Raw genomic sequence first — 283312 nt, forward strand, 5'->3', positions numbered from 1 at the left:
TGGTGTCAAATGCCACCCATGTAATAATTTAAATGTATCTTCTCATATCAGAGTTTAGATACTGATTTTAGTGGTTTTTTTAGTCCACAAATTATTCCACTCTACCTCTGCAATCTCATTCCCACCGATGTTTCAAGGAGTTACAACCTCCAATTGTTAACTCATTATTTGATAAGAGAGTAAAGATTTTTTTGGTATATTCATCTATATGTAAAATCAAATTTTCCAATAGAGTAAAAGGTCTTGTGGCACTTTGCAGTTTAACTTCAGGGTGTGATGTAAGAGACACTCCAGGTGACCCCCCCCCACTTATGCGTGATCGATGTGTGCATGACCATGTATATGTGCAGTGCCAGGAAATAAATAGATTCCGACCTGGAAATGGAGGGAGAGCACTGGCGTGTCCTTGTGGCTTGTGAGAAGGCCCTCCCCAGAGCCCCAAGACGACTTCAGTGGGGCTGGAGGAAACCCCAGAGAGACCTGAGGGGCAGCAGGGCTTTCGTGAGGCTGCTCAGCTTCCCTGCCCAGCAGCTGATGGGGGGCATAGCACAGAGACAGCGGCGGCAGCACAGCTATCCTTCACCTTCTCCAGGCGGCCCCAGAGCTTCAATTCTAGTTGAGGTGGGGGTTTTTTGGACACATTATTTTTGGTCTTGATTCAAGAAAGCGGCAGAGAGGGCACTTGGAGGCGTTTTAGTGTGTGTTGCCTGGAATGTAACCCCTGTGAAAGTGGAGAGTCGCCTGTATTTGTTGACTGTAAGGCCAGTTTACACCCTGCATTCCAATTTTTCTCATTTGTTCTCTCACTTTCTGAACTTCTCTTCCTGTCATCTAAGAAAGGTGGATGCAGTACAAAAAGCATCCCTGGTGAGATTGAAGGAGCTAATTTAGGAGCCCACATATTCTCTACCTTCAGATCTGCCTTTGCAAATGGATTTGTTATAGAATTAAAAATATTTTTCTTTTATATTAAAAATGGTAGATTTAGTACTCTATATATTTCTACCAGACTCCATTTGCTACCCTTTTATCATTTGCATTATGTATTCCAGCTGAACTGTTTAAAATTTTAAAAGATGATGCTGTTAAGGTGCTACACTCAATATGCCAGCAAGTTTGGAAAACTCAGCAGTGGCCAGAGGATTGGAGAAGATCAGTCTACATTCCAATCCCAAAGAAAGGCAGTGCCAAAGAATGCTCCAACTACCGCACAATTTCACTCATTTCACATGCTAGCAAGGTTATGCTTAAAATTCTACAAGGGAGGCTCAAGGAGTATGTGGACCGAGAACTCCCAGAAGTGCAAGCTGGATTTAGAAGAGGCAGAGGAACCAGAGACCAAATTGCAAACATGCGCTGGATTATGGAGAAAGCCAGAGAGTTCCAGAAAGACATCTACTTCTGCTTCATTGACTATGCAAAAGCCTTTGACTGTGTTGACCACAGCAAACTATGGCAAGTTCTTAAAGAAATGGGAGTGCCTGATCACCTCATCTGTCTCCTGCGAAATCTCTATGTGGGACAAGAAGCTACAGTTAGAACTGGATATGGAACAACTGATTGGTTCCAAATTGGGAAAGGAGTACGGCAAGGCTGTATATTGTCTCCCTGCTTATTTAACTTATATGCAGAATTCATCATGCGAAAGGCTGGGCTGGATGAATCCCAAGCCGGAATTAAGATTGCCGGAAGAAATATCAACAACCTCAGATATGCAGATGACACAACCTTGATGGCAGAAAGTGAAGAGGAATTAAAGAACCTTTTAATGAGGGTGAAAGAGGAGAGCGCAAAATATGGTCTGAAGCTCAACATCAAAAAAACGAAGATCATGGCCACTGGGCCCATCACCTCCTGGCAAATAGATGGGGAAGAAATGGAGGCAGTGAGAGATTTTACTTCTTGGGCTCCATGATCACTGCAGATGGTGACAGCAGTTACGAAATTAAAAGACGCCTGCTCCTTGGGAGAAAGGCGATGGCAAACCTAGACAACATCTTAAAAAGCAGAGACATCACCTTGCCAACAAAGGTCCGTATAGTAAAAGCCATGGTTTTCCCAGTAGTGATGTATGGAAGTGAGAGCTGGACCATAAAGAAGGCTGATCGCCGAAGAATTGATGCTTTTGAATTATGGTGCTGGAGGAGACTCTTGAGAGTCCCATGGACTGCAAGAAGATCAAACCTCTCCATTCTGAAGGAAATCAGCCCTGAGTGCTCACTGGAAGGACAGATCGTGAAGCTGAGGCTCCAATACTTTGGCCACCTCATGAGAAGAGAGGACTCCCTGGAAAAGACCCTGATGTTGGGAAAGATGGAGGGCACAAGGAGAAGGGGACGACAGAGAATGAGATGGTTGGATGGTGTTCTTGAAGCTACTAGCATGAGTTTGATCAAACTGCGGGAGGCAGTGGAGGACAGAAGTGCCTGGCGTGCTCTGGTCCATGGGGTCACGAAGAGTCGGACACGACTAAACGACTAAACAACAACAACAACAAAATTGCTCCAATTATATTCTGAATATGGCTAGGTAATAGCCATATGAGGTCAAGCAAGACTCCCGAGAATGCTGATAGATCACAGCAAATTGTAATCTGGGTCTTTTACCCTGGTGTACAAAGTTTACTATCATATTTTCCCCTTTTTTGAAAGATCCCAGTTGAAATACTAGTGAACACATTTTCTTGTCGTACTCAATACATCTGGACTACTGCAAAGAGATTCTCCCTTCAGGAATGGAGGCCTAATTTGAGCCTTGACTCTCCTATCATGAACGTGTTGTACATCTATAAAGCTAGCGTTTTCCTGAAAGGACAATAATAATAATAATAATAATTTATTATTTGTACCCCGCCCATCTGGCTGGGTTTCCCCAGCCACTCTGGGCGGCTTCCATAGAACCAAAAAAACCACTAAAATATCATACATTAAAAACTTCCCTAAACAGCCTTAAGACAAGGCTGTAGCCTCTGATGTAAAGTCATTTCCTCCCTCATTAAACTTTTCCAGAGGAAGGTTCTGATGTTTTGTTGACGATGACCTACCACGGAGAGCAGCATTGGGCCACACATGCTATAATGGCCTTTTTATAGAAGGCACTCTCTCTGGTGGTGTAGATGTAGGATTTGGGGTGGCCCAAGCTTATTGTGATATGGAAAAGAGAGTCATGGGGAGGCATTGACTAAAACTTATTCATGTAGCATTGGTTCTGGCCAACCTAAATCTTAAGATCCTCACCTTTTTTTAAAAGTAGAGAAAGAGTGGAATGGAAATTCAAAACAGGACTATATCTTATTCAGTGTTCCATTCTTTTCCTTGTCACCACCCCACTGCCTCAGTTACTACTAGGTTGGGGCTTTTTGGCACTAACCGCAAACAGATTTATACCACTCACAGATGTGCTGGGAACAGAACTGAGTAACAAACCAATAAAATTTCAAGTAATTTTATTAAAATCAAAAACCAAGTACCGTCTTTTTTATGCATCCTATCAGGGTTCTGCACTGAAGCTAAGTTGCTGAGCACCTTTGGACAAGAAGTTTCATGTCAAAAGTCTTCTGCTCTGCTAATTAATAGGAAACTATTTTTCATGTATAATTATGTGTATCAATCAAAGGCACGTAATAATATTGCTCAGCTAAAATACTAAAGGGAAGAAACCTTTTGCCATCCAACACCGCTTATTAATTTTCAGCAGCATATGCTAGGCCAATGAAATAAAGAGTATCGCAACCAGCCAAGTCTTGCGCTTGACAGGAGGTTGCACTGTGCCGTAGTGCACAGGAATATCTTTTGATACAACCATTCGGAATATATCCCTGGTACAACGCAGATTAATATCAATCTAGTAGGACAGAAAATAATGTATCAGTGTGTCCTACCACATTTGACATATGAAACCTTATCCATAAAAGATCGTAAGACATTGAAATCTAAGCATTCCAATGGCTTTAAACTTATTTTTATTTAACATATGAAACCAGTAAGATACATTAAAAATGCTGCAATTTTACAGCTTCGTCTATAATGGACTATTCAGTTATCCATTTTTCTCCATGCAGTGTCCTTTAGCACTGCCAACTGATAAAAACTGAATATTCAATTCCTATCTTCCACAAGAGCCATGATTCAGCATTTCTTATCTGAAGAGATCTGTTGCTTCCCGTAAAACCTTCATGCAGTGTATTTTAACACTGCTACTTGATACAAACTGAGTATCTGATTCTGTCTTCCTACAGCAATGATTCAACATTTCTTACTTATCCGAAGAGACCTATCGCTTCCCCAAAATCTGATTCATTACAAAACAAGACTTCAGAACGTACATTATACATAACAGCAATGAAAATGCCATCTATGATATAACACATTTCTTTTCTTCTTCTTTGTTGTTGTTGTTGGCAGCCATCTGTCTCGGGAGGTAGGTGGGAGTGAAAGTGGACGTTGCAGCGCGTGCTGTGGCTGTGGCTGTGGAAACCGATACAGGAGGGACATAATTTGTTGCAGCTGGCAGAGATGAAGGCACCCACTGGTGTTGCTGCTGCAGATGCGCCCGGGTGGTGCTCCTCCCGGAGGTCGTTGCTCTTGCTATGGTTACATAGCCTGACGGTCTGTCTTCACGATAACAGATCAGATATGCAGGATAAATCTGAGGCTTCTCAAATATGACAAAAATTGATGGGTCTGCCACATCATTCACGCAGCTGTCATAACAGTTGATCATGCCACTGGATTTTTCTGGTGGACGAGTATACGCTGCATTCCCCACAACAAAATCACCAACCAGAACCTGAGCCACAAACATTGCCTTCACCGTTGTATCACGTGGACAGTAGTGGTGGGAATAGGAGGCATCTCTGGCAAAGTAGCTTCCTAGGAAGAAGCAAGGGGCAGGGGTTCAAAACGTTAAGTCCATACACATACAGTTGAGTGCTGTGAACAGAGCTGACACAGGTTTGGACAACTGACACTTTATGCAGCTGAAGACATTTCAAACCACAAGCGTTTTTGCTAAGTCTTTGGGAAAAAGTTAAAACCAAAAGGAAATTATAGATGAAAGCTTTCCTTGTATGGAGGAATTAAAAACAAAGACAACTAGAAGTACTTGGTACCAGTGGCGTAGCGTGGGGGTGCCGGCCGCACCGGGCGCAACATCTGGGGGGGGGCGCGCTCGCTGCCTCCGGAGTCACCGAAGAGCCTCGGGCGCAGGCTGTAGCGGAGCCGCATGTCTCGCGGAACCGACGAGCTGTGCGCGCGTCCGGGCTGAAGGCGCCCGGCAGGCAGCGGCTCTCAGCGCTCGCCGTGGAGGACGCGCCAGGCAGCCCCTCCTCACAGCCCCGCCTCCACCGGTGCTGCTGCAGCTGCTGGGCCGTTGCATTTTCCTCGCCTCTCTGCCCCCCTCCTCCTCCGGGCAAGCGCCGTCGTTTGGGCGGCAGCGCCAGCGGCAACTCGCAGGTTAGGGGTTAGGGGGGGCGCAAATTACTTGCGTTGCCCCGGGTGCTGACAACTCACGCTACGCCGCTGCTTGGTACTCCATGCAGTAATAGTCCCCAGATTTTAATGAATATTTTAACATTGAATTAATAGATTTGTAAGCTGCCTTGATATGGTATATAAAATAAGGTGATATCTAAACAAGCCATACTCAGAGTAGATCCATTCCCAGTCAGGGCCATAGCTAGGGTGTGTGAGGTGGGTTGCCGCTAGGGACGGAGGTGCAAAATCTGCCAAAAATATGTCCATAAATAAAAATATTTATTATTGCCTGATTGGAAAAGGTTTTATATAGAGGATGAATTGAATGGGGGGGATGGAGGAGAGGCAGAAAGAAGAGCTAATTTGTCCCTGGCTGGGGGCGCAATCTGGATGGTTCTGCCAGGGGCGCAAGTTCACCTAGCTATGGCTCTGTCTCAAAGAATGAAAACAATGAAGTTATTTGATTCCTTTTTGGTTTCCATGGGTCTATTCCAAGTACAACTAATGTTAGATTATCACCCATTTTAAATAAAGTGAATAAAAATACGAGTTGAAATTAGTCAGCTGGGCCAGTCCATGGTCAATGGCAACTGTATAGTAAAATATCTGAGAGCATTATGTGCTATATTTTAATATGAGGGAAATCATTGCATGAAGTGCTGAGTGAGTCCCTTCCATAACTCAATATACTGACAGATCCAACTCAGTCCTGCGGCTGAATGAGCAGATTTTGTGCTGGCCTAGGTTGAAATTCTCACTCATCCAGGAAGCTCACTCAAGGACCAGGGGTCGGCCAGTCACACTTACTCCATGGTTGTAGCGAGGATCCAAATGGTTAACAGCCATGTACCTGCCACAGTAGCTCACTGGTTACTTCAAGACTAGATGGCTGAAATGCCCTGGACGTGATGCAGAAGCAGCAGCACAACTGCTGATAGGAGGAGACCTTGTCAGCATCTAAGCCCTGTGCTCAGAGGTCTGTGCTGCTGGCCACTTTGCTACTGGGCCAAGTTCAAGGTGTTGCTCTTAGTATACAAAGCCCTTAACAACTTAGGGGGCCACCAGGTGGCGCGTTGGAAGATGGCTGACAATAACATCTCTCTGACCCATACGAGGTACTAAGGGGCTGCTATGGGAAGCATGCAGCCTTCCTAAACCCCCCCCCCTGGATATGGGGGGGCACTGTCCTGCCAGCGGTGTTCACAATGCACCCCCTGATCCGAGAGATGGGGGTGCCGAACACTTGGCACAGGCCCTCGGTGAAGTCAGATCTTCCTGACGCCGATTCCAATCAGCGCGTGCTGGTTGCTTCAGCTCGGAATTATAATTGGAAATATATGATTGGAAATGAAGCTGAAAGCACATACATCAAGTAAAGCTCGACAGATAAGACTGCTGATTAATGGATCTCTGCGACCAGGAGTGACGGGTGGATAAGTAAATCTTTTGATGAATCACTACACTGTATGTTTGGAACGAAGGGGGGGTGGAGGAAAAAACTCTTTTTTTCTTTGCACAATGTGATATTAATAACCCTTCACCCCAGATAGAAACAAGATCGTCGCGTTTTCATGAATCATAGGCAGGATTTTAAGAACTATGTGGGATGGATACAACAGGAGAGAAGACTGGTGAACGGTGAGAAAAGAGGAAAATTTTTATGGCGCAGTTAAAAAATGGCATCTCGCCAAGACAGGCTTGCCGGAGAAAGAAGGACTGGGGGAGGAGAATCCGGATTGTTCGAATGAGAAGGAATGTTGGAATGCAAGTTTGACCTGACAGAGCCCCCAGACTCATTTGATTTATTTGGTAAGCCTGAGAAAAATAAAGGACAGACCGGAGATTAATTTTGTTTATGGAAGTGTTGTACAGAGGCTGTCCCTGACCGATATGATTTTTGGAAGAGTACAAAACCTACATAGAATGCCAGCTTTCAACCTGCTTGTGAAACTCATCAGAGATCGCAAAGAAAGGGATTTACAATAACAACAAGAAGAGAAAGGAAGTAATAAAGGACTATCCGGATCAAACTGGACAGAACTGTCTAATTAATGCAGTAAGAAAAGTGATGCTGTTTTGGACTCGAGCCGAGCTTGATGTATAGGCACCCCCAACAAAATTTAAAATTTGGCTGTATAATTTGGAACTAATGTGATATGGATAACGTGATGTGATTGGCCTGTTAATAAAAATTATTTAAAAAAAAAAGCCCTTAACAACTTGGGACTAGACTACCTATGAGCTTGCCTCACCCCATACCTGCCCACTCAATGGCTTCTAGAGGTGAAACTGGCATTACTGCGGGTGCCACATAGTGGTCATTCTGCACTGATAAGAGCATGGTTGCCTATTGGGCACTTTTTTCAGGGCCTGCTAAAAAGCTTTCTTGTTTAGACAAACCTACCCAAATGCTTAGAAAGTTCAGGTAATTTAAATCTGTTCTAGTATTTTAACTTTTGCATATTTTATAGTATGGTTGTGATTTTTTCTTGATTTTACAGTTTTATTTTTAGTAAAACATTTTCAGGCTTTTTACAATCAAGCGGTATATAAATTTTATTTTTTTAAAAATGTACAACCACCTGGCTTCTTGGAAGGAGGATAGGATACTAAAAAAGTATTTTTGAAAGGCATTGTGAAGTGCAACGATGAGCTTGTTAAAGAAATCCTGGAATCTTCCTTTACACCACTGTTGGGGACTGTGATTACCAATCAACTCACTAGGGGACATTTAAGTAGAATCCCTTCTTTACCATAAGACGGAGCATGAGGTGGTAGAACAAGTCGGTGTCAGTCAGAGCCTTGAACAGACTATGGTTTTTTTTCAAATAAAAGCTATGAAATCCACGTCTGATTGATAGGCGGCACTTTCCAACATACAGTTCCCGGAAGTATCCATTGGAATACTAAGTGCGAACGGTCCATTAACTGATTTGCCTCACGTGCAGCCCACTATTCTAGTTCTGCATCTGACTGATTTTATTTTATAGAGGATGAGATCAAACTATGAAAAATAGTAAAATCAAACTATATAAAAATGAGGTGACTCTCTTGTTTAAATCCTGCATTTGTTTCAAGGCACCTCACACCACCAGCCAGGAGACTAAACAATGGCTGTCCCAAGGGCCGCTCATCAGTCTCATGGCTGAACAGAGATAAGAACCAATCGTCTCTCCACCACAATGGCAGCTTATCACAAAGTGTGACTTATCACATCAGTATGTTGTCCTTTCCACAAGGAATTGAGTGTGCCAAAACAGGACGCTCTCCCTCAAGGAGGTGAGGCAGACAAACAATGACTGGGCCAAGGCTGAAACATGCATGCTGGATGGAAAGAAGATGAACAGTACAACCCTCAACGTGTCGCTTGTTGCATTTTAGAGTGTAAACGTCTCTGGGCAGGGACCTGTCTTGTGCACCTCTACACGTCTTCTCAGAGCAACTTACTCCTATGTAAGCGCTTACAGGATTTGAATCTTCTTCTAGGAAGGGCTGGTGCTATGCTGTTTTTATAGTAATTACTTGTATAGTTTTAATAGATGGGGGGGGGGAGAGAACTCTTTCAGTGCTTAATTGTTTCCCTCCCTAGGCTTTTAGCTGTTCTTATTTTTATCTGTAAGCCACTAAGAATCCCTGTCAGGGGAAAAGGTGGGGTATAAATTATAATGTAATGTAGTGTAATGTAATAATATATCCTATCATATCATATTTTAAAACCAACAATAGGGCACATTGAACTCATAATTTAAGCACTTTTAAAACCCACTTGTTTCAGTGAGAAAGACTGGTGTGTGCTAGGTGCCCCTGAAACCAATGGGACTTCACACCAGGTGGCGCCAGATGTTGCTCAGCTACAAGTCCTAACATTCCTGATCATTGCCCAGGGCTCAGGAGAGGGATGGCTCAGCCACCTGCTTTGCCATGCCACCTGAACAGGTCACAGGGCTCCCAGCCACCACTGATGAAAGGGAGTTAAATTGGAAGAGAGGTGAAGTCAGCACTCACATCACTCTCCTCTTTGTTTTTGGGGTGGTGGGTGAACTGTACGTTGACAGGTTTTTAATCATACATGGCCATCACAACTCAAAATCTGCTCTTTTAGATTTTAATTTCCTCAACTTTCACATCACAGACAGGAACAGATTCCTAAGGGAAATCATCATTGATCTAAAAAACATCCTTTCAAATGGGAAATACCCTTGTTTATCTCTCTCTTCCCTGGAAACTCCTGAAGCTTTTTAATTTCAGTTTTTAGCAGGGGCGATGGCTTCTACAGTGAGCTTGCTGGTATCTTATTTAACACTCTACATACCTTTTCCATAGGCTGTTCCATTGGTTCCACAGATTCTCCAATCAAAGTTGTCACTGCAGATGGCCTCCAAGCTAGAAGGATTAGTCCCATGGAACAGAAGTCTCTCATCCACTGTCTTTCCCCCATTTTTCTTCTTCATCTGTTCTTTTTGCCTAGAATGAAACAAACGTTTCTCACTTCCTGTTGAAGCTTAGGCAGGCAGCAACCATTGCCCTCTGCTGGAGTGATGGGCCAAATCTGCCCCATGAATTTGGATCAAATGAGATTTGAAGGATTCCTAAACACTCTGGGAGTTTCCAGCTGGCACAGCTGGCCAGTTTCTATCAATGCCCTGGTCTCTCTGTGAAAGGTAGATGAGTCAAGCAGTAATCACTCCTCAGGGCCATCTTCACCACTTTAGTAGGGGAGATAACCAGAACAAATGGAAAGTGCCAAGGAAGTCCAGCTGAACAAAGATAAGAGCTCAGTACTGAGCTATCACAATGAGAGTAGACAGTACTTTGTTCATTTATTTTTTACACAACAAATGTCTCCCCCATAAATTCTTGACTGTAATACAATGACACTTTCACATATGTGTTTTATTCTGCCAGCAATATGAAAAGATTAGCATTTATGGTACAGTTTACAACCCCTCACCCTGCGCTGTTATTATCATCTGCATTATTATCCCCATCATGACTTAGGAAAGTGTCAGCCCAGAGACGTCCTTGATAGGCATTGTGTTAATAACCTCACATGACGGATGCACTGATGTCAGACTGCGTAAAATGAAATGGCAAATGTTTGTGGAAACAGATTCTGAATTCTATGCCATATTCTGTGCTTTTCTTGTTTCTAGGGAATCACAGCACTGGAACTACATTTACTCAAAAGCAAGGGACTTACGTTTTGTTGTTGTGTGCCCATGTCTAAAACCAGGATTAGTGAGTTATCCAGTTTTGTCCTCAAAGCTTTTTTTTTTAACCCAAGAAGCTGAAGGTGCTAAGATTTAAGAGTCCATGCCAAACTTCATATGATGCAGGCAAAGTTATCAGCACCAACGAGGTTGTACACATGAGGTGCATGAACAACCTGAGTATAGTTGGACTGTTGTAGTTAAAAAGAACAGAAGCAGTTAAAGTTTTAATCTTCGCCCCTCTGCTGTTTGCCATTCAAAATTTAATTTCCCAAGTTGAGAAGTTGAGAGACGAAGATTTTGAAAGAGCAACGCGGGAGAGAAATTGTTGAATACTTTAAAACTCCTGATCATATGCTGCTTTTCAGTAAATAATCAAACATCTGGTTTGCACTGTTGACTAGGATAATGTGATAAAATGGAAACAAACCATTGGAAGATTTGCCAAAGGGACGGATTCTGAATTCTTTTTAGTTTATCGATGGAATAATTGCTCATTGTCTTTTGAAAAAGAGTCTCAATCTTAGTATATTCAGGAGTCGTCTTGATGACTTCAACAGCCTAAAATAAAAGGTATCACAATGTGTTGAATGTATTCCCATGGCCCCAGAGAAAACTGACTGCCTTCAATTTTTAAAAATTGTTATATTATTAAACAGTTATATAATATACAAAATCCTAATGTGATACACAATATCATTTAATATATCAGTGGTTCCCAGTCTCCCACCCACCGATCAGCTGACAAGTGCTGAATATCTTGGCAAACCACAGAAATCTTCACTAAGAAATCCTCTACACCCTGAAGGTCTTGCTCCTTGTCAGCCACTGTTAGTTCAGATCCCGCAAGTCTGTATGTTTGCATTTGTCATTTTACTAAAGAAAAATGTAACTATCTTCTTTCTAGACATAGACGGCATTAATGACATGTACAAGTGTCAGCCTAGAAAAATTATATCCTTTCCTGCAGTAAATCAGTTACCTTGTACCCAATTGCAGGTAGTGCTGATTTATCCCAGGTGTTTGGATAGTCTGTGAATGGAGTGGATGCTGGAGCCTGATTTGTGTGGCTGGAGGGAAGAGAGAGAACATATTTCACTGCAGCTTCTTTTTCTCTAAATGCAGCAGCTCCTCATGGCTGCTGCCGCCTGCAATAAGAAACTGGTTTACCTGTAAACATGACAGCTGCCGTTATGTTTGATTTGCATATTGCTCTTTTTCACAATACAGTGGTACCTCCGGTTTCGCACGTGATCCATTCCGGAGCTCCGGTCGGATCCCGAGGAATTCGCAACCCGAGGTACCTGTTCTGTGCAAGCGTGTGGAGCGGTAGAGCACTTCTGCCATGCGTGCGGGGTGAGACCGGAAAAATACTTCCAGGTTTGCCGCATTCACATCCTGAAGGATACGCAACCAGAGGTGTGCGTATCCAGAGGTACCACTGTACTCACTTATCACAAGTAATACATTTTGTCTTTAGCTGCAGGTGATTCCCCTGCTCATCAATACATGTACAGTCATACCTCAGGTTGAAGTAGCTTCAGGTTGAGTGTTTCAAGTTACGCTCCGCAGTGACCCGGAAGTAACGGAACACTTACTTCTGGGTTTTGCCGCTCACGCACGCGCAGACACTCAAAATGTCACGCGCATGCGTGGAAGCGCCAAATCACGCACGTGCAGACGCGGGGTGCGTTTGCTTCAGAATGCGAACGGGGCTCCAGAACGGATCCCATTCGCATCCAGAGGTACCACTGTATATAGGAAATTTCCTATACTGAATGTTGTGTTGTATGTCAAGCAGTTGAGGGAGGGAGGGAGGGAGGAAGAAATAAAAGCGAGAGAAAGAGAGAGACACGAGAAAGAGATAGAGAGAGAAAGGTGCAATGCTAACACACAAGGATTTGTGATCGTGTGGGGACAGCCTGTCTCATCCAGGGTTCTTTATTTACCTCACTGGAACTATGTATCCACCATTCTCACATGTCTCATTCCAGGGACATCTTACCAAATCCTAGTTTGAGAAACTAGGCTCTAATCATCGTCTGGCAGCACATAAGCCAAACACTCTATGGTAGCATAAGGGGACTAAAACAAGACAGCACATTTTCCCAGTGTGTAATGAAATTATTCATTCTCTTTGGGGTATAAGCATGGATAGATATAATTTCATACGCTGGATAGTCTGCTTTTTAAAGCAAAAGATGATAAAAATGTTGACTTTATACCCCTTCTTTGTCTTTACATCTTCAGAGGAAACAAACTTGGGGCGTCTCCGAACCTCTCTCTGGGTTTGATACTGCAGGTTTCTCTGTTTCATATCTTGAAAAAGAGGACACATGTTTTAATTCAGCAAGTCAGAGAACACAAGCAAACTTTCTGTTTTTCTAACAGGAAAGGGTGAAGCAGAGCAGCTCTTCTTTGGCCACCAAAAGCCAACTAAAAAGTCTTACACCTCCAAGGGAATTTGAGAGCAGAATGGCAGATTCTCTATGCACCCTTGCAATTTGTCCTTTGTGTATCATTTTTAAGCTTTAAGTGGGTATTTTCATAGTCAGCATTAAATGTTACGATGGAATACAAAGGTGGATTTAGTCTCTTAGATGCTATGGAATTCTGGGAAACTTTGACTATACTGCAGGCCATTGTAGTTACAGTACCTTTAAAGCTGATCTCGTATTGCTGGGAGCCAGCTTTGAACTGGACACTGCCCTCTGGAACTGCTAGAAATAAATTCTCCAGGTCATCAGAACCTAGACTGGATTCCTGCAGTTGTCCACCCTGTAAAAGAAAAATGTGAAATGTGACAAGCAAAGCCACAGGAAAGTCATTAGGATCAGCACAGCCAAGTGGTTTCCCAATTTAAAATGAAATGCTTATGTAATACCACTGGCATGCAAATACAAACATTGCTAAAACAGCTTACTGGATGCACATTAGTGCAAATGAAAATTAATCAAAGTCCTGAAACTGACTTTAGAACTTGGAAACCAAGCCTTATGAGGAATGACTGAGGGAGTTGGGTATGTTTAGCCTGGAAAAGAGGAGACTGGGAGGAGATATGGTAGTCATCTTCAAATATCTAAAGGGCTGTCGCATGGAGGAAGGAGCATGCTTGTTTTCACCTGCTCTGCAGAGTAGGACTCAAACCAATGCATTCAAATTACAAAAAAGGAGATACTGACTCAACATCAGGAAGAACCTTCTGATAGTAAGAGCTGTTCAGCAGTGGAACAGACTCCCAGGAGAGATGGTGGACTCTCCTTCCTTGGAGGTTTTTAAGCAGAGGTTGGGTGGCCATCTGCCATGGATGCTTCAGCAGAGATTCCTGCATTGCTGGGGGTTGGACAAGATGACTCTCAGCATCCCTTTCCAACTTTGCAATTCTATGATTTCTATAATACATCAGGAGTAGAGAACCTGTTTCAGCCAGAGAACTGCATTTCTTTCTGGGGATTATATGCCACTTGTGGATGAGAGTCAGAGGCAAGAGTGAGCAAACAGGAGGATTCAATTTTACCTTTGTACAGTAGAATAGTTTCTACACGTACCCCACCCCTCCACCCTCCATCAAGGAATGCAAGAAAGATTATCAGAATTCAAAGACACTCAAGGAATGTGCAAAGCAAGACCAGTGAGGCCTGGGCAGAGTCCCAAGAAGAAAAGGCCAGGAGGAGCACATTCAGCCCTCAGGCCTCTGCCGCCCATCCATTAACACAGATGCACCTGGATAGCAGGCAAAAGACGATTTACACCACAAGAGCTTTGCTTTTTCCAGCCACCCATAAAAAGTATATTTTCCAAAAAACCCTTATGTTCTTAAGCGACACAATTTTGGCAGATCAGGAAATGGGAAACAGCAATAATCGGAGAAAGGGGTTTGGGCTCAGGAGTGTCAAATGTTGGCAATTCTTACCATGGTCTAAGTGCAAGAATGTCAAAATTCCCTCATTTCCAGAACAGCTCGTAAGTGGTATGGGTTTTCCATAAACCTCATACCTTACTCCTTTGATTATGAAGCCTCCCAGAGAGAGGGGTGTGTGTGTGTGTGTGTAAAATAAATTTATAAATTGAACCTTATCTTCAATGAAAAGAATCTACTGTGTTGTTAAAATGAAAGTAGGGATCATTTAAATACAACTGCCCTAGATGCACACAGGGCTTTTTATAGTGAAATCCTCAAATAAAAGATATCTTGCAACAACAAATGGAATATACTGACAGCCCAGCTGTATAATTCTAAACATTATTGTTGGGAAGAAAACCGTTAAGCACAGTGGGACATAGGATTATAGTGCAAAGGAGCATTTTTGCATAAGTTGTTGGGGGGGGGGTCACTTGCGATACCAAACAAATAGGAGCCTGGATCAAATGTTACTTTGTCCTCATTGTTTGCAAAAACTGGAGACTCTTAATGGGCTTGAGATTTCTCTCCAAGAAGTAATGTCTGAAGAAGTCCAGAGACCCTGGCAGCAGGCATTCTGCACAATACCAGAGACAAACAGAATTCATACTGACCTGTCCCCCATATTCCGTCCACTGGCCCAGGTCATTCTTCCAGTACCAAAGCCACTTTGTTGTCATTACAAACTTAGGAGGTTTGGTGACAGATGATGGGGTGGACAGACGTCGAACACGGGACATAGAAGTGGTCATGGTGCTGAAATCGATGTATTCTGGATCTGAAATACTATGCAAATGTGAAAGAGGGAACATGTCTAATTGTAAATGGGTACCAACTTTACAAGATACAATACTGCACATTCTAATTAGACAATTAATGATCTTCCAATATATATTATCATCATACCTTCTAACACCCAAGTTTTCTGCCATGATGGAACTGGCATGGAGAAGACGAAGGTAAGCCCATGGGGATATGCTCTTTATTTCCTGATCATTAGGACTGGGAATGTTCTGAATAAGTTATTTTGTGAACAAGAAGGTGTGAATCTGAACTTATTTCTGTGGTTTATTAGGCCATGGCAAAACGAGACGGTTGACATTAATTCTAAGACAGGAGACCCTCCACGTTGAACCATTTTTGAACCCTGGTACCAGCCTGTTCTCAAAACTATCCTAAAGGCATTATATTATTTATTAAGCTTGTGTACCGCCCTATACTCATAGATCTCAGGACAGTTCACAGCACTCAGGAAATGCCTCATGCCATACAAATTAAGTTCCCAAGTACAACCTCCCACTTGAATAGGAGGCTATCAAGACAAAGGCAAGGAACAGACAAAAAGATGACAAGGCTCAGTTAATCATTTACTGAGATCACAGTTTTTCACCGTTAAAGCAAAACACCAGAGTGGGAAGCAAACAAGATGGCCAGTTTTAGTCATTTTCTCCTTAAGAAATTAAGAGTTCTTCCAAACTCTTAATTTGCAAGATGGAGATGGACAAGGTGAAAAATGAGCAGAATTTACTCATGTGAAAGCCCCTCCCTTCACTATTAAAAGGCATTAGCTAAAAATATTACTAAAACTTTCCTGTAGCCAGTAGCTATTTTAGCTCCTATTCCAGCTCCAAAGAAAGGAACTCTCTTCTTCTCAGTACTCTCAAGAACAGCACACACCCACTCTGCCTTAAGGATAGGTATATTCTTCCCTTTCCATTTCTTGCTCTTAGTATGGGTCCTGCTAGCAAAACCGTCACACCTACGTTTCTGTAGGCTTTTAAAAATAATCTTTCACTTTTCATAACAAGGGGTGGGCGGGCGTGTATTGTAGGAGTTGCTGCCTGCTTAAATTGTAATTTTTCGGTCTTTAGCAGCATTTATATATTCTGTCACTGCTATTTCATATAATAAATCAAGCTTTCTTTATTCCTTTGGTGTGAGATGTTCTTGTGGGCATTAAGGTTATGGGTTAACACATATTCATAACAAACACGTCGTAATTCCAGCAAAAGTTCCTAAACTTCTTTGTAGTACCGTATTTTTTGCTCTATAAGACTCACTTTTTCCCTCCTGAAAAGTAAGGGGAAATGTGTGTGTGCATCTTATGGAGCGAATGCAGGCTGCGCAGCTATCCCAGAAGCCAAAACAGCAAGAGGGATTGTTGCTTTCGCTGCGCAGTGATCCCTCTTGCTGTTCTGGCTTCTGAGATCCAGAATATTTTTTTTCTTGTTTTCCTCCTCCAAAAACTAGGTGCGTCTTGTGGTCTGGTGCGTCTTATAGAGCGAAAAAATATGGTATGTGGTTTCTTTAAGCAAACCCTGTGGTTTCTTTAAGCAAAAAGTGCCTTTTCTCAAAATAACCAGATTCTCTCCTACAAGCTCTGCAGCCTCATGCAGTGACACTACAGAGGATGCTTCCTCTTATTCTCCTACACCAGGATTCTTAACGGGGACTCAACCTGTACATAGTAGTCAGCGCTCACATTTCCCACTCTTGGTCACACCCTCCCAACATGTTTTATCAAGCAAGAAATGACGAACATTTCCCCAAGGCTTCATTCCATCTGTTCATGAACTGGGGAGGGGAAAGAGTCCATAATTTTAATGGTAGGTTTATTGTAGCTGAGAGACAGAATAATAACAGGAAAAACCCCAGAAACCCAGAAGACAAAAGTCAGAGATTGATGTGCATTATAGTGAGTGAAATAAGTATTTGAACCCCTATCAACCAGCCAGATGTCAGGCTACCTGGTATCTTCACTGTATGTAAGGAGCTGAGATTAGAAGCACCTGCTGTAAGGGAAAGGTCTTAGCTGTAATCCCAGCTCGTTATAGTACCTGTACAAAACACACCTGTCGACAGAAGCAATCAATCCAGCAGATTCCAAAGTAGCCATCATGACCAAGACCAAAGAGCTGTCCAAGGATGTCAGAGACAAGACTGTAGAACTGCACAAGGCTGGACTGGGCTACAAGACTATTGCCAAGCAGCTTGGTGAGAATGTGGTGCAATAATTCGCAAATGGAAGAAACACAAAATAACTGTCAACCTCCCTTGGTCTGGGGCTCCATGCAAGATCTCATCTCGTGGAGTTGCAATGATCAAGAGAAAGGTGATGAAGCAGCCCAGAACTACACGGGGGGAACTTGTCAATGATCTCAGGGCAGCTGGGACCATATTCACCATGAAAACAGATGGTAACACACTATGCCACGAAGGACTGCGATCTTGCAGAGCCCGCAAGGTCCCCTTGCTCAAGACAGCACATGTACAGGCCTGTCTGCAGTTTGCCAATGCACATCTGAACGACCCAGAGGAGAACTGGGTGAAAGTGTTGCGGTCAGATGAGACCAAAATCGAGCTCTTTGTCATCAACTCAACTCTCCGTGTTTGGAGGAGGAGGAATGCTGCCCCGACCCCAAGAACACCATCATCAAACATGGAGAGAACTCCATCAAACATGGAAGGGGACATATTACGCTTTGGGGTGTTTTTCTGCTAAGGGGACAGGGCACCTCCACCGCATCAAAGGGACGATGGACAGGGCCATGTATCATCAAATCTTGGGTGAGCACCTCCTTCCCTCAGCCAGGGCATTGAAAATGGGTCAAGGACTTGCTGTTGAAATGGAATACACAAGACGAAACAGTTAAATCAGTTATGATTAAGTGGGCACAGGATATTGGTCATAATATTATGTCTGCTGACTGGGAAAGGTTGTGGAACACTGGTATTAAATTTACGGCATGTAGTGCTTTAAAGGAAAATGTTATGAAAATGGTCTATAGGTGGTACATGACCCCAGTTAAGCTAGCAAGAATTTACCATTTGCCTGATAACAAATGTTGGAAATGTAAGGAAACTGAAGGTACTTTTTATCATCTTTGGTGGACATGCCCGAAGATTAAGGCCTTCTGGGAGATGATATACAATGAAATGAAAAAGGTATTTAAATATACCTTCCTTAAGAAACCAGAGGCCTTTCTCTTGGGCATTGTCGGCCAATTGGTGCCAAAAAAGGATAGAACTTTTTTCATGTATGCAACAACAGCAGCAAGAATACTGATCGCAAAGTATTGGAAGACACAAGATTTACCCACCTTGGAAGAATGGCAGATGAAAGTGATTGACTATATGACATTGGCGGAAATGACGAGCAGAATTCGTGACCAGGGAAAGGAGACTGCGGAAGAAGACTGGAAGAAATTTAAGATTTATCTTAAGAACTATTATAAACTTGATGAAGCTTAGAATGTCGAGATTTTACAGAGAGAAAGGGTTGCAGTAATATAAGATCAGATTAAGAAAGGACTTTGATGAATTAGGATGGGAAAGAACATTTATAAGTTGCTATAAAATTTGGACATGAGGATGCAGAAAGGGGAGGTATGGGGAAGTCCGAGGAAAGAAGTCTATGAAAGGACATTTTGAAATTATATTTGTTTGTTTGTCTGTTTTTCTTTTATGTTTGTTTGTTATAAAAACTTTTGTAAAACTAATAAAAATTTTATAAAAAAAAAAAAATGAAAATGGGTCAAGGATGGGTATTCCAGCATGACAGTGACCCAAAACACACGGCCAAGGCACCCTTAAAGGAGTGGCTCAAGAAGAAGCACATTAAGGTCCTGGAGTGGCCTAGCCAGTCTCCAGACTTTAATCCCATCAAAAATTTATGGAGGGAGCTGAAGGTTTGAGTAGCTCAGCCTCAAAATCAGCCTCAAAATCTTACTGACTTGGAGAGGATCTGCAAAGAGGAGTGGGACAAAATACCTCCTGAGATGTGTGAAAAGCTGGTGGCCACCTACAAGAAACGTCTGACCTCGGGGGCCGCTAGGGGCGCCTTGGAAGATGGCGGATAATAACATCTATCCAGCTCGCACGAGGTAATTAGAGACTGATTATGGGGAGCAAATCAGTCTCCCTCATCTTTCCAGGGAAGGGAAAGATGCAGTTTTCACCCGCGGTTGCCATAAATCACCCCCGAGTTCGGAAGAAGGAGGGGGTGAGAGGCACTGGGTGCATAACCCTCGGCGGGTCTCGGAACTCCTCTGAAGCTGCTTCCAGGAGCAAAACTAGTTGCTTTCCTTAAAAGGAAAAAATTTGGAGAAAGTTAACACACATGCTTCGAGAGAGGCAGGAGATTTTTATCTGCTAATAATTTTACCACCGAGATGAAGAAGATTGAGGCGGAAGATTACATCAAAGTACTACAGACATGCTGGTATGTGGAATGTAACGGAACGGAAAGGGGGGGGAAATGACTTTTTATTTTTTGTTTCATGTGATTACCTAACAACCCTCCCCCTCAGAAGATCTGTCACAACAACTAATTGGCAAATGGGATTAAAAATGAACTGTGTGGGAATAATATGAATTTAAAGGTTTTACTCTGTCAAGGATTTGGAAAGAAGAAAGGCTCTCTTTGTGATGCAGCAAGAATTGAGATATGATATGGAAGAACAGCGTGAAACGGGTCCTTTCCACTACGGCGAAGCGGGGACTCTTTTAAAAATCACAGGCGGATGAAGCCTGTGACCATGGGACTCGGCGGGCACCCTTAGCACCCCCCCAACCCGCAAAGGAACCCACTAACGGGCTCCGAAGTGAAGAGGGGGAAGTGGTGCGGTGCTGTGAGTCAACTGCTATTTCCGCGGAGCGGAGCCGCATAGCTGTTGCCGGAGAACGCTGCCTTTTTCCTGGGACAATTTAGCTTCTAAAATAAGCACCCGTGAGTACTTAAACTTTGAACAATTGGGCTTTAAATAAGGACTGGCGAGCAGAAAGGAATTGGACTTAAAAATTTTATTTAAATTTGGTACTGAAACGGGAAGGTCTAAACAGGAAGTCAGCCTTCCGTTTCTTTGTAAACAGAATAAAGCAAAGACAACGTAAACTAGAGCTCAGAAAATCGCTTCTAAAGGATTGGCTTTCATCATTTCAAATTGTTGAACCCCCCTTCGGCAGCAGGAGAAGAAGGGGGATCTTTTCTGGACTGTTTAAACCTGCAGAAGTGAGTTTAAAGTAAAGTAACTTTCCACCGTCCTGATCCTGGAGCGGGGTTTCAGAATTGACGTTTGAAGCTCATTGACCAGAGACAAACGCTTTTGACAGATAGCGAAAAGAAGAGAAACATAGTGATTCCATTGTTTCCTTTCGCACCTTAAAGGAACAAATATTGACAAAATATCTGAAAAAAGGAAACTCTGTTGCTAGACTTGTCTTTAAAATAAAGATTAAATAGAAGTTTCCCCCCTAGAGGGAGACTGTGAAACTGTAACCAACTCCTGGGAGCTGGCAGCTGTCACAGATTACAATCATGGGAATAGACATCTGACCTTCAGGACAATGTACTCAGAAGCTCTGTTGTGTGCTTTCTATAAAACAAATGCCCTACTGGAACAGCTACATGAGAAGACGAATTTGATGGCTGATTCGATTAGAAATTTTGAACAGGCAGTGGGAAATTTTGAACAGGCAGTGGGAAAATATGTGGAGCCCACCCAGGAATTAAATCAGGAGTGTGCCCTGACAGAACAGGCCCAACAGGAATATGAACTTTTGGATTTGACAAATGAACTTGGAAAAAGCCAGATTTGGAAAGAAAAAGTTTGGTTTGGTCTGGAAATGGGGGGTTGGATAGACCCTCCTATGCAGGGATGTTTGGACTTTTCAAGTCTGGCAATGGGCCGTGAGAGATGTTTGGGATTGTGGGGGCTCTCAATTTTGGAGGGATTTTGAAACATGTCTTTAAATACCACATGGAATTTAGTGTCGATTATGGAAAAGGGTCTGATTCGTCGAGAAGGGTCAAAAATATTGCTAAGCTGGAGTTCCCACGAGTGAAACGAGCAGGAGACAAGGGAAATTACAGTTACAAATATGAAGAAGAGCTGCGGAAGGGACATGGAAGAGACTTAAGGGCCTTGGATATTAGGATACCAGGTTAATGCGCTAGATTGATGGGATAATGAGGACTGACAAAACCCGGGACCAGGAGGAAGAGACGCTGGATGAAGATTGGATTTGTTTTTATCTCCTTTTTTCACTACTAGGACTGTTTTACAAAATTGATGAATGTTAGTAAAATGTTGGAATGAAATTACTTGGCTTTAGCAAAAATGTTTAAAGAATTATGCAAGAATATTATGGTTATGAGAAATTGGTAAAAATAAGATTTAAGTTTTAAGTTTCAAGGTTTTTTATAGTAAGATAAGATTAAAATAGTTTAAGGTAATGTAATGACAGAATATTATGAAATATGGAAAGGAGTTGCTGTGACAATTAACAACTAGGATACAAGGAAGGGGAGGAGGAGGAGGTAAAGGAAAGAGGGTAATGATAGTTGAGGAGTTGAGAATAACGGATTTGTTTTTAAATGTTTGTGGTGTATTTTTTTTTTCTTTTTTCCCCTTTTTCTCTTATTTTGAATTTGTATATGTATGGTTGAAAGTGGCTTGTTTTTTTCTTTTTCTACTTTGTTTTTCTTTTGTAACTTTAAATTTTTTTTCAATAAATATCATTTTTTTAAAAAAGAGATATGATATGGAAGAACAGACCTTTGTTGCAGGGGGTTTGGTCTTGGGGAGGACGAGCCAAAGATTTGTTATCTGGATGGGATTGTGAACTGGAAGGGGCAGCCCTCCTGGAAAAGACTAATTTACGATGCAACAGGTCGGGAAAGTTAACAAGCGGGCTTTTAGACTGTATTTCATCGGAATGGCAAGATGGCGATTGCTTGCTCAAGTGGAAATGCCTGGATTATTGGATGAGAGTGATTTACGAGAGAGCAGTACAAAGCCCACACAGTAACACAAATAAAACTGTTTTTTTCAACCCAGTTGCGGAGTAATTCGGAGGTGAATGAAAAGGAAAATGAGTAACGACAAGGACTGAGAAGAGGGGACTGAAAATATCATTGTAAATATGAAAGCAGCAAAAATATTGGAGGATCGGACTCCTGCCGATCAATAAGCATGGGTACATCCCACAAAAATTTATAATTTGGAAAACAATTGGATTATATGATGTGTATTGTTATAATTTGGATTAATTGGTTTGATGTGTTTAATTTGGTAATATGGAAACTTAATAAAAATTATTTTAAAAAAAGAAAAGAAACGTCTGACCTCTGTAATTGCCAACCAGGGTTTTGCCATCAAGTGCTAAGTCATCTTTTGCAAAGGGATCAAATACTTATTTCACTCATTATAATGCACATCAATCTCTGACTTTTGCCTTCTGGGTTTCTGGGGGTATTCCTGTTGTTATTCTGTCTCTCACAGCTACAGTAAACCTACCATTAAAATTATGGACTGGTCATTTCTTCGTCAGAGGGCAAACGGGCAAATTTAGCAGGGGATCAAATACTTCCCCCCTCTCACTGTAGATAGCTTCCTTCCAAGCCACTCACCCTCAGCGAGAGACTCTTTTCCCCTTCATCCCACCCCCCCCTTTTGGGGGTGGGCAGGGAGTGTTTCCAGGCAAGCCCTCCCACCACTCCTCCTCCATTGTAGCAACTGCCCACTCAGCTTAAGCATGTCTGTGGGACCAGCTGACTGGCAGAGGTCTGCACATATCTGTGGAATACCAAGACCAGCTTTATACCTGGTAATACTTGGGTCAGAATAAGCTTTTTCTATTTCCTCTCTTCGGGGCAAATCCTTCCAACCATTTGCAGTCTGTACCTGCCATCGATAAGGCATATCGTAATGAATCATGTTACAGTTAGCTGCAAAGAGAACAAGCAAAAGTGAGTCACAGGTTGCTTCAACTGATATGCAAGGTGATAAAACAAAACTAATCAGAGCCCAACTTCTGCATGTCTGTAAAACATTGTATGTTTTAAATCTTCCTTAACAAAATGCTGAAAGTGGCTAACACAGCTGCTATTAAAAGCCATAAAAAGCCAAATTATGCTAAAAAGAGAAAACGCAAACATATGCGCAAACAAGCAGAATCAGCAAATGGATACCCAAGAGCACGGGTGACAAATTGAATAAAATACTGGGTGTTTTATCCAAGTACGCCCCACCCCACATAATCGATCACAAGACGCTGTGGCCGAAGCAGAGAAGAGAAGCTCTCCCTGGGAGGGAGGATGGGAGAAGCAAGGGAAGTTCCCAGGAGAGAGCTGGGAGGGTTCACCTTTCTCTGTGGGGGACAAGTTAAGATTTATCTGCAAAAGAGGACATTGTATTCTCACTTTCTTTTTAATGCTTTTGTTTAGCATAAACAAACAAACCATTTTTGATTGTAATGTATTATGAAAAAGTATCAAAATGTGTATTATAGGTTAAGATGCATATACATTTATTTTTTAGTAAATGTATACAAAATATATTTTGTAAAAAAAGTGAATTTATATGTCTTCTTATTTTTGACATTGATGTGGAAACAGGACAGCAGACTTACAAATGAGCACGTGAACGGATGCAGAGCCGAAGGTCTGGACACAGATCCAACCCTTGTTTATTTTTGTAGGAAATGCCACAGTGTGGATGCTACTATATAGAAACTTGTACCGTTTTATTTGAGGAAATAACAGAACATCAAGCAGAGCCTCTCCCCCCCTTTCTCAGGGAACAGGGCAGAGTATCAGAGCAGAGTCAAAGAACATTCATGGTCTGAATGACAAGGTACCACTGTCCTGAACTGGAAGCAAGACTTGAGTCAAGACTCAGAAGCAAACAAGTGACTTAAACCTAGGGCTATACGTTCCTTCCATCTCACACTGATCACAGTAATCTAGCTGGAGGATTCCAAGGATGGTAGTTAGACAGATTCTTATCTGAGAAGATGCACTACAACCAGAGCTGGTAAAGAGGTGCTCCTAGTCCCCGCTGCCAGTGAAGATCAGGCAGCAAGACAGGGCCAGGAAGCAGCTGCTTCAGGAGGCTGATGTCATCCATGACAAGTAAAAACACGGACTCCTCATTCCTACGGCAGCCTGCCATCAGCAGTTAGGTCTTGCTCAGGTTAAGCTTCCACTGAATAGCCCGTAACAGTACCCGGTCACTCCTTCAATGGCAGCATCACTACTCAATTAAGATAAAAATTAAAAATAGGGTGGGCAGCCCAGGCTTACACCCCAGGAGTGTAACACAGCGATGTTACACTTAACCACACCCCCCCGGCACACACTCCATTGAGCCTTGAGGCAGACAGATGCCAACAACATCTACAAATCAATACCTGGCATATCCTTTCATCAGACAAATAATATGACTTTCAAATGTGATGGTTGGGGGAGCAGAGAGCTCCAGCCCCCCGCTCCGTCCCAGCATTCCAGTTTCTTTGACACCTTCACCCCTTGTTCTGATACACTGGATCCTGTTGCTGCACCCAAGGCCATTTCTTGAGTGGGCAAATGGGGCAGGTGGAAGGAATGTAAGCAAAGTTGGCAAAGCAAATTAAAGCATTATTACTCCTGGGGAAGGCCTAAATGGAAACCTGGCCTTGGACTTGTCTGTTGGGACTTACTTTTATTTTTGCAGAACCGCCAGACATAGAAAAGACATATCTCATCACTTTTCTCCTTCTCTGCGTTCTGAGGTGGTTTAGTACAAGGAGTGGCTTTGACACCTGTAAAAGATGGACGGGGGGAGAAATAAAGGAACATAATCTTTAGTAAACCTTGCTTAAGAAGAATCACATGATAAAACATGCAAAGAGGTATCAAATATGTGCCTTGCTTGGAAGGCAACTATGCTCACCACTATACCTTGTTTGGATTTCTTAGTTTACTGTTATATGTATTTTATAAAAATTCTGAATAAAAAAATTCATTTTTTGAAAAAGCCACGCACTTCTCTGAAGTCTCTCAGCCCCACTCACCTCACAGAGTGTTTGTTGTGGGGGAGGAAGGGAAAGGAGAATGTGAGCCGCTTTGAGACTCCTTCGGGTAGTGATAAAGCGGGATATCAAATCCAAATCCAAACACCGACAAAGAGCAGCCAGCAACACTGTCAGTTCAGAGAAGAAGAAGAGTTTGGATTTGATATCCCGCCTTTCACTCCCCTTCAGGAGTCTCAAAGCGGCTAACATTCTCCTTTCCCTTCCTCCCCCACAACAAACACTCTGTGAGGTGAGTGGGGCTGAGAGACTTCAGAGAAGTGTGACTGGCCCAAGGTCACCCAGCAGCTGCATGTGGAGGAGCGGAGACGCGAACCCGGTTTCCCAGATTACATGACTACCGCTCTTAACCACTACACCAAACTGGCTAATGCAAATTAGGAGTACAGGGAATCAACCCTAAATTATGCTACAAGGCACAATGCATGGTTCCTAATTTTAAGACTGACAGAGTGTGATCCACCACAATCTTACCTGAAGTGGGCATGGCACCAGGGGCACCTTTCTCTCCCCCCCCCCCGGGAACTGTGTTGGGGTTGGGTGAGTGAGGGATGCCAAATAGAATTAAATCAGCATCAATCTAGTTTAAATAATTCTTTGAGAGGCAACAACAGCTACATTGTTATAAAACTGATATAAGTTGGTATTATTAATACATTTTAAAATTCTATACTGCCCTTCACCTGAAGATCACAGAGCAGTTTACAAAAACACAAAAATACAAAGCATAATAGCAAACAAAAACAATACCCACCCCTCGCCACACACAGAGTTTAAAAGCCATAGCTTGTTTAATTAGCCAAAGGTCAGGAGAAGAGGAGTGTTTTTGCCTGGCGCCTAAAGATATGCAACAAGGGGCCAGGCAGGCATTCCACAAGGAGGCCCGTCTCATATTGCTGCCCTCCAGATCTCTCGCCAAGGAGGGTTGCAGGGTCTGGGTCAGTTCACATGCAACAGAAGTTGTTCATTGTGTGTGAGAGAAAGATATATACCAAATATGTGGTGGCAGCAGTAGTCATATGAACTGCTTACCAGTCCAGAATAGTACCATCCACATGTAACAGGGACACATCGGCAGGCTTTGAGAACCCACCACTACCACCATTATGCGGGGGAGAACTGAGGACTCATAGAATGCTGGATGGGGTTGGTGGAAAAGATTAAAGTAGAGCTCAGAGGTGGATTTGCCCTGCCAGACCTTAAACTCTATTATGAATCAGCGGCATTTTGCTGGCTGAAAGAATGGCTGCTTCTTGAGAACACAGACATTTTGGATTTAGAAGGTTTTAATAACGTTTTTGGGTGGCATGCATATTTGTGGTATGACAAGGTTAAAGCACATAAAGCATTTAAAAACCATATTGCCAGAAGAGCATTGTTTAATGTTTGGACAAGATATAAAGACTTACTTGAAAATAAAACCCCAAGGTGGTTGTTACCGATGGAAGCAAAGGCTCAGAAAAAGCTCAGTATGGAGGCCAAATGGCCGAAATATTGGGAAATTTTGGAACAAGAAGGAGACAAATTGAAACTGTAGCGTTTTGAGAAATTAAAAGATAAAGTGAGAGATTGGCTCCATTATTATCAGATAATGGAGGCATACAATTTGGATAAGAAAGTTGGCTTCCAGGTGGAAAAAACTAAATTGGAAACAGAACTGTTAGAACCCAAAACCAAGATTTTGTCAAAAATGTGTAACTTGCTGTTGAAATGGAACACTCAGGATGAGACGGTTAAATCTGTCATGATTAAATGGGCACAAGATGTTGGACATAATATTATGTTTGCTGACTGGGAACAGTTGTAGACCACCGGGATGAAATTTACGGCATACAATGCCTTAAGAGAAAATATTATGAAAATGATATATAGGTGGTACATGACCCCAGTCAAGCTTGCAAAAATTTACCATTTGCCTGATAACAAATGTTGGAAATGTAAAGAAAATGAAGGTACATTTTTTCACCTTTGGTGGACGTGCCCTAAGATTAAGGCTTTCTGGGAAATGATTTATAATGAATTGAAAAAGGTATTTAAATATACCTTCTCGAAGAAACCAGAGGCTTTTCTCTTGGGCATGGTTGACCAGTTGGTGTTAAAAAAGGATAGAACTTTTTCTATGTATGCAACAACAGCAGCAAGAATACTTATTGCAAAGTATTGGAAGATGCAAGAATTGCCCACTTTGGAAGAATGGCAGATGAAGCTGATTGACTGTATGGGACTAGCAGAAATGACTGGCAGAATCCGTGACCAGGGAGAAGAGTCGGGAGAAGAAGATTGGAAAAAAATTAAGGACTATTTACAAAAATACTGTAAAATTAAGGAATGTTGAATGATGTTGGATTGAAATTAAGTGGTTTCTAGCTGTAATGGTACAAAGAAATATGATAAAATGGTTTTCTTTTTATAAGTAAGAATTTAAGTTTATAATGGCCTAAGATGTTGGAGAGAAAATAAGGTGTGTTTTTTTGTTTTAAAGCTGTAATGCTTTGAGATATGGATTTGCTGCACAAATAATTTGAACTGGATATACAAGGAGAGGGAGGTATGAGGAGGTCAGGGAAATATGTTATGAGAAAATAAGTTGTGAAATTTATGTGTTTTTTATGTCTGTTTTTTTTCTTTTTGTAAAAAATTGGAAAACTTAATAAATATCTTTATATATATAAAAAAAGATTATTTGTGCAGCCAAACCCATTACAATGGCTGTGACAAAATGACAAAATTGGAGCAGTAGCACTCAGCACTGTAACATACTGTGGCAGTTTGTGTATGCAATCTACGCTGTTTGTGGGATATATTACAGTGGTACAGTGGTACCTCGGGTTACATATGCTTCAGGTTACAGACTCTGCTAACACAGAAATATTACCTCGGATTAAGAACTTTGCTTCAGGATGAGAACAGAAATCGTGTGGCGGCAGCGGGAGGCACCATTAGCTAAAGTGGTGCTTCAGGTTAAAAACAGTTTCAGGTTAAGAACAGACCTCCAGAATGAATTAAGTTCTTAACCCGAGGTACCACTGTACCTCGGTTCTCGAATGTAATCTGTTCTGGAAGACCATTTGACTTCCGAGGTGTGTTCGAAAATGGAAGCCATTATAGTCATACCTTGGATCTCGAACGTTTTGGCTCCTGAATGCCACAAACCCAGAAGTGAGTGTTCCAGTTTGCAAACATTCTTTGGAACCCGAATGTCTAATGCCGCTTCCGTAGATTCCGACTGACTGCAGGAGCTTCCTGCAGCCAATCAGAAGCCGAACCTTGGTTCCCAAACATTTTGGAAGTCGAACAGACTCCCGGAATGAATTCTGTTCGACTTCCGAGGTACGGCTGTACTTCTGGGTTTTTGGCATTCAAAAACTGAAACGTTTGGCTTCCGAGACACTCAAAAATTGAGGTACCACTGTATATTCTGCCATTCCCCAAATTTATCTGAGTTTATTGGCACATACCTATGAAAACATCAGCGTTACCCAAATTTCTGGCAACTGCTGAAAAATGTAGTTGGTAAATGATCAATGTAAGTTTAAAAGGGGACTCATACTGCATATTGGGGCTAAAGCTCATCCCTGTATCTTGCCATGAGAATGCAGATATTCTATCATAGGCCTAATCCAATCAACTTGGATCCTTTGCTAAGAAAGTAAATTGGTTCACCTTGCTCAGGGCCGAGGTTGAGGTCCATGAGATTAGGTATACTAGATGTTTGCTCAAGTCTGGCTTCTCTCGGATTTCCTGCACTTGATTTTTCTCCACTTGATGCAGGTCTTGCAAAATTACCTGAAAGAATGGGAAAGGGCTTCAAATGATGATGAGAAATGAGGTCCTTTCACACGCCAGAGTGATGCAAGTAGTACATGATGCCCACAAGCCCCTTCCTATAAATCACTCACCCTTGCGAGGACCCAGTTCTCTGGACAGTACAGCAGTTTTGTGTTCGCAGATTGTCTGGATGTTCCAGGCCACTTGATCATCCACTCCTCCTTCGAGCAACAGCTTCAGAGCATTTGGTTGCAAAAGGTTGTGAGACCTCTTGCACTTAGGAAACCTACATTCCCCTCTCAGGAAATACCGGCAAATGTGAAGCTTTGTGCAATTATCTTGCTGGGCACAATTCCCATCCCCTTTATTGTAGAAATTGCATACCTGGAAACAGGAAGTGAAAGTAAGAAACACACAAGAATTTCAATTAATACTGCACCGGTCTGAATTGCATGTAATGTGGACAAATACACTGGTTTTGGTAATATCCTTAGCAGCTGTATCACATACAGAAGCTGAAGACTTCCTACTTATGTTGCAAAGATATATTTTAAAAATGTGTAGGCAGTAGGGCCGGGAGATATCTGGTTGTCAGCATCACAGTATTAGGGCTGGGCGATTTCAGCTTTTCAACGCCAGCCAAACATTGTGGTCTGACGATATGCCGCAATGTTGAAAAAACAAGCTGCCTTGGCCTCAGCCTGCAAGGCGCTGGGTGAAATTGCCACAGCCCTCACCGCAGGAGCTGAGGCTGTTTCACCTCAGTGCCTAGTGGGCTGTGGGGCAACACAGCTTGTTTGTACGGCATGGGAGGGCTCCTGATCCCCAGCCGAGTCATCCCCTGTGCTCCCCCTCCTTGTGGGGAGAGCAACGGGGCTCCTTTTTGCGGCTCTGCCAGGGACAGGGAGGGCTCTGTATCCCCAGCAGAGCCATCCCCGCTGCTCCCCCCACTTGTGCGGGAGGCAGTGCTGGGCTCGGTGAGCCTTTAATTGTTCAGCTGAGGGAAGCAGCAACCACACTCTCCTCAGCCGAGCAGATTAAAGATGCAGAGGGAGGAACAAGCTGTATTGGCGCCTCACCGGTGCACTTTTTTCTCCCTCTGCATGGTATGAGGGCAGAGTGGGATGGCAGTTTCACTCAGCGATATATTGCTTGTAAAACCGCCACCTCTCGAGTCCCTCTGCTAGCAACACTCGCTGGAGCAAGTCGCTAGCAAAGGGACTCAGGAGCAGTGGTGGTTTCACCAGCGATATACCGCTGAGTGAAGCTGACACTGTGGTCTGCTCCTGGGCGATATACCCAGACATACATGATATATCACTAGGTAACATTGTGCTATACTGATATATCACGATGTCTGAAGTATGGATGGAGTTATGTAGAGGCACTGGCTGGCTTCAGTTTTTCCCGCGACATGGTTTTTGCATAGCACACCTACACAGCATGATTTGCGATGAACTGTCAGGTCGAAAATTCTGAAACCAGTATGGTGATATGAACTTCAAACTGGTTTGGGGCGATATATTGATATATCACCCAGCCCTAGTAGGTAGCATCCAGTGATATTATAGAATATATAGCAGGGAGAGCACAGGGTGATATTTGAAAAACACAGCAAGCATAATTGCAGATCAGCTGAACTCTTCTCTTCAACATGCCAATTTTGCATTTGGAGTTCCCTTCTTCCTATGGAAAAAGTGTTCAAGCAATTAATCAGGCAACAGAAACTCCACATAAGGAAGAAGGCATGTGGCAGGCGTTATACTGACAGATTAGTCTGCAATTTGATTACAAACGCAAACTGTAGTAGCAGCAAGAGGAGGCCTCTTCAAAATTCCGGAGGGAGGGAATACACCTTCCCCTCTCCTGTGTGCGCATACATGCGCCTACAGAGAGCACCCTCTTCAAGGGGCACTGAAGACAGTGGAGATTTTTACTGTTTGCTGTGAACATGCTGTTAGTTAGTTATTTCCACAAATTATGGCAAAATATTCTATGTTTGGATATTTGGGCCATCTGATTTTTTCCCTGAAAGAAATGTTATGATCTTGCTGAGTCACAAAAAATAAACCAGGCAAAGTTTCAGAAAAGGACAATTAAAATGATCAACAAGATGGAGAGACTCCACTTGGGCCTTTTCAGTGTAAAGGAGAGTAAAGAGGAGACACAAGAGAGGTGCATAAAACGTTGCCTGGTATGGACAGAGGACAGAGAGGCTTTTCTCCTTCTCTCATAACACTAAAACTCATGAACGCCCCAAAACTCTGAGTGTTCGAAGATTTTGGACAAACAAAAGATAGTGGAGGATATAGTTAACAGGGGAATTTGGTCCTACAAGAAGCAGTGAGGCCAGCAACTTGGAAGGCTTTTACTTACTTTTAAATTTAAATTTCTACACTGTCCTTCTGAGGATCGCACAGTGGTTTTCAATATAGAATCATAGAGTCATAGAGTTGGAATAGACCACAAGGGCCATCGAGTCCAACCCCCTGCCAAGCAGGAAACACCATCAGAGCACTCCTGACATATGGTTGTCAAGCCTCTGCTTAAAGACCTCCAAAGTAGGAGACTCCACTGTCGAACAGCTCTTACTGTCAGGAAGTTCTTCCTAATGTTTAGGTGGAATCTTCTTTCTTGTAGTTTGGATCCATTGCTCCGTGTCCACTTCTCTGGAGCAACAGAAAACAACCTTTCTCCCTCCTCTATATGACATTCTTTTATATATTTGAACATGGCTATCATATCACCCCTTAACCTCCTCTTCTCCAGGCTAAACATGCCCAGCTCCCTTAGCCGTTCCTCATAAGGCATCGTTTCCAGGCCTTTGACCATTTTGGTTGCCCTCCTCTGGACACGTTCCAGTTTGTCAGTGTCCTTCTTGAACTGTGGTGCCCAGAACTGGACACAGTACTCCAGGTGTGGTCTGACCAGAGCAGAATACAGTGGCACTATTACTTCCCTTGATCTAGATGCTATACTCCTATTGATGCAGCCCAGAATTGCATTGGCTTTTTTAGCTGCCGCGTCACACTGTTGGCTCATGTCAAGTTTGTGGTCAACCAAGACTCCTATAAATGTGTTATGTGGCTATAAATGTGGCTATAATACAATAATACACACCATGGTAACAAACAAAAACAAGCCTGGGAGTGGCATAGCTTTAAGAGAGGATTAGACAGATTCACGGAGGATGAGGCGAGCAAGAGTCACGAGCCACAATGGCTCTGCTCTGCCTCTCCTGTCAGGGGCAGCATTCCTCCAGATGCTGAGAATCGCAAGTGAGGAGAAAGCTGTTTGGCTGAAGTCCTTCTTCCGGGTTTCCCATAAGCATCTGCTTGGCCGCTGTGAAAACAGGATGGTGGACTAGATGGCCTGGTCTAGAAGGCCGTTCTCATGCTTGAAATAAGTAATGTGTCATCTGCGTCAATGAATTTTGACCATGTTGCACATGCACATATTTTGTAGTGAAGGTTCTTGACACATGAGTAGGACAGAAACGCGATTAAACAAATGTGGCTAACCCTGTCTCATCTAACTTCATAATGCAGAAACTCTACTACAATTTTCTTGTCATCATCCATTCTGTTTCCTCACCTTAACCAGTTAAAAAGGCAACCTATAGAAGAGGGCAAACAAACATCTCGGTGATGCTACAGTATTTTCATAACTTACATCAGGCCAGAGAAAATGATCATTTTGGAGGAGGAGAACACGCAGTTCATTCTCATTGAGCCCAGAAAGTTCATGAGCCTTCAGGACTTTTCGGTTAGCCTCTGAAAAAACTTCATGAGAATACTTGCATGCCCTGGGATAAAAGTAAAAGGAGAAAAAACATAATCAAGGTATCAGAAATACCTGGGAATACACAAGTGGAGTGAGAGCCTACATATTCCAAGGACCCTTCACTTTTTTGTAGGCTACAAATCCTGAATTTGTACAATAACCTGAGTTCCTTGAAATAATGTACTATTTTAAAAAATTGTATTATCTATTCTGTTCTATTGAACACATTTTCCAAATTCTTGCATAGTCTACACCAAGGATGGGAAAATTTTGGCCTATAGATATTTTTGGACTCCCAACAGCCCCAGGAAGCCGTCAGGAACGATGGGAGTTGTGGAAAAAGGCATCTTAAAGGCCATAGATTCCCTACTTTTAAGTGACCAAGAAACAAAATACCAAGGTGAGGTAAAACATTTGAAGATCCTCAGCATGGCAAACATCAATAATGGCAGAGAGAATGCTTAGCTTGTGCCACAACCGTGTCCTTGAGTGCCTCATTTACGTGAATAGTTACCACTCACTCTTGCAGCTGAAGCCAAAGCACTGCCTGGGGGTCTATTGCTGTGGGGAGGGAAGAGCCTGCTCTCCACCACTGTGTGGTCAGCACTGCACAGCACTGCACAAGGTTGCTCCAAAATGCAAATCCTCCTCCTAGATACACACATCAGTCGCCACACCGATAAGGCTGGTAAATTAGTAATTGCACTGAATACCTTCCACCCAATTCTCATGCTGTGAGATTTCAGCTTAAGGTACCATTTCAGTGTCTGCACCTAGTGCATTATTTCTGGCAGATTCCAATCCATTGAGTCTACTCTTGGTTCTCCTTTTGGAATCCGATTCAAGGCCCAAATAATCCAGGAGCTGAATTTTTGCCCCTAGAAACAAATTCTGCTCAGTGTTTATTCTGAGGAACCGAGGTCAAAGTCTGACTGACAGGATACTTTACAAGAACAACCCAAGAGATTAGCGACGATGGCATTTAAAAGCACAAGCAAACAGCTCAGACTTTAAAAAACCGCCTTCTTCATTCTGTATCAAGGGACGACTTGTTTTAGAATTGCTACAACCCGACTGTTTAGATCAGGTATGGGAAGCCTGTGCTTTTACAGAATGTTGCTAAGACTCCAGTTCCTACCACCCCTGACTATTGACCAAGCTTGCTGGGGCTGATGGGACTTGGAGTCCAACAACATCTGGGTCACAGACAGGTTCACCAGCCATGGGTTAACTGCATGATCTCTCTGCTTTGTCTTTCAACCCCTCAGGCTATGTTGTGTTTTTCTTATTCTAGTCTTAAATTAAGGAAGTGGGGAGGATTTCAGGGTGCTTCTTTAGGACAGCAGAATGTATAACATTGCTTGGATGGATCAGCAAAGGGAGACTCATGAAATAAATCTTCCTTGCAGGACTGGTTATATAGGTAAAAAGAAAAAAGAAAAGGCTTTTGTACAAAGCAAATCAACCCTGGATCAACAATATTATGAGTCACACAAAATCTCCACCTCAGAAAAAACGAGGAAAAATTCATTAACACTGACTACAAGGGCTTGTGTAGTTTGTGCCTTTGAGTTGCACTCATGAAAAAATACAAGTGGGGGGAAAAGCAGTTGTTACCTAGTAGTCACCCAGACAGCTAAACATCTGTTGCTGGAAGCACAGAGGATTTTGAAACTGTATTTGGAATCCCATGCAATGCTGACACTAGAAAATCTGACACTGTTTTCAGTAGTACCAAATTCTTCAAATAATCCTTTGTTTTGCTCTTCATTAATATTATTCTCCTTCTTTAGACTCCATCATTTTAACCTCTTAAGTCACATATACATCCTTAACAGTTTTCCAGATGCACCCCAATTCCTCCCTCCCCCCATACCCATTACTTACTGAAAACATATGAGATATGCTCTTGACTGTATTTCGGTTATTATCACTGTAAAACCTTCTGATGCTAAGACTGTATAAAATTAATTGTTTTCAAATAAAAAGAAAGAAAAAGGGGGGGAAATCTGACACTGGTGCCAAAGGACTGGACATTCCTTTCTGCTTCAGGGCAAAATTATCTAAATACAATTCATATAGAATTTACTAGTAGTACTTCTATTGTGGCATATCCAGGGTTCTTATATGTTGCAATTCTGCAGCTGTACATAAAAGTATACAATGTGGTAGTGGGCAAAGAATTCAGTTCTCTAAGAACTTCACTTTTCATTTCTTCTCTCAAAACCCTCACAAAACTCAGGTGTTCAGCACTTTAGAGTCGTTTAGATACTCTTGAAGGAAGCGTGTAAGCCAGTGTTTCTCAAAATTGGGTCGCCAGCTGTACACCCATTATCCCTGATCACGGGTCCTGCTAGCTAGGGATGATGGGAGTTGTAGTCAAACAACAGCTGGAGACTCAAGCTTGATAAACACTGGTGGGCACAATGTCTGCTGAAATCTGAGAAGCCAGAGTTCCCTCAGTAAAAAAAGTCAGCAATTTGGTGTATGCTCAAAGTTGGAGGATTCCTTGTCACAAATCAGTTTGCCTAGGCACATTTGTGTTTGCGGTGAGCCAGGAGAAGGAGGGGGCCTGACAGACCAAGCCACAAGCTTCCCCTTTGTAAGACGCTGATCTCCCTGCTATTCAGTTGATCATTGTGCCATAACAACAGATTCTCTCATTCCTTCGCACTCACCATCTGCCAGAAGCCGGCCTGAAGCACCGGCCCTTGATGTAGTTCTTGCAGATATGGAGGTTTTCGCACCCCCCACAGCTGTTTCTCAGGCAGAGCCGCACTGGGGACACCGCCAGCACCTGGCGCAAGGAGTCCCGGGGGACAGCCAGAAACTTTTCCTTCCCTGCCTCCTGCAGGATCTCCTCCAGCTGGCGCTCAGGCAGCCCCGAGAGCGAGGGGAGCTCACTGAAGCCCAAGCCCCCTCCTTTAGAGCAAAGGATCTTCGTGATGAAACTGCACACAACGGCGTCAGACATGTTCCTTCTCTGATCTGCCTTCCTTTGTACTTAAAAGGCTTGTTGAGTTTCCAGCACAGATTAGGCTCCACCTTTCCCAGCCCAGCTCACATGAGAATCGAAACTTAAGCCAAACGCAGCAGCTCCCTAGCAACTCAACACCTGTAGACTCTGCCCTTCGGTTCCTTCCTGCTAGTTCTGCTTGCCTTCAGTTTCGCTTCTCATGTGACTTGGGGGCTGCAGGATTCACAAATGATGAATCATCAGACCCTCACAGAAGCTACATGGGTGGTTCCTCACCAAGTTTCCATTCAGATGAAGGTAGCCATTTTATAAACATAATTTTGAATATTAAATGAAGGATCGAGTATTATATGCAGGAGTGCCAAAGCAGAGTACAGTGGAACCTCAGGTTAAGTACTTAATTCGTTCCAGAGGTCCGTTCTTAACCTGAAACTGTTCTTAACCTGAAGCACCACTTTAGATAATGGGGCCTCCTGCTGCCGCCATACAATTTCTGTTCTCATCCTGAAGCAAAGTTCTTAACCCGAGGTACTATTTCTGGGTTAGCGGAGTCTGTAACCTGAAGCATCTGTAACCCGAGGTACCACTGTACATGTCCAGCCACAAACTCTGTTTGAAAACAGGCTTGATTTTACAATTTAAGACATATTTCCATCCACACTAGACATTAAAAGCACCTGCCTCCCACACAAAGAATCCTGGGAATTATGGTTGTTATGGGTGTTGGGAATTGTAGCTCTGTGAGTTCCCTGGATACCATATTTACTTGAATTTAATGCGCACCGTTTTTGGCCAAATTATGTCATGAAAATTAGGGTGCACTTTAGATTTGATGGCGCCAGCAAATACTTTTTTGGTTTTAAGGTTTTGAAATTTGAGGTGTGCATTAGATTCAGTGGCCCATTAGCTTCACATAAACACAGTACTTTAAATGTAATGTGTGCATGCAATCTTATTTTGCCTAGTCGGCATCTTCCACCCTCAGGGCTAAACTAAATAGCCCAAACACTTTGATTTATAAAGCGCCTTATACTGTACCGCACAACTGATTAGTGACCACGGCATGGCATTATTTTTCAGGATAGAGGATTGTTTCTGAGTGGGCATGGATAAACATTACAAGTTGCAACTCTCAACTATTGTCAAGAGCATTTGACCCCCATTTTAATCTAGTTCCAGAAAGGCATTTACTGGAAGCACTTCCAAATCCCTTGGATTTCAGTAAGATGCTAAAATCCCTTAACTTGTGGGTGGCTTGATCTCATCATTATAGCACTGTTGGCTCTCATTATCTACAGAAGATATTTAATATTTTAAAGAAACATAAATGGCTAGAAAGGAGAACACCGGGGGGGGGGGAGTTAAGCACTTTTAACTTTCTGAGATTTAAGTACAGGATTAACTCTTAGTAACAGTGGAATCCAAAGCACTTGGATTTAATCATTTATTGCATTTACATCCCACCAGGGGCATAGCCAGGATTTTTGTGGGGGGGGAGGCTTTTGTTAGGCAGGCGGAACCTCAGATTTGATTCTGTCCCCCTGCGCCCCCCCCCGCTATGCCCATACACCCCACCTTTTCCTCCAAGGAGTTTCAGATGATGCGCTTGGTCCTTTGCCTCCTCGCAACCACCCTGTGATCGTTGGGCATATAAATTTTAACAATACCATCAGATGAGGCTGAGCCGCACAGCTGGGTGGGGATCTGGCCTCCCAAGTCCTACCCCAAACCACCTTTACTTATTGTTAAGACAATAAGCGTTTTAAATAAAGCAAGAGACCCATCAGGCACCTGGTATGGCCAGGGCCGGATTTATGCATATGCTAAACAAGCTATAGCTTAGGGTTCCACTCTCTTGGGGGCCCCAAAGAACTTATGGGGGGCCTGGATGTGCATTTCCAAAATATAAGATAAAAAACAAAAGAAAACCTCCACCCAGCAAGAGCGTTTTGTGTTGTGCGGGCTCCTCCGCCTGCCAGGCTGCTCCCTCCCACCTCCCACCTCAGGGCCCCCTTCCCTTCCCCGGGTCTGGCGCAGGGCCGTGCCAGCCCCGCCCCAAGCGCCCCCCGCCCCCCCCCGGAGCCCCCTCACCTGGCTCGGCAGCGGCCCTTGAGGTTGAGCTTGCAGAGGTGGAGCTGCGGGCAGCCGGGACACTCCTTGCGCACGCAGAGGCGCAGCGGGGAGACGGCCAGCACCCAAGTGGCGGGTCCTTCGGCGCGCACCAGGAACCTCTCCGGGCCGGCCGCCTCCAGGATCTGGCGCAGCTGCTCCTCGAGGAGCTCCAGCTCCTGCCCCAGCGCGCCTCGCTCCAGGCGGCCCCCGTGCGCGCACAGCAGCTTGGCCAGGAAGCCGGACACGGCCGGGTCCGACATGCTCGCCCGCGCAGACGCCGCCGCCGCCGCGCTCCGCGAGGAAACGAAAGCGAAGGCAGCTGCCGGGCGGGGAGGCGGAGACCCGCGGGAAGGCGGGCCGGGGCGGGTCCTCCAGCTGCTCCCAGAAGGCCAACGGGCCAGCGCGGCAGTTCTCAAACTTTTCCCTCGGGGCCACAGTCTCGCCATCCCCGCTTGCCTTCTTCACTGAGAAGAAAGACATTGGGAAGCAAAGGAAGCAAGGGCTCGCCGTGGCGCCGCCGGTCTTGGCTGGACGCCGCTCTCCGGGGCTGCTCCGAGGCATTGAAGATTTTGCATTGGTGGGAGAGGCGAAGGAGAAGATCTTTCCCGTTACAGACTCAGTTGCAGGCTCTGTCAAAACCCCAGAAAGAGATTTTTGGAACAGATGTTGGCACCGCTACAAAAACACAACCCTGAAGTGAAAATAGGTTGGCTGTTAACTGACCGCGACCTGCTGGTCACATATAAAACAGCCTTATTTGCAAAAAAAAAACCCGCTAAAAGTATTTGTGTTAGCTACATAAAAGACAATGCTGTAGATTGTGCAGGGGATTCATTAATTTGATTTTCTTGTAAATAGAGGTATATTTCTGGATTTATTTTAATAGCTTTTATTCGACTTGCAGTACCTGTAACTGGATTTGTAATGGCTTTTAGTCAAATACAATAAATAAATGATTGATGATACTTGATTTATAACATAGAACCAAACTACTTTAAAATATTCTTACCGATGGGGGTGGGTCTAAACCCTAGAAATAAATGGTAGCAGGGAGAAGAGAAGCTGGGCTTGCCTCTGCCAAAGACCAGGTCAAGCCAGGGTCATGAAGCAACAAGACAGGGCCATTGAGAGTCATTGGCAATGCAAGAGGAATGTCCTTCCCCCCTGGCCTGGAGGTTTGAACAGAGACAGGGCATTTTGTGGGTTTTTTTGGTTTTTAAAAAAATGATTTTTATTGAATTTTAATTCTTTTATTATTATCACAATTACATCATACCAAACAGTAACAACTTGAGTTCCCCACTCCCCCCATGACTTCCCTCAACTTCCCCGTCTGGTTTTTTACATAAGAACTTGTCCTGCTTGCAATACTATACTTCAGTATTACATCCTTAAATTGCCGTAAATGTTGTTATATGCTTATCATTTTAACCTCATCTTTATAGCTTCTATGTTTGTATTGTTAATTGTAAGTGTTTACTCAAGCCCTGCTAGTGAGTCCATTTCTTTACATTGATTCTGTACGGAATCCCAATCTTCTCTGAAATCTGTTGTCTTTGTCTCAAAGTCTTTCAGTTAACTTCGCCATTTCAGCATATTCCATCAGTTTTTCTTGCCATTGTTCTTTAGTTGGTATTTCATAATTTTCCCATCTTTGGGCTAGTAAAATCCAAGCCACTGTTGTAGCATACATAAACAGTTTTTTTCTTCTCTTTTGGCAGATCTTGACCTGAAATGCCTAATAAAAAAGCTTCTGTTCTTTTAACAAAAGTTATCTTAAACATTCATTTCATTTCATTATAAATCATTTCCCAATACTTTTTAATTATTTTACAATTCCACCACATATGGAAGAACATGCCTTCTTTTTCTTTACACTTCCAACACTTATTGGAGCCTGTTCTATACACTTTTGCAATTTTAGCAGGTGTAACATACCATCGATACATCATCTTCATGTAATTCTCTCTTAACAATATACAATCAGTAAATTTAAATTTACTTTCCATACTTTTTTCCTGTCTTCCATTAAATATTATGTCCCAAATCTTGTGCCCACGCGATCATTACCCTTTGACCTCTTCAACTTTAGTTTCCCGTTCTAATAATATATTAAACACTTTCTTCAGAAGTTTAGTGTTATCATCTATTATTTCTCTTTGGAATCTAGATATGGTATAGCTAAATCCTTTCTTATTATCTTCTTTAAAAACCTCATTTAATTGACAATGTTGTAGCCAGTCATAAACATATTCTCTTATCTCATCCAAATCCTTAAGCTTTAGCTTTTCTTCTCTCTATCAACAGCTCTCTATATGTAGGCCATCTTCCTTCCATATTTATTCCTTTAAACTGAAATTGCTTCTGCTGGGGATATCCACCATGGCGTTTTTTGTTCTAATAAATCTTTATATTTTCCCCATACTTTTACCAATGATTTCCTAATTATATGATTATTGAATCCTTTATGTACCTTCCCTTTATTACAGGCATAGGCAAACTTGGTCCTCCAGATGTTTTGGGACTACAACTCCCATCATCCCTGACCACTGGTCCTGTTAGCTAGGGATGATGGGAGTTGTAGTCCCAAAAACATCTGGAGGGCCAAGTTTGCCTATGCCTGACTTTATTATACCATAAATACGCATGCTATCCAAATCTGTTGCCATGGCCTTCCAGATCTAACAAATATATGTTTTCTAGTTTGATCCAATTCCGGATCCAAGTAACACGAGCTGCTTTATAGTAAAGTTTGAAATCTGGCAGGGAGAATCCTCTCTTTTTATTATCTGTAAGTATTTTGTATTTTATCCTTAGTTTCTTCCCTTTCCAGATAAATTTAGAAATATATTTTTGCCATTTCTTGAAGCATACCATGTTACTTATTACCGGTATTGTGTGGAATAAAAATAATTTTTTTGGCAATGTGTTCATTTTAATTGCTGCAATTCTTTCTAATAGAGATAAATTCATTCTTCCCCATATTTCTAATTCCTTTTAACATCATTCCAACATTTTTCATGCTTATCTTTATAAATATTGATATTTCTAGTTGTGAGCCATATTTCTAAATATTTCACTTTTTTATGAATCTCTATTCCTGTAGCATGAGATAATTCCTTTTTATCTACTGCTGTTAGGTTTTTTACTAATAACTTTGTCTTATTTTTATTTAATTTAAAACCTGCAACTTGCCCAAACTCCTGCATTTTTTCTAACACTATCGGAAGAGAAATTTTTGGATCTTCAACTGTAATTACCAGATTGTTGGCATATGCTTTCAATTTATATGACTTTTCCCCTACTTTGATTCCTCTAATCCTTTCATCTGCCCTTATATTTCTTGTCAGGACTTCTAGAACCAAAATAAATAATAAAGGTGATAACTGACATCCTTGCCTTGTTCCTTTCAGTATTTTAAGTTCAACTGTTACCACCTGATTAACAATTAATTTTGCTTTTTGATCAGAATAAATAGCTTGAATTCCTTTTCTAAAATTATCTCCAAAATTCATTTCTTCAAATACGTTTTTCATAAATTCCCAAGAGACATTATCAAAGGATTTCTCCGCATCTATAAACATCAATGCTGCTTGCTTTTTCACTTCGAGGTATTCTAGAACATCTATAATATTTCTTATGTTATCCTTCATTTGTCTCCCTGGAAGAAATCCTGCCTGGGCATTTTGAAGGTTGCCATTGTAACTGGGTGTGAGGTGACAGGAAAAAAGAGGCTTGAGCAAGGGTTACTGGGAAGAAGGAAGGAAGACTGGGATCCATCTTGGGCAGGCCGGCTGAAGGCCATTGGGTCACTTCCAACTCTTAAGATTCTATGATGTGTCTCAATTCTCCAAAGGAACACAGAACCAAGCTATCTGTGACACGACTGGTCAGTTCGCAGAAGCCACGCCTATCACTCTGTCGGGTTTCTAGTTGCCTTGCTAGAATGCACCACAACATAGAATCATTCAATCTTAAGAGTCAGAAGGGACCCAAGGGTCATCTGGTCCAACCCTCTGCATCCATGACAGTTGGCCATCCAGCCTCTGCTTGGCTCGAGTCCTACCCTTCAGAGCAGGAAAAAACAAGCACGCTTCTTCTTCCATGGGACAGCCCTTAAGCTGTTTGAAGATGGCTAATCTCAGTCTCCTCTTTTTCCATCATCCAAGTGACCTCAGCAAGCATTTCAATTTCAGTTATTCTGATTATTTCTACATTTAGTTAAGTATTTTTACTTATTTACTTGATATGGTGGGGCAGCTACGCCCATGTGGGGTGATGCTCTAGCAGAAAGAGTTGTGAACAATTAACCATTATAACAAGCTGTGTAATTTCTTAACAAAATGTCTTGACAGCATGTCTAGACAAAAGAGCTGCATGAGTAACCTGCAGAGGGAAAACTCAGTTTACATACCTCACATTAACACTGAGTAATCGTACATGTCACCATCACCTAGGGGATATCCACTTGTACAGCAAGCTTTGTTGTTGTTGTTGTTGGTCGTTTAGTCGTGTCCGACTCTTCGTGACCCCATGGACCAGAGCACGCCAGGCACTTCTGTCCTCCACTGCCTCCCGCAGTTTGATCAAACTCATGCTGGTAGCTTCAAGAACACCATCCAACCATCTCATTCTCTGTCGTCCCCTTCTCAGGGTCTTTTCCAGGGAGTCTTCTCTTCTCATGAGGTGGCCAAAGTATTGGAGCCTCAGCTTCACGATCTGTCCCTCCAGTGAGCGCTCAGGGCTGATTTCCTTCAGAATGGAGAGGTTTGATCTTCTTGCAGTCCATGGGACTCTCAAGAGTCTCCTCCAGCACCATAATTCAAAAGCATCAATTCTTCGGCGATCAGCCTTCTTTATGGTCCAGCTCTCACTTCCATACATCACTACTGGGAAAACCATGGCTTTTACTATACGGACCTTTGTTGGCAAGGTGATGTCTCTGCTTTTTAAGATGTTGTCTAGGTTTGCCATCGCCTTTCTCCCAAGGAGCAGGCGTCTTTTAATTTCGTGGCTGCTGTCACCATCTGCACTGATCATGGAGCCCAAGAAAGTAAAATCTCTCACTGCCTCCATTTCTTCCCCTTCTATTTGCCAGGAGGTGATGGGCCCAGTGGCCATGATCTTCGTTTTTTTGATGTTGAGCTTCAGACCATATTTTGCGCTCTCCTCTTTCACCCTCATTAAAAGGTTCTTTAATTCCTCCTCACTTTCTGCCATCAAGGTTGTGTCATCTGCATATCTGAGGTTGTTGATATTTCTTCCAGCGATCTTAATTCCGGCTTGGGATTCATCCAGCCCAGCCTTTCGCATGATGAATTCTGCATATAAGTTAAATAAGCAGGGAGACAATATACAGCCTTGCCGTACTCCTTTCCCAATTTGGAACCAATCAGTTGTTCCATATCCAGTTCTAACTGTAGCTTCTTGTCCCACATAGAGATTTCTCAGGAGACAGATGAGGTGATCAGGCACTCCCATTTCTTTAAGAACTTGCCATAGTTTGCTGTGGTCAACACAGTCAAAGGCTTTTGCATAGTCAATGAAGCAGAAGTAGATGTCTTTTTGGAACTCTCTAGCTTTCTCCATAATCCAGCGCATGTTTGCAATTTGGTTTCTGGTTCCTCTGCCTCTTCTAAATCCAGCTTGCACTTCTGGGAGTTCTCGGTCCACATACTGCTTGAGCCTTCCTTGTAGAATTTTAAGCATAACCTTGCTAGCATGTGAAATGAGTGCAATTGTGCGGTAGTTGGAGCATTCTTTGGCACTGCCTTTCTTTGGGATTGGGATGTAGACTGATCTTCTCCAATCCTCTGGCCACTGCTGAGTTTTCCAAACTTGCTGGCATATTGAGTGTAGCACCTTAACAGCATCATCTTTCAAAATTTTAAACAGTTCAGCTGGAATACCATCACTTCCACTGGCCTTGTTATTTGCAGTGCTTTCTAAGGCCCATTTGACTTCACTCTCCAGGATGTCTGGCTCAAGGTCAGCAACCACACTACCTGGGGTATATGAGACATCCATATCTTTCTGGTATAATTCCTCTGTGTATTCTTGCCACCTCTTCTTGATGTCTTCTGCTTCAGTTAGGTCTTTACCACTTTTGTCCTTTATTATGGTAATCTTTGTACGAAATGTTCCTTTCATATTTCCAATTTTCTTGAACAGATCTCTGGTTCTTCCCATTCTGTTGCTTTCCTCTATTTCTTTGCATTGCTCGTTTAAGAAGGCCTTCTTGTCTCTCCTTGCTATTCTTTGGAAATCTGCATTCAATTTCTTGTATCTTTCATTATCTCCCTCGCATTTTGCTTGCCTTCTCTCCTCCGCTATTTGTAAGGCCTCGTTGGACAGCCACTTTGCTTTCTTGCATTTCTTTTTCATTGGGATGGTTTTAGTTGCTGCCTCCTGTATAATGTTGCGAGCCTCCACCCATAGTTCTTCAGGCACTCTGTCCAGCAAATCTAAATCCTTAAACCTGTTCCTCACTTCCACTGTGTATTCATAAGGGATTTGGTTTAGATTGTATCTTACCTGTCCAGTGGTTTTTCCTACTTTCTTCAGTTTAAGCTTGAATTTTGCTATAAGAAGCTGATGATCTGAGCCACAGTCAGCTCCAGGTCTTGTTTTTGCTGACTGTATAGAGCTTCTCCATCTTTGGCTGCAGAGAATATAATCAATCTGATTTCGATGTTGCCCATCTGGCGATGTCCATGTGTAGAGTCGTCTCTTGTGTTGTTGGAAAAGCGTGTTTGTGATGACCAGCTTGTTCTCTTGGCAGAACTCTATTAGCCTTTGCCCTGCTTCGTTTTGATCTCCAAGGCCAAACTTGCCAGTTGTTCCTTTTATCTCTTGATTCCCTAGGAAGGGAAGATAGTAGTAATGGGGGACTTCAATTACCCGGATATTTGTTGGACGTCAAACTCAGCCAAGAGCATAAGGTCAAACAGATTCCTCACTGGCCTTGCAGACAACTTCATTGTCCAGAAAGTGGGAGAAGCAACAAGAGGAACAGCCATTTTAGACCTGGTCCTAACCAATGTTGATGACCTGGTTAGTGGGGTAGATGTGGAAGGATCATTAGGCGCGAGTGATCATGCTCTTCTGAAGTTTACTATACAGCGGAAAGTAGCAGCCAAGCATACTAGGACTCAATTTCTTGACTTTAGACTTCCGGGTTGGCGCGATCTGGAAATGGCGGATTCCCTCCGAGCTCCGGAGGGAATCGGCTCAGCGGTGGATGGGTCTTTGCCGTGCCGGCGACACGGGGACCCTTAAAAACCGCAGGCGCGGAAGCCTGCGGACTGAAGACTCGGCGGGTGCCTTAAGCGCCCCCCCTGATTCGCGAAGAGCCTTTTTAAAGGCTATGGAGGGGATACGGGGGACGGCGCGGCACTGAGAGTCGATCGCTACCGCCGCTGAGCGAAGCCGCGAGCCATAACTGGAGAGCGCTGACTTCCTTCCTTGAAATTTGGACTGAAAAAAAAAAGAACCCGTGAGTAATTTGGAACTGAACTTTAAAAAATTTTACCTTCTGAATTTGAGACGACCGGGGGGTGTGCTAAAAGGAAGTCCCCACCCCCTCCCTTGCAGACGATCCAGAGCAACGATATAAGAGCTAAGCTGGAGTGCCTACCCTGTAAAGGGTGAGTTTCAAAAAGATAGTAACTTCCAAGATTTGGAAAGGCAAATTTGAGCAGGAGAGTGGAGTGTTGGAAGAGACTTTGTTTGTTGTAAACAACCCTCCCTCCCGGGCCCGGGAGCGACCTGCTTTGGAGCCTGTATAGAGGAGCAGAATTTGACAGCTGTCAAAGCTGTCAAATGGACTGTTAACAGTGGAAAATTTGCTATTTAAGATCTCTCCGGATTAAAAGGAGTTACAATTGAATCAAAATTGTTGGAAACAAAGAAACAATAACAGGACAGAGGACTGTTGGAGAAAAGAATATTAAGTAACCAGATTCCCTCTAGGGGGAATTCTGTGGAATTACAATGGCTGTGGGTGGAAAGATACTGAGAGAAATCGAAAGGATGTTTTCACTGGTGGGAACCTTACAGGAGCAGACTACAGCTATAAGTAAACAACTGATGACCTTGAATTCTGAAACAAGTAGTCCTGCTGAATGTAATGAGGACTTGAGTGAGAAAGAACCCACAGCTGAATTCGAAATAATAAACAAAGAAGAGGAGAAGACAAAACAAGAAAGAGAACAAGTTAAGTGGGAAAATACTAACCAGAAGCCGACATTTGGAGAACACAAGCAAGGAGACTATTGGATTAAATCCATTTTAAGCCTACGAAAGATACAGAAGACGAAAGTGGAGGCCCCGGGAGTTTATGGAATTCAGGAATTTGAAATAAAGAAGTACAATTGGGGCCTCCACATAGACTTTGATTTTGATTATCATCAAGACTCAGGCCTTGTGGAAATTTTTCAACAGTTGTTTCTAAATATGGGAAGAGACTATGGACTGATTGGATTGATTGTGAAGGAACTCTTTCGAGACTCGATGACCGACAAAAAAGACTACCAACAAAACCGGCGGAGAGGGACTGAAAGAGATTTGAGAGCCTCGGACGTGCGGAACCCAGGCTAAAAACTGTTATTTTGGACATATCTTGGGAAAGGACGCAAACCGGGGATGGGAGGGAGGGAAGCATTTAAATTCAAACAACACTCAAGACCAGGGGATTTAGTTAATAAGAAAATTATTCAAGAAAAAATGAGAAATCGAAGGAAGAGAATTGGGGTCCAACTTAGGGAAAATTGATTTTTGCTTTTCTTTATAAAAGGATTAATATTAAGATGGAAAAGGAAATACCAATTTGCTGACATAAATTTGGGAATAGGGATGCAAGGGAGGGGGTGGGGGGAAGTCAAGGACTAGGGTTAGAAAATAAGATTTTCGGAAATTATATATGTTTGTTGTCTTTTATGTTTGTTTTGGTGTTCTGAGTTTTGTTTTTGTCTATATAAAATGTGAAAACCCAATAAAAATATTTAAAAAAAAAACAATTTCTTGACTTTAAGAAAGCCGACTTCATAAAACTTAGGGAAGTGCTGGGTGAGATCCCATGGACAGCAATACTAAAAGGAAAGGGAGTTCATGATGGCTGGGAGTTTGTTAAGACGGAGATAGTAAAAGCACAACGTCAGGCAATACCAATGAGACGAAAACATGGAAGGTGCCTAAAGAAACCAGGGTGGCTATCTAAAGAACTTTTAACTGAATTAAGATTAAAAAAGGATGTGTACAAAAAATGGAAAAGGGGGGAAACCACCAAAGAGGAATTCAAACAAATAGCCAGCACGTGTAGACACAAAGTCAGAAAAGCTAAAGCACAGAATGAACTCAGGCTTGCTAGAGAGGTTAAAAGCAACAAAAAAGGCTTTTATGGGTATGTTCGTAGCAAAAGGAAGAACAAAGAAACAGTGGGGTCACTCAGAGGAGAAGATGGTGAAATGCAAACAGGGGACACAGAAAGGGCTGAACTCCTCAATGCCTTCTTTGCCTCAGTCTTCTCCGATAAAGAAGACAATGCCCGACCTGAAGAATTTGAAGCAAATGATTCAGCAAAGGAAACACAGCCCAGAATAACTAAGGAGATAGTACAAGAATATTTGGCTAGATTAGATGTATTCAAGTCTCCAGGGCCAGATGAACTGCATCCAAGAGTATTAAAAGAACTGGCAGATGTGATCTCAGAACCACTGGCAGTCATCTTTGAGAATTCCTGGAGAACAGGCGAAGTCCCGGCAGACTGGAGGAGGGCAAATGTTGTCCCTATTTTCAAAAAGGGGAAAAGAGAGGACCCAAATAATTACCGCCCAGTCAGTCTGACATCAATAGCAGGGAAGATTCTGGAGCAGATCATTAAGCAAACAGTCTGTGAGCACCTAGAAAGGAATGCTGTGATCACCAATAGTCAGCATGGATTTCTGAAAAATAAGTCATGTCAGACTAACCTGATCTCGTTTTTTGACAGAATTACAAGCCTGGTAGATGAAGGGAACGCAGTGGATGTAGCCTACCTTGATTTCAGGAAAGCATTTGACAAGGTGCCCCATGATATTCTTGTAAAGAAGCTGGTAAAATGCGGTCTTGACTATGCTACCACTCAGTGGATTTGTAACTGGCTGACTGACCGAACCCAAAGGGTGCTCATCAATGGTTCCTCTTCATCCTGGAGAAGAGTGACTAGTGGGGTGCCACAGGGTTCTGTCTTGGGCCCGGTCTTATTCAACATCTTTATCAACGACTTGGATGATGGACTCAAGGGCATCCTGATCAAATTTGCAGATGACACCAAACTGGGAGGGGTGGCTAACACCCCAGAGGACAGGATCACACTTCAAAACGACCTTGACAGATTAGAGAACTGGGCAAAAATAAACAAGATGAATTTTAACAGGGAGAAATGTAAAGTATTGCACTTGGGCAAAAAAAATGAGAGGCACAAATACAAGATGGGTGACACCTGGCTTGAGAGCAGTACATGTGAAAAGGATCTAGGAGTCTTGGTTGACCACAAACTTGACATGAGCCAACAGTGTGACGCGGCAGCTAAAAAAGCCAATGCAATTCTGGGCTGCATCAATAGGAGTATAGCATCTAGATCAAGGGAAGTAATAGTGCCACTGTATTCTGCTCTGGTCAGACCACACCTGGAGTACTGTGTCCAGTTCTGGGCACCACAATTCAAGAAGGACACTGACAAACTGGAACGTGTCCAGAAGAGGGCAACCAAAATGGTCAAAGGCCTGGAAACGATGCCTTATGAGGAACGGCTAAGGGAGCTGGGCATGTTTAGCCTGGAGAAGAGGAGGTTAAGGGGTGATATGATAGCCATGTTCAAATATATAAAAGGATGTCACATAGAGGAGGGAGAAAGGTTGTTTTCTACTGCTCCAGAGAAGCGGACACGGAGCAATGGATCCAAACTACAAGAAAGAAGATTCCACCTAAACATTAGGAAGAACTTCCTGACAGTAAGAGCTGTTCGACAGTGGAATTTGCTGCCAAGGAGTGTGGTGGAGTCTCCTACTTTGGAGGTCTTTAAGCAGAGGCTTGACAACCATATGTCAGGAGTGCTCTGATGGTGTTTCCTGCTTGGCAGGGGGTTGGACTCGATGGCCCTTGTGGTCTCTTCCAACTCTATGATTCTATGATTCTATGATTCTATGATTCTACTTTAGCATTCCAATCCCCTATAATGAGCAGAACATCCTTCTTTGGTGTCACTTCTATAAGGTCTTGTAAGTCTTCATAGAACTGGTCAATTTCAGTTTCTTCAGCACCAGTAGTTGGTGCATAAACTTGGATTACTGTGATGTTAAAAGGTCTGCCTTGGATTCGTATCGAGATCATTCTATCATTTTTGAGACTGCATCCCAGTACAGCTTTCACCACTCTTTTGTTGACTATGAGGGCCACTCCATTTCTTTTACGAGTTTCTTGCCCACAGTAGTAGATATGATAGTCATCCGAACTGAATTCGCCCATTCCCGTCCATTTTAGCTCACTGATGCCCAGGATGTCAATATTTATTCTCGCCATCTCATTTTTGACCACATCCAACTTACGCAGGTTCATGGTTCTTACATTCCAGGTTCCTATGCAATATTTTTCTTTACAGCATTGGACTTTCCTTTCGCTTCCAGGCATATCCGCAACTGAGCGTCCTTTCGGCTTTGGCCCAGCCGCTTCATCAGCTCTGGATCTACTTGTACTTGTCCTCTGCTCTTCCCCAGTAGCATGTTGGACACCTTCCGACCTGAGGGGCTCATCTTCCAGCGTCATAACTTTTATATGCCTGTTGTCTTTGTCCATGGAGTTTTCTTGGCAGGGATACTGGAGTGGCTTGCCGGTTCCTACTCCAGGTGGATCACGTTTGGTCAAAACTCTCCACTATGACCTGTTCATCTTGGGTGCCCTGCTCGGCATAGTTCATAGCTTCTCTGAGTTCTTCAAGCCCCTTCGCCACGGCAAGGCAGTGATCCATGAAGGGGACAGCAAGCTTACCATGCTTATAAACAAGGAACCATGGATTTGACACCACCCAAAAAATAAGTTTTGGGTCACCCCAAATTACACAGTTGCACCACCTAGAAGCTGTGCCCTGTCTCAGTGCTGCCCGCATGCCAAGGTAAATGCACGGAAAGCAAACTTTGGGCAAAATACAGCCCTGATGCATCTTGTAATGATTAGTCCTCCAGTAGCAGCTGGGAACCCCAGAGCTTAGTTTGTGCCTAGGCCCATCTCCTACTTCCTTATTCCTAAGTATTCACTTGGGGGGATTACATACTAGGGTTGCCATATTTCAAGTGGTAAAAATCTGGACACAAAAAGTTGTGTACTGTTTTTTTTTAGGGAAATTGCCTGATAGCCCCTCCATCGCCACTGAGCCCGAGCTGCCCACGCCAGAGCCAGAGGCCCAGGTCACCTGCGCCAGAGCCTGAACCAGAGTCACCGCACATTTAAAAAAAACAAAAAACAAAAACCCAAATCCAGAATATTTGCTTACAAATGTAAAATTCCCCCCAGATGGGGATGGAGGACCCCAAAAGCGGACATGTCCAGGAATTCCCAGACATATGGCAACCCTATCACATAGTAATGTGTGTTGCACAAAAATGGAACTTTAGGCCAGTTATAACGCTAGTGCATCAAAGGCATACTCCTTTCTTTAAGGGGGGAGTGTATCTGGTGTGGTCCAAAGCACACAGCACTTTCAGATTCTTTTCCCTTTAGCCCACCATCCAGTTTCCAAAAGTGACAAAAGTGATACTCCAGGAAGCCTGGAAGAAGGCCACAAGGGTAATCACCATCTCCCATAATGCCTTCGACGTAACTAACCCACACAACTGACTATTACATTTTGTATAGGGTGACTGATGGAGCTTCTGGTAGCTTTAATATTTGTGTAGAAGAAAGGGTTTTGGCTGGTGCCCCTGCAGGTCTCTGCCCTGACCAGAAGGACCTGCCAAAATCCCACCCAACTTTTATGCAAAACCATGGCTGCTCAAAGGCATCTATGTTTATGAAAGGATTTTAGATCCCAGAGCTGGGAAGAAGCTTTCCAACAGCACAGCACAAAAAGTCAATGAACAATATTGGAACCCGAAGCCTTCACAACAAATTGAGCTGACTCAAAGCCATATTGTCATGACAACCATGTAAACACACATAGCACTGAAATCCAGAGTGCCAACTCATTTTGAATCAAATCAAGTATGGCAGTTCTTTTTTTAAAATAATATTTATTGAAACACAAAAAAATTAAAATTACACAGAAAAAAGACAACATTACAAAAAAAGAGAAAAAAGACAGAAACAAAAAGAAAAAGAGAAAATAAAACCATCACTTTCAAATTCTCCAATTTCCGTTACCTTCTTTCCATGACCTCCTCCTCCTCCCATCTCTTGTATCTTAATTAATAATTGTCACAGCAAATCCTTTCCATAATTCATAATATTTTATCATTACGTTACCTTACTCTATTATCATCTTGTCTTATAAAAACGACCTTAGAGCTTAAAACTTAAATCTTTTTTGCCAACTTCTCATAACCATTACCTTTTTGCCAGATTCTTTAGACATTTTTACAAGAGCCAAGTAATTTCATCTCAACATTTCCCCAAAATTCATAAAACATTTCTAGTAGTAATAATATAAAAAGATACAATAAAATAAAAGCAATCCAATCTTCTTCCAACGTCCCCTCCCCCCGGTCCCGGGATTGTCAGTTTTTTTTTTTTTTTTTTTTGTCCCATTGGTCTGGCACATTAACCTGGTGCTCTTATATCCGAGGCCTTTAAATCTTTTCCATGTCCCTTTCGCAGCTCTTCTTCATATTTTCCTTTCACTCGCGGGAACTCCAGCTTAATAGTGTTTTTGACCCTTTTCAGCAAATCAGCCCTTTTCTCACAGTCCAGACTAAGCTCCATGTGATGTTTAAAAACATATTTCAAATTCCCTCCAAAATTAAAAGTCCCAACAACTCCAAACCTCTGATGGCCCATTACCAGACTCGGAAAGTCCAACCATCCCTGCAAAGGGGGGTCAGTCCAACCCCCCATATAAAGTTCAATCCAAACTTTTTCTTTCCAAATCTGGTTTTTTCCAAGTTCATTTATAAGATCCAAAGGCACATTTTCCTGCTGGGCCAAAAGTCCCTCCATCCCTGGCGTCCCAGATTCAGCAAGGTCCTCTTCTTTCAGTTGTTCTGTCATGGCACGCTCCTGTTTTGGTTCCTCGGTGGGCTCCATATGATTTCCCACTACCTGTTCAAAGGTTCTGGCTGCATTAGTCATAAAGTCCATCTTCTGACTTAACTGATCCAATAGGGCACTTATTTTACAGAAAGCACCCAACAGTGCTTCTGAAGGCATTGTCCTGCAAGGTCACAGAATTCTTTCCCACAGTTGTAATCAGTATCAGCCACAAGTTCCCAGGATTTAGTTACAATTTCATAGTTCCCCTCTAGGGGGAAAAACTTCAGATTGTCCTTTTCCTTAGAAACAATAGCAACAGAGTTTCTTCTTTAAGATATTTTGTCCATATTTGTTCTTTTGAAAGACGAAAGGAAACAATGGAATCACAATATTTCCCTCCTTTTGACTATCTGTCAAAGCATTTGTTTCTGGTCAATGAGCTTCATACGCCAAATCTGACACCCCGCTCCAGGGTCAGGACAGTGGAAAATTACTTTACTTTAACTTTATTTCCGCAGGTTTAAACAACTTGGTAAACGTCCCCCTTCTTCTCCTGCTTCCGAAGGGGGGTTCCACAATTTTGAATGATGAGAGACGATCCTTTAAAAGTAATTTTTAAGGCTCTAGTTTACGTTGTCTTTCCTTTGTTATAACTACAAGAGAATGGAAGGGTGACTTCCTGTTTAGCCCTTTCCGTTTCAGTACCAAATTAGAGTAAATTTTAGAGTCCAAGTTCCTTTTATTTCACCAATTCTTGTTTGAAATCCAGGTATTTAGCGTTCCAGTACTCATGGTTAGTTATTTTCGATGCCAAATTGTCCCAGGAAAAAGGCAGTGCTCTCCGGCAACAGCTGTGCGGCTTCGCTCCGCAGAAAAAGCAATCGACTCACAGCACCGCGCCACTTCCCCCTCTTCACTTTGGAGCCCGTTTCTGGGCTAAAGGTGCCCGCCGAGTCCCACGGTCACAGGCTTCATCCGCCTGTGATTTTCAGAAGGGTCCCCGCTACACCGCAGCGGAAAAGACCCGTTTCGTGTGGAGCTTGTCCCTCCAGTTCAGAGGGAGTCCGCCATCACCGGAGGCACCACCCCGGAAGTCCTCCAAGTATGGCAGTTCTCTTGGGACCCACTGGTGATCAAGCAGGCAGGGTTGCCAGATATTTTAGGGCCCTACTCCTATGCTAAAGGCCGATCACCCAGAAATTATGCTTTTCGAGCCAGATAACAAGCTGCTATGAATTATCACATGCACCAAACCTCTTGCCAATTTTTATTTCACAAAGAGCAAACTTTGGACCTGCCTTCAGCTGCTACCTAGGGGAATCTCCATCTCCCCCCACCTGCTGAACCTGTGGCTTCTTGAGGGACTTCCAGGACCTGCCTTCAGGGACCAGGACCTGCCTTCAGCTGTGCAAGTACTGCAGGGAGCAGGACCCTGGGCAGGCAGGCAGCATGGGAAACACCTGCTGCCCCCGCTAGGTGTGCACCAGTTGCTATAAAGCCTGCCTACCTGAGGGGCGGGGCTGCCCCAAAAGCGGATGACACCAAAGGAAGTTGTCTTTTTGGGCTTGGCACGTCAGGGTTTTAACAGAGGATGGAGTTTTAACTTGGGTGGAGTTGTTTTAAATTGTTATACAGTGGTACCTCAGGTTAAGTACTTAATTCGTTCCGGAGGTCCGTACTTAACCTGAAACTGTTCTTAACCTGAAGCACCACTTTAGCTAATGGCGCCTTCCACTGCCGCTCCGCCGCAGGAGCATGATTTCTGTTCTCATCCTGAAGCAAAGTTCTTAACCCAAGGTAATATTTCTGGGTTAGCGGAGTCTGTAACCTGAAGCGTCTGTAACCTGAAGTGTATGTAACCCGAGGTACCACTGTATGTTAATTTGGATTTTTGGATTTGTTATACGTTAATTTGGATTTTTTGTCTTTATATTTATTTTTGTTTGCATATTTATTTATTTATAGTTTGTGGGCTGGGGGGTTGTTTAGGGACTTTTGTTGGGGAGTGTATTTTGTATTAGTTGGTATACGTTAGTATTGTTAATAGTATATATGCTACCGAAGCGAGCACTAGTATTGTTACTTCCTGGTTTGCTGCTCACGCGTGCGCAGAAGTGCAATCCGCTCCGCGAGTGTGCGCAGACGTGGCTCTTTGCCCTGCGTCCTTTTCAGCTAGTGACCAGGGCTCCAGAATGGATCCCGGTTGCAAAACAAGGTGCTACTATATAGCAAATCATTTTGGCTTCCACTTTTCCAGCTGCAATGAATTGAATCAAAGGGTGCTATGATGTCCAACATGTCAGTAACTATGGAAATAAACTTTGTTCTGCTAAAATGATGCATGTAATATCATTGGAAGATCATTCACGGAGTATGTGAGTGACTTTACAAATATCAGTTTGTATAATAGTATTGTCTTCTTGAGAAGCTGTTCAAACTCAGAGAAGAAGATGGTGAAATGCAAACAGGGGACACAGAAAGGGCTGAACTCCTCAATGCCTTCTTTGCCTCAGTCTTCTCCGATAAAGAAAACAGTGCCCGACCTGAAGAATTTGGAGCAAATGATTCAGCAGAGGAAACACAGCCCAGAATAACTAAGGAGATAGTACAAGAATACTTGGCTAGTTTAGAACTGCATCCAAGAGTATTAAAAGAACTGGCAGATGTGATCTCAGAACCACTGGCAGTCATCTTTGAGAATTCCTGGAGAACAGGCAAAGTCCCGGCAGACTGGAGGAGGGCAAATGTTGTCCCTATTTTCAAAAAGGGGAAAAGAGAGGACCCAAATAATTACCGCCCAGTCAGTCTGACTTCAATACCAGGGAAGATTCTGGAGCAGATCATTAAGCAAACAGTCTGTGAGCACCTAGAAAGGAATGCTGTGATCACCAATAGTCAGCATGGATTTCTGAAAAATAAGTCATGTCAGACTAACCTGATCTCGTTTTTTGACAGAATTACAAGCCTGGTAGATGAAGGGAACGCAGTGGATGTAGCCTACCTTGATTTCAGCAAGGCATTCGACAAGGTGCCCCATGACATTCTTGTAAAGAAGCTGGTAAAATGCGGTCTTGACTATGCTACCACTCAGTGGATTTGTAACTGGCTGACTGACCGAACCCAAAGGGTGCTCATCAATGGTTCCTTTTCATCCTGGAGAAGAGTGACTAGTGGGGTGCCACAGGGTTCTGTCTTGGGCCCGGTCTTATTCAACATCTTTATCAACGACTTGGATGATGGTCTCAAGGGCATCCTGATCAAATTTGCAGATGACACCAAACTGGGAGGGGTGGCTAACACCCCAGAGGACAGGATCACACTTCAAAACGACCTTGACAGATTAGAGAACTAGGCCAAAACAAACAAGATGAATTTTAACAGGGAGAAATGTAAAGTATTGCACTTGGGCCAAAAAAATGAGAGGCACAAATACAAGATGGGTGACACCTGGCTTGAGAGCAGTACATGTGAAAAGGATCTAGGAGTCTTGGTTGACCACAAACTTGACATGAGCCAACAGTGTGACGCGGCAGGTAAAAAAGCCAATGCAATTCTGGGCTGCATCAATAGGAGTATAGCATCTAGATCAAGGGAAGTAATAGTGCCACTGTATTCTGCTCTGGTCAGACCACACCTGGAGTACTGTGTCCAGTTCTGGGCACCACAATTCAAGAAGGACACTGACAAACTGGAACGTGTCCAGAGGAGGGCAACCAAAATGGTCAAAGGCCTGGAAACGATGCCTTATGAGGAACGGCTAAGGGAGCTGGGCATGTTTAGCCTGGAGAAGAGGAGGTTAAGGGGTGATATGATAGCCATGTTCAAATATATAAAAGGATGTCACATAGAGGAGGGAGAAAGGTTGTTTTCTGCTGCTCCAGAGAAGCGGACACGGAGCAATGGATCCAAACTACTAGAAAGAAGATTCCACCTAAACATTAGGAAGAACTTCCTGACAGTAAGAGCTGTTTGACAGTGGAATTTGCTGCCAAGGAGTGTGGTGGAGTCTCCTACTTTGGAGGTCTTTAAGCAGAGGCTTGACAACCATATGTCAGGAGTGCTCTGATGATGTTTCCTGCTTGGCAGGGGGTTGGACTCGATGGCCCTTGTGGTCTCTTCCAACTCCATGATTCTATGATTCTATGAAATACCTAAATGAGCATGGCAAAATACTGTACAGTCAGAATTAAACACATTTAAATTCTATTGATTTCTCATATGAGATGTGTTTAACTCCTCTATTGAAATAGATGGAGCTTAATTTGGCTTTTCTTTAGGTGACTTGTACTCTTTATTTTCCTTCTCTTGTATTTAATCCTGTCTTGAGCCCAACCCAAAGAACCATAATTATTCAAATTGACAAACAGCACCATCAACAACAGATTATATAGACAAAACCACAAAGATATCATCAAGTTCAAGAACACTCTCCCCCTTCTCCCAAGGCCTAGATGTGCTAACAAAATTCTATGTTCTTTGCCCTTACTCATACAGTAAGTAGTTCAAGGATTCAATAAGTGAATTAGGGTCTTGATGGAACAACTGTTCCAGCAGGTGGCAGCAGCAGACTGGAGGCACTGCAGTACTGAAGCTAGTAGCGAATGGTAGCAAATTTCTACTCCAGGCACCAGCAAAAGGTTCCTATAGGATCTCTGCAGCTTCAGCCAATAGGATCCAAGTTGCTAGTGTGGTTCACAATTCTCCCGATTGATGTTTGTTCCTATTCAACGGTAAGCAGTGAGTTTTCCTGGAGGAAAGCGGCAGGACAAGTGGAAGAAACATGGGACAAGACAGAGTATGGACGAGCCCTGAGCTGCTACTTGGTGACTTCAGCTAATAGGAATTATGGCACAAGATCTCTGCTGCAATGCTTAGCACATCCTGAGTTTCAGGCATTTGATTGATTGAGTTTATATACCACCCTATACCTGGAAGTCTCTGGGCGGTTCACAGAACAAAATCAAAATATAAAATCACAAAATACATAATCAATTTAAAAACAACAACCCAATAACCCCCCCAAACCCCACATTTTAAAAGGGCACAGGATGTCAATCAAATCAACCAAAGGCCTGCTTTAAAAGGAACATTTTCGCCTGGCACCTAAAGATGTATAATGAAGGTGTCAGATGAACTTCCCTGGGGAGAGCATTCCACAGGCGGGGAGCCACTGCAGAGAAGGCCCCGTTCTCATGCTGCCACCCTCTGGACCTCTCAAGGAGGGGGCACACGAAGGAGGGCCTCCAAAGATGATCTCAGGGTCTGGATAGGTTCATATGGAAAGAGGCGGTCCTTGAGGTATTGCGGTCCTGAGCCGTTTAGGGCTTTATAGGTCAAGACCAGCATTTTGAATTGGGCCTGGAAACTAATTGGTAGCCAGTGCAGTTGGCCAGGGTCGGTGTAATATGCTCAAACCGTCTTGCTCCGGTGAGCAACCTGGCCACTGAATTCTGCACTAGCTGAAGTTTTCGAACCGTCTTCAGAGGCAGCCCTATGTATAATGTGTTGCAGTATTCTGTCTGGTTGGATATAACTAGTTATAATTCTAAAATCTGTCTTGTTGGATATAACTACTGGTAGTTATAATTCTATCTAGTGTTCATGTATATATTATGGCAATAATTCTATAAACTTGATTTAGCAAGAATACTGGTCTGTAAGTCGCAGGTAATGTTTAGTTTTTTCCTTTCGTATAAATTAGTGTTTGTTTCCCAAGACTCTGGTATGGCTTTAGTTGTTCTACATTCTCTAAATAAGTTTTTTATTGCTCCTATCTGAGAAAGTTTTATAAAATTCTGCAGGTAATATATCCAGATCAGGCATTTTAGTATTTTTAAGGGATCATATAATGTCATATATTTCTTGGGTGCATTCAAAATCTATCTCTCCTCCAGTATATACTGGAAGTGAAATTTTATCCAGACAAAGTTTTTTATATATATTCTGCATTTGTATTAATTGGTATGGTTTAATAAAAACATTGCAAATTTATTAATTTTCTCTTCATTATTTTCGGTTATTCTATTCTGTTCTTTCAAAAATACATGTGGGCTTTTTCACATTCTCTTGTTAGTTTCCATGCTAATACCGTATCAGCTATATTCCCTTTCTCAAAATATTTTTTTGAGTAAAATTCAAGATGTTTTCTGCCTCATGAACATTTTGCGGATCTAATGTATTTCTATAGTCCTCAATAAATTCTCTCATAAATTTATATTATTCCATATCCATGCATCAATCAGATATAAAATTTGGTTCCCTTAAAGTAGCTCTGAGGTAGAATATTATTGGTATTTCTGGTCTCATGTTCAACATTGGGTTTATAATCCTATTAAAGTCCCCTCCATATATCACAAATACATAAAATGTTAGGTATCACTCGTCACGAAACAGGAAAAGGGTGCAGATAACTTTAAGGACGTTTTCTGTGAGTTCTGGGTGTGGTTTTCCCGGCTAATTAGGCATAGCTGGTGATGTGTATAAAGAGAGAAGTTGCAGTTTGCAACTGCCTGCAGAAAGAGAACGCCCACATGCTTTGTGTTTCTTGATTGTATAGTCGTAATAAAACTCTTGTTTGAATCTTTTACATCAGTCTCGTGGTTCTGTCGTCTGCCGCCAGGGAAAATTCACCTCCAATATAAAAGGCCTTTATCTCATCCAAAAATTTCTTATAGAGCAACCTGTGTTTCTGGGCATGCACATTAACCAAAGTTACTTTTTTTAATCAAACATATTCCTTTTAACATAATATACCCTCCTGTATTTTTCTCTTTACATTTAATAATGTGAACAATGGTTGGTTTAATGTATATAGCTATCCTTTTTGTGTTGATGTGGGTTTTTAAACTCCTAAGGTATAACTCCTTTTGAGACTTAATATGGGTCTCTTGTAAAAAATAGTTGTCTTCTTCTTCTTTGACATATCTGGCTATATTGTTTATTTGAACCACCGTTAAGCTCATATATATATGAACGAACCCATTCAGTAATCCATTGTTACATCCATCAAAACTTATTTACACTGTTGAATTTATCTTAATGCTACCATTGTTTTTAAATGAACACAATTTTCACCCATATATTCAGTAAACATTTTCCAGTCTTCTTTGGATGTACATCCTTCTTGTTCTCTCATTCTATATGTTAAATCTTTCATTTTTCCTTATTCAAATTACTCAATAAAGTAAAAAGAAAAGACTTCAGTAATAAACTTCAAGGAATGCAGAAGATGAACAATAACCAATTTTATTTTTTAAAGTATTTTTTAAAATCAGGACTATAAATCCTAAGAACAATAATAACTTATTCCACTCAGTTATTGAATTATTTTCAATTTCAGAATCAATGGATAACATGTTCTTGATAGCGATCTCATCTCTTTAATTTTCTTAACTAGCACAGGAGAAGCAAAAGTCAATACTCTGACATAAGCTACTGCTCTTCACTTTAGCTTCTGCAGGAGGGTCCACCCCCCCCACACACCTTTCTTCCCTGGCAACATTTTCTGAATCTACATTGTACTCCCTCAGTCCTATCCTGAAAACATCTGCTTAACTCTCTTACAGAAATGAACAGAACTTTAAAGTCCTTTGCTGTGCCTGAACAATAGCGCGTGTGTCTTTAATGGAACAGCTTCATTTCTCACTATGGGAGGAAATGGTTTGATTGCACACATAAGATAATTAGGAAGTAGATCCTACCTTTGCAGGTGCAGTATTACAACAGAGCATGGAATCAATAATTAGTCCTTAAGAGAAGTAAATAGCATGCTTAATTAAGTCCTAGACCCATACGTGGGAGGGGAGCCCTTGCTGGATGACAGTATATGAAAAATACGAACAGCTGCCCTAGGGTGAAATGGAGCTGCTAGGATTCCATCAAAATGCCCTGAGAAAGAGGTTTTGATGAAAAAGAATCAAAATTTCAAAAGGAAATAATAAATAATGAGTACAAAATTGTATCTAAAATGTATAAAATGTTGCTGGAATGGTACACAAAAGATGAGGACGTTAAATCGGTTATGATACACTGGGCCAGAGATTTGGGTCATAATATACAGTTCAATGACTGGATAAAATTATGGAATGAAAATATAAAATTTACGGCATGCACTGCGTTAAAGGAAAATGTTATGAAAATGGTTTATAGATTGTATATTACACCCGTAAAATTGGCAAAAATGTATAAAACATGTAATAAGTGTTGGAAATGCAAATAAAAAGAGGGAACATTTTACCATATGTGGTGGGATTGTAAAAAGGTGAAGGGTTTCTGGGAATTGATATATAATGAGTTGAAAAAGTTGTTGAAATATACATTTGTTAAGAAACCAGAGGCCTTTCTTTTAGGAATAGTAGGAAATGAGATAAATAGAAAGGACTGTAAACTTTTCCAATATGCAGTAACTGCAGCGAGAATACTACTGGCCCAAAAATGGAAACAGGAACAACTACTGACGTTAGAAGAATGGAGAATGAAACTGATGGACTATGCAGAATTAGATAAACTAATGGGGAAGATCAGATATCTACGTGACCAAAAGTTCATCGAAGATTGGGGAAAATTTTCAGATTATTTGAAATGTATATGTGATTAGCAAACAACACTAGTGGGATTTCAAGAAGCTCTGTGAATGTTTGAGGAATATTGTTTTGAAGAAAAATAAGAAGGTGAAGGTATATAAAATGCAATATAAAAATTAGGAAATGTGTAATTAAAAAATTGAATAATGGATGATTATTAGAGAGGCTGAAGGAAGTCCAAAAGAGAAAATATGTGATAAATTTAGATTGGATATTATAAATGTATGTTGGAAAATTAATAAAAATTATTTATTAAAAAAAAGAAAAATACTACAGCTCAGCTCAGTGCCATGGCAGGTCAAGATGTTTTGATATGTGGCTCCTCCGGAGAAAACATCATAAGATCTTAATCAGAAACTAGTTTTGGCTCAGCAATGCACAAGCCTCATCCCACAAAACCTCTTCTAGTGCTTTGTTTTATAACAGGTGCAACTTCTTCCTAATCCCTCTATCAGCCTGGAAACTAGAAGGCTGTGCTCAATGGGACTAGGTTTGGACCAGGGTTCACAGCTGCCAATCCCTCCTATAAGACAAAACGTAGTACAGTGGTACCTCGGGTTACATACACTTCAGGTTACAAACTCCGCTAACCCAGAAATAGTATCTCAGGTTTAGAACTTTGCTTCAGGATGAGAACAGAAATCGCACAGCAGCGGCACGGCAGCAGCAGGAGGCCCCATTGGCTAAAGTGGTGCTTCAGGTTAAGAACAGATTCAGGTTAAGAACGGACCTCTGGAACGAATTAAGTACTTAACCCGAGGTACCACTGTATAAATGTGCAATGGGAAAACTGCTCCCCAGTCATCTCAGGACAACTGGTGCCAAAAACAAAAAATGGGGGATATAGCTATCTGAAAATTCCTGACCAAAATTTTACATATTTCCAGTCTGACAAAAGCTCTAGTTATGTGGTCAAGCATGAAGGCTTGAAGTGGAGAGGTCAAGGTGGACAGGCCTGCTCCAGCCACAACATCTCCACATTAAGCAGGAAAGTCTAAGGGGGCTTATAGGTGCGGAAAAGTCTGAGTCAAACCTAGCAATGCATCTCTATTTGTGAAGGAAGGGTTAAAGACCACAGAGCTACAGATTTCAGGCAATTGGTCGGGGGTTTTTGTAATTTCCCACACATGTGGGACTTCAGGATTAATTGTTATTCCCCAGTTATTTTCCAACAATATGCAGATTCAGCAGCAGGGTTCGCGCAAGACATTCTGTGTCCCCTGAAGAAGAGATACTGCTGCTGCCCCTCCCCCCTCACATGCCTGACATTAGCCTCCCTCCTCATCCTTTTGTGTGTCCTTCTGTATCAGCAAGGGTAGTTTGTGTGTGAAAAGGCTTTCCAGAAACTCCCACCTGGCGTAAAACCCAGAGAGGTGAGCCATTGTGGATGAGGTGACCTCAGAGAACACCTGCATTGCTTTGCTGCTGCCAGGACAATTGTTATTTAAAGCTTAAGAGCAGCAAACTGGTAGACTTTAAGAGTAGTAAGATGTTAAACTTGTAAATTTTAAACAGCATTTGATACACCAAAGCATAGCGGTGCAGTGCAGGCGTTATCCAAGGCCAAGTTGCCCACAATCCCTTGCTCTGAGGACGTACAGCAGCAAATTTGGGGCTGCACCCCAGAGTCCTGCATGCTGGCAGTGGGTGGGCGGGTGGAAAGGGTTCTCAAATCCAGCGCTGTTCCTGTTGTGCCCCCTGAGCAAATGCCTCAGTGCAGCTTGACCCGGTTTGAATAGATCCCCTTACAAGCCTTCTCATGATTGGGAGCAGGGGCCCCAATCACAGGGAGGCTTGTAAAGCTCAGCTGTCATGGACATGCTACTGACTCCTCCTCAGTTTGAGGCCGCAGTCCTATTGCCACATACCTGGGAGTTAACTTTGGAGTAGATGCACATAGGATGGAACTGAAAGCCCCCACAAAGTATTCTGAATGTGTGAATACAGCTGAACTTTCAAAGCAATTGTGAGTCCTACTGAATTCAATGGGGCTTGCTTCCAGGTAAGTGGGAACAGGATTGTAGCCTTAAACCATACAGGAGTAAAGCTGGAAAAGGTGCTGGTTTTTACTAGGTAGCAAATTAAAACTGTTAGCTAATCATCACATTCTGTTCACTGCTATAAAGCATGTAGATGGAAAATACTGCCACTGTTAGATATGCATAGACAGATAACTGCAAAAAATGGCTAAGTATAGTTCTTTTTCTAAATAAACTGACCTCTTAAAAAGAATCATATTGCAGTACAAGTTATATTCTGAGAATACTTACTGATCATAAAGTTACCACTGGATTTGTAGCAGCTTTTGTAATTTTCCTCTCTCCTTCTACTACCAGAGTGACCTGTGTGTACAAAAGCAATTGGTGAGGGGGCAGGAGCTTTATCTATAGATATAATGATAGGGAAGGAATGAAACCTCCCTATTTAAAGGCAGCATACTCCCAGCGGCCAGGTAGTGGGAACTGGGAACAGGACTTCCCTTCCTATTGCTTTATCTTAATCACTGGAAAAAATCTTGCGCCACCTGTTGTAGCCACAATCTTTGGGACTTTTGGAGTCAAGGCTAATCTAGAACTTATTATCATTGATACTCCATGTGACCTCAGTCAGGAGGAGGAGGAGGAGGAGGAGGAGGAGAAGAAGAAGAAGAAGAAGAAGAAGAAGAAGAAGAAGAAGAGGAGGAGGAGGAGGAGGAGGAGGAGGAGTTTGGATTTGATATCCCGCTTTATCACTACCCGAAGGAGTCTCAAAGCGGCTAACATTCTCCTTTCCCTTCCTCCCCCCAAACAAACACTCTGTGGGGTGAGTGGGGCTGAGAGACTTCAAAGAAGTGTGACTGGCCCAAGGTCACCCAGCAGCTTCAGGTGGAGGAGCGGGGACGCGAACCTGGTTCCCCAGATTACGAGACTACCGCTCTTAACCACTACATCACACTGGCTCAGAAACAATTGAAACATCACTGGAGACTCATAACTGGTGCCCAAGCTTTGCTGATGCTATCATGGGCTTCTGTGTGAGGGCATCAATTATATCAGGAGTGCCATCAAAGAATATATAAATATACAATGTGTGGAAAGTGTTGACATCACAACTCTCATTGCACTTCCCCTCCTTTTCCCCAGGGAGGAAACCACTGAAGGTTCCAGTTGAACTAGGATAATCAGATTTAGTCAATGGCGAGAACAAAATCCTTACGGTGACCAGATGCAAAACAGGACAGGGGGCTTGCCTGTGTAGAAGAGGGAACTATAGCATGTGCACCTACACCTGCAGAAATTCCCTCTTCTGTCTAGTAAGGTGGAACACTCAGGAAGCCTCATCCCCTTTTGCATGTGGTTACTCTAGAAATCCCATGGGTAGCCAGATTTACTGAAGCAAATCCCAGTTTTCCAATTTCTTTGGAATGAATTACTCTTCTACCAGAGAATAGCCAAAAGGAAGACATGCAGAAGGATAGCATTTATGAACATATCTGTGCTACAAACTTGTATAAGTTGGTGTGTGTTTTATATTCTGTCAGGCAGGCTGGCACCCCCTTCCTCCTCTCCCACACATTTTGAATTGTAGTTTGACAAGGTTACTGTGAATTCTCTTCTAGAGACTTCCTAGCCCCCTCCCAGAACTATAGTTCCAAGAGTTTTCTGATGAAGGAAAATGGCTATTAATCAAACAATTATATTATACACACACATATACACGCAAACACACGCATTCTCAGAGTCTAGCAAACTTAGCTATTTCACATACCCCCACAGGAGTAGAGCAGTCACCATTTGCTACCCCAGAATAATCCTGTGGGAGGTTGGATTGCAGGAAAGCAGGCCCCACCTCAAGCTGTGAGAGAGACAAGAGCCAACAAGCTCACAGGAGGCTGAGCTCTATGTCACTGACAGTCAGAAGCACAATGTTCTGATTGCCTGGATGCTTGCATAAGAAGCCCTTGAGATTCCAGGGCAAATCACCTCCAAGTCTCCTTACCCCTCAGATGCTTCCTGGACCACTGGCTGCCACCACTCTTCCTCATCCAGCCAGTCCCTGACACTAGCCTTCAAGAACACAGGTACCTGAAAGGCACATTGACCTGGGCCATAGGTCAATAATGAAGTGTTTGCCTGAATGCTCAAGGTCACCCAGGTCACAAGACATACTGTGTCCAGCACAGCTACAGCTAACGAGGCCTGCCATGGCAGCCACTGACTTTCAACAACAGACACCAGCAGGTGCCTTTACCAGAGACAAGCTGGCAGCACTATGGGAGGGAAGCCGCAAGGCGGAGGCATCTCTGAGAAAGATAGCCTGCAGCACCAAGGAGAGGCGCTCCATGTGCCCGCTGGGGGGTTTCGTGTCAAGAGCCATGACAGCTTCAGTGCCATGACACCTTGGCCGCTGGCCACTTCGCACAAGACCCTGTACCACTTGTTGCGACAAGTTCTGGTGGCCGTGGGTGTGCAAGGATATCAAGGAGCACCTTCTCACATGTGAGACCTGCCAGCACACCAAGCGGCCACGAGGAGCACCAGCTAGATTGCTACAACCACTTCCCACATCTCAAGAATCCTGGGAGACCATAGCCATGGACTTCATCACTGAGTTACCAAACTTGCCATGATCTGGATGGTAGTTCACCAAGATGGTGCACTTTGTGCCATGTAAGGAACTTCCAAGAGCCCAAGAGAAAGTCCCGCTCTTTGTAGAACATGTATTCTGTAAAAAGGTCATACAACTTCTGGGAAGGGAACTCCTCAGCTAGTCATCTGGAGAGAAAAGGAGAGGTGAAGAGAAGCAATGCAACAATGCAGCAGTACCTGCGCTACTATGTCAATTATCAACAAGATGACTGGGTGGTTTTGCTCCCTTTGACCGAGTTTGCTTGCAACAACGCACTGCATGCTTCCTTGCAGCAGACCCTTTTCTTTGCCAGTTGTGGATTCCACCCATGAACCTCCTCACCTCAGCTGCCATGCTTTCAGTGCCAATAGCTGAGGATTTGACAGCCGTGCAACTCTTGCTGCAGGAGCAGCTCAAACATGCCAAAGAAGCCTACAAAGCAGACGGAGGACACGCACCGAAAAACTGGAGCAGAAATCAAGATCAAGTATGGCTCTCCACTTGGGACCAGCTGCGGAAAGGGAGATGCAGAAAGTTGGATCCTCAGCATGTCAGTCTTTTCGAGGTGGTAGAACAGATCAATCCATTAACATTCTGCCTCCACCTGCCTCCTTCCATGAAGATTCACCTGGTGTTCCATAGATCCCTGTTATCCTTGCCAGCACAGCCCTATCAACCCGAGAGGCACCACCTGCCAGTGGCGTAGCGTGGGTTGTCAGCACCCGGGGCAAGGCAAGTAATTTGCGCCCCCTAACCCGTGGATTTGCACCCCCTAACCCGTGGATTTGCGCCCCCTAACCCTAACCCCCAGATGTTGCGCCCAGTGCGGCCGGCCCCCCCTGCACCCCCCATGCTACGCCACTGCCACCTGCCACCCATCATTGTGGATGGAGAGCAGGAGTATGAAGTGGAGCAAATCCTGGACACCTAGCAAAGGAGGGGAAGGCTGCAATATCTTGTTGCCTGGAAAAGCTATGCACTGGACAAGAGATCCTGGAAGCGTGTGGAAGACATCCATGCTCCACTGCTTCAGAAGGAATTCATGCACACTACCTGAACAAGCCACAATCACTGGTGGGAGGGAGGAGGTGGACCCTGGAGGGGGGTGATGTCAGGGACTGGCTAGAAAAGGAGGAATGGTGGGAGGCTACAGCCAGGGAACCCCCCAGGGAAGCATCAGAGTGGAAAGGCTGTGAGCCAGGAGAATGGTGATGGGATGCAGGAGACAGGTAAGAGGGAGTGCAGACGGGTTGGAGGCTGAGCAAGCAACAGGTGTAAGTGAGACTTGAGGCAACTGAGGAGGAAGAGAAGGTTGAGGCTGTGACAGATCTCCAGCCCCTGCCAGTTCCACTGTTTCCTTCTCCCTTCTCTGTCCTCAAGAATTGGGGGTGAGGGTGTTACATGTAGCAGAACAAAAGGTACAGAGAGCCCCTCCTCAAAGGAGTTTGCAACGGTTGGGCATGCAGGAAGTGAGAGACTCAGATCCTCGGTTCTGGCCGCTGCTTCATCAGGCTAGTCCTGCCCGTGGAGGTCTCTGTTGGGTTCCGTCTGTCTGAGTAAAGATTCAAGCTTACTGCTCATCTGAGTTTCTGTGCTGAACTGCAGCTGAACCAACCCTGGCAGAAAATATCTCCCAGGTGCCTCTATTTGATATTTTATCATTTTTGAGAAAATATTAGATATTTGATGATAGTATGAAATTGCTTTCATATAACCTTTCATATAGCACTAGATAGTTTGAGGTTCTGTATTTGATGTCTCGGGACGCGGGTGGCGCTGTGGGCTAAAGCCTCAGCGCCTAGGGCTTGCCGATCGAAAGGTCGGCGGTTCGAATCCCCGCGGCGGGGTGCGCTCCCGCTGCTCGGTCCCAGCGCCTGCCAACCTAGCAGTTCGAAAGCACCCCCGGGGGCAAGTAGATAAATAGGTACCGCTTACCAGCGGGAAGGTAAACGGCGTTCCGTGCGCGGCTCTGGCTCGCCAGAGCAGCGTTGTCACGCTGGCCACGTGACCCGGAAGTGTCTCCGGACAGCGCTGGCCCCCGGCCTATAGATGTGAGATGGGCGCACAAACCCCACAGTCTGTCAAGACTGGCCCGTACGGGCAGGGGTACCTTTACCTTTACCTATTTGATGTCTATCCCACAGAATACAATGGAAAAGCACCTGTAACTAGGTGTGTGTGTGTTGTTGGGGGAGAGGGAGAGTGTTGTTTGTGGGATTCATGTGTCTACAAAATTCATTTTCTACATAACATTGCTATGTTTCTAACATGCTGTTTCTAGGTACCTGAATGTGTGGTGATAATCTAGCTCTGAGCTCTGCTGGATGATTCTAGCAATGAATCTGCTTTGTGGCCTGGTTTTTCGTTGAAGGCTGCTTTCACAATTTTTGTGGAGTGCGGTTTTTCTGGACCTCTCAGCATTTGATACCAGCAACTATGCTAGCGTTCTTGAGTGCCTTGCTGACCTCAGTAAAGGAGCTACTGTTTTGCAGTGGTTCTAGTCCTTGCTAGAGTATAGCTATCAGAAGTTGGTAACTATTCAATTGTCAGCAAGATTCCATCCTGTAACCCATGCTATTTAACATCTACACAAAGCACTTGGCTAGAGGCTTGCAAGGGTTTGGGGTACAGTGTCTCTGATATGTGTATGGCACCCAGCTCTGCTTCTCCTATTCATGTAGATGATGGGTCACTAAATGTTTGGGGCATTTGGAATTTTGAGATAATCTTATGAGGTATAGCCGTAGCACATAATGGCTGCCACATCTAAGAGCATGATGTGGACATTCTCCACATCAGTGGGAAAACATCCACCATCACTATGCTTGCTCACAGAGAGAAACATTTTTGCACTTATCCTCTGTTCAGAATAGGAGTGTGTTCAATCCTGGCATCCAATAAAATGTAAGAATGTTCCATGTAGGGACTGAAGAAGAGGAACTAATACTTTCTCACACATTGTGGGTTTTTGTTGCCACCATAGGAGTTACTGGCAGGCTTATTGGCACCCACTTTGACAAACCCTAGACTTCAGGTGACAAGTGTGCTCCTTAACTGATGTCTTGGATCAGTTATGGGATAAATGAGGAAAAATAAACTGAAAATTAATTTGGACCAAATGGAGTTGTTGATGGTTTGAAGTTCAGAGTCACATTCTCAAGTTCACTCCTCATTTATTAAGGAACAATGTGCATCTGACAATAGGCACAGTGCTTTTTACCAGCCAGTAAGTAACTTAAGCTGCACTCCAATACCTGGGAGTAAACCCTTTTGAACTTGATGGGATATCCCTTTGAGTAGACATGTAGATAATACCACTACAAATGCCTTACCTTCAAACACACCTCAAATTAAGAAGCAGGACATACAGAGTGAAAGCAACTATCCCATACAGACTGAAGTTCCTCTCACTGTTGCAATCATCAGGGCTTCAGCCTGTGCGGAGGGAATCATCCAAGTGCCACAGGCAGTAGAGAACAGAAGAATCCTGGAAGAAAAAGAACCTCCCCAGAGCTTCTGATGCAAAAGACAAGAGAACCACTGGCCCTCTCTGCCTCAGTCCTGTGAACAAAAAGCTACCGGATGTTATCCAGTTCTGAAGATTTCTCTGCCTGCCATATCCAGTTACTATGGACTCATCTGATGAAGAAGTGTTCCTTGAGGTTGATGACATTACCGTCTCCCCTAGACCTTTTCTTACTCCAGGTTTCTAAAGTTTTGCACAGTTCCTCCCTTCCTCACAGTGCTAAATCTCAGGGTTTACCAAACATCTGTAGCAGATTAGGGGTAGCTCAGTTGGTAGAGCATGAGAGTCTTAACTCAGGGTCGTGGGTGTGAGAACCCACCTTGGGCAAAATATTCCTGCATCACAGGGAGTTGGACTAGATGACCCTTGTGGTCCCTTCCAACTCTACAATTATGTGATTCTATAATTCTATGTATAGTAAAATCACTTGGCAGAATGATATAGACCACCAACATAGACATCCTGGGCAGGTGTAGTGCAGATGATCTGTAAGGGCTCCTTCTCCAGCAGGTTCCAGTCCTTGGGAAGAGGTTTAGTAAAGAAGCTGTAGGGATGAAGGAATGTTGAAAGGTCTGGATCTGTCATCTAGGCTTGTTTAGCTAAGGCAAGAGACAGGTGAAGTAATAATAGCAATAGTAATAGACAGTAATTTTATTATTTGTATGCTGCCCATCTGACTGGGTTGCCCCTGCGACTCTGGGCAGCACCCAACAGGATATTAAAAACACAATAAAACATCTCACAAACTTCTACAGAAAGAGACTTGTGGGATCTGAAAGATTAACAAATTTTATGGCATTAGCTTTTGTGCATCTGATGAAGTGGGCTGTAGTCCACAAAATCTTATGTCATAATAAAGGTGACATGAGCATGTTGTTTTGCTGCAATGGACTAGCACAGCTACTACCCATCTGGAAATTGTTACAATAAAGAGCATCATAATTACTGCTCTATATTGTCTCTTGGGTGACTAATGCCTGGCTTTTGCAAGGATTTCCTGTGCTTTGTAGAGCTGCACATTCTGCAGAGCTTTTGTGTACGTCATTGTTTGCCAAGAAGTAAAACAATTTATTCCACCAAAATTAACATTGAATATCAATTGGGTGTTTTTAGGGCACAGAACATTTGATAATGTTATGAGTTTTGCAGGGAGTAGGCTGTATGCTAGGGCCCCTTCTAATTCCTGGATACAGCATGGATTCAATTCCTGGAACAACCAGGCTAGCTTCCTTGTGAGGTAAGTATGGGCCATTAAGGTAACAAAGGATGTGGCTCTGTGCCAGATTACAAATGCCTCCCCCCTCAACTCGCTGGCAGTTAGAAAGACAAAGGCCAGAGTTGGGAGTTGGGTGGTTGCAAATTAGAACATACCCTCCAACATTGCTCCTATGGAAATAGGCACAAATCAGAAACCGGGACGGGAAAGGGATTGGTGGGGGAGGACAAGCAAAACAAGCAGGGCTATCAGCCTCTAGTATTCATAAAAAATTATACTACTAACATTAAACCTTGTTGAACTAAATAGGGCTTAGGAGACCTATATGTGCAACTACTGCAGCCCAAATTCTATCTGCTCACAAATGGTGGGAGGGGGGAGCTGAGACTGATGGAGTATGCAGAATTAGCAAGTCTAACCAGTAGAATTAGAGGCCAAGACAAAACAGCTTTTACGGAGGATTGGAAAATGTTTGTAGACTGTATGAAGAAGTATTGTAAACAGGTTAGATTGTTAGTAGATTTAGAGTAAATTCAGCAGTAAAAGGGATTTTGAGAATAAAAGGAGAAAAATAAGGTATGGATTGATTATAAAATGCAGCAGCAATTGGTATTTAGAAGAAACCATGGAAGGGTGGAAGGGAAGTCAATGGTTAACGTGATGTTTATTATTAACGTGTGAATTACTGTATTGTTGGAAAATTATAAAATATTCAAAAAGGACTTAGTAGACATCACTGTACATCACTGTACTGTTGATTATTATTATTATTTCAAATTAAAGGCTGTCAATCTTTACCCACTATTCAGTATTCCATTTGGAATTTGGAATTTTTGTAAAGTGTGAAATGTCCAATGATATCATCACCAAACACATTCTTGATAAAATAAATCTATTATTTAGTATGATATATTTGGTGGTGTAGATTTCCAAAGTTTCCCAACTATTTGGAAAATGCAATTGTACTCTAGGAAGACATTAAGTAGCTGTCCTAAGTACTGTAGCTTTCAAAATTCTCCAATTCACATTGAAACTAATGTGAATTTTCTCCCTCCATGCAAATGGCAGGTATCTATGATGCAATTTGGACTGCAACAGGGGACAAAGGGTTAAGGTCCCTTTGCCTCACACACAGAGATCAAGGCCGCAGTCTGGATTATTTGTGAAAGCAAAATCCTGCACTGGAGAACAGGCAGTGGGATGAACATCACGTGTAGCTTCGCCATCTCCACCTTTCTCTCGTGGAGTTCAAAGCTGCTGCAAAACCCAAGGGCAGTTCTGTCCCCCATTGCTTTAAAGGTAAAGGTAAAGGTACCCCTGCCCGAGCGGGCCAGTCTTGACAGACTCTGGGGTTGTGTGCCCATCTCACTCTAGAGGCCGGGGGCCAGCGCTGTCCGAAGACACTTCCGGGTCACGTGGCCAGCGTGACGAAGCTGCTCTGGCGAGCCAGCACCAGCGCAGCACACGAAAATGCCGTTTACCTTCCCACCAGTAAGCAGTCCCTATTTATCTACTTGCACCCGGGGGTGCTTTCGAACTGCTAGGTGGGCAGGCGCTGGGACCGAGCGACGGGAGCGCACCCCGCCGCGGGGATTCGAACCGCTGACCTTTCGATCGGCAAGTCCTAGGCGCTGAGGCTTTTACCCACAGCGCCACCCGCATCCCCCTATCGCTTTAGGCAACACTAATGGGACCAAACATATTGGCCATACCAAGCAGCGCACGTTTACCTGCATATTTTCAAACGTTATATATGCCAACATTTGCGATCAATGCCCTTCTCTTGTTGTGCGGGTCAAAACAGGTCAGCCTCTATCTGAGAGAATAAATGGACACAACACAGACATTAAAAGAGGGTGACAGTAAGAAAGCAGTGTTTCCCCAGGGACTTCTAGAGCAAGCCTTCAAGTGCCACACTTGGAAAATTAGAATTTCGCAAAGAGACTGCAACATGCAAGCTGCTGAATTGGAATTATTTGACACTCTGGAGATTGGTCTCAACACATTCTGGGAGCGGCCAGCTCATTAACGTAAGTAATTGTCTCTCTTGAGGTGTGTTTTTATGCTATTGATCTTGCTGTGCCTATTCATCACCAGCGGCTGCTTGTGGGGAGTGGATCACTCCCACACTGCTCTAGATGTAGAGTGACACACCTGCTGTTGTCTTTTGCGGTGCTTGACCTCTTGACCTTACTTTATGCAAAAAACCCCAGTGATTTTATTTGATTTTTTCCTTTCTGCTTGGAATATTGTTCTGTACAGTGTACACTGTACACTGTACACTGTTCTGTTTTCTGGGTGCAAGCCTCAGCAGAAGACAAGGCCAGATTACCTTGCACAGCTTTGTGCAGGACGACATGAGAGCAGAACTCAGGTGTTGCTTCAGCAGTGGCCGCCCTCAGACTGTGCTTGAAAGAGGAGCTGCAGCCACACCCCACCCCTACCCCCCCCCCCCGTAGCGAGCGCTACCTTCAATAAGAGTTGGTTATTCCCTTGCTTAAGCAGCCAGCAGGGGAGAGAGCAGTTGCTGGCACCATGAGTTCTTCTTGCACAATCATTTATGAGGCTGGACCCATGGGCACGTCCCTCTCCCACTCCAAATCCATGCCCCCATTCCCTGAAAAGGGGTGTCTGGGCCAAGCTCATTTCGCATGTGTGTGCACCCATACACGGGTAGCTACTTGATGGATCTGAAAGCAGGCTCTTGCAACTAGGCTAACTGCAGTTAGATTCATTAAATAGGCTAGTTAAGATTTAACTCTGGTTAAGGTTGTTCCTGTCTGTACAGCTCTTGGGGCTCTCCTCGCAGGGACCTGCTCTGCCCATTCACTGAGTGCTTCTACAAGGCCAGCATGGATCCTGGGTTGTGACAAGGCCTCTTGCATGGATGGATGGAGAAGCTGCATGGATGGGGGCAGCAATGGTGGGGAGGGCAAGACAAAGTCTTAGGAGGAAAGGTTGAAGGAGTTAGATACATTTCTGTCTTGAGAAGGGATTCTTAAGAGACAACGGCAGTATATGAAGGTTTATAGTATAGATGATGAAGCAAATGGGGTTTTTTTTGGGGATAAGCAGCCACATGTAACCAACATGTTTAAGTCTAATTAATGCATGAAGGGGATAATGCCGTAGAGTAAACTGTCCTGTGAGGCTTATCTAGGTCACTCCCTCTCACCTTGGGTATTCAAGCCTCTTACTCCAGTCTACCAGAGAAGCTCAGTGTCTGAGGAGATCTGAGCTGGTTGCTCCAAGCTCAGATCACATGACTCTAACAAGCTATTCTTGAGTTCCTGTACCAATAATTTGGAACTTTCACCACTTTGTGACTAAACTAAATACCACTTTATTGCCTGTGCAACTTTTTCTGAATGCTGTATGGAAAAGCACATGAACCTGACCTTTGGAAAGTTTGTAGGTAAGCCATTTTTAACTTGCCAAAGGTGGTTTTTTGTATGCTGGGGAAGAGGGATACTTTAAAATATGCCATTCTAAGTTCCTTCCAAAGTTCTAACAGCTTATATTTCCACTCTTTACTTAGCTGCATATATTGTTGTTTTATATCTCTGTTGGGGTTCTCTACTTGCCCCAAACCTTGTTCTTGGTATCCAGGGAATTCTCTTTGAAATTTTTGCTCTGAAGGCAAAACAGGCCACTTTTTTTAGAATAAAGGGGGACCTGTCCCTTAATAAAAACTTAATCAATACCCAGACAATCTCTCCAATGGACCCTGAGATCATCTCCTGAGGCTCTTCTTCATGTACCCCCTCCACAAAGAGGTCCAGAGGGTGGCAACATGAGAACGGGCCATTTCTGCAGTGACTCCCTGTTTGTGGGATGCTCTCCCCAGGGAGGTCCGCCTGCCACCTCCATTGTACACATTTAGGCGCCAGGTGAAATCATTTCTCTTTAATTAGGTATTTGGCTGATTGACATCTGACACCCTTTCAAGATGTGTTGTGGAAGAGGGGATTTTTGGGTTGTCTTTGTGTTTTCATTATGTATTTTGTGTTTTTTATATTGTAATTTTGTGTTCTGAGATCTACGTATACAAATTTAATAAATAATAATAAGTCTTTGAACAAGACTGGTCTTAAGTCCTTGCAGTTTGGGCAGACTAGTAAGTAGTGGGTAAATAAATCTTCAGGCACATCATCACCATATGGGCAAACTCTCTTTTCTTCAGGGATCTGACGAAGGCACCCTTCAACTACGGCCGAGTGCAGAGGCTGTAAAGCCTTGTCTTCATTTGATATTTGCGAGGAGTCTGAATGGGGAGTTTGCCATAGCAAGACAGGCAGGCAGGTAGAAATGCAATCTTTTCATGCAGCGAGATGCCATCTCAAAGTCTAATGAACTCGGAGTGTCCGAAGAAAGGCCAGACTTATCAATAACTTGTGGCATTTCCTCATTCCTGATTATATGCTTGTAGAGCAGATAAGACACTTCACTTTTTAAAGAAAGATATATATATAGCTTATCCCAGCCAAACCAGTCCCATTTTGTTAACTGATCTGTTTTGCTGAGTTGGTGTTCCTCTGCGTCTTCTGCTCAAATTGCCCCAGGAGCAATTCAGTCTTTTTCATAATTGGCAGTGCTGGAAAGTGGGACAGCTGATAAGATCTCTTTTTCTGGCCTTATCCAAGATTAATCGCAATCAAGACTTCCCTCCCATTTTTCTCACTGGCATATTTGCCTGAGATAATGAGGCATCATGAACTCTATTTTGAGGTCATGAGAGTGAAGAACAATATTCAATGAAATTTGAATTGAACAGTAGTTAAAGAATATTAGGTGAGATTAATCAAGAGTTGCGAGCTACTGCTTGTTTTCAAGACCTGCCATGAAACAGGATGATCTGACATCACAAGGGAGAAAGGTGTGTAAAATTATGAATGGTGTGGAAGGTATGAGGGGTGGGAATTTGTTCTCTCTCTGATAAAACTGGAGCTTGCTGGGATTGGTGAGCAGGTGTTATCCAACAAAACCAGATGGAAGTAGGTTCAGCACAGATAAAGGAAAAAAATTCTCTCGCACAAGGCATAATGCCCCTATGGAATTTATTGTCAAACTATATGGTGGTCACTAGCTTGCATTGCTTTTTAATTAATTTTTTATTTATATTTTTCAAGTTTATACATTAAACTATTTTTACAAACATTTTAACATGTCAAAACTTGACTTCCTTCCCCCTCTTTCTGTGGTTCCTTAAATTTATTTTTAATATCTTCTGCATATCTCACGCAAATTAACTTAATTTACTCAATTATTCATCTTCTTTAAATATATACTCTTATGAAACAGCAGGTTATTACAATAATCCTGCCAATGTTTTTATCTGTTTACAATTTATCTGTAAATATTCAGTAAACCACTTCCATTCTTTTATAAAAGAATGCTTTATTGATTTCTTATTCTTCTGGTAAGTTTCGCCATTTCTGCATTTTCCATAAGGTTTGTATCCATTCTTCCTTTGCTGGGACTTCTGTAACATTCTTTGCAACATTCTTGCTGCTGTAGTGGCATACATGAATCAATTTCTATACAGTTTAGGTAGTTCTGCCCCTATAATTCCCAAAAAGAAAATATTTTGGTATTGGGAAGACCCAGTTTTCTGAGTGCATGTTCTGGAAGTTGGGCAATAGGGGCAGTACAGGATTCCTTTTGGTGTACCGACCTCCCCGCTGCACCAAGGATTCCCTGCCCGAACTGCTTCAGGTCGTGGGGGATGTTCTCCTGGAGACACCTAGTTTGGTTGTCCTAGGGGATTTTAACATCCATGCCGACATGACCTTACAAGGGGCCGCTTGGGACTTCGTGGAAAGCATGGCCTTCATGGGGCTGTCCCTGAATAAGTCTGGCCCAACCCATAGCCGCGGACATGCCTTGGACCTGGTGTTTACCTCTATGAATGTTGGTGATCTGACACTAAGTAAAAGCGAAACGAAAGAAGTGCCATGGTCAGATCACTTCCTGGTGCAACTGGACTTCTCTGCGACCCATCCCCTCTACAGGGAGGTGGGACCGATTCAGATGGTCCGCCCCCGCCACTTAATGGATCCAGATGGTTTCCAGAGAGTGGTAGGGGATGTTTTATCCCATGTTGATGGCCTTTCAGCTGATTCCCTGGTGGCCCGCTGGGATGCAGAGTTAACCAGGGCTATTGACTGTTTGGCTCCGAAGCGCCCTCTCCGATTGCATGGAGCCCGGACAGCCCCATGGTTTTCCACGGAGCTGAGGGCGATGAAACAATCGTTGAGACGGCTAGAGTGCCGGTGGCGGATAACTCATTCTGAATCTGACCAGACATGGGTTAGAGCTCAATGTCGAGCCTACCAAGTGGCGATAGCGACGGCGAAGAAGACTTTCTTCACCGCCTCTATTGCATCTGCGGAAAACAGCAGCAGGAGACTCTTTCAGGTGGTTCGCAATTTAGCGGAACCACCTGCTACATCAGGGCCCAGTATGGGCCACATGATCTCCTGCAATGATTCTGCAGGTATTGACTGTCTGGCTCTGAAGCACCATCTCCGGATGCATGGAGCCCAGACAGCCCCATGGTTTTCCCCAGAGCTGAGGGCAATGAAACAATTGCTTAGATGGCTAGAGCGCTGGTGGTGGAAAACTCACTCTGAATCTGACTGGACACAGGTTAGAGCTGCTATTTTCTGCAGATGCCATAGAGGCAGTGAATAAAGTCCTCTTCACCATCGCTATCACCACTTGATAGATTCAACATTGTGCACTGTGGTCTAAACCACTGAACCTCTTGCGCTTGCTGACTGGAAGCTAAACAGCATTGCTGTGCACTATGGTTTACATCATGGTGTCCCGTTGCACCAGAAGCAGTTTAGTCATGCTGCCCACTTGACTTGGAAAGTTGTCTGCAGACAAACACTGGTTCCCTCAGCCTGAAGTGATATGAGCACTGCAACCCCATAGTCACCTTTGACTGAACTTAACCGTCCAGGGGTCTTTTGCCTTTACCCCTGCCCAATGCTTTGGTCCTGATGAAAACTATGACCAAAAATAAGGGGAAAACAGAGTTTATTATGTACGACATTTATATCTCACCTTTCGTCCAAGAAGCTCCAACATGGTTTGCCTTCTGCTCCATTTTTATCTTCTCCCAAACCCTGCAAGGTATTTCAAAATTCTCCAATTCACCTTGAAACTAATGTAGGGCTAAGTAGTTCTCCATTTAAAGATTATAAGTCCCAAACTTATCTTGGCACTTATGTGCCCAAGGGGGGTGGGGCGTGGAGGGGTGGGGCGTACAACAGTTCAGGGTAGGAGAGGGGCAGGGAAGCTGCTCTCTGCTGCCACCGGGTGTGGGATGTGCCATGGCTGAGGATGGGCAGCGGCAATGCTGCCACCCACTTGCTTGCTCTCCTTCAGGCCTGACCCGGGGTGGGGGTGGGGTGGGCAGAGCTGCACCAGGCACAAGCGCCGAGCGAAGGAGCAGCTCCTCCTGGCACGGAGCTGTACATTATCAGCTTTTTAGCTGCATTTTGTGTTCAAGTGCACACTTAAAGGAAAAAAATCACTGGTCAGAAATTGGCTACCACAAAATGTGGTGTTGAATGTTATTTTAAATGAAATTCAGGGTGGAATGAATCCTTCCCTAATAGCGAGAGCTTTCAAGGCAGTCATAGCAAGTTTTCTTGTCAGGTGTTTGATTCTGTTCCTGTAGTATCTGCTTCTGGAGAATTGCACTAGTCCATAATGTCAGCCCTTAACAACTCGGGTCCAGTTGATCTTCAAGACTGCCTTACCCAATATGCACCTATTCAACGGCTTTGATTGATGGAACTGGAACTTTTTCAGGTGCCGCATCATACCTGCACTGCATTTGTAAGAACTCAGTCGATTAGTGTGGCGGCACGAGTACTCTGGAACTCCCTGCCTATTGAGATCAGGCAGGGGTCTTCACTGTATTCTTTCTGGTGCCTGCGAAAAACATTCTTATTTAAACAAGTCTACTCAGATGTTTAGAAAGTTTGTATGAGTTTTAATTTGTTTTAGTCTATTCTATTGTGGTTTTAACCTTTTGTATGTTTTAAATTATGGTTGTAAGTTTTTTAGTGATGATTTTATTGTTTTATTTTTTTGTAAACTGCTTTGAGGTTTTTCTGCAATCAAGTGGTGTATAAATTTTGTGAAACAAACAACAAATAATACTAGTTGTGCATGAGAGACAGCAGGTAGGCAACCAATGTCAGGAGCTGCTGGGGTTAGAACCAGGAACCCTAATCTTTGTGCACAGCTGCCCCATGTGGTGAACCACCAGAACTGCAAGTGGAAGCATCTTCGGCAGGGGAAGGGTGTGCGAAATTTTCTCAGGCTTTGGGTTGGCCATTGAGCCCTCCTGGATAGAAAAGGATATAAAGGGCTTCCTGTGTGAGCTGGCACTTGGCCTGAGCAACTCCAGTTTTCCTTGCTCTCATGTTTCAGTGTGTTCTTCAGCTCTGACTCCTGGCTTGGTCCCTCGCCTCAAATTCCCTGGCATAACTTGTGGCATCCCTCTCTGTCCAGCCCTTGTCTTCAAAGCAGCATCAGTTTCCTCAAAATAGCACACTGATATTGCCTGATGGTTGGGAATGGAATGTACAAGGAGGACCACTGTCAAGTAGGTACTGCTGGCCATGCTGTTGGCAAGTGGCTGTTGGGCCATTGGCCAGCAGGGGCCTCAGACACAGCAGGGGCCTCTTCATTTTTTTTAAGGCAAGTGTCTAGCCCTCCTAGAAAGGAAGCCATGAAGCAAAATGTGCATGTACCCTTCTAGGATTTCAGTGAGATGAGCCAGCCCTTCAGTCCTTTTTTCCAATGTGTAAAGTCAGAGATGTGATTGATGAGTTGAGTTGTCTGGACACTAGGTGACAGGAATTTCTGGGGTCCCAAAGAGCTAATGTTCACCCCCCCTCCTTTAGCGCACTTCTGCTCATTTTCTAGTCCTTTTAATTTCTGTATTTGTCCTTCCTTTTTTTCCTAACAACCAGGATGCATATTTTCTGTGTGGGTTCGTCTGAGATCTGGTACTCCCTATAAGTTATTATCTGCAAATACCAATAATATAATATAAGTTATTATCTGCAAATATAATATATATATCTGCAAATACCAATAAGTGTGAGTGGATGTTAAAGAAAACTGAGAACTTTGCAGAGAGGCTTAGCGTGTCTTCAGCTGTGCAGGAACTGAAGACTCATTAAGAATCCACTGTACAACCAACTTCCAGTGCAATGGTGTGCATGTTTATCTGTCTCTAATGGGGGCACTCCCAGGAAGCTGGGCACTGGATTATAGACTAGACTTTGGCTTAAGACTGGCATTGGGGGAAGGTAGGGATCAGCTATGTGGCATGCAGAAATTAAGCTATTTCTAGTATGGAAATGCAATTATTAGGAAAGCTTCACTTGTTCACATTTTTTATGTGTGTAGCTAATGATTTATTTTTGGGACCTCCACTCCACCTGCAAAGAGGGCATAAATTTGCACATGCAAATTTTATGTAAATGTGTATCCTCTTCTGTGAGTGGGTCAGAGAACCCCATCCCCATACAAAGTACTGGACCAGAAAATCCTTTCCTCTCCACCCCCATACACAGGACCAAATGTACACCAGCCATCAAAGCCTGTATAGTTGGTAAGAACTTTTAGCTAGCATATTATTAGAAAACATATTAGCTAATTGAGGATAAGTATATCAACAACCATAGTAATGCTCATGAAAGTTAGATTGCCAGCAGCTAAAAATGATTATAGTGCAGCCACAAATGCTTGTGGAAGTTCAGTTTCCAGACCAAGCCTCTTATTTCCAGGCGATGCACACAGCAGTTGCGAAAGGGTGCTGTGCAAGAGTACAGAACGAAGGAAGGCTGTACTTGTAGAAACAGAGTTGTAGCGCATCCAATTCTCTAACTGCAGGTTCGCTTGTAACAGAGAACATATTGTTTATCTCCTTTACTGGTCAGACAATCTAGCAGTAGCTGGAGAAATTCTGCCCGCTTTTGCATTTTAAATTAGCAAACATTTTCTTAGTAAACTTGCACAACAGATTGGTAAAACAGTCTTTCTGTTGTGCCTATAGTTTAATATTCATTCCTATAAAAGTTGAAGAGTTTCACAAAATTTCTTTATTTTGCTGTTTGTTTTACCCATTTATAAGTATATAATTCCAATATCTGTTTGCGTATGCATATCTATTTTCTATCTGAATTGCATTATAATATTCCCTTTATTATTTATTTTATTGTTCACTCTTCTAAAATATCTCCCAAGTAAAGGGAGTTCACTATTTAAGCATCATTGCTTTCAGTGAGTAAGTTAAGCACATCTCTCTCTCCTATTTTAGTAAGTGGAACTTAAAAGTGCTCAAATTTGGCTGGGTCATCACTGGTAAATACTGGATTTTGAAATAAGCTAAGTTTCTATTATGTGATAGAAACTTCTCCCTGCACAAATTGCTACTAGGTTGACAGACAGAGAGTGATTCTTTTGGTGGATTTCACTGTCCTTGACCATGGCATCCTCCTGGACCTGGATCACCTTGCAGGGCAGTGGGTAGGCCACTCTACTTACCTGGCTCCTTATTCCTCGAAAGCAGGCCCCACACAGACCAGACCACCAGAGATCCATCTCATTAAACACCCTCTTCTCCCAGTGGCCAACCAGATGCCTATGGGAAGCAGGACAAGAGCAAAATAGCACTCTCCCAACTTGCGTTTTCCAGCAACTGGTATTCAGAGACACCCTGTCTCCAGCACTGGAGATAGTACACCATCATCATGGCTAGTTGCTGTCAGAGGCGGAGCAAGGTGGGTGCAGTGGGTGCGGCCGGCCCCAGGTGACATCCCTGGGGGGGGTGACATCGCCGTGCCGCCCCCCGGGACAGTGCTTGGTGCAGGCAGCACCCCCCCCCTGGAACACCCTCCCCCACCAGAACACTCGGTGCAGGCTGCGCACCCCCCCACACCTCTGATGTTTAGTCAGAATATCATTTCTTGTAACCTGAATTCACTGTTTCAGGCCCTGTTCTTCAGAGCTTCCTCCATCCTCCTTGTAACAGACCTTTAGATATTTGTGGATGGCTGTCATATCTCCTCTCAGTCTCCTCTTTTCCAGGCTAAACATACCCAGCTCCCTCAACCGTTCCTCCTAGCACTTGGTTTCCAGACCCTGTCTCATGCTGGTCATGCTCCTCTGCACATGTTCCAGTTTGTCAACATCCTTCTTAAATTGTGATGCCCAGAATTGGACACAGTACTCCAGATGTAGTCTGACCAAGGCAAAATAGAGTGGGACTATTACTTCCCTTGATCTGAACACTATACTCCTGTTGATGCAGCCTAGAATAGTGTTAGCATTTTTTGCTGCTGCATCACACTGCTGACTCATGTTAAGCATATGGCCTACTAAGACCCCTAGATCCTTTTCAAACATACAAGTAGTAAGCTAGGTGTCCTTCATCTTATCTTTGTGAATTTAGTCCTTCTTGCCTAACTGTGGAACCTTTCATTTGTCCCTACTGAAATTCATTCTGTTTGTTTGGGCCCAGTTCTCCAATCTGTTAAATATTGAAATTATGCCAATAAAGGTTGAATGAATGAGTAATCTTAAATCTCGATTCTGTCTCCTGCGGAACTGGCTACACCTCCCAGTTTGGTGTCATCTGCAAATTGGATGAGCATCCCCTCAACACCTTTATCCAAGTCATTTAGAATGACATTGGACAACAAGGGGCGCAGGACAGATCCCTGCAGCACCCCACTTGTCAAACAGCAACAAATCCACCTAACAGTCATCTAATTCAGCCTACATTTTACCCGATTCTCCACAAGAGTATCATGGGGAGCCTCATTTCTGTTTCTTTTTTTTTGATGGAGTAACAAGCTGGGTGGATCAGGAGAATGTTGTGGACATAGTGTATCTTGATTTCAGTAAGGCTTTTGACAAAGTCCCCCATGATACTGTTGCGAGGAAGCTGGTAAAATGTGGACTGAACATGGGAACCGTTGGGTGGATTTGTTGCTGGTTGGCAGGTCCAGTGGCGTAGAGTGGGACGGGATAGAGGGGGCCGTTGTCCTGGGCACGTTTTTTGGAGGGGGTCTTAGTAGTCATAGCATACTTTTTCAAAGTGCTCACAGACCGACTGTCAAATTCTAGGACCTTTCCTGGTGTTGATCTCAAGCTCACAGATATTTTCTTGGGTCTTCTTTCCCTCCACATGCGCCCGACTTCTAGACAGAATAATATTTTCCTGCATTTATTTAGGACTAGCTTAAGATTGCCAGAAGAAGTATCAGCAACTTCAGATATGCAGAAGACACAACCTTGATGGCAGAAAGTGAGGAGCAATTAAAGAACCTTTTAATGAGGGTGGAAGAGGAGAGCACAAAATATGGTCTGAAGCTCAACATCAAAAAAATGAAGATCATGGCCACTGGTCCCCTCACCTCCTGGCAAATAGAAGGGGATGAAATGGAGGCAGTGAGAGATTTTACTTTCTTGGGCTCCATGATCACTGCAGATGGTGACAGAAGTTATGAAATTAAAAGACGCCTGCTTTGTGGGATAAAAGTAATGACAAACCTAGACAGCATCTTAAAAAGCAGAGACATCACCTTGCCAACAAAGATAGTTAAAGCTATGGTTTTCCCAGTAGTGATGTATGGAAGTGAGAGCTGGACCATAAAGAAGGCTGATTGCCGAAGAATTGATGCTTTTGAATTATGGTGCTGGAGGAGACTCTTGAGAGTCCCATGGACTGCAAGAAGATCAAACCTCTCCATTCTGAAGGAAATCAGCCCTGAGTGCTCACTGGAAGGACAGATCCTGAAGCTGAGGCTCCAGTACTTTGGCCACCTCATGAGAAGAGAAGACTCCCTGGAAAAGACTCTGATGTTGGGAAAGATGGAGGGCACAAGGAGAAGGGGACGACAGAGGATGAGATGGTTGGATGGTGTTCTTGAAGCTACGAACATGAATTTGTCCCAACTGCGGGAGGCAGTGGAAGACAGGAGTGCCTGGCCTTCTCTGGTCCAGGGGGTCACAAAGGGAATCAAACGACTTAACAACAACAAGCAGCTTTCAAACAGCAGCCAACAAGTTAGATACAGTAACTTGTTTTCTCAGTCTGTGAATTCTTTCCCTCCATGTATAAAGATAGTAGTAAGCTATGTCCAAAAAGGCAATGGAATGCTGCATGTAAAAGTTTTACTACCTTGTGTCAAATTTAAATCCTTGTTTGCACTTTCTGAGCCGTTGAACAAAGCAAGGAAAGGGGATCGGGGGAGCCCTGGCCGCCGCGCAAGAGAGTAAGTCCACGGAACTGAATGGGACTCCAAGACATAGTATTGGTCATAACTTCCCTTTCCCTTTCTTCTTTAAATTGAAGAAGATGGAAAAACACACATTCTAAGAAAACACCGTTTCACAACTGTCAGGAGCCTCAAGCAGCCATAAAGATCCTCGAGATCCCTCGCCAGGACTCCTTCCCTCCTCCCTCGGCTCCTCTGACCCCCTTCTTGCCTTTGTCTCCCGGGCGGGGGAAGGCAGCTCCCCCCCCCCGCTCCGTTTGTGCAACCAAAGCGCTCATTTCCTGGTCGGATCCTCTTAAAGAGGCAGCGCAGCGCAAAGCCCAGACAAAAGGCCCGGCTGCCGCTGCCCTCACCTTCCCGCAGCTCGGCGAGTTTTGAGCCAACCACGTGGGGCTGCTGCTCCGCGACTCCTTCCTTGGAAAGGAAACGCGGATTGTGCGAAGCCCCCCCCCCCCCGCCGCCAGGCTGAGCCCGGGCGCATTTTACTCGGCAGGGATTTCTGCTTGCCCCCTTCCCGCCCCGCCCCCCGGTAGCCCAGAGGCTCCGCCGAACTCAGCGGGGCTTACTCCCAAGTAGGAGCTCTGTCTCCAAGTCGGGCAGCTAGGATCGCGCCCTCAGCCTGCCGCGAGGCAGCCCCCCCTTGCAGTGTCTGCGCAATCCTGCGCGCCTGTCTCCGAAGGCAGTCTCCCGGAGTTCCGCAGGCTTGCTCCGTGTTCAGTGCGCAGGAGGACGGCGGCGGCGGCAGCACCCAGTAACCTGCTATCCTAGCTTCGCAGCCGCAAACTGACCAGACCAAGCCCCGCGCATCTCCTTGCGCTCTTTTCTCGTTTCCTCGCCTTCTTGTCATTTTGCTCCCATTTCCATGCCAGTCTGGAAATGTAAGCTTGCCGTTCCCTCCGCGTGTTTTTGTGCCTGCCCATCCTCCTCCTCCTGCTCCGCTCTCACAAGATCCCTTTTATTTATTTCCCTGTAACCCGAGCCAGCCCCCCCCCCCGCTCTCTCCGTTTCCTGGTGGATCCGGCTCCTTTAAGAGGCCGAGCTCAGTGCTGGGAACTCGCGTCACTTTGCAACCCAGAAACTCTCCAGATCAATGAGCGAAGAAGAGCCGCTTTTCGCAGTTCTGCCTTTCAGTTTCTCTCTTCCAGGAAAGGGAGAATTCCCACATTCCGGGGCAGAGAGAGCGGGAGGGGGACGGGGCGGACTGCAGCTCTGCGGGAGCACAAAACACGTCTTCTTTTTTAAAGAATCAGAAAAATCCAATTCCCGTCCTCTTCTTTTTGTGTCTGCTGAGAACCCCGAATGCCCAAGTGAGCCATGCAGGGCGCATCTCCGCGGGCCGATCGGCTGCAGCCCTTGTGGATTTGTCTTTCTGGAAAGATGATCGGAGGAACTTCTTAAAACGCCTGCGGTTGGCTGGGAAAGGATTTCTGCGGGGGTTGGAGGAAGAGGAAAGGAAAGAGGAAAGGGGAGAAAAAAAAGAAAGACGAGAACTTCCTGGTCTCTTTATTTCCTCCTCTTCTGAGACATGTCTGAGGGTCCTGGCCAGTGTTGTATCAAGGTAAAAGCTCGCTTTAAAAACCCTGTTTTAAAACCTACTTGGAGCTGATAATGTATGTTCCAACCCCCGAAACTAAAGATGCAATTGTGTATTTAATCCTTGGTCGCTTTAAGGAGTCGCCTAGAGCGGAAATAAGCGCCCGGGTCTCTGAATTTTCTTCCTCCTCTGCCTTTGGCGAGACTCCCTTCCCTGTAACCTTGGGTTTCTTCGTCTAAAAAGGAGGTCGACCCTGATCCGTCGGGAGAAACGGAGGAAGAAATCAAGCTTGTTTTCTGTTTATTTGCAGGGGAGTTCTGGCTGTAAACCCGGAGTGGGGTTGACTCTTGTTACACAGCTGGTATGTTGCTTTGCACAGGGATCTCTGAAGTCAGCCTGAACTTTCTGTAGTATTCAGAGGAGTAGTTCCTCCACACTTTCAACTGGAATTCTTCACTAAAGCTGCTGCTGTTACAAAGAGATGCCGCTCTCCACCCTTTCAAAGTATAAAGCCGTTTATGGCAGGTTCCAATCCTGAGCATGTTTACTTGATAGTAAGTCCCACTTACTCCCAAGTACATAGAGTTAATTGTAACCTTACTTCTGAGTGGCTGTGCAATGTGATCCTTTTCCTATTTACTCAGAAGTAAGCCCCATTCAACTCAGTGAGGCTTGCATCAGAGTAGATGTGCAGAGCATATGTGCAGCCCATAAGGAAGGGGAGCTCTGTGTTTTATAAATATTGAGCTTCACATGTTTTATAGGCTGCCTTACTAACGTCCAGCATCAGGTGATTAAGTCTGAGTGACATTCTGACAGCTAAAAGGCTAATGTCAAAATTATTTTGAGATCACTATACAAAGGAGGGAAGGGAGAGGAGAGGGTGGGCATGTGAAACAACCTTTGTCAGCAGCTTATTTTTAAAATGTCAATTGAGCACTGTGGTGCTATTACTACATACATTTGCTACTTGATTAATTTCCTTATTGGTTGCCTAGAATGGATAGAATTGGCACTGCTGCACATTTGTAAGAATACAATGGTTTAGTATGGCAGCGCCTGCACTTTGGGACAGGCTGCCTCGTGAGATCAAGCAGGCACCTTCACTGGACTCTCTTCAGCACCTGCTAAAAGGCTTTCTTGTGTAGGCAAGCCTGCCCAGAAGCTTAGAAAGTTCAGGTAATTTAAATTTGTTTTAGTATTTTAACTTTTTAATGTTTTGAAATAGGGCTGTGAACTTTTCTCAGTTTTATTTTTTTATCTTTTTGGCTTTTAGGCTTTTTAAAATCAAACAGTGTGTAGATAGGAAATAAAATAAATAAATAGAGGGGGCTGTTTTGTTGTTTGATATTTCTGCTGCAAAGTTGCATTTCTTTCTAACAAACTTCAAACTTCCTTCAAAGTTCTCTGGAACATTTGATAGAATTAAATAGGTTGCTCTGTGTCTAGTGGCCAAGGGATTCATTCAGATTATGAAAAAGGAAGCATGGTTTCAGTGAGCTAATTCCAAAACTTGCTTTTGAAAATTTTTGAATATGCATTTCCATTTAGCCAGAAAAGGTATTGTCACATCTCAAAAACTTTTAACTCTCTGTACTTTTTTTTTTTTAATCCAGCAATGTATTTCTCTCAAAATTACTGATGCTGTGATCCAATGAACTCTTTAGCCCAGTGAGACTTACTTCTAAGTGAGCATATAAGTTGCTAGGCTGATTAGGGAATAGGTTCCATATAACTTGGATGGTTTCCCTCTGAGGAAATATGCTTCAAATTGCAAAGCAGCAATTTCAACATACAGTAGTCCTTCCTCTGTTGTGAGATGCATTTCCCAGGGGACATTGATAGGGTTGCACCAAGGTCATGAATACAGATTGAATATGGACCACAAGTTTGTACACAGTTTTATTTCAGGAATGGCACAATTTCTCTCTCTTGAGAGCTGTTTTTCTGCAGTGGCCAATTCAAACCTTCCCCAGATGGCCTTAGACAAGCCATAGTTTTCAGCCTCCATTGTCTCATCTGTAATATTGGGCTACATCTACTTTCCTACTTTTTAGAGGGGTGACTTTAAAAGATTACTGAAATAATGGAATGTAAAGCACTGAATATTCTAAATGCTCCATAAAAATGCTTAGTATTACTGTTTATCTCTGAACATGTGTAGTAGCATTATGTGGGGAATTTAATTGTGTAGCCTGATCCTATCTACATTTATTGAAAAGCAAGTCTTACTGATTTCAGTAGGACTTACTCCTAGCAGGTATGTATAGGATTGCATCCCAGTGAGCGCTCTGACGATGGTTATTTCTTGAACAAGCGTCTGGTGAAATGTCTCACTTTAAGTAGCTCCTACAGGCCCGTGAGAATCCTCCACCTCCCCCCCAACCCCACCCTGCTTGCTTCACCCTGCAGTTATGCCTAATAATTGCAAGGGTCCATATACGGGCAGCAAAGTTCCTTTTTTATTTCCCTGATTTATATTTTTATTCAGGACAAGTTGTGTTGCTTCACACCCAGTATTTCCATTTCAACATGTTCACTCAAATAAACTTAAGGTTCTATGCAATGTGGCATTTTAGGGATGGGGGGTCAGCACCAATCAAGCTTTAAAGCAAGGCTCCTCAGTGCGCGAGGCACACATTGCTTAGGGTGGCTGCTGACTCTTTACAGTATTCCATAGCAGCTGAAAGCTTCACTTTCAAACTGTTTTATGTTCTCCAACTGTATTAAGTACATATTTCCCCTTATCTTTCCTTTACCATTCTGGGGCACACAGTACATAGTTTGTTTACAGTAGGTTTGTGGTAAACTAAGATCTACTCACCTGTGAGTGCCTCTGACCTCAGTTGGACTTAGTTCTGAGTAGGCATGTGTAGGATTGCTCTTTGAGTAATGTGTTCTTTTGTACAACTGTAACTAAGCATTTTGGCAGGGTTATAGATCTGACTGGGACGCGGGTGGCGCTGTGGGTTAAACCAGAGAGCCTAGGGCTTGCCGATCAGAAGGTTGGTGGTTCGAATCCCCGCGACAGGATGAGCTCCCGTTTCTCGGTCCCTGCTCCTGCCAACCTAGCAGTTTGAAAGCACGTCAGAGTGCAAGTAGATAAATAGGTACCGCTCCAGTGGGAAGGTAAACGGTGTTTCCGTGCGCTGCTCTAGTTTTGCAAGGAGCGGCAAATGCTTCTGCTGGCCACATCACCCGAAAAACTTTCTGTGGACAGACTCTGGCTCCCTCGGCCAATAAAGCGATATGAGCGCCGCAACCCCAGAGTTGTTTGCGACTAGACCTAACGGTCAGGGGTCCCTTTACCTTTTTATGGATCTGACTGTTTAAAACAGGATTTTCTTCTTGTTTGCTGGTCATTGGCTTTCCAAGTTTCCATTCCAGAAAGGAAGTATAGGCAACTCCCCATTTACATGGGGGTTATGTTCTGAGCACCACACACATCAGTGAAATTGCGTGTATTTGAAGCACCATTGGAAAAACCATTAGAGGGGGAAACACCCTCTAAACCCATTGGGAAACCCATGGAAACCCCTTGAAAAACCAGCAGCACTTACCAGATGCCAAACTCTGCCAAAGCACAGCACAGTCGCTCCCTCCAAACCTCCTTGCTCAAACGCCAACTCCCCACAAGCCTCACCAGTCAGTGCAAAGGCTTGTGGGAATGCTAGGCGCTGTTTTTATGCCTTTTTGCCCTTTCTGGGCTCTTCTATTTCTTTTTTGAAATATATTTTTATTGTGTTATACAAAACAAATTTAAGTTCAAACATTAGATATCAACATAATCATTTAGCATTCCCCTCCGCCCTTCCATGGTTACCATTATCAATCTTTTTCTTTCCAACTGTTTCCCTTATTTTCTCTATTTTTTTTTTTAATCATCCATTTATACTATAGTTTTTTTGTACATTACAAGCATTATTCAAATCCTGCCAAAGTTTTTTGTTGTTTACAGTGTTCTCTTAGGTACATTGTAGTTTTTTCCTATTCCTTCTTAAAGTTCTTCCTGGTTTCTGATTTTCTCAGTCAATTTTGCCATTTTGGCCTAGTCCATCATTTTCATCAGCCATTCGTCTCTGGTCGGGACTTTTATCTTCCTTCCAACTCTGGGCCAGTAGTATCTGCGCTGCTGTCGTCACGTATGTAAATAGTCATTTCTGCTGCTTCAGAATCTGTGCACCTAAAATACCAAGTAAAAAAGCCTCTGGTTTTTCCACAAACATTATTTTAAACATTTTTTTCAACTCATTGCAGATCATTTCCCACAATGCTGTTGTTATCTTGCACGTCCACCGCATGTGGTAGAATGTGCTTTCTTTCTCCTTGCATTTCCAACAGACATTTGAATCAGTTCTGTACATCTTTGCTAATTTTACAGGTGTTAAGTACCACAACACATCATTTTCATATAATTCTCCTTCAACGCACAGCACGCTGTAAATTTTAAATGCTCCCTCCATAACTTTTCCCAAGATGAAAATTGGATATTGTACCAAATATCTTGTGCCCATTGTATCATTACTGATTTAACTTCTTCGTCTTTGGTATGCCATCCTAGCAGCAGTTTATACATTTTAGAAAGTAACTTCACATTGTTTTTCACAAATCTTTTTCAAACCTTGAAAATTCTTTACTAAATCCATTTTTGAAATCTATTTTAAACACTTCATTTAATGGATGGTATTGCAGCCAGTCTGTTACTGTCTTATGTACTCAAAACTTTTCATTTTCAATTGTTGTTCTACTTCCATGAGCAACTCTTTATAGGTTGCCCATTCACTTTTTGCATTAGTCTTTTTCAAGGATATCACTTCCATTTTTTTAAAAAAGATATTTATTAGGAGTTTGCAAATTACAGAAAGAGAAAAAGAACAATAGAAAATTAAACAAAACAAAACAATACCTTACAATACATCAAAAAAAAAGAAAAGGAAAAAACAGAAAAAACAATACAATAAAACAACAACAAAAACAGAACAAAAACATTTAAAAACACATCCAGCCTTTCCATGTCTTTACCTTTCATATACTTGTTTCATCAACCTCCTCACAACTCCCTTTTTTGTATTCTAGTTCAAATAGCTATTTCAGCAAGTCCTTTCCATCTTTCTCAATTTTCGTTCTGAAATTTAACTTAAAACACCCTAACCTTAAATTTTCCACTTTGGTCCATTAACAATCTATTTTTACTTAATTCTTTATAACATTTCTGCTAAAACCATATAACTTCGTTCCAGCATCCTTCTAACATTCATTAATTTTACAATATTTCTGTAAATATACTTTAAATTTTTTCCAATCTTCTTCCACCGACTCTTCTCCCTGGTCTCGGATTCTGCCAGTCATTTCCGCCAGTTCCATGTAGTCCATCAGCTTCATCTGCCATTCTTCCCTGGTGGGTAAATCTTGTGTCTTCCAATACTTTGCGATAAGTATTATTGCTGCTGTTGTAGCATACATGAAACAAGTTCTATCCTTCTTTGGCACCAATTGGCCGATCATGCCCAGGAGAAAGGCCTCTGGTTTCTTCAGGAAGGTATATTTAAATACCTTTTTCATTTCATTATAGATCATCTCCCAGAATGCCTTAATCTTTGGGCATGTCCACCAAAGATGATAAAAAGTACCTTCAGTTTCATTACATTTCCAACATTTATTATCGGGCAAATGGTAAATTTTTGCAAGCTTGACTGGTGTTATGTACCACCTGTAAATCATTTTCATTGAATTCTCTTTTAAGGCATTACATGCCGTAAACTTCATACCAGTGGTCCATAACTGTTCCCAGTCAGCCATCATAATATTATGTCCAACATCTTGTGCCCATTTAATCATAGCAGATTTCACCGTTTCATCTTGAGTATTCCATTTCAACAGCAAGTTATACATTCTTGACAAATTCTTAACTTTAAGGTCTAACAATTCTGTTTCCAATTTTGATTTTTCCACCTGGAAGCCTAATTTTCTGTCCAAATTATATGCCTCCATTATTTGATAATAATGGAGCCAATCTCATACTCTGTTTTTTAATTTTTCAAAGCTCTGCAATTTTAGTCTGTCTCCCTCTTGTTCCAAGATTTCCCAATACTTCGGCAATTTGGCCTCCATATTGAGTTTTTTCTGAGCCTTTGCTTCCATTGGTGACAACCATCTTGGGGTTTTATTTTCTAACAAGTCCTTATATCTTATCTGTAATGAGTATGGGGTTGCTCGTGCGTAAGTTGCCACCACTCCTGGCTATGTTGCCTTGTTAAACTTTTCTGTCTGGACAGCCCTTCACTTCGTGGCTGCCTCAGTCGCTAGCAGAATCCGTCAGTGGGCGTTTCTTAAACCTTTTCCAGCATAAAAGCTGTTTGACGCCAAGTCTCCTCCTACTCTTCCTGCGCGGAAGTCTTCTGCGCAGGGAGGGTGTGGGTAGCGGAGGACCCGTGCTCTCCCCGCTGGTGTCAGGCGAAGAGTCCTGGAGCCCTCTCGCCGATTCCCCCATCTGTCCCCCTTTATCCCTGGTGTTGCGCTGATTTCCTTCCCCAGCTGACGGGCTGCCTCTCTCCCTGCTGGGTCCTTCTCCAGCATCATTTGGGAGCCTTCCCTCCACCTCTAGCTCCGATGTCAGTTCCCTGACATTATCCAAACATTATACAGTGCTTTTCTGACAATATGGTTTTTAAACGCTTTGTGTGCTTTAACCTTATCATACCACAGGTATGCATGCCAACCAAATACGTTATTGAAACCTTCCAAATCCAACACATCTGTGTTTTCAAGAAGCATCCATTCTCTCAGCCAACAAAACGCGGCTGATTCATAATAAAGAAGATTCCACCTAAACATTAGGAAGAACTTCCTGACAGTAAGAGCTGTTCGACAGTGGAATTTGCTGCCAAGGAGTGTGGTGGAGTCTCCTACTTTGGAGGTCTTTAAGCAGAGGCTTGACAACCATATGTCAGGAGTGCTCTGATGGTGTTTCCTGCTTGGCAGGGGGTTGGACTCGATAGCCCTTGTGTCCTCTTCCAACTCTATGATTCTGTGATTCTATGATTTTTTGAATGATGGACTGACTGTAATTGATTCTCAGTTAAACATCTGGGTAGTTCAGATGACAACCTTGAGCCAGGTTAAGAGCTTGAAGAAGAAAAGTCACTGTATCCAGGAACAGTCCACATATCAGCTTTCAAAATTTGCCAGGTGACAGGCACATTTTGCACCTGGCTATTTGCCACTTGCGACCAAGCAGAGATGCCCAGGCACCAGGCACCACTGCTTTCACACACTAGCAACACACCCTATAGAATTCTATCTGTTATATTTTATCTGCACAATCAGAATGAATTTCTGAGTGGAACCAAAAGCTTGTATTGAAAAATATGACTTTCGAGCTGTCTGGCCCCAAAATGACAACTAGGCATTCCATTTTGGCGACTGTAACCTTGGTTTAAGGAGTCATTTGGTGCCTAGCTGATATATCTGAGTTTCTAACACTGCCACATATATTCCAACCACCTCTTTTTTGGAGATTGCTCCTGCTTAGGCTGCACAGAAAGCAGTTTGCTTCCAGAAATTCATTCCAGTTGTGCAGATAACATACAACTGAGAGAATTCTACAGGCTGGGATATTAGTGTGTGAAAACCGTCCAGATCCAGGGATCCCCAGGCATGCCTCTCCAGATGGTAGAGATTTCAGGTCCCATCCTGGCACCGTCATCTTCACTTGGTCGCAAGTGGTCAAAAACTAGGTGCCAAATGCGCCTGGTGCCTGGCTAATTTCAAAAACTGCTGTCATACAGGGCAGTTTCAAAGTTGTAATTAGCCCCCTCTCCCCCCACCTCAGATGACTGTATCTAGTAAATACCTAGTGCATAGTATTTTGGTTATACTAAAATTAATATGTTAAATGGTTTTTAATGACTCCATATTTCACCTGCTTTAAATCTAAATAATATAAGGGAAGTCCATGCTGTTGAATTATCTTAAAATATTTACAAGTGTTGTAAATTTCTGAACCAAAACATTTGATCGGGAAAATAAGCAATAAAGCACCCTTAGTATGGCTTAAATGCTATTTACTGGAAGTTTTCCAATAAATATAATTTTCAAGTATATAATTTTTAAAGCATGCTAAGGGTGCTTTATAGCCTGTTTTTCCTAATGAAATTGTTTGGCTCAGACAAACATGAAAAATTAACGTGCCACACTTACCGTTTACTAAATTAAAAGTTATATATGATCAATATGATCTCAATCTGTTTAGGGGATTCTTTCAAGTTTTTCCAGAAAACCACATCATTGTCTGGAAGTGACACTGGCATAGTTCTGTGGGTGATCACTGCTTCATATTCCTAAGCTATTACAGTAGGAGCAGGATATGACCAGGGCAAATTCGAAACTGTTTGCCTGCAGGGCATCTATTTCAGTTGCTATTGAATGTTTAACTCAGGGTATGTAAATCCTGCTGCTCTTGTGTGGAAGCCAACACCCCACTTGGTCTGATGTTTGGACTCACATGTGTGAATCTTGCAGAACTCAGCATCCCCTTGCCACCACCAGCCTCAAAATTGGCAGTGCACGTGGTAAGGGATTGTCAAACATTACTATCCTTTGTGTGTTTTGCTACTTGCTCTTAGGAACCATATATTTGTTGATAAAATTTGTATACTGTCTTTCATCTGAAGATTTAAGGTCAGTTCATTATGCTGCAGGTTCATCTCTCCCTGCTGTTCGTGTGTGTGTGTGTGTGTGTGTGCAGTAATATGTAAATTATCCCTAAGATTGCAGCTGTAGATAGTATAGCAGGCCTCCATAAGGTCCTCTTGTAAGTCTGGTGTGCTGTTACTGCAGCAAGCGGTAGCTTCACATCTGTGGAATGGCCTCCCCATTGAAGTGAGTCTCACCCCAACTTTATATTATTTTAGAAACCGGGTAAAAGCTCACCTTTTTGTCAGGCTTATGGAGGCTGATGAGTTAAACCAGTTTAAAGATGCTTATGAAAACATTTTGTTTTGCTGAAAGTCTGCATAGAAATCTCTTAATTAATAAATAAATTGGTATGAATTTATTGAATGGCTCTTTTTTGTCTCCATTTTCAAAGTGGAGATAAATGATAATGGCTTGCCATTCAGGGTTGTTGTAAGAATTATTAATTATGATGTTTGTGAAGATCTTCCACCACTTAAAATACTAATGTCTAATTGATGTGTTGTGTGATGTTTGACATGTGTAGTATATAAACGATAAAGTGTATTTCTTGGATGAAGTTGATTTAAGAAACCAAATCAACAGGTTCCACTTGAGAGCTTTCTGGGAGGCAACTTAATAAAAAAAATTCTGATCTGGGATATCCCAATTAAATGGAAACCTTCAGTTCTTTATAGAACTCTTTTTCTTTTTATCTCAGAGCAATTTTACAAATTATAAGTGGTACACTCCCATGTCCCAAACACTGTTTATCTATGTGCCTATGTTCTCTGAATGGTATGTGGAATATACTGTTGAAATTAAGATTCCTCGGGGCTTTGTATTCCCAGCATATGAGCAGCTTTTTCTAAACCTTCCTCCCATCCTTAAGGAATAGTGGAGGTGTCTTGGATAGCAGCTGTCTTCAGTTAGGGCACCTGAGATTTCTGAATACTGTTAACTCTGGCTACACATAGTTTCCCTAAACTGGGGACACCCAACTTTTGCACCCTTGGGGTTCAGCTCTGCTTTCCAGTAAGCAAAGTTTGAAAGTAGACAACACCAGCACCACATAGATAAGTCACTGGGTTTCTGTCCTGACATTTTAGGAATTTAGCTGCCTTCTCAGGTCTCCAGAGGAAGGAGTTAAATCTTGGGGCAAGGAGTCTGGATCAAGTAGCAAAGCCATTTTCTACTTGGATTTAAAGTCCCTTCCCCACCCAGATGTCCATCTGCACCCTTTGTGTCCGAGGATCTAAGCTTCAGGACACTTAGCAGTATGAAAAAAATAGCATCATGTCTGACCAAAGAACTACCGTACCGGTAGATCAGCACACGTCCCTGCTTTGCGGTACTGAAAACTCTTAGTTCTTTTTTCGTCCTTGGAGATGTCTTCTGAAGAATATGTGAACATGATTGCCTTTGTTAAGGTTACAGCTTCCTCCCTTGGTCTCTAAAAGTTAGATGTCTGCAGGTGGGGTGATGAACCTGCATGTAAATGCTTGCCTATTGACATCCTTCTCCTTGTTTCTGTTTTGTGGGCTTTCCATGGGCATCTCATAGGTCATGGCGAGAAAAGGGCGCTGGACCAGATGAGTCTAGGTGCAAAGTGTCTCCATCTTCATATGGGAAGGGCAGGTGTTGTCCCCTGTGCCTTTTCTGCAACCTAGGACAAGATGGAGAGCACTAGCTCCCTTCCGGTTTATGACAGCTTTTTCTTTTTTTTGCCTGGAGGAGATTCTTACTTGCCACAGGCAATTGTAGCTATTTACAAGTCTTCAGGAAGAGCTCTGTGGCTACTGGGCACCTGTTATCTGGTGTGCCTGGGGCATTTTGAACATGAAACCCCCAAAGAGCTGTGACGTTAAGTATAGTATATTTCTTGCTCCATTGCGTGGTTTTAGAGAACCATTTTGTTTTTCCTTTCCAGTAAAAATGTTAGTAAGGTTTTTACCACACATTGATTACAATTGTGTAGAATTGTTAGCTAGCGGAACAGACTTCTTCCTGCTCTAGACTATTGGAATAGGAATGTGTTGTGTATACAGCACCTGCCTGTGGGAGCATAGCATTGGTGTTTCCCTGTTAGTAAAACCAGGGTCAAATACTGAAAGCATTACTTCGTCAGAACAGTAATGATGAACACAGAAAGTTACACTAGTTAGGAAAACTGTCTTCTAGAGGACTCCAGAGCCTCCCAGGCCATTGTACCAAATCACCAAAGACCTTTTCATGATGTGTTTTGAATATCCATAGAGTATTCTTTGTGATTAGAAATTACTTCACATCTGCTTGGAAATAGAGCTGTTGAAATAAAAATGCTCTGCTTTAATGCAGTCTCTAGCTACTGCCAGGGCTTCTGAGTTTGATCTGAAGTTGCAGGCTTTTAGTCTCCTTCTCAGGAGTAGGGTTCAAACAACACCTGCCCTATGCATTCAAGGAATGGTGGGGGCTGGGCTGCTGCCTAGACTCGCACTGCCCTGCTGCTGTCGTGTCTCGTGACCAGACTCCCTGTTCTCTATGTGTTCAGCAGGAATTTTGTGTCCCTCTGCTTCCTATGTGCAGAAAGGAGCTTTGTACTTTGGCATGTACAAAATACGCAGGCCTAGAGCCCTTCTCACGTATAGAACCTTATGCATGTATATTGATGTATATGAGAACCTAGAAAACATGGTCACTGGTGTATTCACATTGTAGGGTGCGGCTAATCTGTGTAACCTCAGACACCCCTTGCATGTTTCACTGATGCATAGGGAGGTCATCTGACACATGTTCCACCCAAGGTATCCAGTGGCAGGAGCAAAATTGTAGGGTGAGGGGTCAGGAGCAAAGGTATAGGCTTCTTTTGGCTTGAGAGCTTTGTTATTAGCTCTACCTCTCCCCATGCCTATTGTGGCAGAACCAGGCATAGTCAGTTTGTGGCAACCATAGAACAACTGCACCAGGCAGAGTGGTCATTCCTTTGCCTAAAACAGGATTTCCTGGTTATCTTTGTTTTTATTTTCATGTCTTTGCCAAGGTGACAGACACTCATAAGAAACAGTGGGGAAATTAAGTTTTTAGCATATTTATGTGATTGGGCATCACTGTGTCTTCTTCTAACAAGCAATAGAAGCAAGGACAGGAATTCATACTCTTTCCTCCTTTGGGCTGATTCTGGATGAAAAATGACATTTATTTCGAATCATAGAATGTAGAGTTAGAAGGGACCCCAAGGATCATCAAATTCAGTGGTTCACAATTAGCAAATCACCGAGGACCCCCTATTTTCAAAAGCCAAGCCATAGACCCCTTTCTTTTGAAAATTTTGATCGCTCTATGGTAGTTACCTGTGCAAAGCAATTTTTTGAAGAAAATGTGGGGTAGCCCTTAATAAGCAAAGGATTTTAGATATACTAAAAACAGACCATAAAAATTGTGATATTACCACACATTGCCTGTCCCCAGACTTCTCTCCATTGCTCCACTACAACTGAATATTAAAAAAGCAATTGTGTCCCTAACTTGCAGGCATTCTATATGCAGAAGGCTTTTTATATGAGAGAGTATTCCTTACTCGTAACCTGATATGGTACATTTTAGCAAAACTTTGCAGCATATAGTTCTTCTAACTGAGGGATCTTGCACCTTTAAGACATAGGTGATGACTTGGTCACAGCTTGATAAAGTACTGGTGAAGACTGAGTAGAAAACAGCTGTAATTTTGTAATGTTGGTTTTATTTATTTATTTAGTTAGTTAGTTAGTTAGTTAGTTAGTTAGTTTAGTTAGTTAGTCCTCCTGTGCCCAAGGTTCATCCCTGGCTTAAAGAGATTACAGTGGTATCTCAGGTTAAGAACTTAATTTGTTCCGGAGGTCCGTTCTTAACCTGAAACTGTTCTTAACCTGAAGCACCACTTTAGCTAATGGGGCCTCCTGCTGCCGCCGCACCATTGCTGCGCAATTTCTGTTCTCATCCTGAAGCAAAGTTCTTAACCTGAGGTACTATTTCTGGGTTAGCAGAGTCTGTAACCTGAAGCGTGTGTAATCTGAAGCGTCTGTAACCCGAGGTACCACTGTAATTAGTTAAATACAGTACTTATTTGGAGTGAGGTTTTTATTCTTGTTGATTACCCAATAGGAACAATGAACTTTTTACCTTATTAGGATTCTGCTGGACATCGGTTTCCTTCCACCCCCAAATGTAGCCACAGAACTTCCCGCAGAAAACAAGAAAACAGCATCCACGCAGGCTGCCTTTTGCACTAAATCGGCCTGGGTAATGTATTGAGACATCGCCCAGGACTGGTATGAGGGGCAGACTGCGATGGCAGCTTCACTCGGCAGAATGTTGCTCTTGGCTCCTTCCAGCTGGCGCTGGTAGCAGCGGGACTCAGGAGCTGCAGTGGTTGATATACCGCTGAGTGAAGCCACCATCCCGCTCTGCCCTCATGCTGGCAGAGGGAGAAACAATCAGGATTGGCGAGGCGCTTGGCTGAGGAGCATGGGACTGCCCTTGCCCCAGCCAAGCAGTTTTAGGAGCCCCTGACCTGCCACCTTCTCATACAAGCGAGGGGGGGGAAACCTCAGTTGCCGCTTCCCTCAGCCAAGCAGTTAACGGAGCCCCTAGCCCTGCTGGCTCGTTGAGCTGGGGGCCAGGAAGCCTCCCCCCCCCCCAGTTGAAGAGTTCACCAAAGGCCCGATGCTCCTTGGCTCAAAGGTGAGCCTGAGAGGCATTGGGACTCGCTCCCTGGGTAGAGCTGGTCCATTATCTTAGCTGCTGCTTCCTCCCAAAGGCAGGAAGAAGCAGCTGAGATAAATTCCACTCATTGTGATATACCAGGATTTAGCTGCTGATATTTCATGATGTTGAAAAGAAAGTATCGCCCAGTCCAAGCACTAAACTAAATCATCAGAGGTTGAGCTGTTGTGCCAATCATAGTGGAAATTTGCTTAGCTATTTCCCCTGTTGGGCTTCCAAGAAGGGACATGGATCCCAAACACATAAGGCAAGATTCACTGAAAACCCTCCCTGCAAGCAGTGGGCGAGTTCTCTAAAGCTGAAAGTAGTTAGAAGTTATTTTCAGTTAAAAAGTAGAGAGTAAGGGGCAGGAATCCCTTACGTTTTTTTAATGATAAGCAGGTGAGCTGTTTGTACACCCCCCTCCCCTCCAATCACATGAACCCTAAGAAACTGTGTCAGAGGTTTGTACCCAATCCCAGCTCACTTGCCATCCAGCAACATTCTCACAAGGCATTCACTGGGCAATTAACAAGCTAAGTGAGTCCCTGGCAGGGGATGGTGCTGTGGACCCCCTGGGTATGTTCGGCAGACCCCCAGGAGTCCCCAGACCCCTAATTGGGGACCACTGGTCTTGTCCAACTAAAGCAGGTATGTCCAAAGTCCATCCTGGGGGCCTAATCTGGCTCGTCGGTCAATTTAATCCTGCCCCTGTGGCAGTTTATTTCCTGGGCTAAAATCCTAAAAAAAAAACCTCAACAACTTTCGTCAGCCCTCAGGCATGTCAACTCCATCTGGCCCTCTTTGAAAAAAGTTTGGACACCCCTGAACTAAAGCATCCATGACAGACGGCCACCCAACCTTTGCTTAGAAACCTCCAAGGGAGGAGAGGCCACCACCTCTCGTGGGACACTCTTTCACTGTCAAATTCTTTCTGATGTTTAGTTGGAATTAGGAGGTGACTCAGGTATACAGCCAGTCCCCCACAACTCATCAAAACATGGCCTGCAAATGCAAACCATTCTTTTAGTCTTCATATTGCAGGGCAGGTTTAGGTGATTATGTGCTGTGGCTGAGAGGAAAACTGGAATGTAGTCTGGTATTTATGGAATAGAATTCTACAGGATTTGTTGCTGGTGTGAAAATAGTCTAGATCCAAGGATCCCCAGGGCTGCACCTCCAGATGGTGGAGACGTCACAAGTGGCCGATAGCCAGGTGCAAAATGCTACGGGCACCTGGCAAATTTCAAATACTGCTGAGATGGGGAGTGCTGGGAACAACACAAGCTGTAGTTCCTTAAAAAACAAATATCTCCTTGCCTTGCCCTCCCAGCCCCTCCTTTCCCTTAGCTGTACATGTCAAGCACAAATCAGCAGGACCTCTGCTTGGGATCTTTGCTAGATTATTTGGGGTAGGTGGGGGGCGGGGAGAGCTATAGCCCTGAGGAAGTTTTCATCAGTCAGTGACTTTTCTGCTTGCCTTGTCCCACCCTCCAGCCCTGGAAGCCCTCGTAAGACAGCTGCTCCAGAGGAAGAACTGTGAGGGGAGAGAGACTTTCTGTCCATCAGGCAATGGCTTTTCCACATGCCTTATCCCACCCTCCAGACTTGGGAGCCTTTCCCAGACCATGAGCAGCAGAAGCAACTGGAAAGAGAGGAGTTCAGGGAAATAACCAGAGCATGTACCACTCTGGGGAGACTGTGCGTGGGCATGCCAAATGGAGCTACTGGCTTAGCTATCCCAGGTTTGTTGATAGGGTTATTAAATTGATTCTATATTTAAAAATGGTACACCTTTGATTATCATAACACATTGATATATAACAGGGAAGGACATTGCTGGCTGTCGTTGACAACAGAATACTGCCTTGAAGGCCCAATTATTTTATTTTATTTTATATATTCTTATCTTATCTTATCTTATCATCTTATCTTATCATCTTATCTTATCTTATCTTATCTTATTGGTTGAGTTTATATACCGCCCTATACCCGGAGGTCTCAGGGTGGTTCACAGAAAAGATCACAATGTATATAATCAGAATATAGGGGATGGAAAGAACAGTAAAATCAGTTCAGCAAACTCAACCCCCACCCAAAACCCCATCCATACAAAATCCCTAATAACAATAAAATCATTTCATCAGTTATAAAATTGATCTTCCCCAAATGACAACAAGACACAATCAGATAAAGGCATGATATGAAGTTTGACTCCATAAGTACAGGGGTGGGGTTTTTTAGTTCGGTGTGTTTTTTTGTGTGTGTGTTTTTTTTAGGTGTGATAATTTCTTCCTGCAGCCAATTGGAAGCTGTGCTTTGGAAGTCGAACAGACTTCTGGAACAGATTCTGTTCGACTTCCGAGGAACGACTGTACTGGGAACATAGTGTAAAGCATGTAAATGCCATTTGTCTTGTGTGGGAAGCTTCTAGAAGCCACAGGTGAGAGCCGAGTGCAGGGTGGGGACCAAAGGTGGACAAATTAGCCCGGAATGAGCATGACATGCCCCCCCCCCAGGTACTGCCCCTCCCCTAACACCACCCCGGGAAATGGCTTCAAGTGGCTGACTAAACCAGGTGAGGGAAGCTGATGGGTCTCAGACCCTCAGGGAGTGACAGAGCTCCCCTGCATGCAAAGACAGGCTCCACGGCTGGAGTGGAAGAGATCAGTAGGGGCTCCAACAGTCAAGAAGGTGGTTTCTACATGTGCTGTATAGGGACGTGAGGGGCTGGTGGGGATGGCCCACCTGGGAGGCTAGCCCATCCTAGGAGAAGAAAAACTCTCATCCTGTGCCTCTGCTGCCTTGCGGGATATCTTCAGGAGCAAACCCTACACCAATCCGGAGTGGAGTCCCTAAGGTGGTGAGATGGTGCCTTGTATGCTGCCTCCTGGTAACTGCTACAGGCAAGCTAGTGCCAAACGTCTTGCTCTGCTTTCCTTTGAACCACATCGGCAAGGCTGGGGGGGGGGGCGGTCCTTGTTGTCTGGGAAGCCCAGGACCTCCAGACACATTGCCCAAGCTTGTGTCCCAGGGAGGTCATGTTAAGTGCTGCTAATGCAGTGCTTTGACTTCACCCGTAGAGGTGCACTCCATTGTCTCTTGGGACAGACTTAAGCCAACAACAATGTGTGGGAAACTTTGTATTGGGAGGGGGGCATGAGTAGTACCTGAAGCAGAAGGTTTCCTATATTATTTTTTCTTTCTCTGATTGTATTCTTCCTGCCCTTGTGAGTGCAGATGGTAGGCTATTGAAGCAAAAGGTGAACTGCCAGCTGGGAAACATAAAACCATAAATATCTGCACATAGCCTTTGCCAAACATCCAGTGTTTAAATTAATTTAATGTGGCAACATAGCAATTTAAATCAACTGGAAACTCAAGACTTATCATGGCAGCTATTACCGGCTTCCATTAATGGAGCAAAACAGAGATGGCATATAACTACTATTTATTAAGAGGCCTAGAGAGAGGCCAACATATCGCATCAGTGATGCAAACATTGGAGTCTGCCAAGTAAAGTACCGGAAAGATCCTTTGAAGCAGAATCACGTGATTTAATGCTGTGCTGTAAATAGGCAGTTTCCAGGTTTGTTTGGTTCTATGCACTGGGATTGCTTAACGGTACAGAATCTGAAACCCTTGACCTGAAAATTAGTTGGCAGCACATCTTGGGACTGGTTCCATAACTTGCAAAATGGGGCTTCAAGAGCCAGAGAGAGAGAGTGGTGCTACTTGTGAAATGAGAGTGCTCTTTGCTGTGCTTCTTTCTGTTCAAAATTTATTTCATGGCAGTGGTGTGGGTTGTGCAATACATAATATTTCTCTACTTTGATATGGCTTTTACTGAGCACTTTGGGTGAAATACAAATCCCAAATAATAGCACGACTGACAAATGTCTGAATGACATGTGCACACCCAGCTTTTTCTTTTATTTAAATCATTTGCACCCAATCTCTCCTCAATAGAGGCAAAGGTGACTAAAGGCAATGAAGCTGAAAACAACCGTCATAAGAAATAAAAACAATGGCACATAATGCACAGCAGAACAATAAAAAATGAAATAAAATTGCTATTAAAAACCAATGGCATCAATGCAGCTTCTAGCAAATTAAAACAATTTAGCTAGCAGGACTTTAAAAATTATGGCCCAAAGGTTTCATAAAAATGACAGGCTTTCATGGCATGCCCAAAACCTGTTGGTCATGGGGAAGGATGAGCCATCCTTTTGGAGTCCCATAGCTGAGAATTCCCATCTCGGATCCCAACTAGATAAACCTCTGGGGATGCTTCATTGGAAGATTTTGGGAGAAGGATGTCCTTCAGATATCTTGAGCTCACTCTGAGTTGGGTCCGGACACTTACAAAAAAGAAAAGAGAAGCCAGCGTAGTTGTTTTATGAGGCCTCCTGATTCCCAGGACGTGGCTCCATTCACAGCCAATTGTAACTTTCAGATACTTTTTGAAAGGAGCATCACATGGAGCAAAAAGCTTTTTTGTTACTCTGTGGACTCACAAAACTTCCTCAGAGTGTAGACAGAGTGTTAAGCATTTGAAGTGGATTTGCAAATGGTAATCGTAATGCAGGAGGTCTACAGAAAATGAGCTAACTTATTAGTGGCCAGAATAGTGGTCCACAAGACACAAGTTTAAGAATTCTGCCTTGAGGCTTTTTGTGTTTAGAAGAAAGGTCTGTGTGTTTACTATTGGAAAGCTTTCTTTCATACTTCCTGCTGTAATAACAGGAGAGTAATAATGTCCAAAGTAAATATTTGACTGTGGATCTATTCCCATGTTCATCAGTGTGATTTTTATTGCTTCTGTTTATAGCTTCTCTTCACTTTCTTCCCTTTTTTTTGTTCAGTATTTTCATCAAATGTCCCTCAAATGCTGCTGTTTGCCTGTGTGTTCATTAATTCTTGTCATGCCACCCCTAAAATATACCATAAAAAGGGAAGCTGTGATGGACCTTACAGCTGCCTTCTATCTTAAGGTTACCAGATTTTTTTCAATGAATCCAGGGACACTATAAATAAATAAATAAATACTACACGTTCGGGACGGTGATGCTGCAGTGGTGGCGGTGGCAGAGGGGCGGCCTCCGCCTTGACCCCAACCGCCATGTTTCCCCTTCCTCCGAGGCTTCTATCTCCTTTCTCCCTGAGCCTGGGCTGCCCCTGAGTTGTTGGTTCTTCAGTGGTGGTGGTGGGGAAACGGTGCCCGGTGGGTCAGGCATGGAAGGAGGAGGGCCGAGAGCGGTGGTGGCAAGGCGATGCCTCCCTTCCCACTGGAGCAGCCCCAATCCCATTCCTATCTGTGTGCAAGCAGGAGGGGGCCGGGATCCCTCAGCTGGGAAGGGAGGCTTCCCATTGCCTGAGAGATCCCTGCCCCCCCCCCGCTTGCACGCAAGCTCGGATAGGCAGCGTGAAGCCTCCCTTCACAGCTGAGAGATCCCCACCCCACTCCTGCTTGCACGAAAGTAGGAGTTGGGATCGGGACTGTCCGATAGGCAGCATGAAGCCTCCCTTCACAGCTGAGTTGCTGGGGTCAGGGAAGGTGGAGGCAGCCCGGAAGCTGCGTCTTGGAGCCCCTGCACCACCATCATATGGGGACTTCCAAGCAGCTCCTGAAGCCAGCCAGAGCCAACTGCTCCGGGATGCTGAGGCTGCCGCTGCTGCATTTCCCGGGGACATTAGTTGAAATCCAGGGACATTCCAGGGATGGAATTTGTCCAGGACTTATTTGCAAATCTGGGGACTGTCCCCAGGAAACAGGGACGTCTGGTAACCCTATTCTATCTCCCTACTACATGTCTTTCTCTCTCCACTTAGCCCACCATAGACATGGCTGGTTTAATCTTAGGCGTTTTCTGTTATCATTCTTTTATAAGTCAACAGAATAGTTGTAAGTGATCCCCTGAAGAAGAGTGACACTTGCAAAACTTTGGTATTATTTTTTTAGATATCTGGTTCTATCCTATTTATTTATTTATTTATTTAATAATATATACCCTGTCTATCTGGCTGGGTTTCCCCAGCCACTCTGGGTGGCTTGCAGCATATATAAAACATAGTAAAAAATCAAGCATTAAAAGCTTCCTGATACAGGGCTGCCTTCAGAGGTCTTCTAAAAGTCAGATAGTTGTTTATTTCCTTGACATCTGATGGGAGGGCATTCCTCAGGGTGGGCACCACTACCAAGAAGGCCCTCTGCCTGGTTCCCTGTGACCTCACTTCTCGCAGGGAGGGAACCGCCAGAAGGACGTTGGAGCTGGATCTCAATGTCTGGGCTGAACAATGGGGGTGGAGACGCTCCTTCAGGTATACTGGGCCGAGATGGTTTAGGGTCAGAACCAACACATTGAATTGTGCTCAGAAATGTACTGGAAGCCAGTGAAGATCCTTTATGACCAGTGTTATGTGGTCTTGGCGGCCGCTCCTAGTCACCAGTCTAGCTGCCACATTCTGAATTAGTTGTAGTTTCCAGGTCACCTTCAAAGGTAGCCCCACGTGGAGTGCATTGCAGTAGTCCATGCAGGAGATAACCAGAGCATGTACCACTTTGGTGAGATAGTCTGCAGGCAGGTTGGGTCTTAGCCGGCGTACCAGATGGAGCTGGTAGACAGCTGCCCTGGACACAGAATTGAATTAAGTCACACTTGAAGTATAGAATCAGAATTGTAGAGTTGGGACCACGAGGGTCATCTAGTGCAACCCCTTGCAATGCAGGAATCTCGTTCTCTACCAACTGAGCCATTTAGCTAGCTATCACTAGACCCAGTGAAATCCATCCATTCCATTGCTTTCAGTAGGTCTGCTCTGATTATATCTTAGTTGGCTACAACCCATTGATTTTAGCTTTACGTTATTAAAATACATATTCAAATGTGTTTTGTTTCTGTGTGGTTTTTCACATACACCCCTATTTTACAATTGGCATTATAGCCTTCCTCTTTACCTTCCCCTCTTTTGTGGTTACTGGCTATTAGGCCTCACTGCTTTGTTGTATAAACTTAGGCTCATTGTGGACTTTATGGCCATACTGGTTTTAAATGAGCTTAACTATGGTTTGGTGTGATGTCTGAATTGATAAATCATAGTTACGACCATGGCTGCACCTCCAGAGACTGCTGCATCATGAAAATAAAAGTGATGGATGTGGGAAACTGAGAGAAGAGAAAAGAGAAGCAAAACATCAACTCTGAACCATGGCTTTTGTGTTTTGTTTTTGAAAGCTCAAATCATGGGTTGTGTTCTAAACCATTATTACTGCAAACCATGGTTAAACATGATGTCTCAGTTGAGCCCTCCTTTCTCCTCCCCAGAAAGAAATCATACTTCTTTATGACCAACAAGCTCTTTTTCACAGAGGAGGACTGTTTGTGTACTATTACTTTTTAGTCTTTTGGTTAAGTTGTTGTTGTTTAGTCGTTTAGTCGTGTCCGACTCTTCGTGACCCCATGGACCAGAGCACGCCAGGCACTTCTGTCCTCCACTGCCTCCCGCAGTTTGATCAAACTCATGCTAGTAGCTTCAAGAACACCATCCAACCATCTCATTCTCTGTCGTCCCCTTCTCCTTGTGCCCTCCATCTTTCCCAACATCAGGGTCTTTTCCAGGGAGTCCTCTCTTCTCATGAGGTGGCCAAAGTATTGGAGCCTCAGCTTCACGATCTGTCCTTCCAGTGAGCACTCAGGGCTGATTTCCTTCAGAATGGAGAGGTTTGATCTTCTTGCAGTCCATGGGACTCTCAAGAGTCTCCTCCAGCACCATAATTCAAAAGCATCAATTCTTCGGCGATCAGCCTTCTTTATGGTCCAGCTCTCACTTCCATACATCACTACTGGGAAAACCATGGCTTTTACTATACGGACCTTTGTTGGCAAGGTGATGTCTCTGCTTTTTAAGATGTTGTCTAGGTTTGCCATCGCCTTTCTCCCAAGGAGCAGGCGTCTTTTAATTTCGTGACTGCTGTCACCATCTGCACTGATCATGGAGCCCAAGAAAGTAAAATCTCTCACTGCCTCCATTTCTTCCCCATCTATTTGCCAGGAGTTGATGGGCCCAGTGGCCATGATCTTCGTTTTTTTGATGTTGAGCTTCAGACCATATTTTGCGCTCTCCTCTTTCACCCTCATTAAAAGGTTAAGTTAAGTTACCAAAACGTAAAATCACATCCTTGGAAAAACATTGTAGGTGGGCCTTGACATGTTGATAGCAGCTGTTGTGCACACCTCTAGGCAGAGGTGTCTGTCCCTGACAGTTGTCTTATGCAAGCTTTTTGGCTTGAAATTTTGAGGGTGGGTGGGTGTTGGCTTCCTTTGTGTGTGTTTTGAGAAATATCATTCGGATCAGTAGGGAAACACGGGCTGCAAGATTCTCTTCTAGTTGGAGTTCCTGTGCTTTTTAAGAATGTGTGAGAAGGTTTGGCTGAAGCTTTGTGATGGAGAGGAAAGTCTACCTTTCTGAGCATAGATATGGACCATCAGACCTAGGGGTATCTCCCACAAGTCCATCTGGCCCTTGCAAATCTCTCCAGGCTTCAACCCTTATTATCCTTGCAAAAAAGCTAAGTAAAAAACCCTCCTCTCCTATAAGCAACTTTAATCTGTCTTTTGGAAAGGGGATTGCCATGATCCTTGACACTGGAAGTATTATAATGCTGCACACAACCCCAATCTCATAGTGGTGCAAGATTCCAGGGCTTTCAGGCGCTTACCCTGAACACAGTGTGGTGTTCCAGTTTCCTTGGAATGAGGAGCATTAAAGACTGTGATGTCTTCCTGATATATGGCTTATTTACACATATTTACAACCTGGTGGGGTTCACAGCATTAACACCCCAAGAAGGTCTTGCTTCTCCCAAAGGGACAGCTTTGAATTCCAGCAGAAACCAAGCATGGCCCTGTCTCCCAGCTGCCCAGCCTGCAGCCTTGCTTCCAGCTTCTAGTTCACACCAATCTCCACTTCCAACTCTGGTCCTTGTCTTTCTAATGACCAGGGAGCTGAGGGAGGAGAGTCCTCACTTGCTGTCTGGCACAGAGTCACTTCCTTCTGACCTTAATTGCCCATACTTGGAGGGTCATTCCCAAGACACTGGTCTGGCTATTTCAACAATTTGAATCCTTGCTTAAATTTTAACCCTTTCTGGATCCAGGATTTAGAAGGGGGCTCAGGTATACTCCTCACAACAATAACAATGGTGAACTTTTTCCTTCTTCTGCAGTTTTGTCAGTTGTAATTTGCCATGGCAAGAGATTACGTGAATGTTTTTTAATTAGAGTGTGGGTGGCAGATGAAATTTGAAATCTCAGTCCTCAGGTTTTTATGGCAACCACCCCAGGGAGAAAAAAGCAATTTGTAGAAACCAGGGCACTGTGAGGACGTGGCGGTTCTTGTGGCCAAACTCTTCACTTCCTCTCTTCTTGTTGAAACTGAATTGTGTGGTGGCCTATTGTTTTAATTGCACAAACTCTGGGATAATTCGCTATATTTACTAGGCTGAAGTTCTTTTGTTGTTTGTCAGGTGGAGAAAAATTATATATGCAGGTTTTGGTGTCTTCGGGTGTCTTCCCGTGTAAGAGTCGGGGTGTCTGGGCGACGTTTCAACGAGGTCTCACTCGTCATCTTCAGGCTGGTGCTTTCGGCTTCTTGTTACTGGAACAGAGCAGAATCTGGTGTTTGAGTTCCTATAAATACTGTTGAGGGGTGTGGTGTATAGCCTCCAACGTTCTGGGCAGAGAGGAAGTTCCTAGATTAGTGTGCCTTTTCTTCTTTTGTTCCTTAATTACTTGAGGGATATCTTGAGTGATTTCATGAGTGATATTCTGAATACCACTGGGTGGGTCATTAAGTGTAGATTAGTTGCTAAAGCTTTCGTGTCTTGACCTCTTGAGCTTGTGAAGAGTTTTTCTGAGAAGATGGCTGTGCTGCATTTAGTTGTGCTCTGGATACTCAAGATATCCCTCAAGTAATTAAGGAACAAAAGAAGAAAAGGCACACTAATCTAGGAACTTCCTCTCTGCCCAGAACGTTGGAGGCTATACACCACACCCCTCAACAGTATTTATAGGAACTCAAACACCAGATTCTGCTCTGTTCCAGTAACAAGAAGCCGAAAGCACCAGCCTGAAGATGACGAGTGAGACCTCGTCGAAACGTCGCCCAGACACCCCGACTCTTACACGGGAAGACACCCGAAGACACCAAAACCTGCATTCCTGTACCCGTGAAAATCTACGAAAGCAAATATATATATATATATATATATATATATATGACTATTGAAACTTTTTTCAGTTCAATTTAATAGTCTCTCTTGAAAAAGAATTCTGGATTAAAATGGAATATGAGTAACCCAAACATGTTAAAGCATACACTGGTAATCTCTTATAACAAGCCCATCTGTTTAATTAAAGACTGTTTTTCTATCTGAGAAAGAAGCGTGGTGGGAAGAGGGGTCTCTGGACTCTGAGATTTAGCATTCTTCTCAAGTAATGTGCTGTATCCTCATTTATAGCTGTGGTCTCCCTATTGGACTGAGGGGTTACCAAGTCATCTCACTATATTAAATTCAAATTTGTTTTCAAACCATTTTACTTTTAAGAAACGTGATAGTTACTATAACTATCTATTATTCACAATAGGTATTGATTGAAACAGAAACATTGTTCTAGGCAAAACATTCATTTTTATCACTGAAATTCTACCAAGCAGTGACAATTTTAGCTTCTCCCATCTTGACACATCTTGTTTAACTTCAGCCTGTGTTTTGACATCATTATTTTGAAACAATGTACAGTTCATATTTGTCCTGGTTATACCCAAGTACTTATTATTTTCAGTTTGAAACTATTTTCTCCATCCAAATATTCTGGTCTTCTGTTGTCATATTCTTTGTTAACATTTTCATTTTCTGATGGTTAATCTTAAAACCTGCTAATAAACCAAACTCTCTTAGTTTATCCATAAGAACTACTCCTACAGGTCCACAGTTTTTGAGCAGCCTTAGTAATCATCCAAAATGTGTGCTCACCACATTGAATTTGCCCACCCCACTGTCTTGGCCCCACAGGGAGAGGGATACTTGCCAATGGAGAATTAATCTCTGGATCCATGCCTGCCACACAGTCTGGTGTTCCAGTGTTAGAAACTCAGATATATAAGCTAGGAGCCAAATGGCTTTTTAAACCAAGGATACAGTTGCCAAAACGGAATGTTTAGTTGCCATTTATGGGCAAGACGGCTCAAAAGTCTTATTTTTCCAATGATGGGCTAATTGTGATTAAACATCTGGCACCTGGATTAAGACTGTGCTTGCAATACAGAACAAATACAACACTGCAACCTTACATGTTTTTCAAATACTTCCAACCTGTGTTCTGCATTTCTCTGTTGTTTTCCAAGTTGAGATTTTGATACAGATGCATTTGCTTTGAATATAATTAAAGGGTAACTGCATATTCTGAACCTTCTGTTAATGTCTAAGAACTCTACATAGCCATCTCCACCTTTTTTATGGCTGCAAATTATGCAGTTCTGGACCGCTTTGCTGACAGACAGTCCAAGCCTCTTTAGCCATGCATTCAGCCTCTCTAGGTCAAGGGAGAAGTCTTGCCTCATTTGCCTAGATGTGATTCCGGAGTTTCAGTTATTCATTGGAGTCACTGAAAACATGTTTGGGAATTGTACATTTGATCTGTTTCATTCAGTGTTTCTAAATTTCAGAAAACTAAAGCGTTTTTCACCCCTGAATTAAAATTGGTCACAGTTCATTTTTACACCTGAAAAGCTTTACTTTTACAGCATGGGAGGATTATGCATAGTTGAAGCAGCCTGCGCTTTGTGTCTCTGTGAAGGGCCACTGATCTGGGTGCGCTCCCTGGCTGGAACACAGAACAGCGATTAATGGAGTGGTGCAGCAGCCCCTTTTCTGAGGGCAGATAATCCTGCTGCTTCTCTGCATCAAGGACACCCTGAACACTTTAATGGCACTTGATGCAGAAAGGAAGCAGAACTGCCCTCCCTCAGTGGAGACTGCTTGGGAAGAGGCAAAGCCATTGAGAGCTGCAGTGGGCAGCCTACTCTAAAGTGAGCAGGGATGTAAGATAGAAAGTTTACAGTAAATTTTCTGCAGAAAAAAATCATTTCTAAAAAGGCATTATTGTATAAAATTAATTAGCAACTTGAGGAACTGATACATTTCCAGTCAACTTGGGCAGTTTCAAAGTTGTACTCCCCACCCCCATCCCCGGTGTGTATCCCTAGGAGACATATAGAGTGCTTGTATAAATAAATAATCAAACAAACACGCATGCATAGTATCAAGCACAATTATTTGGACAAGTTATCATTAGTATTTTAACAGTTTTCAGTGGTCATTTCCCCCTCCCTGAAAATGACAGCCTAAGGAAATTGTATGCTGTTGCAGTCATGTCTTAAAATATTCACCAATACTCTAACGAAAACAATTTTCAAACAAAGTTTTGTATTTGTTGAAGCATAACATTTAAAGCCACATTAACAGCACACTCCTAGGCATGTCTACTCTGAAGCATGTCCCACCAGTGATGGCTAGTGAACATTGAGACTGGTAGAGCAGAAAACAGCAAGGCCGACAATGGATGGAGCCGGAGCCAAGAGCAGGTGAAAGCAACCAGTTCTGCCACGGGCCCCATCCGCCTCCCTGGGCCTGTCCACACTGCCACTCACCCCAAGCCTGGAAAGAAGGGTCGGAGGGGTTTTCTGTTTGCCCTGCCACTTTCCCTGGGAAAACCCATTCTTTGGCAACAAATCAGAGCAAATGTCAGTCTGCAGAAAACCTGATTGACATGTACTCTGATTCAGTGATAAAGATCAGGTTTTCTCAGGGAAAGCAGCGAGACAAGTGGAAGTCTGTATGAGCCCCCTGTTGAGTTCTTCAGAGACGAGGAAGGAAGCTGACATCCAGGGCTACCCTCTGGACCGGTTTTAAGTAAGAAGACAAGCAGGAGGAGACTGTTTCAAGGCAGGCTGAGGTTGGTCAGACAGTGGTCTATTTGCCCCTGTGAACTAGGCTCTGCTGCGTTTATGTCCCTACTGGAAGCAATAGGAGTGCACCTATTATCATCATCATCATCATCATCATCATCATCATCACCACCATTATTTTTTCATTATATATTAATTGATACCCTGTCTTTTTCCCTGACGGGACTCAAGACGGCTTATAGAATAGAATCATAGAATCATAGAGTTGGAAGACACCACAAGGGCCATCGAGTCCAACCCCCTGCCAAGCAGGAAACACCATCAGAGCACTCCTGGCATATGGTTGTCAAGCCTCTGCTTAAAGACCTCCAAAGTAGGAGACTCCACCACACTCCTTGGCAGCAAATTCCACTGTCGAACAACTCTTACTGTCAGGAAGTTCTTCCTAATGTTTAGGTGGAATCTTCTTTCTTGTAGTTTGGATCCATTGCTCCGTGTCCGCTTCTCTGGAGCAGCAGAAAACAACCTTTCTCCCTCCTCCATGTGACATCCTTTTATATATTTGAACATGGCTATCATATCACCCCTTAACCTCCTCTTCTCCAGGCTAAACATGCCCAGCTCCCTTAGCCATTCCTCATAAGGCATCGTTTCCAGGCCTTTGACCATTTTGGTTGCCCTCCTCTGGACACGTTCCAGTTTGTCAGTGTCCTTCTTGAACTGTGGTGCCCAGAACTGGACACAGTACTCCAGGTGAGGTCTGACCAGAGCAGAATACAGTGGCACTATTACTTCCCTTGATCTAGATGCTATACTCCTATTGATGCAGCCCAGAATTGCATTGGCTTTTTTAGCTGCCGCGTCACACTGTTGGCTCATGTCAAGTTTGTGGTCAACCAAGACTCCTAGATCCTTTTCACATGTACTGCTCTCAAGCCAGGTGTCACCCATCTTGTATTTGTGCCTCTCATTTTTTTTGCCCAAGTGCAATACTTTGCATTTCTCCCTGTTAAAGTTCATCTTGTTTGTTTTGGCCCAGTTCTCTAATCTGTCAAGGTCGTTTTGAAGTGTGCTCCTGTCCTCTGGGGTGTTAGCCACCCCTCCCAGTTTGGTGTCATCTGCAAATTTGATCAGGATGCCCTTGAGTCCATCATCCAAGTCGTTGATAAAGATGTTGAATAAGACCGGGCCCAAGACAGAACCCTGTGGCACCCCACTAGTCACTCTTCTTCATTGTTTTTTTGTGCACTACAAATACAATATGTGCAGTGTGCATAGGAATTCATTCATATTTTTTTTCCAAAATATAGTCTGGCCCCCCACAAGTTCTGAGGGACAGTGAACTGGCCCCCTGCTGAAAAAGTTTGAAGTCCCCTGCCTTAGATTATATCAGACTCAACATAATCTTTCAGTAATATATCATTCTCTGGTGTGCTCTCAGCAGCAAATATACTTGGAACAAAAGAGTACTTAACCTGAACAAAATCTGAATACAGTGGTGCCCCGCAAGACAAATGCCTCGCAAGACTGAAAACTCGCTAGACGAAAGAGTTTTCCGTTTTGGAGGTGCTTCGCAAAACGAATTTCCTATGGGCTTGCTTCGCAAGACGACAATGTCTTGCAAGTTCCTGCTGGTTTTTTTCCCTCCCCCCTTTTTCTAAGCCGCTAAGCCGCTTATCAGCTGATCCAATCAGCAGATAAGCCGCTAAAAGCCGCTAATAGCGCTAATCCGCTAATCCGTCAATGGGCTTGCTTCGCAAGATGAAAAAACCGCTAGACGAAGAGAATCACAGAACGGATTCTTTTCGTCTTGCGAGGCACCACTGTACAGGACACATAGCAATTTAGTTTCTAGCAGTGTGCTTTAAAACCCTTATCTATGCCAACATTGTGAATAGTTTTTCTAGAATAAATACTGGGATGTCTGGCTTCTGTGTTCTCTGTGGGAGCTGGTCCAACCCTTATCTGTGACCCAGAACTGTAGACCTCACACCTTCCCTGTTTTAGCTGGCATCGTTTATCAGTGAGGGCTGCATAGGCTATGAGGGAAGAAACTTCTTCCTGGCATGGAGCTGTTGAAGACACAAAAAGTGTCCCTTCAGTCAGGAGGTGGGGAACCTAATTATTAGTAGGTCTTTGCATTGTCTGACTGAACATAATATGTTTTTTTGTTTCTTGTGACCCAGAACGTTCTGGAGCTGGCAACACCCAGTTATGCATGGAGAGAATTTGATGAGTTTTCTTTTTTACAAATGTCAGTGAGTCCAGGTAACAGGAAGGTAAACAAGGTCAGATGTTGACCCACAAAGCTGGCATTGCTGTTGGCAATGTGTATGACAACTGCCAGACATCAGGACAGGTGGTTTACTTCCAGTGTATCTGTTTGTGTGTGTTATAGATTTGGCCAATGATTATTTGTCTCAGTTATTTGTATTTTACCTGTCTGCCTCAAAGAGGCCTCCAGGACTGTAAATAAAGCTAAAACACAGTAAAATATGTAGTTGCCATTTAAATCAAGAACTTAAACTTGTAAAATTATAAAATGCTGTTCAACAATAAAATGCTAATGGCTGTATCAGCTTTGTAAATAGACTCTTGCTTAGTTGCTTCTGTCAGATGATGGGTGAACAGGCTTTACAAAAAGTGTCTCTTAGGGCCACACGTTACTAACACATCTTAGTGTGGGCAGGGGGGGGGGGCTGGTAAATCCGTAGGTCCATGCATGATCACACTGTTTTAAAGCAAATATGTGGGTAAATTCTGATTATCATAGGCCTGAATTGATTTCCAGGAACCAACCATGATATTAGGACCTTCGTATGTGGGATTTTTAAATGTACGTACGCTAGGGGTGGGCGCCCCCAATTCACTTCATTCAAGCTGAATGCACTGAGTACTGTACTGTACTATAATGTGAACTAAATATAATATATTTAGTATCTGGTATTTGGAACAAGTGGCTTTGATTCAAAAACCAGATGCTGAAATACCCAGAGTCGAATTACCCATTCTTGCATTTTACTGGCAGCTTTAGCGAAGCAGTTAAAGGATCAAAGAAAAGAAATGGTGGACACACCCTTAATTAACTGGCAGGATATTAGTAGCAATACTTATTGAAGGAGTATGGGAAGTCTACTTTAGAAGCAGTGCTGCGTCCTTATCTTACCCCAGGGATGCAACAGTTGTTAGTGTATCATTTGATCTGGTTTTAATTTCTATATTGCAATCTTGCATTGTTGTTACCGTTTCCATAAGTCTAGCTAGATTCCACCCCACCCTTCCTCAACTAGTGTTTCCCAATAATTACAATCAATGCGAGGGGGACGGGGACCAATCAGTTCTTGGAGATAAAACCCTCCCTGCCTGTTGTGTTACGGTGACCTCTTTATTTACTATTGTCAACTCTTGTCATCACCAGGAAAGATCACATGACTGCTCTTGGTCTGTCAGCCCTAGGGATTGAGGAGCAGAACTGCTAATGTTTCTGGCCTATGGGCATAGCCAAGGGGGGGGGGCAGCTACTCTCCTAAATCAGTAAAAATCAATACAAAGCTGAGGTTCTGCCCCCCATAACAAAGTCCTGGTCTCTACAGTTTTGTCCTTTAACGTTAACTTTATCTGTACAAATAAGCAAACGATGATGCTCATCTCCATGCTATGAAGTTTCACCTGCTGACTTTTACAGATCAACCTTCTGGTCAAAGGCAAAGTAGCAAACAGCCCATATTTTTTCTGGTTAGTTGACATCCCTACTGTCGAGTACTATGGATAAGTGATTAGATACCACGTATGTCTTCTTCTTCTTCTTCTTCTTCTTCTTCTTCTTCTTCTTCTTCTTCTTCTTACCAACCACCTTTTCTCCTGAAGGAACTCAAGCGCATCTAACTATAAACAGAAATGCTAGTGTGTTGGATTTGGACTTGGGAGACCTCAAAATCCCGGTGAGCTGCAATGATGCTCTTGGGCCACTCACACACCCTCTTTGTATAAGCTACACCAGAGTTGTTATGAAGCTGAAAGATGATGACTGCTTTTCCGGTGCTGCTACTTCCTCACTCACTCTGTAAGCTAGGTCAGACCCTGTGATGTCCTAAGCCTTCACCCTAGTGCTCCGTAAGCAGTAATTTACTTATTGTTTTCAGGTTACATTGGAATCTTGTTCAGAACATTAAGCTAGTATACAGAGAGCAACAGAGAACCTGGCAGCTTTCTTTATCCCATCTCACATTATTCCTGTGCATACTTCACTTGGTGTGCAGCGTAGGAATGGGGAACCTGTGGCCCTCAAGTTGTTGTTTGGACTACAGTTCCCATCCTTGATGGCCACTGACCATGCTGGGAGATAGGAGTCCAACAAGAGTGAGAGTAAATGAGAGAAAGGGATTATTTTTAGGTTCTCACCCACCCATTGTATACCACATTTTAAAATGTTCAGTTATCAGCTGATACCTGTTGTCCCCCCCCCAATCAAGGTAACTAATCTGGCATACGGGACGTGGGTGGCGCTGTGGGTTAAACCACAGAGCCTAGGACTTGCCGATCAGAAGGTCGGCGGTTTGAATCCCCGCCATGGGGTTAGCTCCCGTTGCTTGGTCCCAGCCCCTGCCAACCTAGCAATTTGAAAGCACATCAAAGTTCAAGTAGATGAATAGGTACCGCTCCGGCGGGAAGGTAAACGGCGTTTCCGTGCGCTGCTCTGGTTTGCCAGAAGCAGCTTAGTCATGCTGGCCACATGACCCAGAAGCTGTGTGCGGACAAACACCGGCTCCTTGGCCTATAGAGCGAGATGAGCGCCGCAACCCCAGAGTCGTCTGCAAATGGACCTAATGGTCAGGGCTACCTAAACCTTTAACTAATCTGGAAGACAAACAATATCAAAATTAAAATAAAATACTGCTATCAACAAAAGAATTAAGTAATGAGTTCAAAAAGTTCTTGACTAAAAAAGGGAGTGAGAAGTGGAGAAAGTAATTCTTGATTTGGTAGCAGAAGGGAAACTTGCAAAGTGGTCACAAAATTGTTAGGGGCACAAAATTTCAACATCCGGTGCTGCCTCAATACAGCTGTGTTCTTCTGTCACTGGACTCCATTGAAAACAGCTTCTTCTTGTGAACAAGGAAGTGACCTCTCCAGACAACAGAATGGCTCTTCTTTTCTTATCTCTGTGGCTGTGATCTCCTGGGTGACTCGGATGTCATTAGGCAGTTGAATGCGCAGGCGTATTCCGTCCGTTTTTCTGCCTCCCTCCCACCCACCCTCCACACGGCCCTGTGCGCTAGCAACCCACACTACGCCACTGAGAAAATGTACATCCCATTCTTTCACTGTATTGACTGGGCTTCTAGTTTTGTGGCAAAGGACATTCCAACCTGTTTGATCCCCGTTGTCTGAGTCTGAAGAAAGAAACATTAAAATCTGAGGCCTTTGCACTGTGGAGAAACTGCATATATAGCAGTAGTAAAGTGTGAACACTCAGAATGAACACTGTGCATTCTAAAGCGTATGACATTTGAGTCCAGTTTTGACCTGCTTTGCAAGGCCTTTAATTTCCAGGATTGTCAGGTGTAATTATGGAGAACTATTGGGGCAGAACCCTCCCTTTGTTGTTGCTTTTTGCAGACGTGCATGTGCAAACGAACAGCTTGAGGGCATATTGGAGAATGGGCTTCTGTAGACCAAGCCGCTGGTTAAAAGGACAGGAGCAGGTTGTGGCATGTTTTTCCTGATTGGTTGGCAACCTTTGGGGAAGAACAATAAGGAAGTAAAGACTGCATGATATGCAACATATACTGTATTTTTCGCCCTATAGGACGCACTTTTTCCCCTCCAAAAATGAAGGGGAAATGTGTGTGCGTCCTATGGGGTGAATGCAGGCTTCAGGAAGCTATCCCCCCAGTCGCGCAAGCTCCCAGAGTGATGCCAAAGCTGCGCGCACCTTCGCCATCGCTCTCCGACCCATTCGGGGGGCTTGGGTCGGGGGAAGCTCCGGCTTCCCCCACCCCCAGTCCCGCAAGCTCTGGGAGTGATGGCGAAGGTGCGCTCACCTTCGCCAGCGCTCTCTGACCCGCTCTGGTGGCTGGGGGCGGGGGAAGCTCAGGCTTCCACCACCCCCAGCCCCTGCAAGCTCCGGGAGCAATGGCAAAGGTGCGCTCACCTTTCTGGGGGCTGGGGTCGGGGGAAGCTCGGGCTTCCCCCGCCCCAGCCCCGCGCCTGGGGGGAATAAATTTTCCCCCTTTATTCCCCCCCCCCAATCTAGGTGTGTCCTATGGGCTGGTGCGTCCTATAGGGCGAAAAATACGGTATAACCTTGACCTGAAATGCAAGTCCAGATTGCCCCTTCCCTTTCTCCTCTTAGCTCTACTTGAAAAGATAGTTGTGAAGATGAAATGTGATCTGCCACAGGTGCTACTGGGACATCCTTGGGGAAAGTGAATCCCAATCCTGTTAACACATCTGTGAAGCTTTACATGCTTTCTAATAGACAATATGTTTTAAATTTAAATTCTAGAATGAAAGTTGCATGTCTGGTGCCTTAATTTTTTCCCTTGTAACAAGCATAGAATCATAGAATCATAGAATCATAGAGTTGGAAGAGACCACAAGGGCCATCGAGTCCAACCCCCTGCCAAGCAGGAAACACCATCAGAGCACTCCTGACATATGGTTGTCAAGCCTCTGCTTAAAGACCTCCAAAGTAGGAGACTCCACCACACTCCTTGGCAGCAAATTCCACTGTCGAACAACTCTTACTGTCAGGAAGTTCTTCCTAATGTTTAGGTGGAATCTTCTTTCTTGTAGTTTGGATCCATTGCTCCGTGTCCGCTTCTCTGGAGCAGTAGAAAACAACCTTTCTCCCTCCTCTATGTGACATCCTTTTATATATTTGAACATGGCTATCATATCACCCCTTAACCTCCTCTTCTCCAGGCTAAACATGCCCAGCTCCCTTAGCCGTTCCTCATAAGGCATCGTTTCCAGGCCTTTGACCATTTTGGTTGCCCTCTTCTGGACACGTTCCAGTTTGTCAGTGTCCTTCTTGAATTGTGGTGCCCAGAACTGGACACAGTACTCCAGGTGTGGTCTGACCAGAGCAGAATACAGTGGCACTATTACTTCCCTTGATCTAGATGCTATACTCCTATTGATGCAGCCCAGAATTGCATTGGCTTTTTTAGCTGCCGCGTCACACTGTTGGCTCATGTCAAGTTTGTGGTCAACCAAGACTCCTAGATCCTTTTCACATGTACTGCTCTCAAGCCAGGTGTCACCCATCTTGTATTTGTGCCTCTCATTTTTTTTGCCCAAGTGCAATACTTTACATTTCTCCCTGTTAAAATTCATCTTGTTTGTTTTTGCCCAGTTCTCTAATCTGTCAAGGTCGTTTTGAAGTGTGATCCTGTCCTCTGGGGTGTTAGCCACCCCTCCCAGTTTGGTGTCATCTGCAAATTTGATCAGGATGCCCTTGAGTCCATCATCCAAGTCGTTGATAAAGATGTTGAATAAGACCGGGCCCAAGACAGAACCCTGTGGCACCCCACTAGTCACTCTTCTCCAGGATGAAGAGGAACCATTGATGAGCACCCTTTGGGTTCGGTCAGTCAGCCAGTTACAAATCCACTGAGTGGTAGCATAGTCAAGACCGCATTTTACCAGCTTCTTTACAAGAATATCATGGGGCACCTTGTCAAATGCTTTGCTGAAATCAAGGTAGGCTACATCCACTGCGTTCCCTTCATCTACCAGGCTTGTAATTCTGTCAAAAAACGAGATCAGGTTAGTCTGACATGACTTATTTTTCAGAAATCCATGCTGACTATTGGTGATCACAGCATTCCTTTCTAGGTGCTCACAGACTGTTTGCTTAATGATCTGCTCCAGAATCTTCCCTGCTATTGATGTCAGACTGACTGGGCGGTAATTATTTGGGTCCTCTCTTTTACCCTTTTTGAAAATAGGAACAACATTTGCCCTCCTCCAGTCTGCCGGGACTTCGCCTGTTCTCCAGGAATTCTCAAAGATGACTGCCAGTGGTTCTGAGATCACATCTGCCAGTTCTTTTAATACTCTTGGATGCAGTTCATCTGGCCCTGGAGACTTGAATACATCTAATCTAGCCAAATATTCTTGTACTATCTCCTTAGTTATTCTGGGCTGTGTTTCCTTTGCTGAATCATTTGCTTCAAATTCTTCAGGTCGGGCATTGTCTTCTTTATCGGAGAAGACTGAGGCAAAGAAGGCATTGAGGAGTTCAGCCCTTTCTGTGTCCCCTGTTTGCATTTCACCATCTTCTCCTCTGAGTGACCCCACTGTTTCTTTGTTCTTCCTTTTGCTACGAACATACCCATAAAAGCCTTTTTTGTTGCTTTTAACCTCTCTAGCAAGCCTGAGTTCATTCTGTGCTTTAGCTTTTCTGACTTTGTGTCTACACGTGCTGGCTATTTGTTTGAATTCCTCTTTGGTGGTTTCCCCCCTTTTCCATTTTTTGTACACATCCTTTTTTAATCTTAATTCAGTTAAAAGTTCTTTAGATAGCCACCCTGGTTTCTTTAGGCACCTTCCATGTTTTCGTCTCATTGGTATTGCCTGACGTTGTGCTTTTACTATCTCCGTCTTAACAAACTCCCAGCCATCATGAACTCCCTTTCCTTTTAGTATTGCTGTCCATGGGATCTCACCCAGCACTTCCCTAAGTTTTATGAAGTCGGCTTTCTTAAAGTCAAGAAATTGAGTCCTAGTATGCTTGGCTGCTACTGTCCGCTGTATAGTAAACTTCAGAAGAGCATGATCACTCGCGCCTAATGATCCTTCCACATCTACCCCACTAACCAGGTCATCAACATTGGTTAGGACCAGGTCTAAAATGGCTGTTCCTCTTGTTGCTTCTCCCACTTTCTGGACAATGAAGTTGTCTGCAAGGCCAGTGAGGAATCTGTTTGACCTTATGCTCTTGGCTGAGTTTGACGTCCAACAAATATCCGGGTAATTGAAGTCCCCCATTACTACTATCTCCCTTCCTTTTGCATGCTTGGCCATCTGTTCCAGGAAGGCATCATCTATGTCCTCCGTTTGGCTTGGGGATCTATAGTAAACTCCCACAATGAGGTCTCTGTTATTCTTCTCTCCCTTAATTTTGACCCAAATGCTCTCACTTTGGCTTTGAGGTTCTAAATCTTGGATCTCTTCACAGGTATACACACCCCTGACATATAACGCCACTCCTCCTCCTTTCTTGTCTGGTCTGTTTCTCTGAAATAGATTGTATCCCTCCATTATTACATTCCAATCGTGGGACTTATCCCACCAGGTTTCAGTGATGCCTATTATGTCATATTTAGTTTGCTGTACCAAGAGCTCAAGCTCATCTTGTTTATTTCCCATGCTTTGCGCATTAGTGTACAGACATTGAAGTCCATTAATCATTCCCCCGTGTCTCTTATTTAAGGATTTTTTCCTCCCTCCACTAGGTCCGCGTGCTGTTTGCTCCATTTGGTCTATGACATTTGGATGATCATCTTCATTAATTGATAGACTCCTACCTTCAGGAGCACTGTCTCCCTCCCCCACATTAGTCAGTTTAAAGCCCTCCTGATGAGGTTTCTGAGATTTTTGGCAAAAACATTTCTCCCAACCGTTGTGAGGTGCAGCCCATCACTTGCCAGAAGTCCATCTTCAAGAAACTGCAGTCCGTGATCTAAGAATCCAAACCGTTCCTGTTTACACCATTTGCGAAGCCAGCTGTTCACTTCCACTATTTTCCCCTCTCTCCCTGGGCCACGTCGTTCAACTGGGAGGACAGACGAGATGACAATTTGTGCATTTAGTTGCTTCAATTTCCTGCCGAGAGCCTCGTAGTCTCTTTTGATCTTCTGGAGGCTATTGCTTGCAGTGTCATTGGTTCCCACATGAACCAAGAGGAAGGGGTATTCGTCAGTGGGTTTTATGATTCCTTGCAGTCGTTCAGTTACATCTTGGATCTTAGCCCCGGGGAGACAGCACACTTCCCGAGACATCTTGTCAGGCCCACAGATCACTGCTTCTGTTCCCCTCAGTAGGGAATCCCCTATCACCACTACACGCCTCCTCTTGGGTTTGGTCGGGGTTCTTCCGTGAGCTGTCCGTTCCAAGGTCGCCTGCACATTCCCTGAGGACTGACTTTGCTGCTCGTCTTCATATACCTGATCGACTGTAATGACGGAGAGATCCTCAAATGGAGTCTGCTCTTCGTCTTCCATGCTAGGGGAGAGGACCTCAAAGCGATTGTGTATTTCTAAACAATCAGAGTGAACCCTGGGCCTCCTACTTCTTTGAGTCACGTTTCTCCATATATCTGGCTCCTGTGTTGGTGAACTAGCCTCCTTCTCAGGGGAGTCCCCTGTCTCCCCCCTGGTGGAGACGGTGTGCTCTGTTGCTTCCAAGAAGAGCTCCAGCTCTCTAATTCTTTGGAGCGTAGCTACACGTTCCTCCAGTTGCTGGACTTTGTCTTTTAAAAGGGCAATCAACATGCAATTGCTGCAGGTAAAGCTGCCTGCAACCTTTGGCAAGATGGCAAACATTGTGCAGGAATCACAGGCGACTGCAGCTGTTCCCTCCCCTTCCATCTTGAGATCGTGTCGTTGGGGGTGGCTACAGAGGTCCTCCATCATAAAAAGCTTGAGGACAGGACAAATAACTTCCCCCCCACACACAAAAAAACCTAGGTCTCCCCCAACAAACGTTTGAGACTAGCTCCCCTAAATCTAAAAGATGGGTATAACTGATGCCCTGCAAACTCTGAACAATACTAGAAAAACCTTCCTAAACTCAGGGCTTAGTGGGACATTTTAAGTCTTTTTTTTCTCTGATAGGAAAGTCCAAATCATTCTGGAGGAAAACTCTGTCCAGAGAAGTAGGTGTGTCAGTTCAGAGTGACCTCTTGAGAAACAGCTCAGGCCTAAAACTTTGGCCCGTGATTTTATCTGACCTTTTTGTAACAATACCTTGATGTAAAGAGTCTTTACTGTTTCAGTCCTGGCATGGCTTGATAAATGCAGTTTACTTGTTGAAAAGGATATTCCTTTATGAGAATATTTATGCCCTTATCAACAACCAATTTTTAACAAGCACCATGTGCAGCTAGGGCGACACAGCATTGACTGCTGACAAGAGCAGAGGCCAAAGAGCTGTGAACCTCGTTCATCCAGTTGTGGACAGGAAGAGGGGCTCTGTCCTCTGCTCAGTAAGGGGAGGATAGTCCTCCCTCTTCCTCCTTTCCAGTGCGAACAGGAACTTAGAGAGTCATTTGTCTCAATGTGTGCTTGTGCGGGAGAGAGTGGCTGAGGATTAGAATAAGGCAGGGGCAGGTGGAATGGAGGACTATATTGTGAAGACAAAATAGGAAACGGATACGGGGCTAGACTGAGGGCTAACTATGTTAAACTAGCGTGGGGGTCCCTTTGCGCTCCTGGTCTGATCACAATTCAGATCTGACGCCCCCCACTAGCAATTTACATGGGGGGGGGTCTCCATTCACTTTAGTGGGAACTCCCCCCCCCCCCACATTTCAATTCCTGGGGTGGGGACTACTACTAGTACTATTATTGTTGTTAAGAATTTATTACCTGCTGGTCACCCTAAATTCCCTGGGTGGGTTACAACATTGAAACACAATATCGAAGGTTCACAGTTGGGTCCTAATCCACAATCTTCCACAGTTGGGCTCCAGAGTAGATTGGGGGGGCCCATGTTTTGGCAATTTGTGCTTGGTGGGGGATCCCTGCAGAGCTAAGTGGTTGCATGTACAGTGGTACCTCAGGTTACAAACGCTTTGGGTTACAAAAGCTTCAAGTTACAGACTCCGCTAACCCAGAAATAGTACCTCGGGTTAAGAACTTTGCTTCAGGATGAGAACAGAAATCCCATGGCGGCAGTGGGAGGCCCCATTAGCTAAAGTGGTACCTCAGGTTGTTCGTTAGTGGAAAATATCAGGATTAGACCAGATAATAGTGGGAATAATAATAATTTATTGATTATTTCTACCCCGCCCATCTGGCTGGGCTTCCCCAGCCACTCTGGGCAGCTTCCTCCTGTTGTTTTCTGGGACTGTTTCATTGGGCTCCTTTCTGGAGCAGTGTGGCCCCGTGTGCTGAGACACACTCTCAGTTTTGCCCACTTCTTACTTAACTGGTCAGGGGAAACAAACCACAGAGCGCCTCCTTAGCATCACCTATGAAGTGGTGCTTGTGGATTCTTTTTCTCATAAACAAGCCACAAGTGGTAAGCCAAAGTTTGGTTACTGCCCTCTAATTAAGAAATTCCTTCAATGTTATAGGTTTGCCTAAATGTGGACCAAAACATCTGGAAGATTTGTTGTTGCTTACTGCTTTTGATGACTGTGGTGGAGCTGGAGGATTTTTTTCTAAGAACTGAATTTCGTGACTATTCAGTGGCTCCCCTTTTTTACTTTAACATGCCATGGAGGGCTAGCTCAGTGATAGAACAGGGGTCCCTTTACCTTTACACTACATCAGTAGCTTCTGGCTATAAATTTATAAAATAAATATGTGTGTCTCAAGAAAACTGTTCATACATTTGATGTAGGATGTTCATGAAAACTTCTGCCATAATAAATTTGTTAGCCTTTAATTTATCTACCAAACTTTCTCCTTTACCCACTCACAAGGGAAGAGTTGTGTGCCTCTTTACCCCTTCTCTGTTCTTAGGTTGCATACTATAATAACCTCTGGGCAACTTTATGGGGGCCACAGAACAGTTGCGGCAAAAGTGGGCCGAGCAACTAATGTAAATCTTATAACAACAATTAAACCTGGATTCTTATACCAACTTATGGATTATACTGAGTGGTGTATCTTCTGAGTCATATTTGAGCTGAAGTTTATGATTGGCATTTTGTTGCAGACAATAACCTTGCTTTGCTTTTTTCAACTAGTATTAAGAAATTCTAATGCTTGTTTGCTTTCTGTTGTCCTGGTTCTTGACAAGAGTCTGAGAGCTGAGAGAGAGAACTGCCAAAAATAAATGAAACTGGTTCCACAACTATTGCTCAAACAAAATGAATGCCATGAGCATTCACAGAACTTTGCCAGTTTGCAACCAACATTAAAGTGTGTGTGTGTGTGTGTTTTAAATGAATCCTCCAGCCACAGTCTGTGAACATAAAGGTACAGGTGCCACTACAAGTCTCACTATATGTCAACTCCACTGTGTCATACTGCAGTTTTATCTCTCTTGGGCAGAGGAGTGAATAGCAATATAGCACAGGAATAATGGCCCATAGTGTATGCATGATTTGTCTTATCCATCATAAGCAGAAGTTGGATGGCCATCTTGAATGAATACTTTAGTTGAGATTCCTGCACTGCAGGGGTTGGACTAGAGGACCCTTGGGGGTCTCTTCCAACTCTATGATTCTATGATGAACATGGTCAGTGCAAGCAGATTCACTTGCATGCCGGCCTATGAAGTGAGAAGTCCAACTGGGAAAGGAGCAGGGCTGAAACATGGATGCTCATGGGCAAAGCAATCTCTTGAACTTGGGCTGAACCTTCAGAGTTCTGGACATCTTGTTTTCAGGAGAAAGGAGTAAAACCTTTAGAGTGAGAGGGATACAATTGAGGGGCCAGGGCATTTTGTTTCCCTGTGAGCTTCTGCTGTTGACTGTGCCCCAGTGTCCATCAGGCTCTCCCTTGACCTGTGTTGCCCTGCTCTTTGACCCACCAGGTGCCGCCCTCTGCCTCTTCCAGGCTATACCTTTACACAGCAGACTCCATCTCCTGGCTGCCCTTTAGCCCCCAGGCTCTATCCCTGAGCCTCAGAAATCTGGCAGATTGGAAGATTAATTGGTAGGGGTGAAAAGAAGCCAGAACTTGCAGGAGCAAACTAGAGAATCACCCAAAGCTTCAACAAAGTGGAAGTGGATTTCCTTGGAATTTTGGCATCTCAGGTGATTTACCTGGTTGGGCTGGACTTGGAGAAACCTTTCTGTCTTCCCTTGCCTCTTCCACAAGAATCTGGCCCAGAGACTCCATTCATGTTCCATGTTGGTCATGACATTTGGACCACACTGTTTCCTGACATGAGCTGAGATTGTTTCTGTCATCACTGAACTTTTTATACACAAAGCCTTAAGCATGCAAAAAAATCTCCAGGATTCCCAGAAACACAGTCTGAAAACCACTGCCTTAGAGGAACAGTTGTGTGACTAAGAAGTTTGTTCCAATTAGTTCTTTCTTTTAAGCGGGGGGGGGGGGGGAGCGTTCAACATCTGTTGAAGCCAGGAAAGTTCAACTTAAACCTAAATATCCTTCATCATTCACAATGGTTCGAGGGGTGTGGGTGGGTGTATTTTAAGGAGTTATTTTTATGTCATACCAGAGTTACAGCTCTTTGATTAAAAATCCACTTATTATGGTGAAAAGGTGATTTATCTGTCTTTTGAAAGCTTTTCAGCATGAGATAATCAAGGAGATCAATTTCCAAACTGGGCAGACAACTCTTAAACCCAAACCTAATGCTACTTTCACTGCTTGACTTACAGTGAGGGATTGTAGGAGTCGTATTTAAGGACATTAACAGATTCATTAGCCCCAGTCAGATTTATGATAACACAACTGCAGAAGAGCAATGGAAACCTGGTTGGGGGGCTGCCATTGTGGGGAAGCTTGCACATCAAATTTACACTATCCAGTGATAAATAAAACAGGGCACCTTTATGCAGAATTTAGAAGTTTTATTTTTCATTCTAAAAAGATTGATAGTTTTTTTAAAAAATGTTCCAGCCCAATATGCCACAATTTGGGGGGAAATAATAATTACTGATTCAAGTGCCTGGACAATAATCACCAGCTGATAATTATGATGCAATAAAAACCTCTGATAAATATGATAAAGGTGAGTGTTGTCTTCCATAATAGGAAATAATGTTATGGGTCATGCCGCTGCTGTTGTTGGGCCTTTTATTTTGTGTCTGGTGTTTCTGTGTAATTTAACTACAATCCTATTTTTTGATAGGGTTTTTTTCAAGGACCCTAAAATATACTGTTCACTGCTTTCATGTTGTACGTTATCTCTGATTCCAAGACCTAAGAGAGAGCAAAAGTCATGCGCACAACACAGGCTGCTTACCAGCTGCTTGGGGTTCCCCCTTAGTCCTGTGACTTCTCTTCTTCATAGAACCATAGAATTGTACAGTTGGAAGGGACCACAAGGATCGTCTAGTCCTACCCCTTGCAATGCTCGAACCCACATCCCTGAGATTAAGAGTCTCAGGCTCTACCAACTGAGATATCCCGGGAGCTCCCAGAGCTAGGAAGAGGGCAAATGGGCTGGTGCAGCAGGACGGGTTGCAGTTGTGTGCCTCTGGACTAGTTCTCATGGAGCTGGTAAACTTGTCTCCTCTCACATGCCAGAACAGCTCTTCTCGCCCACCCCACCCCAGGCGTGTTGTCATCCAAGTCTTTTCTCCTAATCAGTCAGTTCCACACCCTTGCCCCTTAGCTGCAAATATGGGCACATGACAAACACCACGCTCCATTCTCTGTGCACTGCATGGTGGAAATGGTGGGAGTGGCCGATACTGAGTCAATAAGCCTGGTTTGTTTACTACACCATTTCAGGCTGCCGGTGGGAGCTCACATGACTGGATGCTCATGTGTGTAGAAATTAGCATGCCAGGGAGAAAAGTAGGCTAGAACCTGACCTACTAATTCTCTCTGTACAGGAATTTTATTGTATTTGCATACATCTGCAGCCAGGACTGTGTAACTGGGTGATGGTGGCCTATGGAGGAAAAGCTTGGGCTGGTAGAATAGGGTGAGGTAGAAGATAGCCGTGATAGTTGTATTCTCCCTCTGCTGTCAGAGGCTGCTTGCTTCAGAATAGCAGCTGCTGAGCGTTGCGCTTGGGCCCTGCTTGCATCCCAATGGCCATTTCACTGGCCACTGTAAGACTGGACTGGATCAGTGTTTTCCAACTGGGGCCGTATGCCCCCCCCCCCGATATTCCAAGAGGGCCACAGGTGAAAATCACGTGAAGGGGGGGGGCACAGCACAAGGCTTGAGGGCTACAAAGGAGAAGTGAAGAATTTTTTAAGAAGCTGGTAAAATGTGGTCTTGACTCTGCTACCACTCAGTGGATTTGTAACTGGCTGACTGACCGAACCCAAAGGGTGCTCATCAATGGTTCCTCTTCATCCTGGAGAAGAGTGACTAGTGGGGTGCCACAGGGTTCTGTCTTGAGCCCGGTCTTATTCAACATCTTTATCAACGACTTGGATGATGGACTCAAGGGCATCCTGATCAAATTTGCAGATGACACCAAACTGGGAGGGGTGGCTAACACCCCAGAGGACAGGAGCACACTTCAAAACGACCTTGACAGATTAGAGAACTGGGCCAAAACAAACAAGATGAACTTTAACAGGGAGAAATGCAAAGTATTGCACTTGGGCAAAAAAAATGAGAGGCACAAATACAAGATGGGTGACACCTGGCTTGAGAGCAGTACATGTGAAAAGGATCTAGGAGTCTTGGTTGACCACAAACTTGACATGAGCCAACAGTGTGACGCGGCAGCTAAAAAAGCCAATGCAATTCTGGGCTGCATCAATAGGAGTATAGCATCTAGATCAAGGGAAGTAATAGTGCCACTGTATTCTGCTCTGGTCAGACCTCACCTGGAGTACTGTGTCCAGTTCTGGGCACCACAGTACAAGAAGGACACTGACAAACTGGAACGTGTCCAGAGGAGGGCAACCAAAATGGTCAAAGGCCTGGAAACGATGCCTTATGAGGAACGGCTAAGGGAGCTGGGCATGTTTAGCCTGGAGAAGAGGAGGTTAAGGGGTGATATGATAGCCATGTTCAAATATATAAAAGGATGTCACATAGAGGAGGGAGAAAGGTTGTTTTCTGCTGCTCCAGAGAAGCGGACACGGAGCAATGGATCCAAACTACAAGAAAGAAGATTCCACCTAAACATTAGGAAGAACTTCCTGACAGTAAGAGCTGTTTGACAGTGGAATTTGCTGCCAAGGAGTGTGGTGGAGTCTCCTCCTTTGGAGGTCTTTAAGCAGAGGCTTGACAACCATATGTCAGGAGTGCTCTGATGGTGTTTCCTGCTTGGCAGGGGGTTGGACTCGATGGCCCTTGTGGTCTCTTCCAACTCTATGGTTCTATGATTCTATGATTCTATCTGATTGACTGGTTATCTGCTTGGCCAATCAAAAGTGGGTAAGGGGGTGACCCACAAGGGCCTAATGCTCCTTTTTGTCACTTGTGTTGTCTTGGAGCAGTCCTGGTTTGTTTCTGGAGGGAGAGGGTGATTGCTGGGCCTCCCATGTTGACCAGTAGGGCCTGCGATCCAGAACCCCCAGGTCAGGTAAGTGTGGTGGTGGTGGGGGGGTGGCAATGGGTAGGGCTGGGAGAGCTGCTTGTTGCTGCCGCCAATGCTTGGTCCGGTGGCAGCGTGGGTCTGACTCTGCAAGGTGCAGGGTGCAATCTACCCCAGCACCTAGCCAAGCGGGGGTCGTCTGGTGTTGCTGACTTGCATCTAGTAAATAACCAAGTGTCTACTCAGAAGAAAACTTCACTGAGTTCAGTGGGCCTTGCTCAGGGCCATCTCTAGCATATGTGCTGCCGGGGTGCAAAAATCTGCCCTGCGCCCCCAAATTTACTTTAGTCACCCCCAAATGAACTTTTATTAAGCTTTTTTTCGGAGGGGGGGAGCCAAAGTTGGGAAGGGAAATCACTCACCCATAACAATGACGCAGTGGGGGGAAACTGCTTTTGTTCCCTGACTCTTTGGGAATATTTAACACTACGGAGTAACAGAGCGACGGAGGAGGGGGTGGGGACTTTTGCTCCATTGCTTTTCACTGCCGCCGATCGAGAGGGACCGGCATATAGCAGTAGGTATACATTTCATGCCCTCCAGAATTTGGTGCCCAGGTGTCCTGCAACCATTGCACCCCCAGGTAAAGACGGCCCTGGCCTTGCTCCCAGGTGGGCCTTTGTGTTTTATCTAGGCAGCCAGGGCTCCTTTGGATGACCAGATTTTGTCGCACCAGGTCAGTGAGGAACACTTGCTTTTAAAAATTCACACACACACACACACACACACACACACACACACACCTCCTTGTGCACCTTTTGGACTACCATATTTTTCGCTCCATAAGACGCACTGTTCCCCTCCTAAAAAGTAAGGGGAAATGTGTGTGCGTCTTATGGAGTAAATGCAGGCGGGAGGCTCTGCTCAGTGCTCCCTTTAAAGAGCCGCGTGGAGCGTGTGTGCGGCTCTTTGAGGCTTTTCCCCGAGGATGGAGAAGGGCTGCCCTTTAAAAGCTCTTTAAAGGGAGCGCGGCTCTTGGGGGAGCCTTCATCCCGCTGCCCGGAAGAGGCTTCGCCTGGGTATCCCAGAAGCCAGAACAGCAAGAGGCTATCCCAGAAGCCAGATCCCTCTTGCTGTTCTGGCTTCTAGAATTCAGGATATTCTTTTCTTGTTTTCCTCTTCCAAAAACTAGGTGCGTCTTATGGTCTGGTACGTCTTATAGAGTGAAAAATACAGTCTATCTGTAGGTTTCCCCCTCTATGTCAAATAACTGGAGTCAAATAAGTGTTGTTTGCTCTTTATAATACATGGAAGATGGATCTCCCTTGGGAGTTTCTGGACTCTCCTTCCTTGGAGGTTTCTAAGCAGAGGTTGGGTGGCCATCTGTCATGGATGCTTTAGCTGAGTTTCCTACCTCGGAGGGGGCTGCACTAGAAAGATGACCCTTGGGGCCCCTCCCAGCTCCATGATTCTATGTTTTTCTGCTTCAACAATATTTCATTGTGTTCCTATAATTTTAAGTAATGGAATTTTGTATAAATTATAAAAAATATAAACATAATATGTTCTATTTACAAACAAAACATTTAAATAGCTACCTTTCTACTGGTAGGAGGGGGCATGGGTTTTTCCTTAAAAATTGGCTTTGTGGAAAAAAACTGAAAAAAGTGTTCCCTCTCCCCAATTTTCCCATCCCTCCCCCCCAGCCTCCCAGCACCCCCCCTTGGAGCTCCCTGCCAACGGACACCAGGCAGGGGTTCTCACTGTACTCTTTCCGGCAACTGCTCAAAACATTTTCGTTAGGGCAGCCCATCTGAAGACGTGGAAGCTGCATGTGATTTACTTCCTTTTAACCAGTGGTGTAGCGTGGGGGGTGCAGGAGGGGCCGGCTGCACCGGGCGCAACATCTGGGGGTTAGGGTTAGGGGGCGCAAATCCACGGGTTAGGGGGTGCAAATTACTTGCCTTGCCCCGGGTGCTGACAACCCACGCTACGCCACTGCTTTTAACCACTGCTGATTTTAATCATCTTTTGAATACTCTTAAATACCTGCTTTTAACTGTGTTTTATCAATCATTTTCATATTCTGTTGTATATTTTTATAAACTATTTAGAAGCTCTTTTACCATCATGCGGTTTATAATATATAATAACAAATTCAATTAAAAAACACACACTCATTTTCCTTTCAAACAGAGTTTGAGCCTTAGTGCAACACACTATTCAGTAACTGGATGTTGGTTACTTCTGGGCCTGGCATGCAAAAAAATTGCCTTATTCTTTGCACTGGCTGTCTTCAAGTAGAGATGGAAAGGCCTGGGGAAAAACCAGAAAAATTGGGGAGGGGGGACCAGGTGTCTGTGCGTTCCCCTCCCCCCGTTTTTCCCCAAAGCCGTTTTTTAGAAGTCCATGAGAAAAATGGCGAAGAGGAAGAAGAAATGGAAAATGATAGCAGTAGTTCAGAAAATGAGATAGAAAAAACTGCATGCATATGTTGTGTCTTATTTTTTTAAAAAAGAGTAGACCTTCTATGGAGCTTAAATATTGAGGTGGACCTTAACTTTTTTTGCTGTTGGTGCTAAGGAGCAAATCTGATTACAGTATTTTTTATGTTGATGGTTTCTTGCTTTTTTGTTGCTTTTGAGGGAAAGGGGGTGGTTACCTGTTTTATTGCAAGCATAATACTTTTTATCTACACTGTGTTTCGTGCAATTTGTAAAACTACTCCACACTGAACTTTTTTTCAATTTTTCCAAAATTTCCATTTTTCCTGGGGGGGGGATGGGGGGACGTTTTTTCCTTGTGGCTTCATAATTTCTGGAAATTGTACATCACTAGACTCAAGTATATTTGCTTGATAATTCTCATAACTCCTTCCCTATGTCCATTGCCACTGAGATGGGAATTATTTTCCACTTCCACTTCCCAAAGAACGGTCAGCTTACACTCTGCAGTGTAGTTGTGTTTGCCATTTTACACTTGTGACTTGCTCCATTCATTAAACTGAAAACCATTTATTTTTGTCACCAAACACTCTGGCCCAGTTCTCACCAAGTTGGTAAACCTCTGTCCAGGCTGTGTCATGTCAGACTGCGGGTGGCTGCTCACATGACTGAAAGCTCCTCACCAGAAGTGAAACAAATTTTTCCTACACATCATAGAATGTCAGGGTGAACCACTGTCACTGACCTGTCATCTAAATTTGTAGAAAGCAAGGCGGTGGTTGTTTTTGTTTTGTATGGAGGGGCATGCTGTCATGTAAGCGTTCATATGCAGCTTATGTATCTAAAGTGAGAACTTTATGCAGTGAGAACTTGGACTCATTTATTTATTAAATTCATAAAATTTCATAAAATGTGTGTGCGCGCACACACACACACACACACACACAACACATACACAATTCAACTGCCAAGTAACCTGTGAATGGTCCCTAAGGAAGATCTAATCAGTGATGGCTTCAGGTTCTCCAACTGTATGCTTGTGAGCATGCCTGAAGGAAAAGGAAAAAGTTTTTGCTGCCCCAAAATGAATTGGGACACATTTTATGCTAGGTAAAAAGTAAAGGACCCCTGGACAGTTAAGTCCAGTCAAAGGCGACTGTGGGGTGCGGCACTCATCTCATTTCAGGCCGAGGGAGACAGTGTTTGTCCACAGACAGGTTCACGGGTCATGTGGCCAGCATGACTAAACCACTTCTGCCGCAACAAAACACCGTGACGGTAGCCAGAGCACACGGACACAAGTGGCGCTGTGGTCTAAACCACTGAGCCTCTTGGGCTTGCTGATTGGAAGGTCGGCCATTTGAATCTGCACAATGGTTGCTCAGTCCCTGCTCCTGCCAACCTAGCAGTTCGAAAGCATGCCAGTGCAAGTAGATAAATAGGTATCACTGCAGCGGGAACATAAACTGCATTTCCATGGACTCTGGCTTCTGTCATGGTGTCCCGTTGCGCCAGAAGTGGTTTAGGCCTGCTGGCCACACGACCTGGAAAGCTGTCTGTGGACAAACACTGGCTCCCTTGGCCTGAAGCGAGATGAGTGCCACACCCCATAGTCACCTTTGACTGGACTTAACCATCCAGGGGTCATTTACCTTTATTTTATGCTAAGTCTGGATCCAGGCATAGTGAGTTGGAATGTTTGTGGTGAGAAGCTATAAAGAACTTTGATAAAGCTTTGAAAACTAATAAGCAGGAATAGTGGTAGTGATGTTGGAGCTCATGGAATTGTAGTTCAAAAGAGCTGGTGATTACTAGGTTGGCAAAGGCTGCTGTAAAACATGTACTTCCCCACTGTGCTGTCTCTGTAGGAGACAAGTTGCACTAAAAAAACCCACTGGAGTAAAAATTCCACATTGCTGCCCAGTGAAACTACTGTGTGCTGCATTCTCATCATGGCACATGCAGAAATACTTACGGGAGGTGGCTGTCATCATTCTAGCATGTGACATGGGCAACTCGCCATAGATCATGTTGTAAATTTCCCCCCATGTCACTAAACCCCAGTTTCACAGCCTCCAGGACTTTTTCCATGAATAAACATTATGACTTCTGCTGATTAAAAATGAGGTGTTGTTTTATTTAATACTGAAGAAAAATGGAGCCAGCATCTCATTTGTTTCTTTAGTTTGTTTATATTTATACTAGTGAATTGCCCACCAAATTGTGGGGAAGCATCCAGAAGCACGACCATTAAGATGGGCCATAGCTGAGTAGGTGCTTTCTTGTTGTTCATCTATGTATGGCCACACTTACTTTTTAGCCTTTCTTTCCTGGTCTTCTAAGCATGGTAGCCTTTTCACCGTTCCTTAATATGTGTTGATAGCCAAGTATACAAATAGTTTCAAGATGAGGGTTGAGACTGATGTCCCGAAAGGAGCAGGAAAACAGTGGCACAAGCCTTATAGTTCCCATGGGAAACGGGTGTATGGGAGGCTGTCTCTCCCAGGAGAACAATTCTAAGTTCCTGAAATGCAGCCCATTCCTGTCTCCTCTATTTCAGCTGACCAGCAGTATTTCATCTCTGCATGCAAAACCTTTCAGAAGGTGAATACCAAAAGGCATTTCTGGAACATCACTCTAGAACAGCGCTCTTCAACCTTTGGTCCCATAGGTTGTTGGATTGAACTGTCATCTCCAGCCGCAATGAAGGGAGGTTTAGCCCTGCAACATATCAGGACCAAAGGTTGCACAGCATTGTTCTAGAAGAATCTATGCTGCCCCTAAGGCTTGAGGTGGTAGTAGGTCACAGTGCTATTTAAAAAATAAAATATAAATGGAGGAAAAGAATTGAGAAATTGAGTTTTTCCCAATAATTAGATAAACAGTGCAAAAATGACCAGAATATTTGGAGTAAGTTGTGATAGTTTATTTGCACTAAAAAGTTGCAGACTTCTGGGTAATGGATGGGGTCGTGCTATCTTGCACTCACCTTGTAGATTATCAATCTTGTTTCCTTGCGCCTCAACTCCCTGAAGGGTAAGAGTTTCTGGTGGGAAATTAGCTATAGGATTAGGAGGGAGAACACTGGAGGAAACACTGTGCAGGCTTTGCTGGAGGTGCAGAAGCAAGAGCTCAGCTGACATTGTTCATCCCAAAGCTAAACTGGTTGCTTGAAATCTCTTAGAGCTGCTTTTGTTCTGAACACACCAACTATGCAGCCAAAATACGGCAGCCTTCAGCTTTCCCCCTTGCCTATTCACTCTGCCGGACAAATTCTTCATTCCCAGCTGCATTTTAAGTGGCTCTTTAGCATCTTCATATCAAAGATAAGGGGAGAGCTGCTTTTGTGTTGTCCCTGGAGTCAACGGAATTTGTTCTTTCCCTTTGTTCGGATCATGTAACCAGTGTGCTAATTGGGCTTCTAACTGGAGAAATGTTAGGAGCATAGGAAGCTGCTTTGTACCAAATCAGGCCCTGGCTGGTCTGTCTAAGTTGGTATGCTCTGCTATGTCGACTCAAGACATTTTGATAGTCAAATAGTAAGATGGCACCTCTTCCCATGCCATGTACCAGAAGCCGAGCAGCCTTGCAGTTGAATCTTCCTTCAACACTGGAAATGGGATAGTGCCCTCCAGTGCACCTGAGGGGAGCAGGCTAATTTGGGGGCTTTATGGCAAGCCATGGAAGGAAATGACCAGGAGGTATCTCCTCCAGTATCTTGTGCCTGAGGTGGTCTGGCAGTAGCGCCCCAAGGTTTCATAAGAGAGAGATTTCCAGCCCTACCTTGAGGTGCCAGGGGTTGAATCATTGCCCTTCTGCATGCAAAGCACGTCCTCTACCACCGCCAGCCTGTCCCTAAGTTTGTGGTGCAGCATTTTCATCGGGACAGCAGAGTTCTGCTGCTAGAGATTTTTGTAACTCCCTATTGCAGTGTGAACTCAGCTGAGTTCATAGAATCATGGAGTGGTAGAATTGAAAGGGACATTGAGGGTCATCTTCCCAATGCCTTGCAATGGAGAGTCCACAACCTCCCGGGGGAGACCATTCCACTGGCAAACAGCTCTGACTGTCAGAAGAGTGACTAGTGGGGTGCCACAGGGTTCTGTCTTGGGCCCAGTCTTATTCAACATCTTTATCAACGACTTGGATGATGGACTCAAGGGCATCCTGATCAAATTTGCAGATGACACCAAACTGGGAGGGGTGGCTAACACCCCAGAGGACAGGATCACACTTCAAAATGACCTTGACAGATTAGAGAACTGGGCAAAAATAAACAAGATGAATTTTAACAGGGAGAAATGTAAAGTATTGCACTTGGGCAAAAAAAATGAGAGGCACAAATACAAGATGGGTGACACCTGGCTTGAGAGCAGTACATGTGAAAAGGATCTAGGAGTCTTGGTTGACCACAAACTTGACATGAGCCAACAGTGTGACGCGGCAGCTAAAAAAGCCAATGCAATTCTGGGCTGCATCAATAGGAGTATAGCATCTAGATCAAGGGAAGTAATAGTGCCACTGTATTCTGCTCTGGTCAGACAACACCTGGAGTACTGTGTCCAGTTCTGGGCACCACAATTCAAGAAGGACACTGACAAACTGGAACGTGTCCAGAGGAGGGCAACCAAAATGGTCAAAGGCCTGGAAACGATGCCTTATGAGGAACGGCTAAGGGAGCTGGGCATGTTTAGCCTGGAGAAGAGGAGGTTAAGGGGTGATATGATAGCCATGTTCAAATATATAAAAGGATGTCACATAGAGGAGGGAGAAAGGTTGTTTTCTGCTGCTCCGGAGAAGCGGACACGGAGCAATGGATCCAAACTACAAGAAAGAAGATTCCACCTAAACATTAGGAAGAACTTCCTGACAGTAAGAGCTGTTCGACAGTGGAATTTGCTGCCAAGGAGTGTGGTGGAGTCTCCTACTTTGGAGGTCTTTAAGCAGAGGCTTGACAACCATATGTCAGGAGTGCTCTGATGGTGTTTCCTGCTTGGCAGGGGGTTGGACTCGATGGCCCTTGTGGTCTCTTCCAACTCTATGATTCTATGATTCTATGATTCTATGAGTTCTTTCTGATGTTGAGTCAGAATCTCTTTTCTTGCAACTTGAAGCCATTGGTTCAAATCCTACCCTAGAGAGCAGGAGAAAACAAGCATGCTCCCTCTTCCATGTGACAGCCTTTAAGATATTTGAAGATGGCTATCCTATCTCCTCTCAGTCTCCTCTTTTCCAGGCTATACATACCCAGCTCCTTCAAGACCTCCTCATAAGGCTTGGTTTCCAGACCCTTGATCATCTTGGTTGCCCTCCAGTTTGTCAACAGCCTTCTTAAATTGTGGTGCCCAGAACTGGACACAGTATTCCATGTGTGGTCTCACCAAGGCAGAATAGAGCGGTACTGTTACTTCCCTTAATCTGAAGGGCTCTCACATGGAAGAGCGAACAAGCTTGTTTTCTCCTGCTCTGGAGGGTAGGACTTGAACCAATGGCTTCAAGTTACAATAAAGGAGATTCCAACTAAACATACGGAAAAACTTTCTGGCAGTAACAACTGTTTGACAGTGGAACGGTCTCCCTCGGGAGGTTGTGGACTCTCCTTCCTTGGAGGTTTTGAAGCAGAGGTTGGATGGCCGTCTGTCCTAGATGCTGTAGCTGAGATTCCTTCATTGCAGGGGGTTGGACTAGATGGCCCTTGGGTCCCTTCCAGCTCTATGATTCTGTGAAATAAGTTTGCTGTAAGATTAATCTTGGGCACTTTTTAATTCAACCAAAGTATTCTTAGTCAGCTAAACATTTGCAACACTAATATAGCTATTGGTAACATTTTAATTTAACTGAAATAAGAGAGCTGAGGTGTCATATTCTTTCCTTTCCTTGTGATCAACTGCAGCACCTCCCTAGTTTAAGATTGTTTGAGTAAATTTGGTCAAGTAGGGAATGAAATATGAGAGTCTCTCTCCTGTCCTGGTGTTTGCAGATTCAAATTCTGTTCAAAGGGAGATTGCAGAGGAAATGAACTCCATGGAATCACTCTGGTCAATAAAACAATCTTGGCTCCCTGTGTTCAGGAAATGAGATGTTAATCTTTTTCCAAATACTGCTTTGCATATGGGTCCTTTCCAAAATTCTGCATTCTTTGCTGTTGTTTTTAATTTTCGTTATTTGCTAAAAGTATTTTAATTGGATCTGCTATACATCCTGAAGTGAATTGCTATAGAAACAGTATCCAGAATGACCAAAGGTTGGACTCGATGGCCCTTGTGGTCTCTTCCAACTCTATGATTCTATGATTCTATGATTCTATTAAAGAAAACAGCAAGGGGATAGAAGACCAAACACAAGTATTTCTGCACTTTCTCCTTCTAGAGAGATTTGCTTGCACAATCCACAAGGGTTCAATCTGGAATCTTACTCCACCCCCCAGAATGTTCCTTCTGCAATGTATTTTTCACTGTCCTAAACCAGTTACAGGATCATGTATTGCAAATGTTACTAGATTTTGGCTACTTTGCCCAGGAGTAGATGGGCATTCATTCATTCATTCATTCATTGATACTGCATTTATAGCTGATGTTTTCCTCCAGAGAGCTCAAGGTATTGTGTATGTTTCTGCTCTTCATCCTTTTCCTTTGCTGCAGTACAAAGGAAAAATTGTTCATCTGACATCATAGTGAGGGCCGGTGACTGACTGGCAGGTGGGCAGAGCCCTACCTACAGAGGGTGGGAGAACACAGGATCTGACCCACCAGCTGCATCCAGTTCCCCACTCCTGGTATAGAGCAACTCACAGAATGAGGGAAATGATCAAGGAGAGGCTGGCTACGTCTTTCCTTTGATACGTTCTCTAATTTGTGCTAGTAGTTTAAATGGTAATATGTTGTTCCTGCATAACATTTTAGCCTTCAAAAGGGTGTGTGTGTGGAACCAGCAATGGGCTTAGTCTGCGCAAGTGAAGCTGGGCTCCCAGGAGAAATGGCAGCTTGATGCTGGAGGTGTTTGGATGTCTGGGGCTTCAAGGCCCACAGCGGCTGAATTTTGTTTTCCTTGTTCATACTTCTAACTTTCAAGATAAAAACAAACAAACAATACCTAGCACATCTGTGATAGACTTTACTTATTTAACTGACCACTGCATCTCATGGACTTGGGAGTGGCATAATAGTGTGCTGATCTTCCTAGCATATTTGTCTCTTGTCTCTATTCACCAAGATCCAATTTGGAAAAAAAATGTGTCCCATCACTTCTGGAAGATGCATAGGCACAGATTTTAGACTGTTTCATATTTACATTTCCCATAGGATACAAGAAATAAATAATGTCAGAAATTAAACTACCTTGTATTTCCTTTCTGGCAGCATCAATTAAAGTTTTTGATTTTTTTTTAAAAAAGATTTTTTATTAGGAGTTTCAACATAACAATTTATCATCCTCATTCCCTCCTCCCCCAAAAGCAAAGAACCCACCCACCCACCCCCAGACTTCCCTCAGCTCCTCTCTCTGGTTTTTCAACACATGTTATTCCCTGCATGTTATAAAATTGTAAATATCCTTAATTTTTCTATCTGTATATTTTCAATACAAGATTTGTGAATGTTTATTCAAAGCCTGCCAAGGAGTCCAGTCCAGTTCGTTGTTTCTTTAAGTACTTTGTAAAGGGTTCCCATTCTTCTTTAAAGTCACAGTTGTCCTTATCTCTTAATTTGTGTGTCAATTTTGCCAGTTCCACGTAGTCCATCAATTTCTCTTGCCAGAGTTCTTTAGTCGGGGTTTCTTCATTCTTCCATCCTTGTGCTCTTAAGACTCTTGCTGCTGTTGTCGCATACAGGAAAATATTTTTCAATTTCCTTGGCAGGTCTTTTCCTACAATCCCTAACAAAAATGCATCAGGTTTTTTCCCCCAAATGTTAAATGGAACATTTTCTTCAACTCGTTATATATCATTTCCCTTTTAAATTTTTTTTTTTTTTGCTACAATCCCACCACATATGATAAAAGGTCCCTTCTTTTTCCTTACATTTCCAACACATATTTGAACTGGTTTTATACATTCTTCCTATCTGCACTGGTGTTATATACCATCTGTACATCATTCTCATATAATTTTCTTTCAGCAGAGAGCAATCTGTAAATTTTAAATCAATTTTCCACAATCTTTCCCAGTCTTCAAACATTATGTGATGGGCTATATCTTGTGCCCAATCATAACTGATTTTACCTCTTCGTCTTTTGTTTCCCATTCTAGCAGAATATTATATGCACCTTTCAGCAGCTTCACCTTCCCTTCTATGGCTTCTTTTTGGAATCTAGACGTTGTGTAACTAAACCCTTTCTTCTTATCGTCTTTGTATATTTCATGTATATAAGAAAGAGTGTAACCAACTCTGAAAATGGTCTTTTATTTCCTCATAATCTCTTCATTTCCATTTTCCTTCTTGATCTTTTAACAAATCAGTATATGTAAGCCACTTTCCTTTCTTTCCGAGTGGTTTGAGCAGTAAAGCTTCATGTGGTGAGAGCCACCAAGGAGTCTTCTGTTCTAACAGATCTTTATATCTTTCCCATACTTTCATTAATGACTTCCTAATTATGCGATTATAGATTATAGAAACTTTTATGTACCTTCCCTTTCCCATACCAAAAATATGCGTGCCAGCCAAATCTGTTGTCCTTCCAGTTCCAATGCTTCCTTTTCCAACTTCATCCAGTTCCTAACCCATGCCAGGCATGCAGCTTCATAATATAATTTAAGGTCTGGGAGGGCAAAACCGCCTCTATCTTTTATGTCTGTAAGTATCTTATGTTTTATCCTTGGCCTTTTGCCCCCTGCCCCCCAGATAAACTTGGATATTTCTCTCTGCCATTTTTTAAAAGATTCATCTTCCACAATTACTGGGACTGATTGAAAAAGGAATAGTATTTTTGCATATTCATTTTAACCGCTGCTATTTTTCCTAACAGTGAGAGATTCATTCTGCTCCATATTTCTAACTTTCTTTTTATCTCGAGCCAATTTTTTTTCATAATTGTCTTTATATAAATTTATATTTCTTAATGTTAGCTATATCCCTAAATATTTAACCTTTTGGTGGACTTTTATCTCAGTGTTTTGCTTCAATTCCTTTTTTCCCCTTCCTTCAAATTTTTAACTAGTAATTTTGCTTTATTCCTATTTAACTTAAATCCTGCCACTTCCCCAAATTTCTAAATCTTTTCTATAACTTTAGGGTGTGAAGTTTTTGGATCTTCCACAGTTATCACTAAGTCATCAGCATATGCTTTTAATTTAAACTCACTTTTCCCAGTTTTTATGCCTGTAATCTCTTTATCTGCTCTTATGTTTCTGGCAAGTACTTCCAGTACCAGGATGAACAGCAGTGGTGATAATGGACATCCTTGTCTAGTTCCTTTTTGTATCTTACATTCGTCTGTTATCACCTGATTTATGATTAGTTTTGCTTTTTGCTCTGAGTAAATTGCTAATATTCCTTTTTAAAAATTAGGACCACATTTAATTTCTTCAAGTAGCTTTGTCATTAATTTCCAAGAGACATTGTCAAAAGCTTTTTCAGCATCAATAAACATCATTTCTGCTTTCTTTTCATTTTTAACCTCCAGGTATTCTGTTATATTCAGAATATTCCTTATATTTTCTTTCATTTGTCTACCTGGAAGAAATCCTGCCTGATCTTGATGTATATATTCATTTAATATTTTTTTCAGTCTGTTAGCTAATATGTTTGCAAACAGTTTATAATCATTATTTAATAAAGAGATAGGCCTGTAGTTTTTAATTTGCGGCAAGTCTGCATCTTGTTTTGGAATTACTGTAATATAGGCTTCTTTGCATGTTTCTGGAATTTCACCTGAGTCAATATCTCATTCATGACATCATTCCCGGGGTTCACTAACTGCTCACTTAATTTTTTATAATATTTTGCCGTAAGTCCATCTGGGCCCAGTGACTTGCCATTTTTTTACCCTTTTATTGCCTCTAACAGTTATTGCACTGTTATTTGAGTATTTAAAAGCTTCATTTGTTCTTCTTTTATATGTGGCATATTACTACTTCTAATATACTCTTCTATCCTGAAGATTTTTTCCTACCCTTGCCTATACAAATCTGAAAAATATTTTACAAATCCTATTCTTATTTCTTTCAACTTATTTGTGATCTTTCAATTTAAATTGATTTTATTTATGGAGTTCCTCTGTTCACTCTTTTTTTTAACTGCCAAGCTAACAGTTTTCCTGGTTTGTTTGCATGCTCAAAGTATTTTTGTTTCACTCTTTTTTCCCCCAGCTAATTTTCTCGTTGACTATCATTGAATATTGAGTTTTAATTGCCTGTTTCACTGCCACTTTGTTTGCTTTGTTTGACAGTTGTTTCTCCTTTTCTGTTATCTATGATCTCCTTTTCCTTTTTCTCTTTCAATTTCCTTTTATATGAATTTTGTTGTATAAATCCCAGATCATCTGTAATTTTGTTTGTCCTTGGCTGTTTATTTCAAAATAATCTGTCAAAACCTTTTTTGGTTTTTCCATAAACTTTTGGTCATCTAATAATTAATCATTTAATCTCCATATAAATGAAATTTGGCTTTCTTTTTGTAATTCTATTATCAAGGAATTATGATCTGAAAAGGTTCTGGGATTAATTTCAAATTTTTTTACTCTTATTTCCAATTCTTTAGAGATCCACAAAGAGTCTGTTCTTGAGCTGCTGTCATGTAAGGTAAAGGTAAAGGTACCCCTGCCCGAACGGGCCAGTCTTGACAGACTCTAGGGTTGTGCGCCCATCTCACTCAAGAGGCCGGGGGCCAGCGCTGTCCGGAGACACTTCCGGGTCACGTGGCCAGCGTGACATCGCTGCTCTGGCGAGCCAGAGCCGCACACGGAAACGCCGTTTACCTTCCCGCTAGTAAGCGGTACCTATTTATCTACTTGCACCCGGGGGTGCTTTCGAACTGCTAGGTTGGCAGGCGCTGGGACCGAGCAGCGGGAGCGCACCCCGCCGTGGGGATTTGAACCGCCGGCCATGCGATCGGCAAGTCCTAGGCGCTGAGGTTTTACCCACAGCGCCACCCGCGTCCCGCTGTCATGTACATGGCTATAATAAGTGAACTCTTTATTAAACATATGTCTTATTCTCCATATATCTATCAGATTTAAATTTTGAGCCATATCAAAAAAGGTCTTTGGTGGTTTACCTTCTTTTGTCTCTTTTTTCCTGGCTGATCTGTCTTTATCTAAAGATGGAACTCCATTTAAATCTCCCATTAAGATCATATTTTGATCTGCAAATTCAAGTAGTTCTGTTTCTAACTTTTTAAAGAAGATTGCCTTTTTGTCATTAGGTGCTTAAATACCAACCAATATGACTCTCTCTCCCTGAATTTTAACTTGTATTATTAACAGTCTGCCTTAGCATCAATTAAAGTTGATCCCCACCAATTAATCACTTAAAATGCAATCCTATGCATGTCTGCTCAAGTGACTGTCTATAATATTTGTGGCCTTAGCCAATTAGATGAATTTATAACTTTCAGTGCTATTGATTTTTGCTTTGCTTAAAACTGTGGAGGCACATTGTAATAATTTTTATTCTATTCTGAGGTGGCCTTGGTTTCCGTCAACTTCAGCTGGTGGCCCATCTGCCCGAGGATAGCATAATCGGTCATCTATGGTTCTGTAACCTCTAGGTTGGATTACTGCAACACATTATATGTGGGACTGCCTCTGAAGACGGTACAACCACCTTGCTCACCAGGGCAAGATGGTTTGAGCATATAGCACTAATCCAGATCCAACTGCACTGGCTGCCAATGAGTAGGGCAGTATCACAATATATCACCAGCTAAACATCACTGTATCTCAGTATATCATGATACATATCCGTGGTGGCCATGGGCTTCACTGGGAATCCCCGCGGCCGAGGACTGCCCTGCTGCACCTCCCCGCAGCACCAGAGGACTTCGCGGGCATCCCTGTGGCGGAGGAGGGCCTCATTGCACCTATCTGCAGTGGTAGAGGGCCTCACCGGGCACCCCTGCGATGGAGGAGGGCCCCACCACACCTATCCCCAGCAGCGGAGGGCCCTGTCGCGCCTTTCCACGGTGGGGGAGGGTGCGCTGCGCTTTCCTGGGGTGGCGGAGAGCTTTGCCGCACCTCCCTGCGGTGGTGGAGGGCCTTGGTGCGCCTCCCCATGGCGGTTGAGGACTTTAAAATGTAAGGAAGTCGTAGATTTAATAAAAAGATTAAATAAACTTCCATACAATATATTTAATATATTTTCAACTTATTAATTTTTTAAAAATATTTTTTTATTATTTTCTTCCTTAAACAATATCTTCAGTAGGTTTTCCGCTTTCACATCCTGTCTTGCATTTTAGTTCTTTCATCTATTGTCTACATTGTAGGATTTATTTCAGTCCTGTTAGTGTCTTCAGATTTTTGCAATTATGATTCAAATATACAATAAATTTACTCCAGTCCCTTTGAAATTTTTTATTGTCCTGGTCTCGAATCCTGCAGGTCAGTCCTGCCTGTTCTGCAAAGTCCATCATCTTTGCCTACCACTCGCCAGACTGCCCAAATAATGCTATCAGTTATCATTCTCAGGTAACTTGCCAGAAATGTTTTCTGCTGTAGACCACCTCTTCTGTGATGTAGGTATGATGTATCTGAGGGGTGGCCTTGAGCTACAGGGGGGGGGAAAGGGGGGCAATATTTGCTAAAAAAAGTAAAATCTCTCACTGCCTCCATTTTTTCCCCTTCTATTTGCCAGGAGGTGATGGGACCAGTGGCCATGATCTTCGTTTTTTTGATGTTGAGCTTCAGATCATATTTTGCGCTCTCCTCTTTCACCCTTGTTAAATGGTATAATAGATTTGCTGAATCATTACCTCTGTACATGTACAGAGGCTATGTCAGCTTTAGAGAGAGAGAGAGAGAAGAAAAAAGAGGTTTAAACCAAGAGGTGACAAAGCTATGCTCTGCACATGAAACTTTATTCAAATTTCTTAATGTAAAACTTGGAACCATTGAGGGCACTGCAGTGAGAAGTACCCCTTTGTGTGTGCCTTGCGTAAAAAAATATTTGGAAAGGTGATAATAATATTCAAACGGATAAAAATGCTTAACTCTAAGATTTTCTTATTGTTTACAGCTTCCCTTATGATATTCTCTACCCTTTTGGGGTTTTTACCCCTTACCTTTCTAAATATGTTTGTAAGTCCCAAAAACCCTGCCTCCTTACAGGATAACCCTTCTACAGATGTGTTACTGCAGACCCAATGAAGGAAAAAAACCCAGCCCAATTCCTTGCGACCACAAGACTACTTATTACCTGCAACAACAACAAAAGGGTGGACACAGCAATTTCTTTCCAAAGGATATAGACTGATGGGGGGGGGGCTGACAAAAGGGGCAGGTTGAATTGTAAATACATTTTCTCTCTTTTTGACCTCAAGACTTTGTGCCCTGGGATTGAAGAGTTAAGTAAAAGCAGCAAGAATTGTCTCAAAATCACATGATTGCCTCAAGATATCCAACTGGTGTGGAATTATTTGTATAATAATAATAATAATAATAATAATAATAATAATAATAATAATTTATATCCCGCCCTCCCCAGCCGAAGCCGGGCTCAGGGCGGCTAACAACAATAAAACAGTACAAAAGTACAGCATAAACAGCACTCTAAAATCATTCATTATAAAATTAATTCAAATCAAGCCACTGGCAACCATTGGGCCAGAGCTCCGCGAAGATTGCCGAGGGAGGGAGTCAGGCTGTGCCCTGGCCAAAGGCCTGGTGGAACAACTCTGTCTTGCAGGCCCTGCGGAAAGATGTCAAGTCCCGCAGGGCCCTGGTCTCTTGTGACAGAGCGTTCCACCAGATCGGAGCCACAGCCAAAAAAGCCCTGGCTCTAGTTGAGGCCAGCCTAACCTCTCTGAGGCCTGGGACCTTGAGGATGTTATTATTTGCAGACCGTAGGTTTCTCTGTGGGACATACCAGGAGAGGCGGTCCCGTAGGTACGAGGGTCCTAGGCCGTATAGGGCTTTAAAGGTTAAAACCAGCACCTTAAACCTGATCCTGTACTCCACCGGGAGCCAGTGCAGCTGGTATAGCACCGGGTGAATGTGATCTCGCAGCGAAGACCCCGTAAGGAGTCTTGCCGCGGCATTCTGCACCCGCTGGAGTTTCTGGGTCAGTCTCAAGGGCAGCCCCACGTAGAGCGAGTTACAATAATCCAGTCTGGAGGTGACCGTCGCATGGATCACAGTGGCTAGGTCAGGGCGAGAGAGGTAAGGAGCCAACTGCTTAGCTTGGCGGAGATGAAAAAATGCCGCCTTTGTTATAGCTGCAATCTGCGCCTCCATGGAGAGGGGGGTATCGAAGATTACACCCAAACTCTTCACGGACAGTGCTGGCACTAATTGCGCCCCCGCAAGAGATGGGAGTTGCCCCCTCGATCCCATATCGCTCCGTCCCAGCCAGAGGACCTCTGTCTTCGAAGGATTTAACTTCAACCGGCTCCCACGTAACCATCCAGCCACAGCTTCCAAGCATCTGGTCAGTGTATCTGGGGCCGAGTCAGGATGGCCATCCATCAACAGATAGAGTTGGGTGTCATCAGCATACTGATGGCAGCCCAGCCCAAAACTCCGGACAAGCTGGGCGAGGGGGTGTATTTTGTGTGTATTATGCGTTATTATGTAGGAATGCTGAAATGTGTCTGATAGTGTGTTATTTTCACCAAGGGGGGGATTTTTGTGTGTAATTGTTTTTATGTTTAATGTATAATGTCTTAATGTATAGTGTCTTACTGCTTACAGCCTAACGGAGGATTCTCATGCACTACATGCCTTCTAATAGATCAGGCTATGGCCTAGTCCAATATTTAGATTAGATCAATTTACGACCACATTTCTTTGTTCCACATGGCACTCTGCCGACTTTCCCTAACTCATTTTACCAAGAAGATGATTCAGGATCCATGAAACAGCAGTTACATGAAGGTGTATATACTTTGATTTAGCAGGAATGATCCCTTATAGAGTTAAATTGACTAATTTGGACAAATAGCCTTAAGAGGCCTGAGATGCAAGTCTCTTCAGATTTACACGAAGGCATCCATTTACAACATTACCAGGTTATTATTTTGTGGGGCAACAATTATTTAGAAAACGTCTGCGGCAAACCCGGAACTACCAGAACAGGTTACTTCTGGGTTCGCGGCTCACGCATGCGCAGAAGCGCTAAATCATGCCGTGCGTGCGCAGACACACGCTTCAACGTGTGTCATTTTTGGGTTGCGGTGGGGCCTCTGGAACGAATCCCCACTGTACCCCAAGATTCCACTGTATATCTTTAGATGCCAGGCAGAAACATCCCTCTGCTCTGAGGCCTTTGGCTAAATAAATGACCTGTGGCCTTTTAAACTGTGCATGTGTGGAGAGGGGGGTTATTATTGTTTGTTACTATGTTATGTTTTTATATTGTAAACTGCTCTGTGATCCTTGGAGGAAGGATGGCATAGAAATAATAAATAAATAAATAAAATACATACATACATACATACAAAATATATAAAAGGATGTCACATAGAGGAGGGAGAAAGGTTGTTTTCTGCTGCTCCAGAGAAGCGGACACGGAGCAATGGATCCAAACTACAAGAAAGAAGATTCCACCTAAACATTAGGAAGAACTTCCTGACAGTAAGAGCTGTTTGACAGTGGAATTTGCTGCCAAGGAGTGTGGTGGAGTCTCCTACTTTGGAGGTCTTTAAGCAGAGGCTTGACAACCATGTGTCAGGAGTGCTCTGATGGTGTTTCCTGCTTGGCAGGGGGTTGGACTCGATGGCCCTTGTGGTCTCTTCCAACTCTAGGATTCTATGATTCTATGATTCAAACAACAATATTCGTAGACTTAAAATTTTATTATCTGACTGCAGTTCTCTGCCATAGAGTTCCTTTCTTCAAAGATGTCTTATTTTAATTCATCATCTTTTGCCCCCAATTTCATATTATTCTATTTGTTCTTTCCTATCCATCACAGCAGGAAAGGATTTCATACACCCCTCCAGTGAGTCCTGTACCAACTTATACTTCCTCGTCATCACCATTACATGTCCCAGTGCCTCGAGCGATCAGGATGGAGGAAGATGCCATCAGGCTCCCGGCCCACCTGCGTGAGTGTTCCTCCAATACTGGTATCACTGGGGTGGGAGGCGCCTTTCTTTTGTTGTTGTTGTATTTGTAGCTTTTATTTAGAACAATGGACTTTCCTCACAAATGCCATGGACACTTGTTCTTCCTTCCTCCTTTCACGGATTGGTTCTTTGACTGTCATGTGATACATATTTCACCATCGACAGAAAGGTGCATGTTGGGCTTTGTGTTTCCCAAATACTTTACTGGCAGGACACAGGGTGCTCCGAACTGGTCGCATGGTGTTTTCAGGTGCATTTGCTAGCAATGAGCTCTGGAGGTTAATCTGCATAGGCAGAGCACACCTGTGGGGTGCCTCAGGGTTCAGTCCTCTCCCCCATGCTTTTCAACATTTACATGCAGCCGCTGGGAGAGATCATCAGGGGGTTTGGGCTGGGTGTTCATCAGTATGCGGATGATACCCAGCTCTACCTCTCTTTTAAATCAGAACCAGTGAAGGCGGTGAAGGTCCTGTGTGAGTGTCTGGAGGCGGTTGGAGGATGGATGGCAGCTAACAGATTGAGGTTGAATCCTGACAAGACAGAAGTACTGTTTTTGGGGGACAGGAGGCGGGCAGGTGTGGAGGATTCCCTGGTCCTGAATGGGGTAACTGTGCCCCTGAAGGACCAGGTGCGCAGCCTGGGAGTCATTTTGGACTCACAGCTGTCCATGGAGGCACAGGTTAAATCCGTGTCCAGGGCAGCTGTTTACCAGCTCCATCTGGTACGTAGGCTGAGACCCTATCTGCCCGCGGACTGCCTCGCCAGAGTGGTGCATGCTCTGGTTATCTCCCGCTTGGACTACTGCAATGCGCTCTACGTGGGGCTACCTTTGATGGTGACCTGGAAACTACAACTAATCCAGAATGCGGCAGCTAGACTGGTGACTGGGAGCGGCCGCCAAGACCATATAACACCGGTCTTGAAAGACCTACATTGGCTCCCAGTACGTTTCCGAGCACAATTCAAAGTGTTGGTGCTGACCTTTAAAGCCCTAAACGGCCTCGGTCCAGTATATCTGAAGGAGCGTCTCCACCCCCATCGTTCTGCCCGGACACTGAGGTCCAGCTCCGAGGGCCTTCTGGCGGTTCCCTCACTGCGAGAGGCCAAGTTGCTCTGTGGAACGCCCTCCCATCAGATGTCAAAGCGATAAACAACTACCTGACATTCAGAAGACATCTGAAGGCAGCCCTGTTCAGGGAAGTTTTTAATATGTGACATTTTAGTGTATTTTTCATCTTTGTTGGAAGCCGCCCAGATGGGTGGGGTACAAATAATAAATTATTATTATTATTACTAATATGAACAACCTCAACTTTTCCAGCACTTGGTAAATCAGTGTCCAATGTTTACTCTATTTTGCTTTTTAGGAGATCACTTTAAAATGATTAGTGTGAGTTCCTACCATTGTGTGCATGTCTGGCACTTGACTCAAGTGCACATGCATTTAAATGATGTGTGTGGAGACTAAAGCACCATGTAGTATACTGCTTTGCTCATGCTACAACCAGTAAGGTCTGTGTTTAACTGCTTGGTAGTATTTCAGATTATTTTATTTAACTATTTTATAGGCTTTTAGACCTCTTTTTAGGCAAAATTGCCTACCAAAGCTGTTTACAGTAATATACAAATACATATGCTTAAAATCCAACAATAAAACCATTCAAAACACTTAAAATACCCAGTTTTATCCAAAAGAAGTATATAGGCATCATTCCAGATAAAGAAGTAATTCACCTAAAGTCATCCAGTATTCTAGAGTAGTATCCGAAGGCCATAATGATAAAACCTGTAAGGCCCATTTAACATTAACAAGGGATGGGGCTTGCCTGATCCCATTCGGAAACGAGTTCCATAATTGAGCAGACACTTCCTGGAAAGGCCGCGTTCCATGTGTTCACCAAACTCATTGGTGCTACATCTGGCATTTCCACAGGTTCCCCCAGAACGGATCTTAAAGTATGGGATGGCAGGTTGATACAGGTGCATGTGACCCTTAAGGTAAACTCATCCCAAACAATTTAGAGCTTTAAAAGTCAGTCCCAACACTTTGAATTGGGCCCAGAACACACTGGCAACCAGTGTACCTGACACAATAATATGTGTAATGTGTTCTAATTGCCTGCCCCCAACCAATAGCAGGGTGGGCACATTTTGAACCAGTTGGTTTTTGAACTGTCTTCAGAAGCAGCACCAAGCATTCACTAATACAGTGGTACCTCGGTTCTCAAATGCCTTGGTACTCAAACAACTTGGAACCCAAACACTGCAAACCCGGAAGTAACAGTTCTGGTTTGGGAACTTTTTTCAGAAGCTGAACGTGCTCCGTTTTGAGTGCCACACTTCTGTTTTGAGTGTTATGCTGAGGTCTATGTGTTTTTGCTATTATATTGCGTTTTAGTTTCTGCGGCTTTTTTGTTTTGTTTATGTGACTCTGTGGAACCCAGTTGAGCTTGATTGATTGATTGTGTGACTGCAGTACATTGTTTATTGCTTTCATTTTATGGATCAATGGTCTCATTAGATAGTAAAATTCATGTTAAATTGCTATTTTAGGGGTTGTTTTTAAAAGTCTGGAACGGATATCGGTCCATTTTGCATTACTTTCTATAGGAAAGCACGTCTTGGTTTTAGAACGCTTTGGTTTTGGAACGGACTTCCGGAACAGATTAAGTTTGAGAACCAAAGTACCACAGTACATTGCCGACTGTCGCAAGGTTTCTTCTCCCTAGATAGGGATTCCAGCAGCCATACCAGCCATGCAGATTAAAATTATCTCCTGCTACTGCTGCCACTTGGACTTCTCTGTTTGCACCAGATCAAAGAGGTCATACAAGCTCAAACTTGGTCCTTCGGGGGGAGCACAACCCCACCTAAAAGAAATTGAATAGAGCAATTGGTTTCCCTCTGCACAGAATCTCTGTCTTGCCTCGATTAAGATTCTGATTGTTTACCTTCATCTAGCCCAGTATTTTCCCCAGATGTGCTTCAGAAACTCAATGGGGACAATTTTGCATGTTAAAATCAGTATAGGGCAGCCACTCCCAACCCAGTATCCTCCTTATGTTTTAGATTACAACTCTTATCATTCCTGGAAATTAGCCCTGCTCCTTATGGCTGATGGGAGTCCCTCATTATCTGTTGGGCACCATGTGTTTGGGTCAGATTGCAGGAGTGAAAACTTGCACTGAAGAAGCTATATTAATATGCCCCCTTAGGACTGTGCTTTAATCTGTTGGGTTATTTGGATTTCCAGACTTCCTCTTGTCCCTTTTCAATGTCCCATTTTAACTTGTTTAATCTCAGCTCATTATCTGTAATGATGCCCTGAAACTGCCTCCTCTCCCCACTCAATCAGCCTAAGGGGGGAAATGCTGCCAGAATTTTGGTTTCTTTGTGCTATTGCACAAGATGGTCTTACCATGTATCATTAAGTGCTTTCTCACGTGGTGTGTGGAATACCCTGGGGCAATTTCTTCTTGGAAATGGCCAAAAAGTATATGAGTATATGAGGGCACTTTGTAGTGTTTGCCAGAAACAGGTAAGCAAAAACCCTTCCCTTAGAAGCACTGGATGTAGTGCCAAATCGCAAGTGTGTTTGAATCATTGATTTTTAACAAGTACATGGAGGACGGAAAGGATGGGGTAGAATTCTGTTTTGCTCTCTTTTTCCATGGCCTTTGCAGTAAATGTAACCCAGCATTGGAGTTTTTATTTCTTTTGTTCCCATATAGCATAAACAATGTATGTACTGAAGATCAATTACTTAACTGTGTTTATGGGTTAAGGCATTGCATAGGCACATGCTCACAGGCTGGGGTTGGTTTTCTAACACAGTTCTCCACTAGTGAATGGTGGAGTTAAAGACATCTAAGAGATTCTGAAAGTGAGAGCAAAAGGGAGAGGGCTGTGGGTTTTGGAGGAGAGAAAAGCAGGCCAACCTTTTTGGGTGAGAGTGGAGGAGAAACCAGCCCTAGACTATAAGAGCTGTCTAGGGCAGTGGTTACCAGACTTTTTGGTGTGGCGACTTCTTGTCTTACTGGCACATGAATTTTGGACTTTAGACTTCCGGTAGCCAAAAGTTTTGTACAGTTTAATTTCAGTACTGCCTGTTTTGCAACCATTGCTTGAGACATCCAAGCAAAAGTTTACACAATTGTAGCACTTACAAAGTTATTCACAGTTTTGTTTATGGGAATGTAAGAAAACCAGACTTCTGATTGCAGTATATTGCTTCATAAGCTACAAAAATTACTCTAAAAACATATGGTTATACAAACTCTGTGTGTGTGTGTGTATAGGCAGGTGTCAGTGGGATCACTGAGCTTCTGTTTTGCAACTAGTACATTTATGCAGGGGTTGGTGATTGTCAGGCTCAGATCATTATTGATAAAGATAGTATTTATTATTTTGACTAAGCAAATTTCAAATCACTCTTGGCTTATCTATTAACTAATCCTACATGCATCAGACACAAATTGTAATAGCTGCTTGAAACAACTCTCTGTCCACACACCTTGCAGTAAACGGTCAACAGTTCTTCCGCCAGAGAGCAGCTCCCCAGTGTTAAATTGTGAGACTCAAGCCTTTGCCACCAGACTGAAAGAGCTTGAGAGCCAAGTTAAGGGTTAAAATGGTTCTATTTTATTCAATGTAATATAATAAAATGAGAAGATCTGCAAAAACCAATTAAACCAAATCATCAGGACAAGTGGTCCGTATAGCAATGAAGAATCAGGTAGTGTCAGGTCCTTTCTTTCTCCTTGGCGGATTTACACCTGCAAACACGGCAAAGAATTGGAAGTAAATGCTCCCTCCCTGCTGTCCAACGTTTGCCAAAGTGTGCATGATGCCAACCCTAAAGGGCACCCGGAGGACCACAAAGCCAAAGGTAGCAGAAAGTGACTGAAGAGTGCCCTTAACCTAGTAATGCCTCAGGTGTTTTTCTATTTTTTAACAACCAGTTTTTAAAATTTTCTCTCATCTGCCTAGATTAATGTACAGTATATGCTGCTGCAAACCCAATTAGTATTTTCCAGCAGCATGAAGTACACAAAAAGTAAGATCTCCAAAGGCCAATCAGGGACTTCCTGCTTCCCCACCAAATTCCTACTGGGCCTCCAAAGGGCAACTAGCAAAGCCCACTGTGGCGGAAGGTGCGGCGAAGAAGAAAAAGAAGAGTGGGCTGAGGGCAGTGCCTGGATTATAAAGCCTATATCACCTGGCCTTTCGGTACAGGGCTAGAAAACCTCACTCGCCTTTCCTTATCCTCCCTGAGGATAAACCACTCAAGGCCACTTGGAGTGGGAGTGGCATTCTGACATTCAGTTATAAGTATCAACACAACATTAAGAATATGCCAAGAAAACAAGAAGTTGGAAGAGGTATTCATCATTTCAGTTAAGGATTAAAAGTACCGGTAGTTATTATTTGGTGTTTGTTTGTGGGTCGCAAGCCACAGTTTGGGAAACACTGATCTCGGGTAGTAGTAGGAGTGGTTTAGGTAGGCCTGGTTTGGACTTCTCTGGAGTGTAAAAAGATGTGCCTAAAGTCCTTCTTAAGTCAGGCATATTGAGAGGAATACATTTTAACCTTCACTGATAATTTTCTAATTGCAAAGTTGTAGTTGTTTTGATCTATTGTTTCCCACCACTTATAAAAAGAAAATTAGTATAATTAAAAACGGGTTTTCCTATTTGTGTTGTAATTTTCAGGACCATTAATTAGAGCTCGACATGACTGCTAGTACCAATTTGCATACAACCCATCACATGTTGTGGTTGGCAAATGCTTCCAGAAGACAAGGCAGACAATTTTCCTTCCAGGCTGCAGCTGTGGCAAAAATGGCCAACCCTTTTTTGGGGCTGTGGGGTTGTGACAGATGGGCTAGTAATTATTTTGCTGTTGCTAGCTAGTAACTCTGTGGGTTTATTTGAGAGGCTGCACCAATATTTTATTCTTATTGCTGTTTTGCAAGACTCTGCATATAGTCATTTGTCTATACAGGGGGCAGCCCCACCAGAAGGGGGCTGGGCTGGGTTTACGTTCACTCTGTCGACCCACACAATGACTCGGAATGCACAAATGGGGAATAGCCTATAATCATTTATTTCTATAGACCCTGGATTCATACATACATACATCCAGGGAACTGTGGCATATCATGGCTCCAGATGTTTTCCCTTGAGCAGTTAAAGGCACACACCTTCTCCCCCACTTTGTGTTTACTGACTATAATCTGGTGGGACCCTGCTAAGCGTGAACAAGCCCAGGACTTCATGTGCCAGATGCAGCCCTTTCAAGCTATAGCTGTTATTGGAGGTGGGGCAGAGCTAAGAGGGGCAGTCACAGGCAGTGTGTACGTATAAAATGTGGGAGTAGGATGGGATTCGTTGGTGCTTAGGACCTGGCCTTAGAGTTGACACCGTTGGGGCAACCACTGCTGAGGACCAGCCACCATCAATTACAACTGGACTGCCTGGGAGATTTGGACACCCTTGGATTGGTGGGCCCTCCTCCTCTGCATGTGTGCCTGCCCAGATGCAGGGGGGGGGTCAGAGCCACTGCTGCTCCGTACAGCTCTGCTGTGGCTTGTTCACATGCCTCCCTGCCAAAGCATCTGCCACTGCAAATTGCTTGCTTACTTACCTCCGCTTGCTTGCTTGCTTCCTCCTTCTTCTAGGTGATAGTGATGAATTTGCTTTCTGAGCCCAGTTGCCACTGCCCAAAGGGAGGGAGCCACTGAGCAAGTGGAGTTCACAGCAGGAAGATCATCCCTCCCAAACCCAGAAGTGTCCCTGTCTAGTTTTGATGGGGTGCCATTTTGGGGCCAAAAATATTCCATTGGTTTTCTGGCTGAATATTTTTAGCTGAAGCGCTCCAGTGCTTTATAAAAATAGGTGGGGCAATAAAGTAGACAGGCTTGTGACCAATCCAGTTACTCATTCATCAGATCACTTACTGTATATGCACCTCTCACAGCAAAAGTCAACAGTAGACTCTATGTGACCACATGCAGGCACACCTCATTTTATTATACTTTGCTTTATTGCACTTCACAGATATTGCTCCTTACAGCTGCAGGCAGCCTGGCCACTTCCAGGGGAAGGAAGCCCCCCCCCCACTGCCCCTCTTCAGGCCATGGGAGTGGAGCTGGCTAGGGCTAGAGCTAGGTTTCCCCCCTCCCGAGCCTGCAGCCAGGTGGGGCCTGGCTAAATAGACTACAGTCTAAACATAACTTTTATATGCCCTGGGAAACAAAACCAACAAAGTGTAACTTGTTTTATTGCAGTGGTCTGGAACCAAATTCCCAATATCTCTGAGGTAGGCCTGTATCAATTTGTACTTGCTGACCTGCCTCTGTCACACTCTCAAGCCCTTGGGAAGTAAGAAGCAACCAAAACATTCTGGTGAAGTGGAAAGTGGCTAGGAAGGAATTCTTGCTGTTCTGGTCCAGTGCAGTGTGCTTCAGTTTCCCCAGATATGGGTGATGAGGAGTTCCTGGATCTGAAATGAACTGATATGCTGACCCAAAGTCAAAGACCTACTTCAGTTGGCACTTAGAGCAGATTTGCTTCTTGTTGACATGTGTGTTAGTTTACTGCCTGCAGACTGAAATGTGCGGTTGTTGAGGAACTGTTCCAAGCAGAGTGTGTGCAGTGTTTGAGGAGCAGGGGCAGCCAAACCGCTCAAGTCCCTGTGAGCGAATGGGCTCTGCTGTGGTCTCCAGAGGCTGCACTCCTGAAGGCCAGCCTAGGCGGGGCAGAGGCACCTACAGTTGTCCATCTGCCTGCCCTTTCTGTGCCTAAAGCAAAGCGTCTAAAGGGGATGTTTCAGGCACTTTTCTCCCAGCCCAGCTGGGAGCAGATCAGAACCCTAGGCAAGCAGTATTGCCTGTTACCATTGCATGAGGGGAAGAGAGAGGCTTCCTCTTGCTAGTCCCCCATTGTAGGTTCCTGCACAATCAGCAAGTGCAGTCCAGCTCTTTCCCTTACACAGTGGTAGTTGCATGTACAGTCAAACCTCGGCTCCTGAACGCCTCTCTTTTGGAACATTTCAACTCCCGAACGTCAAAAACCCAAAAGTAAATGCTCCGGTTTTCAAACGTTTTTCAGAAGCCGAATGTCCGATGTGGCTTCCACTTGAGGGCAGGAAGCTCCTACAACCAATAGGAAGCCGCGCCTCAGTTGTTGAACATTTTGGAAGCTGAGGGGGAAGGAGAGAGTTCACTCCCTTCCCAAACTGTTCCCCTACACCCATTTTTAAATTGATGAGCAGGAATTTTTAAGAAGTGCCTGTCTGCAGTACATCATACAATTCTTACTGGAGCAGTGACCTCTTGGTAGCCCTCAAACCTAATTGAGAGGTTATTTCAAAAGCCTGCTTCCATGCCTTAACTGGATACTGTTTCAGGCTTTTTTCTGGAGTCTGCACTGTGTTGTTTCAGTTTTATTAGATTTATATGCTACAGGCCTTTCTGAATCTACTTTTCAGTGAGGAAACCTTCATGCTCTGGATTGCCACTGGGTGTCATTTGAATTGCTTTTCTACATTCTGTACTAACTACTGGATTGAAGTCCTTCTGGCAAGCAGGGGCGTAGGAGGGGGGTGGACCACCCCAGTTGCCCTCACTGAGGGGGGTGACATTTGGCGTGCCCGTGACTCCCAAGCCTGCCCCGGAGCTGTTGGGGTAAGTGGGGGAGCTGCGCCACTTTGCTGGCAGCATTCCCCCCTTCCCCCTTTGTTTTGACAGCTGGGAAGGGGCTTGGGAATCACGGGCGGGCGGGGGCTGAATGTCCGCCATGCGCAGCTTGGTCCATCCCCGTGGGCGGCTTGCTCCGCCCCCGGCTGCAGGGCAGCGCGGGCATATGCTCCACCACTGCTGGCATGCTGGTTATATCCACGATGGGTGGCACCTACGTGTGTGTGTTAAGTAATGCTGTAAAGAGTGAAAAAAGAATTATTCCAAAAACACCCACTGTTAAGCTGATAATTTGATTTCTCATGAATTGTTCTTAAAACGCTGAAAATGTAGTGTACAATTAAACTTGATGTGGAGCCTGTCGCTGGTGTAATCGAGCCAACATGAAGCATTTTAAGTCCAAATTAATTTCAAAACAAGAGAGTTGGATCAGTCTCAGTTTTAAATAGAACATTTTAATGTTTTCTCTGAGCTTTGGGTCATTATATACAGCCTGGTATAAAACTCCCCCTCCCAACCCCTCTCTGCTTAAAGCCAACAGCAACAAAACCCCCACTGTATTTGAAGGGAAATTTCCCTTTTTGGGTTTCTGTGTCTCTGGAAAGAATTTTCAAGGAAGGCAGACACCAGTTCCCAGCTACATGCTTCCTGATAAGGAAGTAGCTCCAGTAAAGGCAGCTATAAATAACTCTCTCTCTGTGTGTTAATTTTGAAAATGAAGGGAGATTTATTTACTGATGTTCCTTTAAAGAGAGAATGGCTTTGGATTAGAAGCGCAGGTTTTCCTTTTACAGGTTCTCCTTGTTGCAGAGCTGTTTACTCTGTTGTTTATCCTGCTAAGTGGATAAAATGAGTAACTCGAAATCTGATGTGCTGGGAGTGTTTCTGCTCATTACAGTGCAGGTTCCAGCATAATCTCCATATTTTTCTTCTCCTCACTGCACCCTTTTTAAAGGAAACATGCAGTCTGAAGTAGAGTTCTGGTAAAATTGCTCACTCCTTTTTTCTTTTTGGTTGGTCCTAAGAAAGGCATAGTTTAACTATCTTTGTGTGGACTTCTTGACAGGGTTTCCTCTACAATCCTTTTTGAGAGAACCCTTTTTTGTTTTGTCCGCCCTCCTCCCCCAAACCTGTGTAGAGGGCTTTTCCCACCCTACTCTTTCATTTCCACAGAACATGCACAATTAATACAGTATTAATTAATTAATTATGGGGAGAGGTTGTTGCTGGCACAAGACGTGAGGCTTTCCAACTTATGAAGCAAATGCTTTGATGCTGAGCTTTAAAGACCATTTCCGTCAGCTCCAGCCAGCAGAGCAGCGGAATGATATTTAAACCAGCCTCTCCTTACCAAGTTTAGAAAGTAAGAACCACTCTGTCCTGAAGAGAATTTCCAAAGCACAACAGAACAAAGGATTGGAGAATAGAAGACCTGCTGAAGTCTTCCAACAGAGGAGAGATGGGGAGCTGGTGGCTGCCTAGAGGCCACTGGACTGACGCTTCGGTCATCCCTGACCTTTGGCCAGTGCTGGCTGGGGCTGAAGTGAGAAAGGGTTCCACTGCACCTGCAGCTCCCCAGGTGCCCCACACCTGAGACAAGAGCAGAGGTCAGCAAACATTTTCAGCAGGGGGCTGGTCCACTGTCCCTCGGACCTTGTGCGGGGCCGGACTATATTTTTTTTTGGGGGGGGTGAACGAATTCCTATGCCCCGCAAATAACCCAGAGATGCATTTTAAATAAAAGGACACATTCTACTCATGTGAAAACATGCGGGCCAGATGTAGAAGGTGATTGGGCTGGATCTGGCCCCCGGGCCTTAGTTTGCCTACCCATGTACAAGAGTCTCAGTAGGACAATTTCCATAAGCTTCCATTTGTAAAACAAATAGATGACTTTTGAAAGGGTGCTAGTGTATCCCTGAATGACTCTTTTGTTCAGGCAATTATGTTGTGAACAGCCCTGAGACCTGTGAGTATAGGGCAGTATACTAATATACTATTACGACTAATAATAATAATAATAATAATAATAGGAAGGAGGCTGAAGGGGCAATTCTTCCCCATGGTTATAAATGCTGTTAAGAGAATATGAGCAGTAGGGTGGGAAAAGCCCTTTAATCCTTGGAGAGCAACTTCCCCCACAGAATTTAATTTCTTTTTTTATATATATACTGTGGTACTTAACTTAAGTACTTAAACCTTGGGTTAAGTACTTAATTTGTTCCGGAGGTCTGTGCTTAACCTGAAACTGTTCTTAACCTGAAGCACCACTTTAGCTAATGGGGCCTCCCGCTGCTGCCGCACTGCTGGAGCACGAATTCTGTTCTCATCTTGAAGCAAAGTTCTTACCCCGAGGTACTATTTCTGGGTTAACGGAGTCTGTAACCTGAACGGTATGTAACCCGAGGTACCACTGTACATTCACTGAAGATATTTAGTTCATATATATTTAATATAACACACACACACACACACACTACACCAACACATGCAGTTCAGCAACTTGACTCAGTTACCTTGTTATTTAAAAAATGCACACATTTCCCAAAAGATGCTTTGTCTTCAAATCCCATTTCACTTTTCTTTAATATTAATTCTACCATGAGTGTCAAGATGCTTTCTCAACGCTTATGGTACAATTAATATTATTAATATTTATTCAGTGCTATTTTTCTAGCACAAGAGGTGCCGGAACTCACCATGAACATCTCCCTTGTTCTCTTATACAGTAATGGCAATGGCGCCCACCTGAGAGGTGCTGAGTTCCTGCGAGTTCCGGCAGAAAAAAGCCCTTATTATAACATCCTCCCTTATAAGGAATGCAGTTGAGTCCTCAATTACTGTGGTTTGAAGTTGGCTTGCTTGGAGAGTGACCAGAATTTTAAATCATGATTGCTGGAACTTATGACTAGACAAAGTTTCAGGATAAACTAAAATTAAAACAAATGCTGGTGAAGGAGGGAAGAGAGGCAACATACGAACCCCAGTCTCATGGTGGCTCCTTCCTGCTCACGCAGCCTTGCATGCGAACAAGGTGCAGGAAAGGAAGGCCAGAAGCCATTTAGAGCATAAACTTCCCCATCACAAGGTCACTTGTATATTTCTCTGTCCTTGCTACCTTCTGATCCTCTCTGGAAGCAAGGAAGATCTAGAGCTCCAATCAGTCCACAAAATGATTGTAACCCAACAATATGAAAGCTGCTGCAGTAATACATTTTAAAAGTTCAACCCCAACTTTGATATAAAGTTTGCCTTAAGAGAATTTGTTTTTTAAGCCACAAAAAGCTAAACAATTAAGTGGCTTGGTGGATCATTCTGGATATAATTTCCCTTACTTGTAATACAACTACCTAGTACTTCATTGGTTCTTCAACAACAGAAATAAAATGCGAATAGGGAGAAGTCTGAAAGGCAATGCATGTTGGATGTGTCTTGGTGCAGTTGCTGATGATGGTAAATGAATTTTTTGATTTGCAAGAATACCAAGCTTATTCTCTCTCTTTCATTTCCTCGAAGCCAACTACCCCTTTCAGTATTTGCACTTTTTGCTGGTTTTCACTTCCCTCTAATGACTTGGCAGAGACATCTTTTCAAAATTCCCCACTCATGCCGTTACTTCTTGTTCCCTCTTTTTTCCTGTGTAAGGCACTGGAGTTAATATCCAGCTTCTTTAAAAACATCTCTGCGACCTTTTTGTGGTTTGGGCCCAGGCTTTTCGTTTTATTCTCACTGACTCTACTACAGTAATTATGATTCCATTTCATGAGGAGAAGGCAATCCAAGCCATATATATGCTGTGCTACCATACAAGTGCAGAATATCCCAGATTACAGCATTGCAGGCAGAATTCAGAGTCCTAAGGGTCTCTGCTTTAATTTTACTTAAAGCAAGTTTAAAGCCTTCATGGATACAAATACAGTGGTACATTGGGTTACATATGCTTCAGGTTACAGACTCCGCTAACCCAGAAATAGTTCCTTCGGTTAAGAACTTTGCTTCAGGATGAGAACAGAAATTGTGCAGCTGTGGTGCGGCGGCAGCAGGAGGCCCCATTGGCTAAAGTGGTGTTTCAGGTTAAGAAGAGTTTCAGGTTAAGAACGGACCTCCAGAACGAATTAAGTACTTAAACTGAGGTACCACTGTATATGCTAAAAAGAAGCCTGGTATCAATCCAGTATTAACTGTAATGCATGAGTATGATGTGCTGAAAATCAGGTATGGTGTGCACATTTTGAAAAAAGAAAGCCTGCAAAAATATTAAAAGAGTTACTTTTTGGTTTTCCATAGTTGACGAGATTAGGGACAGGATGTTCAGAAGCATCTTAGAAGGAGAGAGAGAATATGACAAATGGAGTGCATATTAGCAAGAGTGCTGTGTAAGAAAGAAGAAGTCCCCATGGTTGTGAGAGTGGGATATAGTGGGTGGAAGGAGTTAGAGAACTGGAAGGAGAAAACCATGGTTTAGTCAAAGAAAAGATGTGCCAAGAGTGTGAGGCAATGAGATCATGAAAGGGGAGAAGATTTTTTGATCAACAGAATACCATATTTCACTGCATAATTGCCACACTCCAAAAAAATTGGTTAATTACCTTTCATTATGTAATTGTTGCATGATATAATTGTGTTTCCCCCCGCCACTTAAACAGAGCAACAAGGTGGCATTGTGGATACGCATTTCTCGCGCGTGCATTGTGAGCTGTGAGTGTAGAATTCTCAGCGCATGTGCTGCCAGTGTATCGTATTTCCGTAGGCTCAAGGGGTCCTAAAACTGGCATGTTTCCACAAATGGATGAAGTGTTTGTGTATGTGAATGAAATGCGTAACAGTGGCTGTGGTGTATTGTATGAAATGTTGCAAATGAAGGCAGAAGAAATTGATAGAAACTATGAAAATTCTGAAGGGGCGGTGTAGATTGTGTAAAAGATGCAGGATAACTCCTGCCCCTGGTTTTGCAATCTTCAATGAAACCCAAAAAAACTGCAAATTAGTTACTGTATATATATATTTAAAAACCTATAGATTATGAATAGTTTCCGTATCTTTGTATTATTTACTGAATGCTGGGAGAGACACTTGTTTTCTGACCTGAAATGGGAAAATTGCAACTTACTGTAAATCTGGCCGTGCACCTGGTTATATCCCTTGCGCTAAGGTGCTTCATAAAATGTTTTCTGTTATTCATTAAGTGTTGGCTCTCAACAAGATTCACAAGAGGTCTGTGAGAACAGTTTTTATAGGTTTGCTCCCCTCTTTTAGCTCCCCTTTCAAAAGAATCCCATTTTTTAAATAAAGTTCCTCATTGTGAAAGTTTATTTAAAATAAAAACACACACACACACACACACACACACTAAAAAAACAACAACCCCGAAAGCTGACTCCAAAATGCTGTCCTGCCAGATCTTAGGAAATATAATGGAACAATTTGGCTCCAATCCTAAACACATTTGCCTGTCCGTAAGTTGTTTTACAATCAATTTGTCAGTGTGCTAAGCACAGGGTTCTTTGTTCCTGATTTCAAAGCAAGGGATTAGCATGTAGGATATTCTCCCCGTATCCCTGCTTCGTCGTTGCTATTATTTCTTCTTTTTCACTTTCCTAAAATCCCAGCCAACACTGCTTGTGCAAAGACTTTTCCAGAGAGAGAGAGTTTGAGGTGGACTTACTTAAAAAAAGTGCTGTCTGTGGAGGAAGGGAGAGATTTCTGGGCAAACAATCATGGGTAACCGGGGGGGGGGGGGCTACTTGCCCTGCCTGAAAGAGGACCTGTTCATCCCCAAATTCTGGCTGCAGAACCAGCAGCAGCGTAGGTTGAGCTTGCAAAAAAGAAAAAGAAAAAAGAAATCTCTTCAAACAGCCTCCGCTCAAAGGCCACACTTCTGAGGGAAATTTCCTTTTTGGGGAAGTTGCTGCAAAGGAATTTCCTGTGTGGGCAGACATAGCTTCCTGACTTGAAGGCTTATTGGATGGGGAAAGAGTTCATAATGGAATGACAAATTAAAGACATAGCAGTCCAATTCCCGTTCAAAACAGCTATCAGATGAGCTCAGCCCATGCACCATTCCACTCCCGCGCAGGATGAAAATAAAATGCTTCTCTCCTGACAGGATTCACTCTGAGGCTTCAAGCAGATCCTTCCCACAGACTCCCCTTGACGGTGATCTCAGTTTCTCCCTTGTTAGCAATTACCTGCCGATGGTTCTAGTTAAAGATGGCTTCTTTGTCTGACTCATTTTCAATCAAGAGCAAATGTCTTTTGTGAAAGAACCTTCTCTATAAAAGCAAATCTGCACAAGGTAAACCTTTCCCTTTTTCCCTACCAAAGAAATACTGGTTTCCTTTAAGAACTGTTCTTAATTTGTTTGGATATTTGCACCATGTGACTCAAAAGTCCTCGGGCAGCAGTTTGACTCCAGCATTTATAAACTTGTTACGCCAAACTTCACCCTGAGGCCAGGCGCAGTCCTTCCCGTTTTGCCAAGAGAAGCAGTGGGCAAAGGGGGGCGCTGCGTCTAGTACTTCCGCCCCCTGAGGCAGTTGCTTCCCCTTGCCTCATTGATGGCCGGCTCTGCCTGAGGCACATGTCTAGTTCATTGCCAGACATGCCTGACTTCCACACCCCACTCGCCTCACATATACCCTTTTGACTATAAAGGGACTTGCTTTTTATGGACTAATCTGCTGAGCCTTGGTGATAAGGAACTGCCGGCAGGCAAGTGAGCAGGCTGGCAGAGGAGGAATTGAGCCCAGCCTGGCCAACCAGCATAAAAATGTTGTCAGCCCTGGAGGAGGGACGGAGCTCTATGTTTCTCAGTCCCCAAGGCTAGTATAAGGTTTTTGTTGTCATCGTACTTTTATGAAATATATATTATTATTTTTTTAATTGTCTAGTAGCACCCTCTGACGAAGTGTGCATGCACATGAAAGCTTATACAGTGGTACCTCAGGTTAAGAACTTAATTCGTTCTGGAGGTCTGTTCTTAACCTGAAACTGTTCTTAACCTGAGGTCCCACTTTAGCTAATGGGACCTCCCACTGCCGCTGTGCTGCTGTCGTGCGATTTCTGTTCTCACTCTGACGTTCTTAACCCGACGTACTATTTCTGGGTTAGCGGAGTCTGTAACCTGAAGCGTCTGTAACCTGAAGCAACTGTAACCCAAGGTACCACTGTACCAAGAACAAACTTAGTTGGTCTCTAAGGTGCTACTAGACAATTTTTAATTTGTATATATGTATATTTCGACTGCGTCAGACCAACACAGCTACCTACCTGAATCACACTTTCATGTTGTTCTATTGTTCTAAAATGTTCCAACCGGTTAAATCTTGACCAACCAATTGAAGACCAGTGACTACAGCTGTGGTATACCCCTAGAAACCTTTCCACGTATGTTTGCTACCTGGCTCCTGTACATGGCAAAGACTTGTGAGGAGCTGGGACTAGCCCTATATTCTGATACAGTACAGATCAACCATGCCTCCTAGATTGTCTCTAATCAGACCAGGTCACTTTAAGTCAGCAACGTACAGCTATCCTGACCTTTTCTTCCCCAGAAAACTTTGAGGTTAAAGTTTTCTGATGCTGCTAGTCAGAAATGACTAGTCCTTTAAAAAAGTAATCCAGGATCATCCAAGGATCATAAATCCTTGTTTATAGACCAATTTCTGATTGGTTACAGGGATACCCAATCTCATATCTCAACTTTTGATAAGATCATAGAAGATCATAGAATCATAGAGTTGGAAGAGACCACAAGGGCCATCGAGTCCAACCCCCTGCCAAGCAGGAAACACCATCAGAGCACTCCTGACATATGGTTGTCAAGCCTCTGCTTAAAGACCTCCAAAGTAGGAGACTCCACCACACTCCTTGGCAGCAAATTCCACTGTCAAACAGCTCTTACTGTCAGGAAGTTCTTCCTAATGTTTAGGTGGAGTCTTCTTTCTTGTAGTTTGGATCCATTGCTCCGTGTCTGCTTCTCTGGAGCAGCAGAAAACAACCTTTCTCCCTCCTCTATGTGACATCCTTTTATATATTTGAACATGGCTATCATATCACCCCTTAACCTCCTCTTCTGCAGGCTAAACATGCCCAGCTCCCTTAGCCGTTCCTCATAAGGCATCGTTTCCAGGCCTTTGACCATTTTGGTTGCCCTCCTCTGGACACGTTCCAGTTTGTCAGTGTCCTTCTTGAACTGTGGTGCCCAGAACTGGACACAGTACTCCAGGTGAGGTCTGACCAGAGCAGAATACAGTGGCACTATTACTTCCCTTGATCTAGATGCTATACTCCTATTGATGCAGTAGTCCATCCCAAATTCCCATAAAAATATGTTTAGCTTCCTAGAACCATCAGATGAAGAATCTATATATGTTGTCGCAGGCCATCTTCTCTGCAAGGGATTCTGCACCTGCTTTGAAATAGAAGACTCTGTCATCAGCTTCCATTTAAAGTCTGTGCCTGAGATTTTGTGTCTTCCTTTCTTTCTCCTCTCTCTCCTTGTCCTACAGTCCCAAATAAATGTTTTATACTGGAATATTTGATTTCACTGAATTAAAAATAAATTTCTCACTAGAATCCTACCCATGAGCCAGACTGCACAGGTGTTAAGCCAGACTGCTCTTGTGTTCTAAGGATATTTACTGGTTATCGTTCTGTGAGCAGTGGGCTTTGGGGAAGTAAATGCAAAGCTCCTTACTTTCTAGTTTTTAAGGGTGCTGGGAATTGCAGTTCTGTGAGGGGTAAACTACTGTTCCCAGGATTCTTTGAGGGAAGCTTTAGATGTGTGGTGTGGTGTGGACGTCTTACACCCTTCCATTGTGAGAAAAGTCCCTACTCTCTGCTTCCTGTTCTTTAACCAATCACTGATTCATAAGAGAAGTCTATAAGCACACACATACAGAATTTAGAACAGGACATTTCAAATGCAAAAATAGTTATGTATGACAGATAAATGTAAGGAAATTTATCTGGTCTTTAGAATTTGAATTTTGTAATTATGGAATTAGGTTTAGAGTTGAATAATGTTGTTACAGCATTGAATGTTATTTCACATGCCCCAGAGGCAAACCCACATTTGCCACCAAGTGTGAACTCATCAGGGAAGTGCAGTCAATAACAACTATATGATAAGTTTCTCTTTGTGATACATTTGTGTTGTATTCACATTCTGCACTATATGTGAAGTGTACACTTAAAATGCACTTAAAGTGTATTCTGAAAATACACTGTTTCCTGCTTGGCAGGGGGTTGGACTCGATGGCCCTTGTGGTCACTTCCAACCCTATGATTCTATGATTCAATGAAAACTATAATGTGCAAAGCTATCCCTAGATGTCTGAAAATTAGTGTCTGCCTCAAATGCATCTAGTAAAGCTTTCTGCAGGTATTTCTGAAAGGCCTGATGGCAAATGGGGTCCTTTCTCTCTCTCTTTTAACACATATTGCCTTATTATGACCAGATGAACTATTCAAAGGAACAACTGGTGTTTTGCTTGAGGGAAATTTCCTTTCTGAGGAAGTTAGTCATGCAAAAATGTGAAAGAAGACTCTAATGTGTGTAGAGGGAGTGCCCTGGTTGCACATTTCCTGGAAAAGGCAGCTGTTGACATACTATTGACTAATGCAAAGTCTGTCTGTTTGAAGACAGCTCCTTTCTCGATTCTCATTCCAAAGGGCATGGAGGGGACATTGCATGGTGTTTTTTTGGTTCAACCACTAGAACTCCTCAGTTTAAAAAAGCTTAGGCATGAGGCCTGTGAAAGACCTACTCAGTATAAAGCAATTTTATCTGCTCAGTTGACCCCCTAAATTGCCTTAACAGGTAACCCTAGAGGAGTAGGCATGTTAACCAGCAAAAACAACTTTTACTTATGGCAGGTATCCTGTTCATGGAGATCCGTAAATGTCAAAGCCAGCACTGTGAATTGTATCTGGAAACTAGCAGGTGACATTGCATCTCTTGATGGAGAGGTGTAGCTGTGGTCTCTTGAACCAGCCCTTGCTAGGAAGCTGGCCAGGACCCTGCCAGTATTGTTCCCACCATTATGGAAAAAGTGAGCCAGACCTTCAAAAATCTCAGAAATGTAGACTCTGAAAATATGAGCAAAGAAAAACTGAATAGAGAGGTAGCTGATTACTTTCCTTCTGCTTCTTTTAACCTTTTGCTTGTCTCTCCCAACTTATTTTTTGCTGGTTTGGGGGCTAGAAATATTTTCATATAAAAACACAAAAAAGAAGGTTGGCATTCTTGGTATTCTATTCTGAGTTCCAGTTGTATCTAAAGTATCAGAACTTCCACAAAGTTTGCTTTTCAACATTTCATGACATTGAGGTGAAGAAAGATGCAAACAGAGGAAACCCCCTGTTTAGTAGGAAAATGCTACTGTCAAAATCAGGAAATACTTTGAAGAAGAAGAAACCAAAACAAAAAGCACAGTAATCTGTGATTAAACTTCTGAACCCACCTCTCTTCAGTAGACTGGAAATTCTAGAAGCCTAATAATTCAGGATAGATATCCATATGTCCAATATATTTTGCAGAATGCTCATGCTAAGATTTTGAGATTGCAATATTATGCATGCTGGTTTAGGGCTGCATGTCTCCAGTAAACCCAGTAAATGTGAACAGTCTTTTTTTTTTTTTTACATTAGCCATGGTCACATGATCATATCTCAGCTTCACAAACAGATGTGAACAAGCTTCATGTTCCTGCTTTGCCCTTCCTGTCGCACAAGTAGGAAGACGATCCAAGATGCTACAGTTAAGCATAGCTTCCCATTATATTAGAACCGAGAACTGTCCCTAATGGCCTTCAAACAAGCCAACCATGGCTTCAGATGCTGGTTTATTAATAGTTTCTGTAGTCTGTAATGTATCAACATTGCAGAATGCAGTTCAGTTAAGAGTATTTATTCATAGGTATTTATTTCATAATATGTTCTTTGCTTTAATATATCTGGCATGAAACTTGTAGCATACTATAGAGATGGCTAAAGAGGGGTGTGTTAAATACAGTGGACCCCCAGGTTATGTTACCTTCGGGTAACGTAACTTTCAGGTTGTGAACCCGGAAAACCCGGAAGTGTATTCTTCTGGGTTTCACTGCGCACGCATGCACAGAAGCACTCTGTGCGCCACACACATGTGCAGAAGCAATGCTCTACTTGCGGATTTTTCGGGGTACATACGAACTCCTGGAACGAATTACATTCATATCCAGAGGGTCCACTGTACATAGGATCTGGGTTGTTACATCCATACAATAAATTTACAGTACATGGCATTCCCCAAAGAACTCTGGGAACCTTAGTTTGTTCAGGGTGCTGGGAATTGTAGTTCTGTGAGGGCTAAACTGCAGTCCCCTGTATTCTTCGAGGAAGCAATTACTATTTATTTTAGCTATTTATTTCATAAAATTTATACACTGCTTGATTGTAAACAAACAAACAAACAAACAAACAAACAAACTCAAGGCTGGATTAATGCACCATATTATACATAGGGCTGGCTCTGAAGACAGAAATTTCAATTAGTGCCGAATTCAGTGGCCAGGTTGCTCACTGGGACAATACAGTTTGTGCATGTTACACCAATCCTGGTTTGGCTGCACTGGCTGACAATTACCTTCCGAGCCCAATTTTGACTTATAAAGCCTTAAATGGTTCAGTATTGCAGCATCTCATGGATCACCTCTCCCTATATAAACTGACCAGACTTTGCGCTCATCCTCTATGTGTACTTCCTAGGGCTGGGCGATATCTGGTTTTCAATATCAGCTATACATTGTCATATATGGATAGGAACTACACAGAGGCGAACAGGATAGTGTCTTGGAAACTGTTAATACTTAAGGGTCTAAAACTGATAAATGATGATATTACCAATCACCTTTTGGTCACTTTCGTTAGTAGACAAGCCAAAATGCATCCAAACAGGATTTTTGGTTTTGGGATTGGCTGCCAAATGGTGGTATTCAGGACAATCCAAAGTACGGTGTTGAGTTATAGTGAATATAAATAATCAGGGACTGCCAGACTGCAAGCGGCAGAAGCGGCAGCAGCCTTGCCGTGGCAGAATCAACAACGGCCGGGGGGCAGAAGCAGTGGCAGCCATAAGTGGCACAATAATCAGCAGCCTGCGAGGCCCTGTCATGGCGCCTGCAGTAGTGGTGGCCTGCAAGGCCTTGCGGTAGCGGCAGCAGAGGTGGAGGCGGCCTGCAAGGCCTCGCTGAGACAGGCTGCTGCAACGTCTTCCACCACCAAGAGGACTTGCAGGTCACTGCCATTTCTCGCTGCCTGGCTAAGGCCTTGCAAGCCCCACTGATTGTGCCGTAGCCACTGCAAGTCCTCGCAGGCCACCACCGCCACTGCCACCACCTCCCGCTGCCGCTGTGAGGACTCGCAGGCCGCTGCCACTTCTGCTGCCAAATATGTTTACAGGAGAGAGGGTTATAATAATAATAATACCTTATTCTTTATATCCCACCCATCAGACTAGGTTTCCCCAGCCACTCTGGGCAGCTCTCCTCCTCCTCCTCCTCCTCCTCCTCCTCCTCCTCCTCATCATCAAGTGATAAAACTTCAAACAATAAAAACTTCCCTAAACAGAGCTGTTTTCAGATGTCTTCTAAAAGTCAGATACAGTGGTACCTCGGGTTAAGAACTTAATTCATTCCGGAGGCCTGTTCTTAACCTGAAACTGTTCTTAACCTGAAGCACCACTTTAGCTAATGGGGCCTCCTGCTGCTGCCACGCCACTGCTGCGCAATTTCTGTTCTCACCCTGAAGCAAAGTTCTTAACCCAAGGTACTATTTCTGTGTTTGCGGAGTCTGTAACCTGAAGCATCTGTAACCCGAGGTACCACTGTAGTTGTTTATTTCCTTGACATCTGATGGGAGGGTGTTTCACAGGGTGGGCGCCACTACCAAGAAGGTCCTCTGCCTGGTTCCCTGTAACCTCACTTCTCGCAGGGAGGGAACCGCCAGGAGGCCCTCAGAGCTGGACCTCAGTGTCCAGACTGGACGATGGGGGTGGAGACGCTCCTTCGGTATACTGGGCTGAAGCTGTTTAGGGCTTTCAAGGTCAGCACCAACACTTTGAATTGTGCTCAGGAACGTACTGGAAACCAATGTAGGTCTTTCAGGACCAGTGTTATATGTTTCTTTTTTAACTATTTGTGCTTTTATCTTGTATTTTTATCTTGTGAGCTGCTCTGATTTCCTTTGATGAAGGACGGTATATAAATTAATAACAACAACAGCAATATCAGGAAAAAATCACAACCATACCTTAAAACATAAACTACTAATCAGATTAGAATTACCTTAACTTTCAAGCATCTGTTTAGGCTTATCTAAACAAGAACATTTTTAGCAGGCAGAGAAAAGAATACAGTCAAAGTGACTACTTGATCTCAATATATTGATCTCAATATATTAAAGAGGTATAAATGTGCTTTAAATGCATGGTGTAAATATGACCCCAACAGACTCTCCTAGAATTAAGCATGACCTTCAAGGACTCATTTGTAATCGGCAAAAAGAAAAATGCTAGATTTTTCTGCCTGTATCCACCAGATGATTCTTTCTTTTCCATTGCAAACCATCCATCTACATATTTTATACATAACAACTGACCAGAGTTGTGCAAACTGGGAACTTTCCCTAGGCTAAATTACACAATTCTGAGAAATGAACTGAGCAAATGGAGGAACTTAATCCTTTGCTACACATTTGAATAGCTGCATATTTCTTCAGGTGTTGAGAAAGCTAAGCAAATAACTCTCTTCCTCCTCAATCAATACAAGGGGCTTTAAGCAGGGGAAAGGGGCACACTTCCTTCTCCAGCACTTTGAAGATTTCATAATCCACACACATTACTTTCTGTTCATGAATACAAGTAGCAACACGTTTGAAAACTGGATTGGCATCTCTTACTCTGGACATGTGCCAGAGCAACACAGCAGAAGGCAACCCCTGCTCCTCCTGTCTGTTTGCTTCCCAGGCCTCTTGGCCAACCCTCCCTCACCTGCTGGGTGTTGCACCTGGAGATCTGCTTCACATGGCAGAAAAGACCAAGGATGGACAGCAGGGCTGGAGAACTGGTAGATAGGAGAATCCACATCTTCCGTCTTTACTGTTTTGGCAAGAGATGTGATAGGGTTGCCATATTTTGAAAATGGCCTTCCATTTTCATCATCATTATTTATTAAATTAGTATGCTGCTCTTACTGGTACAGTTCATTTGATAATGACCAGTTATTGATATAGTTCCATTTGCAGACTGTCTCATCCCAAAAGGTCAAGAACAGATTAATGCATAACTCCCCCACCCCCCCACTTTAAACTTGGTATAGTTACTAAGGAATAAAGATGTCCCCTTTGTCTAGTTAACTCTCTGTTTATATCAAGGGCCAAATTCCTCTTTCCATCCCAGTCAGCTCTCAACAGAACTGAATGGTTGGTTTCTGAACTGAAGTCTTCGCTCAGGTCCAGCCCTTGCACTGTTTCTCACTAACCTGACAGACATTCCAAAGATGTGTCTGGCGGACAGTATCTACTACTGTTTTGTTGTTAACTTTCCGCTCTCTTACTCACCAGGGAACAGTTGTGGAGGGCTCTTCATACATTGAAGCTGTAATCCATTAACCCTACTTGATCCTTTTTCCTCTTTGCTGCTTCTCTCTGGATGGTCTTACTGCTCAGGTCACAAATTTAGTGGTATACTAAATGATCGAGGCATCAGAGTGATCCTGGGCGAACAAGTTTCCATTTTCAAGGGAAAACCAACTTAGAAGAGAGTGAAACAGAGTTTTTGCAGGATGAAAACCACCAATCAAGAAGGAAGCCACTCCAAAGTTAGAGGAGAAAGGAGGCAAAGGACCGTTTATAAGGAAGTCCACATCGAGTTTCTGAAAAAGACATTTTAAGATAACATGTACCCCAGATATGAGACCAGGGAGGCATTGGCAAGGTGCATCAGAGTCGAGGGAGATTGCGTGCACAGAACAGCCAGAACAAAGAGGACTGGTTCCAAAATAATGACTAGGAACTGAGCTACAGCTCCTTATAGCCTCTGTGACAGAAGAAGTAGTCCAAGCAGCAATCTGGGAAACAGCCCAAGTATCCACACACACAGCAATATTACCAGCCGCACAACTTCCATTATCCCGAAAGCTATGGAGGAGGGTTCTGGCAGCCACCTCTCAGCAACACTTAACCAGCAGAGCACCTCTATGCCTTGCAGTACCAGAACTCCCAGGAATTGAATCCAGTTCATTACCAGCAAGCTGTTGTTGGTAGAACTGGGCTTTTGTGAGACTTCCCAGGCAAGCAAGTGCCCAGTTCCATATTATGGTGGAGAGATGGTGAGGCAGCCTCCACCATTGGCTGGTGCATTGCATCAAGCAGTAATATACCTTGGTGTGCAATGGGGAATTATCCAGCTGCAAATCCTGTAAAATGCTGGATGATGATGGAAGTGGTTCAGGCTCTCAGTTCTTCTCTTTAGATCTAGTTTCAGAACAAAGGAGCCAGACTGCCAATGGGGATTATCAAGCTTCAAATGTTGCCTGAAGATTACCAAAGTTGGCAGCAAAACAATGCCTTTCCTTCTCCCAACATCTTCCAGGATTACCCATACATATAAGATTTGTTTTCTATCTTTAATTTTATTACATTTCAAAGTTTTTCAACAAAGTTTGTTCTTTTAGTGGCTTTGTCTGGGATCATCATCTGGCTTTCCATTTACTGAAGCATTTGCTTCCCTTTATGCAAGGAAGCTAAAAACACTTGGATATTGAAATAAAAAATAAAAGCTAAACAATTAATTGACTATGTGTTCATTGCAGACAGATTGACATTGCCCAAACACTGGAGAGACTTATAATGTGTGCCATTGGACCACAGGTGTGATATTTAGCCTCAAAATGATATTTCTTCATGCTATTAAAAAACCCAAATAATTTTTTGACTTGGCACTCACTTTTTTATGTTAGCAACAAGGGCCAGAGTAAAAATCCTATTATGCTGGAATTTGGAATGCATGTCACTGTATTGTTTTTTATTTTCTCTCTCTCTCTCTCTCTCTCTCTCTCTCACACACACACACACACACACACACACACACAACTTTACTGTGGTCCATAGTCCCAAAATACACAGTACATTTTAAAAAAATAAATTACATTGCCACTGTTGTTTTAATTTCATTTTTGTATTATTCCCTTGTATTCATGGATACATATTTGTACTTACCTTCACACTGATTAGTGTCCTTCCTAAAAGAGGGTCCTCGAGGCCAGAGGGACGTTACTGGAACAACTCTTGGGTTGGGGCAAATGCCTAAAATGTTTTAAACTGTTTTAAACGGTTCTAGTTTTGGTTTCTCTGTTTTGTTTTTGTCAGGCTTATATTGGTTAAATTTTTAGTTGGGGTTGGTGGTTATTTTAATTTGGGTATAACTGTAAACTGTTGTTGTTGTTGGTTTCTATTGATTTATTGCTTTGTTTGTTTCTCATATAGGATATTTTTTTAAAAATGTTTGATATACGATATATATTTAATGTTTGATATATGCTGTAAGCTACCCAGAGTGGCAGAGGAAACCCAGCAAGTTGGGCGGGTTATTTATTTATTTATTTAACCTCAGATTTTTGTAAATGGATTTCAGAGCACTTTACAAGAGAGAGAGAGAAAAGAGCCCAACTCTTACGTGGGCATTCTGCAGGAGTGCTGTTGCCTTGTTTTGTTGATTGGCAGATTAAACAGTTCAAAGCTCATGCTGAGGGAATTGTCTAAAGACCATGCTCATTAGCAACATTTCAGTTGAGCTTTTATTTTTAAGGGGAGTGGTCCATTTCCCTTATCACCTTCATTGTTCCCTAAGAGGAAAGAGTAAGAAGCATCCAGAAGATGCTTCTAGGTGAGACCAGGCTTGCACTTGGTTGGGCAGCCTCATTGCATTTGTGTGCCTAGATCAGGGACTCTAAGAGGCTTTCCCCAACATTCTTGAGCAGTGTTCAAGAAGCAGGAGACAGCTATGCTGATAGCTCCAGGGTTGGTTTTTTAAAGGTTGGGATTCTCTACTTTCCCATTACCACCAGTGATATCACTCAGTGCATCCCTTGACTTTTGCCTATGGCAGCTAATGTTCATTTCTCTGTGGAAAATTGCAAAACTATGTTGCAGTAAGGGCAGGATCCCTGCCCCTGGCATTGGGTGTCTCAGCCTTCATTCATAGAAACATAGAGTTGGAGAAGACCCAAAGGTCATCTTGTCCAACCCCCTGCAAAATAGGAATCTCAGCTAAAGCATCCATGACAGATGGCCATCCAACCTCTTTTTAAAAACCTCCAAGGAAGGAGAGGCCACCACCTCTCGTGGGAGTCTGTTCACTGCTGAACAGCTCTTACTGTCAGAAAGTTTTTTTGAATGTTTAGTCGGAATCTACTTTCTTGCAACTTGAAGCCATTGGTTCAAGTCCTACCCTCCAGAGCAGGAGAAAACAAGCATGTTCCCTCCTCCATGTGACAGCCCTTCAGATATTTGTGGATGGCTGTCATATCTCCTCTCAGTCTCCTCTTTTCCAGGCTAAACATACCCAGCTCCTTCAAGCGCTCCTAATAAGGCTTGGTTTCCAGACCCTTAATCATCTTGTTCACCCTCCTCTGCACATGTTCCAGCTTGTCAACATCCTTCTTGTTTCCTGCTTGGCAGGGGGTTGGACTCGTTGGCCCTTGTGGTCTCTTCCAACTCTATGATTCTATGATTCTATGATTCTTAAATTGTGATGCCCAGAATTGGACACAGTACTCCAGATGTAGTCTGACCAAGGCAAAATAGAATGGTACTATTACTTCCCTTGATCTGAACACTAGACTTTTGTTGATGCAACCTAGAATAGTGTTAGCTTTTTTTGCTGCTGCTGTTGACTCATGTTAAGCTTGTGTTTCACCAAGACTCCTAGATCCTTTTCACATGTACTGCTAGTAAGCCAGGTGTCCCCATTCTATATTTGTATATCTGGTTCTTCTTTCTTAAGCGCAGAACCTTACATTGGTCCCTATTGAAATTCATTTTGTTAGCTTGTGCCCAGTTCTCCAATCTGTTAAGGTCATTTTGAATTCTGATTCTGTCTTCTGCGGCATTAGCTGCAGTTTCGTGTCATCTGCAAATTTGATGAGCATCCCCTCAATTCCTTCATCCAAGTAATTTATAAAGACGTTGAACAACAACGGGCCCAGGACAGAACCCTGCGGCACCTCCCTTGTCACTTTTTTCCAGGATAATGAGGAACCATTAAGGAGTCCTCTTTGGGTTCAGTCAGTCAACCAGCTACAAAGCCACCTAACAGTAACCTCATTCAACCCACATTTTACCATCTTCCTTCATTGTTTGTTGAATTCTTTTCAACACCCTTTCTGCAAAAGGTTAATTGTAACTTGTTCCATTTGAACAGATGGCATAAGAGGTGTGTATATGTTTAAAAAAAACTTGCAGATGTTTGGATTTGAATGATTACTGTAAATTTAGGTTTTTTTGAATGATGATGACAAAGAGCGGGGACAAGAAACACAAGGAGGAGGTGTTCTGACACAATATTTCCTGTGTGGGATGTGGCTATTTGTTACTCCCATTTTTGTTTGTTTAAAGCAAAATGTCCAGCCCCCCACCCCAATTTTAAGCTGTATTCAGTTCTTTTTCAGGGAATATGTAGAAACCACACATTGTGCAGACAACTGGGTCTGGCAACCAAGGTCCCTGCCACATAATTGCAGTTATTACAGTTCAGTCTGCTGCAAGAAAGGGGCTGGCAAGCAGAGGGTGACAGCTGCTTCCCTTGACCATCATTCTTCTGCTGAAAAGTCTCTTTGGGGAAGGCAGAAATGCCCCCCCAATTTTTGGGTTTAACAAAAGAATTAATGGGGGGGGGCAGCGGCTTACTATAGAGGCAAGATGGCTGAAGGTTGCCGTCTTATGCGGGGCAATGTTCCTTGTTGCATAGAGAATGGCCCAATTCACATATTTGGGTATTGTGGGAAACCTCAAGAGTTTTCCCCATATGTATGTTAAAGAGCTGAGATTGTCAGTAAAAAATATTAATACAAAAACATTTTCAGGGAGTCCAACCACCCTCTGACATACCTCTCTCTCTAGCACAGCAAATGCCACTTCAGTAAATAACCATTAGGAGATTAAGCATCTTCTGTGAACAAATTGTTTGGTATGCCAAAGGGAACTTGTCTGACATTTATTTTCCACAAGCATTAAGGATCCCGATGACATCTTAATTGTCTTCACCTGGCACAGTGGCAATAAAAAAATCAAAATGTGTTAGCACTTCAGTGACAAAAGGGCATTTAAAAAAATGTTCTAGGCTTTTGCTTAGCTGATATATGGTATAATTATATTTATCATACACTAGTTCCGTTTCTGATGCAGAGGCGAGACAGACATCTTATTAGTATGCTAACAAACACTTAACCTAAACTTGTTTCAGCTTCCATTTGGCTCACATGTGCAAGTAGTTAGATCTGAGAATGAAATGGAGCTAAAAGATGAGGACAGCCTGTGCAAAGAAAAGAGCACTGGGCATTCTGGGCATGTTCAGAAATGCCCTGTCCCTAGTTTCATTCTTCTGGTTCCTTTCACAAAACAAGACACCTTCTCTCTGTTTAAAAGGACCTTGTCCTTTTCCCACCTTCGTTTTCAGAGGCATATGTACTGTGATGGAAAGGCAATTTGTATACTCACTTTGAGGTGCTAACAGAGGTACCAACTAGAATAAACATTGAGGGGGCTCAGGTAAGCCCCACCCCACTTAATCGATCACATGACGTGGTCCACACACACAGTTTGAATGGCAACACCTGTTAACTACAGTGGTACCTTGAATTAAGTACTTAATTTGTTCCGGAGGTCTTAACCTGAAACTGTTCTTAACCTGAAGCACCACTTTAGCTAATGGGGCCTCCTGCTGCCGCCGCGCCGCCGGAGCACGATTTCTGTTCTCATCCTGAAGCAAAGTTCTTAACCTGAAGCACTATTTCTGGGTTAGCGGAGTCTGTAACCTGAAGCATCTGTAACCCGAGGTACCACTGTATTTGAATGGCCCAACCCCCTCAAATAGCCCCCCCAGAGCCTAGGAGTTGGCTCCTATGGGTGTCAACGTTTTAAAGACAATCGTTCTTGCTCTTGTTCCCAGCCTTTCCAAGCCACCTTAAGACGTATTCCCTAAACACACTTACACATAAAAGTGTGGAATTTGTACAGATACTTGGCTTTCTCTGATTATGCTACTCAGACAGAAAGCTGCTGTTTCCAGGGTCCCGTTTTATTTCTACTTATCCTGCCTTGCTGATGAGACTGAGCGGAAGGAAGCCAGGGTGACTGAAGGCTCAGGACCCATTCAGTGTTGTTGTGAAGATAAAATAGGCAGGTGTTGGGAGAGAACCATGTGACCACCTTGAGCTTTTTGGAAGAAATGCTGGATAATGTGTTATAAAATTTACAACTGTCTTGCAGCAAGGTATGGAGATGTCTCTGGAGTTGGAGGTCTATTTTTTGAGTCAGATTTGTTTTAACTTTCATTATGATGATCTTGGTTCAAACTCTTTTCAGAGTAAAGCAATTTTGTTAAGCGAGAGAGGGAGGTAGGTAGGTAGTGAAAGCCCCGCTGCTTTTATGAGAACTGATATAGTATTGTTCTATAACACGTCATACTTTCAGGAAGGAGAAATTATCTTCTAAACTGAAGTTCTGATGGTGAAGAAAGGAGAACATAGCATGTGGGATCAGCATCAAGGCAGAAGTATAAATACCTTTTATTCCTTTCAAGCAACTTAGCTCCATGCAAGTACTGAACACTCCATTCATGTAATAACATAATATAATACAGAAATATAAATGATAGCTGTAAGAGTTTATTTACTTGCAACTATGTAGAATTAACAGCAAAAACAACCATAATAATTCAGAGCAGATAATATACAATAATTTAATGGAACTCTGCGAGATAATGGGGTTGCATTCATCTTTCTCATCTGCACATCAGATTTATGTGTGTTGGAGGCAGCATAAATTTTAATTCTTAAAAGAAATTAGTTGCCCAGCTGAATATGTTTCAGGTTTGGAGATCAGTAGAAATAAATAATATACGTCTAGTTCCACCACCACCACCAGATTCTTTCTGTGTGAAGGGTAGCATTGAATTAAGGCTTCCCTCTGTAGCTGGAAAAATATACTTTGAATTAGGAATCTTTTTGGAATCAAACACCTAAACCTCTGCTTAAGTAGGATTTTAGGCGGGACCCTGTTTTTTTAATCAAGAAAGAATGATGTGCATTAGCAGAGTGTTAGGGAGGGATAGAATTCTGACATTACTAAATCACTCCCTGGAAGATGTTCCTGCTTCCCTGCTCAGAAGCCATCATAAGGTGACACTCTTTCTTTCACAGCCCCCACCAACTGCTCACACTGATAAATTAAGAATTGATAATATTAATATGATGGTGATGACACAAATATTCATATAGCACATTTCAAGTGTTCTAAGCACTTCATGTATCTTATTAAACCATCTTATTAAACCATGTCTCTTATTAAACCATCTTTACAATGTGGAAAATAAACATAATTAATCTCATATCATAGGAGAGAGGGGACAAAGTCCAAGTGAATAGTGGTTTGCCTAACCCCATCGTGTGAGTTTATAGCATATTTAATATTTTAATCAATAACTTGCTTAGCCTCTGTGCTTTGCATATTAACTAGGTAATCTAGGGTTGCCATATATCAAAAAGTGAAAATCCGGACGCAAAACTTGGTGAGCAAAAAGAAAGAAATCTGCCAAAATCTACACTTTCAACATGTGTTGCCATACATCTGGATTTTCACAGACATTTAAGCGATTTCCACCCAGATGCTGGTTACGAGGGACAAACCCCAGCTATGTCCGGGAAATTCTGGACTTATGGCAGCCCTAGGTAATCAATCACCTGTATGGCTTTGCATATTTTACAAAAATGTAAACCGTTTTTTTGCCAAAGTTGTTGCTGAATGTTGAAACAGTTGACATTAGCACCAGATACGGGAATCGTAATTCCTGGAAGCTAAAGGAATGCTGGTGGTGGTTGTTACTCTTATATAAACTGCATTTATTAGACACTTTTTCATGATATGTGACCTGAAGTGACTTGCAAAATGCTTCTAGTGCATCACTAGACTTTGTCTTGCAAGTGTGTTGCAAAGTCAGCTTCACAACCCAGCATTTCACTGATGAAAATAGATACAATCCTCTGGATTTATGGCACCCCGTATCCTCACCAAGAACAGCTGCTTAAGTATCTTCCTTTACAATTACACACTTTGAAAGTCCCTTTTTGCCTGTTCTACAGTGGTACCTCGGGTTAAGAACTTAATTCGCTCTGGAGGTCCGTTCTTAACCTGAAACTGTTCTTATCCTGAAGCACCACTTTAGTTAATGGGGCTTCCTGCTGCCACCGCGCCGCTGCATGATTTCTGTTCTCATCCTGAAGCAAAGTTCTTAACCCAATGTACTATTTCTGGGTTAGCGGATTCTGTAACCTGAAGCGTCTGTAACCTGAAGCGTATGTAACCCAAGGTACCACTGTAATTTATTCTGCAGTAGCCAGGTTCCCCAAAGTTAAGCATGTTTAATCACACAGTTCGAAAATCCAAATTTCAAAAGTTGTATCTGTGAGTTGTATCTGTCATTGGTACAATGGGATCTCCATTTCCTTCCCTTCTTCCACCTGCCCAAAAAATCTGCTCCAGAGGGTTCCCAAGCCTCCGGAAAGGACTTTGAGGGCACACAGAAGAGGACAGAAGTCCCTTGCACCAGTTCAGGGGGAGTTATTCCCAAGAAAGTATCCCAGGGCTGCAGCCTTAAGGGGCAGAATTTCCTTGTAAATGGAATCAAGAGTAGAAGGAATATGGGATAGTTTGTGCATTTTTAACAACTGCTTCGCCCCACGAAGTAGTAGGCATATGAATGCGATGGGAGGCTGCCCTGTGTAGAATGTCCCAAGGCTGTTTTATTTTATTAGCAAGAAAGAAGTCCCAGACCTAATTTCTCTCCCTCCCCCCCACATGCCTGCCCCAGTCTCTTTTTCAATCAATAATGTTGGATCTCGTCTCTATATACAAATCGCTGATATGAAAGGAAAGGGAGAGCCCAGCCCATGTGAGAGCCCAGGTGGAGGTAGGCACAATTACAGGGGGCAATCAGTCAGTCAGTTTTATTGCACATAGCCAAAGGCTGCTGCAATGTACACAGAATCATTCAGCAATTAAAAGAAAATATACTAGATTGATACAAAAGACTTAAAACATTTATATTATCAAAACATTACGTACTCTCAAACAGAGCTATAAAAGTACCCCAATATACAAATCAAGACATTAAACAATAAAATTCATAAGCTAAAATCGCCACATGGCCACTAATATATCAAAAAACAATGTCAATTAATACAGTGTGCAATTATACTTGGAGTTTGGTGACAAAGATAGAGCATAGCCTGATGTAAGGTAAAGGTAAAGGGACCCCTGACCATTAGGTCCAATTGTGACCGACTCTGAGGTTGTGCCGCTCATCTCGCTTTATTGGCCGAGGGAGCCGGCGTACAGCTTCCAGGTCATGTGGCCAGCATGACTAAGCCGCTTCTGGTGAACCAGAGCAGCTCACAGAAACACCGTTTACCTTCCCGCCAGAGCAGTACCTCTTTATTTACTATTTACTATTTATCTACTTGCACTTTGATGTGCTTTCGAACTGCTAGGTTGGCAGGAGCAGGGACCGAACAATGGGAGCTCACCCCGTTGCGGGGATTCGAACCACCGACCTTCTGATCTGCAAGTCCTAGGCTCTGTGGTTTAACCCACAGCGCCACCCGCGTCCCTCTATAGCCTGATGTAAAAGGTAAAGGTAAAGGTACCCCTGCCCGAACGGGCCAGTCTTGACAGACTCTGGGGTTTGTGCGCCCATCTCACATCTATAAGCCAGGGGCCAGCGCTGTCCGGAGACACTTCCGGGTCACGTGGCCAGCGTGACAAAGCTGCATCTGGCGAGCCAGCGCAGCACACGGAACGCCGTTTACCTTCCCGCTGGTAAGCGGTCCCTATTTATCTACTTGCACCCGGGGGTGCTTTCGAACTGCTAGGTTGGCAGGCACTGGGACCGAGCAGCGGGAGCGCACCCCGCTGCGGGGATTCGAACCATCGACCTTTCGATCGGCAAGCCCTAGGCGCTGATGTAGATAGGGTCAAATAAATTCATCTCCTTTACCCTTGGTGGCTACCTTGGCTATATAATTTGCTCTAATTTTCCTAGTGGCAGTTGCAAAGAGTGCTACACGCCAGATCACATCTGTGTCTGTGAGGAGATATAAAATCATGTCAGAGGGGTTCTAGCCAGGGGACCTTGTCATTATAGGCATGTTGTTGCTCTCCTCAGGTGCCAAAGTGTGTTTGGCCAGTCTCCTCAGGTATGCATGGCCTGAGGAGACAAATATTAAACAAACCAAGGTATGTTCCTCACAGCCAGGCAGTCTTAAGAGAAGCAAAAGTGTGTCCATTGTAAAATGGACAAGTGGTGCCTGAGAGTGAGGTTGATGCAAATAAGTGTTTTAATTTTCAGTGCCTTTGTGCTTCACTGTCTGAGAATGGGAGAGAAAGATATAGCAAATTGCCAGCAAGGAAATAATGTCTGAAATCTCAAAAGAATGGAAAGAATTAAGAACCAAGAGAGGCCACTGGGGTAAACAAAGTCCTGCTGGAAAATAAAACAGCCCTAAGGTTTTTGGAAGCAAGTGTGGGACTCACCCTAGTGTACAAATTAGTCCCCTGGCCTGTTCCAAGTCTATTACCTTGAGTGTTGTTGATATTCTGCCTTTTGACTTAATAAGGAAGGTAATAATTACAGTCTGGGCTGTGCTTAGGCTACACAAATCATGGCTTTGTGTTAAAATCCCACTTGACTAAGTCAAATTCTGGTTTTTAAGCAACTAAGGCAAAGACAAAAAATAATCCAGGCTGTTGTTTTCCTGGTCAGTTTGCAACCCTACTCACCTGGATCTAATGCTAGCTTTGAAGAACAACACAGAGCACAAGGTACTGGCAGAACTAGGTCTATGTTGTGACCTGACCTCATTGAAAAGTGTAACTTTTGAGGCAGTGTAAAGCAACCTGAAATAATAATAATAATAATAATAATTTTATATTGATTTGCACTTCATCTGAAGTTACACTTTTCAATGAGGTCAGGTCACAATTGTACCATATATCAGTAAGCACTGAGTTTAGTTCTTTGCCTGATATTTCATACTCTCATTGATACCATTGATACTACTTCATTCATTCATTCTACTCCCTGGATATTATTTCCTCAATTTCCATACCAGACTACTTGCTTAAGCCTGAAGCCTGACTTTGTCCTCTGCATTCCAATTGTAATTATTACCACAAAGGCACAAGGCAAGAGCAGCTGGAAGACAACCCAAACTTTTCAGAAACAAATCATGACTAATCTGTGAGACAACTCGTGGCTTGTTAAAAGAAACTGTGGGTTATCATTATGTGTAATGCAGCCAGGTATTCCCTATCATTTTTGAAAGTTTTCATTTAAAAGTTTTATAATGCATACAACATTTTCTGCCTTACCCCACAACTTCCATTTAGTATATATGCTTGTGGTGAGTAACCCATTAAGGATATTCACTTCAGTTCTAGCTCACTGTTTCACGTGATGCTTCATGGGAAAATAGAATGCACAACAGTTCCCTCTACTCGCCCCTGGCTTAAGCCAAAGCAGTAGGATGGGGTGGTGGCAGAGCAATATAGCAACTGGATGGACTCGTGCCTCTGTACAGCTCCATCTTCCAGAGCCCTAAAATCCAAGCTCAGGTCCAGACACTTTTAATTTCAAGCGCCAATCATGGGAAGAAGCAGAAAGTGTTTGCTGCTAATGCTGTCTGTGCATTGTGGCTCTTCCCCTTCCTGATTCCACCATCTGGCTGTAGCCCTGCACCAGAAATTTTGCAATCAAAAAGTGGCAGCCATATATGTACTTACTTCATTAAGACAGTTATATCCTGACGTTCAGTAGCAATAACCTCCAAGGCAGCTGTCAAACTATTAAAACAAACACAGGAGACTCCAGTGCAATATCAAATCATGCAGTCCTGATTTGCATACCACATTTCATTCAGAGAATGATGAAGAACATTAGCAAACTTTAATAAACACAACAATAAACTTGTCCCCAAGTAAGTGGCTTCATGACTGCAGCGTAAAGCACTAGCAGACATATCAATGTTAATGAAGTCATCCACCAGAATATGTGTCTTTAAGGTAAAGGTAAAGGACCCCTGGACCAGTCAAATTTGACAATGGGATGCAGGCCTCATCTCGCTTCAGGCCAAGGCAGCCGGCATTTGTCTGCAGACACCTTTCCAGGTCATGTGGCCAGCAGGACTAAACCACTTCTGGCGCAACGGAACAGAAAGGCCGGGGAGAGCTGGGAAGGGTGGCACAGCCAGGGCCCCAAAACAAGTGCCCTGCTCTGAAGGCGATCTTTAGGAGGGACAGGGTCATATTGGGGTTAGGGGAACAGAAGGCTTCCCTTCCCAAACTTTTTAGCCAGTCTTGAATGGCTGTTTATGAAAAGAAACTAGGAGACATTTAAGATCTTATTTAACACCATTGAAATGTGTTCAGACCAGCAAGTGCTTGTAAAGAGGCTGGCTGCTGTGTTCCGACTGGTTGAAGCTTCTGAAGGTACATGGTATGGATAGATAATTGTCGCAAGCCTGTCTCTGTCTGGGAAGGACTGCAGATAGTGCAGTGAACTACAGTGATGAAAGATTTGTCACACCACACATGCCACCTTGGCATCAAGAGTCGGCTGAATTTGAACACGTCTTAGCTGCAAACATTTGAGGGGGAGTGAAACCCCATCCAAAAGAGTGACTAAGCCTCCGTTTATTAGCCTTCATTCAGTTCAATAAAAGCTTGGCACCCATTTTAACATGTAGTAAATTACATGAAACAGTTGTCACAGAAATTACAGGGGGGGCCCACATCTTTAAAGTTGTTAAATGTTACAAATATTGTGCCTGAATGTATCCTTTGAACTTGACAGCTCAGGGAAGTTACCTAGCTTTAAAAATACAGTCATACCTTGGGTTACAGCCGCTTCAGGTTGCATTTTTTTGGGTTGCAGACTGCCGAAACCCGGAAGTACTGGAACGCATTCAGCAGTCACACATGCGCAGATGTGCTAAATCACACTTTGCGCATGCGCAGAAGCACCAAATCAAACCCACACAGACGCGGGTTGCAAACGCTGCGGGTTGCGAACATCACGTTCGCAACCCAAGCGTCTACTGTAATATAAAATCAACTCCTTTGCCAGTTTCCTCCATTCCAAAGCTATTTTGCTCTTGAAAAAACAACACCAGAAAGTGCCCAGAGGTGACAATTGCTGAGCTGATTGTTGGCCAAGGAAAGCCTAACCCCATCACCAGACCCCATCACCAGACTTGCCTCGGGGTCCAGACATGCAAAGGAAGTTTTCTTGTACTTTGGGTGGTGGGACTTCAGAGGTGTTTGCCTAGGCTGATCTTATACCTGGGTCTTGCCCTGACATGTCTGCTTATGCTAATCTTGTACCAAGGACTTGTCTGGACATGTTTGCCAAGGTTAAGCTAGTGTAATCCCTGTCTACCCCTCCCCTTTGGTGACATGTCAGTGATGTAAAGATGATGTATTGATGATGCTGTGCGAACTGTATTCTGGGATGCGGTGGGAAGTTTTAAAAGTCAATGTCGCCCCATCCTCGAGGTTCACTCGCTGCTGTTGAACCTGTTGTGCAACAGTAAAGGATCTAAGTCTGCTGTCTGCTGTTTTGCTCCAAATTGCTTGGCTGGAATTTCCTTCTTTTACTGACCGCATAGACCCACGGGGGACTTGTGCCCTGACGAGCTGAGCTGTTGAGTAGTCTCTCAGTCCAGAATTTTCCTTAACACAGTGCTCACATGTAACAACTAAAAAGACATGTAGGGGACAATTGGAATATCCCTCTGCAGTAAAAGTTTGCCCATCATGGGAGAAGAAAGACAGACCAGTTATGTAACCCACTTGCAAGCTCTCTGTTTATTCTTACTTAAGTAGATATGCGCCGAAACAAATGTAAGGTGGTGATAAAAGCTAAGAGGAATGTCTGTTGGACCACAGGAAATTTCCTGTGCAGGAAGAGATCTTTGGAACTTCCTGTGGAGGAGGAGTGCATTGTGGGTCTGTTGGCAGGAGCCTCTTTACCACAGCTGCAGTTAACTGGGTGGTGGAGAAGGCGGGAGGGAAGGATCATTATCAGATGTCTGCTATGATACAATCCAGAAATAGAATTTGAACTATGTGGTTGTGTTTTTTTATATATTTCCCTTCTCAGTGTTGCAGGGACAAGCATTCAATCAAAGTTGTGGATTTGTGGTGAAAGTTGCTCATATGCAGGAAGTGAAAAACTGGCTCCTAGGTGTAGCTGGATTCTTCTCTACGTGTGAAAGATCCAAAGGCTGGAAAGGTTTGGCTTCTGCCAAAGACGGCTTTTCAGGCAGCCTCATACTTCTGGCCCTCAAGAAATGAACTGGGGTATTCCTACTTTATCCATTCCTCAGTGGTTGTGCTGTCGTCCCCTTTGCACAGCAAGGCAAGGCACTTATAATATATATTTCTGTGTGTATGGTATCTAAATTATGTGCTAAGGGAATAATATTTTGCAACCTATATAAATTATACAAATGGTTTTGCTACTCAGGTGTGGTGTAGTGGTTAAGAGCAGTGGACTCGTAATCTGGTGAACTGGGTTTGATTCCCTGCCCCTCCACATGCAGCTGCTGGGTGCCCTTCGGCCAGTCACACTTCTTTGAAGTCTCTCAGCCCCACTCACCTCACAGAGTGTTTGTTGTGGGGGAGGAAGGGAAAGGAGAATGTGAGCCGCTTTGAGACTCCTTAAAGGGAGTGAAAGGCGGGATATCAAATCCAAACTCTTCAAATCCAAACTCAGGGGAGGAGCAAATAGGAGAATGCAGCCTTGGCCCCTGCATCTTTTATTTAGTAATTTCTCAGAGATTTTTCATGCATAAGGGCTAGAGTTGGTGTTGCCATTTGAATGCCATTTGAATGACAAGGTGCCCCATGATATTCTTGTAAAGAAGCTGGTAAAATGCGGTCTTGACTATGCTACCACTCAGTGGATTTGTAACTGGCTGACTGACCGAACCCAAAGGGTGCTCATCAATGGTTCCTCTTCATCCTGGAGAAGAGTGACTAGTGGGGTGCCACAGGATTCTGTCTTGGGCCCGGTCTTATTCAACATCTTTATCAACGACTTGGATGATGGACTCAAGGGCATCCTGATCAAATTTGCAGATGACACCAAACTGGGAGGGGTGGCTAACACCCCAGAGGACAGGATCACACTTCAAAACGACCTTGACAGATTAGAGAACTGGGCAAAAACAAACAAGATGAATTTTAACAGGGAGAAATGTAAAGTATTGCACTTGGGCAAAAAAAATGAGAGGCACAAATACAAGATGGGGGACACCTGGCTTGAGAGCAGTACATGTGAAAAGGATCTAGGAGTCTTGGTTGACCACAAACTTGACATGAGCCAACAGTGTGCCGCGGCAGCTAAAAAAGCCAATGCAATTCTGGGCTGCATCAATAGGAGTATAGCATCTAGATCAAGGGAAGTAATAGTGCCACTGTATTCTGCTCTGGTCAGACCTCACCTGGAGTACTGTGTCCAGTTCTGGGCACCACAATTCAAGAAGGACACTGACAAACTGGAACGTGTCCAGAGGAGGGCAACCAAAATGGTCAAAGGCCTGGAAACGATGCCTTATGAGGAACGGCTAAGGGAGCTGGGCATGTTTAGCCTGGAGAAGAGGAGGTTAAGGGGTGATATGATAGCCATATAAAAGGATGTCACATAGAGGAGGGAGAAAGGTTGTTCTCTGCTGCTCCAGAGAAGCGGACACGGAGCAATGGATCCAAACTACAAGAAAGAAGATTCCACCTAAACATTAGGAAGAACTTCCTGACAGTAAGAGCTGTTTGACAGTGGAATTTGCTGCCAAGGAGTGTGGTGGCGTCTCCTACTTTGGAGGTCTTTAAGCAGAGGCTTGACAACCATATGTCAGGAGTGCTCTGATGGTGTTTCCTGCTTGGCAGGGGGTTGGACTTGATGGCCCTTGTGGTCTATTCCAACTCTATGATTCTATGAGATTCTCAGGAAACTCTGTTCTGTAACCAGACCATTCTGCATCTATTGTGCACTTCGGCAGAAGCTTTAATTCCTGCAGGCTACTAAAGCGAGATGGGCACCACAACCCCAGAGTCGGTCACGACTGGACCTAATGGTCAGGGGTCCCTTTACCTTTACTATAGTCTACTTCCCCTGTCTTACTGTTGGCAGAATAGGTACATGTGATTTACGCAGAGAGGAGGGTACACAGCAGTGACTTTGTTTGAGCCTTACAAACAAACATTGCAATCATGCTCTCTGCCCCCAGGCAGCAAAATGGAGCAGCAGGCAGCGTTGGCTTGGGACACCTATGGCGGGATGTGGGAAAGGGCTGCATGTGGTCCACGGATTTTAAATTTTTTTCTGCAACATTTATATCATGCTTGATCGTAATAAAACCTATCAGTGGCTTACAAAATGATTAAAATAATTAAATTATTAGTAAAAGATGGGTATTTTAGAAATGTTCAAAAGGTTATTAAGATCAATGCTGTAGTATCAAAAAGGGATTAAAACACGTATCAACACTCGGCATGTCTGGATAAGTCCCCCCCCCCAAAAAAAAATGTAAGTAGCACTGAAAATAGTACAATGAAGGCACTTGCCTGATTTCAGTACACACAGAGTTCCCGTGTGCAGGTGCTGCCACAACTAACAGATCCATTTCTTACAAGCACCTGTGACAGTGTCGGTACCACAGATTGAAGCAGTCCAGTGAGCATAGGTAGAATAAGGCAACCCTGCACGTTTGCACATGTACACCTTCATTACTGCCTTTGAACTTCCAGGGATAGAGTGGGCATTCTTTGAACTGGTTATGCCTTTTATAGATTTACTCTGCAATCCTCCACATTTGTACTTGGAGACAGAGCTGTAGCTGGGTGATCTTGCGCCCCTGAACCATCCAGATTGCACCCCCTAGCCACGGACAAATTAGCTCTTCTTTCCGCCTGTCCTCCAAACCCCCCCCCCCATTTCCATTCACCCTCTATTTAAAACCTTTTTATGAGGCAATAATCAATATTCTTATTTATAGACATATGTATGGACATATTTTTTTGCTGATTTTGCGCCCCACTTCGCCCCCCCCCCCCCAGCTACGACCCTGCTTGGAGAAGAGAGCTACTGAGTTCAATGTGACTTACTTCCAAATAAGTGTGAAAACCTATGCCCACTTACTTGGATGTAAGACCCATTAAGCTCAATGGGACTTCCTTTTGAGTAGACATTTATATATGATTGTGTTATTTCTACCAGAAGGTAAAATATTAATTTCTTATTTTTTACCAGTGCCGTGAGCTGCTTTGGGAATGTTTCTTTGCACTGCGTAGGACAAACTGCACCTGCCCAGCTGCCGCTGAATATCACTGCAGCACAAAAAATAAGTAGCTATCTGTTACTAATTCCAATTCCAGTTCATTCTGGTGCGATACAGATACAGCTATAAATTGAGTCTATGTTTCCTAAGCTATCAAGACAACTGGTGCTTCCCTTCATTCCTGCCTTACCTGTGCTGTCCCTGGAATAGCAAACGTTCATGTGACCAGGGTCTGATCCAATAAATTAAAACAATAATTCTTCATTTCCAAAACAATTTAATGCTGCCTCAGCCTCCTTACCAAAAGAACTTAAATGCTGTTTCAGCTTTTCACTTGCTGTTTTTGTTACACTGTGGAACTTGTTTGCCCGATAAGCACTTCCCCACAGGAAATTTCCTATGACGGAAAATGCTGGGGAAACTTCCTGTCAAAGAGGATGCTGGAGGGGGCAGATAATAGAAGCATTCTAAACCTCAGACCACAGCAACTAAGGAGGGGGTGGGGTCAGAATTACTTGTGGGAGGAAAGAACAAAAACTAGCTAATCTAGATGAGCATATAACAAGAGTTGTTATGTTGGAAGCTAGATGTTCTGAATTCTCTTCCAGACGTGCCTTCTCTCTTTGGAAAACTGATTCCATTGCTGTATGGTTTTTCAGACATCCAGGCATTTGCAGCCTAAGGCCAGAGCACAACATCGTATTGCACCCAGTGGAAGAAGCTGTCTTGAGTCCATCTTAATTCAGCCAATGTAGTTCCAAATGTGAACAGCCTCCTGAGGCTTGCTATGGGTTGGTTGACAGTTGGCATTAACCTTTGATCACTTGACTGAGAAAGAGCACACATTTTCTACTTTAGGCAGAACCATAGCTACAGGGGTGCGAGCCAGGTTTTTGGCCCTGGGTGAAGTCTCCAGAGCGGCCCCATTGAGGCTCCCAGTGTGTGTGTGTGTACGTACGCAGATGCGCATGGGAGGTGCCAAACTGGGTCTTTGACCTGGGTGAAATAATGCCTAGTTTTGCCCCTGCTTTAGGCCACATTATTATGGGGAAATATTGAGCCTCAATTCCACTAAACCTGCAAGATAGTGAAGCTAATTGCAGTCATTGTTTGCATAGAAAAATAGAATTAGGAAAGAAAGATAGTAAAAGATGCCTATAGTGTAATTTAGCAAATGGAAACAATACTCTGTGAACTTCTGGTCTTCCTTTTATTTTTCTTCTTAAAAGCAGCCATGAGTGACCCTGGATTAGATAACTACGGGGAGAAGGTTAGCCCTGGCCGCACACCATTTTCCAGGTTTAATTTTCCCCCAAAGGTACCATTTGTCCCACACGGCAAGTACCATCACCCTCAGGGGCATGGTAGTCAGGTAAACATGGAGGGCGAAGCTTTTAAAAATCTCCCTCCTTTCCCAGCCTCATGGCTCCCATAAAATCCCACTTCTCTTACACATAATCCTGATATTATGTATTCACACTTCCCATGTTTCTTTTCTCTTTTTATGTTTATTAACTAGGGATGTGCTAAACAGCTAAATGTGTCTGTGATACTAAGGAGAGTTGCACTGGCAGTAACCACACATTTACCGGTAATTCCTAGGATTTGAGTGTCCGGAAAATTGTCTTCCCAGACAATTTTGCCATTTCAGCATAGTCCATCAGTTTCGATATCCATTCTTCTTTCGATAGGGTTCTTTCTTCCTTCCATCCCTGGGCATACAACATTCTTGCTGCTGTTGTCACATACATAAATAGAACCTCTTTCTCCTTCGGTAATTCTTCTCCTATTATACCTAATAGAAAAGCCTCTGGTTTTTCAACAAAAGTTATTTTAAACATTTTTTAAATTCATTATAAATCATTTCCCAGAAGGCTTTTGCTAAATACCATTGGTACATCATTTTCATATAATTCTCTTTTAATGAACAGCAAGTAGCAAATCTTAAATCCACATTCCACAACTTTCCCCATGAATCAAGTTGGATATTATGACCCACATCTTTTGCTCAATGTATCATTAAAGATTTTACTTCTTCATCTTTTGTCTCTCATTCTAGCAACATTTTATATATTTTGACAGAACCTTTTTGTTATTTTCCAACAAGTCTTTTTGTAATCTTGAGAGTTATTTCCTTTATCCATTTTAAAAATGTCATTTAGCTGATGATATTGGAGCCAATCAGTTAACAAATGCCTTATACAGTGGTACCTCTGGTTATGAACTTAATTCATTCCAGAGGTCCGTTCTTAAGCTGAAACCATTCTTATCCTGAGGCGCACTTTTGCTAATGGGGCCTCCCGCTGCACGTGCACCTCCAGCACACGATTTCCATTCGCATCCTGGGGCAAAGTTTGCAACCAGGAGCAACTATTTCCAGGTTAGCGGAGCTCGTAACCTGAAGCGTTCGTAACAAGAGGTACCACTGTATTCTCATAGTTCTTCAGTTTCAACTGATTTCCCTCCTCCACCAATAATAATAATAATAAGATGATGATGTTGATGATGATGATGATGATGATGATGAAAACCCTACACTATCAAATTCACTACTTAAACACATTACTGTACATGACTTAAAATGCCTATCAGTTGACTGGTCAGCAGTGGCGGAGCATTCCCCGCTGGCACCCAGGACGGGGTGTGCTGTGGTGGCAGGGCTCACCACCAGAGCAGCCCCCGCCAAATGGAGCTTAGAAGGACACGACAGCTCATGATGCGACAGGGCATCGTGAGGAGTGCAACCCCCCCAAAAAAAACTGCACCCAGGGCAACAGGCCCCCACCCACCCACTATACTTCTGCTGGTTAGATACTGTCAATTGACCACCAATTACTTGATCATGTCAGATTTCTGTGAAGAGCACCCTCACACAAGAAGTGTCTGACTTTTTCATTGCATCTTGGTGTCATCTTATAGCAGTGGCAGGAAATACAGGGCCCTTGCTCTCCCAGCCTGCAAGAAGCATAGTCACACATGCATACACGTTTAGGAGGCCTCCTGCTTTCTTTATTCTCAATTAGGTCACATGGTTCTCATCCTGGGCAAGTGATGTAACTGCAGGAGTCTATGAACAGAAACAAGTATGAAGCATCAATTCTCGCTGTGGGCAACTGCAGCAGGCCTTAGGCTCATGGGCTGTCCCTGCCCTTCCCCTTCTCTGGTACAGCCATAAGGAGGCAGTTGGAAGTTTTCACTTCCAATTTCACTTCCAACATGCTGCACATTGTGATTTTCTCTAAACCCTAAAAAGTTAAAGGTAAAGGACCCCTGACAGTTAAATCCAGTTGCAGATGACTCTGGGGTTGCGGCGCTCATCTCGCTTTAGAGGCCGAGGGAGCCGGTGTTTGTCCGCAGACAGTCTTTCTGGGTCACGTGGCCAGCAGGACTAAGCCTCTTCTGGTGCAATGGAACACCGAAACCAGAGCAGCGCACAGAAACGCTGTTTACCTTCCCTGCCGGAGCGGTACCTATCTATCTACTTGCACTTTGACGTGCTTTCGAACTGCTAGGTTGGCAGGAGCTGGGACCGAGCAACGGGAGCTCACCCCGTTGTGGGCATTTGAACCGCTGACCTTCTGATCAGTAAGCCCAAGAGGCTCAGTGGTTTAGACCACAGTGCCACCCGCGTCCCTATGTCTGAACCCTAAACTGTGCCTAATAAAATATAACCCATGGTTTGAAGTAGGCATTTCAGGTATGGACAAAATGGCAAGCTACGTTTCTTCCAAAAATGGAAGCTTTTCGCCATACCTTCATTAAAATTTATTAGAGTTATTGGGGCCATAAAATTGCTTTGCAGGCTGAATGCTGCCTGCAGACCACAAGGTGACTCTGCTTTACTTTGACTAGTATCAAGGTCTGAATCAAGGTCTGGGGAAAATGTTACTCACCTTTGCACTCCTAAGAAAAGGAAAGACATTTTCAGGTTCTAAGAAATACGGATATTCTGTAGTTTAATGCTGCTGTTCCTTTTTTGTACTTCGTATGCAACATGTGCAATCTGTTAACATATGGGCTTGTATGCTGACCTTAGTTAGAGTTGCCATATTTTGAAGAGCAAAAAAGAGGAAAAATTCCTGACTTCTACCACACCTGCTGAAATTCCCCTTTTCACACATGCACGTCCTGCTAAAGGTGCAGAAGCTTCTCTCTGCCGTCTCACCTGGCGCTGCTGCTCCAGATCCCCTGGTCCTCTCGCATTCTCTATCCCTTAGCAGAAGTCATTTCCTCCAGCTCCACATGCATTGCCCTCAAAGGCCCACAGCCCCATTTCCAGTCCCCCAGCCTCCAGCCCCCCTCCCCGGCATGCTCCTAGCCAGCCCTGAGGGACCCTCTCTGCGCACAACCCCTTGCTCTTAGCACCCAGCATCCTGTGCGCTCTTCCCTTTTGCAGCACCGATTGTTCCAAGCCTCTGCAGGCAGCCCTCATGCATCTCCCCGCACCACTAGGCAAGGACCTCTTCGCACTCCCGCCTCCATGTCCTCTCAGCCCTCCCGGCTGGCTGCCATCCCCTCAGTCACCGAATCTTAAAAATCCGCCGGAATGAACTTTTAACAATGAAAAAGAGGACATATCCAGGAATATCCGGACATATTGCACATAGTACATAACTTCCCCAGCTGTTAGACAGCACCATTGTTTTCAAGGGGTAGTCAGTTTGTGTGGCAAAATGCACCTGTGGCCTCCTTCCCTCTCGCCCATGGCGAATAGAGAGTGCATCTAGATGCACAACCATCCAAGTTCTTAGCTCTTAGCTCCTGAAGCTTCCAATGAATAAAAAACGGCCATTGCTAATTGGAGTGAAGGCACTTGGAGGAAAGTACATTTTCATGTTGGGCTTTCATGGTAGAGAGCTGCGGGGATGGGATTCCATGCATCCCTAGATTTTTTCTGGTCTGTTTAGGTCTAATAATAAATTAGTGTAAACATTGTGGGCTGTAGTTCATGAAAAGCATACACTACAAGACTGTTGGCTTTGCTGCAGTAGCCTAATGGAATTTGTCACTATTTTGTCCTTGCTATTGTTGTATTTCCCCCATAGGATCATATATTACAGTATTGGGAAAAGGTAGGTTCCTTAGTGGAGACCCTGGCCCTTTAAAAAATTGCTTAATTTCAGAACAGAGAATGTATTTTCCCTTTGTTGAGCAACTTTAATGTGAGGAGGGGTTTAGGAGGGATAGGAATTTAGCTTCTGTCTTCCAGGCCACCCCACTCTCCTTTTCCTTAAATTGGTGACATGGTCAACTTTCATGAATCTGCAGGCGATTACTGCCCAGTGAGCTAATTTAGAGTCCTGCTTGTATACCTGATAAGCAAATGCAAGCCGCGTGTTATGTCAGCAGGTCAGAAGGGCTGATGGAACATGGGGTTTTCACTCTGGTTCCAGAAAGGGGCTGTCACTGCTTCCAGGAAGCAGCACTTGGCTCTGCTTCTGGAGAGCTGGAAGATTTATTTCCTCATAGCAAGGACTCTGAGTCTGAACATTCTTCTCAAGTGTTTTAATCAATACGCTTTTCTCGCATCTTATAAGTGGAGTCCATTTAAACAGGGGGGGGGGTTTATTTATTGCTAGTTTTATTGATTGTGACATTATCCAACATTGTGACTATGAGAAGCAACATGGCTAAAATTTTAAGACATCAAAAGAAGTAAAATGTCCAGTGGGAAAAGGGAAATTGGTCCTAATCAGGAAGTTAAGCCACTTTATTCCTAGAAATTGGAGAAAATAAAAACTGTAGAGGGAGGAGGGTCAGCCTCAGAGATTTAATAGATTTAAAAAAAATTAATTATAATAAAGACTGGCATAAGATTTAGCAGTGTTTTGGGAATGATAAGCACAACAAAAGCAGAACTTGATGAGTGAGAGGCGGAGCCTGTAAAAATCTAATGGAATCTGGAGGGGATGGGAAACACCTGGAGAAACTTGGAGTGGAGCTGATGTAGAAACCTGGTAGCTTATTGCTAGAGACTAGTGGTCTAAGAGTGGAGCCTAAAAAATATGGATTTTATCAGTTTTTCAGATCTCAGTATCTTATATAACCAGTTAATGAACTCCTTGTAGTTACATATAAACATTCAGAAATACACCAACATATCTGTGTGATTGTGTGATACATTCTGTGTGCCTGAAACCATAATTTTTTTGGAATCCCTTCCAATGAAACTACTACTTTTTAATTAATTTATTTTTTAAGTTTCCTAGTCGTCATGATGACTGGTAAAATTTTTGAGATGCAGCTTTGATGTGCAAGACCTGAAAGTTCACAGAAGAACAATAGCAAAGCTTACATTTTACAGTATTTTGTTAGCAAGCCCTTACTGTAAGATGTCTTCTCTTGATTGGGGATGGGGGTTGACTCATAATTTTGAGCATCTGTGGCTGGCAAAACAGCCCACTTCCCTTTACCCTGATCTTCTGTTCTGAAATGCCCCCTGCCCTTTCTTCCCGGCTTTAATTTCAAGGCTGGTATGTTTTTGCCAGGATTGCGTGGTTGGACAGAGTCTTGATGCTGTAATTAGAGATGGTTGCTCCCCACCCACCCCCCTTTTTATGGTGTGCAGGACTTGCCTTCGGGTATTCTAGTTTCTTAGCTGCTTTCCATTCCCCTGCCCACTAGAAATGCATTCTAGCCACCCCCTCACACAGAAGCGTTCCGGTTAAATCACTTTCTTCCTCCAGCCTGTGGAGATGTCCTGCAGCACCACAGAGCAATTGTATAGGGTGTGGTGTGGTGGGGAAGGAATCCTCTTGGAGGTACTATTGGAATTCCTTATATTGTAAGGATTTTATCAGTTTTTCAGAGAAGTGGACACGGAGCAATGGATCCAAACTACAATAACCTCGGGTTACAGACGCTTCAGGTTACAGACCCCTCTAACCCAGAAATAGCGCTTCAGGTTAAGGACTTTGCTTCAGGACGAGAACAGAAATCGTGCTCCAGCGGCACGGCGGCAGCAGGAGGCCCCATTAGCTAAAGTGGTGCTTCAGGTTAAGAACAGTTTCAGGTTAAGAATGGACCTCCAGAACGAATTAAGTTCTTAACCCGAGGTACCACTGTATACCGTTTTGGGTTTTTCCCTCTCCCCCCTTTGTTTTCCCTTCTACACCGGTTCTGTTTCTCTTTTTCTTTTTCTTTCTTTTATTTACATCTCACCATATTTAGTGCGCATATAATTATGTATTTTTTTTTAGCTTTCAATGAAGATGTGTGTGTGTGTGTGTGTGTGTGTGTGTGTGTGTGTGTGTATAATCTGTAAGCTGATAGATATAGAAATATGTTTGGGGTGAGATTATTTAATGACTTAGGTTTCCCAATGCGATATCCTAGTAGGGTGGTAAGACGAGGGTGCCTGCTGTCAGAGGCATCTCTAGTGCAATTGATAAGACAAAGTAAGACAATAAAAGGCATAAGAATAGCAGAAATAAAACATAAAATCAGCTTTCACTGTCATGATATGGGAGTTTTTATATTTCACTACACAGAATCAGCCAAAATAAATTGGGGAAATGAATCAGGATCATAAGTGGCTGGATTAAAAATCATTATAACAAAACATGAATTATTACCAGCAAATGTATATTATGATGAGATTGAATATGAGAGTCGCATAAAAGAATTCAGCTGGTGTAGTAATATATCCGGGTCTCAAATCACAGATTACCTAACAGAACTATTCAAAGATAATTAGCTCCCAGCTAGATCCGGCATAACAGATCCAACAGGATGTAGAATTCTGGGAAAATGGGGGGGGGGAGGCAATAAGCCTAATTAAGATAAATGATATAACAAAAATAACGTGTTTTCTGCATAACATTCCCATGTTTTTACATCACAAATGGTAAAAGAATGGCATAGAAAATAATATCAACTTTTATGTGGCTAGGGAAAAAGGTAAGCGTATCAGAAGCTATAGTGAGAGGGAATCACTGGAAGGGAGGACTGTGGAGTCCTGATTTTGAATTTTATTTTGAAGCAGATATTTTAAATGCATTATGGATGGTCAAAAGAATCAGAATGAAATATAGGGGATGGAGATATATAGTAAATATTGGACTTAAAACATGGGATAAACACAGAGCATATCTCACTTCCAACATATCTGATATACTTAGTGCTTTTTTCTAAAAAGAATGTTTAGGGGTACTCTCATTTTCCTACTCATATTGAAATGTTGCCCCACAATGAGGCCAAACTTAGATTCACAAACTGTTTAGGGGTATGCATACCCCTGCGTACCCCCAGAAAAAAGCACTGGATATACTCCATGTTGATCCCATACTGTAATTCCAATATTTACTACTGTTTTCCATAGTGTTTTGATTTTTCATTCATGATTTAAAAGCTTTAGGAGTCCCCATGGATTCCTGGGGTAAGAGTGTTATTGCACTGGTGTCCTGCTTGTGGGGCTCCCCACTGGGGGAAACCGAATGCTGGACTAGGGAGGCCTTCAATCTGATGCTGCAGGTCTTTTCTTATTTTCTCCTGGGCCGTTGTTGGTGGAGGGGAAGCTTTCTTCTTTTCTTGAAAAGATATTTTCTGTACCATCATAGAAGGCACAAAATGTGATACAGATGCCCAGGTTAGGGATACACACACAAGGACACTGACCAACTGGAACGTGTCCAGAGGAGGGCAACCAAAATGGTCAAAGGCCTGGAAACGATGCCTTATGAGGAACGGCTAAGGGAGCTGGGCATGTTTAGCCTGGAGAAGAGGACGTTAAGGGGTGATATGATAGCCATGTTCAAATATATCAAAGGATGTCACATAGAGGAGGGAGAAAGGTTGTTTTCTGCTGCTCCAGAGAAGTGGACACGGAGCAATGGATCCAAACTACAATAAAGAAGATTCCACCTAAACATTAGGAAGAACTTCCTGACAGTAAGAGCTGTTCGACAGTGGAATTTGCTGCCAAGGAGTGTGGTGGAGTCTCCTCCTTTGGAGGTCTTTAAGCAGAGGCTTGAGAACCATATGTCAGGAGTGCTGTGATGGTGTTTCCTGCTTGGCAGGGGGTTGGACTCCTTGTGGTCTCTTCCAATTCTATGATTCTATGCTTTTTTCTAAAAAAAAAGGTTTAGGGGTGCTCTCATTTTGACTCAAGAAAATCACCATTTTATAGTTCAAATTGGGAAAAATAAATACAGTAAATGGACAAAAGTACAAAGATTTACAAAAGGTTTAGGGGTATGCGTTCCCCCGGAAAAATGGGGGGGATATGGGGATATGTATAACCCCCATAACATGATGCTCAGCAAATAGTGAAACCCCTGTGTCAGATTCTCCCTGGTATTTTGTGGAATATTTTTATTTTGGTTTCAGTTTTTCAGTGTATGATTATTCAATCATTTCTATAGGCTTGCAGCCCATTTACTGGAGCAGAGATGATGTAGCCCATTGGCTGAAATGGGCTGAAAAGGAGTTCTCATTAAGACCCATTGACAGCAACACTTTTGAGATGAATGGCAAAGCGCTCTTGCTTTTAACCAAAGAGGATTTTCGATACAGGTCTCCACATTCGGGTGAGTACTAAGAAAAAAGGAAGGAAATGCATAATGTGGCCTCATTCATATGTAGTGCTAAGCGAAAGTATGGGTAAGCATGAACGAGAAAGCATGTGGGTATTCTTAACACAAATCACAGCTGCTTTGTTCCTGCTCTGGACTTGCTAATGTTGTGGCACCCAGAACTAAGCCATGGTTTTGACTTCGCTATAGCCAAGCCTTGGTTTAGTGCTTGTGGTTTGTCTAGAGTGAGATTTGAACTTACTGCTAAACCAAAACAGGACTTAGGTATGGATAGCACAACAGCAGCATGGCAGGAGTGAAGCCTCTGTGCATTTTGCTGTGAGTACCCGCACACTAGGTCATTCACGCTTAACCAGGATTTGGCCTACCAAATTGCGTAGGACTGGTACACAAAAGCCCTCTTTGGATATTTGTTTTGTGTTTCTTGGGACATAGCAACCACACCACTGGGAATAAGGGCAAGGGGGCTGAAGTAAATTCTGAGAGCAGCAGGAAGCCATGGGGCCTGCAATCAGTCTTGAAGTCCTGGGCAGGTTTGCACAGGTGAAGGTGGTCCTTCAGGTACTCTGGTCCCAGGCTGTTGAAGGGCTCTAGCCTTCTCACAGATGAGAGCTGCATTTCAAAAGCTAGATGTCATGGAAAGATGTTCTTCTGTCTAATGCAGAGGTGGCAATGGGGAGGGGGGGCATTGAGCGTGACGTCAGGCCATTGGGAGGAGCCAGGGGGCAGAGCCGAATGTGGCAGCAGTGTGGCTTCAGTGGCTGGTGACTCCTGCTCCTGCTGCCTCCGCTGTCACTGGCAGGGGGCTGCTTTGACCATCTCCTTCCTTCCATGGTGGGGGAGGAGGAGAAGGAGTTGGCCCCTGAAGTGGTGCTGTGCTCAGCTCCGCACTCCACTCCCTTTGAATGTTGGGGGGGCAGCCCCTCCCAAAATAATCAGGGGAGGTCAAAAGGAGATGGCATCCTTGCTCTAATGTTATAGTTTTCTATGGTGCAGATTTTTTTTTTGTATGGGGAAACATTTCATCCTGTGTAGTTGCAGTCCAAAGTGGCCCAAACATAGGGTAACCATATATCTTTCATTCACTTGCATGGTCTGTTTGTCTTTTAGGTGATGTGCTATATGAGCTTCTTCAGCATATCTTGAAGCAAAGGAATTCTCATGTGCTGTTTTCACCTTTCTTCCATCCTGGGAACTCTATCCATGCTCAGCCAGATATCATGTTACATCAAAACCATGATGAAGGTAGCAACAAATATCTCTTTGTTTGTTTGTTTACAACCAGTGTTAGCTGTGGGCTTTGTGTGGAATGAAATAGGATACTTGGGGGGATACTTGGCGAACCCTTACATTATGACCATGGTTGTGGCTACAAATTTAGAGCACTTCTCTAAAAATGAACTCAGAATTGCTCCATACAGTTAGAAAATATGTTACTAAGGAAACCAAAGAAGGCCAGAGTTTGAAGTAACAACGGTAAACTTTGTTTTATTTTTGTCATAATATGCAAAGAAGGCTTACAGCCAGATCCTGAGTCTAACTTTGTTGTCAAAAGAGTGTTTAGCTCTACAGAGTAGACCTATTTGCTTCACTTACACAATGTGAAATGGCAGGCTGGTACACCTGCATCAAACACAAGTGTGTATGTGGCAACCACTACTCAATGTGTGAATTGGCCTTTTATCTTGGGTGTCCGCTGTGCTTCAGTTTCCTTTCACATGAAGTTTCTATTTAAAGAAAGCAAAACATCATTTTGGTAGTGGCCCATTGCTCCATGGGAAAGCACATGGTCTGCATGCAGAACTCTGTAGAATCAGTTCCTGGCTGCTCCAGTTAAAATGGACCTGGGCTAACAGGACTGGGAAAGAACTGCAATAAGATGAACATTAAGGGTGGAAATTTTTTCCCAAAGATACCAACTGTATTCAGAAGAGATTTTGCCCACCACAATCCATCCTTCTCTGCAATGCACAACCTCAGGGGTATTTCAAGGCACCTTTTAGTTCGTGTGGTGAGATGCTGAGTCCCCCAACAGGCCTGGCTAGTGCATCTTGTGAACTAGATATACGGTCTCAAAATGGAATTGGAAACATGGGGGCGTAATGCCAAATCATACTTTGGAATTGGAAGCACAAACGTACGTCTCACATGCTTCCTGTTTCCCTCATGCATTACAATGACCAACTCCTGTTCCTGGTTTTCAGCAAAATGTAGTTGTGCTGTTTCATCCAAACTGCATGTTTCACATTTCCCTTTATGCCAAGATTGTAAACCACTATGATTTGCAGGAAACCAGGAACAGAAGTTGCAAATCTCTGTGGGAGGAGGAGGACATAAACCCAAGGCTCCTTGGGTGCATTCTCATGACAAGCAGCCACATTGCATTGGAACCATAAGGCTTGATTCTCTAACTAACGATTCCAAAGTTCTGTTGTTCAAAATTGTGTTTTAAGTTGTGCCATCTTAGTTCTTGAAAGCTTGGAGCTCCTTTCTGTGCCACAAAGGTTGGACACTCCACTGCTGCCCTGTACAGTACATCATGTACTTGTTCATAGAAGAGATGATCAGCTGATCCCAAGATGTATTCATTAGGGAACTCCCTGCCTCATCTTATTTATTACTTTTTATCCTACAGAGCTATGGACATACACGGTTCCCCCTTTCTGAATTGTATCCTCACAATAACTCTGTGAGATGTGTTAGGCTGGATCAAGCTCCCCAAGAGAGCTCTATTTCTGAGGAAGGATGTCACTGTGATGCCAGGTCATCCTTGTTTAAGTTCAGTACTTCAGCTATTATGCCCCTTAGGCTCTCTTACCAGCTGGTATCTTGATCCCCTTCCCTGTTCTTTCAGGGTATGGGCTACATTGGAGATACATGCAGGACTGGAACTGGCAGTCAATTACCTGGCATCACAGTGACATTGGTAACTGTTTGCTCATGCAGTTTGTGATCAAACCATGCAGGCAAAGACAAAAAGCACCAACGATCAACAGATTTTCTGGTTTTGCAAAGTACTGTGCAGGCAACTTCACAAGAAGCTGATCTTTGAGATTGCGTATCTCCATGCACAACACTTCATAAGACCTGATGATCACCTGAGCTTGCAAGACCAGGTGCACAGTGCCTGATTTTAACATGTGGACAGAAGCCTGTCACCTTTGATGGACACCTGATCATAGGCACCTGCCATTGGAGTTTGCAATGTCAAGTGCAGAACACTTTGCAGAAGACTTGTAGGCACCCCACAAGCTCAGCCCAGTTGTGTCTTTACCTTCTCATACCTGATGCCATATATGGGCACAGCTTAGCCAACACAGTCTCACAGGCCAAATGTGGTTCCCATAAGCCACAGGTTCCCCACCACTGCTCTGCACAAAACATTTGGTGGCTGGATTTCAAGGACTGCACGTTGTTCAGCTTCTTCTATGGACACAACCCATAAGAAGGAAGACTGGTTTTTGTTCTAAGTGTGTGATGTCTGATAGGAATGCCAAGACCAAGAGGTGCTGGCTAGTTCTGCAGCATCAGGTGTGCCATGGCACCTTCCGCTTGAATGGAGTCCGGGGTCTTTTTCACCTCCAGTCCCTTATAGCCACACTCTACCCTTGTTTTATTGTATTCTCCAAGTGCTTGATGAATACTTTTGCTCTTTGCTCCTTTCCCCTCAGCTTTGCTTCCAACCACTAAAATAAAGCTTTCGCATATGCATTTTTTTTAAAAAAAAGGCACCTCTTGGTAGAAATTAAAAGCCGAGGAGGAGCATTTTGTTTTAATTATGGATTACTTCCAGCCACAGACTCTGGGCAGTGAGGGAAGCCCTTTGTGCCAAGACTTCACAGGCAGGTAATGAGGGCTTCTTGTGTACTTTGAGTCACTTGTGCTGCCTCTTTCCTGTTGGTGGAAGAACTCACACAGCTAAATATAGCCCTGCACTGCCTGTTGGGTTTGTTGTTGTGTTTAATTCTTCATTGGGTTCTGTGGTATGTATCTGCTCCAACCAGTACACTTTGAATGGCCATATGAGGGAAAGGGCCTGGCAAGCATTCTCCAGGCGATCTTTACAATTCAGTCTTGAGTATGGTTTCTGTTTCTCTCCTGAGTGTTGTGTGTAGGAGAAAAGAACTGTTGGTGCACTGGAAGAACTAAATTGCTGAAAAACCACAAGGGTTTTGTGCTTCTAATTCCTAGGCATGGTTTGCCATTATGTCCAAACAGCCCCAAAAGCCCACCTACAAAGGAGACTGCTGGCTGCATCTCTGCACAATTTACTGTTCTGGTCTTGCCTCCTTCCAATCAGCCTCAGTGAGGATGGGGGAATAATTTCTGTATCTGGAAAGATCCAGTGAGCCAGCCACACCTAATATGAAGACAAATTACTTGCCCTTAAAGGACATGTCCTGTTGCAATTTTTCCACTCAGAAGGGGCACTTCTGATTAGGAATTCAATGCAGAAATACAGAAAGTGGGCTTTCCTGCAGATGAAGGGTTAACTGGGAGGGGTATTGGTTTGGTCGGTTGCTATGTTATGTGTGTCTTTTTGTGTTTTTATGTAATAAACCGCCTTGTGATCCTTGGATAAAGGGCAGTAGAAAAATTTAATAAATAATAATGATAGCTCTTTCATGTGTGTTTAAAAATACATTTTAGGCTTATGATGGAAGAGTGTATCCAGTTTTAACTGAGGATAAAATAGTTCCTAGGCTGTTACGCAGAACCTACAGACCACAGGCTATTCCATTTCAGTGAGCACTTTGGCAGTCCACAGGGCCCTCCCTGGCACTCCTGCCAAGTGTCACTGAAGATGGCAACACACAGGCTGTGTGTTCCCTAATTCAGATCTTTTTTAATGCAGAAAAAGAAACACATTCTTTTGAAATGTAATCCTTGCATTGGCTTAATGGTGTAACAATGTTTGATGTTATGTCTCTCTGTTGGACTGCATGCAGGAATTGTGTCAAATGACCATGGGTTATCATGCAATGTGCAGTGTCTGAGCGAAAGGGCTCCATGAGCCCTGGGAAGCCTTCTTGTTGGTGTTTAGTGGTGTCCGACTCTTCGTGACCCCATGGACCAGAGCACGCCAGGCACTCCTGTCTTCCACTGCCTCCTGCAGTTTGGTCAAACTCATGCTGGCCGCTTCAAGAACACTGTCCAACCATCTCGTCCTCTGTCGTCTCCTTCTCCTTGTGCCCTCCATCAGGGTCTTTTCCAGGGAGTCTTCTCTTCTCATGAGGTGGCCAAAGTATTGGAGCCTCAACTTCACGATCTGTCCTTCCAGTGAGCACTCAGGGCTGATTTCCTTAAGAATGGATAGGTTTGATCTTCTTGCAGTCCATGGGACTCTCAAGAGTGTCCTCCAGCACCATAATTCAAAAGCCTCAATTCTTCGGCGATCAGCCTTCTTTATGGTCCAGCTCTCACTTCCATACATCACTACTGGGAAAACCATGGCTTTAACTATACGGACCTTTTTTTAAAAAAAAATAATATTTATTACTTTTCCAACAATTTAAACACAACAAACAAACAAAAAGAAAGACAATACAATGCAATACAATACAATACAATACAAAGACACTACATAACACTAACACATTAAACTAACAAAACAAAACAAAAACCGTTTAAAACACATCAAACAATTTCAATATCTTATCTTTCATTCACTTATTTCAACGACCTCCTCACACCTCCCTTTTTGTATTCCACTTTTGTTAATTGTTTCAGCAATTCCTTTCCGTCTTCCTCTGTTTTCTATCCTATAATTATCTTGACACATTCTAACCTTATTTTTTCCTTTAATACTCTATTAATCTATTTATACTTATTTCCTTATAACATTTCTACTAAAGCCATATAAGTTCATTCCAACATTTTTCTAACATTCATTAATTTTACAGTCTTTCTGTAAATAGTCTTTAAACTTTTTCCAGTCTTCTTCCACCGACTCTTCTCCCTGGTCTCGGATTCTGCCAGTCATTTCCGCCAGTTCCATATAGTCCATCAACTTCATCTGCCATTCTTCCCGGGTGGGTAAATCTTGTGTCTTCCAATACTTCGCAATAAGTATTCTTGCTGCTGTTGTTGCATACATAAAAAAAGTTCTATCCTTCTTTGGCACCATTTGGCCGACCATGCCCAGGAGAAAGGCCTCTGGTTTCTTCAGGAAGGTATATTTAAATATCTTTTTCATTTCGTTATAAATCATCTCCCAGAATGTCTTAATCCTTGGGCATGTCCACCAAAGGTGAAAGAATGTACCTTCAGTCTCATTACATTTCCAACTTTTATTGTTGGGCAAATGGTAAATTTTTGCAAGCTTGACTGGTGTCATGTACCACCTATAAATCATTTTCATTAAATTTTCTCTTAAGGCATTACATGTCGTGAATTTCATACCTGTGGTCCATAACTGTTCCCAGTCAGCCATCATTATGTTATGTCCAACATCTTGTGCCCATTTAATCATAGCTGATTTCACCATTTCATCCTGAGTGTTCCATTTCAACAGCAAGTTATACATTCTTGACAAATTCTTGATTTTTGGATCTAGCAATTCTGTTTCCAATTTTGATTTTTCCACCCGGAAACCAACTTTTTTGTCCAAATTGTATGCCTCCATTATTTGGTAATAATGGAGCCAATCTCGCACTTTGTTTTTCAATTTTTCAAAGCTCTGCAATTTTATTCTGTCTCCATCTTGTTCCAGAATTTCCCAATATTTCGGCCATTTAGCCTCCATATTGAGTTTTTTCTGTGCCTTCGCTTCCATTGGTCTAGGTTTGCCATTGCCTTTCTCCCAAGGAGCAGGCGTCTTTTAATTTCGTGACTGCTGTCACCATCTGCAGTGATCATGAAGCCCAAGAAAGTAAAATCTCTCACTGCCTCCATTTCTTCCCTTTCTATTTGCCAGGAGGTGATGGGCCCAGTGGCCATGATCTTCGTTTTTTTGATGTTGAGCTTCAGACCATATTTTGTGCTCTCCTCTTTCACCCTCAATAAAAGGTTTTTTAATTCCTCCTCACTTTCTGCCATCAAGGTTGTGTCATCTGCATATCTGAGGTTGTTGATTTTTCTTCCGGCGATCTTAATTCCGGCTTGGGATTCATCCAGCCCAGCCTTTCACATGATGAATTCTGCATATAAGTTAAATAAGCAGGGAGACAATATACAGCCTTGTTGTACTCCTTTCCCAATTTTGAACCAGTCAGTTGTTCCATATCCAGTTATAACTGTAGCTTCTTGTCCCACATAGAGATTTCTCAGGAGACAGATGAGGTGATCAGGCACTCCCAGGAAGCCTTCTAGATCAGGAAGCCTTCTAGATGGCACCAATTTCATTGCAGGGCCTGATCATTCATGACAGAAACATTTATTTGGCAAAATTCGAGTGCCTTCCAGAGGTTGATGTGTGAACCACCTTTTCTTCTGATGCTGCTGATACCTTCCTTATGAGAGCACATCAGAGAACCATATCTTGCCATTACTTTACTATCATTTCCTGACAGAAGGGCAGAGTTTTAAGGAGATGTGAGATCAATTGAAGTGATGTCCTATCAATCAGTATTTTGCATTTATTTCCATGCATATGGCAAATAACGTGTAGTGGGTGCATGTGTGTACTGCATATGGTGAAATGTTTCTTACTTGGTTATTGTGATCTTGACATGCAAAAACTTAACCCAGATACATAAAGAGAAAGAGAAACACAATGCAAGTCTATAACCCCACCCAGAAATAATTCTCAAAAGTAATTCACATTGAGTTCTGTATGTTCATACAACTACAGTGGAATCTCGGGTTGCAATCGTGATCCGTGTGGGATGCATGTTTGCAACCCGCAACGCCGTGTCTGTACACGCGTGGGTTGCAATTAGGCACTTCTGCACATGCGCAAAGCGTGATGTAGTGCTTCTGCGCATGTGAGAGCACCGAAACCTGGAAGTAACCCGTTCTGGTACTTCCGGGTTCAGCATGGTGTGCAACCCAAAATCACGTAACCTGAAGTGTCTGTAACCCAAGGTACCACTGTACAGACAGTTTATTTCATCTTAATTTCTGCTGCTTTTCTGAGCGTATCTGTGTTGCCATGTGAACTAGAAACTTTTTTTAAAATAGAGATTTCTGGAAATCTTAATGAGATCCAGCGAACTATATGCCCAGCTGTGCTCTACACATTACAACATCATTTTGGGGTTTGTTTGTTTTTGTTTTTTAAACTCATTTATATGCCTACTATTTCCCTAAGGACTGAAAGCAGCTTCCCATTTCACCCTCACAGCCACCCTGTCTGGTAGTCTAGGCAGAGAAGCAGTACCCAAAGCCACCCAATGGGCTTCAGGGTGGAACTTTGCAGTTCAAGCCCCCACTCTGTCGGCTGCACCGACTCCTCCTTGGACAAAAATCATGACTTGCTGTGTTCACATCAACTAGGTAATCTGGTGGCACACATGGCTCTGAAATATGCTTAAAGGGTTATTTCTTTGCAAGTCCAGTTTTAAGACATTGTTGTTCAGTCACCGAGACAGGGCATGGCCTGGCTCTGAAGTTTCACTTCCTTGTGCCCATTTCGTTATTACTGACCTGAGTAGTCAGACAAAGACAGACCTTTCTTGTTTATGATTTGGGGCATGTGAATCATAAAATCCACACCAATGTCGCTTCCTCCTGAGCAGTAACAAGGAAACTGGTGGTTGCTGGCAAGATCCATTGGGAGGTGGGCAGCCTGATGAGTGGGCCTGGAGTCAGCCTAAGGTCACAGAGCTTGTGCGGGGGAAGCAGAACTTTGGAAGCCGAGTTCACAGGGCTTCAAAGAGGCCTTTTGCCTGCACCTCATGGCATTTGTATTTTAGAAGCAAGGCACCACTCTGTTCTTTTTGAACAGTCCCTTTAAGACAACAGTGGTAGCCACAGACTGAGGAAGAGAAGGAGCAAATACAACAACCTAATCTAGATGCATACCTCAAGGTGTGGCAGATTTAGAGTGCCATGAAAGGCTGAAAATTGTTTTAGCTCCATTAAGGATTTTTTTTAATGTGGCCATATGTTTGCTTTGTACATTTTTAATTATTTCTATTAAGTGATGAACGTGGAGCAAGGCTTAAATAAATGGTTTTAACAGTGTACTTTCCACATTAAGACATCATGCAATTTCCACTATTTCATTAATTGAAATAAATGGATCTGTTTTTAATCGAAATTAATTGGATGATAGCCACAATGTTCTGGGGGTGTATAACAGAATTTTTTACTGAACAACATAACTTTATCTTAAGTGTATAGTGGTATAGGACTCTGCGTATGCCATAATTGCAGAGGACCACAAAAGTATGGAACAGTGAGCTCTCCTTTCTGAGAGTCTTCACTTTCTTTCATTTTCTTTTTTTTTTAAAGCAAGTTTCCAGATCTTACAGCTACACTGCTGACATCTCAGAAGCCTGAGAGAACAGTGCTTTCAGGGTTTGGAGAAAGGACACCAGTGTTCTTGTCTCCACAGGTCTAGCAAAACCAGGGTAAATTTTGCAGAATAGTTGATGCAAAATGTGATACAATTTGCATCATGGTTGCAAGTCATATAAGACAGCTTTTCTTTGCGTAGAATTTTAACATTTTCATGGGGAGTCAACACCATCCATATGCTCTATCTTAAAGCCTGTCGTGGTATGAATATATTTGTCTCATCTTTTCAAAACAATGTTTTTGTCCTTGAGAGAACAAATATGGGCAGGTGTTTGCTCCACCTTAGTTAGTATTTGGCTGGAACCAAAGGATCCAGTTAAAATTGCCTCTTAAGTTATGTGTCACCGGTGCTATTTTTCAGGAAAAAGAGGTGCCAGGACTCACCATGAATGCCTCCCTTGTTCGCTTATAATGGCAATGGCGCCCACCTGAGAGGGGCCAGAACTGAGTTCCAGTGAGCTCAGGCTGAAAAAAGCCCTGTGTGATACCTATGAGCTCCCAGTTGGCCATTCCTGCGCAGAATACACAACTTTTTCTTTCTTTTTCTTTTGCTGTACAGACAACTTTGTCCAGAGACCTTCAAGACAATCAGCTGACACAATGCATCACAACCCACCTACCATTGAATTATTGCATCGCTCTAGATCCCCCATTAGTGCCAACCACAGGCCTTCACCAGAACCTGAGCAGCGGTCATTGAAATCCCCCTTGGAGAACACTATCCGTCGCCTCTCACCAGCTGATCGGCTCTCGGGAATGAGGCACCACCAGGAGAACAATAGCCAAGAGTCTTACCCTCTCTCCGTGTCCCCTATTGAGAATAACCACTGCCCAACCCCTTCTGAAGTGCTTCAGAAGCCTTCCAGTCCCCGCCAGGAAAACACAAGGGTGATTCAGCTGATGCCCAGCCCCATCATGCACCCCTTGATACTGAACCCCAGGCACTCTGTGGATTTCAAAGCCTCCAGGTTGTCTGAAGATGGGATGCACAGAGAGGTGAAACCCATCAACCTGTCCCATCGGGAAGAATTAGCATACATGAATCACATCATGGTCTCCGTCTCTCCACCTGAAGAGCATGCAATGCCAATTGGAAGAATAGCAGGTTAGTATGATATATTCCAGGTCATGTATGTTTCTTTGGTATCTACCATACATTTTCCCAAGGGCTGATGCTTGGGGAATTTGTTAATTTCATTTGAAGACAAACAGAAGTCCATAGGTTGAAGGTACTATAGAAGCAAATGGGTAAATAAAGGTATTTATTTTATGGTGATCTGCCATCATCTTATTCTTAGAACCCAAATCCCCAAAGTTATGGATGGTCTTTCTGACAAAGTAACGACCACCAGCTCCTGATTAATCTTCCTTGCGTTTTCCCATGAACATTATTCCTCAAAATACATTCATTTTATGTATTATTACATGTCATGGTTTCCCAGCAAACAAATTTAATACTGCAACAGGTTAAATGAATGAGCATGGCCCAGGTAAATCTAACTGCTGTTAAGTTTGAAGGATTCCAGTGAGAGAATGCTTAATTCTATTGTATTAAATTTAACAGAGATTCACATTCCTTATTTGCTTGGATTGGCTCTAGGAAGGAGGGATCTGAATTTCTCTTCTGCCAGTGCAAACATAAAGGGGTTCTAATAAGTTATTATTAATCTTCTTTACGATTTACCTAAACCAGGGGTCTGCAACCTTTAAGACAAAAAGAGCCACTTGGACCCGTTTCCGAAGAAAAAACAACAACTGGGAGCCGCAAAACCATTGCGACATTTAAAACAAATATAACACTGTGAACGGCTTACTGTGCTTGACTATTTCCTGAGCGGCTACAAAACTAGCATATGTTGTGGAATTTGCAGACTTCACCCAATTCTTGAAATTATTTTTGCTCCTATCAACCTTCCTCATAAGTTCTGCAATGGCTTTTCGTCTCTCATCTCCATCTGGATATTTTTCAGCAAAGGCTGTGTGTTTATTGTGGAAATGTCTTGCAATATTTGACTTTTTGTTGTTTGCAAATTTCTCACCATATATTAAGCATACTGGTAAACCAGTCTTGTCAGTAGAGAAGGCAAATGATTCTGTCCATGTATCATTAAACATTCTGTTTTCTTCAGAAATTTTTCTTTTCTTGCCTTTATCCATGGCTGGCCTATCGGGGGTCCAAAAGAGGGACGTAACTAGAAATCAGAGGGCCCCATAGCAAAATTTGCTATGTCCAATAATCAATGCCCCAAAATGCCATAGAAAATTAATCAGGGCCCCAGTGTACCATAAATCATAATCAGTGCCTAATGTAAATAATAATTAATAATGAGGGCCCAATGTCATCCTCGTCATTTTAAAATAACTTTTTTTGACACTTTTTTATTATTTTTTTGTTTGACCCCTAAGAATTACTCCTCCTCATAGAAATAAACGTTAAATTAACAAGTTACCTTTTTTTGAGTGTGTGTTCTTCACTCCCCTTCAAAACAGTGACCAGCTTACATGCCCCCTTTCAATGCAGCCTGCTTACAGCCCTCAACCAAAATGGCCGCTCCCGCGACTCCCACGTGCGCCCACAAAGATGGCGCCGACGATTTTCCCTTATCGGTGCCCTTTAAAGAAATGGCCGCCGCAGCTTCAACCCACGCCTAGAGGAGGCTAGAGAGGGAGAAAAGCGGGGGGGAGGAAAGCAGCGAGGACGGCAGAGAAGGACTGCCGGGAGTGGAATCCCACACACCGCGAGGGGAAGGAAGGGAGAGGGTGCGAGCTGGAACGGGGCAAAGAGGGCGGTCCCCGGTCGTGCCTGGCCTTAAATGGGCTAGGCCACGCCTCCCCGGCCCCGCCGATTGGCGGGCAGGGTTGCAGGGACGCCCGGGGATTCCCCTGTTCTCGCGGGGGCAAAAGGCCAGCCCCCGCGAGTGGAGTGTGGGAGGGGTTAGCTCGCAACCCCGTCTCCTCTCTAGCTCGGAAATGGCTTTGCGGAAAATGCGCCTCCTCCCCTCGCCTCCGCCCCGGAGCCGCGGCAAAGGCGTTAAAGAGCCGCATGCGGCTCCGGAGCCGCAGGTTGCCGACCCCTGACCTAAACATTAGTAAGCGCTGTGAAACAATAAAAAATGGCCTTCCCACAGGTTTTCCTTCCCGGTCTGTGACAGTTATACATTGTACAATGCAGGCCAGCTGTTTTAAATGGGCCATTCTGCATTTATTATAATGTGAAGCTCAGTCCGTAGGGTTGTGACCACCTGCGTCATGAATCTGAGAGTCAGACTCAGTTTAATCAAGCAGTTGCTCACTTCCACAGATGCCTGCTTACATCAGCAGTCTACTTGGGTGAGCAGTGTATGTAAGGTAGAAATTAGGGTTGCCATACATCTGGAGTTTCCTGAACATACACGGAATACTGCTGTTGGAAATGTCTGGGAAAATCTGGATGTATGAGAACCCCTGTTGCCACTTACTGAACTTTATTGAAATATGGCGACCCTAGCAGAAATTCAACAACTGGTAGGTAATTGCCCATTTCCATCTCTGAACTGAAGAAACGACAACATTCTGTATTTTTGGGTTCTTGGAAGCAGCAGCAACATCTCCTGAGTTGGTAGTTACCACGTTGCACAGTTTGTGTGAAAAGTTTTTTTAAGGAAGCAAGCAGCTCTTAGCAGTAACTCAAAAACAAATCAAACAAACAGGCCTTCCCAATTGGCATTTAATAATGTTGGGTCCTTGCCAACTGAATTGCTATTCCTTCCTTGCAGCATTACAGCAGCAACAACAAAAATGTGACAGGCTGTCGAATAATCTGCTATTCCTTGAAACTCCCTCCCTCTTCAAAGGCAGCATGAGAGGGCAGTGCACCTATTCACTAGAAAGAGCCTCCAGAGTAGAGAAATCCAGAGTCTTATACCTCCAAGGGGTTGCGATGCTTGCAGCTATTGCAAAAACAGCTTTGCTGGCTACTGGCTGTTTTGGGTTTGCTTCCTTCCTTGCTTGCTTGCTTGCTTGTTTCTCTCTTGAACTCAACGTTGAGAATTAAATGGTGGCTGTTTTGGAACTAAGCTGTCAATACTGCTACAGTTGTACCTTGGTTTAAAACACCTTGTGACTCAAATGTTTTGGCTCCCGAACGCCACAAACCCGGAAGTAAGTGTTCCAATTTGCAAACGTTTTTTGGAAGCCGTATGTCCGACACGGCTTCCGCTGGAGTGCAGGAAGCTCCTGCAGCCAATCGGAAGCTGCACCTTGGTTTTTGAACATTTTTGGAAGTCAAACAGACTTCCGGAATGGATTCCGTTCAAGAACCAAGGTACGACTGTAGATCTCCAAACCAGTTTTTACCAGAAATGAGGTCTGTGATGCTTTCCTTTCAAGGCTGACTTCCAGATGAGTGAAGTTTACTAGGCCTTTTAAAATCCTTGAGCCAGAGAGAGATTCTTCAGCACATTTGTTGGCTTGAAGCAGTTTTAAAAGAGGGGGAAAGACTGTTGCTCATTTGTGTGTATCACCATATTTTTCCATGTATTAGACTACCCCTAATTTTTGAACCCCAAATTAAGAAATCAATATTTATTGGGGGGGGGGAGATTGCCCTTCAGTTGTTGAGTTTTTGTGGGGGAGGTCGCCACTGCCAGTCACTTGCCACCGATCACCCAACCACCCACCCGCTCGCTGCCAATCGCATGCGCGCTTGCCACAGCCACCAGTCACACATCTGCTTGCCAACAGCAACCGCCTGCCCACTTGCCGCCACAGATCACATGCACGCCTCCCTCTGCGTTTACTACCCATGTATAAGACGACCCCCAATTTTTGCCAAATTTTTTAAAGCAAAAAAATATGAACTTATACACAGAAAAATATGGTAATTCACCTGAATACTAAATGTTTCAGCTTGGAACATTAGCCCTCTTCTCACTTTCCATTCCATATATTGAATAAATGCATGGAAGTGGGGAGTGTTGCCATCGCTTGACTGCCATGTCTTCAGTGGAAGGCGAGAACTGGCCCAGTGTGACTGGATGTGCACAGGGTCTGTACTAGCAGATGAGGATTTATGATTTATGCAGGCCCTTATTGTGTCTACTTGTACTTGCATAGCGCCCATTGACACAAGTGTAAGAACTCAGGAGAACAGTCCCATTAGTCTGAACCGTGAGTCAGTGACTGGGATCACAGGGCTCCTTCCAACATTCCCAGAGCAGCAGAGGGCCCACTACTGACAAGGGATCATGGAACAATCCTTGTTTCGAATGGGGAAATAGGAACTTGCCCCAGAGTGCAAGGACCACTGAGGAGATCTCCCACTGCATATTGGAGATCACTGAGGCATTGGAGAGATTGTAGTGTGACTTTTTCTGTCAATGCTGACCTGTTGTGCTGGCATGCTCAAGAGGAAGGACTGAAAACAGTGACCACTACTGAAGCCATGGGGGGGGGGAGAGGTTGAAAGGAGCCCACAGAAACCTGGAGCAGGTCATTAAACTGATAAATTGATGATAGGGCTTACTGTTTAACACTGCTCTTCCCTGCCCCCAATCAACAGAATTAATCAGGTGGCATTTTACTACCTGCAGCCCAGAGAAACCGTAACTATTTCTCAAAGGCAGGGCTTTCATCGTCTAACCAGTTTTGCAGCGCTTGCTGAAGCCATGTCTCATTTTAAGAGACTGCTGCTCATTTGCATACATCAAATATTTTTATACGAAATCTATGAAACATTTTTCCATTGTTGAACACTGAAGCACTTTTTGCTGACTTTTAATTAAAAAGCAACACTCAAAAGAAACTAAAAGGGGATTCTAATAATTCACGCAAAGTGATAAACCAAGAAGGAAATGGCAGGATTGCTTAGGTTTCCTCCGGCTAATCTGGTTAGTCTGATTGAAATGCAATCTGCTAGGAAGTCTGCTTAGCTGGACAAACAGCCAAGGTATATCAATGAAAGTTCTATCTGATGTGTAAAATAAGAACGTAGAAGCACAACCAACCTATATCACTGTATAATAAAGCAAAACACCCTTTCAGTCATAAGAAACTTCCATGCAAGTTTCCCCCTCTCCTTTTATTTTAACAATTAATCCCGCAAACACTCATCAACTAGATGAGACAGGAGAGATTTATGATTGCTTATTTCTCTTTTAATTTACTTGAAAAGCAAACATGGGTGGGGTGAAATTAGGTCTGGGCCACAGCACTGAGGTGGCGGGATTAACTTCCACCCCCTACACACACACACAATGGCTACTTTCCCTACTAGAACAAATTCAAATGCTAACTATATAGAACTATTATTATTATTATTATTATTATTATATACCACCCTTCATATGAAGATCACAGGGCAATTCAGATATGACTCAGTGTCCCGCGTTCATGAATTCTGTTTTGACCAGTCCTGGATTTGTAGAAGAAACAGCCTTGCATCTGTACTGGAAATACCTGTTTGCTGTGGGAAGCTGCTGTTTTTGGCTTCAGGGTTCCAAGCAAGTCATGAATATTTGCTTGGTGCTAGTCATAGCCAAGAAATAAAGAACAAGGCAGCACTTAGTTCCATCTGCCTTGTTCTTTCATCTTTGGTGCCTCCTGGCCGTGCTTTTCAGTTCCCAGGCTCCCTGATTCCTGTAGCCTTATGCAACCAACCTAGCTAGGAAACTACTTTTTTATATTCTGCCATGCACTTAGGCAATTAGTTCGGTGCATCGTATTCCCATAATTCACATTCCCTAACAAGAATGGTAATTATATTAATGAATTATAACATTCAGAATGCTTCCCAGCCCCTAAAAGCATCCTGCAGCCAACATTGCATAGACACAATAGAAGCAGAGAAGCCCTCTTCTGACACCACTGCTGTGGAATAAGCCCTAACATGTGCTCTGGTGTTTCCTTCACTTTCACCCCAGCTATTTCCTTCCTCCAAGTTCCCCAGAAAACTTTGGAGATGGCCAAGATATACAATGCATTAGCAAACATTTAGGAGGTATCATGTAAACCATACAGCCCTTTGCTTCATTCCAAAACTTTGAAAAGACTTCCAACAGACCACGAGTCAGAGACTGAATCTAAGACATGATCCCTGAGCAGATGCAAGCTGAAATTCTCAACACACCCAGAAGTTATCACTACCCTAAGGAGTCTCAAGGTGGCTAACAATCTCCTTTCTCTTCCTCCCCCACAACAAACACTGTGTGAGGTGAGTGGGGCTGAGAGACTTCAGAGAAGGGCACCCAGCAGCTGCATGTGGAGAAGCGGAGACGCGAACCTAGTTCCCCAGATTACGAGTCCACCGCTCTTAACCACTGTTGTTGTTGTCATTTAGTCGTGTCCGACTCTTCGTGACCCCCTGGACCAGGCACTCCTGTCCTCCACTGCCTCCCGCAGTTTGATCAGACTCATGTTTGTAGCTTCGAGAAACACTGTCCAACCATCTTGTCCTCTGCCGTCCCCTTCTCCTTGTGCCCTCCATCTTTCCCAACATCAGGGACTTTTCCAGGGAGTCTTCTCTGGCCAAAGTATTGGAGCCTCAGCTTCAGGATCTGTCCTTCCAGTGAGCTTCAGGACCTGTCCTTCTTAACCACTACACCACACAAAACAGCTCTCACCATCAGAAAGTTCTTCCTGAGGTTTAGTTTATTATTAAAGGTGCTGTTCCTGCATACATTGTGTAGCATCCACACAGCTTTGGACTCCTCGCCATTTAACTGAGGGAAATGGAATAAGTAACCTGTTGCCAACTACCAGTTTGCAATCTTTCAGTGACCAGTTTGCAAATGCAGCCCCCATATGGAAGTACCCCAGAAAATGTCCTTACTAAGGGAGACAACATGTGCTGAATTTCTTCTAACCTTTTGTCTTGATAGGGTTAATGTCAGTATCACTTTGTCAGTACCTAAATCTAATACTTGATACATCAGAATTAATCAAATCCTAATTGAGCGACTTTGTGCAGTACTAGGGCTGCCCCCCCTGCTCACTCTGCTCACCAACCCTCCAACTTCTCCAACTACCCTCCAGCTTCTTTGCCATCTGCCCTTCCCCCATACCCCCCACCCCTTTGCTCCAAGGCCCTCCCATTCCCCTTGCACCTAATAATGGAGTGGGGGCTTCATAAAGTGGCTTGCTAAACCGCTCTGTGAATCACCTCTCCCTCCTCTTTAAAATAGCTTTCCTGGGCAGGTTGCCCCCAGTGCTGCTTGCTTGCCTGCCATTTGCCATCCTGGAGTTGATGTGGCCAGTTATGCCATGTGAACGGCAGCATGACAACGGCCTCACATTTTTTATGCATATAGTGTCAGTTTGCATTTCTTAGTAGAAAAAGTATTGATCTGATGTGTAGGGTTCTGGAAGTTTCTCTGTGTGAAAGAAACAAGCAGAAGGTTCCTGATGTTTGGGCTATTCCTTCAGAGAAGCTGAGTACAGCTGGCTTAAACTGGTTCTCTGTCAAGGGCATGCTGACTCTAAAAGTCAGGCCAGAAGGAGGCTGGGTTTCACTTTATCTCTCTTTTCTTCTGGTGTGATGTTCTGTACATTGTATGCTTAGCATTAAGGTTTAGACTTATTATAAGTTATTGTAAGTTAAGTCTTCTGCAACTGGATTTCTTATGGACAGGGCCAATCCTGAATGTATTGGATTTGTGACCATTAGGTTCATTTGTCTTCAGTAGCAGTAAAGCTCTGCTGGATGAAATATAATTGATTGTCTCTGGTCTATTTGGGAGGGAATCCTGCAACATGTTTAAGTTTTTACTCTGCTAACAAGAATTGAGTAGAATTCCATGATATATAGGAAGACATTCAAGAGTATATACAATATGCTTTTCTTTATAATACAAATTATCTATTCTTCCCCTATAATAATAAATGAAATATATATAATTTGATTCCCATTTCTGTCTGAGGTAAAATTTCCTGGTGCTATAAATCAAGCATTGTCACTGCTGGAATTCATTCCTGCAGGAAATTTACCAGATCTGCTCCATCAGTAGAAAATAAATGATAGTGTTTTTCTGCCATACTTTTGTAAGCTGGTTTGAGACTGTTATTTGTGCCTATTCTTTCTCAATTAATGTTTATGGTTTGCTGGCTTGTTTTAAAGTAGATTTGAATCTTTTAAATGATATGTTGTCTGTATCTTTTCATATTGGCATGAGCTATTTAAAGACCATGTTCAGCAGAAAAGCAGTACAGAAATGTTTAAATAAATTAGGGGCTGTAAGTCCACCAGTGTACTTATAGGGCACCTAGAAAACTAGTGTGATGAGACAACAAACAAATTCAAATAAATAAATGCATTCTATGCTGAATGCCATCCCATGGGGTGTGAAATTCAACCTTCCCCTTTCAGAGAAAAAAAAGCTGTCTTTGAAGTGTGACAATTTCTTAGCTTTGGTCTGCAACCAGTTTTTGAAGTCTAAATTTCTCACTGAATATGCCTGTGGTGTAAAATTTACTGGCATGAAGCTGAAGGGAGTGGGGAGAACTAACCTTTTTGCTTAACCAGTCTAAAAATACTGGCATGAAAGAAGGAGGGGAGAAGTAATCAAAATTTAAGTAATCTGTTAGACCTTTAATTAGAGATCTAGTCAGGGTGAAATTTCAATCCAATTATCAAAAGTGAAGGCATTTAACTACTTAATAGCTCTGAAGTAATTGCAGTGCTTTTACAGAATTATGCAAATGCTGAATTGGAGAAAAGTGTTAAGGGACATACATATGGAATTTTCTGTTACATTAGCAAACAAGGATCATGATAAAAACACAAAATTTCTAGAAACAAATTATTTCAAATGTGCAATCATTTTTTAATAGAAACAATTAGACAAATACATGGTTGATCAAAGGTTAATGTGCATGATAGCTAAAGCCGCCATATATAGAAACACTATATCTTTGAATACCAGATTCTGAGGACAATCAACAGGGAACTGTTGTCTGTTTCCTGATCTTGCTTATAATTTCCTTGAGGCATCTGACTGGCTTCTGGCAGTGGTAGATGGAATAGACCTCTCATCTGATCTCCCAAGACAACCCTGGTGTTCTTAAGTGGAAATCTGAATTGTCAGCATCATTCCTGGTGCCCAGTTCATTCCAGGCATGGGTCTTTTCAAAACCTTTGTGTCCTCTTCACAGACTGCAGGCTCCTTTGGGATTATGTCTATCAGCTGCTGTCAGACAGCCGGTACGAAAACTTCATCCGATGGGAGGACAGAGAATCCAAAATATTCCGGATAGTGGATCCTAACGGACTGGCCAGGCTGTGGGGAAACCACAAGGTAAGGAGCAGCTTAGCTTTAGTACACCAAGTATTGCTGACCTAAGCTAGCAATGTTGGGCAGAGAAAGGGAGAGGTGTTGATCTCAAGGCAACAGGGTCCCTGAGAAAGGGGCTGCTAAGAATCTACACAATCTGGCTCCATGCATGTTGCTGTTTCTTGTCCATGGCTTGGGTGTAACAGAATTGTGATAACTGGGATTTATTTTATGTAGACTAGGGGCTGCATCCTTACTCACTCTGCTTGCCAACCTCCCTCCCAGCCCCCCACATCCCTAGAGCTTTCCCTTGTCAACCCATGCAGCTACAAATAGAGCTTTTCACCTTTCAAGCCCCATTTTTGAATCCACAACTCTTCTGTTCTGCAGCCCTGCTTTACATCCGTTTTCATCTTCACTCCTGTGTCTATGCATCCTCCTTTTGTGCAATGCCCTTTGCACACAATAGTAATTCCTGCACCTTCCTCCTACCACACCTTGCAGCCACCACCATTTTCACCTTCTACCACCACTCCTCTTCTGCATACATTTTCATTCCCCCGCTTTCATCTTCAAGCCCATTGCATACCTCCTCCCTAATTTTCTCAACTGCCCCTTGCACACAGACCACCCACATTTGCAGGCCTCCTCCTCTCCTATTCTGCAGCCCCTTTAGGCACACATGCCTTGCTGATATATATCACTGTATCTCTAAGATGAGTAGAATCTTAAGAGCAGGTCTGTCAGTTATCCTGTTCGGTTAGAGAAGGTTAAGTTAAGTAATGAATGTTGTACATATGTGGGTATTTGCTTGTCAGTAAGGTATCTATTCTAAGTTATTACACTGATTCTAGAACTTCTTGCTGAATGGTACCAGGAATGAGGGCTTCACATCCTTTATCTGTCACATGAGGCAGCTGAGGAATGGAGGAGCGCTGTCATGGACGGGCTAGAAGCAGAGGAGTGGGGGGGGGGATCCAGCTGGGGAACCCTCAGGGGAAGACGGCTCAGAGCCAGGGGTCTGGTGGTGGGACAACAGTGAGTGGTCTGAAGGAGAAGACTGGGAGGAGGAGGTGTCAACAGCAGAAGAGGTGGCAGGGTTTAGTGAACAGGAAGAGGCTGTGGCAGAGCACCGTTCAGACTCTGAGGTGGAAGTGAGGGCTGGAGGGAAAGGGGACCAGAAGACAGAGAGGCAAGCTGCTGAAGAGGCCCAGGAGTCTCCTCCTGCTGCTGCTGCTGCTGCTGTGACTAGCTCCCCTCCCCCCTGGTCTCCTGGGACACACAGAGAAATGAAATGGGCAGAGCAGAGGGGGGTTGTGTGCAGACATAGCCTAAGACTGCGCAGGAAAGACCCTGGAGAGTATGAGTCCGAGTGGGCACTGGGGACCTTCAGTCCTTGCAACTGCTTCATCAAGGCAAGACCTAGAAAGAGTTTCTGAGACCACTATGCCGGAGCTGTGGATTGTTTCCTTGAATACTGGCCTCAAGTGATTCATTGTGTTGTGCTGACCTACGCCTGACTCCAGCCCTGATGAGGGGGAGGGTTGAGTACAGCAAGAAGAGAGCGGGACAGAACAGGGAAAAGTGGCTGTTTTAATAGCAGCCCAGGGTTTAGTAAAGCAGGCATGGAGATACATCAAGGGTTGCTTTCCCCTTGCCCCCCCCCAAAAAAAAACAGTTTTAACAAGGAGAAATAGCAGAGATGGGTACTTTGAAATGCACAGCAAAAAGCTAAGATAACCAAGCCTTTCCAAACTCCCTTGTCACTGTACTCAACTACCACTTCTCTTCCCCCCCAGTGTTATCCCGTGCAAGCTCTACTCAGACCTCTGCAGTGTTTAAGATTGCCACTGTTTTCTACTCATCCCTGCTTTACTCAAATCTCTGCTGTTGTTTAAAACCACTGTTTTCCTCTGTTTTTCTCCCACCTAGCTTTACACAAATTGTTGCTGTTGTTTAAAAGAGCAGTTTTCCTCTCAATGTTTCTCCATCCCCACTTCAAACTTTGCTGTTCTTTAAAACAACCATTCTTTCCTTTTCAGTGCTCTTCCCTTCTCGCTGTGCTTGTGCCTCTTCCAGGTGGTGGTGGACTTTCCTTCTTTGGAGGTTTTTAAGCAGAGCTTGGGTGGCCATCTGTCTGGGATGCTTGAGTTGTGATTCCTGCATTGGAGGGGCTGGACTAGATGACCCTGGGGGTCCCTTCCAATTCTGTGGTTCTCAGCTGCCTCATGTGTGAGAGCTAAAGGACAAGAAGTTCACAAATAGTCCATACTTTACTCAAACCACCACCGTTTTCCTCTTCGTTTACTCCATTGCTGCTTTATTCAAACTTCTGTCATTATTTTAAACCCTCTCACCGTTCTTCCCTTCTTGCTCCCATGCCATGACCGCTGCTCTTGTGCACTTTGCCTTCCTCTCTCCTCTATCCTGCATAACAAGGACTGGGATGAGGCAATTGGGGGCTGTGCGATGACATTGTTAGATTTTTATTATATTGTGAGATAAAGTGATTCCCTCCCCAATTCTGTAGTCTACTAATATATGTGGGAAACAAAACAAAAGGAAAGACAGAAACATCAACCACCTTTTTCTTTGTATTATTATGATTTAATTATTGCTTCATGCTTTTCTTCTTTCTTTACAGAACAGAACAAATATGACATATGAGAAAATGTCTAGAGCTCTGCGCCACTATTATAAACTAAATATTATCAGAAAGGAGCCAGGACAACGACTTTTGTTCAGGTGATACTTCTGAATATCTGAAGGCTGGGGATGGGTTCACCAGTTCACAGCATTAAAACCAATATCTCAATATCTATCAGTATTCCATGAGGCCACTGTGCAGACTGTATGTGCAGCTCTGCATATAAAGCTTACAGTTTGGCACCTGAAGGATTAATCAAATCAAACTGTGACTTATGTTCAGCAAGTGGTGAATTTGCAATATTGCATTAATGTAAGCATGAAGCCAAAAATTGCATTTTCTAAAAATTCAGAGCTATTAAGACCAAAACAGGGGACTGGGTTTTCTTTTTCAGGACTGCATATAGCTCTTTATAGTATTTGTACTAGGCCATTGTCACACTGGTGACAGGTGGCACATGCTCCAGAGTGAAGGAAGCATCAATGACAGGTAGGCACAGCAAGTGAGCACGGCTTGTGGCAGAAGGGAAAGCAAGAGGGGCAGCCAGTGAGAGTTGAGCATCTCTCAAGGGTGTGGAAGTGGGTAGTTTGAGCAAAAGGGGTGATGTGGCCCTGTGGATGAGTGAGCAGAGGTGGAGTGGGCAGGTGAGCTTGCAGTGGCAGGGAAGTCCAGGAAGGGAGGTGATGCACAGGCGGAGCAAAGTGCAGATGAGTTGAAGAGGTTTGATGAGGAGTTGGGGAGCGGGGCTTGGGCAATGAGAAAGGAGTAAGGAGAAGGGCAAGGGGAGGGGGCTGTGGTGAGGGAAGAAAAGGAGTGTGGAATAAAAGAAATGAAGAAATGGTAAACACCTCCACTGAAATAAACATTCTGAAACAGTACCTTTGCAGGTACAAGAGGACCATTTTTCCCCCCATTTAAAAAGGAGCACATGAATCAGCCTTTTACTGAATCAAACCACTGCACCATCTAGGCTGGGGCTCACCAAACTATTTATTTGTTTCATAAAATTTATATACCACTTGATTGTAGAGAGGGAAACCCTTTTAAAAACTGAAATGTAGGGGTGGACTTCCAGCAAGCCGCGGCCATCGGAAAGAAGCGTGGAATTCCGAGCAACGTGGGGGTTTTAAGACGTTCTGCAAAGGCTCTGCAGACCTCGGAAACTCAAGGGATGTGGCACCCAGCGGCGCCCTTGCATGCTCTCCCGCTCTTCGGGTTTTATTAATAGAACTGGAGACGGGATTGAGCTGCAGGCGCAAAGGGAAAGCACCACTAATCCAGTGTTCATAGAATCATAGAATCATAGAGTTGGAAGAGACCACAAGGGCCATCGAGTCCAACCCCCTGCCAAGCAGGAAACACCATCAGAGCACTCCTGACATGTGGTTGTCAAGCCTCTGCAGTCTCTGGCTTCTGATGAAAGCAGCAAGCTTCCAAAGAGAAAAAATGGATTTTGGATTATACAGTGATAACCTCTAGTTACGTACTTAATTCGTTCCGGAGGTCCGTTCTTAACCTGAAACTGTTCTTAACCTGAAGCACCACTTTAGCTAATGGGGCCCCGTATCCACACCAAGAACAGCTGCTCAAGTATCTTCCTTTACAATTACACGCTTTAAAAGTCCCTTTTTGCCTGTTGTACAGTGGTACCTCGGGTTAAGAACTTAATTCGTTCTGGAGGTCCGTTCTTAACCTGAAACCGTTCTTAACCTGAAGCACCACTTTAGCTAATGGGGCCTCCTGCTGCCGCTGTGCCGCCAGAGCACTATTTCTGTTCTCATCCTGAAACAAAGTTCTTAATCAGAGGTACTATTTCTGGGTTAGCGGAGTCTGTAACTTGAAGCGTATGTAACCCGAGGTACCACTGTAATTGGATGTTTCTATCCATTGAAATATTGGAGAAAATTTGGAAAGATCCAGACAGCTGAGGGGTGAAAAAAGGGACTCCATCCTGACAGCGGTGAGGAAGATGGTGCAGGAAAGAAAGTTGCAGGAGTAAAGACAGAAGTGAACAACCCTGCTGTGTGAGTGTTAAACTGAAAGTCCTCAGATACTTTGTATAAAGTGCTAAGGCAGGGCTTATCATTGTAGTGAATTTTGGTTTTTGTGGGAGTTAAAGAGGAGATTTTTTTTTTTGCCCTGGTGAAGACTCTGTGGTTTGGTTGGGAGAACTCTAACGTGCTGAGCTCCACCCTTGGAAAGAAATACGTTCTGTTATAATAATAAATTATTTATTGATGGGAAACCAATCATAATTTTTAAGGAGATCCCTACCAGATTTTTGCAAAAGAGAGATGGATATAAACAACTAATGGGGTTATTGAAGAAAAATGGAATACAACACAGATGGGAATTTCCAGAAGGGGACTCATTTTATTACAAAGATAAAAGATTAATTAACTGATGTTCAGGAAGTTAAGAAATTCATCAGAAGATATGAGAAAGAATTAGGAAAGGTGGACGCTGGTCTCGCTGGACCTGCTGGACCCACTCTGGATTCAAAGGAGGGAAAGAAGAAGAAGAAAAAGGAGGAAAATAAGGAGGAGGAGGAAGAAGAAGAAGAGGGAGGAGAAGAAGAAAAGGGAGAGGAAGAAGATATTGATAAGGATAAAGCTACCCAACCTTAAGTTAAATTTTATTGACTGTAGTGACCAGAGAAATGACGTTGAAACTTATAACTTGGAATGTGAACGGTCTTAATAATAAATCTAAAAGAAATAAAATTGAGCATATTTTAAAAAGACGGAATTTGGATTTAATTTGTTTACAAGAAACACATGTGGCAAAGAAACATAGACATGTTTTGATTAACAAAAGGTTGAGGGGAGACGTTATAACTTCAGATGTAAATAAGAAAAGAGGAGTAGTCTTGTACATAAAGGAGAAGTATGATCCTAAGTTGATTTCCAAGGATGAAGAAGGGAGAGTGATTGTAGCCCAAATGATGCTGCAAGGGGGAGGAAATTATCATTGTTGGAGTTTATGCACCAAATGAAAATAAGGCTGAAAAAAATTGGAGGAGAGGCTGTTGTAATTCATGGATCAGAAGATAATTTTAATGGAGGATCTCAATGGAGTGGTACGGCCAGAACTAGATAGATCAGTAAAAAGGAAAGCAACGAAAGAAGGCAAGTTACCAAAGACATTCTTTGACTTGATTGAAAACCTTGGACTAGTTGATATATGGACACTAAAACATCCAACTACAAAACAGTTCACATTTTCTCCCGAACCGAACCACAGTTTGGGAAGAATAGTTTATATATGGAAAATCCAAGGAACTTGTACCAAGAGTAATTAAAAATGAGATCACACCGGGAATACTATCAGACCATAATTCAACACTTATGGAATTGAAAGGGAAAGAACAGTCCTCCTTCAGATGGAGGATGAATGAAAGTTTATTTGATGACCAAACAATAGTGGAAAATGCTAAGGAGGTAATAAAAGACTACTTTTAGTGGAATCTACATAAAGAAACTGGACTTGAAGTGGTTTGGGATGCGAGTAAAGCTGTAATGAGAGGCTTCTTGATACAGAAAAATTGCCACCAAAAGACAGAAAGAGAAAAAGAAAGAAGTCCTGAATCACCCCATGAAGAATGAGAAAAAGCTAACATTGAAACCTAAAGACGAACAAATAAAAAAAACTATTAAAATGTTGCAAACTCAGTTCTCCATGCTGGTCAATCAGGAGGTTGAATGGAAGATAAAATTAATGAGACAAAAGAATTTTGAATCAGCAAATAAGACTGGAAAGCTATTAACATGGCAGTTAAGAAAACGTCAAAGTCAAAATACAATTAATATTTTTTTTAAAAAATAAAATTTTATTGGTTTTTCACAGTTTATATAAACACAAAACAATACAAACAAACAAACACATAAACAAACATGAATAATTTCAAATCCTTTTTTCTTAAGCCTTACTTCAGCGACTTCCCCGTACCTTCCCTTTCTGCATCCCAGTTTCCAAATTTGTTCAGCAAATCCTCACCCTTATATTTATCTAATTTTCACCTTGTTTTTTTCTTTTACTTAATCTTCTACAGCCATAATCCCCATATTTCAAAATACAATTAATAAGGTCAAAATAGGAGATAAGGTGACAAAAGATCCAAAAGAAATAAGGAAGGCCTTTCAAAAAATTTATAAAGATTTGTACAGGAAGGAGAAGGAAGATATGAAGAGAATAGAGAGATATTTGGAAATTTATAAAGTAAAACAAATCCCATTAGAAAAAAGGAAACAATTGAATACACAAATAACAATGCAGGAGATTCAAATGACAATAAAACGTATGAAGCAAGGTAAAGCTCCAGGACTGGATGGCTTCACAGCAAAATATTATAAGACTCTTAATGGACAATTGACACCTGTTCTGTGGGAGGTGATGAATAATATTCTGAAAGAAGGGAAGATCAAGAACATGTGGAAAGAGGCATATATAACGCTAATCCCTAAGCAAGATACAGATTGTTTGAATGCCAAGAATTATAGACCAATATTGTTATTAAATAATGACTATAAGCGTTTCGCAGATATTTTGGCAAATAGATTAAAAGAAACTCTTAACGAGTTGATTCACAAAGATCAAGCAGGTTTTCTTCCTGGTCGACAATTAAAAGAGAATGTAAGACATATTGGATATAATAGAATATTTGGAGATCAGGAATGATAAACAAGCAGCATTAATGTTTATAGATTTGAAAAAAGCTTTTGATAATATTTTTTTGCATTTTATGAAAAAAAGTTTGGAAATGATGGGAGTAGGGGGATCTTTTCTGAGAGGAATAGATGCAATACACTCTGAACAGAAGGCAAAAATGATTGTGAATTATATACTGACAGAATACTTTGATATAATAAAAGGTACTAATTGTCCCCATTATTATTTATTGCGGTCTTGGAGGTATTAACAAACAGGTTAAGAGAAGCCTCAGAAGTGAAAGGTATAAAAATTGGTGTAAAGGAATTTAAGTTTAAAGTCTTTGCAGATGATTTGGTTTTAACGTTAGAAGAACCTCATTCTAGTGTACCAGAAGCATTGGAGGAAATTGAAGAATTTGGACAACTAGCAGAGTTTAGGTTGAATAAAACTAAGACTAAAATGTTGGTTAAAAATATGGTTAAAGAAAAAATAGATGAATTGCAACAAAGGTCTGGAATCTTGGTGGCAAAGGAAGTAAAATATCTGGGAATTTGGCTGACTGCAAAAAATATTAATTTATTTAATGATAATTACCAACTGGTGTGGAAGGAGATTAAGAGAGACTTAGAGATATGGAATAGATTAAAGTTGTCATTTTGTGGTAGACTATCTGCAGTAAAAATGAATGTATTATCTAAGATGTTATTTTTATTTCCAACAATTCCAATAATCAAGGGGACTGGACAATTTAAAGAATGGCAAAAAGTACTTTCAATATTCATCTGGCAAGGGAAAAAACCAAGGATAAAATTTAAATTACTAATAGATAAGAAAGAAAAAGGTGGATTCTCTGTGCCAGACTTTATTATGAGGCGTCCTGTCTCTGCTGGTTGAAGGAATGGATTACACTGGAAAATAAAGACTTATTAGATTTGGAAGGATACGACAACAGATTTGGTTGGCATTCTTATCTTTGGTATTGTCAGGGGTTCAGGAGCAGAGGCAAGGGCAAGGGAGGAAACAGAGAGCGAGGAGGAGGAGGCAGAAGAAAAGATGAGTGATGACGACGACCCGAGATCTCCGAGTCTTTCCAGTGAATCAGAAGATTCACAGAAAGGAGCACCAGTGGCCAGGGCAAGGGGGGAGCCCAGGGGGACACCCCAGGAAGATAGAGCCAGAGGGGACTCAGAGGGGAGCAGTTGGAGATCGGGACCAGCGTCACCGCCAGAGAGCAGGGAAGAGGAAGGGGGCCAGGGATCAAGCGCTGGCAGCTCACAACAGGAGGGAGGGCACGAGTCAGGAGTGGCCACACCTCCATCAGGGAGCGAAGAAACGGTCAGACGGAAAGTGGAAGGTTGGGCGCGCGCCAAGTTCAAATGCACAGGGAAGTGACGCAGTAGGCAGCCCGGAGAGGGAGCCAGGTCCTAAAGCCCGGCGCAAGGAGACAGAAGGGTCCGGGGGGTCGGCGTCGGAGGAGTCCCGGAGGGAGGAGACCCCGGGGGGCAGAGGGACCCAGAGGAGAACAGTCAGGCGGAAAAGGTGGAGCAGGGCTAGGATATTAAGTTGGTGTACAGGAGGCGGGGACCCAGACAGAGCTTCGCCGATCTGACCATAAGACGTAGAGTTGCACGCAGCAGCTTGAGAATGGGAACTGTAACTCAATAAAGACTTTTACTTAATGATCGCTGGCTAGCGTGATCCTCTGTGAGCTAGGATCGGGGAGCAACTCTGACAGGTATGATAAAGTTAAAGTGCATAGAGGTATTACAAATCATGTGCTAGAAGATCTACCGTATTTTTCGCACCAGAGGGCGCACCTGACCATAGGGGGCACCTAGTTTTTAGAGGAGGAAAACACACACAAAAATATTCTGAATCAAATGTTGCACTAAACTATTTAAAGCACAAAGTGGGCAGCTCCTGTCCGCTTTGCTGCTTTAAATCGAGCCTCAGAGGAGGGTAGGAAGGGGAACCATGGCTTATCTAAGTCCAGTTAATATTGCTGAGCCTGACTTATGGCCATCGAGATTAGCCTGGCCGTCTCAGTGGAAATCTGGGGAGGCTGAGGTGGACTTTCCAGTTGTCAAAGTGTGGTTGTGTCTTCCTGCCCAGCATCTATTTCCTGCCCTCTTTCCCCCCTGTACCCCCGCACCCTGCTTCGAGGGAAGGAAGCCGAGCTATGGATCCTCTGCTCACAACTGCAGTGGATTCCCTCCACTTTGAAGCAGGAAAGTGGGAGAGGAGCTGCTTACACGAGTGTAAGCTGCTCCCCTCCCACTTTGCTGCTTCAAAGGGAGCCGGGGAGGAGGGAATCCGTTGCAGCTTCCCCCACCTCCCGGAGAGCCCGCAGAAGCCATGAGCTCTTTAAAGGGGCTGCGCGGCTTCTCCTGGCTTTTCTGGGATGTGGGGGGGGATTCTCCCACCTCCCGCAAAACCAGCAGAAGCCGCCAGTTCTTTAAAGGGGCTGCGCGCCTTCTCCTGGCTTTTCTGGGAGGTGAGAGAAGGGACTGATGCAGGCAGGCAGTCCCTTCTCCCTCCTGGGGAAAAGCCCGCAAGAGCGCATGAAGCTTGTATGCGGCTCTTGGGGGCTTTTCCCGCCTGCCTCCCCCCTGCATTCGCTCCATAGGACGCACACACATTTTCCCTTGCTTTTTAGGAGGGAAAAAGTGCGTCCTATGGTGCGAAAGGTACAGTATATACGAAGTCTGAGAAAGGAACAAAAACTTGTTGGAAAGGAAAACACCATGGTGGATATCACCTGTCGAGGTATTAACTGTAAAGAAATTGAATCCAGAGAGGAGGTGGGCCACCTATGAAGAGATATTAATGAAAACTGACCGAGGTTGGAAATTAAAGCCATATGACCAAATTGAGGGTGCTTTTACAGGTTGCTTGCAATATCATCAAGTAAATGATGTTCTTTTGTGTGATAAGAAAGTAGGATTCGAAGATAAAAAATCTAGATTACAAATTGAACTGTTGGAATGCAGAAGTAAATTGCTATCTAAAATGTACAATTTTTTTATTAGAATGGTATGCACAGGATGAGCAGATGAAAGAGGTTATGATAAAACGGGCACACTTTTTCAGATACCAGTACAGTAAGAACAAAATACCTTACCCATTCATTTCTATGTTGCTTGTGTTTTCAGGTTCATGAAGACTCCAGATGAGATTATGAGTGGTCGCACCGACCGCCTGGAGCATCTTGAATCTCAGGAACTGGATGAGCAAATATACCAGGAAGATGAGTGCTGAAGAAACCAAGTCCCCTTCTTCACTTTGGTCTGTGGAAGAGCAGTCTACGTGGAGGCACAGTCAGATGGGAAATGAGACCCCAGGACTTAGCATTTACTTTGGAGACAGTGCAAGAGCCCAGAGTACCTTAGAAAAAAACAAATCTATTGGCAAGGTGTTGGCAGCAAGACTTGAAAGAGAGAGGGGAAATATAGCACTACTGCACTGCTCCTTTTAGAGTCTCCCTCACCCGGGGATATTTTTGTTTAGTTTTGTTTTTGGGTTGGTTGGTTTGTTGAGGATTTTCTTTTCTAATTAATATGCCACTTGGCCTTTTTAAAGCAACGTTTGTAGAGCAAAACATCAAGTTTTTGCTTATTCTGAAGGCTTTCCTATGGAAATGTAGTACAACTGTTTTCTGTGCAAAGTCTCATAAGATGATTCTAAGATAGGAACAAATGGTGACAAATGCCATAAAAGAAGTGAGAAAATGGCTGGAGTTATTTTTATTCACGCTTGTCACAAAGGTTAAAGATTCTGGATGGTGATCCATGGTGAAAGGTATAAGAAATTGAGAGCCGTGAGTGGCCTATCTTGAGTGAGCATTGTGACTTGAAAGTGTCTGCAAAGCACCTCAGTCCCACAAGGAGAGATAAATGGAAGAGCTCTGCCAAAGTCAGTAGGCATCTCCACAATTTTCCAACTCAAGGAAGCTTTAAATGAAAACCATACTAATAGGACGGGATTTTTGCTTGACTGAGTTTGTTGAGCCACCACCAGGGTATTTTCAGTTTGAAGAGGGTTTTTGTTTTTTGTGCCAGCCAACAGTCTCTAGGACAGAAGAAAGGTTTGTCATAAAAAGAGAAGGAAGGGGTTTAAGGCCTATAAATTGCAAAATTGCATTTCTAGATGCTCTGATGGGTTGTCATCACAACTATATGTGCTGGCGGGGAAACACAGATTGCATTTCTGGGCTGATCTTTGCATTGGTTATGTTTCACTCTGTTGTAAGTGAAGTTTTCTGGCTATCTTACCCATAAATACGGAATTTCATTTTAAAGGATGAGCATTCATGCCCTGTTAATTTTAAATGTTTTAGGTTCTTGCAGCTCCAGACTGGTCTGTAGCTTTTTTGCTGAGGGGAGTTTTGTATGCACCTCTGTTGGTAGGAGGTCTTAGCCCTTTAAACATCAAGAAGGTTGTTAAATTATTCTGAAGTTAGCAGTATGCTAAACTGTGGTTCTCTACCACAAAATATCTTACTCTTCATAAAGTTCATATGTTCATCTGTACACATAATGACATAATTCTGTCTGTGCTGCAGCATCCACAGTCAATGAAAGCTGTTCACAGGGCTGTATGTGTCTTAAATGCTAATGGAATCAGTATTCTGTGCCATAATGACTTACAATTCTGCATCAGGAATGCAGAATTTGAAATTGTATCATAGAATAGAATCATAGAATCATAGAGTTGGAAGAGACCACAAGGGCCATCGAGTCCAACCCCCTGCCAAGCAGGAAACACTTGGACCTGATATTCAAATTAAGCATATTTGCTGTGATTTAATTTGCATAATGAGTTCTGTGTCTATAAGTGGGGTAAGGTGGAAAGGAATGGCTATGCTGATGTCTCTCCACCTCTCCATCACTGGTAATTGTGCTCCGCCAACCTTCTGGCTTCTAAAATTTATTCTGAATCTTTAAAAACTTGCTCTTTAAAAAGAAAAATTAAAGTGAAATACTCAATATGTTTCTGCATTTGCATGGTAAGGTTATATAAAACACACAGCCCTGGTCATTGGCTGGTTTCTTACCAGTTTCCAGTAAAAGTCATTCACTATAAAAATTTCACAGCAGTATTCACTAAAAGCTGGTCTGGGACTCTTCCGCCCACCCTGAGAAAATGTTAAATAGTGAAATGAAACATACTATTGATAAGTGATAAAACTGTTAAATCTAAGATGCAACATGTGAAAATAAAAGAACCTTGCACATACATTTAAAGCATTCATTTTCACACATTTGTCCATCACTCTTCGTTCCCCACAGGTAGCTCCTCCGGCCCCTTAATTTTCATACCAGTTACGTAGCCAGCGCAGCATCCTTTGGCCAAGAGATACTATCCACTCTGTGTTAATGGAAAGGAGTCTCAGCAGAACAGCTGCATCCCAGATTTAGAGCTGCAGGTGGATCAACATGTTTTATGGAATTGTTTCTATTGAGCTTCAAACCCTGCTCACTGTTGACTTAAGAAGCTTCACATTGTCTGTTTTATATGAAAAGGGCCTCAAATTACATTTATTGTGTTTGAATTTGGCAATTCATTTTTGTTGTTGCAGATTCTTAACATGTTTTTATGAATGGCAGACTCTTACAAGGGGGAACCCTACTTTCCCTTCAGTCACAACAAAGGCTGCAATTCTAAAAGCTTATGAATCCACACTCACACTATGGTCCCATTGTTCTTGCATCCATGTAAGCAGCCCAGACAGTCACAGAAGCAACAGCTAGGTGGGCGGGGGGGGGGACACATTTCATTGGATGGCTGTTAAATAAAACTGCGGCTGCAACGGTGTGCTTTTCATATTCAGTTCTTGTTTCTCTGGGGCCAAACTATAACCATTACCAATTAACAAGGGGCTGCTTCTGAAAATGGCAGCTGTAGGGCCGGGTTTGCAACTGTTCACAAGATGCCCTGCACTTCCCTGTCTCCCCATCAGTAGTCAGTGATGGGTAGAACAAATAGGAATAGGGGAATGCTTAATAGTTATTGGGGAATGGAGAACCCTACCATAAAACTCACCTATACAGTGGTACCTCAGGTTACAGACGCTTCAGGTCACAGACTCCGCTAACTGAGAAATAGTACTTTGGGTTAAGAACTTTACCTCAGGATGAGAACAGAAATCGTGCTCCGGTGGCGCAGTGGCAGTGGGAGGCCCCATTAGCTAAAGTGGTGCTTCAGGTTAAGAATAGTTTCAGGTTAAGTACGGACCTCCGGAACGAATTAAGTACTTAACCCGAGGTACCACTGTATACAAAATGAACATTGCAAGGACGCCTGGGTTCATATAAGGGCAGAGATTTCTTTGACATTCTCTTTAAATGGCTGCAGCCACGTGCAAATTAAGAATGAAATGCTGTTGTCGGTTTGCTTGGGTTTTTTTATTAAAAAATCTTAAGTAAATTGTAGCCTGTTGATGATGGCTCTTCTTTTTGTTTCTTCAAGGTGTGGGGGTTAAGGTGATTGAACTGAATGAATGTAACAAAGAAAACAAGAATGCCTCTTCTCAGGGCCAGTGAGTTGCAAATAATTTTTAAATGCTTGTAATTACATCATCTCAATAAAATTTTTAATATATAACGTTGTTCTGTTGTTTTTTCCTAATCAAGTATATGCTGCAGGTAAGAACTCAAGGTTTTCGAGGCTTTACCTTCCTTCTCTCCAACACACCCACCTTTTTTAATAGCCACCTTTAGCAGCGCACTAATCATGTGAGAGAACACCGAACACTGAAGTTGTCATGCACAGCAGATGAAGGTAATTGAGTCTGAAGCTCTGTTCTGTGCTCCAAACTCATTTCTTCTGGTATAATGGTATAAACTTGTAACATCCATGAAAAAGTCTTGTCTGTTTTGAGAACTTAGAGGATTTCTAGTTGCCCTCTAGAGGTCTAATGTGGACTATGTTCACATTTGCACCTTAAAGGTAAAGGGACCCCTGACTGTTAGGTCCAGTCGTGGCCGACTCTGGGGTTGTGGCGCTCATCTCGCTTTATTGGCCGAGGGAGCTGGCATACAGCTTCCGGGTCATGTGGCCAGCATGACTAAGCCGCTTCTGGCGAACCAGAGCAGCGCACAGAAACACCGTTTACCTTCCTGCCGGAGCGGTACCTATTTATCTACTTGCACTTTGACATGCTTTCGAACTGCTAGGTTGGCAGGAGCTGGGACCGAACGACGGGAGCTCACCCCATCGCAGGGATTCGAACCACAGACCTTCTGATTGGCAAGTCCTAGGCTCTGTGGTTTAGACCACAGCGCCACCCAGAGCACAGTAAATGTTTCCCTCCTTCCACCTCCCCCATGTTATTCAGAGCGCATCAGTTCCCCACTTTCTGCTAATATCAGCATGGAGTCATTGATGCTGTTTAGTGTCTGATTTGTTGGCACTGAATGTTTGTAATTCCTTGCCTCATCCACAGTCAATGCATGTTTGCAGGTTCACTGTCATGAACCTCTATTGTGCTCTTCTGGATATGGACGTTCCTTCACTGTTCCTACATCAGCAATTGGTATGCACATGTCCATCATACCCTCTTACCTGAACACTTGCACACAACTGACTTCACAGTGTGGCCCTGCATTTTATTTTTAAAATAGTGCATGAGAATAGCACAATTCTCCCACTGAGCATGTAACAGGAGCACCAGTCCTTTACCTCTGAGGGTATATTGTGTGACTGTGGAAGTGGATTTACTGTTTGCACACCGATGATCTTTGGAACGTGAAAGGAGCTTCCCTCTTCACCAACCTCTCTCCCATATGCTCTGGTTTCTGCTGCATCTGAGCTTTCAGTAGGTCTATAGAGGTTTACTCTTCACATAAGAGGAAGTTTGGGGCTGGACCCACTCCCACATAATCCAAAAAAAATGAGAGGCAAAAAAAATGAGAGGCACAAATACCAGATGGGTGACACCTGGCTTGAGAGCAGTACATGTGAAAAGGATCTAGGAGTCTTGGTTGACCACAAACTTGACATGAGCCAACAGTGTGACGCGGCAGCTAAAAAAGCCAATGCAATTCTGGGCTGCATCAATAGGAGTATAGCATCTAGATCAAGGGAACTAATAGTGCCACTGTATTCTGCTCTGGTCAGACCACACCTGGAGTACTGTGTCCAGTTCTGGGCACCACAATTCAAGAAGGACACTGACAAACTGGAACGTGTCCAGAGGAGGGCAACCAAAATGGTCAAAGGCCTGGAAACGATGCCTTATGAGGAACGGCTAAGGGAGCTGGGCATGTTTAGCCTGGAGAAGAGGAGGTTAAGGGGTGATATGATAGCCATGTTCAAATATATAAAAGGATGTCACATAGAGGAGGGAGAAAGGTTGTTTTCTGCTGCTCCAGAGAAGTGGACACGGAGCAATGGAGCCAAACTACAAGAAAGAAGATTCCACCTAAACATTAGGAAGAACTTCCTGACAGTAAGAGCTGTTCGACGGTGGAATTTGCTGCCAAGGAGTGTGGTGGAGTCTCCTACTTTGGAGGTCTTTAAGCAGAGGCTTGACAACCATATGTCAGGAGTGCTCTGATGGTGTTTCCTGCTTGGCAGGGGGTTGGACTCGATGGCCCTTGTGGTCTCTTCCAACTCTATGATTCTATGATTCTATGAAATATATAAAAGGATGTCACATAGAGGAGGGAGAAAGGTTGTTTTCTGCTGCTCCAGAGAAGCGGACACGGAGCAATGGATCCAAACTACAAGAAAGAAGATTCCACCTAAACATTCGGAAGAACTTCCTGACAGTAAGAGCTGTTTGACAGTGGAATTTGCTGCCAAGGAGTGTGGTGGAGTCTCCTACTTTGGAGGTCTTTAAGCAGAGGCTTGACAACCATATGTCAGGAGTGCTCTGATGGTGTTTCCTGCTTGGCAGGGGGTTGGACTCGATGGCCCTTGTGGTCTCTTCCAACTCTAGGATTCTATGATTCTATGATTCTAATCCCCCTTACAGCTGTGTTCTGCCGAGGTCTGAACAGGGGCTCCCACATCACCATTTAGACAGCTGTAGGCATGTTCAAGGAACACCCCTTCCCAAACATCATAAACATAATGCCCAGGCCCTGTCTGCATGGACAGATATACTAATTTTGTCATAGGGAGCAAAAGTCTGCATTCCCTCCCCCTTTGACATAAACATTTGTCCAAGTCTTCACCTTTTACACTGCCTGATGAATTTACTGGTGATGACATTGTAACCAGCAGGATGTGAAAATGGAATTGAATATTATATTTCAACAAGTTTTTACTCAAAATTATATTGGTAACTATAATCAAATCTAGGCTTGCTTGCTCATTTTAATATAGGACAGAAGTATATACTTAAATTTTGCTTTAGGAAAGAGTTTACACTGGCAGATTTCCAGAGATTTCCAAACAGCCCAGACTTGGGTGGATCTCATAAAAGTGTTTCTTGCATTACCGTGATAATAATGGACTTAAGATCTTCTTCAGTGTTTATTTGGTTGCCCACTGTCACAGAGTACAGGGGGAAGTGAGAAGAAAACATAAGCCAGGTACATTGATGGTCTGCCTTCATAAATTAAAATTTGCAAAGCAAGAAACTTGCTTTTTAGCCCAGCTCTCAGGGGGTAAGCCTCAGTTCCAATGCCACTATTTTACTACAGAAGTAAAGTAATCCAATAAAAGCTGTTCCAATAACAACTTCCTTTGGTGTGTTTCGTAAGTTTTTGTCTTTGGAGACAACATAGTTTTGACTAACTTTCAAAGTTGTTCCATAATTAATAGATTTGGCTGAAACAATTGACTGCTAAGTGCTATTTTTATAGGGTTGCCATATTTCAAAAAGTAAACTGATTTTTTGATAGAATTGCCTAAGATCCAGGACAAAGCACCGGGACATATGGAAGCCCTGATTTTTAATATGACATTAATTCAATCTCTTGACACTCTGATTATGTGATTTATCTTATTAAATAAGTTCTTGGCATGAATGCATTTGACAGTCATTACAGAAACTTTGCAGTGGGGAAATTCCCTATTTGGATGTTTCCTGGAAGAAGTTTGAACAATAACTTGAACAACAACATTAGATATTGCTATTTGTAATACAAAATATTTAATATTTGCTCATTTATTTCTTTATTAAATTTGTATATTGCCCTATACAAATATCCACAGATATCAGGGAGGTTCACAACATTAACTTATTATGCAATAATATTGGGAATTAACTATGGTAATAGAAGGAGAATGGAATTGCTCTTTGCTCATAGTACTGTATGAATAAAGTAATACATTGAAATCTTGCATCTTTAGGTGTATGCCTATAAAGGAAAATGTGTGAAGAGGCCGTAATGCAGGCACACTTCCACGCACTGTGTATATGTGTGGCACAGGGAAGTAAATAATTCCATTCAAAGCCATATGGTGGGAGAGAGCTGGAGAGTCCTTGGGGCTTGCGAGGAGACCTTGCCCAGAGCCCAGAGGGCATCAGTCAAGGTGGAAGAAGCCTGGAAGAGTCTTTACACTGTTCAGCCTCCCCACCTAACAGCTGGTGGGCGGGATAGAGCAGCAGCAGTAACCACTTTCCTGCATGTCCCAGACTCCCGCCAGCCTGGGAACTACAGTATTTTGGTATGAATTGGAGAGAGAGAAGCAGAAAGGGTGCTTAGAGGGTGCGCCCCACCTTACGCAATTTCTTTTTAAAAAATTTAAATCCTTACTGATTTTAAATATTGCATCTATTCACCACAAAAAGAAAAAAAAGAAAACACATCAAATACAAAAAAATGTTACATATAAATTAAATTTCTTCCATGCGTTGAGACTTCCGTCTTCCTCAGCGTGGGTCCTTCGTTTCCTTGTTGACTGCATATTGTATGACATTTAACTCATCATAAATTATAATCTTTGTAGCATATGACAGAAGTTAATCAAAGCATGTCAAAGATTTCATACGGGAACAATGTCCTTTTAAATATAATCTGTATATATCCCATTCTTTGTTAAACTTTTGGTTTGTCTGTATGTCTATGTAGAATTGGCAAAGATGACAGGAAAAATTAAGAACCAGACAAACCACCTTATGCAATTTTATTTATGTGCACAGGGGCCCAGAATGCAACCCCCATGTAAGTGGGGAGTCGCCCAGACCTGACATGGGAAGCTGCAATAGTTTTTCACGGATATACTCTGTCGGTGGCAAGTACAATGGAGGCAGATATGAACAAATCCTATTATTCAGAAGGATTCTGGGCCTGTCTAAAGTTAAGCGGGATCTGCACACTCAGTTCTTTAAAATGTTTCATGGTACCTGTCACGGCTTCTGTCGAGGCTTCGGGAAAGCTATTCCTCCCCCAGTTGCAGCAAGAGTAGATAAACAAGGTATAGTCCTTTTTAATCGGTTTATTCAGTCATAATAGCGAGAGGCAAAAGAACGCAACAAGCCTTAACAACGGTGTTGCTCCTAACTGGGCTCCTCCTCCCTCCTTGCTCACTATAGCACCTTCCCTTACGGTGACAGCTCAAGGTCAAATGTCTGATTCCATTGTTCCTGCACTCTTAACAAATGCCGAATTCTGGGAGACGGGGGATCAGAAATACTCTCCAGTGACAATGTGTCATCTGGCTGCCCTGCCGCAGTCCCCTTCCCCCACTTCTTCTAACACTTCCCAACTCTTCTGTCTATCTCTGAGCTGTGACTTTCCTCAGACCCCTCAAAGCCCTGCTGCCTCCTCCTCCTCCTGCAGCCTCGGGAGAAGGGGGCAGTGATTTCCACCATTCCTCCTCCTGCATCTCACCCTCCTGACCCTGACAGTGCTTCAAGAAGGAAGATTAGGAAGGGCAAAAATCACCCATACACAGCTTTCAATATTAAAAATTGGAGAGAGGAAAGGTAAGGGACATTTAATGAAGTCACAAACCATGTGTTCTGACTCCCCAGTATTTTAGCTCAGTCAAGGCTATCAGTCCTGACCTCTGGCTCACCACAGACTGCTGCTCATGCTCAATGGGAAAGGCTTGAGCACAAAAATGTGGCTGCCCTTGGCAGGCATATTTCAGTCCTTAGGAGCTATATTCCAGCAACTCTGGACATAAATATGCACAGCAGGGTCAAAAGGAATAAACCATTTAGTGTCCTCTTCCATTCTTAAATTATGGTCCAGAGAACTGCCAGAGTATGTGCAGGTAAGGGGGAGGCAGCTGGAGGTCATACTTCCTTTTTTATTTTACAAAGCACAACCTCTTTTTTAACAAAGAAAAACAAAGCACAATACAGGCCTTTATAACTGTCACATACTTAGTTGCAAGACATGCAGTGGGGGAAAACCCCGCAGACCCCAGTGCATAAGAATCTCCCAGTGTCTCAAAACGTTGGAAGAATGGCAGTTACCAGGGTCAACGGCAGATGTTCAGGAGACCAGCAGATCTTCAGTTGGCTTATAAAGACAGTTTGCTAGCCTGAGGTGATTGATTAGCAGCCAAAGCTGTTCAGTATGCATTGTTTTTTAACAATCCCTTTTCAGTGTTTGGCGGGGAAGAGGCTGAATGACAGGTAAGTCTAACAAAGTGAGCATTGTTTTCCTGCTCCTACTTCCCCCAAATGGTAGGATAGTTCCAGGGCAGCCGTTTGCAGGTCCAGTTTCCTTTTGAATGAAAGGGAAATTGCCAAAGACACGGGCTGACTTTGTCATATCTGTCTGCTTACAAACATACAGGCGAGCTGGTAGAGAGCAAGCAGGCCAGCCAAGCAAGCAGTTCAAGATTCACAACCACAGCAGTCAAGCATGGTAAAAACATAAAAGCTGCATTGGCTAACATTCAAGTTAAATTATGTTGTTCTCTTGTTCTGTTGGATTTCTCTGCTCTGCATTTGATGTACAAAAAAGTATGAAAATCCATTTGATTCTTCTGTACTCCTGCACTCAGGCATGTGTCATCAAATGGCAGCTTGGTTTCAGACTCCATGTAATAACTATATATTAAAATCAGAGCAGCCATAAGAATCATGCAGCGTGAGGAGTGGGGGACAATTGAAAGCACGGGCGGGGTGGGGGGAGCTGAATGATCTCCAGCCACACTTCACATCCTATAGGCGCTGCACCAGCAGCTTTTCAGAATTCTGCCACATTCCCTGATGGCAATTACATGGATGGCAATTACAAGCAACCTGGGGAGGAAACAGCAAGTGGGCATTTATTTATTATTTCTACATTTATATCCCATATTTTTCACCAATGAGCTAAAGGTGGCACACATAATTCTCCACTTCCTCATTCAATCCCAAAACAACCCTGTGAGGTATTTTAGGCTGGCCTAGAAGCAGCCTGGCCGGGGACAGGGGGGCCATCTCGCCCTCAGGCTTGTGGGTGTCCTCTGCTGCAACGTGGACATGTGACATCACACACACACAACGTGTGTGGCGGCCGGCAGCCACAGCTCCTCTTTCTCTCCACAGCCAGGGAGGCAACCTTTTCCACAGGGAGGGGCTCAGACACGGAGGCAGAGCGATTCTGCCGCTGCACCTGACCCTCTCCAGAAAAGGGCGCCTTGCTCGCTGGCTACGGAGGGCAGAGCTGAACTGCTTCTCTCTCAGAAGCCCCACCACTGCTGTCTGCCAATTTTTCTCATTGACTTTGTGGGTGCTCAGTCCCTACAATTATATTATTGTGGGTGCCCAGGCCCCCATGGCCCCCTGGAGTTGGTTCCCATGACTGGGAAGATCTCTTCATCAGAAGGAGAAGTAAACCCTGGATAGTAACCCTGAGGTAAGAACCAAATGTTCCCTGTTGCAATCCTCTTGATCAATCTAACAATTTAAGAAATGCAAGCTTGCAACCCTAGTCAGCTTATGAATTGTGGCCACGATTAAATAAGTGTTATTTGAAGAAACAATGAACAATGCTTAAGAAACCCAGAAATTTGAAGAGAAGTTCCATGGTTCTCAAAGGAAATATGCATTTCATGGTCTTATGACAACCCAAGAGCATTTGGAGGCAGGGAACTATAATTGCTGCATCAAGTACTTCATTTGACAAGATTTTGAGCCTCGGCTTCATGGTTTTCAGGAGCAAGGGTTGAGGAAGGGGGGGAAAGAGGTATCTTGATGAAGAATTCAAATTTACTGTGAAGCAAAGAACAAAAATTCCAGATGACAAGAGTAGAAGGAATCTCAGGGTTTAATGTTAGCCTTAAGTCATACACTGTTTGGAACTGAAAAAAGGAGAGGATTTTCTGCTGAATTGTCCAACTTCTCTTGATCAAGATCAGTGTTCTAAGGAAATGTAAACTAATCATTTACCTAGATGGTCCAGTTATGGAACTTTTTGGCAATTTTTAACCTATTTTTAACATTAATAAAATGTCAAGCCATATGGGTCAAGATCCAAAATTAGTCTTGCACAAAAGTTGTGTTGTGCCATTTCTAGGGCTGTATATTCCCATCCATATCTTCACAGTGTCCAATAACATCAGATCCTGCTGGATCAGGCAAATGTTCCATTTGTTCCAGCATCCTGTTCTCATGCTGGCCAATCAGGTGGCTGTGGGAAGCCGACAAGCAGCAGCTGAGCACAAGACCCTCGTCCCTTTGAGTATTCAGAAGCACTGCTGTCTCTGACTGTGAAATGCTGAAGAACTTTCTTAAAGATTATGGTAAGTAAGTAAGTAAGTGTTGTGCGGAACTGAATTTCAGATTGCAAGGTGGGGGTGGGGGCTGAGAGAGAACCAAGATAGTCAGATCCTTCCATCCCGTCTCCCCACAGTACCTCACAATCCATGCTCTAAGGCGAAATCCTCCCCGGCCACCAAACCAACTCCCTCCAACAACCAAGGACCAAGCTGGCTAACCCTCTTCATAGCAAAGCTGCTCAGCTTGCCTGTTGCTAAAATAGCCGGGAGCAAAGTCTTCTCTCATATTCTGTTTTTCTGCCGTCATCCTTGCCAAAGTCATCCTTGCCAAAGTAAAGAGAAGTAAATCAGCACAAGGTGCCACCAACTGTTGGCAAAGTGAAGGACAATTCAGTGCTTCTTGCTTATCTTGGATTGATTTGCCGACTTTGATTTAGCAGAAGTCCTGAACTAATTAATGTGGAGGGTTCACTGTGTTATTCTGTTTTATTTGTTGTGTTTCTTAACACAAAGTTGACCAGCCTTCTATTTAAAAAGTCATTAGGACTTTGGTTATACAGACCAAACCGTTCTAGTATTGAGAACAAATTATTTTTAGGTGAGCTTTAATACTGCTTTAGAATGGTTTTCTACAGCTTGTGTGTGTATTATGGAAATAGTTGCATTGATCTTACTGTTTATTTTTTAAATTGCTTTTATTTGTTTGTTTACTTAAAAATTGTGCCCCTCCCAGAAGACATTGTTAATAGCTAAATGTTAAAAATAAATATTAAAAATTTATTTGTTGATTGCATTTCTTAGACTACAATCCTAACTCAAGTTCCCTGGAAGCAAGCAGCATTTAATTCAATATGTCTTACTTTTCCTATTGCACTGTTAGGATTGTGCTTTAGTTTCTTTTGGCCTTGCTGATAATATCCTTCACATGGTAATAATCAGAACTCACCTCAGGGGTGTGCTTGGCCAGAACCACACAACAATGTGTGCAGGAAGGGTCACAGATATCTGCATACTAGGTGACAGCTTGTATGTCCAGATTGTCTAAATGAGCCTCTGTCTCCTGCTGAAAGACATCTATTGCTTGCAACAATTTGTGGCTGCGGGCTCTCTTTGCACCAGCCAAGTCATCAACAGAAGTATGAATTCACTCAAAATGGGTCTATTTTCAATCCTTCCCATGATCTCCCATAATGGTTCAATTGAGGAATTCCTGGGTAGTGATGATATTAGCAGGTTGATCATAATGGCATTTTTCTTCAAATATTAAAGAGTGAAGCTTATAAGGGAGTGTCAGAAATGTCCTAATATCCAGACATTCCGTATATCCAGCATATATCAAAATGTTGATACAATCTCTATTCCAAAGGCTTTGGACGGCATAGGCCACTGACGATGTAGCAGTAGAATGGAAGTAGACTGCATTACTATAGCCTGCCAACCCTTGTTTGATTCAAAGGCACAGTGTTCATTGTTTGGGAGCAAAAAGAGAGAGGCGATGTTGTTGCTTTAAAAGGTATAACAATTTAAAAGGTATTACAATGAGGAAAATACTGGAAGTAAACCACTGGCTGCACAGGTGGTGTTGTCAGGAAGGATTTGGCTTCTTGGATCATGGTCTCTGCTTCCTTGAGGAAGGACTTCTGGCGAAAGATGGGCTGCAACCTCACAGCGGTTGGCAAGAACGTGTTTGCCAAGAGTCTTGAGAATTTGATCAGGAGAGCTTTAAACAAGGTCTTGAGGGGGAGGGAGAAAACAAAAGAATGACAAAAGGGCAGGTGGCACTGGGGATAAGAGCTTCATTGATGCCCAGGAAACTGAGGTGGTGCTACGTGGCCTCTGTCTTCACCCAAAAGGAAAGCGATGCCCAACCTGGTGATAACAGAATAAGTGACATAAGGAGGGAGCTGCAGCCCAAGATGGGAAAAGAGGTGGTAAGGGAACACCTAGCTGCTTTAAATGAATTCGAATCTGCAGAGTCTGATGAGCTGCATCCAATGGTACTAAAGGAGCTCACAGATGTAATTTCAGAGCCTTTGTCTTGTGCGGATGTTTAGGATAATAGACAAGGAAATATTTGTTAGGTATTATCCTTCCTTCACTCCCACAAATACCCTCTATATTCCCAGAAGCTAGTTGATAGATTCATTTGAATCTCTGCAAAGTGACTAATCCAAACTGGCTTGCCCAGATGGATTATCTCTGATGCCCCCTTTTCTGCCTCTTAAAATACAATAAAGACTCACAAGTCTGTCTTTAAAAATATAACAATAAGTATACTCACAAGTTGTTCACAGTACACATCCTAGAAGGCAGGCTTTAAGCTTCAGGTTACAAACTTATAACGTGGCTCACATCCTTTGTTGAGGATGGACTCAAGCGCTGCTGGCTGAGAGCCAGCAGGCAACAAAATGGATAAGGCCAAACTAAGAGTTGAATCAAACAGAGAGACGAAATGGCTGTGCAACTCTGCTTTTATAGAGTTTTGTTTTGTTTTGTTTTTCTGTTTTATTATATAATAATAATAATTTATTATTTATACCCTGCCCATCTGGCTGGGTTTCCCCAGCCACTCTGGGCGGCTTCCATAGAAACCAAAAATACACTAAAATATCACACATTAAAAACCTCCCTGAACCGCCTTAAGATGTCTTCTGAATGTCAGGTAGTTGTTTATCGCTTTGACATCTGGTGGGAGGGTGTTCCACAGGGAGGGCGCCACTACCGAGAAGGCCCTCTGCCTGGTTCCCTGTAGCCTCACTTCTCGCAATGAGGGAACCGCCAGAAGGCCCTCAGCGCTGGACCTCAGCGTCCGGGCAGAACAATGGGGGTGGAGACGCTCCTTCAGGTCTACTGGGCCGAGGCAAATTAAATATTTTAATATTTATATTAAATATTTTTCGCTCTAGCACTGCTTAGAGAGAAAAATCAAGTTTTATTAAGTTTTGTAGAATGTCATGTCGGCAGAGTGACCTAGATTAATTTCTCAAGATGGTTCCAACCACCACATAAAAATAGCCACATGTTTAGGAGCTGTTTGCTTCACATCAGGAAAATTATCTCACCAGTATGAATGTGACTGCTCATATGACTGATCAGTGACTTGTTCTTCAAATCCTAGGTACAGAAAATCTTAAGTGATGAAGAATGAAGCTCCTCACCGCGAAGCATAACTGCATCTAGTTCAAACCTGTTGCTACAATTTAAGCTGGTTCATTAACCCATTTGGGAAAGAACATCATTCATGAAGGGTTTTATCTTAATGTTTCAAAGAAAGCCAGGCACTTGATGTCAAATTCCCACTGCCCCACCTGTAACATCTAGTTCAAGCCAGACTGAATTGCTTATTGTCTTAAGAGGCTCACGTGAGTTTGCAACCTGCTTTCTGCTGCTTAAGAAGGGGAATGTAACTCTGCTATGTAAAGAAACTTTCTGCCACAAGTTAGGAAGGATATTAATAATCAATATACAGTGGTACCTCGGGTTAAGGACTTAATTCGTTCCAGAGTTCCATACTTAACCTGAAACTGTTCTTAACCTGAAGCACCACTTTAGCTAATGGGGCCTCCTGCTGCTGCCGCACCGCCGGAGCACAATTTCTGTTCTTAACCTGAAGCATTATTTCTGGGTTAACGGAGTCTGTCACCTGAAGCGTCTGTAACCTGAAGCGTATGTAACCCGAGGTACCACTGTATCCTCTCCTGCCACCCTCAACATTCCCACCACAAAAATAAAATTGAAGGGAATCTTGTTGAAGCTTACTCAGGAGAAAATTTACACATCAAAACTCCTTGAAAGGGTTTGCACAGAACCAAGAAAAGGGGTGGATGGCAAAAAGCCTCAAAGAGACAAAAAAAAACCCAGTTTAAAAGGAAATCAGAGGGTCTTGGCTGATCTTATGGAAATGCAGTACTTTAATGATCCTGTGACTAAATAAATCCAATTAAAAACCTGACCTCAGATAAACAATTGCTGCACCTCAAAGTTTTCCTTTTGACAAACAATTTGCTTTTACTGGAAGGGATGCTCATTTTCCCTTTGGTCATACAGTCATAATACTTCTTAGGATTCCTTTGTATTCAAATTATATATTGCCTACTTTTTATGGCCTTTACAAATAAATGTCTTGAGGTGTGTGGGTGTGGGTACACATACACGCACCTGGGGGAATGCCAAACTGGGTCTTGGACCCAAGTGACAGAAAGCTAGTTTTGGCCCTGCTGCAACTAAGGGGCTCACCAGGCAGAGGACCGTGGAAGCGGATTCCACCCCTGTATACCAATTGTGGCATCTCTGTGTATCCTGAAAACACGACAGGTTTTCCTATGGTTTTTGCGTGAGGTAAAACTTTGATACTTGGGAAACCCAGACAGAAGGTGAACAATTAAGAAATATTTATTTTACAGAACAAAGTTGGTAAAACAAACGAGGTGTCTGGAGATAAAGTTCTTTCAGTAAACAGTTAACTTACTAATAATTATACTAACTCCAGTGCTTTACCCCACCCCCAAAAAATGTTTAGGGGTACTACTCATATTGAAATACTGCCCCTCAATGAGGCCAAACTTAGATTCACAAAATGTTTAGGGATATGTGTACCCCTGCATAACCCCAGAAAAAAGCCCTGGATATTGGATGTTACAGGCTTCTAAACAAGGTAGTAAACACACAGCTTCTTTTAACCTTCAGTTGTTTGTTTTCGGTTCTTACTCTTCAGTTAGATGTTATAAGTTTCTAGACTAGTTGGTAAATGCTTAGTCTATTTCTAGTTATTTCATTTCAGTTCCTTAACTTAGTTGTTGCAGTGTTACAGCTTAATACTTTGGTTTCCTAAACAAGGTGATACTTTCTGTCAGTTATCCAACTTTTCAACAATCCTACTCCTGAGGTACTCCAAACAGTGCAACAGACCCAGAGGATCACCCCACTTGGGAGTCTTCCCTTTCCAGAAGATCTCTCCTTTCCTGTCGCTCTATCCTCACAGCTCTACTTTTCCTGGCTCAAACTCAGCCCTCCTACCTGAAGACTCTCAGAGAACACTAAAGAACACTAATCTAAGCTCAGAGACTCCTTTCTCTAGCTGTAGATATTTTCCTCAGGGTGGATGTTACACACAGAGACCAGAACAAACTCTCTAACTCCCTTCTAAAACTATCTTCCTATTTGAACACTACTTCAGAAACTGCTCCTTTCCTTCTCCCAAAGTGCCTGCTCTTTCTATCCATCTGTCTGGGTAGCAAATTAGAGAGGCTTCCAGCCCTCTGGTGGAATTCTGAGGCATTGCATCCCCAGACTCTGGCTCTGCTTTTATAGGAATCAGATCTGCTCTGGAATGGCTCACAGCATCAGGAAGTACCTCTTTGTCATATGCAGTTCCTTCAAATTACAATACCAAATGGGGTACATGAGTCTCTAGAAAATGCTGCTAGAAACTTATGTATACAGCTTTCCAACATCCCCCCCCCAAATAAAGGGGGGATATGTAATGCCTTCAGTTTAGATTTGGAGGACCCAACAATATGGGGCACAGCTCAGCGGCAGAGCAGCTGCCTGGCATGCAGAAGGTCTCCGCTTCAATTGCCAGCATCTCCAGGTCCAGCTGGGAGAGCATCTGGAGAGCTGCTGCCAGTCTGTGTAGACAGAGCTGAGCTAGAGGAACCAATGGTCTGGTCTGGTTCATTGCAGTTTCCTTCACTCTTACACTTTTCCTCTTGAATATTGTGTTCACCTTATGAGTTTTGGGAAGCACTATCAGGAAGAAAAAGACTAGAGTGGCGCACCACCTGAATTCCTGGTACTAAATTTAAACGATCTGTGAAGATAGGAATGCTACCTGTGTGCTCTCACACTTTCTCTGTTTGTTTGTTTGTTTGTTTATATTTATTACTTGGCTCATAACACTGGGCAACAATTTTTTACTTTTTGAATGTTGTCTAGATTTCTAAACTGATTTAGGGTATTTTTGCACTGCTGAATCAGGAAATGGCATCCGTTTCTCTCCATCAGGTCAGGTTTACTGTAAACTGAATGGTGGGCATTGATAAAGGTAAGTACACATAAATTGCATGTTGCTTCACCATTTTTCAAACTTCAGGGCTTGAACTTCCGTTTCTTGGAACTCCAGGAATGCTCAGCGGCAGGGAGGTCTCTCTTCAGAGTCCAACAGTAGTCAGACATCATGACTGCGTCCCAGCGACCCTGATACCTGGTCTCCATCTCTTTCATGTCCTGATGGAATCTCTCCCTCTGCTCGTCACTCATTGAACCCAGGTTCTCAGGAAACCGGTCCATATGTGAAAATAGGTAGTGCATCTTGACGCTCATGTTGCAGCCCAGGTTTCTGAAAGCAGTCAGCATGTTGTTGACAAGTTCTGCGTAGTTTCTGGCCTTATTGTTGCCAAGAAAGTTCTTCACTACCAGAACAAATGCCTTCCACACTTCCAGTTCCACTTCGTTCGTTGAGTTTCCAAACTCTGGATCTCTGATGAGCTGACGGATCTGAGGACCGTCAAAGATGCCAGCTTTCAACTTCTCCATGGTCAATCCTGGAAAAGCCTGGCACAAGTAAGTGAAGCAGTCACCATCCTTGTCCAGAGCCTTGGTGAACTGCTTGATTAAGCCGAGCTTGATGTGCAGTGGTGGGAAGAGTATTCTGTCTCTGTCCACCAGAGGGTCGTTGAAGACGTTCCTTTCTTTGCAAGGCACCAATTCCTCCCGCACAGGCCAGTCCTCCTTCGTGTAATGCTGAGCACGGTCCCTGCTATCCCACATGCACAGAAAACATGGGTACTTGGTGAAGCCAGACTGTTGTCCCAACAAAAAGTTCACCATCTTCAGGTGAACACAAATAAACCACTTATGCTGATCATAAAAAATTTTCTCCAGCATATACTTCACCGCTTCATAGTTCTCCTTCAGTGTACTCGAGTGAGCCAGGGGTATAGAGGCAAACTGGTTGCCGTTGTGTAGCAGAACACATTTCAGTGATCGCTTGCTGCTGTCAATGAACAGTCTCCAATCTTTGGGTTCGTACTGTGGCACTCCAAGCTTGAGCAGAAGCTGTGCAATATCTGCACAGTACACCAAGTCCTTCTCTTCCGAGAAAAAACGGAGGTACTCTTGATGCCTGTTGCGGAAGAAGCTGATGCGAGCACTGTCAGAGAGGAGGTTTTTTTCCTTCAATCTGGATGCCAACAGTTCGGCAGAGTCCTTTGACAAGCTGAGGTCGCGAACTAGATCATTCAACTCCTTTAGGGAAAATGGATGTGGAGCATCATCTTCAAGAACCACTTCTTCTCCTGGACAACTTGTTGTTCTACAGGACGACGTGCTGATTGAAGATCAGGATACTTGAGGCTGCTCCGGTTCTTTCTGTTGATCCCAGCCGCACCAATTTATGGAAGATTTCGAGGTTTTATGACTTCAAACTGATCCCTTTTCGACATAACCACCCAGAACTATCAGACCTGAATACTTCTTGTCATTAAAATAATCATTTCCAATCAAAACAATTATTCGACATGGCATTTTACCCCCACCAACTTCTTCTAAAATGCTCCACACAAGCGTACATGTGAACAAAAACGTAAAAAAAGACATGTGGCCATAGCTCAAAAACTTGATCTGACTGAGCAAAACCCATGTGATTTTTTGATTCAGCGCATCAGATTTGTCCTAAATCAACTGAAAAAACGCAGACAACAAATTTGTTGTTGACCAGTGATAAATCTCCCAAGTGGCATACATCTCTGTGATGCAAGCCCAGATGCTTGAATTAGGAGTGGTAATCATATTTGATGCAACATCAGATGTGTCAACTATCACAAAGTTAAATCCAGCAGCTCAGCCATCAGCATGGAACTGGGCCTCCTTGGATGCAATGCCTGGCTACAGGATGGAGCACACGACAGCTGCAAAAGAAAGCAAGAGGGTTCTTCAGATGTTAGTGAATGGAAGGGCAGACAAGCTATTAGCTGTTGTTGTTGTTGTTGTTGTTGTTGTTAGCTTTTATTAATTGGTAACAGAATCTTATAATTAATACAGTGGTACCTCAGTTTAAGAACAGCCCTGTTTACGAACTCTGCAAAAACGGAAGTAGTGTCCCAGTTTGCAAAATTTACCGCAGTCTAAGAACGGAATCCGAACTCTGGAAGGGCACTGGCAGCGGAAGGCCTCATTAGGGCAAGTGTGTTTAAGAACGGTTTCGGTTTAAGAATGGACTTCTGAAACGGATTAATTTTTTAAACCGAGGTACCACTGTATAAGGAAGAAGAAGAAGAAGAAGAAGAAGAAGAAGAAGAAGAAGAAGAAGAAGAAGAAGAAGAAGAAGAAGAAAAAATGAGAGATTTTTTAAAGGAAGTTTAAAGAAACCCATCATTGACATATTGGGCCAGATCACATGCAAAACTAGTTATAGTTCTCTGTGCCGTGGAAGTGATTATTGAACTAGTTTATGCATGCCAAAAGATTTACCTTCTGTTGACAATAGGCAACAGACAGCCTCAAAATATTTCTCCACACCTTTCCAAGATGTGTTAACTTTTTTGGAATTTGAACCTCCCCAGACAGCAACAGTCCAACCTTCAAATAATGTGACATAAAGGTAAAGGGACCCCTGACCATTAGGTCCAGTCGTGGCCGACTCTGGGGTTGCAGCGCTCATCTCGCTTTACTGGCCGAGGGAGCTGGCGTACAGCTTCCGGGTCATGTGGCCAGCATGACTAAGCCACTTCTGGCGAACCAGAGCAGCGCACGGAAACACTGTTTACCTTCTTACTGGAGTGGTACCTATTTATCTACTTGCAGTTTGACCTGCTTTCAAACTGCTAGGTTGGCAGGTGACATAAAGAAAGGCTATAGCCATGTAAGGTAGGCTGCAGTTAATATATATATATAAGCAGCAGTTCTTGTCAATATATTGTGGGAGATTGGGAATTGAGAGGCCCCAATCCACATTCAGTGTATGTACTGGGCCCAGGAAATCCTCTTGCAGTGAGTGGCTTCCAAGTTCACATTATTTCTAGGATTAAGTTACATATGTAGAGATAGGACCTTATCTGTACTATTCAGTTGATTACTTCAGAGACATGTCTCGTAACTTAAAAAAAACAACAACAACCCAAACTTTAATGCAACTGTGGAGATTTTCAGATTTGATTACAACATGTGTGTTGCATAACTCTTTCACCAAAGAGTTAAACAAAAACATGTGTTTTAAAAATTGTGTTAAGAATTTGTCCGCTCTAAACTTCTTTCCCTACATAAGACCAAAAAAATGTGTGAACCCACCAATCTTCATACATGGGTTTCTGCTTGAGGACAATTACCAAGACTATTCTCCTGTAGGGGGGAAAAATAGTCTTGCCATTCACAAAACAAGATGCCTTTCATTTGCAAGTGCCATTTGCATTTCAGATCTCAGGAGTGTGAGGGCAAACAATAATTCTGAGCCAAGTTCAGCTAGATCAGGGGTCCACAAACTAAGGGCCGCAGGCCGGATAAGGCCCGAGGGACTCGCTTATCTGGCCCACGGAGACCCCCACCTCCCGCTGCCCATTTCCGGGTTGGAGGAGCACCGGAAATAGCTTGTGTGCACGCGCAAGTGTTATTTCCAGTGCACATCCGGGTCGGAGGAGGCCCGTGCATATGCGCACAAGCTATTTCCAGTGCTCCTCCGACCTGGAAGTGCGCCGGAAATAGCGTGTGCGCATGCGTATGGGCACACACTCCCCCACCCTCCAGCCCACTGTGCGATTGGCGCTGGAGACACCTCCCTGTGGCGCGGTAAGTTTGCTGACCCCTGAGCTAGATTCAAAGCGCTACTCACTCTGTATCCAAAATTATCACTGATGTGCATTGAGAGCATTTATTATAATTTTTATAACTCACCATAAGCATAATATTATCAGCACAGATCAAATGTCACCATGTCTTTTAGCAGAAAAATTGTGCATTTTGGTATACCTTTGATGGAAAATCAGGGAGTTACTAAGTAACATTCCAGAAGTTGTATTCTTACAGTAACAACTGGCTTGTTGTAGCAACGTTTTTGCTCACTAGGTGTCAGTGCTGCCCTACATTCATTTAATATTCTTAAGTACAGTAGTGGAAACAGAGGCACAGCCAGAGTTTTGCAGGAAACAGATGCTTATTCCTACAGAAATCGTTAAAGTCTAAACTTGCAGACTTTTGATAAAAGTTAGAATATAGAAAGCTTTAGTTTAGAGACTGAATGTCGGGTGTGGGTGTGAGCTCTGTTTACCAGGAAGGCCAACACGCTTCGCCCCTCCCCCGTCCTACTCCTGCATCCTGACTGAGCACTGATAGAAACAGGGTGGTGGACCAGAAGGGCCTTTGTGGCACATATACTTCCAGTTTGCAGATAATCCTAGATACAGGGTGAATGAATGGCGCAAGGTCAGAATGGCTTTAAGTGGGTGTGTTTCTTTTAACAAATGGGAAATGACTGCTAGGCTAAAGTGTCCAGGCTCTTAGCTCCACCCCTTTTCTCATTTCTCAGCAAACAAAGTTCCAATAAGGAAGTGAAAGTGCCCTCAAAGCAGCTGGGCTCCTTGAGCTGGTTTCTTACTCTCCTAAAGCGGAACTTAAGGTGGTGGGAGTAAAACAAGGAAGCGGACACAACACTGTGGCGTTCACTGGCCACCAACAAGTGATCCTTTCGGGGGCTGTTTGTGAAACATTATCTGAAGGTAATTATCCAAAATATTTTATATACAGGATTTAAGATTTTTTATTTGCTTAAGCCTGAATACTGTCTGTCTTACAGGAAACTTCCTTGAACTTTCATACTGAGTAATATATGACTTTCAGCTGGGCTAGGGAAAGTAAGTCAGAACTGCCTTTCTCTCAGCAATGCAGATATTTCATAAGTGGAAAACTATTAAAGGTAAAGGGACCCCTGACCGTTAGGTCCAGTCGTGAATGACTCTGGGATTGCGCGCTCATCACGCTCTATAGGCCGAGGGAGCCGGCATTTGTCCACAGACAGTTTTTCCGGGTCATGTGGCCAGCATGACGAGCCAGATCAGCGCACGGAAACGCCTTTTACCTTCCCACCAGAGCAGTACCTATTTATCTACATGCACTTTGAAAACTATTATGTGGAAATAAAAAAAAAATCAGACTCTAGCCTCAAGCGAAACTCTGACTCCTGGCACTTTCTGCTGGAATGGTTGCTGAATGTGTTTCATTCAGCTATTGAATTTCCCCTTGACCAGACATGGTTGAGTGTTAAACAAGTATTGCTGAAAGATCTTGGAATGATCCTGTTTCTCTTAGGCTACCCTGAAAAAGTGCATAGCTCATGAGTATTTCGTTGCACTGAAGTTTCATGTAAAAATAATAAACTGAAATTATGTAAACTTAATTGTAATAAATCTGGAGGAGTACTGTTAGCATAGAATTAGAGACTATAAGTAGAAGCAGTGGCTGTGAGGCACTTTGTATTTCAGAAGCATCAGAGCTTTCCAAACTTTTAATGTTGGTGACACACTTTTTAGATATGCATCATTTTGCAATACAGTAATTCAGTTTTACTAGCAAACCAGAGGTTAAACTAACCCCTTTCCAGCCCCAGAAATGTGTGGAGCATTCCTGTGACACACCTACACACTGCAGCTGACATCTTGTTGCGACACACAGTTTGGAAAGCTCTGTTGTAAATCATTAGCAGTTGCCCTTTATGCCATTTATCTGGTTCCACAGCAGGTGTGCCAATCTGGATCTCTTACAAACAAACTGACATATGCTAAAATAAACCATTTGCTGCATGCTGCCAGTTCCATGTTAGTTTCTAGTCAATGAAAGCAGGAAGGTGAGGACTGACTTACAAAGAACAGAGACAGGTAGTGGTTTTCTGAAATATATGGTAAGTCTGTTCTTTCTCTTACCAAGGGGCAATGATTTTTAAGACTTCTTAGAAATGATATTTTTCTTGAATAATATTGCCTCCCAACCATTTGCAGTGAAATGTTCAGGAACAACACAAACATGAGAAAACATAGCAATTTTATCTGTCTGTAGGGGTGCTTATGCTCAAAACTCATTCACATGTGTATATGTGGAAATGTATATGTGTACATTCAAACCCCCAGAGCCACCCTGTAGCTAGCAGGCGAGGGGTGGGGGAGAGTCTGCATCCCAGAGTCTCCCAGGATCTGCACTGAGTGGGGCTTGCCTAGCAATCAAGCCAGAGAGCTTAAAAGCTCTTTTAAGGCCAGGTATCCCCAAGTGGACCCTGTGCCAAAAGAGCTCTTAAGCGTTCTGCCTTGCTTGGGACTTGGCTTATGAAATTTCATGCAGCCAACCAACTACATCTGGTTGAAACTGCACAAGTCAAAGTGCATGTAAGATGAGGAATTATAGCACCTAGATAAAAGTTGTTAAATAAGGATTTATTTGATCAGAGAGCCCTTGGCATGGTGCTGGCAATGCCCCTCCCTCAGCACATACAGCCCAACTAGGGTGGGGGCCAGCCCTGCTTCCAAAGCAGTGGTGGCAGCACTCAGCACCCTCCACCAGATCTCTAGGCACACTTCAGCAATGGAAAGGCATCTAGGTTTGACCCACATCCACAGTAACTGCCCACCAGCTTAAGTAACCCAAATTTCAGTGCCCTGTACCTAATGATTTCAGAGATAAAACATCCTACTTGGGGATGCTTGTGAACAGAAGCCAAAGTCACTTCCCATGCACAGGGGCTACCTGCTGATGAAAAGTACCCAGCAAGAACAGTGAAAGGCCCTTCAGAGACCCTGGTGTGGCCTGACAGGCCATTGGAGCTGCACCTGACCCTGACCATGCCTAACAGAAGTAGAAGAGGAAAATAAATATGCAAAATTGCAGAATAGGAAAAGTTCATACCCTATATGGGATGAACAGTTTGTGCTGCTTTGCAATAGAATTTTACTTTATTTGAGTACAGAATACATGGAGCCTGACAAGGTGTTCAGATGATTGTCCATGCCCTTCCTCTGTGTACAAAGTCTTGCTGCTCCTCAGATTTCCCCACTTTTTGTCAATGTGTTAATGTCTCTGACTTGATTATAGCAAAGCACTCCAGAGAAATTCCTACCTTCACTTGGTAATACCAGTAAAATGGTGTTGCTGTTGTTTTATCTTTGCAGGTGCATCATGAATTTGACAAATTCTTCCAGTATGGAAGAAATCCCTTTGGAGGATGTCAATAGAACCAGCACAGAATACAGAGTGCTTATGGCTTATGCGCAGCGTCGACTGTCCACTAGCAAATACGGGCATCTTTTAGAAAGGGAAGCGAAAGGCCAAGAGGGATTGTCTCTAGGCAGAGAGAAGAGGCAAGGTAAGGAGAAGGCACTTCAAGGCTCGTCTCCCAAGGACCAAGGACAGCCGACCAGAGACAGGAGGAAGAAGAAGAAGAAGAAGAAGTCCCATTGCAAGCACTTTCTCTTTCCTTCCTGTCTAAGGGCGCAAGCTGAAGAGGATTCTGGAAAGGTGTTCAGAAGGGGTGATGCTGCATATGGGCGTGCACTCAGCCTGCAGGAGGGTGTTGGAAGTTGTTCTGCTTTTTCACTAGAAGAGCAAGGTGGGTTTAATTCCCCCCCCCATTTGTTAAACACTCTAATAGCATATTAGTGGCAACTATTGCTTGGTTTTCAGCCTTGGTTTCAAAACAGTTCTGCAGGCCCCTTCCCAGAACTGCAGTTCCTTACAGTTCCATAGGTTAAGGGGATGACAGCTAAGCCACTGCAATGGCTTATGAAATAAATAGAAGTAACATAGCTATCAAACTATCTAAAGCAGTGGTTCCCAACCTTTTTTTGGGGGGGCATACTCCACCTAAGCATCTATAAAATCCTGATGCCCGTCAGAAGTGGGGCAGAAGTGGGGCAGGGTCACAGGTGGGTGAACTCACAGTGCAGTCAGTCTCCCATGCCACTGAGGTTCCAAAAAGCTGTCCTCTTGGCCTCTGCGACTCAGTGGTAGATCTCATGCAGCACTGGGAAAGGTCTTTGTTGGTGAGCTTGCTGCCAGAAGACCATCTACAGCACCGGATTGAGTGGATCAGCATTAGAGCATCTTCCTTATGGAGAAAGGCTAAAGCATTTGAGGATTCTAAGGGTGACATCCTTGATAATTTCAAGATTGTGCAGGGTATAAAGAAAACCAGCCAGCAAATTTGTCTCAATTTGTTTCTGAACAGGTGATTCAGACATCAATGTTGTGGTAGACAAGCTTGCTGAAATAGTTGATAATTCCACGCCATTCCCTCAAAGGACAGGATTCAAGGCACCGGAACAGACTCTGAGCCTAGAAGCAGATGGTGGGTGTGCCACCAAACCCAAAAATGAAGATGATGTTGAAAAAGGTAACCTGCTTTTCCTCAGCAGCCAAATGGCATTTCTGTAGAGTCTGCGTTTTCAAAAACGTTTTTCTTGAAGAAACCTTTTCCTGATTGATTTGTCTGTCAAGGAACCATTGCACACCTGCCACATAACCCCAAGATGTTGCAAGGATTCCAGCACACATTCCTCAGCGTACTGGCAAAGCCTTTTGGGTGGCGCTGTGGGTTAAACCACAGAGCCTAGGGCTTGCCAATCAGAAGGTTGGCGGTTCGAATCCCCATGACGGGGTGAGCTCCCATTGCTCAGTCCCTGCTCCTGCCAACCTAGCAATTCGAAAGCACGTCAAAGTGCAAGTAGATAAATAGGTACCACTCCAGTGGGAAGGTAAAAGGCGTTTCCGTGCACTGCTCTGGTTCGCCAGAAGCGGCTTAGTCATGCTGGCCACATGACCCGGAAGCTGTCTGCAGACAAACGCCGGCTCCCTCGGCCAGTAAAGCGAGGTGAGGGCGCAACCCCAGAGTCATCTGCGACTGGACTTAATGGTCAGGGGTCCCTTTACCTTTACTAAAAACTGTATGTGTGTTCAGAAAAGTAACAGACATCTGCAATGTGGCTTTTGTCTGGAAGCACCGTAACTGAAACACACCTTTAGATTTATTTAAACATATTCAAATATATAACACAGTTGTGCCCTATGGGTCAACTATCACACTGTTTCCCAGCCACCTTCAGTGATGGTCAGTATTCTCCACACGAGGCAGCTGATAGTATGGCCAGGTAAAGGTAAAGAAGGTAAAGGACCCTGGGCGGTTAAGTCCAGTCAAAGGCAACTATGGGGTGTGGCACTCATCTCACTTCAGGCCAAGACAACCAATGTTTGTCCACAGACAGCTTTCCAGGTCATGTGGCCAGCATGACTAAACCACTACTGGTGCACAGAGGACCGTGACGAGTCCAGAGCTCAAAGAAATGCCCTTTACCATCCAGCCATAGCAGTACCTATTTATCTACTTGCACTAGTGTGCTTTCAAACTGCTAGGTTGGCAGCAGCTGGGACAGAGTAACGGGAGCTCACCCCATCACACAGATTTCAACTGCCAGCCTTCTGATCAGCAAGCCCAAGAGTGTTTTGGACCCGTGTCCCTAGTATTGCCAGACAACCTCTTCTGATTGAGATAATATACATAGAAGACATGGAAAAGGCATTCCATAAATACTTAAAGCTCTTGAGGCAGCTTACGAAATAATTTGGTTTAATGAATGTAAATGATTATTTTACATCCTGTGTTAAACCAGAAAATTAGCTTCTTCTTTTTTCTGTTTTACCAGATGAGAAAGAAAAGTTAATAAAAGAAATAGTTGCCTTGTTAAGAGCATCGGGAGATAAACTGCAGGAAAAGGTAACCAGTTTGAGGCTGCAATTTGTACTATGATGTTTTTTACTTGCATTGAATCTTAAAGCATTTAATTGCAGAACTTTCTATTTTATTATTTACAATTTTGTGAATTGCTTTTCTATAATGTTGAATGTGTAGAAAGGGGAGAAAGATATATTTTAAAGAGCAGCTGCAGGGGAAGGAAGACAAGAGAAAGCCTTTTGTGGAATTCAGATTAGGTTTGGATAATAAAATAACAGAATAGTAGAATTGGAAGGGATCCTGAGGATCGAACCCTGTGCAATGCAAAACTGTCAACTAAAGCATCGGTGACAGATGGCCATCTAACCTCTGCTTTAAAACATCCTCCACCTTCTGAGGTAGTCCGTTCCACTGCTGAATAGCTTTTACTGTCAGAAAGTTTTTCCTAATGTTTTGTCAGAATCTACTTTCGTGTATCTGGAACCTTATGGAGAAGCAGAAAACAAGCTTACTCCATCTTCCATGTGACATCTAATTTCCTTTCAATCTCTTTTATCCAGGCCAAACATATCCAACTCCCTCAACTGTTTCTTTTAAGTCTTGGCTTCCAGACCCTTGATCATCTTGGTCACCCTCTTCTGCACACCTTCCAGCTTGCCTATATCCACTGTGGTGCCCAATTTGATCCATCAGATTTGATTATATCCATATAAAATGTGTGTACATTAAGGAGGCCTCAGTAATCTTTTTCCAAAGATTTATTTGGGATTTTGGACAGCTGAAAGCACTTTTCCAGAACTACATTTACAAGTTGGCTGTAAAAAAGAAGTTGTCTCACAAATCCACACATACCAGAGAATAGGAGAGCAATTATTTCTTATTTGTATATTTTACAAGGAAAAGCCTTCCTTGAACTTGCTGTGTTCAGAGATCGTTGTGCCTGAAATGGGACCAATACCTCTGTTTGTTCCTAATGACAAATGCCTTACATTCATTTCCAGGTTCAAAATGACAGGACTTTCTTTCAGTGTGCCTCGGAACTGATGTCCTATGGATTCTTCAGTAGAGTTGCCGATCAATTCCTAGAAGAGATACCTGCAGACTCTGAGGTGCAAGCACAAAAAATCAAAGTTGCTTTTGCTATTGAAGTCATAACTAGACTCACTGCTATAGACAACCATCCCATGAACACCATACTGGGCTTTGGAGCAAAATACCTCAAGGAAAACTTCAGCCCTTGGATCCATAGTCAAGGTGGATGGGTAAGAGATTTTGCTTCCTTTGCTGGCACATCCTCCCCTTTCTAAACAATACTTACCTGTGAACTGCCCAGCAGCCATTCATGACAGTTGGGTGCGAAGGCAGGGTTCCCTGTGCTACACACCAGACATTTGTTCTGACATTCTGAAAGTAGAAATTATTATTTGTGCTTTTATTCCTACAAGCTTGCACTGAGCTCTCTCACTATGTTAGGATATAACTAGGTTGCAGATTAAAATTGGTTTAACAACTATACCCCTTCTTGGGGAATCTTGAAAAATGTAACCCCATTGACTTGGAAAATTCTCAGCCAATTTGCCAATTTTTTTATTCCCAGTTTTCTTCAGATAGAGCTGTGGCAGTGAAATGAATATACAGTGGTACCTCAGGTTACAGACGCTTCAGGTTACAGACTCTGCTAACCCATAAATAGTACTTTGGGTTAAGAACTTTGCTTCAGGATGAGAACAGAAATTGTGTGACTGTGGCGCAGCGGCAGCAGGAGGCCCCATTAGCTAAAGTGGCACCTCAGGTTAAGAACAGTTTCAGGTTAAGAACGGACCTCCAGAACGAATTAAGTTCTTAATCCGAGGTACCACTGTAAAACCAATAAAAGTTTGTAGTGTATCTATTGAAGACGGGCGTGGGGGGAGGGGGGATCCAAATTGGATTCTAAGTTGGTGCTTCAGATTCTAAGCTTATCTCCCTCGGTCTGCTTTAGGCAATGCTCACTTTGCCTGGGGAAACCAGAGCTTCAGAAAGCTGAGTTGCCTCTTGGGGCGGGGTAACAAATGGCTATAACTTTTAAACTTTGGGGGCTGCATTTTTTTGACTGGAGGCTATGGAGCACACTGAGGTGCAGAACAGGAGTGGGGCCAGAGATGCCTCCATGGCCAGGGCTGCCTCCTGCCACCCCGGAGGGCATGCTCTGGCCTATGGCAACTCATGGCCCTGCTGCCCATCTTCTTCAGGACACTGCACTCCGTCTCCTGCGCAAAGGGGAAGAGTGCTTTGGATATGCCAGAGACCACTGCCAAGTGAGATGCTGCCTGCTTTCCTATCGTTGCCAGCTGCACCCTCTTAGGCCTCTACCTCTTCTTCAAAATATTATCTCACGAATACATCAGCCTGTTACTCTCCCTGAAATTTCCCAACAAACAGCACCAGCTTCTCTTCACTCAGGGCTCTGAGGAAACTAAGGAAGAGATTCGCAAATGGTGTAAACAGGAAAGGTTTGGATTCTTAGATCACGGACTGCAGTTTCTTGAAGATGGACTTCTGGCAAGTGATGGGCTGCACCTCACAACGGTTGGGAGAAATGTTTTTGCCAAAAATCTCAGAAACCTCATCAGGAGGGCTTTAAACTGACTAATGTGGGGGAGGGAGACAGTGCTCCTGAAGGTAGGAGTCTATCAATTAATGAAGATGATCATCCAAATGTCATAGACCAAATGGAGCAAACAGCACCCGGACCTAGTGGTGGGAGAAAAAAATCCTTAAATAAGAGACACGGGGGGAATGATTAATGGACTTCAATGTCTGTACACTAATGCGCAAAGCATGGGAAATAAACAAGATGAGCTTGAGCTCTTGGTACAGCAAACTAAATATGACATAATAGGCATCACTGAAACCTGGTGGGATAAGTCCCACGATTGGAATGTAATAATGGGGGGATACAATCTATTTCAGAGAAACAGACCAGACAAGAAAGGAGGAGGAGTGGCGTTATATGTCAGGGATGTGTATACCTGTGAAGAGATCCAAGATTTAGAACCTCAAAGCCAAAGTGAGAGCATTTGGGTCAAAATTAAGGGAGAGAAGAATAATAGAGACCTCATTGTGGGAGTTTACTATAGATCCCCAAGCCAAACGGAGGACATAGATGATGCCTTCCTGGAACAGATGGCCAAGCATGCAAAAGGAAGGGAGATAGTAGTAATGGGGGACTTCAATTACCCGGATATTTGTTGGACGTCAAACTCAGCCAAGAGCATAAGGTCAAACAGATTCCTCACTGGCCTTGCAGACAACTTCATTGTCCAGAAAGTGGGAGAAGCAACAAGAGGAACAGCCATTTTAGATCTGGTCCTAACCAATGTTGATGACGTGGTTAGTGGGGTAGATGTGGAAGGATCATTAGGCGCGAGTGATCATGCTCTTCTGAAGTTTACTATACAGCGGAAAGGAGCAGCCAAGCATACTAGGACTCAATTTCTTGACTTTAAGAAAGCCGACTTCATAAAACTTAGGGAAGTGCTGGGTGAGATCCCATGGACAGTAATACTAAAAGGAAAGGGAGTTCATGATGGCTGGGGGTTTGTTAAGAGGGAGATAGTAAAAGCACAACGACAGGCAATACCAATGAGACGGAAACATGGAAGGTGCCTAAAGAAGCCAGGGTGGCTATCTAAAGAACTTTTAACTGAATTAAGATTAAAAAAGGATGTGTACAAAAAATGGAAAAGGGGGGAAACCACCAAAGAGGAATTCAAACAAATAGCCAGCACGTGTAGACACAAAGTCAGAAAAGCTAAAGCACAGAATGAACTCAGGCTTGCTAGAGAGGTTAAAAGCAACAAAAAAGGCTTTTATGGGTATGTTCGTAGCAAAAGGAAGAACAAAGAAACAATGGGGTCACTCAGAGGAGAAGATGGTGAAATGCAAACAGGGGACACAGAAAGGGCTGAACTCCTCAATGCCTTCTTTGCCTCAGTCTTCTCCGATAAAGAAAACAATGCCCGACCTGAAGAATTTGGAGCAAATGATTCAGCAAAGGAAACACAGCCCAGAATAACTAAGGAGATAGTACAAGAATATTTGGCTAGTTTAGATGTATTCAAGTCTCCAGGGCCAGATGAACTGCATCCAAGAGTATTAAAAGAACTGGCAGATGTGATCTCAGAACCACTGGCAGTCATCTTTGAGAATTCCTGGAGAACAGGCGAAGTCCCGGCAGACTGGAGGAGGGCAAATGTTGTCCCTATTTTCAAAAAGGGGAAAAGAGAGGACCCAAATAATTACCGCCCAGTCAGTCTGACATCAATAGCAGGGAAGATTCTGGAGCAGATCATTAAGCAAACAGTCTGTGAGCACCTAGAAAGGAATGCTGTGATCACCAATAGTCAGCATGGATTTCTGAAAAATAAGTCATGTCAGACTAACCTGATCTCGTTTTTTGACAGAATTACAAGCCTGGTAGATGAAGGGAACGCAGTGGATGTAGCCTACCTTGATTTCAGCAAGGCATTTGACAAGGTGCCCCATGATATTCTTGTAAAGAAGCTGGTAAAATGCGGTCTTGACTATGCTACCACTCAGTGGATTTGTAACTGGCTGACTGACCGAACCCAAAGGGTGCTCATCAATGGTTCCTCTTCATCCTGGAGAAGAGCGACTAGTGGGGTGCCACAGGGTTCTGTCTTGGGCCCGGTCTTATTCAACATCTTTATCAACGACTTGGATGATGGACTCAAGGGCATCCTGATCAAATTTGCAGATGACACCAAACTGGGAGGGGTGGCTAACACCCCACAGGACAGGATCACACTTCAAAACGACCTTGACAGATTAGAGAACTGGGCAAAAACGAACAAGATGAATTTTAACAGGGAGAAATGTAAAGTATTGCACTTGGGCAAAAAAAATGAGAGGCACAAATACAAGATGGGGGATACCTGGCTTGAGAGCAGTACATGTGAAAAGGATCTAGGAGTCTTGGTTGACCACAAACTTGACATGAGCCAACAGTGTGACGCGGCAGCTAAAAAAGCCAATGCAATTCTGGGCTGCATCAATAGGAGTATAGCATCTAGATCAAGGGAAGTAATAGTGCCACTGTATTCTGCTCTGGTCAGACCACACCTGGAGTACTGTGCCCAGTTCTGGGCACCACAATTCAAGAAGGACACTGACAAACTGGAACGTGTCCAGAGGAGGGCAACCAAAATGGTCAAAGGCCTGGAAACGATGCCTTATGAGGAACGGCTAAGGGAGCTGGGCATGTTTAGCCTGGAGAAGAGGAGGTTAAGGGGTGATATGATAGCCATGTTCAAATATATAAAAGGATGTCACATAGAGGAGGGAGAAAGGTTGTTTTCTGCTGCTCCAGAGAAGCGGACACGGAGCAATGGATCCAAACTACAAGAAAGAAGATTCCACCTAAACATTCGGAAGAACTTCCTGACAGTAAGAGCTGTTCGACAGTGGAATTTGCTGCCAAGGAGTGTGGTGGAGTCTCCTACTTTGGAGGTCTTTAAGCAGAGGCTTGACAACCATATGTCAGGAGTGCTCTGATGGTGTTTCCTGCTTGGCAGGGGGTTGGACTCGATGGCCCTTGTGGTCTCTTCCAACTCTATGATTCTATGATTCTATGATTCTATGATTGTCAACCACGAGTTTGACACCGTGGACCTTGTCTGCCTGGCCATGAGTAGCATTGTTGGAAATCTGGTACCTGTTGAGAAAGCACTGGATTGCCCACAACTTCTTTGGCCTGGCCTTCCCTCCCCATTTTTATTTATTTATTATTCAGTGAATTTATATACTGCCCGGAGGTCTCAGTGGGTCTCTCAGTGGGGTGGAGCTGCTGAACTTGAAGAATGTCAGCACCGGCTGCATTCTGCTTGGTGGGCTCTTAATGTATGATGCCTTCTGTGTCTTGGTGACGGTTGCAAAGTCATTTGAAGCACCCATAAAATTGGTTTCCCCCCAAGATCTGCTAGAGAAATACTTGGCGGCTGACAGCTTTGCCATGATGGGCTTGGGGGCATTGTCATCCCAATAATCTTCATTGCTTTACTGCCATGCTTTGACATCAGCCTCAAGAGGAACAAGCACACCAGTTTTGTGGCTTATACAGTATTTTTGGGCTGGGCCTCACCATCTTCAAACTTGCACAGCCAGCCCTGCTCTCCCTGGTCCCAGCCTACATTGGCTTCCCTCTCCTGGTGGCTCTGGTGAAGAGAGAAGTGGCAGAGATGTTCAGCTATGAGGAGAACTCTGCCCCCAAGGAGGTGCCAGAGGAGACCAAAGAAGGGAAGGAGGAGAAATGACTTTGGGAAGCTCAGCCAGCTGAGCTCCATCTGCTGGCCACCCCCCTCCTGCCCGCACGTGAATTTTGTCTTTTGAAAGACAACTGGATCGTATAACAGCCATGTGTGTTTATACGTGTGCATCTCTCTGAAGACAGGTGGGGCAGGGGGTGGAAAACAGGAGGAGGGGCCTGTTTATTGATCTTCTCTCTGCCTGTCTACTTGCCTATCTGCAGCCCTCCTGTTCCCCTGGGGAGAAAGAGGATGGGGCAGGTGGGGGCAAGAAAGCAGCTTTGCCCCTTCCACCAACTGTCTTTTGATGCCAGCTTCCCCGACCTCTGTTCATTGTCTTGGTGGGAAGAAGAAAACGGGGGGGGGGGGAGAGAAAGGGGAAGAGAAAGGGAGGCTTGGAGTATTGTGAATTTGCTTCACAAATTAAAACAAAACAAAAAATTATTGAAGAACTTTTAAACTTCTCTCACACCTGGATGAAATCTGTGGGCAAAGAAGCCTCTTCTGAGTGGAGCCATGTTTAAGACAAGGTACAGATAAACCTTTAAAGTTTGTTTGTTTGTTTGTTTGTTTGTTTGTTTGTTTGTTTGTTTGTTTGAAAAAGGGATTCCTCCCCTCACCACGTTGTTGGCAATTGGCATAAACATATGGTACATCATATAGATACCTCTAGGTAAATTCCCTGCAAAATTGCAGGGGTCAATATGGATGAATAACAGTTTGAAGCTTTTAAAGATTTCTGACTGAATTTGGCATCAGTTTTCACTGAAAGAAGGGATGCAGGTGGCGCTGTGGGTTAAAGCCTCAGCGCCTAGGACTTGCCGATCGCATGGTCGGCGGTTCGAATCCCTGCGGCGGGGTGCGCTCCCGTCGCTCAGTCCCAGCGCCTGCCAACCTAGCAGTTCGAAAGCACCCCCGGGTGCAAGTAGATAAATAGGGACCGCTTACCAGCGGGAAGGTAAACGGCGTTCCGTGTGCTGCGCTGGCTCGCTAGATGCAGCTTTGTCACGCTGGCCACGTGACCTGGAAGTGTCTGCGGACAGCGCTGGCTCCCGGCCTCTAGAGTGAGATGAGCACACAACCCTAGAGTCTGGCAAGACTGGCCCGTACGGGCAGGGGTACCTTTACTTTTACCTTTACCTTTACTGAAAGTGCTTGTGACAATTATGACAATTATGGGTGGATCTGTGTGGCAGAGGTGGGAGTTGAATATCCAGCATATACTAGTTAGGAGCTAGATCTGTCAGTCACAAAACTACAGTCCATCTTCTCCCTCCCTCTGTCTGGCATTTTCCTTTTAGAAAGCACTTGGGGCAAGGAGGAAGAGGGCTGTGCCTTTTCACTTGACTGTGTCTCTCCAAATCTTTAAAGTGGGTCCAAAGCTTGAGAGTAGCACTGTGAGTTCTGAGTTGCTTCAGAGAAGGCTTGATTCCCTTTTCTGATTCCCAAGAGCCCATCTGTCTGAAGCTGGTTAAGGCCTTGTCCAAAGTGGATACATAGGTTGTAAGAGTCAAGTGAGCAAGGCAGAGACGCACATTAGTGTGCATACCTCCAGCAGTGTATTGAGAGTTGCTCGGCATTACCAAGACAACTGGTACAGAGAGTGGTTTTGTCCAGGAATCAGTGTTGTTCTTCCTCCCATCTCCAGTAGCTGATCCGCCAAAAGTTTATCCCCACCACCTTCATTTTCCCAGGATGAGCTTCACCCTCTTGGCTATAAAGTACGAGCAAAGTGGAACATAGGAGGCTGTCTTGCTGAGTCAGCATTGTCTACACTGGCTGACAGCAGCTCTCAGGTTTCAGGAGGGATCTCTCGCAGGCTCACCTGCAATGCCCCACTGCCTCATTCTCCCTAATGGACCAGCATCCACTGCCTCCTGCTGCTTTTGCAGGCACAAGAAACAGGTTGTGTTGCACATCTGTAGTGTGGTGCATTTGGACTGATGAATCAGAAGTTGTGCATTAATTGGCATAAGTCTGTATTTGGTCTCCTTAGCACTGGGGAGAGATTTTTGCTCTGCTGTGAACCCCAAAACATACAGAATTGTATAAATCTTACTGACTTGGTTGTCTTTTCACTTCCAGGGGAAAGCTTTAGGATTACCAGACCAAGAAGAAGTAGAATGATGAAAGCCTGCGTCCTTCATGAGACATCTCTTAATTTGGAACTGGGATCGGGGATGGCTTAACAATAAATCAAAAGACTTGGTTGGTTTCATATTGGCACTGATAGTTCAGTGCATGTGCAATAGGAACATGCTGCTTTTGCGATGTTGGAGTACATTTTGCAAGTGACAGCTGGTTGTGGCATTTTTTGGCCTTTGGCTAACATGCTTCAATGACTCATTGTTTGGGTGGAGAAACCTCTCAGTACTTTTGTGCAAGAGACATATTTGTAGGTGTAAATGGAAAGTAATCACAATAATAAAACCTATATATAAAAATGGAGATCTCAGGAGTAGGATTGATGGGTTCGGCATGGGACAGGCTCCTGGCTTTTTAATAGGTGCTTGGAAGACAGAGATTAGTCAGCTACAGTTTCTTCCATTGCTGTAGCTCAGACCCACAGATAAGTGTGTTTACATTACATTGTGTAGCATCACTGAGCCATACCACTTGAGACCTGGTGGGGTAACAGAATAATTGAAAGGTTTCCCCTGTGAAAATTCCCTTGCAATTCATTTCCAATGAACCTCCTTCATTGGAGGTTATTAAGCAGAAGCCAGATGGACTTCTGTCATGGATGCTCTAATTGAGATCCCTGTATTGCAGGGGGTTGGACTAGATGACCCTGGGAGTGACAGGAATAGCTTGAAGCAGAATATTGAGGCAGGACAGCCAGAAAGTAGGTGCCCAGGCAGCAGCAGAAGCAGAGCTTCTCCAAGCTCAATTACTGTGATGGTTGTGGTGGCTTTCATTTTCTTCTCCTACCCCAACAATCTGAAAATGAAAAAGGAAGGGCCGGGATGCAGGAGCCTCTCTGAGGCCAATACGGCATCAGGTCAAGAGAAACTCCTGCTTAATGACAGCCAGAGCCTTCCACAAAGCGGCCTTTCCCAGGAAGCTGCCGACAGTTCTGAGACCTGCTGTGTCACACGGCTTGGACCTCAACCTGGCAAATGGGGAAGACTCCAGAGGAACTGTGGCAGTAGAGGGAATCTAACCTGATTCCCCACTAGGAGCAACCTTTTGAGATCACAACAGCTCACACAGGCAACCAAACAAAGATCTTGCCACTACTGTGATGCTGTTCTAAAGCACCACAAGTAAATATGGTGTTACCTCGGGGGTGGGGGAGATAACTGGAGGCAGATTTCTGAGGTGATATTTGCACCCTTAGCCAGGCTGGTTTCACCAACCCCTAGATATGCCTCTGCACATCTGCAAACACATATATTTATATTTGAGAGCCAGCGCGGCATAGTGGTTAGAGCATCAGACTACAAGGACCTGGGAGACCAGGCTTTGAATCCCCACTTGGCCATGAAGCTCACTGGCTGACCTCACATTTCAGCAGGACTAACACTGGGGCCCCACACCAGGATCTAGGGCCAAATTACCTTACGTGCACCCACTTGATCCCTTTGATAAGCAGAATTGACCCTACTAGAAGTGCCACATAATACCCATTCTACATTTGTGAGAACTCTATTGTTTAGCGTGGCAACGCCTACACTGTGGAACTCCCTGCATGTTGAGGTCATGTACTCTTTTGGGCTCCTGCTAAAAACATTATTGTTCAGACAAGCCTGCCCAGATGCTTAGAAACACTGATGTGAATTTTGAATTTGTTCTAGTATTTTAATTTGTGTATGTTTTAAGGTATAGCTATAGATTTTTCTTGATTTTATTGTCTTATTTTTTGTAAACCATTTTGAGGTTTCTTTTTCTTTTTTTACAATCGAGAAGTGCATAAATTTTATGAAGTAAATAGAAGAAATCAACCTTGTGATATTAATTTTTACATTCACTTTTAGTACAGAGATTTGTTCCTATATGTTTAGTTCTAGATTGCCCTTTCTACTTTTGATTTATCTGGCATCCGTTATTATACTTTGTTACATTATAAATACTTATATGTTGTTGGCATCCATCTTTCTTGAGAGACAATGGAGTGAGCCTATGGGAGTGAAGCCCACCTGCTGGAGAACCACACTGCCTGCTGTAACGGCAGAGACCAGTAACTTGTAACTGCTGCCTCCTGAGTTGTTTTTGCTGCGTGGTCTGGGCGCAAGCCTGGGCAGTGGGTCAGGAGGTCCTGAGCTGCTCTGATGACAAGACTCCCCCCTCTCTCTCCCAAAGGAAAGCAGAACAATACAACTGGCACCAGCTGAGTTGCAAAGGTTCCTGGAAGGAGGCATACAAGGCGCCATCCCACCACCTTAGGCACTCGGCTTCAGATTTGTGTAGGGTTTACTCCTCAGCCTTGTCTTCTCCTGAAGATGTCCCACAAGGTAGGATATGTAAACAACAACAACAACCAGAATCAAATTTCTCCCTCAACCTAACCTGAGCTGACTGGAGCATGAAGTTCACTGTAACAGGTGGTGGACTGCTGACTGCCGACTGCACTCCATATGCGCTGCACCTGGATAACCTGCACATCACTCCCTCTGATTTCAGCCCCATGTGGCTGAGTGCCAACAGCAATGTGGCCAAAACACTGATAAATTGAGCTCACAGTCTTTTCACCCTAAAACAAAATATAAATTCGTCTTATCCACAAAGCTTTCTCAGTTTCAGCCACCCAACAGGCTGTTCTTTTTGGTTTTCACTGCAGAACCAGGTGTCAGAAACCCTCTTCTTATCTGCTATAAATCCTTCAATGGAGGCTTTTAATCAGAAGTCAGATGGCCGTCTGTCACGGATGCCTTAGTTGAGATCCCTGCATTGCAGGGGGTTGGATTGGATGACCCTGGTTCTGTGATTCCATGATTCCATGCAGAGATGCCTTGGCAGAAATGCCTACCCAGAACCTCTCCTGCAAGTACATTGCCCCCACCCCCAGTGTGGGTCCAAGAAGGGACAGGGGAGCCAGTGACCCTGCACAGAGAAGCATAAAAATGTAGTGTTGGAAGTGACCCCAAGAGTCATCTAGTCCCTCTCCCTGCAATTAAAGTAAAACCTTTTATTTCTGAATTTTTATTCTTTGGAAATTTTTTTAAGCCAGATTCAAATTTGGTTCCTTGTTAGTTGCAATTATGTTTGCAAACCAAATCTAGTATTACCATGATACTAGATTTGGTTTATACCATGATACTAGCTTGCAGGGCAGCAGTTGAAGAAGGAGCAAAAAGGGTTTTCTTGTGTGTGTTTGTGTGTGTGTGTGTGTGTTTCTTTGTGGCTGATTAGCTGTTTTCCCTGTGTAAAGGTCAGAGGGGGCAGGGTTTCTGTTGAGGCAGGTGATTAGCTGTGGGAGGAGCTTATCAGAGCTTGAGGGCAGCGGTGCGCGCCTAGTGGCGCGCGCAGTTTGATCCATCTTTTAGATTTAGGGGAGCTAGTCTCAAACGTTTGTTGGGGGAGACCTAGGTGTTTTTCTTGTGGGGGGAGTTATTTGTCCTGTCTTCATGCTTTTTATGATGGAGGACCGCTGTAGCCACCCCCAACGACACGTTCTCAAGATGGAGGGGGAGGGAACAGCTGCAGTCGCCTGCGATTCCTGCGCAATGTTTGCCATCTTGCCAAAGGTTGCAGGCAGCTTTACCTGCAGCAATTGTATGTTGATTGCCCTCTTAAAAGACAAAGTCCAGCAACTGGAGGAACGTGTAGCTACTCTCCAAAGAATTAGAGAGCTGGAGCTCCTCTTGGAAGCAACAGATCACACCGTCTCCACCAAGAAGGAGACAGGGGACTCCCCTGAGAAGGAGGCTAGTTCACCAACACAGGAGCCAGATATATGGAGAAACGTGACTCAAAGAAGTAGGAGGCCCAGGGTTCGCTCTGATTGTTTAGAAATACACAATCGCTTTGAGGTCCTCTCCCCTAGCATGAAAGACGAAGAGCAGACTCCATTTGAGGATCTCTCCCTCATTACAGTCGATCAGGTATATGAAGACGATCAGCAAAGTCAGTCCTCAGGGAATGTGCAGGCGACCTTGGAACGGACAACTCACGGAAGAACCCCGACCAAACCTAAGAGGAGGCGTGTAGTGGTGATAGGGGATTCCCTACTGAGGGGAACAGAAGCAGTGATCTGTGGGCCTGACAAGATGTCTCGGGATGTGTGCTGTCTCCCCGGGGCTAAGATCCAAGATGTAACTGAACGACTGCAAGGAATCATAAAACCCACTGACGAATACCCCTTCCTCTTGGTTCATGTGGGAACCAATGACACTGCAAGCAATAGCCTCCAGAAGATCAAAAGAGACTACGAGGCTCTCGGCAGGAATGAAGCAACTAAATGCACAAATTGTCATCTCATCTGTCCTCCCAGTTGAACGACGTGGCCCAGGGAGAGAGGGGAAAATAGTGGAAGTGAACAGCTGGCTTCGCAAATCGTGTAAACAGGAACGGCTTGGATTCTTAGATCACGGACTGCAGTTTCTTGAAGATGGACTTCTGGCAAGCGATGGGCTGCACCTCACAACGGTTGGGAGGAATGTTTCTGCCAAAAATCTCAGAAACCTCATCAGGAGGGCTTTAAACTGACTAATGTGGGGGAGGGAGACAGTGCTCCTGAAGGTAGGAGTCTATCAATTGATGAAGATGATCATCCAAATGTCATAGACCAAATGGAGCAAACAGCACGCAGACCTAGTGGTGGGAGGAAAAAATCCTTAAATAAGAGACACAGGGGAATGATTAATGGACTTCAATGTCTGTACACTAATGCGCAAAACATGGGAAATAAACAAGATGAGCTTGAGCTCTTGGTACAGCAAACTAAAAATGACATAATAGGCATCACTGAAACCTGGTGGGATAAGTCCCACGATTGGAATGTAATAATGGGGGGATACAATCTATTTCAGAGAAACAGACCAGACAAGAAAGGAGGAGGAGTGGCGTTATATGTCAGGGATGTGTATACCTGTGAAGAGATCCAAGATTTAGAACCTCAAAGCCAAAGTGAGAGCATTTGGGTCAAAATTAAGGGAGAGAAGAATAACAGAGACCTCATTGTGGGAGTTTACTATAGATCCCCAAGCCAAACGGAGGACATAGATGATGCCTTCCTGGAACAGATGGCCAAGCATGCAAAAGGAAGGGAGATAGTAGTAATGGGGGACTTCAATTACCCGGTTATTTGTTGGATGTCAAACTCAGCCAAGAGCATAAGGTCAAACAGATTCCTCACTGGCCTTGCAGACAACTTCATTGTCCAGAAAGTGGGAGAAGCAACAAGAGGAACAGCCATTTTAGATCTGGTCCTAACCAATGTTGATGACCTGGTTAGTGGGGTAGAAGTGGAAGGATCATTAGGCGCGAGTGATCATGCTCTTCTGAAGTTTACTATACAACGCAAAGGAGCAGCCAAGCATACTAGGACTCAATTTCTTGACTTTAAGAAAGCCGACTTCATAAAACTTAGGGAAGTGCTGGGTGAGATCCCATGGACAGTAATACTAAAAGGAAAGGGAGTTCATGATGGCTGGGGGTTTGTTAAGAGGGAGATAGTAAAAGCACAACGTCAGGCAATACCAATGAGACGGAAACATGGAAAATGCCTAAAGAAGCCAGGGTGGCTATCTAAAGAACTTTTAACTGAGTTAAGATTAAAAAAGGATGTGTACAAAAAATGGAAAAGGGGGGAAACCACCAAAGAGGAATTCAAACAAATAGCCAGCACGTGTAGACACAAAGTCAGAAAAGCTAAAGCACAGAATGAACTCAGGCTTGCTAGAGAGGTTAAAAGCAACTGTCAGGGGTTCAGGAGCAGAGGTGAGGGAAAGGGAGGAAACAGAGAGCGAGGGGGAGGAGGCAGAAGAAAAGATGAGTGATGACGACGACCCGAGATCTCCGAGTCTTTCCAGTGAATCAGAAGATTCACAAAAAGGAGCACCAGTGGCCAGGGCAAGGGGGGAGACTAGGGGGACACCCCAGGAAGATAGAGCCAGAGGGGACTCAGAGGGGAGCAGTTGGAAATCGGGACCAGCGTCACCGCCAGAGAGCAGGGAAGAGGAAGGGCGCCAGGGCTCAAGCGCTGGCAGCTCACAACAGGAGGGAGGGCACGAGTCAGGAGTGGCCACACCTCCATCGGGGAGCGAGGAGACGGTTAGACGGAAGGTGGAAGGTTGGGCGCGCGCGCCAAGTTCAAATGCACAGGAAAGTGGCGCAGTAGGCAGCCCGGAAAGGGAGCCAGGTCCTAAAGCCCGGCGCAAGGAGACAGAAGGGTCCGGGGGGTCAGCGTCAGAAGAATCCCGGAAGGAAGAGACCCCGGGGGCCAGAGGGACCCAGAGGAGAACTGTCAGGAGGAAAAGGTGGAGCAGGGCTAGGATATTAAGTTGGTGTACAAGGGGCGGAGACTCAGACGGAGCTTCGCCGATCTAAGCATAAGACGTAGAGTTGCGCGCAGCAGCTTGAGAATGGAGACTGTAACTCAATAAAGACTTTTATTTAATGATCGCTGGCTGGCGTGATCCTCTGTGAGCTAGGATCTGGAAGCAACTCTGACAGCAACAAAAAAGGCTTTTATGGGTATGTTCGTAGCAAAAGGAAGAACAAAGAAACAGTGGGGTCACTCAGAGGAGAAGATGGTGAAATGCAAACAGGGGACACAGAAAGGGCTGAACTCCTCAATGCCTTCTTTGCCTCAGTCTTCTCCGATAAAGAAAACAATGCCCGACCTGAAGAAGTTGGAGCAAATGATTCAGCAGAGGAAACACAGCCCAGAATAACTAAGGAGATAGTACAAGAATACTTGGCTAGTTTAGATGTATTCAAGTCTCCAGGGCCAGATGAACTGCATCCAAGAGTATTAAAAGAACTGGCAGATGTGATCTCAGAACCACTGGCAGTCATCTTTGAGAATTCCTGGAGAACAGGCGAAGTCCCGGCAGACTGGAGGAGGGCAAATGTTGTCCCTATTTTCAAAAAGGGGGAAAGAGAGGACCCAAATAATTACCGCCCAGTCAGTCTGACATCAATACCAGGGAAGATTCTGGAGCAGATCATTAAGCAAACAGTCTGTGAGCACCTAGAAAGGAATGCTGTGATCACCAATAGCCAGCATGGATTTCTGAAAAATAAGTCATGTCAGAAAACCTGATCTCGTTTTTTGACAGAATTACAAGCCTGGTAGATGAAGGGAACGCAGTGGATGTAGCCTACCTTGATTTCAGCAAGGCATTTGACAAGGTGCCCCATGATATTCTTGTAAAGAAGCTGGTAAAATGCGGTCTTGACTATGCTACCACTCAGTGGATTTGTAACTGGCTGACTGACCGAACCCAAAGGGTGCTCATCAATGGTTCCTCTTCATCCTGGAGAAGAGCGACTAGTGGGGTGCCACAGGGTTCTGTCTTGGGCCCGGTCTTATTCAACATATTTATCAATGACTTGGATGATGGACTCAAGGGCATCCTGATCAAATTTGCAGATGACACCAAACTGGGAGGGGTGGCTAACATCCCAGAGGACAGGATCACACTTCAAAACGACCTTGACAGATTAGAGAACTGGGCAAAAACAAACAAGATGAATTTTAACAGGGAGAAATGTAAAGTATTGCACTTGGGCAAAAAAAATGAGAGGCACAAATACAAGATGGGGGACACCTGGCTTGAGAGCAGTACATGTGAAAAGGATCTAGGAGTCTTGGTTGACCATAAACTTGACATGAGCCAACAGTGTGACGCGGCAGCTAAAAAAGCCAATGCAATTCTGGGCTGCATCAATAGGAGTATAGCATCTAGATCAAGGGAAGTAATAGTGCCACTGTATTCTGCTCTGGTCAGACCTCACCTAGAGTACTGTGTCCAGTTCTGGGCACCACAATTCAAGAAGGACACTGACAAACTGGAACGTGTCCAGAGGAGGGCAACCAAAATGGTCAAAGGCCTGGAAACAATGCCTTATGAGGAACGGCTAAGGGAGCTGGGCATGTTTAGCCTGGAGAAGAGGAGGTTAAGGGGTGATATGATAGCCATGTTCAAATATATAAAAGGATGTCACATAGAGGAGGGAGAAAGGTTGTTTTCTGCTGCTCCAGAGAAGCGGACACGGAGCAATGGATCCAAACTACAAGAAAGAAGATTCCACCTAAACATTAGGAAGAACTTCCTGACAGTAAGAGCTGTTTGACAGTAGAATTTGCTGCCAAGGAGTGTGGTGGAGTCTCCTACTTTGGAGGTCTTTAAGCAGAGGCTTGACAACCATATGTCAGGAGTGCTCTGATGGTGTTTCCTGCTTGGCAGGGGGTTGGACTCGATGGCCCTTGTGGTCTCTTCCAACTCTATGATTCTATGATTCTATGCTTTCTCTTATATGGCGCCCAGTTTCACATTAAAAATTAACTATAGCTGTCTGTGCCGAACAGTTTGGCCAATAAATGTTACCTACTGGAAATTTTGAAAGTCCTGCAAAACCTCAGCTGCTCTTGGATAGGAGAAACTGGGTGCTCGGGCAGAATCTGCTTCTGATATCTGTCGTCCCATACTTCTAATAAATGCACTTCTGAACACAGAAGTAGGTTGCTGATGCCGCCAAATCTGGGTCCATCTGGGTCCATATCTTCTCCCAATCAGCTTTATGCCAAGTTGGAAAAGTGCCAATTCCATGTCTCAACTGTAGATTTCCTGGGTTACAGACTCATGCCTGATGGGGTGCACAAAGATCCCGCTAAGGTGCAGAGCGTGGTTTTGTGGCAGGAACCCCAAACAAAGAAGGACTTGCAGAGATTCTTGGGGTTTGCAAACTACTACTGTAAGCTTGTGCTGGCCTATTCAAGGCTGACTACACCTCTCACAGATTGTTTGAAGGGCAAGAAGTCCTTCCAGTGTCACGCAGAGGCGTGACAGGCGTTTGAATGGCTCAAAACCATGCTCTCTTCGGAGGTATACCTAGCACACGACCGGCCGCTGATAATGGAAACGGATGCTTCTGACAGGGCAGTGGGTGTGGTGCTGCTGCAGTCAGACCCAGATGGCAACCTCTTTCTGTGCGCCTTCCACTCTAGGAAGTGACTCCTTCTGAGCAGAACTACACCATTTCGGAGAAGGAACTTATAGCTATCAAGGAAGACTTTGAAATGTGAAGACACTTCCTGGAAGGACACAGCACCAGGTAGAGTTTCACACTGACCATCGTGATCTAGAGTATTGGCAGACGACAAGGCGTTTGAATCAGAGGCAGATTCGCTGGGTGCAGTTCTTTGCCAGGTTTGATTTCAGAGTCCAGGCAGTCAGAATCAGGGGGTGGATGCCTTTCTAAGAAGCTGGAATATCAGGGCGAGGAACCAGTCGCTGTATGTAGACATATCTTGAAGCCGACACAGCTACAACTGGCTGCAGGATCGGTGGGGGATGAAGCAGACTTCCAACGGCAGACCTGAGAGGATGCCTTCGCCAGAGGCATGGAGACACCAATGAGGCAGAGGGCTTCTCTGAGAAAGAGGGACTATTATACAAAGGAGAAGCTCGAGAGCCAGTGTGGTGTAGTGGTTAAGAGTGGTAGTCACGTAATCTGGGTAACCGGGTTCGCGTCTCCGCTCCTCCACATGCAGCTGCTGGGTGACCTTGGGCCAGTCACACTTCTGTGAAGTCTCTCAGCCCCACTCACCTCACAGAGTGTTTGTTGTGGGGGAGGAAGGGAAAGGAGATTGTTAGCCGCTTTGAGACTCCTGAAGGGGAGTGAAAGGCGGGATATCAAATCCAAACTCTTCTTCTTCTTCTTCTTCTTCTTCTTCTTCTTATGTTCCAGTGGGTGACCTTAGAGCCAAGGCCTTGCATCAATGTCATGATAACCCCTACAGTGGATCACTTCGGACATCACAAGACATTATACCAGGTGACACGGCAAATTTGGTGGCCAAGAGTAAGAGAGGAAGTGAAGGAAGAAGTGTGAGCCTGTCAGACTTGTCAACAGGCAAAGGGGCGCAAAGAAGCACCAGCAGGGTTGCCACAACCGTTAACTACCCCACAAGGGCCTTGGGAAACCATTGCTATGGACTTCATAACGGATCTACTGAAGTCGCAGCAGCAGACAGTATTCTGAGTAGTAGTGGACTTGTTCACCAAATGGCACCCTTTGTGCCATGTAAGGGACTCCCAACAGCCCAAGAAACAGAACAGCTCTTCATAGACCATGTGTTCAGTTGCATGGGCTTTCACTCCAAGTGATTTCAGATTGCGGACCCAATTCACCTTGCAGTTCTGGAAGAAACTCATGCAGTTACTCAAGGTGGAGTTGTGCCTTTCCTCTGCCAGACACCCCAAGACTAATGGAGAGCTGGAAAAAACTAACTCTACATTGCAACAATACCTTCGCTGTTATGTAAACTACCAACAAGACAATAACGCCCTTCACATTTCAACCTCAGCAGACCCCCTTCTTTGCTAGCTATGGATATCATCCTCGTTCCTTTCCATCACCAACCAACACCTTGTCAGTGCCAGCCGCAGAAGAATTTGTAGAGGAGTTGGCAGCCATCCAGGAGTTACTAAAGGAGCGTCTGGACTGTGCAAATGAGGCCTATAAGAAGGCAGCAGATGCTCACTGGCAGCCTGGCAATGAGATCAAGGTGGGGGATCAAGTGCGGTTGTCAACACGCGATTTGCAAAAAGGCAGGTGCAAGAAATTAGATCATCAGAGAGTGGGTCCATTTGAAGTGACAGACCAGATTAATCCTGTGACTTTTAGACTCCAGTTGCCTGTATCCATGAAAATTCACCCCGTGTTCCACAGATCACTGTAGTCACCAGTGGTGCCTGCGCACCCGTACCAGACTCCTAAGGAAGCTCCTCCAGCTCCTGTCATAGTGGAAGGAGAGGAGGAATACAAAGTAGAGCAAATCCTAGACTCTCGATGGTGACGGAAGAAGTTGCAGTACCTAATTGGGTGGAAGGGGTATGGGCCAGCAGAAAGATTGTGGGAGTAGGCAGAGCATGTGCATGCACCAGAATTGTGAAAGGCATTTCATGCAAGCCACCCCCATAGACCCAAGCCAGTGGGGTGGAAGAAGGAGGAGAGCTCGGGGGGGGGGATGATGTCAGGGATCGTGCTGAGGAGGAATGGTGGGAGTCTCCCCTTCCCCCTTCTCCTGACCAGGATCATGGATCTTCCAAGGAGCAGTGGGACAGTACAGATTTGGAACAGTGGTTTGCAGAGGGACATAGATCAGAAGACAGAAGCTGGGAGGAACTGGGTTGTGAACAGCTAAGAGAAGAACTGGGAGAGAGAACGTTAACAGACTCTCTTTTGCTGGAAAGTGTACACCCGCTCAGCCCAAGGTCAAGGAGAGAAGATAAGGTGGCAGCAGAGAAAGCAAAGTGGTTGCGAGATCAGGTTGCAAGACGTGGAGGTGATATGGATGACGAGGGGGAAAGTGGGTGGAATCCTTAATTGGGAGCACCTTCATTCCTAGAAATGGATTCTTTGTTCTCTCTCTATGATCATTAAAGCTTCTAACTGGTAAGAGACTCCTTTCGCTTTGTTCTGCTTATCTACTGCCAAAGGGTGGGGGAGGAAGCCGAGTCCCTGAAGCCTGACTCAGAACTACCAACAAACAAGGAAATGATATGAGTGAAATGAGACACTGGAAAGAATCCAACCCCTAGACCTCAATTTTGCAAGAACCCACAAATCAATCAAAGCTGATAAAACAGAAGTAATACCACCAAAAATACTAAATTGAATAAATAAGCCCGGCCGAAATAAAACAAAACCACAAGCAGTACAGAAACAAGCCAAGCCAAGCCAAAGGAAAAGTGTTAGGGTAAGAATTAGGTTAAGTGTTATGGTTAGGGTAGAATCAGAATTAGGGTTAGGGTGAGAATGAGGGTTACGGTTAGCGTTATGGTTAGGGTTAAGCTTATTGTAAGGATAAGGTTTAGGGATGGGGTTAGAATTATGCATAGGGTCAGGATTAGAATTACAGTTTGGGTTCGAGTAAGCCACTGGAAAAGAAACAATATCACCAGAATCCCGAAATAAAGCAAAACTCCCGATGCAGTATATTTGATAAACCCAAAACAAGAAAAACAAGCAGAAACAAGGAAACTAGTAGAAAAGCAAAAAGCAATTGTAATGAAGCAGGAATAAAAGAAACACAACAAGTTTTAGTGTTAGGATTAGAATTGGGGTTAGGGTTATGATTAGAAGTACAATAAGGGTAAGTGTTAGGGTTAGAATGAGGATTAAGGTTAGGGTTAAAATTAGTGTCAAGGTTAGTTTTAGAATTTAAGTTACGGTTAGGGTTAGAATGAGGGTTAGGGTTAGGGTTAGTCAGTGCTTCCCCCCCCTAAAAAAATGTTTAGGGGTACTCTCATTTTCCTACTCATATTGAAATACTGCCCCTCAATGAGGCCAAACTCCCTCTGCGTTCCCCCAGAAAAAAGCACTGGTGTTAGCATTACAGTTAGGGTTATGGTTAGTTTTAGCGTTAGGATTAGAATTAGGGTTCAGATTAGGGTTAGGATTAGAAGTATAGTTAGGGTTAGAAGTAGAGTAAGCCACTAGAAAAGAAACAAAGTCACCAGAATACCAAAATAAAGCAAAACCTCCCGAGGCGGTATATTTGATAAACCTGAAACCAGCAAAATAAGTAGAAACAAAGAAACTAGCAGAAACGTAAAAGGCAATTGTAAAGAAGCAGAACTAAAAGAATAGCAAAAAAAGAAAAAAAGGGGGGGGAAAGGGGGGCAAATGGCTGTAAAGAAAGCAAATTCTCCAGAAACGCCAAACCAGTGAAAACTCATGCTAAATGATGCTTGGTTTCGGAGTTTCTGATGATTTTGCTCTTTCATGTTGCTTGCTTATTGGTTTCTAGTGATTCTAGTTCTTTTTCATTAGTTTGTGAGTTTCTAGTGGTTTTGTTTCATCTTCATGTTTCAGATTTTTAGGCCCTTTGTTCACTTGTTAATGCGTATGGTGGTTCTTCACCTTTGAAAGTTGTGATTGGGTTTGGAGTTTCTGGTGAATTGGCATCTATTCCATTGGGTTTGTTTGTTTTTCGTGTTCCTTTTGGCTTCTGGGTTCTCTCTTGGCTTTTCCACTTCTGCTGGTTTTGCTTTACAGTGGTACCTCGGGTTACATATGCTTCAGGTTACAGACTCCGCAAACCCAGAAATAGTATGTCGGGTTAAGAACTTTGCTTCTGGATGAGAACAGAAATTGAGCAACAGCAGCACAGCGGCAGTGGGAGGCCCCATTAGCTAAAGTGGTACCTCAGGCTAAGAACAATTTCAGGTTAAGTACGGACCTCTGGAACGAATTAAGTACTTAACCCAAGGTACCACTGTATTTTTATGAGATTTGATAATCTACAAAGCAAGCAAAAGCAAACCAACCAACCAAAACACGGTACAAGAAAGAACTACCAACAAACAAGGAACTGATAGAGTGAAATGAGACCCCGGAAAGAATTTCACTGGAAACCCCAAAACCAATCAAAGCTTATAAAACAGAAGTAATACCACCAAAAATACTGAATTGAAGAAATAAGCCTGACTGAAATGCTTGTTTTTCGTGTTGCAGTCTCTGCTTCATTTGTTTTTTCTTGGCTTTTGCATTTCTGCTGGTATTACTTCATTTTGATGAGGCCCGATAATCCCCAAAGCAAGAAAAACTACCAAATGAATAAAATAAACAAGCAAGAAACAGAGATAGTGAAAGTTAATATGCTAAATGTTGCTTTGTTTTGCAGTTTCTGGTTATTTTGTTCTTCCATGTTGTTTGCTAATGGTTCTAGTTCTTTTCCACAAGTTTTTGAGTTTGGAGTGTTGAATGGTCTCTTTAAATTTGAAGGTTTATTATTGTTCCACAAGAGGTGTGTTTCTTTAAGGGCCAGAGCAAATAACGTGACTTAGTTTTACAGCTGTGAAGCATGTTACAGATAGGTAGCCGTGTTGGTCTGCCATAGTCAAAATAAAAAAATTCCTTCCAGTAGCACCTTAAAGACCAACTAAGTTAGTTCTTGGTATGAGCTTTTGTGTGCATGCACACTTCTTCAGATACACTGAAACAGAAGTTGCCAGATCCTTCTATATAGTGAGAAGGTGGGGAGGGGTATTACTCAGAAGGGTGGTGGGAATGGGAGATTGGCAGATAGCTGAGATGAACCTGTTGACGACTCTTAACGACTGTAATAGGTCTTACAGGAAAAGGCAAGGGGGGAGAAGGTGAGAAATGGCTGTGAAGCAGTATAGCAGGTGCTTGTTAAGGTGTGGTAATTAACCTGTTGGGTACAGTATATAAAGAGCAGCATGTAGCTCTCTCAGCACCCTGGTGGTTGGGTCATGCTTATTTATATATTATAATTAGTGTAAAAGGAGTTTTTGTTACTAAAACCTAGCTAAAGTTATTTTGTGTTCCTTGTGATGTGTGGTCTCTCCAGCACGCCTTCTGCGGTGCAACTAGTCTGCAAATAGCCAACATTGTTTTGTTTTTAGCTTTCAAGTGAATTTGCATTTATTCCATTGTTTTTCATGCTCCTTTTCACTTTGTTTCATTTCTGGGTTCTTTCTTGTCTTTTCCACTTCAGCTGGTTTTCTTTATTTTTATGAGATTTTATTTCTGGTGGTTTTGCTTTTTAAAAAGTTTTTGGTGGTTTCAAAAACAATAGAAAATATAATGTGTGGGGCACAGCCATAATCTAACAAATTCAGTTTAAATTGCCTGAGGAGAACACTTAGCCATACTTTCCTCTGATTAAACAGGCACCAGGAACTTCATACCCTCAAGCTGTTTTGAACTACAACTCACATCAGAGAAGCATAGAATTGTAATGTTGGAAAGGACCACAAGGATTATCTAGCTCAACGCCCTGCAATGCAGGAATCTTTTTGCTTGAACCTACGAACCTGAGATCAAGAGCCTCATCGCTAACTATTGGCCATGGAGGCTGGGTCTGATGGTAATTATTTTTCAAACATCCAAAGGACACCCAACTGCCTGCCCTTGATATGTGGCCTGACTATGTAAACCCAGCGGTTATGCATTCATTGGAAACCTCTGAAAATGTCAGTTCAGTTTATGCAGTGGCAATTGGAAAAGGCAAATTCCATTTTTGTTCAGTTTCTTCAGTAAAGTGTTATCAGGATTTCTCTCTCTCGGCTCATTTGCATAATTTAAGTGACTTTGCTAACAGAAATTTAGTGCCACAGGACATGCTCATTACTGTTCATTTATAAAAGTACAGGACTACAACAAAACATGGTGGTGTATTCTCAGCCTCTCCTCTGAAAGGTCTGGGAGAGGGAAAAATAGGCGTCTATTAGGCTATCATATCTAAAGGCTTCACCAGCAGCAGCATTAAGTCCCAGAAGCTCACTGGCCCTTGCTGGACCATTTCTTGATCTACAAATGCCTATAATTCTGCATACATAGAGTTCTCCAAATATAAATTGCTATAGCATTTCACTTTTAAACAGAGGCACTTGACCACCCAAGTTCAAAAGGTTAGTAGAGTGCTCCACCTCAGGGCGACAACTAGAATATGTGATTCTATTGCTGCTCCCCCCAAATTTCTCTTCTCCCCCCCCCCACCCAATCAGAGTCTGAGGCGACAGAGCATGCTCAGTCAATCCTCATAGAGTTCTCGCCCCCCTCCCCCATTAGGCTTTCCCCCAAAGGTATGTGTGTGCAGGATTAACGACCAAAATCATATTCTGCCAACCACACACAGTCCTCCAGTTGGAGCCTGTCCATTATTACTTCCTCAGGCTCTGTTCCTGCAAAAGATAGTTCAGGCACTGGGGCCTGTCTTATATATTCTTTTGTGAAGACACTTTATTTGTCCTAATTGTACTAGATCTCAAAATGCTAATTTGCCCTTTTGGTCTGAAGGTGTTTCCGAGATATTAATTTGAAAACATAGCCTGATATTTTTACTTAGTTTATCTGTAGTTTTTGGATACAATTTTTAACTAACCTCTTTCTACTCTCTTTGTATATGGATTTTTGAAATTACGGTTTGTAATTCAGACTGCATATGAAAATTGTACATGATGGATTGTTGTTTCCTAAGAGACGGATTCTTTCCCCTCTCTTTTTGTTTTTCTGTACATTTAAAAACTAACAAATGTTGAAGGTCAAAAAAGAAATCATGGGAGCCCTATAAAGTCTTCCAGCAGGCTTACCACACACAGACATTCTGCCAATATTTAAGACTTTAGTAAATTATCATTGCAGATAGGGGGTGGCTACAGCAGCTCTTCTCTATAGTGACATCTTCACTATGAAATGCCATTCCCCATGGAAAAGAAGTCTGCTGCATTTATATATAATATCCATATCTGCAGATCTACTCTTGCTACAGGTGCAGCCTCTTAAAGCTTATTTTATTGCTTCCATCTTGCAGTGTTTCAATGAAAGTGAATGAGAAGTTAAAGTATAGCACATACTTCAGGGAAAGATGTTCACTGTACACACCAGTTTGGCTCTTTTGTCATTTCAGGTTTATAAGCTCTTATTAACTAACTAACTAACTAACTAACTAACTAACTAACTAACTGGAGCCCTTCAGCCAAGGATCACAGGGTAGGTTACAATATATAACACAAAACATAGTAATGAAGAAAAACAATAACCCCTCCACAGTGTAAAAGGCATAGATCATTTAATTAGCCATATGTAAGTTCCTGTGTCCTGTCAATATAATAAATTTATCTTCCATTCAATTTTATTATAAAAAAATCAACATTTTATTTGTTACAACTCCACGTATAGTAATAATTGAAAAGGGGGGATGGGAACTTTGTACAAGGGTTATGTACAGTTTGCGCGTAAAGCACTTTTATTTTACAATTCAAAAAGAAGTGTTAGTGAATGAGTGAGTAGGGTTGACCAAATGTTGGTCATTATAACAAATACATCCTTGCAAAGCACCACCATACATAAGTCTATGACCACACTAATTGGATTTTAAAGACCGTGAAAGAAAGATAAAAATTACAAGATGTGAGCATTTAAAATATTAAAAGCAGCACCAGATCCTTCACTTTGCAAACAAGGCTTGTTCAGCTTATGGTGGCTTGTATCTTCATATGTGAAAATATACTGACTCCATCCCTTCCCCAGTTTGACTAAAGGCAATGATACGATTTGACTGGAAGATTCCCCTGCCTTCTTGTTTTGGGCCTCTGGGCCAGCACCCTTCTAACCTCTTCTTGGCATCCAAAGCTTCTGCTGCAACAGCGAACTCTCCTCCACTCATCATAGAATCACAGAATCATAGAATCCTAGAGTTGGAAGAGACCACAAGGGCCCATCCAACCCCCTGCCAACTCCCCTCTCAAAAAAAAATATCTCTTTTATTTTCCATTTTAAAGTTTAAAATGGATGCCAGACAAAAATGTCCTTAACATGGTTTAGGCTGACACCAAGTATTTTCAAGACAAAAATTGCCCTCCTTATAATGAAAACTGCCATAAATGGACAGAGACAAATAAATTTCAGAGTGCCTGTGCTCGCACACAGATTTTGGAGTTATCACTTTACCTGCAAACATCACAAGTACAGTTTTATGAAACTCAGTCATTCCTGTTAACAGGTGCTTTCCACCAATTAACAACTAACAGATTTCACCCTGTAGCATGTAACAGAATGGTAGCTTATCTGTGTGCTGAAAGGCCCACTTTTTTCAGTCCCATTGATTGCAATGGGAAAGACTGAAACATACTTATTTCTGTCCCCCTGAAATCAATGGAAATAAAAAAATGCACCTACAGTTTCTATGCACATTTACTTAAACATCCCGTTAGTAGTGGGATGCATGTTGTATAGTTTTGCATGCTTTCTGTTTTGCAATTGTGACCTATGGTTTGGATCATTCCACTTCCCATTTGGCTTAAAAAAAAATTCTAAATTTCTTAAATAAAAAGTAGCATTCATGACTGATTGTCATCATGCATCCCCCAGTCTAATTTTAGTAAAAACAAACAAACCCAGAGACTTTAAAAGTAGTCTCATACATAAAAACTTTGCTTACTGCATCTAGAAACTATGTTTAAATAGCTTTCTGCAGAACTCGTTTACTGGGAACCCAGTTAAATAAATATAAATATTTTTTTCTGTGGCTGTAAAATAATTTAATGTAGAGTACTGTTTTTGCAATTAAAGCTAAATGATACTATATCATAAAATGGAAGTTGCCTGTTCCTATCAAGCATACAGGTGCTCATCATGGTTGCTTTTCTGATAATTATTTCAGAAAGTCTTTACTAGAGAAAGATTAACTTGACTTTCTGACTTTGTAGCCTTTTCCAATTCTGTTTTGGCAAGATAATCAGGAAGTTTAGAAATACCTTTTGCAAATGTCTATTAGACAGGTGTTTATTTTAAAAATGCTTGTCAAATGTGAACACTTGGTAACTGAAACACAAATAATATTGATCATATGGAATGCTATGGTCTCTGCCTGACCAAGGATTGTCTTCGCATGGTGGCGAATGGATCTGTGGGATCAGACCTAGAGCCCACCCAGCCCACCATCCTGTTTCCCACAGGGGCTAACCAGACGCCTCTGCAGTCAGCATATAACCAAGAGGACTTGACATAGAAAGTCTTAATGGTTATCTGCTGACATAATAATCCAGCCACTGACAGCCTCCCTGGGTTTGTCCAATTCCCCTTGAAAGCCATCAGTTGGTGGCCATCACCACATCTTGTGGTACCAAACTCCATAACCTGTGACCTGGCTACCCTCTGCATAGGCCCATATGCACAAGAAGCCTGTTCACACAATCTTTCATAAAATTGTGGGGATAATATGGGGAAGGATCCTGACAGCTAATGAAAACTATGGACAAACTGGAAAACAGAAGCCAGGAGAAAGTTTTCTGTTGGGTGTAAATGGCCTCCTAAGTGAAAGCAGCTCCTTGGTTCAGGGAACAAAAAGTGACTGACTACTACCTCTCTACCTCTGGTGAAGAGTTAAACTCAAAACACGTTAGGCTGAAGAAACTGGGAGAGCACCCACAAATAAATGTAATTTTCTCCTGTGACTTTGGATGCCTCCACCCGGTATTTCTTTCTAGCCAAGCCTTCTCCCTGATTCTTGGTGGTGGAAAGCCCTTCTGTTGCTATAGGCAAAACATGGGTAATGATGAACAGAGCAAGTTACAGGAAAAGTCAAGCCAAGAGACTGCACAGAGGTGGAGGAAATGGTGCAAGTCAAGCCGACAAGCTGGGCACCCAGAATGGTTTCATTCTATTCTTTTTATTTTATTATATTATATTATTGCACTTTCAATTTTACAAACAAGAACAAAGATTCTATTCTTAGTGCTCTTGTTCATCTTCAAATGTAAATTCAACTCTTTGATTGATTTGTTTTAGTATGCAACTGTTGATCTACATAGATGCGAAAGAGCTTATCCTTGGCTTGACTCAAGATAGCATTTGCTCTAAGTTAGTGGCTTTCTTTCCAGGGTTTGTCCTGTGTGCACCACAAAAAATTGACAGTTATCTGTCATCTAAATGAATTTGCACAGGAGGCAAGAAATCTTGGCTCCATCACTGAAAGAAGATAGCACAGCACAGCATAAGCTCAACCACCTTGTAAAAGAAATTGGCACAAATACACACTTTGCAAGAAGAAGATTGTTGCCAACGCAGTACAAACATTTGGATTGAGATAAAGCAACGCAATATTCTGAATTCCCCAGTGCAATTTTATATGGGCTAATTCCCAGTCAGAATGGTGTTCACTTAAAGATGTCAACAATGAACGGTCACTTCCCACCAGCAGTACAGCCTCTGTTCAACCTCAAATATTCTTCACAGATTAGGTACTGCATGAAGTTTCCTTATTCTGCAACTTCCAGGTGATCCCAGGTAAATATTTTCTGTTCAAAAATTCAAAATGGACAGCTAGATAACTTCCAAGTTTGTGAAATGAAGCTCCTGTAATTTAGCACTTTTTTTGGGGGGGGGTGTAGAAATGTACAAGCTAGCCTTTGAAACCAAAGCCTAATTCCAAAATTTGGCCTGAAATCCTGACAAGCATAACTTTGGAAGCACATTTCAATTAACTCATTTAAGTTTACTTCCATGTCAATGCACTTATGTCTAGAATATAAATAGATTTCCTTTAAAGCTTCTTCAGGCACATAGTGTACATCCATTAGATTTCCAAATGCCAAGGTTGCTCATGGAGTTGAAATAAAAGTGAGCTTCTGAGAATGAAATGTAACAGTGCACAAGTTAGCAAAAAAGAAAAAAAAACATGAAAGTTACAGATTCAAAGGCAGGTCATGTTTGGAGCTTGAAAACTTTCAGACATAAAAGGGC

At 43.5% G+C, this 283312-nt stretch overlaps 3 protein-coding genes, 1 long non-coding RNA gene and 1 pseudogene across 7 annotated transcripts; 3 read left to right on the forward strand and 2 right to left on the reverse strand.

Annotated features, from left to right (window-relative positions):
• Positions 1–3428: 3428 nt before the first annotated feature.
• LOC309532610 (protein mono-ADP-ribosyltransferase PARP12-like) lies at positions 3429–38357 on the reverse strand. 2 transcript variants are annotated; one of them, XM_082223104.1, is made up of 13 exons: positions 38056–38357; positions 32877–33009; positions 29336–29588; positions 29100–29222; positions 25065–25166; positions 23190–23313; positions 15200–15371; positions 13342–13462; positions 12910–13003; positions 11667–11754; positions 11115–11245; positions 9787–9938; positions 3429–4871 (listed from the first exon to the last, which is right to left on the reverse strand). In XM_082223104.1, exons 1-13 carry the CDS (start codon positions 38334–38336, stop codon positions 4354–4356), a joined length of 2292 nt encoding a protein of 763 aa, XP_082079230.1. In that variant the 5' UTR covers positions 38337–38357; the 3' UTR covers positions 3429–4353. The 2 variants fall into 2 exon arrangements, with proteins under 2 accessions (XP_082079230.1, XP_082079229.1); XM_082223103.1 differs by lacking the exon at positions 38056–38357 and adding an exon at positions 35666–36113.
• A 36962-nt stretch (positions 38358–75319) lies between these two features.
• Positions 75320–81068, reverse strand: LOC309532730. Its single transcript, XR_014219984.1, has 2 exons — positions 77297–81068; positions 75320–75787 (listed from the first exon to the last, which is right to left on the reverse strand). It is a non-coding gene; the product is annotated as an uncharacterized lncRNA (long non-coding RNA).
• A 3468-nt stretch (positions 81069–84536) lies between these two features.
• ETV6 (ETS variant transcription factor 6) lies at positions 84537–230908 on the forward strand. Of its 2 annotated transcripts, none has more exons than XM_082223217.1 (9): positions 84537–85099; positions 147272–147401; positions 197132–197296; positions 198413–198547; positions 207324–207869; positions 216890–217032; positions 219653–219753; positions 227458–228983; positions 229063–230908. In XM_082223217.1, the coding sequence occupies exons 1-8, from the start codon at positions 85067–85069 to the stop codon at positions 227561–227563; spliced, it is 1359 nt and encodes a 452-aa protein (XP_082079343.1). In that variant the 5' UTR covers positions 84537–85066; the 3' UTR covers positions 227564–228983; positions 229063–230908. The 2 variants fall into 2 exon arrangements, with proteins under 2 accessions (XP_082079343.1, XP_082079342.1); XM_082223216.1 differs by having other exon boundaries at positions 84539–85099; positions 147269–147401.
• Positions 230909–249426: 18518 nt separating this feature from the next.
• On the forward strand, positions 249427–264645 carry BCL2L14 (BCL2 like 14). Its single transcript, XM_082223295.1, has 6 exons — positions 249427–249627; positions 252064–252500; positions 253119–253283; positions 254590–254660; positions 255620–255880; positions 263009–264645. Exons 2-6 carry the CDS (start codon positions 252071–252073, stop codon positions 263048–263050), a joined length of 969 nt encoding a protein of 322 aa, XP_082079421.1. The 5' UTR covers positions 249427–249627; positions 252064–252070; the 3' UTR covers positions 263051–264645.
• Positions 260259–261251, forward strand: LOC309532959 (minor histocompatibility antigen H13 pseudogene; annotated as a pseudogene). Its single transcript has 2 exons — positions 260259–260310; positions 260435–261251. The product of its transcript is annotated as a minor histocompatibility antigen H13 pseudogene (transcript).
• Positions 264646–283312: the final 18667 nt, after the last annotated feature.

This window comes from Podarcis vaucheri (genome assembly GCF_965113315.1).
Source record: "Podarcis vaucheri genome assembly, chromosome: 5".
NCBI classification, from domain to species: domain Eukaryota; kingdom Metazoa; phylum Chordata; class Lepidosauria; order Squamata; family Lacertidae; genus Podarcis; species Podarcis vaucheri.

Coding starts and splice junctions, on each gene's coding strand:
- LOC309532610 (XM_082223103.1), bottom strand. CDS start 35,961: ATGTCTGACGCCGTTGTGTGCAGTTTCATCACGAAGATCCTTTGCTCT. Junction 23,314..25,064: donor GCGGTTCTGCAAAAATAAAA/GTAAGTCCCAAC, acceptor TTCTCTTTGCAG/CTAACTGTAACATGATTCAT. Junction 9,939..11,114: donor CTTTGGCAAATCTTCCAATG/GTTTGTTTCCAT, acceptor GTTTCATTCTAG/GCAAAAAGAACAGATGAAGA.
- ETV6 (XM_082223216.1), top strand. CDS start 85,067: ATGTCTGAGGGTCCTGGCCAGTGTTGTATCAAG. Junction 197,297..198,412: donor ATACAGGTCTCCACATTCGG/GTGAGTACTAAG, acceptor TTTGTCTTTTAG/GTGATGTGCTATATGAGCTT. Junction 219,754..227,457: donor GGACAACGACTTTTGTTCAG/GTGATACTTCTG, acceptor TTGTGTTTTCAG/GTTCATGAAGACTCCAGATG.
- BCL2L14 (XM_082223295.1), top strand. CDS start 252,071: ATGAATTTGACAAATTCTTCCAGTATGGAAGAAATCCCTTTGGAGGAT. Junction 252,501..253,118: donor TTTTTCACTAGAAGAGCAAG/GTGGGTTTAATT, acceptor GTTTCTGAACAG/GTGATTCAGACATCAATGTT. Junction 253,284..254,589: donor TGAAGATGATGTTGAAAAAG/GTAACCTGCTTT, acceptor CTGTTTTACCAG/ATGAGAAAGAAAAGTTAATA.